The sequence below is a fragment of the Drosophila sulfurigaster genome, chromosome 2L (assembly GCF_023558435.1).
Source record: "Drosophila sulfurigaster albostrigata strain 15112-1811.04 chromosome 2L, ASM2355843v2, whole genome shotgun sequence".
NCBI classification, from domain to species: domain Eukaryota; kingdom Metazoa; phylum Arthropoda; class Insecta; order Diptera; family Drosophilidae; genus Drosophila; species Drosophila sulfurigaster.
The window spans coordinates 15,891,026-16,171,556 of record NC_084881.1 but is presented as its reverse complement, the minus strand read 5'-3'; the positions used below and the strand labels follow the sequence as shown (position 1 = coordinate 16,171,556).

The 280,531-nt window shown below is 39.6% G+C and overlaps 37 protein-coding genes, 3 long non-coding RNA genes and 2 other non-coding genes across 73 annotated transcripts; 22 read left to right on the top strand and 20 right to left on the bottom strand.

Annotated features, from left to right (window-relative positions):
• The first annotated feature begins 10,433 nt into the window (after positions 1-10,433).
• LOC133847469 (T-box protein H15) lies at positions 10,434-16,217 on the top strand. Its single transcript, XM_062282547.1, has 4 exons — positions 10,434-11,044; positions 12,662-13,118; positions 14,047-14,332; positions 14,930-16,217. Exons 1-4 carry the CDS (start codon positions 10,807-10,809, stop codon positions 15,746-15,748), a joined length of 1,800 nt encoding a protein of 599 aa, XP_062138531.1. The 5' UTR covers positions 10,434-10,806; the 3' UTR covers positions 15,749-16,217.
• A 12,808-nt stretch (positions 16,218-29,025) lies between these two features.
• LOC133844994 (uncharacterized) lies at positions 29,026-34,228 on the top strand. The gene is made up of 3 exons (XR_009894671.1): positions 29,026-29,108; positions 29,341-29,940; positions 34,128-34,228. It is a non-coding gene; the product is annotated as an uncharacterized LOC133844994 (long non-coding RNA).
• A 45,834-nt stretch (positions 34,229-80,062) lies between these two features.
• Positions 80,063-82,020, top strand: LOC133845925 (transmembrane protein 231). Its single transcript, XM_062280586.1, has one exon. It carries the CDS (start codon positions 80,218-80,220, stop codon positions 81,199-81,201), a length of 984 nt encoding a protein of 327 aa, XP_062136570.1. The 5' UTR covers positions 80,063-80,217; the 3' UTR covers positions 81,202-82,020.
• On the bottom strand, positions 81,270-82,483 carry LOC133845941 (mitochondrial import inner membrane translocase subunit Tim21). The gene is made up of 3 exons (XM_062280611.1): positions 82,244-82,483; positions 81,767-82,185; positions 81,270-81,545 (listed from the first exon to the last, which is right to left on the bottom strand). Exons 1-3 carry the CDS (start codon positions 82,374-82,376, stop codon positions 81,378-81,380), a joined length of 720 nt encoding a protein of 239 aa, XP_062136595.1. The 5' UTR covers positions 82,377-82,483; the 3' UTR covers positions 81,270-81,377.
• A 242-nt stretch (positions 82,484-82,725) lies between these two features.
• LOC133845956 (thioredoxin domain-containing protein 17) lies at positions 82,726-84,247 on the top strand. Its single transcript, XM_062280637.1, has 3 exons — positions 82,726-83,064; positions 83,158-83,239; positions 83,965-84,247. Exons 1-3 carry the CDS (start codon positions 82,914-82,916, stop codon positions 84,116-84,118), a joined length of 387 nt encoding a protein of 128 aa, XP_062136621.1. The 5' UTR covers positions 82,726-82,913; the 3' UTR covers positions 84,119-84,247.
• LOC133845895 (vacuolar protein sorting-associated protein 52 homolog) lies at positions 84,184-86,737 on the bottom strand. Its single transcript, XM_062280534.1, has 6 exons — positions 85,789-86,737; positions 85,519-85,734; positions 85,304-85,459; positions 85,110-85,228; positions 84,931-85,051; positions 84,184-84,873 (listed from the first exon to the last, which is right to left on the bottom strand). Exons 1-6 carry the CDS (start codon positions 86,521-86,523, stop codon positions 84,244-84,246), a joined length of 1,977 nt encoding a protein of 658 aa, XP_062136518.1. The 5' UTR covers positions 86,524-86,737; the 3' UTR covers positions 84,184-84,243.
• A 100-nt stretch (positions 86,738-86,837) lies between these two features.
• Positions 86,838-97,051, top strand: LOC133845886 (uncharacterized). Its single transcript, XM_062280522.1, is given in 8 exon segments — positions 86,838-87,623; positions 93,563-93,828; positions 93,886-94,692; positions 94,765-94,928; positions 94,985-96,174; positions 96,232-96,503; positions 96,558-96,629; positions 96,631-97,051. Coding segments are annotated over 8 exon segments (3,816 nt in total). The 5' UTR covers positions 86,838-86,914; the 3' UTR covers positions 96,967-97,051.
• Positions 87,874-88,868, top strand: LOC133845933 (cytochrome c oxidase assembly protein COX11, mitochondrial). Its single transcript, XM_062280598.1, has one exon. It carries the CDS (start codon positions 88,038-88,040, stop codon positions 88,803-88,805), a length of 768 nt encoding a protein of 255 aa, XP_062136582.1. The 5' UTR covers positions 87,874-88,037; the 3' UTR covers positions 88,806-88,868.
• LOC133845901 (glycosyltransferase 25 family member) lies at positions 89,140-91,462 on the top strand. The gene is made up of 2 exons (XM_062280549.1): positions 89,140-89,545; positions 89,599-91,462. The coding sequence occupies exons 1-2, from the start codon at positions 89,361-89,363 to the stop codon at positions 91,253-91,255; spliced, it is 1,842 nt and encodes a 613-aa protein (XP_062136533.1). The 5' UTR covers positions 89,140-89,360; the 3' UTR covers positions 91,256-91,462.
• Positions 91,281-93,265, bottom strand: LOC133845904 (ubiquinone biosynthesis monooxygenase COQ6, mitochondrial). The gene has a single exon (XM_062280563.1). The coding sequence runs from the start codon at positions 93,159-93,161 to the stop codon at positions 91,758-91,760; it is 1,404 nt and encodes a 467-aa protein (XP_062136547.1). The 5' UTR covers positions 93,162-93,265; the 3' UTR covers positions 91,281-91,757.
• On the bottom strand, positions 97,013-97,875 carry LOC133845947 (uncharacterized). The gene is given in 3 exon segments (XM_062280626.1): positions 97,013-97,589; positions 97,648-97,708; positions 97,710-97,875. Coding segments are annotated over 3 exon segments (687 nt in total). The 5' UTR covers positions 97,815-97,875; the 3' UTR covers positions 97,013-97,068.
• A 518-nt stretch (positions 97,876-98,393) lies between these two features.
• On the bottom strand, positions 98,394-100,355 carry LOC133847949 (glycoprotein endo-alpha-1,2-mannosidase; the record flags this gene model as incomplete). Its single annotated transcript, XM_062283294.1, has 3 exons — positions 98,394-99,008; positions 99,078-99,306; positions 99,364-100,355. Coding segments are annotated over 3 exons (1,479 nt in total), but the record flags the coding sequence as incomplete, so codon positions are not given.
• A 232-nt stretch (positions 100,356-100,587) lies between these two features.
• LOC133845912 (ATP-dependent RNA helicase WM6) lies at positions 100,588-103,592 on the bottom strand. Its single transcript, XM_062280575.1, has 8 exons — positions 103,442-103,592; positions 102,976-103,221; positions 102,689-102,912; positions 102,438-102,621; positions 102,256-102,374; positions 101,254-101,385; positions 100,784-101,186; positions 100,588-100,723 (listed from the first exon to the last, which is right to left on the bottom strand). Exons 2-8 carry the CDS (start codon positions 103,172-103,174, stop codon positions 100,710-100,712), a joined length of 1,275 nt encoding a protein of 424 aa, XP_062136559.1. The 5' UTR covers positions 103,175-103,221; positions 103,442-103,592; the 3' UTR covers positions 100,588-100,709.
• Positions 103,593-103,904: 312 nt separating this feature from the next.
• On the top strand, positions 103,905-107,555 carry LOC133845856 (lamin Dm0). Its single transcript, XM_062280461.1, has 4 exons — positions 103,905-104,047; positions 104,632-104,698; positions 104,775-105,257; positions 105,325-107,555. Exons 3-4 carry the CDS (start codon positions 104,795-104,797, stop codon positions 106,722-106,724), a joined length of 1,863 nt encoding a protein of 620 aa, XP_062136445.1. The 5' UTR covers positions 103,905-104,047; positions 104,632-104,698; positions 104,775-104,794; the 3' UTR covers positions 106,725-107,555.
• A 972-nt stretch (positions 107,556-108,527) lies between these two features.
• Positions 108,528-111,120, top strand: LOC133845865 (glucosamine-6-phosphate isomerase). 2 transcript variants are annotated; one of them, XM_062280489.1, is made up of 6 exons: positions 108,528-108,712; positions 109,124-109,253; positions 109,322-109,449; positions 109,511-110,052; positions 110,249-110,306; positions 110,920-111,120. In XM_062280489.1, coding segments are annotated over exons 2-6 (828 nt in total). In that variant the 5' UTR covers positions 108,528-108,712; positions 109,124-109,155; the 3' UTR covers positions 110,922-111,120. The 2 variants fall into 2 exon arrangements, with proteins under 2 accessions (XP_062136473.1, XP_062136482.1); XM_062280498.1 differs by lacking the exon at positions 110,249-110,306 and having other exon boundaries at positions 108,532-108,712.
• Positions 110,900-111,993, bottom strand: LOC133845860 (uncharacterized). Its single transcript, XM_062280476.1, has one exon. It carries the CDS (start codon positions 111,991-111,993, stop codon positions 111,112-111,114), a length of 882 nt encoding a protein of 293 aa, XP_062136460.1. The 3' UTR covers positions 110,900-111,111.
• Positions 111,994-112,124: 131 nt separating this feature from the next.
• On the top strand, positions 112,125-113,809 carry LOC133845880 (uncharacterized). Its single transcript, XM_062280510.1, has one exon. It carries the CDS (start codon positions 112,691-112,693, stop codon positions 113,240-113,242), a length of 552 nt encoding a protein of 183 aa, XP_062136494.1. The 5' UTR covers positions 112,125-112,690; the 3' UTR covers positions 113,243-113,809.
• Positions 113,810-114,519: 710 nt separating this feature from the next.
• On the bottom strand, positions 114,520-115,615 carry LOC133840225 (uncharacterized). Its single transcript, XR_009894172.1, has 3 exons — positions 115,497-115,615; positions 114,698-115,247; positions 114,520-114,643 (listed from the first exon to the last, which is right to left on the bottom strand). It is a non-coding gene; the product is annotated as an uncharacterized LOC133840225 (long non-coding RNA).
• LOC133840182 (proto-oncogene tyrosine-protein kinase receptor Ret) lies at positions 114,582-137,385 on the top strand. Of its 4 annotated transcripts, XM_062271877.1 has the most exons (7): positions 118,253-119,060; positions 122,084-122,496; positions 131,103-131,893; positions 133,531-133,696; positions 133,817-135,531; positions 135,588-135,728; positions 135,792-137,385. In XM_062271877.1, exons 2-7 carry the CDS (start codon positions 122,406-122,408, stop codon positions 136,659-136,661), a joined length of 3,774 nt encoding a protein of 1,257 aa, XP_062127861.1. In that variant the 5' UTR covers positions 118,253-119,060; positions 122,084-122,405; the 3' UTR covers positions 136,662-137,385. The 4 variants fall into 4 exon arrangements, with proteins under 4 accessions (XP_062127869.1, XP_062127861.1, XP_062127878.1 ...); XM_062271885.1 differs by lacking the exons at positions 118,253-119,060; positions 122,084-122,496 and adding an exon at positions 114,582-114,652; XM_062271894.1 differs by lacking the exons at positions 118,253-119,060; positions 122,084-122,496; positions 131,103-131,893 and adding an exon at positions 133,022-133,439.
• On the top strand, positions 116,186-117,312 carry LOC133846327 (paxillin-like). Its single transcript, XM_062281241.1, has one exon. It carries the CDS (start codon positions 116,395-116,397, stop codon positions 116,992-116,994), a length of 600 nt encoding a protein of 199 aa, XP_062137225.1. The 5' UTR covers positions 116,186-116,394; the 3' UTR covers positions 116,995-117,312.
• Positions 124,572-127,067, bottom strand: LOC133840208 (mitogen-activated protein kinase kinase kinase 7-like). Of its 2 annotated transcripts, none has more exons than XM_062271920.1 (7): positions 126,986-127,067; positions 126,407-126,460; positions 125,841-126,308; positions 125,601-125,780; positions 125,226-125,534; positions 124,992-125,168; positions 124,572-124,932 (listed from the first exon to the last, which is right to left on the bottom strand). In XM_062271920.1, the coding sequence occupies exons 2-7, from the start codon at positions 126,455-126,457 to the stop codon at positions 124,573-124,575; spliced, it is 1,545 nt and encodes a 514-aa protein (XP_062127904.1). In that variant the 5' UTR covers positions 126,458-126,460; positions 126,986-127,067; the 3' UTR covers position 124,572. The 2 variants fall into 2 exon arrangements, with proteins under 2 accessions (XP_062127904.1, XP_062127896.1); XM_062271912.1 differs by having other exon boundaries at positions 126,407-126,463; positions 126,986-127,064.
• Positions 137,386-137,978: 593 nt separating the features above from the next.
• LOC133835076 (protein MCM10 homolog) lies at positions 137,979-140,675 on the bottom strand. Its single transcript, XM_062264939.1, has 2 exons — positions 139,379-140,675; positions 137,979-139,319 (listed from the first exon to the last, which is right to left on the bottom strand). Exons 1-2 carry the CDS (start codon positions 140,583-140,585, stop codon positions 138,154-138,156), a joined length of 2,373 nt encoding a protein of 790 aa, XP_062120923.1. The 5' UTR covers positions 140,586-140,675; the 3' UTR covers positions 137,979-138,153.
• Positions 140,676-142,836: 2,161 nt separating this feature from the next.
• On the top strand, positions 142,837-146,151 carry LOC133835079 (GMP synthase [glutamine-hydrolyzing]). The gene is made up of 9 exons (XM_062264941.1): positions 142,837-142,944; positions 143,021-143,325; positions 143,571-143,871; positions 143,947-144,043; positions 144,103-144,472; positions 144,737-144,929; positions 145,008-145,412; positions 145,473-145,664; positions 145,730-146,151. The coding sequence occupies exons 1-9, from the start codon at positions 142,855-142,857 to the stop codon at positions 145,829-145,831; spliced, it is 2,055 nt and encodes a 684-aa protein (XP_062120925.1). The 5' UTR covers positions 142,837-142,854; the 3' UTR covers positions 145,832-146,151.
• LOC133835419 (small Cajal body-specific RNA PsiU2-38.40.4) lies at positions 143,360-143,490 on the top strand. The gene has a single exon (XR_009893575.1). It is a non-coding gene; the product is annotated as a small Cajal body-specific RNA PsiU2-38.40.4 (non-coding RNA).
• Positions 146,152-146,679: 528 nt separating the features above from the next.
• On the bottom strand, positions 146,680-147,547 carry LOC133835080 (uncharacterized). Its single transcript, XM_062264942.1, has 2 exons — positions 147,020-147,547; positions 146,680-146,972 (listed from the first exon to the last, which is right to left on the bottom strand). Exons 1-2 carry the CDS (start codon positions 147,428-147,430, stop codon positions 146,751-146,753), a joined length of 633 nt encoding a protein of 210 aa, XP_062120926.1. The 5' UTR covers positions 147,431-147,547; the 3' UTR covers positions 146,680-146,750.
• Positions 147,548-147,671: 124 nt separating this feature from the next.
• On the bottom strand, positions 147,672-151,396 carry LOC133835078 (probable aconitate hydratase, mitochondrial). Its single transcript, XM_062264940.1, has 4 exons — positions 151,296-151,396; positions 148,991-150,622; positions 148,419-148,922; positions 147,672-148,336 (listed from the first exon to the last, which is right to left on the bottom strand). The coding sequence occupies exons 1-4, from the start codon at positions 151,326-151,328 to the stop codon at positions 148,148-148,150; spliced, it is 2,358 nt and encodes a 785-aa protein (XP_062120924.1). The 5' UTR covers positions 151,329-151,396; the 3' UTR covers positions 147,672-148,147.
• A 1,270-nt stretch (positions 151,397-152,666) lies between these two features.
• Positions 152,667-157,036, bottom strand: LOC133835204 (probable aconitate hydratase, mitochondrial). The gene is made up of 4 exons (XM_062265126.1): positions 156,877-157,036; positions 154,055-155,686; positions 153,490-153,993; positions 152,667-153,407 (listed from the first exon to the last, which is right to left on the bottom strand). Exons 1-4 carry the CDS (start codon positions 156,907-156,909, stop codon positions 153,219-153,221), a joined length of 2,358 nt encoding a protein of 785 aa, XP_062121110.1. The 5' UTR covers positions 156,910-157,036; the 3' UTR covers positions 152,667-153,218.
• Positions 157,037-157,329: 293 nt separating this feature from the next.
• LOC133835206 (5'-3' exonuclease PLD3) lies at positions 157,330-159,168 on the top strand. The gene is made up of 2 exons (XM_062265128.1): positions 157,330-158,744; positions 158,875-159,168. Exons 1-2 carry the CDS (start codon positions 157,482-157,484, stop codon positions 159,151-159,153), a joined length of 1,542 nt encoding a protein of 513 aa, XP_062121112.1. The 5' UTR covers positions 157,330-157,481; the 3' UTR covers positions 159,154-159,168.
• Positions 159,169-159,228: 60 nt separating this feature from the next.
• On the top strand, positions 159,229-159,872 carry LOC133835208 (NADH dehydrogenase [ubiquinone] 1 alpha subcomplex assembly factor 2). Its single transcript, XM_062265129.1, has one exon. The coding sequence runs from the start codon at positions 159,309-159,311 to the stop codon at positions 159,759-159,761; it is 453 nt and encodes a 150-aa protein (XP_062121113.1). The 5' UTR covers positions 159,229-159,308; the 3' UTR covers positions 159,762-159,872.
• Positions 159,873-160,121: 249 nt separating this feature from the next.
• Positions 160,122-162,614, bottom strand: LOC133835205 (nucleolar complex protein 2 homolog). Its single transcript, XM_062265127.1, has 2 exons — positions 161,561-162,614; positions 160,122-161,504 (listed from the first exon to the last, which is right to left on the bottom strand). Exons 1-2 carry the CDS (start codon positions 162,530-162,532, stop codon positions 160,236-160,238), a joined length of 2,241 nt encoding a protein of 746 aa, XP_062121111.1. The 5' UTR covers positions 162,533-162,614; the 3' UTR covers positions 160,122-160,235.
• LOC133835209 (uncharacterized) lies at positions 162,533-164,750 on the top strand. The gene is made up of 3 exons (XR_009893526.1): positions 162,533-162,613; positions 162,832-163,021; positions 163,100-164,750. It is a non-coding gene; the product is annotated as an uncharacterized LOC133835209 (long non-coding RNA).
• Positions 164,751-167,322: 2,572 nt separating this feature from the next.
• On the bottom strand, positions 167,323-167,922 carry LOC133850534 (ATP synthase subunit g, mitochondrial). The gene is made up of 2 exons (XM_062286657.1): positions 167,761-167,922; positions 167,323-167,707 (listed from the first exon to the last, which is right to left on the bottom strand). The coding sequence occupies exons 1-2, from the start codon at positions 167,798-167,800 to the stop codon at positions 167,430-167,432; spliced, it is 318 nt and encodes a 105-aa protein (XP_062142641.1). The 5' UTR covers positions 167,801-167,922; the 3' UTR covers positions 167,323-167,429.
• Positions 167,923-170,508: 2,586 nt separating this feature from the next.
• On the top strand, positions 170,509-172,009 carry LOC133849870 (adult cuticle protein 1). The gene is made up of 2 exons (XM_062285912.1): positions 170,509-170,666; positions 170,804-172,009. The coding sequence occupies exons 1-2, from the start codon at positions 170,661-170,663 to the stop codon at positions 171,224-171,226; spliced, it is 429 nt and encodes a 142-aa protein (XP_062141896.1). The 5' UTR covers positions 170,509-170,660; the 3' UTR covers positions 171,227-172,009.
• A 3,639-nt stretch (positions 172,010-175,648) lies between these two features.
• On the top strand, positions 175,649-176,511 carry LOC133850650 (adult cuticle protein 1-like). The gene is made up of 2 exons (XM_062286787.1): positions 175,649-175,775; positions 175,838-176,511. Exons 1-2 carry the CDS (start codon positions 175,770-175,772, stop codon positions 176,258-176,260), a joined length of 429 nt encoding a protein of 142 aa, XP_062142771.1. The 5' UTR covers positions 175,649-175,769; the 3' UTR covers positions 176,261-176,511.
• Positions 176,512-178,951: 2,440 nt separating this feature from the next.
• LOC133846844 (sodium- and chloride-dependent glycine transporter 1) lies at positions 178,952-185,898 on the top strand. 3 transcript variants are annotated; one of them, XM_062281586.1, is made up of 13 exons: positions 178,952-179,198; positions 180,717-180,896; positions 181,013-181,727; positions 182,535-182,666; positions 182,742-182,920; positions 182,989-183,026; positions 183,092-183,212; positions 183,411-183,750; positions 183,809-183,960; positions 184,023-184,151; positions 184,211-184,417; positions 184,481-185,510; positions 185,739-185,898. In XM_062281586.1, the coding sequence occupies exons 3-12, from the start codon at positions 181,385-181,387 to the stop codon at positions 184,736-184,738; spliced, it is 1,899 nt and encodes a 632-aa protein (XP_062137570.1). In that variant the 5' UTR covers positions 178,952-179,198; positions 180,717-180,896; positions 181,013-181,384; the 3' UTR covers positions 184,739-185,510; positions 185,739-185,898. The 3 variants fall into 3 exon arrangements, with proteins under 3 accessions (XP_062137570.1, XP_062137571.1, XP_062137569.1); XM_062281587.1 differs by lacking the exon at positions 180,717-180,896; XM_062281585.1 differs by having other exon boundaries at positions 180,717-181,727.
• A 142-nt stretch (positions 185,899-186,040) lies between these two features.
• LOC133846880 (sodium- and chloride-dependent glycine transporter 1-like) lies at positions 186,041-190,251 on the top strand. Its single transcript, XM_062281594.1, has 10 exons — positions 186,041-186,215; positions 187,811-187,942; positions 188,010-188,161; positions 188,223-188,335; positions 188,394-188,532; positions 188,589-188,916; positions 188,978-189,126; positions 189,184-189,312; positions 189,605-189,811; positions 189,876-190,251. The coding sequence occupies exons 1-10, from the start codon at positions 186,053-186,055 to the stop codon at positions 190,158-190,160; spliced, it is 1,797 nt and encodes a 598-aa protein (XP_062137578.1). The 5' UTR covers positions 186,041-186,052; the 3' UTR covers positions 190,161-190,251.
• On the bottom strand, positions 189,607-193,131 carry LOC133846890 (sodium- and chloride-dependent glycine transporter 1). Its single transcript, XM_062281605.1, has 9 exons — positions 192,864-193,131; positions 191,961-192,256; positions 191,858-191,910; positions 191,683-191,806; positions 191,289-191,622; positions 191,076-191,227; positions 190,886-191,014; positions 190,626-190,826; positions 189,607-190,566 (listed from the first exon to the last, which is right to left on the bottom strand). The coding sequence occupies exons 1-9, from the start codon at positions 193,039-193,041 to the stop codon at positions 190,276-190,278; spliced, it is 1,758 nt and encodes a 585-aa protein (XP_062137589.1). The 5' UTR covers positions 193,042-193,131; the 3' UTR covers positions 189,607-190,275.
• Trnay-gua (transfer RNA tyrosine (anticodon GUA)) lies at positions 192,318-192,509 on the bottom strand. Its single transcript has 2 exons — positions 192,473-192,509; positions 192,318-192,353 (listed from the first exon to the last, which is right to left on the bottom strand). It is a non-coding gene; the product is annotated as a tRNA-Tyr (tRNA).
• A 481-nt stretch (positions 193,132-193,612) lies between the features above and the next one.
• LOC133846591 (thioester-containing protein 1 allele R1) lies at positions 193,613-202,747 on the bottom strand. Its single transcript, XM_062281560.1, has 16 exons — positions 202,183-202,747; positions 199,060-199,237; positions 198,521-198,999; positions 197,989-198,319; positions 197,639-197,922; positions 197,385-197,496; positions 197,166-197,312; positions 196,983-197,106; positions 196,792-196,929; positions 196,313-196,720; positions 196,115-196,246; positions 195,629-196,047; positions 195,222-195,569; positions 194,624-195,157; positions 194,115-194,568; positions 193,613-194,058 (listed from the first exon to the last, which is right to left on the bottom strand). Exons 1-16 carry the CDS (start codon positions 202,263-202,265, stop codon positions 193,832-193,834), a joined length of 4,398 nt encoding a protein of 1,465 aa, XP_062137544.1. The 5' UTR covers positions 202,266-202,747; the 3' UTR covers positions 193,613-193,831.
• Positions 197,282-220,749, top strand: LOC133846607 (C3 and PZP-like alpha-2-macroglobulin domain-containing protein 8). Of its 23 annotated transcripts, none has more exons than XM_062281563.1 (8): positions 197,282-197,322; positions 204,976-206,283; positions 206,345-206,606; positions 206,669-206,940; positions 208,263-208,532; positions 218,343-218,521; positions 218,597-219,495; positions 219,561-220,749. In XM_062281563.1, the coding sequence occupies exons 1-8, from the start codon at positions 197,297-197,299 to the stop codon at positions 220,653-220,655; spliced, it is 4,311 nt and encodes a 1,436-aa protein (XP_062137547.1). In that variant the 5' UTR covers positions 197,282-197,296; the 3' UTR covers positions 220,656-220,749. The 23 variants fall into 23 exon arrangements, with proteins under 23 accessions (XP_062137547.1, XP_062137549.1, XP_062137553.1 ...); XM_062281565.1 differs by lacking the exons at positions 197,282-197,322; positions 208,263-208,532 and adding exons at positions 203,581-203,925; positions 217,889-218,105 and having other exon boundaries at positions 206,669-206,936; XM_062281569.1 differs by lacking the exons at positions 197,282-197,322; positions 208,263-208,532 and adding exons at positions 203,581-203,925; positions 217,569-217,773 and having other exon boundaries at positions 206,669-206,936.
• LOC133846921 (uncharacterized) lies at positions 220,459-222,819 on the bottom strand. Its single transcript, XM_062281635.1, has 3 exons — positions 222,565-222,819; positions 220,848-220,975; positions 220,459-220,794 (listed from the first exon to the last, which is right to left on the bottom strand). The coding sequence occupies exons 1-3, from the start codon at positions 222,730-222,732 to the stop codon at positions 220,764-220,766; spliced, it is 327 nt and encodes a 108-aa protein (XP_062137619.1). The 5' UTR covers positions 222,733-222,819; the 3' UTR covers positions 220,459-220,763.
• Positions 222,820-222,895: 76 nt separating this feature from the next.
• On the bottom strand, positions 222,896-257,516 carry LOC133846897 (protein Wnt-4). 3 transcript variants are annotated; one of them, XM_062281626.1, is made up of 4 exons: positions 257,351-257,516; positions 224,218-224,716; positions 223,925-224,152; positions 222,896-223,845 (listed from the first exon to the last, which is right to left on the bottom strand). In XM_062281626.1, exons 1-4 carry the CDS (start codon positions 257,362-257,364, stop codon positions 223,600-223,602), a joined length of 987 nt encoding a protein of 328 aa, XP_062137610.1. In that variant the 5' UTR covers positions 257,365-257,516; the 3' UTR covers positions 222,896-223,599. The 3 variants fall into 3 exon arrangements, with proteins under 3 accessions (XP_062137610.1, XP_062137597.1, XP_062137602.1); XM_062281613.1 differs by lacking the exon at positions 257,351-257,516 and adding an exon at positions 245,343-247,469; XM_062281618.1 differs by lacking the exon at positions 257,351-257,516 and adding an exon at positions 245,343-247,469 and having other exon boundaries at positions 222,896-223,842.
• Between the last annotated feature and the right edge of the window lie 23,015 nt (positions 257,517-280,531).

The window sequence follows — 280,531 nt, the reverse complement described above, 5'->3', positions numbered from 1 at the left end:
AACACTAAATTAGAAACGAAAGTGTGAAATAAGCCTTCAAAATTACAGTATGATTGATCATCATATGAAAAATTTTCAACTTAAAGTGTATTAATAATGTTTTTATAAATAAATATTACATTAGTAAGAGATTAGATTAAAAAAAAATTAATAAAAGAACAAATTATCTTTGTAATCAACACATAAAAAAAACCAAAAAGTAATCCTTAATTTTGAAATATAAATTCTACATTTATAAAAGAGTTGGATCCTTCAAATATAAGTTTGAAACATCAACAGAACATATATATGTATGTAGTATATGAAAATGATGGGAATTGTAAAATAAGGAAAACATTAATTCTAAATTTTTAAATTATATTTTACAAATATTATGAACAAGTTAGGATCCCAGAAAAATTTAAGATTTAATATCAATATACGAAAATGTATGCAAATTCAATGTCTAACATTTCTAATCTGTTAAAATAAATGAAATAATAGTAATAGATAGTAAATGCTATGCTACGAGAGCAAAATGAAGTGACAACATTCGCTTATGTGAGTCTGTGTGTGTGGCCAGCGAGTGGTGAGTGTCAAAGCGTCGATCGATCATCGTCAGACTGATTTTTGGCATATGTGGTAAACAGAGAAGAAGGATGATCCTCCAACCCATGCTGAACCAGATCGATCAATGACGAGCGAGTGAGCACAATAAAAATCAAAGCAGACACACATTAAACACAAATGTGATTGAATGTAAACAGAATGATTTGATTTGAATACATGATGGACGGACGCATTGTTGTTACAATCGCAACAAAAGCGACATAGTTAGAGTCATAATGAACAGCTGTAGAATCCTAGATCAGAGACAACCCAGAGACATTACCAATATGATAGATGGACGAGTTAATTTGACTGAGTGCGTGGCGAGTTCGAATTATCGAACAGCGGCTAATGTAATTACAAAAACAACAAGAGACGAAAGAGATAATAAAAAAAAGGGCAGCCAAGGGCAAAAGTCGAGCGCATCAACTTAATCATTTTAACTAATTGCCAGAGCGAGAGAGAGAGAGAAAGAGAGAGAGAGAGAGAGCGAAAAAAATAAAACAAAAAGCGCTTAAAAGGCTGAAGTGGGCCCAAGGGACAAAACCGAAGCAACCAATTATGTTGATGGTAAACAAATTGCGCACGTTCCACGTTGGCATAAAAATTAGTAAAAAAAAAAAAAAAAAAAAGAATTGGTAGCTACTTACTATATATAGTATATTATATAGCTAAAAGGACACGCCAAGCAACTGGGAACTGAAAGATCTAATTACACTAATGACAGCCAAGAGTACATGCGAGAGAAGTCCTGGCTTCTGGCTTCTGGCTCCTGGCTGTTGTCCTGTGCTGTGTGTTGCAATTAAACGTTTGAATTGTGCTGCGTGCAACAACGACATAAGGTCAGATGCGAGTCAGCTGGCAAATGAATTGCACGAGTATTGAGTGTATTCATTCATTTAATATCGAACAACTAGCAGCAGTCATTTAAACAGCTTCTGTCTTTTGTGCAACGTGTGGCACACGCAACGCTTGGCATCAGCTTTCAATTCTGTTTGCCCCTTTTTGACAAATGAAGCAGTAAGCCAAATGCGACCATCGATCGACTTCTCAACTGTGGATCCGGCCCAAAGCGAAGAAGAGAACTTCCGTCACACAACTTAAGCGGATTTAAGCGCCTGTTGACGCCTCTCAAATTTCCCAAAAGCCGCTTGGACACATCGCGCAGTGCGACCGCACACAACGCTCCTCATTAGCCAACCAGAAAAACACTCACACACGAAAACTGATCCACAAAAGTGTATCCTTTGCCTGAGAATTGCATCAACAGAAAAGGGTCAAAACCTAGAAACCCTAAACGTGCTGAATCAAACACAAAATGGGGCGTTACACAGACCTCACATGAGGTCGACGAATGTTGTCTATAAGGATAAATCTCTCTTTGTTCCGCTCATGTGTGAAAATGCATGTCGAATGCCTGTGACATTTAACACTATTAGTTAAAACAATTGAGAGGGTTATTAGAATATGAATTGGGTATTAAATTGACATTTTTAATATTATTAAATTGAACTGATATTTATTAATTTTAATTTAAAGATTATTAAATTGAACTGACATTTGTTTATTTTAATTTAAAGTTTGTCAGATTAAACAGACATTCATTTATTTTAATTTTAAAATGTCAGATTCAATATTTAAATAGTTTATTTTAATATGCAATAATTTGATATAATGACAGTCAAATATTACAAATTAATTGATGTGTTAAATATTTTAAAATTGAGCAGATATTTAGGTATTTGAATTTAATTTTAAAATATATAAATATAGTAATAGTAAGTATTGATTCAAACATACAATAAGTTGAGATAATGTGAGACAAGTATTAAAAATAAATCATAAGTAAAGATGATCTCAATATCATGTTTTATTGTATACCAATCAAAATACTTTCTTAACTCTTCTTTTCCTTGCGAAATCTTCAATTAATTATGCACGTATTGTTAAATTTTATGCTGTTCCATCTCATAAATAAAACCACACTTATAACCCACTGATAAGACAGCAAATAAAAATCACACACAAGGCGTTCTAATTATGATTGATGTGGCACGAAGAAAAAAAAAAACAAAAAGAGAAAACTACATGCAAACCATATTTCTGCGGCCATAACTTCAAAATGTGCTCATAAAAACCGCATCAGTCTAGGACAATGCCAAAACACGAAAGGAGTCTTGAGGAACTCGGAATACACAAATGCAAACCAAATATGAAATTTTTAATATTTTGTTGGCACAACACAACAAATTTCAATATAATGAAAGGAGAAAGAGGGGACACAGAACAGAACCACATAGAGCGTGGAAAATGATCTATTGCCGAGACGAGTCAAAAAAGAGACCCGAGACGAAGGACGAGGACGAAGGCACAAGGACATGATCTGTGCCTGAGCAGATGCTGCAGCATCTCCTTGCGTCTTGTCCTTGTCCTTTACCCCTGCAATTTGAATTCAATTTAGAGCAGCGTCTGAGTTCGGTTCGGTTCGGGTTGACTTGACTTGTGCCCCGTGTGACAAGAGAAGAATGAAACGAAGGCAGCGTTTGGTTTGTTTGCTTTTTGGGAAATGCATGACAAAAGGACATGTGCAACAGCCGCAGGCTGCTCTTCATTTTTTTTTTTTTGGCTGCATTATGGCAGCCATTTTCAAAGTTGCCTCACTCGACGTTGACTCTTCATTAATCAAAGAACGCTGCACGTGTGCCGGGCGCTAAGAAGTCAATTTATATCAAGGATAATAGTAGGCAGGACTAATCCGAAAGTGTAGCCTACAATTAGCTGCGGCCTCTATTATGTTGTGCAATGAATGAAAGTGAAAGATTGCGGCAAGTTCTATCCGAAAATGATCTTTTCGATCCCTCACCATTGTTTGCCATTTTAATTGCGCCAACCGAGTGCTTCCCATTTTCACACTGTTTGCCTAAGGCTGCACCTGTGTGCACAGGACATCACACACACACACACACTCAGTTGGTGGGTAATTCTCATGGTAATTGCAGTTGTCCTCTGCGTGTGTGTAAAGGGCGTGGTCAACCCCTCACTGTGGTGGGTGTTGCGACTTTAGCGGCTTAAGAGTTTTGACTGCGACTTTAAACGTTGCCGCTTTGCAGTCTTAAAAAAAGGAAATGCAGAAAAAACTCCTCTAATAGACACCTAAGGCAACCGCATTCCAAGACTTCTGTGCTGTCAAATTTAGTCGGTGCAAATCTTTGAAATATGCCGTAAGAAGTTGCCACAATTCGACGAATTTGGACAACAAACGAGCCGACTTGCAAAATGAGGATTATCCGCAAAAAATGAATTATTTGTTTGTCAAAGCAAGTTGTATTTAATTTACATGAAATAAACTTTCATTTCATTAATACCAAAACACAGAGAGAGAAAAAATCTAGAATAAAAAGTAGATTTCCAATCTTGATTTAAGATTTATTTCGATCTTCCAAAAAAAGAGTTGAAATAAGATTTTTGGGTTGCACATCTTAAATCTTAAATGAATAATATGCTAAACTTGCATTTTAAGATTAAAACATTTTATTTTAAGATTGAAATCTTTCTTCAAGATTATTTTATTCTATATTAAATATATGATAGCAAATCTTAATTCAAGAACTTTTCGATCTTAATAAAAAATATTTAGGCCATATAATATTCTTTCAGCTTCAGAAATTCATTTTAAATCAAAATCGTTATTTTTGATACAACTCTTCCCCAATTTTCTGCTCTTCTACATATGCAATCGCAGCTGTTGATCGATCCATAAAATGTCCAGCTGCTCTGCCCATGTAAATTTAGTGTTAAGGTGCATAAAAAAGGCGTGGCACATTGACGGTTATTAAACGATTAAAGGCAGCCAGTTCAGGCTGAAGACTAAGAAAAAAAACTCAGCAAAGTCTGGAATAAAAAAAGCGATCACAAAAAAGATGTTTTGAGTTTCTGTAAGTGTTGTTGCATGAGGCGTGGCACAACGCCTGTTGCAATGACATAAATTTAACAATATAAAGAAAAGAGGCAGCGAAACATAAATAAATAAATACAAGCGCGAGTTGTTGTTTTTTTATTTTGTAGTCAGAGAGAGGCCTGTAGTAATTTAACGAAATTACGCATCGTTTAAGTTGTGATTTATGTGGCATGAGAGGCACATAGAAACCGAAACCGAAACAGAAACAACAACTCAAGCCCAAACCCTTCACCCTGCCACACATATAAATATCTGTATGTGCAGAGTCAGAGACAGAATCTTTGCCTCGGATTGTTAATGAGTCGAATTACACACTGAAAGTGAGCAGCAGAGGGAGAAGGACGAAGAGGGAGCTCTGGATGCTGTCTCTGCTGCTGCTGCTGTTGTTGCTGAGTGGCCGCCGAAAGGTGTGACAATTGTTACACACAATCACACACACACACACACACACAGTTTCACATCGAGTGAGAGGAGCATGACTCTGGCAAGTTGGCAAAGATTTATGCGACTGTTAAAGGAATTCCCAGAAATTGCAGACAATTCCTTGCGGTCTCTCTCCTGGCTAGAGAGCACCCTTTGTCTATTGCGCTGTTTGAGGCTTTTGCAATAAGCAAATTACGAGTACCCAAAAATGAAACAAAATAAACAGCATTGTGAGCGTACTTTTAACGGAATTGCTACCGGCAGAGTTTGGCGGCAAAGAGATGAAACAACAGCAAGATAGCAAGTTAAAAAGCGGCTCCGGTAGCCGCCAATTCCCTCGAGCAGTCGGCGCACATTTATCAAAGCACACGGCGGCGGTTTGCGGTAGGTTTTGAAGATGCACCAGACCCACAGAGTATTGTGTGTGTATGTGTGTGTGTGCCCCACAGGTTTTGCATCCCGACTCTGTTATGCATCCCTGGGGCATTAGCGGTACACACGGGTTTTTTTTCGGCCACAAAACGCAATGAGTTTCATTAATAAATTCCAACAAACAAACGAAAACAGAATGTCCATGTTCTGTGGGCGTTTACAGTGCAAAGAAAATTGAATGGAAAATATTTGGTAAATATTTGCGGGCTGTGAAAAGGCTCAAAAAGGTCAAAAGACATTTCGATGATATGTGTGAAAGACCGACGGACTCATAATAAGAGATGAGCAATGATTGTCCAAAAATTGCCAGACAAAGCGGCACCAGAAATGTGAAGATTTTCTTCGAGATTGATTTCAAGAAATAGGTAGAAGATATATTGTTATTTTTACTTTAAATATAATAAATAAAATGTATAAAGTATAATATATTGATACTCCTCAAAAATTATCATATTAATATTAAGCAATTAATGTAGATTATTAGGTTTTCTCCAAGATTTGTGTTTCAACGATAATTCTATATTTTTCTTAACATCGTAATCTCTAAAAATGTTTGTTGACTTCTTTAAAAGTGTATTGTACTAAATGAAAAGTAAGAAACTTATGTTATTTATTGAACTTTTTCTTATACAATAAGTAAATTCCAAATACATAGTTATTCATTTCAAAAGTTTACTCTTAGAATAGTAAGAAATTGTTGCCAGTTTTGAAGTTTATTACAAGAAAACGTAACCAAAACTAAGTTGATATATTTTTCTTGATAACAACTATAATTTTATATAAATATACAAATTTCTTACCTTATCATGTTGCGAAGTATCTGTAACAGAAAAGACAAAGTAATGCATTATTTTTTTGGGTAAAATAAAAGTCAAAAACATTCAAATCAAAAATGTATGCTAAAAATAAATATATTCTGTAACAATTTCCGGCATTTGAGCTTATCGCCCCATTGCAACAAATCGCAGCAAGTGGCACTAGCCGGAAGCACACGTGCTGCAGCTGCAGAGAGTCCAAGTGCTTGTCTAGATTTCGAAACAAAGTCAAGTACTCGCATTTAATTGTAATGAAAATCCACTCGATAAGCAAATGAATACTATATCACAGAAGGGAAAAGCGGATGTGCCTCGAATTGAAGAAGCGCTTTCGAAATAGATTATTTTTGTGGGGCTCTGTTGGAATTTCTAATCGTTTTCCTCTCTTCTCCTAAGCGGAACCATTAGCCAAACTCTAGTCGCTGATCATCAATCAAAGTTGCCGCAACGTAGGTGGTCGAAATTTGGTTATTAAATGACCAACAAATGTCGCATTGTTGATACACGCTGTCGTTGGACCAGGACGAATGCCAAAAATCGTCCTTGCGGCAATGTTTCAAAGTGAAAGTGTTCGATTTCGCTCCATCAACAACACAAAGAAGAAAATGCCGAAAAGATCTCGTTAAAATATTAATGAGCAATTGAGCGTATTGCCGACAAAGAAAATACTTGAATGAACAACAAGGAGAAAGTCAGAGTGACTACGAAAGCGGACAGTGTGACAGTTTACAGCACTAATTAACAAGCGAAATTTTCTGTTTATTCTTACAAGTGCGCCACAAGTGGCTCTTTGGCTTGGGCCTTGTCTCTCTGCCTCACTGTCTCTCTGTCCTTAAACTGCATCTGGTTAAGAGGAGACCAATAAATTAAGGCTGCCAGCGGCTGCTTTGCATTTGTTTTCACAACTTGTGTTTTTCTTTCTGAGCCCCTCTTGCAACATTCTGGTGACAAACGCGACTACCACCGATGTCACAAACACACTCACACACACACATATGTATGTATTCATGTATTCAAATGCCTGACATCCTGGCTGAAGGAAGCTGCTAAAGCGCGAACGCGGAACACACACGACGATTTTTTGAGCATTTGACGCGGCTCCTTGGCGAAAGTGTCAGAGTGACAGTGTGACATGCCCACTTCCCTGCCCTACTTGACGCTGCTATGATTGTTCCTACTTTACGAGGGTTGCCAGAGCAGTAGCTACTTGGAATAAATTCAGTCTTAATATTTAAAGATATTTTAAATTAAATAAAGAGAAATGATCAAATTTTAATGTATATATATATACTATATTAAATTAATTAAAAAATGATGCTAGCAACATTTTAGGGTATATTTTATAATGAAATATTATGTCACGCTTTTGTTTTATGTTTTTAAAGTAATTTGCAACTTCTCAAATTCTATTCAACATCACATTTATATTTACATTTATTAATGGCGATATTCTAATTGATTATAAAAACATTTTAGCATATTTTAGTCTTCGAAAATGAAAATATTCCTACTGTAAACAATTTATAAATACCCAAATTCGATTCAAATAAAAGATTTCATTTGAATATAGAACCATTATAAGCATGCACATTTTTCTTAAAATACATATTGAAATGATCTTGAAAAAAATAATTTTCAAAAAAGTAGCAACATAGTAAAATACCTATAGAAATTTCATTATATTTTGTATTTAATTTGATTTTATATTTTTTTTAGAAACTACATTTTATTTCCCATAATGAAAGGGACAACCCTCGTCTATTGAGTTTGTTGACTCTCTTGAGAGTGTTTTGTTAGCGCATAAAAGTGTCAAATTACTGAAATCATAGGGAGAAAGAGGGAGAGAGAGCATAGAGCACAGGGCTAGCGGATAAGCGGGATTAGTGCGCTTGTTAGTAGCAGTCACTGTAACACAGTGAGTCTTACATCAGATTCGTTTGATAATTGGCGGATCTCTGACGTGTAATGAATTCTGACGGACTGTCACTTGCAAGATTTGCTGCGCTGCATTACATACAATGTCTTTGGGTTAATTGGCACTGACAAAGGTCTTGACTTCAGTGTGTTCCAAGTGAAAGACTGAGAACTGCAATTTGTTGACACCGTCCAATCAATGCAAAGGTTTTCTGAAAGTTGCAAAACCGTTGCGTTTGCGTTTGCATTTGAGTTGTGTAATTACACAAAATGACAGCGTAGTGCAGAGCAAAACGAATGGGCGTTACTCTATTTGCATGCCAGTCATGTCCGGTTTTTACTTTGTTGAGCTGCTCTTTTGGCCTTTTGGTGGTTGCTTTTGTTTCAGCCATATTCCCGAGCACACTCCATATTTAGTTACAACTTGAAATTATTTGTTTTGCAATACCACAGTACAAAAAAAGAAACAAAAACAATATGCATACTATGCTAATGTGCTGCAATCAGCATTTAGCCGACTCGTAATTAGAGGCATTGCAAACATTCACTTACAGCAGCAACTCGAGCGACAATTTCCATAGAAATTATTAATGTTTCGTAATAGTTTCGATAATATATAGGTTATAATCAAGTTCATAGTGAAGGGTTGTTGAAATATATTGCTATCTTATTAAGAACAAATAGAATGAGGTATTACTATAACTAATATTTAGTTCAAGTCCACTATTAAAACATTTTTACAATGTTTCTGATTATGAAATTCCATGCCATATAAATAATTTTTTAACAACCTCTAAAATTGCCGCAAGTATAGAGAACAAATTACAATTCGATACAATAATTCATTTAATTAAAATTCAAATAAATCTATCTTAGTAGATACTACTTTCAAATAAACAGATAAACCCCAATGTATAGAAAAAGACACTTTATAAATATTTTCATGTATATTATTCATTATTTTGAGTCTTTTATGAGTCTAAGCCATAATAGCAAAAAATTTGAATTGTGCATTTCTTTAAACTCTCAAAAACTACCAAATATATTCTTTAGTAACATTCAAATATTTAAAAGAAAAATTTAGAATTTTCATTTCATAAAAATTTTCTTTGAACTATCTTATGAAATTGTGCTGTATTTTGAATAGAGTTCTACAAATATTCTCTATAGCGATATAAAATACATTTAATACAAGATTACATTTGAATAGCAACAAGTTGCATTTTAAACATAAGTATAACCTTGAAATTGCTCCCCAAAAAAGGAGGCAAAAAAGGATGCGGCGCGTGCGATGCGAATGCAATGCAACTGTTGCTAATTAGCAGACAGGCGGACCAAAGCGTTAAAAACGCTGCGAGTATGTGAGAAACACAAAAAAAAAAAAGAAAATGAGAGACAGGGAACGGTCAAAGAAACTCACTCAAATGTACAACACAAAGCGGAACGTGTTGGAATTGTGTGAAACGAAAGGCACTCAACGGAAAGAGGAATAGCAAGAGAAACAACATCAGCAACAACAACAATAACTACAACGACAACAGCCGCAGCGAGAGATAACAAGAGACGACAACGGCGAAAAGTTGTCTAAAAATGAACAAGAACAACAACAACAACGGCAGCAACAGCAACAGCAAGAGGAAACATGAAAAACCGCAAGCAAAACGTTTGCACTTCATAAATGCCAGCGCATGTGCCAGAACGAGAGCGAGAGAGCACCGCAGAGTGAGAGCGAACGCAACGGCAAAGCGCCGACATTTTTAATTGTAAATGAGTTATGACGACGTCGAGCAGAGGCCGCATATGTGAGTGTGTGTGTGTGTGTCTGCTGAGTGGCCGTCAACACGCAGCGACGACGCGAGAGGAGCACAGCGACGAGCGCAACTCCCACTCAAGCACTTCGTTCCGGCAGCAGCGCATGCGTGTGAGTGCAATGACAGCAAGCACCACAGCACACTTAATTGCCATCACGCTCTCTCTCTCTCTCTCACCAACACACAGACACACTCGCATACAACTTCCCCCGTTGCCGTTGCTTTTCCCAATTGAAAATGTGAGTTGAATTTTTGTTTCCAGCACAAATTTAACAGCTGCCGCACTGTTCACTCCTGTGCGTTGGCATTGCGCTGCCTCTTCGATACGCTGGCTCACTCGCACTTGTGGCGAACAAGTTGGAAAACTGGTTCCCGCTGCCATTCGTCGTTGCTGCTGTTGTTTGTCGCTGTCGCTGCTGCTGCTGCCGCTGCTGCCGTTTTGCCGCCGCAGCTCGCCAAGTTCCCTCACAATTTCCAACACAGAATTCAGTTCGTCGTCGCCTGTCTTACGTTGCGCACACACTCAATCCGCGTTGCGCTGCAGTTTCTACATACACAGTTACAGCTAACAGCTAGCTACAACTACAAAAGAGAACTCGCGTGACTTACAAACACACACACACACACACTTACAGATTTTACTGCCTATGCGTGTGTGTTGCATTTACCGTTACACAGTTTTATATATACACACAAAGTGTTTACTTTAGTGCGAAAAATGCTGCAAAATTCATAAGTGTCTCAAGTGCTAACAAGTGCCGCGATCCACCAAAAAGATACAATATCCATCAGATACAAATTATCTGCTGTGTTTTTAACTCTCTCTCTATAATACACACTCTCCAAAGCAAAAAGCTTTGCCAAAATGCTTGTCGGCTCACATCCGTATCTATGCAATGGCGTTCTGCCGCCCGTCTCCGCTGTTGTTGCTCCCAATAGCAACAACAACAACAATAACAATAACAACACAGCCACGGCAACGGCAACAGCAACAACAACGACGAGTAACAAAAGTGCCGCCGGCTCAGCAACGGATTTCTCCATAGCTGCAATCATGGCACGCGAGGATGCCTCCAGTCGGGAGTCCTCAGTGCGCAGTGCAAGTAAGTTAATAAGACAAAATGATAAAACCCCTCCAATATAAATTGTAGTTGACAAAGACAGCAAATGTTTAAAGTATCTTTAGCAAACTTAAAGCACTTCTTAAAGTTTAATGCACTACGAGTAAGCCAGCAAAAACCTATACTTAATTAGAGAGATCTGACGTTTTAATAGTCATTTCAAACTTTGCTCTTTTCCTCTATGAGTATTTCACACGAGTTTTTCCGGCTAAATCAAAAAGTATCAAAGCTCATTGCGTCATATAATTAACCCCATATTAGCAGCAATTAAACTGTAGCACCAATTATCAGCTGCTGTGCTAGCAAAGTGCCCATAACTGAAGCCGTCGGCTTGCTTGCAAATTAGTAACTGTTTAAGTCCTATTAGAATATTGCTTGGCAAAGTGCACTTGCCTTTCAGCTGCAACAAATTAAATTGTTGCCACAATTACTCAACATATATACAGAGAGGAACACTAAAGTTGCTGTCGCTTGGCGTTGCAATAGAAGAACTAGACAATCTATAATTATAATGCACAATTAACGGTCGGTCAATCGCTGCAATCAGAGTCCAACTTGTATATAGGAAAAAAACGTGTTTGCAACTCGCCGACGGCATTCGCGATTAAATATACACCCAAGTGGGGGGATAAGAAGGGTGTGGTAGGGGCTGGGGACACACACAGCACACACAACGGTAATAATATTCGAAATTCAAGCCACTTATTGAACTTTTGTACTAGTTTTGCGTATTCCGATTAGTTGCAAAACAAACCAATTTAAATATTCATTGATGGCAATCAAGCAAAACAAAAAGCAGCTAACAAAAGCTGCTAATTATGTTAATTAGCGTTCACAATTTTTATTAATTTTACGAGGCGCAAAAATCAGCGACGGCAAATGCCAATGCTTCAAATTATTTATTAAATGTATGCATAAATATATACTTTATTTATGCATTTCTTGAGGCAACTCGTTTTTTTTTTCACTGTGTGTTGACTCAAGCTGCGACAACAGACACAACAAAATCACAAAAATAAATTTGAGTTTTTGTGCCGACTTTGCATTTTACAACCCAAAGGGCAAAGGCGTCGGTCGGTCTTTCAGTCGATGCAGAGCGCACACTATAATATTAAAGCTTATTAATTTTAAGCAGCAACTCGAACAAAGCAAATCAGCAGCAGCTCTATAAAGTCATTAAAACATTTATAGAAATTTTCAAACATAATATTATGACAACAATGATTATGATTGCTGTTGTTGTTGGTGGTGAGACACCTTGAAACGAAGCGACTCGGTTGAAGAATACGTATTGAAGAGTGCCAATTAAGCGGCAATTATTCCACTGTAAATGGAAACGTAACGGAAATTACATATGACGCCGCAGACAATGAGGCGACGACGACGTTCTGTCGTGTAGAAGTTTTCAATTTTCTTGTGTCTTGTGTCACTGCAAGCAACATGTTGCGAGAGAGTGCAATTAATTAGCAACATGTTGCCGAAGCAAATGGACTGCAGAATTACATGTACTTTCATTCAATTTGCAGCCGCTTCATTCATTTAATTTTCAATTTACTAACTCTTGATGTTTTTTCGTTGTTTCTTTTTGCTACTTCCCAGGTCCCATTTCGGTTGAGGATGAGGTTGACGTTGATGTTGTTGACTGCAGCGATGCTGAAGAGCCGCCAACAAAGGCGCGTCGTCTTAACCACCATCATCATCATCATCACAATCACCACAGCAACAATAACAACAACAACAACAACAACAGTGTGGCACACATCAATTCAAATCACAAGAGTCGCCAAAGCAACGGCGCCAACAATTCAGCGACTGAATCGCAGCTAAACACAAGCTCCACAAGCAGCCAAGGACGCTGCTCGACGCCACCGCAATCGCCGGGCACCGAGGACAGCGAGGAGCGTTTGACACCCGAACCGGTGCAGAAGGCACCAAAAATTGTTGGTTCCTGTAATTGTGATGATCTCAAGCCGGTGCAATGCCATTTGGAGACCAAAGAGCTGTGGGATCGCTTTCACGAATTGGGCACCGAAATGATCATTACCAAAACTGGAAGGTAAGCAAAATTGGCATTTACTTAAACTGGGGGGAAGGAAAAACAGTGAAGAGGAATGCAACAGACAATTTCTAATTATATTCCAACACATCGTGTGTGTGTTTAGTTATCTCTTTTTGTGCAACTGTTGTCAGCTCACATTTCACATTTCCATTGCACTTTGCGTTTCCCCCCTCCCCACACACACCTTGACTGACTTCTAAGCATAGCAAATTTTTGCAATGTCAACACAAATTTCATGCAGTCGTCACATAAAAGAAACCATTAAACTGTGTGCGGTCCCCAGGACACAGATTCTACCTGTGTCTCTCGACCGCATTTTCTGCAACATGAGGAGAGATTTCTTTTTGGTTGCTCGTTTTTCGTTTTCGTTTTGTCGTTTTCTGGGCGTTGCTCTTGTCAGCAGGATAGGGCAGGACACAATGACCACGGGTTGTCCACACCTAGCTCCCACTGACCACACACACACACACACATAGCTGAACTAGTGAACTAGTTTGTGGACCCAGGAGAGGAGGACACACGCACACACTCAATCTCTGCCCTTTAATGATATTGTAAAAATCACACCTTAGAGCACACGCAGACACACAAACTGGGCGGTCCCTGGGCCATTCTTTTAAGGCCAGGTTATGTCACACGCAGGCTTAGAACGCATTAAAACCACAGGATGCCATAGCTAAAGAGTTTGTTCCCCCTTTTGTGTGCACTTGTCAAAGCAGCCAACAAAAAAATAGAGAATAATACCAGTAATAATAATATTCCCACTTTCTAAGGGGGGGTTATAAATTAAAGTATTTACTAGAAAGTGTAATGTGTGTGTGTGTGGCTCTCTGACTTTAATTAATAACAAACAAGGAGAAATCTTTTGTACAAAACGAAAATCTTATTTTTATATTTATCCCTCTCTCTCTCTCTACTTTTACAGACGCATGTTCCCCACGGTGCGCGTTTCATTCTCGGGCCCGTTGCGTCAGATACAACCTGCCGATCGTTATGCCGTGCTGCTGGACATAATACCAATGGACTCGAAACGCTATCGTTATGCATATCATCGGTCCGCGTGGCTGGTGGCTGGCAAGGCAGACCCAGCGCCTCCGGCCCGTCTCTATTCCCATCCAGACAGCCCCTTCAGCTGCGAGGCGCTGCGCAAACAAGTTATCTCCTTTGAGAAGGTCAAGCTGACTAATAACGAAATGGATAAGAACGGACAGGTGAGTTGACTTCAGGCTAAGCAAAAAGAAACAAGACAGACTTTCAGGCAGACAGCCAGAGAGAGAGAAAGAGAGAGTTAGGTAGATTGATATCTGAGTCTTGGCATTGAGAATCGAGATTGTAGGCGCGATAGACGCGTGTTAAATGATTGATAATTGTGCCTGGCTTAACGCTGAGCAATGCAATAAAAATGTGCATAATATGCAAGCAACAGTTGCATTCAATATGAGTAGAGAGAAGCTTTAAGCATATATTTAACTGACATTTTTTTACGTTCATCAATGAAAATTTAACAGTTTAGCCAATACTTTTTTATACATTAAAGTTCTTAATAAACTAAAAGAGCTTAGGACTTTGAGTGATCTAATTTTTATGTACAATATCAAAGCTAATTTAAAAGACAGCTTAGCGAAAACTTTTCTGTAAATATAAATACCCAACGACAACCTAAGAATTTGACTGATCCAATTTTTATATAGATGAAAGCTTATGATAATTTAAAAGGAAGTTCAGCGAAAACGTTTCCACAAATGAAATCCCTTAAAAACCTCAACTAACTTGAACATTTTCTCGATTCTTTTTTGCCTTCTTCACAGATTGTGCTCAACTCGATGCATCGCTATCAGCCGCGCATTCACTTGGTGCGCCTGGCACATGGCCAGAGCATTCCCAGCAATCCCAAGGAGCTGCAGGATCTGGACCACAAGACCTATGTGTTTCCGGAGACCGTGTTCACGGCTGTCACCGCCTATCAGAATCAGCTGATTACCAAATTGAAAATCGACTCAAATCCGTTTGCCAAGGGTTTCCGTGACTCGTCGCGTCTCACCGACTTCGATCGCGATCCCATGGAAGCATTGCTGCTGGAGCAGCAATTGCGCTCCCCGTTGCGTCTCTTCCCCGATCCCCTGATGCAACAGTTTGCCGCCCAACAAGGTGGCGCCGATCCCGCCTCGATGGCCCTGTTCGAGAAGGCGCGTCAGCATCTGCAAATGTTTGGCGGCAATTCGCCGTACGCCCAACTCATGATGCCGCAAATGTATCAAGCTGCCGCCGCTGCACCCCCGCCACCTGGTCTGGGCGCCTTTCACATGTTCCAGCAGCAATGGCCGCAGCTAACCGCCGGCTTTTTGGCCAGCGCCAATCAGCAGGCGGCCGCCGCTCAAGCCGCAGCCCAAGCGCAGGCGCAAGCTCAGGCCGCTGCCGCAGCGATGGCGGCGAATCGCACACCACCGCCACCGCCCACAGCCTCAACGCCGTCGTCCACATCGTCGGGATCGCCGTCGCCCGATATGCGACCTCGGCAATTTCAACGCTTCAGTCCATATCAGCTGCCAGCGCAGTCAGCGCCGCCGCCGCCGCCACATGGAGCGGGATCGCCGCCAGCGCCCGCCTCTCGCAGCCCCGCCCACTAGACAAACCAGGCTGGCATTTGCCCAAAAACAGTATTAATCCAAAAACAAAAAGAAGAAGAATGCAAAAGAAAAAAAAATCAACAAAGTAAATGTTATAAATTATTTGTTATACACTATCTATCTATCTCGTTCTCTCCTCTCTCCTCGTTTCTCTCGCTCTCGTTTCTTTTTGTTGTATAAAATTTCATTTTCGACCCATGTACAGTTAAAATGTTGCGCTAGTAAATTTTTGTGTAAATTAGTTAAAACATATTGTAAAAAATGTTTCAATGTTGTTCGAAAACTCATCTCAGTGTAAAGTTTAAAGCAAAATTCTAAAAAATCAAAAACAAAAAAAAAACAAAAGTAAATCTGCTTCATCTTTGTAAACACTAAACGTTAGTTATGCTATCTATAAATATAAATAAATTAATAATATATTCATAGTATTAACATAAATTCATAGACGCTTCAGTTAGTTTTATTTATATGAAAATTCTAATTTAAGTCGAAACAAGAAAATACAAAGAAAATTCAACTAAAATAATACATATATGTTTATTCAATGTGAACAAACACACAAAAAACTATTTAAAGAAAATTTATTAAACAAAAACAAAAAAAAAAACTACAAAACATAAAAACACAATAAAAGTATAAATATGTGAATCAAATATGTCTGGCAATGATTTTTTTATTGAGTAAAATGTGTGAGAAAGTCGAAATCAGGAAATTTCGAATCTCTCTAGGCAACCGAAAATAATCTCGACTCGGATTAACATTCTCGTTCAGCTCGTTATCCTTAAAGCCTCCACATAAATTAGAGTACCAAAAAATGCACTTGACTTGCCAACTAGGCAAATATCCTGTGCTCCTTTTTTGGCTGCTGCAGTAGTGAGGGAATTTCTCACACGTCTGCACTTGTTTCGTTACACTTTTCACTCTCGCAAGCACATCCTGAGTATCCTTTTTGGCCCCATAGGCGTAATTCCTCTGTTGCAAGTGACGCGTTGCGTTCTGCAGGCAGAACAAATTGAAAGCAGACAAGAAACGATACGAAAGAGCAGCAGCAGCCGTCGGGGAAAAATGTTTAACGAATGCATTTTCATGGTCACTCAAAGTGAACAGAACAGTTTTTCATTACCTTCTTTTTTGTGTGTGGTTGTTGTTGTTGTTGTTGTTGTGCCTTCTCTTGGGCTTGTTCGAGCCAAAGATGGATGATCTTGTCGTTGTGTGTGGATAAGCGTAACAAAATTGTATTGAAAGTTTGTTTTTTGGGTTAACTCTTCAAGCGTAAATCAGGCCAGGCAAATCAAGAATGCGCCACAGTCAAGTTGATAAGTTTATTTCGAATAAAATAAAACTACCACCAAATACAAAGCCACTTGAGCAGGGACTAATTATAAAGAAATTAACTTTTAATGGCACAAGGATAAACATCAACGTACAAACACTTCCTCTAATTATACTACAAGTTATTCAATATACCAAAAAAATAAATGATATTATATATGTGAAAGGTGCAATCGACATTTGTCTATCTGCCACCTAAACATTGTTGTAATCGTAGTCACTCGACCCCTCGAATGTTTTAGTTGCGCTTGAGCATTATTTTATCAACGTTCGCCGATCTTTTGGGTGTCTCAGTTAATTACAAACTAATCACAAAAACAAACAAAGCATTAGGCTATCACCAGACAGTGATCTTAACAGGAGCCAGCAACGAGAACAAGAACAGCAACAAGAACAACAACAACAACAACCAGAGGGAATATGTCAAATGTTGAGCTAATTTATAAGCAAGGCCGCCAAAGATCCATGTAGTTCCAGTGTCAAAACAAACAGCTCGACGCGGCCCCCAAGAAATGGTAACACATTCGACTCATTTGTGTCTGAAGTGGAAGTGAGAGAGAAAGAGAGAGAAAGAGAGAGATATTACACACACACTCACTGGACTGTGCGTGTGTTTGGTGCGTGGTGTGGACGCTGATGTCGCTCCCTTGGCATAAATTTTCCTTCCTTTTGGCGTTTTCGTTTTAATTTGAATGTAAATGATGCTGCGACATTGCCGGAGCACAGCACATGGAGCAGCTGTGAATATGCTTTTGCTGCTGCTGCTGGTGTCTCCTTCCCTTCCCTTCCCTCTCCTCTCTCTCCCAAATTCACCAACAACAACAACTACTTTACTCATGTACAATGTACACCCACAAATCAGCGTTGGCAGCCAGACAGACAGACAGACAGACAAGGGAGAACTTCCATGAGGTTAAATGTCAAAAGGCGCTACAAACAGTGACAAAATATTTAATTTTTGGGGCGTTGGTAAATATTTGTGGCACTTAATTGGCCGCCGGGTGGCGGGTTCCATTAATTTATGACACCCGAAAAATGTGTATAAGCCTTGTCAAGGTAGAAACTTAATATGCTTATTTAATATGATATGGAAATGGAGAAGGCTGAGCAAGAAATTCTTATTACATTGTCAAACGATGCAACTATTTATTTAATAAGTGCAAATATTAGAGCATTGGATATTTATTATAATAAATTGAATTTGTAGAGATCTTAGATATTATATAGATATTTTATATATTTTCAAATATTTTTCCCAATTAAAAAAATATTTTTGAAACTATTCTGTAGTCTTTATCAAGGTAGAAACTTAATATGCTTATTTAATATGATATTGAACATTACATTGTCAAGCGTCGCAACTATTTATTTAATAAGTACAAATATTACACCTTTGAATATTTATTACAATAAATGTAATTTATAGAGATCTTAGATATAGATATTTTATATTATTTTCAAATATTTCCCCCAATTAAAAAATGATTTTTAAACTATTTTGTATTATTTATTTGAATATATTTCGCAATAATAAAACTAGTTTAAATATATGTTTAAAAGTTCTATATTTTTGCGAAATTTATTCTTAGATTTCTCAAAGTCTGAAAAAATATAAAACTTTAAACTTTATATTATCTACAGGGTGTTAAGCACTCTGCAATCTGATGTTCCTTAGAAACACAATCATTGAGCATTTATTGAATTAATTTTTTATAGATATGAGATATAATCTTTCATCCAAATTTGATTAAAAATTTATAAATATTTTTCAATATTACCAAAATTAATGTGTTTAAATTCTTTATATAGAACATAACTTGCAGTAGTATTATCCTCAATTATCTTTAGTTTCATCATGTTTAGCACTCATGCTGGTGTCACCTATTTTTTAAATGCAACATTTATAGATTTTACATTATTAGCATACTAATTTTATATAAATTTTAAATATTTTTCGCAGTTTAAATTGTAAATTGTAAATTTTATTGAAAATACTCAGAATTCTATAGAATTTTTTTGAGTACTTCTGTTAAAACTATTTCAATATTTTTCATAGTCAATCAAATTATTTTTACATATTTTTAATAACGATTTCTATAAAATTTATTTATTTATCTTTGATTTTTTAAATAGTGCTTAAATCTTGTGTATCATTTATTTACAAATCTAAAAAAGACTTTACATTTTCTATGCTCAATTATGTGCAGCTTCATCATGTTAAACACTCTTGATGCTGTCACTTGGCAGCAAGATCAAGCGATACCACTAAAAGGTGCAATGTCTGTCTCTCTGTCAGTTTGGTTCTTTTATTGCACTTTATGCTGTTCGGATGACATTACAAAGTGAACTAGCAATCAACGCGCTGCTGCCACGCCCCAATCATTAACCCAAACATGACCAGGCAAAGAGTGTTGGCCCTAACGGTAGATGGGCAAGTATGTAGCACTTGCAACATTATGCGGCACGTGCTGCATCAACCGACACGTGTGTGTGTGAGTGAGTGTGTGTGGAGCCCATTGGGCAATGAGTTAGTATAGGACTGTCGCTGCTACTGAACTCCCTTTTGCTACCTCTGCTGGACTCTGGAGCTGAGGAACATGACGTTGCCCTATCGCTTGGGCAATTCCCTGATCGCCCGTCCTGGCGCCCCGTCGAGTGAAAATTTGTAGAAATTAACGTTTTTATTCTGTGCCATGCAGTGCAGTGCAGTGCAGTGCGGCAAGCTTGATTGTAATTAAATGATATTGCAGAAAAATCAATAAATAATTGGCAAACACGCAAATTGAAAAGCGCCGCCTTTGCGATGATGTGCAGTTATCGTTGATAAACTCCTCCTTTTGACCCTCTCCACTCTTCCAAAAAAGCCCATCAAGCAGGTCTCGAACCTAATGCTAATTGAGCTGCCTGATAATGGCTTTATAAACACACAGTCCAAACTCTCCAAGTTGAACATGTCAAAGGCCAGAAAACTGTCCTAGGCTGTCCAGCTGTCAAGCGACGGCTAAGGAGACGGGTCGAAAATCAATTAGATGGCCAGAAGAAAAACTCATATATCATTAACAATTTTCATGTCATATTGCATTTACGTGTGACGTCTTGAGGCCTTTCGCCTAAGGTTCCCCAAACACACACACACACATTCTCGTGTTTCCCCCCTTGTTGTCAATTCCCCATCAAATACGAAATGAAAGGCCAGCCAAACAAGGCTGAGACAGACGACAGACGACACATTCATCAAATATTCAAATACAACAATTTACACATGCAACCCAAAAGCCCAGAAGAAAATCAAATTAAATAAAATTTTATACGAAAATTAGGAGAAATTGCTTGTGAACGCCCCTCCACACACTCACACACACATACAGAGAGACAAACTGATAACTATAATTACATTTTAGACGAGAGGGAAAATTGATTTTTATATTACAAGTTTTGCTTGGGCATTTTATTGTCTCAACTTGGCTAGCGTGTGAGGCCGTTGAGGTCAGGGACAAAAGCTCTGCTCACTGCACATGGTTCAGAGGAGAGGTAAAAGGGTTCACAGCACTTCTCCAACTCCCAAAAAATAAATCCCACTCTGTCTTTTTGCTGAGCATTTAATGCTACTCTAAATGAAAACTTTTTGCCCAAATCCTTGTGGTCAACGTCTGACGAAAATATCACTTCTATCTAACTAGTGAATACCCTAAGGAATTCAATGTATAATGTAAGTTTTAAATAAGAATATACACAGTATGTTGTAGTCAATCATTTACTGCAACTCGTTGTTGCTTTGCCAATTGATTAAAAGGCTTAGCATTTGAGACAATTGGCCATTTCGGGGACTTGCTTTTGGTGTCGGCTTGGTCCAGCAGCTATGGAATTAGTGGCAAATTAGTATCTGGCACTTTGTGCACAAAATGCCGTTAAATGTTGGGTGCCTAATGTGTGAGTTTATGGCCAGCAAGAAAAGTATACGTATCTTGGAAATACCACAGGGATTAAAAGCCAATTGTCGTGGCATGCAACTATGAAATTGTGCACAAAGTTATCGAAGAAAAAACGAACAAAGTTTCGCTAAATTGTAAATTTAAAATTCGCATTTAATTTTACTTATAAAAAGCGCATAAATTCTCAGATAGATTACGTTAAGGCTAAAATGTGGCCATAATAAATTGTTATTCATTTCGAATACGCATATATTTGTTTTTCTACATTCGGTTTGAAGTCGAATTTTATTAATTTCTATGATATACGCTGACATTTTGATGAAACGTTGCCATTGAATGCAGATAAGCATAAGATATGTGATATGTGTGTTCCGAGCGGGGTAAAAAGAAGAATGACAAAAATATCAGCAAAAACGAAACCAAAAACAGCAGCAACAAAATGTTTAAAATGTTGAACACAATTTGTAAAACAAGCAAGAAAAAAATACATAAAACAAAACGTGTTATTGGACACATTTATATAGATTGTGTGTTTTCGTGAATACGATTTGAAAATCAACTCAAATTACAAGTGAGGAGCAAGTTTCGATAGGAAGTTTGGGAAGCTTATGTTCCGACTAACTGCAAATGTCCAACAAAACCAACAAAAAAAAAAACTCAAACCGAAACAGAACGATCGCATAAATATGCATAACGAAAAAAAAACAGCCAAGCATTAAAAGATACAGATACACAACACTTCATTAGCAGCAGACGACACCGCAATGAAATTGTTTGGGAGCGAGTCGAAAACAATGTTCGTTAAATAAAAAGCTCAACGAAAGAGAAAAAATAATAATAAAATGAAATAAAAACAAAATACAACAAGGTAAGTAGTAAAAATCTGCGGGTTCGACACGAATCTCTGAAAATGTTGAATTTTAAAATATGCAAAAATCGTAAAAGAGTGAAGAAAAAACTCAGCAGCAAAGTCATAACAAAAGCTTAAGAGCCAAATGATTTATGCGACTGAGTGTGTGTGTGTGTGTGTGAGTGGATCCCAATGGATTGGACATAAGAATATCGTAACGAAACGCCAAGACGATGCATAAAAAATCTTTTGTTAATAATGTCTTAATAGAAAAATAGTTGCAGAGAGCATAAATAATATCGATAGCCAGAGGCAGGGCGAAAAAAGAAGAAAAAACAGGGCAAACACAGCAAACAACAAGAACAAAAAGTTGACAAAGTCATTAAGCATTTCGCAATGTCTTCGACTTGAGTCGTGGATATATCTATATACTACTTATAAATGAACTGGGCTGGGCACAACCAAAACTTGAACTTGTCTTTCTCGCTGAGTTGTTGTTCTTTGCCAACGCCCACAACGACGAATATGCTACTCAAACAATTTTTTTTATTGGATTATGACAGTTGACACTAACTTTAACAGACATTTCACAAGTAACTAAGAATACGATGAATATAAATAAACTATTTATAATATTAGATGCTTAGATGAAATAATATGTAATCACTACATTTGAAAATATATAATCAAAGTTAACTTTTGGGATTGCACATTAAACTGCAAATGTCTATTAAAATTAATATAACAAAAAATACTACAATATACTAAATTATATATTTGGTATATTGATATAGTAATACATAAAATATACCATAGAGTACAAAATACACCAGATTGTCATTCAAAGCTACTCAAACCTGTAATATGTATAGTATATATTATATACTATATTTTAATTACAGTTAACTAATGGTATTCAACATTAAACTGGATATTTTAATTAAAATATACCAAATTAATACAAGAAAAATACTAAAATAAGCGAAAGGATACATTTTTGGTATATTCATATAGTGCTATATTGAAATATACCAGATTGTCAGCCAAAGCAACTAATACCCGTAAATTAGCAGGAGTTTTTACATATACAAAAGTATTTCTTCAATAGCTTCTAGAATTTTTATTTAATCCAAAACAAATTTTTTGGGAATCACAATATATTTGTATGAACTAAAAAAAATGAAAATTCAACACTAATGAAATATACAATATAATCATAATTATCTTTGGCTATTGAAAATTGAGGTGTAAATTGCAATTCATCAATAAAAAAAAACATTCGCAAAAAATGTTTCTATATTTGCCTCACACTAGATGTAACTCACTCCAGAATACTATATATGAACATGTGCATGTGGGAAGGTGTGTGAGCACATCGTTAAGCGATTTGTAATATTTCCCAGGCATTACTCAAAGTTTGGCCACAAATTCAACCACCCAAAAAGAAAAACGACTCTGCGATATATAGATGTAGGAATACAAATAAAAATTTTGCTGATGGGAAATTGTCGTGTGTGTTTGTGTGTGTGTGTGCGTGAGTATGTGTTTGTCTGTCTGGTTTTTCTCCCTATTTTGTGGGATGAGTTGGCCGCACAGCTCATTCGAAAAAATTATTGACAAACAAATGACATTTTTGCAAGTATGTTGCACTTGTCTCATTATTGCCACATGTGTAGCGAGTGTACGTGCCCCTGGTGAGGCACTTTGATGTTGGCCTGAGTTTGGCACTTGTCATTTTTATGGCTCAACATTTTTCCGATATTCGAGCAAACGTGTGGGAAAATTATGGTCGACCGTCCCGTTTTCTGGTGGGTGTCGATATGTAATTGCTAATTTTTCGAACAGAGAGAACAAGTGTGTGTGTGAGTGTGTTTGTTGTTATGTGATATGTTTGGGAAAATACGGAAAAACGGAAAATTCTTTTTATCCACACAAAATGTTCAAGTACAGGATATATGCCACAAGTGCGGGGCAATCCTTTAGGGGTAATTCATCGTGTCGACTACATTGTTTTTATCTGACTGCTGCCAAGCTGTCTGGCGTGTTTTCCTCAGTTGTGGTATTTAGACTTTGAAGTTGAAGATGGCCACAGCAATGTGCAGTGCAGATGTGAACCGTTGTTGTGTTGCGACTGTTTATTAACTACTAAAAATAATGGAAACAAGTAGTAAAAAGTATAAATTTACTATGTAAACAACAATTGGGCCCCTGAATTATGAATGAATGCAGCAGAGGCAGGCGCAAAAGAGTATACTATATACTATATTTAGTATATACATATATATAGTATAGGAAATCATTAAGTAGATGTTTATGTTGTTTCGCCCGTTTCGCTTGTGTCGCTGCTTTCATGTGGTCGTCGTCACATTTCAAGCCTTTGATGAGAGCGCTCGAAGTAGGAGTAGGAGTCAATTGAAGAGGCATGCCTCTGATGTGGCAACAAATTGCGCACACATACAAACACATACCGTTGTTAATTATGGCAAGTTATATGAGGCAATAAAATATGAAACCCCCAGGGGTGGTCTATATAACAGACTACTACTATATACAATACTATACGATGCACGGAGAAAGTGTATTTATATATAGTAGAGCTCAACGGCAATTGCGATCATTAGACGCATAATCAAGTTATTAGCAATTTGTTACGCGTCAACAACTGAAGCAAGAAACAATGCTAAAGTGAGGCTTAAACCACTAAACGATACCCTAAAAGTGTCAACCATTAAAGTATTGGATTATTGAATAGCAATTCTTAAGTAGAAAACAGCTGATATAATTTGTTGAATATTGAAATTTACTTTAATATATTCCTACTATAAAATTCTGTATTCAGCTAGACCCCTTAACACATTCGCTTTTCTACAGGGTATTAAATAGACTTGAACTCTACCGTGGACATGTTCAACGAGTCTTTTGGCTTGCGTGCTTACGCAACAACAAATAACAAATAAAATATGAACAAATAATTTGCCATGCGTAATTTGTGCAAATAATATGCGTAATTGCCTTTAAAAATTACACACAAGCGTGAAGCAGCGAAATAGGGACAAACAAATGGGGGTCAAGAGGAGAATAGTGGAGTGAGTGAGTGAGACAGAGTCGAAAATAGAGCGAGAGGAACTGATAGCCGACGGCAGAACATCAAAGCGCAGTCAACGAGATGCACACACACACACATACTTTTTGTTTCTTTAAACAAAATACACGCAACTGAAAATGTTCGTTTTGTTTTTACGAGACCAGCGACAATAAAATTTAAGGCCGCAGGCGACAAAGTAAACACAACAATAAACAATTGATTAAAAATAAGCAACAAGACGAACAATGAGTACACTAAAAAGTAAGATATTCGTATACAAAATATTAATATTAAATTCCGTAAAATAAAACAAGTGAAGATCTCTTAAAAATAATGAATATTATATATTATATATTTTTGTATATCTTTTCATATGGAACTATATAGTATAGTTAGCATACCCTAACCACAAACAACTAGTGCCGAAACCACATCAAAATGTTCTGACTTAGCAACTGATTGCTGTACGCAATGATTGACTGACTAACTGGCAAGTGCTTGATGTGTGTGTGTGTGTGTGTGTGTGTAAGTGTGGGAGGACGCCAACTGGAACGGAAGTTGTTAGAGCAAATGAATACATTAGGCGCAAGACCGATTAAATAACTCAATTGTGCAGCCAATCAGTTGAGTGCCTTTTGCAGAGCATACTTCCAATCTTGAAGAGTCATAAGGATAAAGACGAAAGGCACATTTAATTATCAGATCGAACTGCGAGTGACGATGACCTTGGTGCTGTTGTCAAGGCTGTGGCCATAGTCATAGTCATTAACTGCGTGTGGCAGCTCATTATGCACATTTTGGTCAAACAATGGTCGCATTGATAGGCCGGCAATGGCTTTATGACCATCCGCTTTATGACAATATCGTCCTTCGTCCTTCGAACCGAGTTGGTAATGAGTTCTACACGCCCTCGCTCACAAACTCACAAACTCACAACTCACCTTGATTTTTACTAGATGACATTTGACACGCGCATTTACAAAATTAATAATGGAATCTTACAGAGTTGCACGCGTGTTGCTTTCCAATTCCTGAGAACTCTCTCTGCTCTGCTCTCACTGCTCTCTCTGTGCCATTGACTTTCGACTTTCAACTTTGGACAGGACCTCGAATGGATTCTATGGCAATGGCATCTGCGGGTGTCGGCAGCGCTTGTAAAATTTTATTGATTTCTTGTTTCGTCTTTTGATTTAGTTTCAGGCACATTTAACGCATTGTTCTGCTATCCTGTTTAAGTAGTCGTCGTGCTGCTTCAGTCGGAGGACACGCGACAGGAGCTGGTGACAAGTTTTTCGCTTTTGTCACAGCCATTGGGAAAGTTTTACAATCCATATAGTATATCGGAAGGTACAACAAACTTCTCAAGGCTGCAGTTCGAAGCACAGTGAGGGGTGTGTCAATGAAAAAAGATATAAAGTATAAACAAAACTGCAGCTAAAATGCGACAGAAGCTTCTTAAAAGTCCTTGAAGAAAATTGTTAAGGAGTGCGTTCAATGTATAAGAAAGATAATTCTACATAAAGAAACGTAGCTCAGAATTGATTATTTAAGTAGAAATTTCTGTTGATTATCTTTTTTAATTTTGATTGAATTATGTATATTTTTGTGTTATAAATTCTTTTCTAATTTATATTCCACTTGAGAAAACATGAATTTTTCCTTCTTGGAATAAGATCACATCATCTGCAACTGTCAAGAAGATTATGTTACACGTGTAAGTCAAGTTGAAGTACATCATTCAATCACATTTGGGTGCATAAAATCAAAGCTACCTGCTTTTTGATTGCTCTCAAAGATCAATACCCAACGAACGCAACGGAATTCTGATCAGACTCTAGACTCCAGATCATTAGAGTTGATTCGGCCCACGTTGACGACGACGATATCGACTACTCCATAAGTTGGGTGTGATTAATGATTTGCAACAAATAGAGGCACAAATCTGTGGCCAGCAGCATAACAATAGGGAGCCAGAAGGCACACCTATTAACACCAAAACCGTACTTGGACTGGCACCTACATTAAATATATGTATAAGAGAGCGAGAGAGAGAGAGAGAGAGAGAAGAAAAAAAACTAGCAGAACATGCTTCCACGAACCTCGACAACAACAAGATCAGTAGAAACAACATTATTAATTACATGCATTAATTTGTGGCACAATGCGAGGAGAGGAGGGAACTGACAAGTGATGCAATGCCTAACTACAGGCTCTTGGAACCAGAAATTGAGCAAAACAACAGCAAGAGAAAACCTCCGGTCAGGTTTTAGGCGCCACTGTTGATGGATTCGTGGCTGTGGATGTGGCTGTGGCACTGTCTCAGCGCCGATGTGATGTGATGCGACGGTGATGTGATGGTGATGAAGAGCCGTCTAAATTATGGAAACGCTTGTCACCCGCTGCGTGTGAGAGCCAAGCCAACAGGAGGCAACAAGACGACCCCACAGGCTGTTGTCCGGCGTTTTCATGTGAAAGAAACCTGTACGTCTATAATGTTCATATACCAAATAACTAGTAGTCATACACAACACACACTCAAACACACACACACAACAATACTCGAGGAATATATGTATCAAAATGCAGCCGCCATGTCGTTAATTTAATTTGTGCAATTTTGCAGCCAAATATTTTCCACACCGCCAAACTGCCAATAAAGCCCACGCAAGCGCAAACCTGGCAACTTGGTTGGCCAGCCAGTTACCTAGCCCCCAAATCGCAATCGCAACAACATTTTACAGCCATACATACATTCATACACACATAAATACATTTAGTGTACATCACCATCTCTTTCTGGCATAAGTTTTGGCACCGCACAAAACATGTTTTTCCAGTTTTTCTGTCAATTTTCTTTTGTGCGCGCGCAATTTTTCATAATTATACCCAGCACTTAAAAGGTGCTAAAGAATATTATGTGTGGAAAATACAAGTATATATATAAAAATATTGTAAAAGAATTGTATGACAGATAAAATGTGATGAGATTGCTGCACGATTGTAAATGAAAACAGAAATAAATACACTACACTACAGTTAATTTTAATAATAAATTGATTAAATTGATCATTTTTAAATTTAATATAACGCAGTGTATTAAAAGGAAAGGAATTAAAACTATTAAGAAGATCTCACCCGCTTCCCATTCTGAATAAAAGCAAAACAATGCGTATTAGTCCTAAAATATGTCAAATTAATACTGAAATATACCAAAACAAGTAAGAAAGCTACAGTCGAGTGTACTCGACTGTGAGATACCCGCTACCCATTTTGAATAAAAGCAATATATTTTGCGGTATATTTCTCAAAATATACCAAATATACTACAAAAATACTATAAAAAATACCAAATGGTATATGTGGTATATCGATATAGTACCGCATTCAAAATATACCATAGACGGCACAATGTACCAGATTGTCAGACAAAGTAACTAAGACCCCCAGTAAGTAGGCGTTTTTGCCCATACAAAAGAATTTCTTTAATAACTTCGACAATTTTTATCTGATCGCAACCAAATGTTCAGGAATCATAACTACTATAGTAATTATTGTATATACCAAAATTCGTAACTTTAGCTTTAAAATTACGCTTGTTATTCGATTTTTTTGATTTGCGGGGGCGGAAGTGGGCGTGGCAAAAATTTGAAACAAACTTGATCTGCGTGCAAACATAACAAATGCTGTCGAAAAAAAATTATAGCTCTATCTCTTATAGTCTCTGAGATCCAGTGTTTCATACGGACGGACGGACAGACACACAGACACACAGACGGACAGACGGACAGACGGACATGGCTATATCGTCTCGGCTGTTGACGCTGATCAAGAATATATATACTTTATAGGGTCGGAGATGCCTCCTTCAACCTGTTACATACATTTCCTGCCGGCACAAAGTTATAATACCCTTCTACCCTATGGGTAGCGGGTATAAAAATTATGTTTTTGATATATTTATACAGTACCATTCAAAATATACCATAGAGTGCAAAATATACCAAACTGTGAGACAAAACAACTAAGACCCGTAATAAGTAGGCGTGTTACCTAAATGACGTCTATAATTTTTATTCTATTGCAACCAAATTTTCAGAAATCATAAAGTGTATAGTTATTATTGTATATACCAAAAATGGATTAATGAAAAACAATAAAAAGGTTAACTTTCCGAAATACTTTTTAAACATACTATATTAGAATCTTAATACTTTTAAATTCTTTATCTTGCAACTTCAATTTATTTGATTGTAATTCATAAAAACACAAAATTTGTTGAATAAAAAACTATTATAGATAAATTTTCAGAAATAGTTTTTAAACATATGTATATTACAATCGTTTAAATTTTATAATTTTTGCAACTTAAATTTCCTTCTCCTTTAACTCCCAGGGCATTCACCTAGTTCATCAACTGCATTTCTGAAATTGGCAACTTGTTTTAAAGACACTTTCGACGCTTCCTGTTGGCAGCGTTGAGCGTTGAGTACTTGAAGTGCTTTCGCTGCACTTTAGTTGCATTGTTGTTGTTGTGCGCAACGCGCACGCTGCACGCTTCATAACAAACCAACACATACAGAAGAACAACAACACATCCATAGAAATATTTAATTCACAAAAGACTTTCAAGCTGTTATTTAATTGTTGATATGGCAAAAGAGGAGACAAAGTGTTGGTCTGTGTGAAAATTGTTGATCGAATTCCTGGAATTAGCAGCAAACAAAAACAGAACGGAAGCATTTTGGCAACGTCGTCAGTTGGTTGGACAATGTTTGCTGTTGTTGCTGTTGTTATTGCATTGTCGTTATCAATATGCATTTGAATTTGAGCTGACCCAATTTGTCAGCGCTTTGCGCTCAAGTGCAGCGGATATTCCAACAATTGTGTTACAAAACCGAAAACGAATCAAATATGAAAACCGCATAACCTGAGACGCGTTGGCGCGTCAACTTTAGAGTTTGACGCGTGCCCGAGCTGCATGACTCTCGAAAATGTTATGGTGCGAGTGCGAGTGTAAAAAAGATTTGTTGGATTTTTTGTTGTTATTTGTTGCACATCATTGTTGCAACATCAGCGCGAGCGCGCGCGCGCTCTCTTCTCGAGTACCCTTCAAGTCCTCTCGATCGAGTGTCTCGAGTGCTAATAAAAACCCACTGAGTGACTGACAGTCTCAACAACAATCGTGAGTTATTGAGTCAGCTAATCTGGGCTGGGCATGAGCATCGATATGGACATGAACCTTCTTTTTAGCCACAGCAGCCTCCTAAGTCTGTTAGACAGCCAGGCGGGGACGACAGCCATGAATATTGTGTGTGTGTGTGTGTGTGTGTGTGTGTTTGTGTGTGTGGGGTGAATAACAAACAAGCTATTTAACACCGCGGCACACAAATGTGCTGAGCCATTCGACAATGAGACGGCACAAAAGTGCAGATCCACACGCAGTATCAAGAAAGAGAGATATACAAAGATGCGAGTCGCAGAGGTGCACAAAGTGTCGAAGATCAAAATCAGCAGCGTTCGAGAGGCGGAATTGATCGCGTCGATTAATTTGTCTTGCAGCCAAAGCTTTAACTGCCTCCAATGTCCAGCGACTGTTTGTGGCAGCATGAGTCTGCAACATGTTGCCCGCTTTGGCTGCCTCAGTCTCAGCCTCAGCCTCAACCTCAGCCAACAAATGGAATGCACTTAATCACGATTAGTTGTAATCGATAAGCATACAGCAGCCCAGCTAATAACTCGACTGACATCAGACAGTTCGTTTTCTTGTTGTTGTTGGTTTTTTTTTTGTAGTATTTGTTTTTTCTGTTTAGAAATCAAACAGACTAAAAATTGAGTTGAGCTTCAGTTTTTTTTTTTCTTCTCTGGGAAGCAAGCAGCGAGTTGTTGTTCGGGGTGGTCCTCGTTTTGGGCATTTGCATATGAAAAGCTCCACAGTTTGCCTTAAATGGCCTCTCAATGATTTCAACATAATATTGTAAGGCATTGTCTTCACTGACTATCTATACTGAAATGAAAACGATATAAAGACTCCGACCTCCCCTGCCGCTCATACCACCAATCAATGATAAATGGCGCAATTTATTAAAATCAACAAGCCCACATTTCCACTTTCCGCACCACACACACACACACACACACACACACACACACACACACACACACACACACACAACACTCTTCTCCTCTTCCTTCTACTACTACGACGACTACTTACCAAATATCCAACTCAATTCGGGCTAATAATTTTGAATTTATCAACATTTGTTAGCCACGATTATGAATGACGTGTGAGGCCAGGTAGCCAAGAAGTCGCCACAGTCTCCACACTCACACACACACACACTCACTCACACAATCAAGCAGTTTTTTATTCATTCATAAAATGTTTCGTTTACCTTGTCTCGCGCTCTCGCTTGCGCTCTGCGGGTCGTCTTTCTGAAAAACATATGCAAAAATTTGTTTTCAATTATTTCGGATGCCCAAAAACTTGTATTTCGTATAAAGGTATTTTTTTTGTTTTTGTCGAGGTTTCTTTCTTTCCAGGCATTTAAATTATCCGATCCGCAAAACGAAGCGTGTGGAATGTGTTGTACAACACTTTTGACAATTGCTTTTAACAATTTGTGCGTGTCGTTTATATAAATGCAATTAATTTCACACACAAACATTTGTTTGTAATAATTATTGAATACTTCACACATTGTGTGTCGAATTATTTATCAGTTTTGCACTTAAACATAAACAGCAATAAGAAAACTTTAAGCAAGGTAATTTTTTATAAACCTTGAAGAATTATTTGAAAAATAACTTATGGGAATAAAAAATGTTAATGCATATACAAAATTCTTTGTTATTATTCTATTTAGATATCTAAAACACATTTTTAGCCTCGTCTTTTTAACACCTGACACAACTCATCAAGGAATGAAGTACATAATCCAATCCAAGAATAAACAACTAAAAAAACATTGTAATTAAAAGCAAAATAGTGGGGTATTAATTTTAAAGTATTCTAAATAAACATGCTGCAAAATACTAAACAAATATAATATATGCTATATTTTGTATATTGATATAGTAATACATTTAAAATATAATATTCCATAAAGTCCAAAATATACCACATTGTCACCAAATGCAGATGCCTCATTCTACTTGTTATAATACTATTCCTCAAGGGTCAAATTTATAATACCCTTCTACCCTATGGGTAGCGGGTATAACAACAATAAAAAACGTAAAATCCCAAAAAGCGATCTACTAAATTTCATACAAGAGGCGGCGCCACGTGTGGTCCGTGTTTAACATGAAGCGAAAAATGCATTAAATCAAACTTTTAAACAAGTGCAAAAATGTCAATAAAAAAGCAGAACGAAACAAGCCAAGCCATACGAAACGAAACGATCCAAGATCTAAAGCTAAAGCTAAAGCCCTTTTTTATTCGACAGAGGAGTGTGAAGCTGGAGACTCAGCATCTTGCTGGACATGGATCGTAGTATGGACTGGCGTGCTGTGCATTTAATTTTCAGCTTTTGACATATTTATGATAACTTGGGTCATTTACGTGCAACCTTTGTCTTGTTGAACACCCCAAGTTGCTTGTTGTTTGTGTTGTTGTTGGCCTGAACGCCAGGTGGAAGGTGCTGCGCCAGCGCAACGTGCCTCATCTCATGCTCATTGTGGCACATTCCACACACACATACACACACACTAAGGGAAGACTTGGTCAGGGTAGACAGTCAGTCAGCGACGATGCCGCGGCAGGACATCGTTTAATTGCGAACAAGTTTTTTAACACGATGTTGTACAACTTTGGCTTGTTTGCATAAGTCGCAAGCAACGCTAAAAAGTCAGTAAAAATGAAAAGAACAGCAAACGAAGCAAACACCAACAATATAAATAAACAGTCATCATGTGTGTGTTGCTTGCAACATGTTGCCAGTTTTTTGAGCCACGTTTATTCTGCCTGATTATCCTGGACTTCGCGAGGAGTTGCTCTAAGCTGTGAACTGCGAGCTGTGAGCTGCGATGGGGAGACGGTGCCTTTGTTATAATGAGTCTTAACAGCAATTTTTATTGAAGGCAGCTGCCCTTGAGCTCAATGCCCGATCCTGTCGCGCTCACCTGATCCTGGCGCATTGATAACGCGCTGAAAGCCACACCACAAATTAATTAATTTATGAGACGACGACGTCGACGACGACGAGTCAGCCAGCCAAGGCGAGGCAACGCAATGCGACGCGCTTTTGTCTTGGCATTGAGAAATGCGACTCGCTGATGAGCATAAAATTGCTCCCATTTCACACACACACACTGCGAGAAAGAGAGAACTAACCCACATTCGCATGCGGCAGTCATAAATTCCATGTACAGCAACAATAACAATGAAAATTTTCATGCTAATGAGCAACACGCTAACTGTACAAATGTCTAGTAGTAGTCGCATTTGGAACTGCTGCAACTGCAACATGTCCCTGCCCCATGGCTATAACTATGACTATGACTGCGCCTAGGCTTCTTTTCAAGTGGCGGGGCTAAGCAAATGAAGCTTGGCCTGCCTACACTGAAAGAAAAGAACAGTTTCTAATATCGAGAACATTGGTCTCAAGAATTTTGTTTTTAAAATAAATTCACTTTAGGAACTAAGTTATAAAACTATGAACATTAGTATGAAAAATGCCTGATTTTCAGAATAAAACCAAAAATACTAGATTTAGGTTACAAAATTCTGTAATTCTGTAATCGAAATTCCTATAAACTTTTTAGTCTAGTCGAACTGTCGCGATTCATTCTTTATTGCAGTCAAAGAGAGGAGGTCCTGTGTTCAAAAGTTGCGCGAATCGAATATAAGTATATTGTGAATAAATAAAAAAATAGTAAAATAATAATTAAATAGTTAGAAAACAAACAATAAAACATAGTACCAACATTTTTTGAGTTCATAAAACTATATAATTTTTTCATCTTATTAATGAGAACTTGGTCTTATATTAAACGTTATTGATGTGTTTTCTAACTTTAAGATTTGCATGTTCTTGACGCAATTTTTTTTATTAAAATTCTTCGTCTTAGACCAAAATCTTGATTTTTTAACATTTTTTTCAGTGTAGCTGCCTGACTGTTGTCCTTGCATGGCATAACTCATAATTTTCTTTACGTCTCTCTCTCTTCGCTCTTTAGATATAGTTTTCTCTCTTTTCATGCTACTTTTTTTTTTGCACGTCCATTCGTCGCATCGGCCCACACACACGGGCATGGACTTAATTTACACTTTTGTGCTGGGGCGCGTGTTTATCGCACACACAAAATCTCTAAAGTTGTGCCAAGAAGGAGATTGAGGGAGGAGGAGGTTCAAGTTGTGTGGTGCTATATGACTACATTTTTATAAGCTGCCAACATGCGAAAATGGGCTTTAGCAGTTGTTATGAGTGTTAACACTCTCATGGATACCTGGCACTGGCAACAACTACAAAGAACGAAACTGAAGCTCTGGGTTCTCTGCTTTATGATTATTTTTGGACTGCTGATATAATGTTTTTTCTTTTTTTTTGTGTTTTTTTACTGCTCTCTATGTATGTGACCGTTGTAATTTGCTGTAAATGTTGTAAAATGCCTGCCGTGTAATTTAATTAATAACAACAACAACGACAACATCGTATAAGCGACAGAAAAACGAGCAGTGAAAGTTTTGCAGTTATTAGTACGTTATAAAAATAGTTTTTTTTCTCTTTTTTTTTGTTGGTTTTTTTTTCGGAATGAAATGGATACGCTTGGCAGGAGCAGTAAAAGGGAAGTAGGATTGTGTGCTTTTATTGTCGTGCTAGCAGGCAAGCATTTTTTATTACGAGGAATGCCAACTTTAGGCAGCTAAATAACATACATATGTACATAGGTGAGGTCGGTTGTAATCTTAATTTTCGTTTTCGTCGTTGCTAATTTCGAAACCATATATCATCAAGGGGCGCAGCAGCAATTCATCAAATGATCATGTGCAGCGATAATTCAGGGAATTTGCATTACTAATTTTGCAGTATAAGTAATGCACTAATTCGAGGAAATAAACTTACATGCGCGATATTTTATTTAATCTTTGCATCAATAAAAAATGAGAAAATCAACACGCTGAAAAATATAAAATTTGAAGAAGATTTCTATTAAACTTTAAATTGATAGACATATTGTACAAATAATATAATATTCATTGAAAATGATTTATAAATAACTCTTATTATAGATCTCTAATAAGATTAAAATCGATATACAAATAATTAAATATTCACTGCAAATGATTTACAAATTAATAAACTTCCAAATAACTTGAATAGTGTAAAATATAGAATTATTCATTACATTATTGTTAAACTCATAAATAAAACGCGATCAAATCTGAATTGTTAAAATTAATGGAGATTTCTAATTAAATTAATAATAGTTCTAATTTTAAATTCAACTCCTGTAAAACTTTTAATACATATTGTTTACATAAAATAACGCATAAATAAAAACGCGATCAACTCGAAGTTGTAGAAGTTAAAGGAGATTTCTAATAAGTTTCAAATTGATTTACAAATAATTTATGAAATAATAACCCAAATAAATTAACTAATAACAAAATTAATTAATATATAAAATTAGTTTAAATTTCAAGGCCAGCCTTTTAAATATATATTTGTCTTTAAATATATATATAATATATATCTACATTATTTATAAGCACTTATTAAAAAAATCGCGATAATAACAAAAACATTCAAGATATTAATATCAGATGAATTTCTTCATTAAAGAATATTTTTGATTATTCCATATTAATATCCCTAGCCTGCTCACTCTCTTAGGAAAATATCTCAAGTGGCAATATGAGGCGTTTTATAAGTTCTTCCTCATCTACATCCTCATTTCCCATCCCGTTGAGCTTGCATGTTTGGGTCTGTTGCATTCACTGGGTACGTGCAGAAAATAACACAGCGATAATATTAAATTGCTGTCAACAGGAAAATATGTTGGTAAGTTTTTAGCTTTTTGGTATGGCTCCAATTGATTTTCTGTCAGCGCACAAAGTGCATAATGCAAAACACTTTTGCAAGTGTTGATATGTGTTATATGGTATGGTTCTCTTATCAACAATGCAAAGTCTATTAGAGAGCGACTGGACTGGCTTGCCTGACTGCCTGACTGACTAACTGACTGACTGACTGACGGAATGATGGACTGACATGCACAGAACAAGCAAACGAGAGGCGAGAGGCAAACAAATAATAATCAACGGGCCAACATCAAAGGTGAAACAATTTCAAGTTTTCATGTAATTGCCGACATGCGCATATGCCATAAAGAAAAACCCCATAGAGTGAGAACAACGACTAACAACAGCAACTACAACAACAAATGTAACGACGATGAGCATTCCTTTGTTTAGTCAGGGCGCCAAACTATTAACCGAATAGCAGTAAATTTGTTAATGCCTTTGTCTAAACATGTGCGTTGGCAGGTGCCTGAAATTCCATAGACCTTGGTCTTAGTTCATGGCAAAAGCAGCTGAAATCAGCCAAACTAAAATAAAAAGGGGTTAAAATGTGTTTATTTGTTTATGGGGCAACCTCCCGCAGCTCCCGCTGTTATTACTACTACTACCACTTCTTCTGCTGCCCCTTCTGCTGCTGCCGCTGCTGCTGCCAAGAATAAAGGGTTAGGCTTATAGTTAGTTGATGCCCCAGTGCGTTTGACTAATGTCTCATTTGCATGCCAAAAGCAGTTAACAAGTTTTACCAGCGCAGCGAGCCACCAAAATGATGCCTTGTCTTGCTTTTAAAAACAACTTAGTGGATAATACACCCCTAGTGTTAAGCTATCCAGTCATCCATCCAAGCACAACTGCAGCAACATATTAAACAAGAGCAACAGCAACGACACATTCATTTCCTCCTTTGGCGCGCCTCAAGTGTTGTCACCTGTCATAATAAGTGCGGAAGCAGCAAACATCCAAAGGAGACCAAATGCAACAGCGAAGAACAAATTAAAGCAAGTAAAAAAGCTATAGTTGAGTATGCTCGACTGTGAGATACCCGCTACCCATTTTGAAAAGCAAAAGTGCAGTATTATTCTTAAAATATACCAAATAATATACCCCAAAGACACAAAATTATATTGAAGGCCTTATTTCGTATATCGATGAAGTACTGCATTCAAAATATACCATAGGGTACAAAATATACCAAATTGTCAGCCAAAGTAGCTAAACCCCAATTGCATACAGAAGTATTTCTACATACAATCAACACATTTAAGCTTGAAATAGTTTAAAGTGAAATCTTTATCAAAGTCAATGTACCCCATTTTGGAGAGCTTTAAGAGAATAATACTGCATTTGCTTTCAATTTATAATGCAAGTCGACGCGACTCAACGTTGCCGACGCTAGTTTTCAATTCATTTTCATAATTGCAGCAAATGTAAATTGCAATATTATTTTTTTTTCTCTCTCTTCTTAAGTTGTTGCCTCGGCTTTAAGAAAAAATAAAAAAAAGTGCACATTTCTTTAGCGGCATATGCGTGTTGCACTTGAATTTGTATTGTCGACTGTCGCACTTGAGTTGAACCTGAAGCGAACCTGTTTCAAGTTGATTGCTGTGGAGTGGACCGACTATATGTAACTAAGAAGTGTGTAAGTATGTGGAGCCCCTGAAACGGAACCGCAAATTATTTTAATTTGCGTTAAATAATGCAACGAGGTGAGAAAAAATTAAGACCATTGCCGAGTGAATTGTATATGAAATGCAAAATGAACAACTCAAAAAAAAGGTTGAAATATAATAATCATAATAACGTTGAGAGAGTACAAAAAACTATGGGTTATTTTGACATACGAGTCGGATGAATGAAAGGAACTTGAGCTGCTTAAACATACCCTACTTTTTTTTTATATACTCTACCTCTGTCAATATTTTATTTAAATCATCTCAATAATCAGTTCATCAACGATTTCTGATTTAGATCTACAACTTGTGGTATACTAACATTTTAATGTCCTTTCCAGCCACTTAAACTTTAGTATGCCCTTTGAGGCAAAAAAAATCATTTGAGGTGCAGGCAGAAAACATTTGGCAGTCGCGCCCGGTAACACTCATTAGCTGACAGGCAGCTTCGTATCCAGTGGTTGTCTGCCCCCTTTCATATCCTGGCACAAAGTTAAATGCGCCGACCTGTAATTTGCCTGCAATACGGCGTCGCAATAAACTCAATTTACGCTGCCTTTTGTAAAAAGACGAGTGCCACATGCCCCGAAAAGAAATACAAGTATATAGTAAGTGCGAGAGTTGTTGCTGTCGGAGTTTGAGAGCTCCTTGTTGTAACGTGTTCATTGGGCCAACCGACTATCGTAATGTTTATGTGAAATGGCTGTAGGGTGCTAAAAGCGAACAACGCCAGCATCGAATGCTACAACAATGCCACGCAGTTTAGCTCTTGACATGTTTAGCAACATTGTGGCCAAGCCCATTGCCCATTGCCCATGTTGCTAAAGACCAAGACGCCAAAACCAGGCAAAACTTATGGCTTCTTTCTGTCTCCCTCTCTCTCTCTCTTAGTATGTCTGTCTGTATGTATTTCTGTGTTATATGGTAAGCAGATGTTGATGTTGTGCGGTAGCTACCACAACTTGTTGTTAGTGTTGCGCTTATTCACAGGCAATTTATGCATGTTTAGATCGATCATAACTCTTAATTAGCAGGCAGGTAAACCTTGTCAACTGTTGATTGACAAGACTTTTAAGGTTTCGGCAATCACCGAATCCACAACATTTTTGCGTAGGTCGCTCAAGTGAAAGGCAAAAATACTCAAAAGTATTGTGTGTTGAAATATAGAAAGCGAAAATTTAGCTGAACAAAAAACCACAAAACACTTTTAGTGCTGATTGCATTAAAATTCTCGTCACATTTCATCAATCTACGTAAAAAAAAAAAAAATCGATTAAGGCCAAACAAAAAATTCAACCGATTAATTAAATATTACAAAGACATCAATAAAGATCTTAATAAATATCTCGGAATCGACATTATGACTAGTCTTGACCATAACTAAAACTTTATTAAATAAATACAACATTTAAATAGCAATAAAAAATGCCTACACGTGTTATTTATACACACACATTTATTGTGAGCTTTTTTTTTATAAGCCAACTAATCCAAATGTTTTCATATTCGTAAACCTCATTCTTCTCGGATTGTTGGCTGCCCTAAGGCTAACCCACACGCAGTCAACCCAACCAGACACAATGGCTCCAATGACTCAAGCGATAACAAACCAACCACCCACACACAGCGTTGAATGAGTACCCGTATGGACTCGTATAAGTTCGAGTGTATTCATACCTTCGTGAAGTAAAAGCCGCCTTCAATCGAGCTGACAAACGCTGATCGATCGCCTGCGAGGCATAAATCTCCCAATGCTATAAAACTCGAGGCAATTATTTTATGATAACTATAAAAAAGCATGTACAAAGAAACGAATAAAACAAAAATGTATACATATGTAGAGGTAAAAAAGAGAGAACTTGTAAGGACAACAAGTTGTTAGAGTTTTTCATTTGATTTTATCGTTTTTTTTTTTTGTGGTACATGAATCAATTGAATGCGCATTCAATCGTTCAATCATCAATCATAATTTTCAACGATCAACAGTTTTGTAGGCAAACGTTTTCATGTAAAGTCTTAAATATTTTCACACCTTATAAACAATGTGCAGTCACGATCACGCTCAGTTCACTTCGGCTAGAGTTCGGGTAATGCGCCCATTGTCTCTTCAACAATGGAAACTAAGCGACAGTTGAACAAGGCCCCATATAGATCATACCCATAACTCGGGTCGTTTCACAATATACAGAGAAAAAATAAAACATAACAAACTATATTTCTTTCTAGCGAATTATGACGCGCATTGAATGATCGATGAATAATATGATTTTATATGATTTGTAAAAGGTCTTTCTAAGACGTCATATTCTCGATGAGTCAGTGCAGCAGTTTTTATTTGTTTTTTTTGGTTTAATTTCTGTTCTATGTTGAAAAGTTTTTGGATGGGATGCTGCCTGCTGCCTTTCACTTTGTCATTGACTCGAACTGCTGACGGCTTCATTAATACTCCTCTGTCAGCTGGTGCTGTGTGGCTGCTGGACCACAAGTTTGTTATATGGCATAGAAATTAGCATTCTGAATGATCACGAGTCGAGTGCGCAGTTGACAGCGTTGACAAGTGAGCTGGCTTATGATTTTTGACAGCCCACAAGGCGTATACACAACATGCAATCAGACAATCTCTCAAATACTTGCTGCATACTGCATACTCAACTAGTTAATAAATTTAAATTATAGTTTGTTTTATGCTAATCAAACGACAAACAGAGCCACAGCAATTGCAATTGACTCAGTCATAATTGGTTAGCAATGCGAACCGTAAATCAACACTCACAAACACACACAACCCCAAGATGGTGAGTTCAATGGCATATAAGACCCGAAAGGAGTGTGGGAGGAGGCTGGCGGGGAGACAGAGACAGAGACAGACACGACTGACACCTACACCCGGGCGGTAGCTTGAAATTGAAGCCAGTGAAGCGACTTAAGCAGCTTCCAAAGTTGTCAGCGCAAAATAAGACAAATGTTCAAAGCGGCGACGCGGTGACCAACCGAAAAAAAGTGAGGAAAAACAAATTAAGAATGGGACCGAGCGGAGACGGGTGACAAAGGAGATACCCTGCAAGCACTTTCAAAAAATGTGAAATTAAATTAATGTAGAAGGAAAAACAAACACTAAAAAACAAGCTGAAAGAATTGAATTAAACTTCAGCTATTCTGTTATACATTATCTAAATAAACTTCAGCATACCCTTTTCAGCATTCAATTTAACAGGGTAACTGCATCTGCCTTGCATCGCTGTGTGGTCCAATTAAATATGCAACCGGGTCTGAGAGCGCGGTTCGGGGTCTGTGATCGCGTCTGCCACCAATGTGCGAATGATGCGTGAATTTGGAAACCGAGCAAATCTTGCACCAGCCGGCAAGCCTGCTGTTGACTGATGAGCGCGCGTGAGGCACATTAATTGGAATTGAGCAAGCCCCAAAGCCCAAAGACAGTGCAATGCAAGCAGCAGGGCAGAGCGAGAAAGCGACTGGCGCATATTTTATCGCTATTGAAGCGTTTGGCGTTAATTAAGACAAAATCAGGCGAAATTTTTGTCACATTGCCGAGTCCCCGCATACTCGACGAACTGCCTCTGAATCTGTATTTGAATCTGTATCCGAATCCGAATCCAAGTCGGATTCGCATTCACATTCGTATATTTTCCGATTCTCAGTTCAGTTACACCGCAAAACACTGTGACCGTGATTAATTATGCCTTGTGCTGACTGCCAAGTTCTTTTCGACATTTTTGCTTTTTCTTGCACTTTTTTTCTGCTTCTTTTTATTACGACTACAATTCGCCTTTGCAAGCAAAGAAAATGAAAAATTAGTCAAGAAAATCTGGCGAAATAAAATGTCGTCGGCGACATTTTGCAAAGAGTTTCTTTTTATATTTTGTATTCGTCTTTTTTTGTTGGTCGTTTGCCTCGCTTTACATGTGTGCGGTCTGTCAGTGAGTCCGTGAGTATTAGTGAGTGGACGAGAGAGGAGCTTGCAATGTGTTGAGGGAGAGCTCAACATACATAGACGATATGGTTGCCTCAGTCTTTAATCGTTGTGCATTAGTCAGCTGTTTTCTTGAACTGCGAATAGTTCGAGTAGATCTGCTAAATGCGCTACTTCTACAAATTTGTATACCGGCTACTCATAGGGTAAAAGGGTATTATCGTATAAATTATAATAATATACTAAATTAATCTAACTTTTCATAAAATTTCGGCTCTTTTCGTGGAAGAAAATCAAAAACTGATATTCCAAATGCAGCCAAAACGTGCTGCGTTATGCAAAAATATCTAAATAACAGAAAAACTGGACAAATGTAACGGGGTTTTTGGTTGTTTCCTATCTCTATGTTCTATTTAACAAAAATAATATGCCAGTGATCAACTAAGAAAGGAATATGTAAGAAATCTGTTATTTAGTGTTTTTTCTGTCAAACTGCTATTTTAATGTTCAAAGCTGTATGTGTGTTTTTAATACTCTATGTATGTATGTATATATTTTAATACTCAATATACCAAATATAGCCTTCGGTATATTTTAGTATTTTTTGCAGTATATTAAGCTTCACATTGTAGTGCAAGTGTATTTGCAAGTTCGTCTAGCCGTCACAGACTTGTTGCAAAAATTATTCACCGCGAGGAATAAGTTCATTTATTGTTGTTGCTATATAAAAAAGATCAAAGCATTGACAAGATGTGGTTGTTGTCGTTGTCACATCAACGCGTTGCCATCGACAACAAAAATGCAACTAACTACAAAGCCAAAGACGAGAGAGAGAGAAACTGGCCGGAAAAGCGGCTAATTAATGTGCTTTTAATTATAAATGTGACCGCAGAAAACTGTAAAAACATATACACAAATTATGCATGATGTATTATATGATGAATGTAGGCAGCTTAAATAGTATTCGAACTTGTATGCAAAAACCGCAAAAGCTTAGGCAGGAGAATGATATGTAAGGACAGGCAGGCAAGTAAAGGTGTCCTGACAACCGCAACTTGAGTGGCAGCAATAAGCAAAAAGGGTTCAATTCGACTCGCACACTGAGCCCCATTGCGACATGTCAGGACAATATAACAATAACTACTCAAGACAGCCCAAAAGTAACACATTCGCATAAGGACATGCAGAGCACACAGGACACAGAAGGCAGCAGGAAGAGGGGATAATATACATGGATATGGACATGTTGGCTTGTTAGCACACGACACGCTGTGGTCAGCAAATGAGCCCAAAACAGCTGACCAAAACTGTACCCATCTTCTCAGCTCTCCATCTCTCCATCTCTTCAGCTCTTTTGACCTCAGTCTCACCTTTGGTAATTGTCGTGTCAATTTTGGGCAAACAACTTGCCAACCTGGCTTAGTTGGATGGCCTTTCGACTACGAGACATCGTCTATGTCAAATTTTAAACATTGATTATCTGGAGACATATTCAGCAATTAGCAAATCAACTCGACTGCGGCTTGTGGCACAAGTCCGAATGGTCAGAGAGCAGCTCAAAGTGCCTCAGCTGCTCCATAAATGACAATTACCAAAAGTGTCAAAAGCATTCTTGTGGTGTGAGCGTGAGTGCGTTTGAATTTTGTTAAGTTTTAATATGACAGCAGATAGATTGGGTCCAGGAGACACATTGAATCAGTTCAACATATGACAGCACCATATTTGATATTTAGATGAGAAAGAGCTACGAATTGCTTTCAGTAAATGCAAAAAAAAAAACAATTAAGATTCAATTGCCTACAAAAATATTATATAATTTAAGTAAGGCAACCAAAACAAAAGCTTTAAGAGAAGCTACTTTTCTAAAATTTTTTGTTTTTTAAGCTAAAAGTACAACAATTGTGTTGTTCAATTATCATCACTGAATGCAAAGCACAACTGAACTCAAGTCCCCTTTTATTGCAGAGTCAGTGCAGCTAATTTGCATATACCCTTGAGTGTGACAAGTCAGCTAGAGAATCGTCGAGCCCATCCCAATGGACATGTTTAACGGCTTCATTTCACACATCATTTAATGCAAAACAAGTTCGAGTTTTCCATTTTTCGCTTCTCGTTGTTCGTTTTTCTCTTTGTCACTCAATTTAAATTTATACAGCCAAAAAAAGGGAGGATACAAAAGGATTCGATTGATTTATGGCACACTCCAACTTCAAAACGAAAATAGAACCGAGAATGAAAAAATCTTTCACTTGTCAGAATCTCGCATACAGTTCAGTGATTTTGCATTGTGCAATTACAAAGTGTTAACTAGAAACTGTTTGTTCTTTGGCTTGCAACATATGGCAAGAAAAGCATTTGGCTGGCAAACAATTTACAATTAATTGTGTGTGTGTTGTGTGCTGTCGAGCGAACTTTGACACATGGCGCAGTTGTCAGTTGTCGGTTGCAACTTGCAAAAAACTAAACAAAAACCGAAAAGAAACGAAACAAAAAGTTTCAATAATTTAGTTTTAATGTGTGTGAGTGTGAATGTGTGTATGTGTAGCGGCTCTTCTGCAAATAATATACAGTAAAATTGACAACACGCAAATGGCTCATTAGCCGCACCTTGAATGGAGATAGGTGTAGCACACCACCACAAAAAAGATCCCCACCGCGCTGCTCGAGCGTCGCAACAATTCGCACTGGCAATTAATAAACTTTACAGCTCATTATTAAGCATTATTGTCTTTCAACATAGGCAAAACTCGACAGTCCACTCGCCTCACGACTTCAACTGCAGTTTGCAGTTTGCAGTTTACAGTTTTGCCAAGTTTTACGTTCAAGTTGTTGTGGCCAACGGGTTTTCTGTGTTCCTTTGGTAATTGCCGGTTTTGGGCCAAAGCGGCGACTCATATTAGTTGCAGTAATATTTCATTTTGACTCATCTTCGCGTCAATTAAAAAGTAACATGTCTGCTATCACCTCTCGATCTGGTGATGATGAGTAAATTGCATGCATGTTGATAACGCTTCAGTTGCCAACTGAATCTACTTCGCCGCTTGCAACAAAACAATGGACAGTTCCTTAATTCCATCATTGTGTGTTGCTGTTTTTAGTTTTTTTTGGTTTTTGTTGCCATTGTCATTTTCATTGTCATTGTCGCTGTCTTTCAACATTGTCATTATGCAGCTCCATGTCACAGACCCGCAAGGAACACATAAGATACATTTGCCGCTTTCAACACTCTGCAAAATTTTGCTGATCTCACAAGTTCTTCTTTGATATGCAACTACTTCGAGGATAGATTACGTTTTTACTATTTATACTATTTATATACATAGGATACGCCTACTTACTACGGGTCCTAGTTGCTTTGCCTGAAAATCTGGTATATTTTAGTACTCTAAGGTACTATTTTACTATATTTGGTATATTGATACTATATATCACTACATACGGGTCTTAGTTGATTTGCCGGACAATCTGGTATATTTACTATGGTATACTGCTATACTATATTTGGTATATTGATATAGCACTACATATATACAGCAAAAATACTAAAATATTCTAAATACCACATTCGGTATATTTCAGTATTTTTTAGGTATAATAATTCGGTATATTTTAAGAATAATAGCTGATCATCCAGTTGCTTTTCAACCTTCCATTCTCGACTAATCCAGCCAATTATCGACCTGAGGTTAACACATTTGCGTACATTAATTTTACATGAGTTGCAATTAAAATATTTGTATATTATTTAACAGCATTGTTATGGGAAAAGTCACATTCGTGGCACATGTTCTATAACAAGTTCCTCAAACAGTTTTGCGAAATGTTTTAACACATGTTCAAAGAGTTGTATCAACAACTTTTTTGATAGAAAACTCGTACAGCGGATGCAAATCTAACAACAAATGCCTTAAAGTCACGTCGACGTTGAATGTCGATTAAGAAAAAAATAATGTTCAAGCACGTTAGTTAACATCGCAAATAATATTTTGTGCACCGCAATGTGGGCCATAACAAATATGTAAGATTATTTGTGCTACAAATTTGTTAAAGCTATTCGTGAACACACTTTACACCATACTTTAAGCAATGCCACCAAAAGTTTTGTAATGCTTTTGACTTTCATTTTGTTTTGCGCGCTCTTGTGGGTTGTCCCACTGAAACTGATTTCAGACTTGAGTGCTTTTCGGCGAGAAGAAGATTCAAGACCAAGTCAAAAATCATTGAAGCATTCATAGCGATTTACCCCGTTAATGAGACCATAGATAACAGCAAAATAAACTGTCAACTTGGCCAAACAATGCCAGGAGAGCCAAAGAAGAGGCGCGTACTGATTAAGTCAACCCTAACAAATAGAGTTGCGTACGGGGAGAAATATAGGCTGTCTCTGTCTCTGTCCCTGGGTTGAGCCCTTAGCATTATACTGCGACCGCTAACAAAGGGGTAAAATGTGCGAAATATCACAACTTGGCACTCGTTTGCCTCACAACAACAACAACAATAAAGACAACAGTAGCAACAACAGCAGCAACAACAACAACAATAACATTACGCCGGATTAACAACCCCTTCTGTAAAGTGACCGGGGGATTCAATGCAATGAGCGTAATTTATAAAATTGTTACGCTTAATAAATTAAAATTTCGTTTTGAAGTATTGGGCGTGAAATTGAGCTTAGCTGGGGCGTTCCTCTACGCCAGCCCTGATCCCAGGGTTGGGGGAGGTGTATTTATACCCAAACAAATTAGTTCAGAGTTGGTTACGTTTATTCTAAGCTCTCACATTTAAGAGGTGGCAAATTTAAACAGTAAATTTCTAGATTCGTTTATTTTACATTTCTGTTAAACTAATCTTGATCTGTTATATACAATTTATAGAATTTTTTATTCATAGAATAAAATTAGTTTAAATTTGGTTACACGCATTTTAAGCTTTCTCACTAAATATTTGATAATTTTAAATAATAAATATCTAAATTTATTTTACTTTACAATTAACTTCTGTCTGAATCAAATATGTTTATATGTGTTTTATATATAATTTATAGAAGTTTTCATTCATTGATTCATACTCAAAAAATTACTTTATTTAATTTAATCAACTTTTCAATCATTGATTTATACTTAAAGAAATTACTTTATTTAATGCTACTTCCATTTTAAGCTCTCTCATTTTAAACAGCAAATATCTAGATTTACTTACATTACTTAAATATGTCTGCATCCTATAAGTTTATATGTGTCATAGTATTTAGAACTTTTCAAACTACCCATGCTGTTGGATCTGAAGCTTCTGTTGGCGGCAAGCAACAAAAGCCACGATCAAACCGACACACGCAAGGCTCGTAGTTTAGGCCAATTTCTAATCAAACATTTTCTCACCTCAGTCTGAGCCGAGTTGTAGTTTTACCCTTTTGCCTTTTTTTTTTGAGTGTGTGTTAGTGTTGGGGGCGTGTTCGTTGTTGAACGTTCTGTCGGCGTCGGCTGCAGCAAACAGCAACAGCAACAGCGGCATCATTTTTGTGTTCTTCGCATGTATTTTTTTGGTTTTTGTTTTTCTTTGCTGCAGCCGCATTTAACTTGATTCCTTCTTTTTGTTGTTGCTTTCGGACTGACATGTGAGAATTTGCCGTAAATCAACCTGTTGCCGTTGCCGTTGTTGTTGTTGTTGTTGTGGCTGTGGCTGTTGCCGCACACGTTTTTCGGCGTCTGCGGCAGCAACGACGACGACCACTTGGCTTATGAAGTGCCACAGAGAAACAGGTTAATCGATTTTAAATCGGTTTTGATGTTGTTTTGATCGCTGCTTCATGCTTATAATATATGTGAGAGTGTGTGTGCCTGTGTTGGCATACACCTGATTGTGTGTAAATATGTGTGTGTGTGTGTGTGGGGCTGCTCTAGTTTTCTAGTTTTTGACGTTTGAACTTGATTACAGGTGATTTTAATAATGATGTGTCTGCTGCATGCAACATCACAAGCAACAGCAGCAGCAGCATCTTCAGCGCCAACAGTTAATTAAATGGAGAAACCCGCCAACTTCACTGGGCAGATGCGTCTCTTAATCCTGAAATGCCAGCTGGCCAATTATTAAGTACGAGTAGTTGCTAAATGCGTAGCATATTCATTTGCCAAGCTAAATGAATGGGTTGCGGTGCACTTGCTCAAACTAAAGAACCCTAAGAAGTTGGCAGCGAGAAACGAGAGACAAAATCAAGTAAGAAAGCTACACTCAAGAGGGCTCGACTGTAAGATACTCGTTACCCATTTGTATTATAACCATAATCTAAAAATATACCACATTAATATTCAGCAAAATACTAAAATATACGTAAAGTTATATTTGGTATATCGATATAGCACTTCATTGAAAATATACCATAGAGAGCAAAATATACCATATGATAAGATAATTATAGGTATATTAATTCAGTAGAATCACAATAAAAAAAGTAAATTAAAGTAAAGAATGGTCCAGAAAACATAAAAATACATATAAACTTAAATCTGTTTATTTTCATATTACTTATTCTATAATTAACGCTATTAATCAGACATTATTCCCCTACCATTTTAGTCACAATCCGTCTAAAACTACAACAAATCAATAAGCTGACACTGGCTGCAATTGAAGTGCCATTCGTTCCACATGGCGTTCCATTCAAGTGCCCACAAGTTGCACAGTAGTACAACATAATTTTCCGCAAGATTTCAAAACAAAACGCGTAAATAAGATAAAATACCAAAGCAGCAAACAGATGAAGTAAAGTAGTACAACAAATGAGGAGGGGAGTAGGAATGGAGGGAGTAGAAACTGAAAACTACAGAAGCAACAAAGCGAATGAGCGAGTGATGGGGTACCCCAAGATGATTTATTTGCGAACTCGTCTGTTTGGTTCCACGCGAGTGACAAACGCAACGATGATGATGACGATGCGCTGCAATGAAGCTGGCAGTGAAGCACTTAAAAGTGCTGTAATTGCTGCCGAGCAATCCCATCGCATCGCATCGCATTGCAACGCAACCCAAACCAAACCACATCAAACCAGACCCCAACTCGACAACTGGGGATAGCAGGAAGTGCGCGCCCGCGGAGTCCAGAGACCGCATAACACTTAAGGCAGCGTCAGCTAACAGATCAGCATGAAGTTAACAGAGCTGAATACACTGTCAAAAACTGCATTATGATGATATCAGCTGTATTAAGTAAGTTGTAATCGCATATTAAAAACAAGTGAGAGAGCTACAGTCGAGTGTGCTTGACTGTGAGATATCCGCTACCCATTTTGAATGAGATTTTAAAGTATACCAAAATACTAAATATATTTCACATTATATATTTGGTATATTGGTATAATACTAAATGCAAACTATACCAAATTGTCATCCAAAGTAACTAAGACCCCTAGTAAAAAGGCGTTTTTGCCTATACAAAAGTATTTCTTATATCTATAACTTCTACTACAATATTTAAATTCACGGTAAAAAGAATATATGTATATACTTTATAGGGTCAGAGATACCTCCTTCTGCTTGTTGCACATATTTCATGGAGGCCAAAGTTATACCCTTACAATAAGTTAGACGATTTTCTTACAGTGTAGCAGATCTCTTCATGTCAAATGATGAATTACAAGCGGAAGAGAGACATTTCAGTGGCAGTGGAAATGAAACTGAGAATCTGTGGCAGGCTCAAGTGCTCTTTATTTTAGTGCTCACTGACAGCCAAGTTGGCTTCTAGTCAACACACACACACACACATACACACACTCATAAGCTGAGAGGACTGCTCACTCAGAGAGTTAGTTGCACACACTAATTACCTAGTTAAACTGTCAAATTGACAGATGACAGTTTTGTCTGTGGCCCGCGAAATGCAAGTAACATTTTGTCTGTCAAGTTTTTTGATGTGCTGCAACATGTTGGGCATCCTTTTGCTTTGTTTTTGTCGCTTTGCATTGTGCTCGGCATATTTGCAATATTATTTATTTGTCATGCGCTCATTTTGTCAAAATGCTGTCATAAAAATGTCGCATATCCGCCGCCAAAGCCACAAGATCATAATTAACAATTTCGACAACAGCGGCGGCAAATAGCATCAGCAGCATCTTCTGAGAAATGAAAATTTGCAAACTGAACGATGGGGGCATACATAGTATTAATGGGCGCACTTCACCTCCACACGTCTTCGTCTCTTGCATCTCCTCGTGGTCAACGTACTTGGCCATGTCTGGGCGTTTCGCCGACAAGTGCGCGCTATTTGAGTATTAATTATGCAAACGTGTGAAACATTTTAATTGGGTGCAAAGCAGCAGCAACAGCCGCAGCCGCAGCAACAGCCACAGCCACAAACCGCAGCAGCAGCAGCAGCAAAGACTGTCTCAACCGAGGCGTCTAACAAGTTGCCTGCCAATGCAAATTTTCTTTCAATTATATTTCCACATTTTCAGCCTGCTTGTCATAGTTTCTTCTCTCTCGACGTCTCTACCCCTTTCCATGTATTTCTTCTTTTTTTTTTGCGCTCGACATGTAATTGCGCGCTTTCCTAGCCACAATTAAACTGTCATAGACATGACGATGCATTATGACGTCGCAATTATAGCTGTCACTTTTGACAGCCGAGCTCCTACAATTGCTTATGATGAGTTTTCCAAGAGCAAAGCATCGAGTACACACATTTCTCTAAGCTCAGACCACCCACTATTCTCTAAGTAAGCTAGGAATTTCATTTGAAGTTCTTAAAAAATGTTTACAAGCTTTTATTTTCGAAAATTTCATCACGTTGCCAAACTGCTTAGCAGAGCTTTGGCATCCTTTTTTGGTCACAATTTATAGCCAGACATTAATAAGCTGTCAACACATGCGTTAGACCCCTTAAAAAAAAAAAATGTGAATGTGGAACCACGACAAAGCCTGCGAGTCGCTGAAATTTTTGGTAGAGAATCCTGTTTTTAATTTCACTTAACAAACTGCATACGAGCTGAACCCTAATGATGGCTCATAACTTTTGGCCAGCACAAAACAATTTGACAGTTTTATATGCGCTTTTAATGCCAAAAACTTTTTCGAGGCCAAAGGCTAAAAGCAGCCAGCAGTGAGAGAGTAAAAGATACACATACATACATACATCGCACATACTTTTACTACTTCTTCTTGCAGCCCTAAACAACACTTCTTTGGCCCCAGGTAGAGAGAGCCCCGATGTGTCGGGCATTTGCGTATCCCATACCCTCGTTTATATATTGATCGATCGTTCGACATGCAAAAACGCCAACTGCAAGTCCCAGTGACCGTTGCCCATCGGTGTCGATCCCCTCCATGTCCGTTGTTTGTCTGCTCGTCTGCGTTTTATTAATTTTTTGTTTGACTTTTGCTTTATGGCGTGTTCATTGTGGCACCACAGTCAAATGTCAGTACGTTGTTCAACTTATTTCTTTACTCTAAGCTCTTGGTTAGCGATGCCGCAGTGTATGATCACGATAAACGAGAAAGAAGTGCCATTGACTTGTGCCCCATCGTGTCACGTTAGAGCTTCGGACACGCGCTCAACTCTATGATCTCCCCCATTCTGCGTTTTGGCCATTTAACTGATTACAGTGCCTTGTGTCCAGGCCCAGCAGGTGGTTTTCAATGTGCCTCAGCATCGACGCTTCGTTGTCGAAGTCGTCGCTGCGTCTGCTTCGGCCATATTGAGCAACACTTTGTTATTGACCAAAAAAAAATTAAAACTCATCAGCAGCGACACATTCCGCAAAGCTGCCAACTGTTGGCAACACCCACGCAAAAAGTGGCAACAAAAAAAAAAAAAACGCAGCAACAACTTATTTTGTGGCAGCAAAAGCGATAATTGTGCGTGGCCAAATGGCATTGCTAATCCCAGCTAGCCAGCCACACCCATTACGTTAATCATAATAAAAACATCAACGTTCGAAATTTACAAGTCGCCCTCGGGCTGCGGTTCCTGGTTCCTGTTACCCCCAATAACAATGAAAGACTTGTTCGCTGTAGCTGCGCGCCTAGGCGTTGTAACTGCTTAAATGCAACAATTTTATTTGCAACAGCAACTCATGCAACTAACTTCAGATGGCATGGGACAATGTAGTTACACTGAGCGAAAAAAAGGGTGTGTAGTTTGCAGAATATTTATGAAAAAAAAGTGTAATTTGCATCTGTATCTATTTCATTTCTGCTGTTGAATATTTGTATATATCTTGCCTCGATTCAATTTACTCGAACTTTTCTTTCAGTGCAATCTTGGCGCTCCTGGCAGTAGCAGTTGTAAAGCTGTCGCACCGCTTTGTAGCGTATGTCCTCTATCTCTGGCTCTTTCCCACTTTGTGTATTATGTTTGTGCGCCTCTCTGTCTGTCAGTTGGTCTGTCAGAAATTGCCAACATGCCAGAGATTACCAACTGTCAGTTGAATGTCATGCCAATGGAACATGCCGTCAACTGAAGTGTTGAACTAATTTAGCAGCTGTTGAAAAAAGCCAAACCGAGCGAGATAGCTGCACATTAAATAGAGCACACCAGTAGTGAAAGGAAGACAAGGAGAGAAAGAGAGAGTTTTGCTTCTGCTGCTGCTGCTACCCAGGCGTATGTGTAATATGCAATTGCAAAAGAAATTGAAATGAAGTGAACACAAAAACAAAACAAAAACAAGTAAGAAAGTTACAGTCGAGTGTGCTCGACTGTGAGATACCCGCTACCCATTTTTAATAAAGGCAAAATATTGCGGTATCATTTTCAAAATATACCGAAAATACTAAAAAATACTAAAAATATACCAAATGGTATGTTTGGTATATCGATACAGCACACCATTCAAAATATACCATAGACGACACAATGTACCAGATTGTCACCCAAACCAACTCAGACCCCTAGTAAGTAGGCGTTTTTGCCCATACAAAAGTATTTCTTTAATAACTTCCACAATTTTTATCTGATCACAACCAAATTTTCAGGAATCATAACTACTACAGTAATTATTGTATATACCAAAATTCGTAGCTCTAGCTTTAAAATTACACTTGTTATTCGATTTTTTTGATTTGCGGGGGCGGAAGTGGGCGTGGCCAAAATTTGAAACAAACTTGATCTGCGTGCAAACATAACAAATGCTGTCGAAAAAAAATTATAGCTCTATCTCTTATAGTCTCTGAGATCTAGGTGTTCATACGGACGGACGGACAGACACACAGACACACAGACACACAGACGGACAGACGGACAGACGGACATGGCTATATCGTCTCGGCTGTTGACGCTGATCAAGAATATATATACTTTATAGGGTCGGAGATGCCTCCTTCTACCTGTTACATACATTTCCTGCCGGCACAAAGTTATAATACCCTTCTACCCTATGGGTAGCGGGTATAAAAAACCCAAGTATTTATGCTCAATTCAAAAATGTATTAAAAATTGCGGCTGTGGCGCAATTAAAATGCTTCACGCGCTCGTTGCACAGTGTAGACTGGTTTAAAAACATACTCGTCGTACATATGTACTAATGATTGCAATACAATTAGCTGCACATTAAAAACATATGATAATTATGGCGAGCAAAAAAGAGCAGCTGACGACGACGACGACGATGATGATGATGTTGGTGTTGACCAGCGGCAACAGCCCACGCCAACATCGTGACCATCTTCTAGTCAAATGAAATCAGCGCGACGACGTATCCGTTGATGTATGTATGCCGGGATCCATCAGCAGGCAGGAGAAGAAGCCGCCACTGGCAATAGTGTATGTGTTGATGGTCGTGTAATTAGAAAATGTTGTGCATAATTGGAATTGTAAATGAGCTCAACTAAAATGCAACACACACACATGGACAAAAGCGTCAGCAGCTCAGGAAGTCAGCAATCTTGTTGAGCGCTTTCCAACAGTTCTTCTCTCTCTCTCTCCCCGATATTCTCTTGTAAGCCATGTTCGTGTTTGCGTTATTTCAAATGTAAATCTCAAGTCGTTTCAATATTTTTCACTTTTGTTTCAGTTGCGCGCTTTGCTGATTTTTATCTGCAGTTAAAAGAATTTGTTGTCTGCATTGATGTTTGCTGTATGTAAACGTTGATTTTAATGATGTGCCATGCGGCCAGTCTATTTCACTATTCCCCACAGCCCGCTGACTCATTTCAGCTAGAGATGGACCCTTGAATCACGCACGATTCGCTTGAAAGTGAAGTCAAATCTTTTACTGTAATAGATGTATATAGTTTTGTTAAATCTAGCTTGAAAATCATAAAATATCATATCACATCATATTGTGTACCTTTTCTTAATTTCTTTGCAGTTAAGAGTCGTGTCACGTGGTATCAAAAACATCACGCTTACCACACTAAATTCATTCGATACAGCCACTGCCTTTCTGGTGGATAACTCAAGCATTTTATTAGCCGTTGAATGAAATGACCAACTCCGCTTGACTAACTTGGTTAAGTTGATTGTCTGACATGACTGTAGATAGCTGCCGCTAGATACCAGATAACTGGCTATATAACCCACAGATACAACACACAGAAAATATGCATGAAATGTATTGTATATACATTTATAGCCGCCGCCCCAGCTGCTTTTTTTTTAAGCCAGTTTTGTTTCTAGTTGCTCGACTATGAGCATTAATTCGATTTGAAATTAAACCGAACATGATTTTAAATGTTGAATTTTAACGTTTTAATCGTCGCGTTTATATTGCCATAAAATAAAACTCAAGAAGTTGCCAGCAAAAGAAAACGGTTCGGTTCGTGTTACACGCGTTTCAAAGCACACACACTTAAAATGTTGTGCTTGATGTGTGTGGGGCGTTGTCATGACAGATGGTTGATAAGATGTGTGAGATGATGGGTAAATAGCTAGTAGATCAAGATCAAAATCGAGATAATCATATGGTCAATGAAACGGGTCAGCTAAGAAACAAAATGCTGAAATATGTATAAACAATTAATTGGAGAGCAAAAAAATACATAAAAATTAAAACCTATGAGATAAATTGTTGTATAATTTTTTATTTGGTTGGCAAAATCTATATCGATCTGTTGAGTCTTAAAATTGGAGATATTGAAGCAAGCTGTCGTGTGGATAGAGTGGAAAAAATTGAGATTTTTACAGGTCATAAATTATGAGACACCTGTAAAATGAGTTTAATGTCATACCAAATACCAAATGCCAAACAATATAATTCAGTGTGATGCTGGACGTTGGGGGCGCGGATCTTAGGCTATAAAGCAAAAGCCGATTTACCGATTTACCAAAACAGTTACAACACGAAGCGAACTAAACAAAATTTTATGTGCAACGAACGTTTTGTTGAACATATCATTAAAATATCAAAGTTTATCACCTTGCCACACACGGTCGACACTAGATCCAATATGCGATCGAAAAGTCACACAAATACACACACACACACACATACACACTCTCAACACACATGTAGGGAAACGACTGTTACAGACGGACAGTCGACTTAATCCGTTCATTAGGTTTACGGGCATAAGTCCATGTTGTTTAGTGAGGCGTTAGAAGCGCTCACAACAATGGAACGGATGGGTCTCTCTTACGTCTTGGGTCTTTTGGATCTTGAGAGTCTCGCTGTGTGAATTGACAATCACAATGACAATAAGAGAGAAGAGAGTTGAATGCTTGACAGCATGACAGCCTTTTCGGTTCGAGCCGCGCATAATATTTTGACATTTTTAGTGCCGCTTATGAAATGCCAAAGAATTTCAGTTGGATCAATCTCAAACTTTTTTTTTTCATTTTTGTTGGACTTTTAGTTTAATTAAATTCTAATTTATTGTAATTTATCGACGTTTAAAGTGTGTTTTCATGTTTGAAAATTATGTTAACGTTGTCATGATTTTAGCTGTGATAATATTTCGATCTGATTTTCATATTATAAATTTTTAGTTTCACCAACAAAACTATATGAATTTCAAGTTTTTGTCTTTTGCTGTTCGCCTTTTTAAACAAATTAACACTTTATATATTTTTGGATCTCTTTTGGTCACATCGAGCAAATATTTGTCAATTGTGCGTAAGCGGCTTAAAGTTTATGTGAGAGCTGTCTGAGATTTTTTTGACCAACCAGTAAGCAGCTTAAATAAGTTTTTATTTTTTTCTCGACTTTTTTTCTGTCGCTCCACAATAGTTATCACAATATTATGACTTGATTATGTGGAAAGACTAATTTTTATTTGCCTAAGAACTTTTTTGTGTGAGTGAATCACAAAACGCTGCTCTGTATTAAGTGTTAAGTTGGCACTGAAATGAACATCAAGGTCATAAGACCTTTCACTTCTCTTCGGTCAAACGGATGGCTGATGGGAGTCTCATGGCAAACAATGCGAATCGAAATGATTTGTTGTATAGATTTCGTAATTGAGCGGAACAAAGACAAATGTTTGGGAGAGACGCTTTATAACGCGTGATAACTATAGAAATATAGTTTAATGACTTATTATACCGATTATTTTTTTATCGTCTCCTATTCGACTCGAAAACGTTTAGCATATGTTAAGATACATATAATGAAATGATTTCATAAACGATTTTAAAAGATTGAAACATTTAACAAGTTCGGTATATAGTAAATATTTTTATACATATTTTACATATTAGGGTTTTCCTTTTATCCTTTTCCAACTTTTTTCGAGGGTACAGGGTATAAAAATGCAGATAAGCTCCCTACATACTTTTATAACGATTTGAGGCATTCACGAAAATAAAAAGACACTCACACACACACTTTTTCCTATCGAGTGCGCTGAAAAAGTGGACCCCAAACTCTCAGAGCTGAAAGCTGAAAGTGAAGCCCAAACACAAAGTCAAGTCAAAGCCAAGTGGCGGCCTGCACGCGCTCCCGGAGCCAATTAAACGCGCGTTATCTGCGCCAAATTTTAAAGCGTTGATACATAAATCCTTTCGTTAAGCCCCGCAGCGTTCTTGACAGCCAAGGCACATGCTAACATGCCATTTTCCGCACCCCAACCATATACAAGTCACCCCCAACTCTCGCTCTCGCTCTCGCTCTTGCTTAACTCAAGGACCAACGACACTGACGCAGGACTAGAAAAGCTCAAAAAAACGAAGCGCGAAACTTTTTCGAAAGAGTTTTTCCTCTTGGGCGTAAACGACGCGTTCCCTTAAGGATAAGCCAACAGGACGACGATGCGTAGCGAAAGCGAATCTCTCGCTCACTCTATTTCTATATCTATCTTTATGTGTATGTTTATGTGTGTGTGTGTGTGTGACTGGGTGTATTTTAAAATTCAACTGTGGCTTAGCATGCGCATCATAAAATAAATTTTAAGCGCAAGTGGCGCCATTAAGTCTGCTTTTAACTTTTTTGCACCCACTACGCGGCTGAGGCGATTTCATAGAGGATTTCCGCAAACGGGTTGACGGCTGGAATGGGGACGAAGTGTGTGCAGGGTAAACGGGTGCTTTGCTGTTGCCATATAATGTGTAAAAAGTTTATCAAAAAACCCTTTCCACACCCAAAGAGCGTAAACGATATAAACATATTTACTATATATGTATACGTACATAGACAGCTCTTTCGTTAGGGTGCCTCAAGACGTTGTTAAAGTGTTATCGATTCAACTGGTTACAGAGTTGAAAGTTAGTTAATTTTAAAACATTTTTTGGAATACGATTAATATATTTAAAAAAAATCTGCATTTGATTTTCTTAAACCCAACGAGCAACCCTACTTTATGAAGAGATACATCGTTGAGCCAAACAAAATGGCGGCACAACATAACAGCATTTCTTTTGCTTCCCTTTTTTTGGCTACACTTTTTGCAGCCACAAAACTTTTCGCCGCGCTCTTTTACAAATTACCAACAACTTTAGTGCTATTTTTACGATCAGAATAAGCGTTGATGTGGATAGATATCTCTTTAAATGTGTGAGTTTGCGTGGGTAGATAAATACAGTGACTATGTAGTATGAATGTAGACAGCGCTTGCAGTTATTTATATTGAGTATTTGCCTTTTTTTTTTTTTTTGGTAATTTGCCCCACAGCTTATTTAACCTAAAATGCAGAAATACCAAATAATTGAATTTAAATGCTGTCCACAGCAGAAATTCATGTTTTTCTCGCTGGCTTGTGGAAAAAAACAGAAGAGGAAGACATTTTTTTAATTAATTTTATTTGCCAAAATGCCGGCAGCAATAACAAAGACTTACGAACGCTTTTTAAAAGGCTATTAAAAGCTCGATTTTGACATTTATATTGACAGGCAATAATAGACAACATAACTAAGGAAACCATTCGGCAATCGGCAGTCGGCAGTCGGGAGTCCAGTCAAGAGTGGCGGCAACTGCTATACAAATTAAAACCCTTGCGGTGCTGCAATGCAAATGCCACCGAAAAAACAAAACCAGTAGCCAAAGACCTGCAACAGGCCTCAGCTGAAACAGAGAGGCAACTTCAAGCCACAGTCAGAGAGCTGGCGAGGCAGGCATAAATCTTTGGTGCGAATTTTCACCGAGGCAGCGCCAAAATGACAATTGTGTCAGCTACTGTGTGCCATGTCCATGCCCCCACAGAGCAAGCAAGCAAGCGGCGGCTTAGAAGTCGCTGCTAAAAATAAATTATTTTTCCTCAATTTCAGTTTTTGTTTCTGTTTTTTTTTTTTGTTAGTTAAATTTGCATATTGCAATTTTTAACACCTCGGGTGGGTCATCAAGCGCAGCCTAGGCAATCATAATTAAACAACAAAAGCGTAACCAAAGTATATATGTGTGTGTAGCAGATGGAAGCTGCATCCAGAAGCTGCAGCCGACAATTATGCGCCCCATCAGACAGACAGACAGACAGATCGTAGCTTGGTCCAGAGGGGGGGAGGAGAGAGAGTGAGATAGCCAGACGGGCAGACATGTTGACGTACCTTTTGGGCATAAAATTGAAATCCCGACCAGGATGCCACGTTGCCGCCGTCGTTGTTTTGGCATTAAATTTGCCACTTCTTCGACATGCGGCAGGCAAGCCAGACATATCAGTAAGGCAGCAACACGATGGCAACGACAACAGCAACATACAAATTTATATGGCTGCGGGGCATGTTGAAATTATGCCATCAAATTGGTATCAACAACCAGCGCAGAGACGAGACTTGCTTGCTGCTAGAGGAGTTCTCGTTCCCATTCTGGTTTCTCTCTCTCTCTCTCTCCCTCTCTCTGTCGCTCTTGGTTTTTTTTCGATTCCTTTAAAATGCTAGTGGGCTGCGAAGCAACAACAACTAGCGACAATTTGTGTGCGATGTGTAAAGTAAAATGTTGTCTGGGTGTGAACCTAATGCGTGTTGAATGCCGCATGCGGCATCATGCGCAAAGTTGCCCCCGAACAACAGCAGCAACAGCAACAACAACAACAACAACATCGCCGCTCAAAGTGGGCTTGTAAGCAAATTAGAGCAAACTTGTGCAGCAGCAGCAGAATTTATAATTGCTTTGATATAGACGTTAAAAGTTTAGATGGCGATGACCTTGCATAGCAAAATTAAGCATATTTTAGGAAATACAACAACCAGTAATTAACATATGAAAATGTCGCTAAAAACAGGCAAATTTAATCTTGTATTATTTTTGATAAATTTTTAAATTTCATACTCTTAGTTCAATCAATTTAATCTGCACAAAAAACACTGCTAAACATTATCGAATTACCATATACCAAAGAAATTCCTTATATTTTAAGATGTGCATTTGCCTGGAAGCTCTTGCACATATCTCAAATTTTGTTGCTGCTCCACCTCTCGTTTTTTGTTTTTTTTTTGTGGTGCACGCAACAAGTAATTTCAATAAATAAACCAAAGGCTGCCCCTTCACTTTGTCGAATATTGCGAAAATTAAGAGCACAAAAAATAATTACGCACTATTGCAATAATTTCATAAAAGCGAGCGATCCACTAAAAAAAAAAGGATCGCGCTGGTAACACGAACCTGTCGGCAATGGAAAGGAGCCAAAGAGATTCAAGCAAAACAAAAGGAGAAGAAGGAGTTGCGCCACAATCAACGCCCCACGGCCTCGGCAAAATGTAAGAACGACAACGGCGGCCCCAACAGAAGTTATGATGAGGCTTTGGCTGGCGGCGGCGGCGGTGGCAACAACAATAACAACAACACATTCAACGGACACAGTCGAGATCGAGCCGATGGAAATGCTGCTTGGATGCTGACCGACGTTTTGGCAATTGGCGCGGTCTTTTTAGGCCCTCAGCTTGGAAATTGGTAGGAGTTGATGCGTTGATGCAATTACACCATAATATTCACACTTTGCGAGGTGAGAAAATTGCGGGCTATTAAAAGATCATAATAACGCTGTATGCCGCACGAAGCAAGAGCAGCAACAGCAGCAACAGCAACAGCAGCCAACGTAGCAGCTGTAGATGAAGATGAAGATGCTGCAAATTGTTGCCAACTGAATCCGAGCGAATCGCTTGATGTGTTGCAAGAGCAACAGCAACAGCAACAGCAGAAGCAAAAGCAAAAGCATTGCCGCCGACATTTATGACAGGCTATGAAATAATTTTTGCACCCTTTTCTTCCATATAAATACGTAATATTCTTCCCCCTTGTTCTTTATGCGAGACTCTCGCACTTTGGTTTCTTTGTTAGTTGTGGCATTTCCAATGCCAAAAAAAAACAACGACAATGTTGCACACATGTCAAACATGGAGGCGCTTCACTTGATTTAGAACTGTGCCAAGTGGCGTTCGCAGAAATTGATTTTAAAATCGTTTCAAAAACTATAAAAACCAAAAACCGAAATGAGTCCCATTCGCGTTTTGCTTAATACAAAGTTGTCAAATGACACAAATCCCAGCGAATTTCATGGAAATCAACTTTAATAATTCCCATTATAGCAAATAAATCATACACCAATATAATTTACTTTGCTTTGTACCTTTTGGAAGATGAGTCCCAAATTATCAAAGAGTCAAATCTGTGAGATCATGCAGCCCTGTGTTGAAGAACTTGAATATCTAGATCATAATTCTAATCAACAGCTTTGACAAAGGTGTCTCAATTCACAGCGTTTTACCGAGAAACCAGTTTTGCATCCCTGGCGGTTCCCTGGAGTGTAGATCGTCTTATCTAACCAGCGCTTTTAACACAATATCACATTACGATCCGTAAATCCGTAACACATTCACAACGACCTTTAATCAAATCAGCTAGTTAACGTTCATTTCAATACATTTTATGATTATTAATATTATATGTTTATATTCAGGTTGATTATCGCTTTGTTCAAAACCAAAACAGCTAACACACGCTCCCCAGTTCCATACATATATTAATCCAAACTCAGACCCAACAACAAATGTATATACGATACGATACGTATATATATCAAAAGTCATTAGAATTGTCAACGCATAAATTAATTGCTCATAAAGTAGCTAAGTTATGATTGCTTTATACGACTATATCTGCTTTTTATTTTTTCTTGTTCTCATTTTATTAATTCGTGTGAATGGAATTTTGCCGTTTGGCGAAATCAATTGTGACATATTCGTCGATTTACATTTTATTTTGCAAATCGTTTAATTACCACGACTGTTTAATAACCTATTATTACCTCAATACGTGTGTCAAAATTGCGATTTTTATGGGTTAAGCATTTCTATCAGATGATATTCGATTGTTTATTTCTTAACGAATAATAAGTATAGTATAAAAAGTGAATAACAACTTCACATACATTTTATATTTCATAATGAGAGCATCTCCAAGTCGTCTTTCTTTCCAATGTCATTTTCATTTCTTTTGTATAAAGTATACATAATTAAGTGATACAAAAAATGAATACAAAAACCATACAGATAAGTAGACAATACAAAGTGGGAATAGAATAACAGAAAACCATCAAAAGCACACATCAAAATGTCAATATATCAACAATAATCATCACTAAGTTCAATAAAAAATGAATTCAAATTAAAACACTACTTAATGGTGATCGATAGAATATTTTATAATACTTCATTCGTTATTTACTGACCTTAATTCGTCCCTATACTACGTCCATCTATTTGATTGGAGAGAACCTATACATAAATCGAAATTACACAGTTAACGAAGAAGAACCAATCGATTTTCAGTTACATTTTTGCCATCAACACTTAATTAAAAGTGTATGTTAGATTGATGTATGTATGAATAATCAAAAGAATTCATCAAGGCTCCGCATAACGAATCGGTTTAATGCAATTTCATACATCGCATCCATCGATCAATACACATATAAAAGTTTGTACATTTTACAATCTAGAAATAATGATGTTAAAGCATTTACACACTAAAATGCTGAAATTTATGGAATGTTGATTAAGAAGTGTCTGAAATGGGCGCCAGAAAGTTCTTCAATTTGTTGCACGTTGACTGGGTAAATGTTTCAATCGTTGCGGCAAGCATTTCAACGCAAATTTACAAAATTACATTTCAATTATTTGTGCTATTTTATTGTGAAGTCTTCGTCTTCATTTCTTGTGATCCCGTCTCAATGTCTGGCCAAGGGAGACAGCGATCATCACACCTACTTTCTGGCAATGATAATTGCCCATAATTCAACAGCTTTATGCTGTAGATTCGAGCTTCAGTTGAGTTTCGAATTTGTTCAAGACCTCAACATGTGTTAGCCTAGGCAATGCTGTCAGAGCAGTGCTCATGCAACACGTGCAACATGCCAACTTCTGTATCTGACTCTGAAAAGTCTCTGATGCCTTGAGTCTGAGTCTGAGTTATCACAACGCATGCCACTCTTTGAAGCACACAAATTAGTTTCGTGCTTAATGATTGCGTAAATGGTTGATGGAATTCGTGTTGCTATTGCCCATTAACTTGGTAGTCTTCTTCTCTTCTTCTCTTCAGTTAGCCATAAGTCGTAAGATCTGCATGGACCTATGTTATTACAAGACTTAGCCAAGCGCCAAGCTGGCAATAACTTGGCAAATTAGCTAGTAGTTTTTTGATTGCAAAGTGCATGAAAGCTAAATTCATCCTATAATTAAGCAATAGAATCTTTAATTGGAAGACATTTTAAAAATCATCTCATTAGTTTCGCTTAGACTGCATGTTTGGAATTATGCTCAATTCACGCAAGCTAAACGAACTGTTAATTATGGAAATCAGCAAAAATAAATAGTATGTGTATTCGGTGAAAACTACAATAAATAAATTAATAGCAATCCCTTACAATTTCCACTGAATTATTTTATGAAATCTCATAATAATTATGAACACAATGTTGCTATTTCTGATGGCAAGGATATTATGCGAAAGTGGCAACATTAACTCAGTGGCAAAGAACGTAGCCTCAATAGTCGGTATAACCTCAATTTCATACATAAAAAAAAGAAAAACAATAACGTTGCGTGCCTTGACAAACACACGAGATACCAATCATCAACATGAAAATCAACGATGGAAAAAACAACGACAGAAAAATAATACAAAATTTTATTAAAAAATTACAATACCCAAATGACCAGCCAGCAGCCTGGCTGCTGTCCCTTATGAAATGATGATCTTTCGATGCGATGCGATGCGATGCGATGTGATGGGATGCGATACAATGTCGATCCCAAAATATATACAAAACAAAAACAAAATCAAGAAGAGAAAAACCTGTGCCAAGCAACTGCACATTAAATTGTGATGCATCAATAAAATTTGCCTGCAGCAAGTTCCCAAAGCCATGCTACGAAAGTGTTAACTTCGAAATATGTTGCCGCTCTATAATTATGGATGGTTTTCGGTATAATTGCGCTGGGCCTTCAGTTAAGCTTGCATGATGCAGAAGAAGGAAGACGAACTTCGACTTTGAAACCGACTGCTTCAATCAAAGCAACTGACGAGCTGCAACAGCAGCAGCGGCAGCCAGTGGCTGTTGTTGACGACCCTCGACACTGCCCCAAAACTTCAGTATCGCTATCTGCATCTGTATCTGTATCTGTGTCTGTGTATCTGTGTCTCTGGCTGGGGCAAGTTGAGCACGGTGTTTTTGGTAGCTGCCGACGCAACAACGCTTGAAGTAGCGCAAATTCATTTATCTAAAAAAAAATGAAGAGAAATGAGAACAAAGAAGAGAACAGCGAAAAGGCACGCCAAGCCACTCAAAGGTGTTGGCCTGTTGGCCAGCTTGCTTTAAGCCAAAAACGATCCCAAAAACGAATGAGAGCCAAGACGAAATACGAACAACATTCGAGTAATTCCGGTAATTTACGGTCCCGAAAAAATAATAATAAAAAAAAAGAACAAGAACCTCGTCGACGCTTATGAATCATAATCACAATTTCTTCAGTCCACTCTCTCAGCAAAGCTGTCGCTCTCTTTCTCTCTCTCTGTAGAGATATCTCTCTGAACTCGACGAATGTTTTGGCTGCTGCTGATGATGATCAATGATCTGCAAAGTGTTTTTCATTGGAGTTATGACTCTGAAGGCTTCGCTCTCGAGCTCTCGAGCCAGCCGCAGGCTAAACGTGCGCTCGCTTTAATTTTCAATATGTCTGGAGATCGGAGACGACGACGACGACGATGACGACGTCGACGACGACGACGACGGCCACTGGGTCAATGCTGATGGCTTTTGTTTTTATGGCAGACATGTAGGCACCTTTCAACTAATTTATAAAAAGAGATTCGTGAATCGTTTTATCTTTCTTCTTTTTTTCTTCACTTTTTTGTATTTATGACTGGGTGTGTGTATTAAGTGTATATGCGTGTGTGCCACTGCCAAAAGTCGTCGTAGAAAAAAACATAATTAAATGTTTTGAATTTTGAACACAAAATTATAAAAATCACAGCTTGGCGTGTTGGAGAAAAGCTGTTCTTGGTACCCAATATAATTAAATGTTTATAATTCAAATATGCCTGGGAATCTGTTTACTAAATTCTTGATTAAGTAGAGAAAATCCCAAGAATGTGGAAAAGCATAAACTAAACTTTTAAAACACAAATGAAATACAAATATACAACCACAAAATAAATATGCATTTAATTAAAATTGGTTGCCAGCAATCAGAAAAATGTCACGAGAGAAACTTTAAAATAAAACATTAAATAATAAATAAATGAATACACGTGCAACCACAACAAACTCATTATTTTACATATCACACATATTTTGACATAACCATAACCAGCAGACCAAATAAATTGCCAACAACCAATCGATTTTGGTAGCTCCCTCAACTGACGAACACACACACATACATATAGTATATATACATATATGTATGTATATATATTTTCTGCTGCTTTTCTGACCACCATTCCCAATTCACGGTCATAAATCGCTGGCTGGCTCCAGCTTCAATAATTCAGTGCGGGAAATTTTTGTGCTGGGTGTTCAAACAAATCAAACCGCAACAGGAGAGACAAACAAAAAAAAACGAAACGAAACGAAACGAAGTCAACAACGCAAACAAACGTAAAAATCATTGCAGCACAAATTTATGAGCCAAATAACAACGGGAGATGACAAGAGCCTAGCAGCGGTCACCACCTACAGTTCAATTTGTGCTGCCTGGTTATTGGCTGTTGTTTGCTTGCCGATGCTGATGCTGATGCTGATGGTGGTGGTGGTGGAGCCATCTAGCGGGTCATGTTTTGGCCACTTGGTCAATAAGTCAGTTACTCTGGCGGAGCAATCCAAATATTCAAATGGGAGGCATCGACTAAACAATACTTCACAAAGCTCTAAAACTAAGATAGAGTAACTTAAGTTGCCTTAGGTACAATAAATTAGTTATTTTACTAAAATAACATATTTTACACACTTTTCGTAAAATACCAATTACAGGGTATTTAAGCGTGTCACAAATATTTGCTTTGCATTTGAGCTGATGCTATGGAACGTGTATAAATAATATTCGCACGATATATGTCCCCTTGGCAGGCAGACGACGCCATCGCCATCGCCAGCTCCAGCTTCAACTGCAACTCTGGCCCTTGTGGTTGCCACAGTGCCACAGCGCAGGCGCGAAACAGGCGCCTCTGGGCATCAGCAGCAGCGTGTTTTTGGCCTACGTGGGCGCCGTCGCACTTTATGTGCGGAATTCCATTTCGTTGTGCAAAAAGCGAAAAAAAAGAAGAATTCAAAACAAAATAATAATAACAAACAAAACAAACGCAAGTCGCCATCGCCATCGCCATCGTCGTCGTCGTCGTCGTCGTCGCCCAACTTGATATATGCGCTGCATGCTCATAAAAATGTCAAAAATTGTGTTGCGACTCTCTGCCACAGCACAGAGAGCACAGAGTTTCCTCCTCTGCCTCTGCCTCTGCCTCTGATGCGACGCTTTGTCTACCTTGTGTTGTGTCCTGTGCTCATGGCTGCTGAGCGCATGCGCGCATATTTCGCTTTAATTGGCAAACGCAGCCCAAGCCACCAGGGCACCGCCAACGATGACGCTAAATGTGCACAGCACACGCATAGGTGGGCCTCATTCCCTCCCCTTCTCTCCAGCTCGCTAGCAACGGCAACAGCAGCTTTGGCTTCAGCGCTGTCTTGGACGCGTTTGTTTAGCGCTTTAAGCGCATTTAATGTGACACAGAACGAAAAGGATAACGACGACAGCAGCAGCAGCAGCAGTTACAGTTGATGCTGCAGCAGCAGCAGCAGCAGACAGCGTAGCACGTGACACAATGGGCAATGCCCAGTAAATAAAAAGAAAGAAGAAAAAATGGAAAAATACAGAGACGACGCATGCGTGCCAAAAGCAAATTTCACGCAAATCAAAATGTCATAAATTCGTGGCTTATGCCCAGTGAGAGCCTCGGGCAGATCTCTGGTTAAATTTATAATGAAAATGATACGTCTGCGCGACGCCCCGTGCAAAATACACATACACAAATATGTATGCAAAGGTATAACACACGCATACAAAGCGAGATAAGCAAATGCGAACGCACAAAACGAAAACCAAATGACAAGTGTTAAATTGGCGCGCGAGTTTCAACATGTCATCGGCCGGCCACTAACAAAGAGCAGCAACAACAACAACAGACGGCGCTCTCAAGTGGGAGTAGGCATGAGCAATGGTTCTTGTACCCAAAAGTATGCAAGAATGTACAATTTTTAATGCCAGAAAGTACAATTTTGTTATACGTAAAAGTGTACTATTTTAAATATGGTAGAGCGTATTTTAATATCTGCAATAAAGTCTAATATACGTACATATGTATTTATATGCATAAATGTAATTTTTAACTTGGGGACAACGAAAGCTAAAAGTCCACTACCCGTTCGAAAATGTACCCAAAACAGTGAACAGCGAAAAATGTACCCCTTTTTTATGCAAATGTCCCCCTGTTGATATAAATGTACCAGATTTGGTATCAATGTACCCATTTAAGGGCAGATGTACCCATTCGGGTGCAGATGTACCAATTTCACGACAGCTTTAACTACGAGCCGACACGAGCACAAACCAACGTAATTCAGCAAAGAATTCGAGTACTCTCTTTTACGTGTATGTGTTCGTGTGCCTTGCTAGGCTACAAAAATAATAAGAAATAGACATCTCGTCACTTACCATCAGCTCATGTTGTTGTCGCTCTCAAGCCGTTGATCTGTCGAGTTTTGAACACTCACACACACACACACGAAACCGAACACTGCGCTTACACTCTTCTTACTTTTACCGAAATTGACACCTTCGCATTGCGCTCGCGTACCGTAGACTGCTTGTCTCTCTCTCGCATACGTGATGTATAAGATTTTAACACGGCGCCAAAAATAACAAAAACGTGTGCACTCCTGAAAAAAAAAAATTGCTACTTTGCATTGCATATTTTGTTGATGGACTTTAACAACGGAATTTAACAACTAAAAACGACCCATTGCGACGGATTAAGCAGACTTGCAACTTAAAAAACACATATTTTATTATATTTAAATGCAACATAAAAAAAATGACACCAGCAGCACTCACGATGCCCACTCATGGCCAGCGAAGCACCTCCAACAAAAGCAACACTTATGCATATTAATATACATTGCAAATATGCAATAACTATTGCACTTTATTATTTTACCACTGGATTGAACTTTTTAACTGATTAAAGCACTTTTCACAACAAAAAAAAGGATATTTTCACCCACGACAAAATTGAGCTGACGGCAGCTTGCGAATCTAATTAGACACTGAAGTATCGATGATTATCGATATCGCTAATTAAATACCAATTGATCTACATCCTGTACCGTGACTCACGGCCTATGAGTGCGATAATGCGAATATCGAATTCAATAAAAAAAGGAGACAATTGAAAAATACTTATTCGTGTTTGTGTGTATGTGTGAATGTAGCTATGCTTAAAAGTGAAATATTCTTTGTTGTTGTTCTTAGCTGCAAGAAAACATTTATATCCATTTGGACTGCATACAACGTTTATAATGGCCGTTAAGGCTTACAGATGCCAACGATACATGTGTTTGAATACGTAAGCGTGTGTTTGTGTGTGTGTGTGCGTATAATGGACGCCCTGCTCTTAATCGCTTCAGCAGCAACAACGACAACAACAACAGCAAAAGAATGGTTGGAGGGGTTAGTTGGTCCTTAGTCCTTGTGACTGTGACTCTGACTACGACTGCGACATTCATAGTCTGACCAACGAACAGCAATTAAAACGGATTAAAAAGGCAACAAACTGATTTATGAGCCAAGAAACTCAAATAACGACAATACGAGAGCATTTCTGTGGGCGGGCTTTGAGCCAATTGGGTGGCTGGCTAACTACATAATACAGTGGAAACTCTCTCTTAGGGGAAAAGCTCCACTAGGCAAGCAACTACCGTGCAGGAACTTTCCTTACTCTCTGAGCAAAAGTGTCCTGCTTATGGAGTTGTTCGTTATTTGGAGACTTTACTGTAGTTTAGTACAACTGGCCGTTCACTCATTCGAAATTGAAATAATTGCGCAGTGAAGCAATTTAGAAGAATCACATTCACATGCGTTGCCCGTTTGTTGTTCTTGTTGTTGTTGTTGGTCTAATTGAAAAATATTAGGAGAGCACAAAACGAAATGTGGCACAAGGCATGCCACAAAACCAGAAAAGGAAAGCCACTAATGCTACTGCTACTGCTGCTGCAATTTGGCGCATAGATCTCTCTCTCTCTCTCTTTCTCTCTCTCTCTGGGCAAAAGCTATTCATGTATTCGGAATTTATAACCGCACATAGCGCACATAAATCCCATGCAACAGCAACGGCAACAACAAAATCGAACTTTATGTGTTGCAATGCCAATGGCTGCCATATGCTGCCTGCCAGCTACCCCCTTCCCCCTCCTACTCCTCTTGCTCCTCACACTTCTCATCCAACCAATTGCAACACCCTCTTCTGGCACTGTCGCCAAAGCTATTGCCACCGTTAGAAATGGCTGACGACGGCATTGCCTGGTTGAAAGGGGGGGGGGAAAGGGGAGGAGGAAAGCTGCTGCTGTGTACAACGCTTATAATTGCCTGTTGTTGTGTGCTGTGAGCACGCATCGGTCTAACACCCCCACAAAACCCCGAATGTCCGAATAGTAGTCCCAACTCACTGCTGCGATTGTAAAATGTAAAATTCCAAATAAATGGCCACGAGGTGGCTGCAGTTGCTGCTGCTGATGCTGTTGCTATTGCTGCCACTTAAGCGCCACAACCACCGGCAAACGCTGCTGCTGCTGTTGCTGCTGCTGACCATGTGTTATGGCCTAAAGTAAATCTTCATTAGATTTGCCAGAGTAACCAAAAGGCTGCTGCTATTGCTGCTGCTGCGGCACGACCATAAAAAGCAGCGGCACTCTGGACATATCGGTATTTATGGCCACTTTTGTTGTCATTTTAATTGATTTCAATTTTTGTGCATTGAAAGAGTCTCCTCTCTACGATAAGCATGAGTTGCAAGACAACAGCGAATCTCTCTAACTCTATCTCTATGCCACTTTCAAATTACACATTTGTTTCAATTCGATTTGCCGAAATGCTTCAGCATATGCCATCAATGCGAATGTGTTTGATTTTGCAATTAGAAAAACTTATCTGTAATAAATTTACTTTAATTCCGCATATAATTGAATATATGTAACTTAATTCGTTATTGAATGTTTTAAACTTTACAATTTAAAAGGAATTGAGGGAGCAATAAATATAAAGTTGAAAAATGGCATATTATATTATTGGTAAAAGTTACGAATAATTTCTTATTCATAAAAAAGAAGTATTAAAAAAAATCCTTTAAAAAATGAAACTAAAAAGCTAAATTTATATAAAAATATAAATTTTTTTAATGAACGTGTTATTTTTCTAAAATATACCGAATTAAAATAAAATACCTAAAAGTATACCAATGGCTATATTTGGGATATTGATATAGTATTAAACTTAAAATATACCATAAAATGCAAAATATACCAGAATACCCACCAATAATAATTTCTTATTTTAAATATTATGAAAATGCTCTAAATATTTTATAATTAATCTAAAAAAAATTTAAAAATATTAGAACATATTTAGAAATTTATATAATAAGTACACTTATTAAAAATTAATCAATAAACTTTACAACCTTATTAAAAATATAATATTTGGAAGATTTTTATGATTTCCTTTCAAATAAAAAACACTTAAAAGAAAATTCCGTTTTATTCCAAATGAAGTGGTTAGCAAATATGTTCATTTTTTTACAAATTTTGCTAAATCGAATTGTTTTTAACTTTTAAACGTTTAAAACACCACTTTCATATTTATTCCAAATGAAGTTGCTAGCAGAAATTGTGATTACTTATAAAAAAAAATCCGCTAATTGTTATTAGTATTTGCCCATTAATCCAAACACGTTTAACAGAAATTATAACTTATTAAGAAATTAATTTAATTCTACAAACAAGCTGAAAATTGAAATTGAAATTCAATTGTCTAACCCGAATCACAATTTGTTGAAGAAATTACCATTTACTTATGCTGAAAATTGATTCGGGCAACAAATTAAATAAAATGTGACTCAAGTGGGCAACAGTTCAACAGAGTTCAAACAGAGCAAAGCAGATTAAGAAGAGGGGAGTGGAGACGAAAGAAGAGCTCCCCAATTGAAGTAAGTAAATGACAACAGCTGGTTTCAGTCACTTTAGCCTCGGAAGTAACATCCCCGAACCTCAAGCGCTCCACTCATTAGCAATTGATGAAGCGCACAAGAAGTTAACAGAGAGAACAACGGGACAGAAACAAAAAAAAAAGTTTATGAAATTTTGTGGTTGCTACCGTTTTACCAAAAAAAATGTCTGCGGTCTGCCTTTGAAGGTGGGGAGGCAATAAAAACGGACAACCGCAACCCCTAATTGTTGTGGCCAGTAAATAAGTATATACTGTATACTGTACTATACTATACTATATAATGCAAAAGCGACTTGTACATAACAGTAAACTTGTGAAAGAGCAATAAAGATGATTAAAATGTAATTATGCTTAATTTTCTGACAAACACAGGGTTGAAAAAACATTCACCCAAAACTCTAGAAAATTTTAATTGATGAGCTTACAGGGTTGAACTTTTTTGAACTTTTCAACAATGCCCCGAAAGTGGGGGGGGGTGTTACGTAAGAGGTGGGAGGGGGGGGGGGATTGTAGCGGTACCTGCACTTGAGTGCGAATTAATTTGTTTTTGAAAATTTGGCAAACTTTGTCTGCGTGTGAGAACCTTTTTTCTTTTATTTCTCTTTTTTGTATAGTATAACGATGAGAAAATATCAAATGAAAATGTGAAGAAAAACAGAGTAAATATATATGTTACGAATATTTTCGGAGGGGTAAAATTGCGGTTGATTAGCCTTAGCTGATTTTGTGGCATAAAATTTGCACTTGTTACGGCAATCATTGAAATTTGTTCGCCTTTTGTTCCACTGGGATTTGGGCATAAGGCAAAAGCTATTTATTCCAGGGGGTTGCTTATGCCATGGGGTTGCTTGAAATGATATCTATTCGATAGCTATATTAATCACATAGAGGCATAAAATTAATGTCTTGTGTGCAAGTGTGGCAAATTGATATGTTCAAGCTGATATCAATTGCGATGTGTGTAGAGTGTAGAGAGTGGGTGGGAACTTTTTATGATTACAGCAAAGTCGCATTTCCTGAGAAGCATAAGGGAAATACAGAAAAATCATTATTCCTAAACTAATTGTTAATTCTAATTTCAGATTAATTTCACAAATTTATTTAGACAACAAAATATTATATACATTTTACGAATATCTGAATACAAAACTCATCTCAACTGGGTCAATTTATGCTTCCGCCTTTATTTTAAAGCGCAGACACAACAACCGCTCCAATTAGCTGTTGATTTTGATAAGATTTTGTGCGTTGGTCAAAAATAAACTATCGAATTATGTTAATGACCAAGTTAATACAATAAGCCAACTTCAAACTAGGCAGTTTTATTTCTCAGCTGCACAATAGCCTGCTTCAGGCTATTGTTTCATTTTATTAATCATTTTAATTATAATTTTTTTGGTTGCTTTAGAAGAAACAATGCCGAACGAGTTCCTAAAAACTAATCAATGAATTTATAATAACTGTCATAAAAGCGCCAAGTGTGGAAAACATTAAGCGCGCTAAGGAGGAACAAAAAGTAGATAACAAATCTTTAAACAATTTGCTCAACATGACACAAAAATGAGAAGAAGTTGAGAGTAGACACGACGAGAAGATACTCCTTAAGTAGAAGCTGACAGCGAAACTAAAAGATAATATTAGAATATTTAAGTTAAAAAAGTTTTCCCAAAAAACCTAAAAATGAAAAGTAAAAAAAAAAGAAAAAATAGTTTAAGAAATAACGAATAAGAATATATAATAACCTCTCTCTTATAGCGAGTTAATCCCCCCCTTAGACAGCGTTTAATATGCAATGAGTATCGTCATGCCTCTCGCTGATCGAAAGACACTTAAAACAGTTGGTGTGCAGAAGCATAAAGTCTCGAAATTTGTTTAATATGCTCGAGTGGCTGGCAGATTAGAGAAAAGTGTGAAGAAAAGTATCAAATAACTCAAATATTTCAAGTTGAATCATAAAAACAAATTAAAAAACACATCTTCTCGCACAATCAGCGGCGATGTCATAAACTGAACCACAATTTTTATATGTTGTGTAGTTTTCCTTTTTCTTTTTTAGTTGTGTGTATCAGTCTTTCATTCTTTCTTCGCTTTTTTTTTAAGTGGCATTCTTTGTACGCTCAAACAACAAATGAGCTGTTAAAATAAAAAAGACGACATGTGTCCTTAGGCCAACGAAATTATAACGGCATTGTTGTGTGCCCCAAAAGAATTTCGATTGTCCCTCTCTCTGCCACCCAGAGTCGCCCAACGAGTTGGTAACTTGCCCCGCTGTGATAACTGCGATGCGCCATCAACTACAGGACATAATATCTACAGTAGAGATCTGTAAGCACGACTCATCAAATTTGGTTAGGCTTATGCTTATTAAGAATCTATTGAAGAATATTTAAGAAAGAAGAAATCATTTTTGTTTTATATTGTTATAAATAATTTTAAAAATTATATTGAAACTTAATATGAATTCTTAATCTATTAAATTCAATTTATGTAAATGTGTTTCTTTTTAATTTAACTACTATTTTTATTCAACGCTAACATCTACAGTAGAGATCTGTAAGCACGACTTATCAAACTTGGTTAGGCTTATGCTTATTAAGAATCTATTGAAGAAAGAAGCCATATTTTTTGTTTTATATTGTTATAAATAATTTAAAAAATCCTATTCTATTCTATGAGTTCTTAATCTATTGAGTTCCATTTATGTATGTGTTTCTTTTTTAATTAACCACTTTTTTGATCCACTGCTTGGGTGTTAATAGAAGTCATTATTATTCTATTGAGCTTATTTATAGAATCAACAAAATTATCGCTTTATTATATTTTTATTACAATTATTTAAATAATTTTATTAAAGCCTAATGTAAGTTCTTAATCTATAGACTTTAATTTTTATGTGCTACAGTTTTATTTAAAAGTACACGATATTTTATCTCTACCATATTATCATAATTCAACATTTTTTTAGAACGAAAAAATATTAAATCATGATTTCATGTCTGTATATTCATGTCTGTATATTCAATGAATATTATTCATGCACCATCGAACTTTCATCTAGAATAAAAAGAAATCGTTTTGTTTTGTTTTCCATTTGAGCTGATTTAAATTTATCTATCTATTCAGTATAATTTTTAAATGTTACTTTTTGACTTAAAAATTTACGATATTCTTTATCACCATGGTGTCAAATTTAATATTTCTGTTTATGTACTATAGAACTTAATTCTCGAATGAATGATAACTTATTTGTTTTATCAATATAATGAATTCCACTTAAGCTTAATATAAAATTTTTATAATACTGAATTCCATTTAAACTTAATCTAATATCTCAAACAATTGAGTTTAACTTTGTTATTACACTTTCATTTCAAAATTCATTATTTTCTTCCTCTGTTAGAGTGTCAAGTGTAATCATTATATTCATTAGCATTTATGGGCGTCGAAATCTGTATGAATTTAGAATCAATGATAACTAAAGAAAATAAATGAATATAATGAATTCGATTTAAGCTTAATCTAATATCTTAATAATAATGAATTCCATTTAAACTTAATCTAATATCTCAATCAATCGAGTATAACTTTGTTGTTGCACTTTCATTTCAAAATTCATTATTTTCTTGTCAAATGTAATCATTATATTCATTAGCATTTATAGGCGTCGAAATCTTTATGAATTTAGTGCCCCGCCAAAAAAGTGTCTTCAATTTAATTCAAATAGCGGAATGTCTATCGACTGTCGAAGCTGCCGACACCAAAGGCAGCTCCTACTCCGCACCAGCTCCAACTCCAACTCCAATTCCAACTCCAACTTCAACGTCATGTCGCAGCCTATCCAATTAGCTGGGGAGCAGCATATGCGTCATGTACTCCACAATTCACGCTAATTGCAAACACACAGAGAAAGAGAGAGAGATATATAGAGAGAGAGAGAGCGCTTGAGGTGAGTTTTCGGGTGCTATGAGCGATGGCGGTGCTACGTGCTGTGGCACGTTGGCTGCCTCCTGATCAATATGAGAACGTGTAATCGCGGTAATCAGCCAAACCCTGATTAAATGGCAGCGTGACGCGTGTGTTCCACAAATGAGTAGCGAGTACGCACAGGTAGCACTTGGTTGGCTCCCTGTTTATAACGGTGTTATGTCGTTAATGTGCAATTGGCATGTTGGCAACACGATTCGACACTTACACACACTCACACACACGCACACACACACACACATCCAGCAGCCGTTAGCTCAAATTGATGCTGTTAAATTGTTAATGAGACAATTTCTTAAGGCAAGCCTCACTCAATATTTCTAAACAGCATTAGAAGCAACTGGCTTAGCTTCTTTGATAATCATCAATACATACAAACTTTATTATACTATAATGAAAATGATAATTTATTATCTCTAGATTATAAGCCAATCGTTGCCTAATAAAGATGACCATTGTTTTAATCAATGGAATTAGCTGTTCTTATATTTGTTCAAAATAAATGAGAATTTTTTACCTTAAAATCAATGAAAATGATATAAGAAATTCTTATTTAAATTTATTTATTTTGACTAGATATTACCACAGTTAATTCCATTGATCAAAATTAGCATATAAAACTTAAAAATTTGTAATTTTAATTATGAAAATAGCGAAAATGTTCTTAAAGAATATTTCATTACTTGTAAGTACTTGTATCTATGTACATATAACAATAAAATTTAAACTGATTTTAGAATATGATTCAATACTCACTTTATTATTATATTTAACAAAAAATCATCTACGGCTGTCTCAAAATTATGTCAATGCTAAACTTATAAAAATATTTATTATGGCTTTTCTTAAATAACTTGCACTATTTGAAATCATATATTTTTAATTTTTATAAATTTTAGTATAAATATTTTTCTTGCAGCTCATATTCAATTGAATTTTCCCGCTCCATTTTTCCATCTTCACGCTACACTTACATGCATCGCAGCACTTTCAAATATTTTGGACATTATTGCCACAAATTGAGGCAGCAACACCTTATTAAATGTTTTTACCCCACTCTAAAAAAAAACATTCCATGCCATGGCATCCTTTCGGAAACCGCATGCATGCGATATTTAACCTAAATGATTATGAGAATATCGTGTAAAAAATTTAATTGCAGCCTACACAAAAAATGTAATATCCAAATTGAACATTTGGTTACAATTAAGGAACTCAAATGTGTTCCGGTATTTGGTTAAAAGGCGAGAAAAGTATTAACAAAAGAAATTGAAGGTGGTGTGAAATATTAAAAAAGAAAAACCGCAAATTACATGCACATGTTAACCGAATGGAAGATACCCTGCAGCAATTCGTGTTTTCTCCACCGTTTTTTTTTATTGAAACGAACTGAGTGGAAGCTGCTGCATTGGCTTGGCTCCCAGGTGAGTCGTTTAGAAAGCAAAGTGGACGCGGATGTGTCGAGCTGTCACTCTCAAACTTTAACAGGTGTGCGCTGAGGGAGGCGCGAAAAAGCGAAAAAGCGAAATGTAAATAACACAAAATGCGGATAACAAACTGTCAAAGTTTTGCGCTTATTATCAAAAGCGAAACAAATGGAAAAACGGATGAGAGAAATGCAACAACACCAGCAAACAATATTTTTTTTTACGATTATTTTTTCATGACATTTCTGGTCTCCCCTTGCCACCCAGATCTGGACAGTTGTCGTTGTCGTTGTCGTCTGAGCAGAGACCTGTGGGACGAAATGACGCTTTCAGCATTTGTTTTTTGTTGTTCCTCTATATTCTCTCTTCCGATTTTTACTCGGTATTTTTTCCAAATACGTTGCCAACTTCAAAGATTTCTCATAAGGTTAGTTGTCATCTTTTATATTCTGTAGATGTCCACAATTTTGGGTTTCTTCAGTTTCAACTTTTATATTATTTAAATTTTCGTAATATACATTGCAATATGCTAAAAAATAATAATTTTATACAATATAATAATTAACTTTATTAATAAAACAACAATTCTCCAGCAGCACAATGATATTTTCTAAGATACACATTTCTTTAATATAAAGTTTAAATTTTAAAATGCACGTAGGAAATATAACAACCTAAATTAAATAAAATAAATACCTGATCTTTCTAATAACTACTTAGAAACTCATTATTGAAATGGTTTTTAAAAAGGTCTGCGAAAACTTAAAAGCATTACAAATTATAAATTTCATAATTAAACGCATTACAATTTTGACATCAAGTGAATAAATTAAAATTTATAAGGAGGAAAGATAAAGGTGATTAGTAGAAATATCTTTTGTTTAGCATTCAAAGATCTTGGCGTTAACCCAATATGCTAACATTATAATTATAATGCTTTCAATGGAAGAAAGGAAACGTTTGCATGGACATTATAATAAACTTTCAACAGATATGGTGTGAATACAGTTGCCAGCGGCAGCTCAAGCAATTGGCATTTATGAAATGAAATATGAAAATTATATAAAAGCAACCCTCCACACAAGCACATTCACACACCCGCACACACACACACACACAGAGAGAAAGCAATAACTTTTTTCGAGCTCATCAAAAATGACTTCAACACGAGCACAAAGCAGAGACACAAAATGGCGACAAAAGCTAACACACATACACAGCAATGGAGATAAAAAGAGATAGATAGAGAGAGAGAAAGATGGAAGCTGCACACACACAAACACACACACACACACAGATACACACTTATATAGTGGAGACAGTACGAGAAATGAGTCCCATGTCTTTCATTAAAACTTTCGGCAAATTATCGGGTAACATATGCTTGCGGCCTGATTGTCAAATATAGTGCACACTGAGCACTACATACATACATACATACGTATATAGAGAAATGTGTGTACTCTCCACCCTCACCCACTTAAATCCAATCCAAGGCCACCCCATTCATTTGGTATGTGTACGAGTGTATAACACTTTAGCGCTTGAGTATTGCAAGGGGAATATTTTCATACATGCAAGTACATAGAATATTATCTAAAGGAAGCTCAGACATGAACTTTATATAAATATTAAAGCGCAACATCAACTAACGGCTATTCATACTATGTTTTCTCTTTGATTTCCTCGGGGATTCGCCCCTTGCGCGCAACTAAGTAAAAGTGCAAAACAATGAACGATGATGTCCAAATATTTATTTCCCCGTTTTTATTTCCAGCATCCAGCTAACAACGTCAAAAATATGGCAAAAAATCAAATAAATTCGCGCAGGCGTTGTAATTTTAGAAGAAAAAAAACAATAAAAAACGAAAGGAATTCTGAGCTACTCTAGAAACCCGATGCTGGGGGTTGGAAAGTCGTCATTAGTAGTGCTATGTTAATTTGGTGCGCCTAATAAACTGCTACTGAACTGCTGCTACACACCTGTGCCTCCCCCCTCGAAGCTCTCTCTGCCTGACTGTCTCTCTCGCCTTCTCTCTCTTTCCCCTTGTGCACACCCTTGTGCAAATTTGCCACTTCAACAGCTCCTTTGCGGCAAGCGAGTCACGTGCGCGTAGCGAGTGAAAGCTGAAATTTTTGTTGAAAAAGGATATATGGGCACACTGCTGGCGTTGTACTGACATCGTGCTCTGCATTTCAAATGGCTGCTGTTTGTCTGTGTGTGTGTGTGTATGTAGGTGTGTGTGCTCGCCATCTTGTCTGTGCCCTCCCTCACCTCTTCTTCTTCGCCACGTTTTTTTTGGCATTTTTAAATGGCGTGGCAAGAGCGCCACAGATAAAAACTCGTGCGGAAAGCAATTGTAAAGCGAAAGAGACGTAACAACAAAAATCCCAGAGCAATGTATTGATTTTCTGTGTGTATTTCTAAAGCGTGAATGGGGAGTAAAGAGTGGGAAGTGGAGAGCGGAGAGTGGAGAGTGGCGAGTGGGGAGTGTGATACAGCATTGAATCAATCAAACAAATTTTTATGCACACTCGCGCTCCCCGTCCTTGTCTAACTGTCAAAGTGGCTCATACAAAAATGTTGTAACTGTCAAACTGCGGTTTCATTTATTTATTCATCATATTTCTTAACTGCTTTTTCTTAGTTTTGACACGGACATGTCCATCATTGTACCATAAAAGTCTGAAGGGGAACCTCACATATCACAAAACACCGAAATGTTCCATCAACTGTGGCAAAACTGTGACAAGTCACGCGGGTGACAATTCGAGGCACCTGTAAAAGAAATCACTAAAATAAACATACAATAAACACAAAAGAATCAAACTTGACAATTGAATGACAAATTCATAATCCTTCAAGAAAAGAATATAAACGTAAATGACAATTTATATCAAAGAAACTAATTTCAAACTCATGCGATCGCTTAATGAATCCAAAAGCAATAAAATCAAACCAGCTACAAAAAAATTAGAGACAGACGTTTAAAACATAAAATTTAATGACAAAAATAAAGGAAAATTCTTACTTTAAAGTAACTCATTAAAATAAAAAAATATAGTGCAGTTAAGACAATTATGAAATTCCTTTTTAAGCGGTCGTATACAGAAATTTTTCATTAAAAATGAATTCCTAAGAGAAATCACTAAAATTAATAATAAACTCAATGAAAAAAACAGAACCCTAAGAAAACTTCAAGTAGCTCATAATTAACATTAAATTCAAAACTTAATAAATGAATTAATCATTTAATGAACTACTTTATTATAACTAACTGATCGTTAGCGAACCAATTACAGTGAGCAGAGAGAAAGAATTGCGCTGAAATCAATCGCAGCTGCGAAAAAAGAAGCGTACTCAATGCATCCGCCTTTATAAGAATCGATTGCTTTATTAGCAACTGCCCAACGCATTTCTGTTCCAATTGATCCTCCGCAGTCAATGCAACATCCGTTGCGTTCCGTTTCACAATACGAGCATAAACATAAGCCGATACAGGAAAAGTATTGATTGCACATAATTATAGGATATCGATATATGAGAGACGCAGCAGCCCACAACGTAAAGTGAAAAGTGAGCTTGCAAAATCGCAACAAAAATTTTGCGCTTAATTAAGAGCAAGCAACTGGTTTTTTTCACCATACATTTTTGGGGGGTTTTCGCACACAGCTTTAATGTGCAACGCATAAAAATCGGAAGTTGGAGCTTTAAATTTAATGCGCTTACCGTTTAAAAAGAGAGTGTTGAAAGCAAAGCACCGAAAATCACGCTTAAATTGCCAACAGCGAAGTGATAGGCGCACAATTTAACGTCAACAATTTATGAGCATACAATTTTTTTATTTTTTTTTTCGTATCTACTATTAAAGCGTTTAAACTCGCAGTGTTTGAATTTAACGACATTTAATTACTATTGCTTAACGAAAATTGCTGCGCACTTAACGAATAACGAAAATGTATCACCGCAAAAGCTGGTTGCTACAACCAACAGATGGCGCCAGCTACCAACTATCGTTGCCCGGCAACCATTTGAATTAATCAAAGCATAAACACAGTGACAGGTTAAAGCCTTTTTGCACTGACAGCGAAAAATTGTGGAAAATAAATATATATTATGAAATTTATACCGCTGCATACCACAAATACGGCTATAGTGTACAAGAATTCGCTATGCTCGCTGGCATCACTGTTGGTTGTCGTCTTCATCGCCTTGTCGGTCATGCTGCCGGTTCTTTTGGTCTCCCTGCTCAGCCCCTACTCGGGCATCTCGGAGTCACGTGTGCTCTACGAACAGCCCAACGTGCAGTTCAAATATCAATACGTCTTTGTGGCCAACCTGGCAACCACAAATGAGGCATCTTCCTCGCCTGGCTTTGTGGCCTGCAGCAGCTTTGGCAACTTTAATGCGCGCACACAAAACTACTCGGGCAACTGTGAGGCGAGTAAGTATTGGACACAAGATCTGGATCGTGATACGGTCACAGATCGTCTACACTTTCGTCTGGAACTGAGTGAGCTGCCCACCGACCTGACTAAGTTTGATCTGCTGCTCTTCTTCGAGGCTCAACTGCGACACAAGTGTGTCTTAACTCCGCCAGCTGTGCTTGCCCATCAATTGCAATTGCCGCAATCAGCACGGATGCAAAACGGACACATCCTGCTCAAGGGTGAACTGAAGCTGAAGCAATACGTGGAGTTCACCTGTCCCTTTCCGGGCCGCAACATTCAGACGCACTTTCGTCAGGTGCAGCTGGACAGCAATTCAAGTCATGCGAACATTGCGCAATACAAAATGGAATCGTTGCTCGGCCAGGTCAAGGCCAATCCTGCCTACTTTCAGCTGGTGGTGCAAGAGACGTACTTCAAGCCAACGGCGCCACGTCTCGAGCCCGGTTTAATCATCGAACTGGAGGTGGATGTGCTGCAAGTGCCTGCGCGTTATCACTTGAGCATTTGGGAGCGTTTGGGACAATTCTGGTTGTATTTCGCCTCATTTTTCGGCATCTCCTTCTACATTATGAACAAACTGAAGGATTTTCTATTCGGTCGTCATATCATACGCTCCTGGGAGATTATACCCTGGAAGAAACTCTACTGACATCAGTCGGGCGCCATACTGGAGATGGACAACTTCTCCATTGGCGAATGAAGGAATGGAGAAGACGCTTGTCATTATTTCAGTCAATGTTTAAATTAAATAACAATTATACAATGAATTTAAAAACTTGTAAGCCAGGTTCAGTATGGGGAGTAGAAAGCGGAAGACTTCTTTCTCTACTTGTCGCGACTATTCGACATGAGCGCTAGATTGCCGAAAGCTGACGCAGTTGAAGGCTCTGGTGTGGGATCGTAGGCTCGGTTATCTTCCAGCACAATGGTGGTGCGTGGGTAATGATCCAATTGCACAAACAAATAGCGAAACTCCTGTTTGCCCGTCGAGTTCTGCAAAAACAAGAAAACAAAAGATTTATATAGAATATGCAGAAGTTAGCAATGGATACTGGTCAAACTAAGAGAGATTCTAAAAGATGCTTAATCTTATTGAAATCAATGAAGAACATATATTCAAATGGTCGCTATTAATTACAGCATTACTTTAGTATCTCTCCTAGCTTGATCAAAATTTAAAATTCTGTCTGAAAACTGGGATTCTTGAAACGCACCCGTCGCGACTCCAGTTGCACGGTGGCCTTATTGCGTAGTCCCTGGACATAGAATTGCATACGCATGTGTGGTACACCGTTACGATCGAAGCTGTTGTGTGCCACATGCTGACGACGTCCACGGCGCGACGTCTCTCCGAATCCTTTGATCGGAGCACCCAGTGAATCCTGCACACGCGGATCGTCGACGACACGTTTCAGCGCAGTGGCATAAATGTTGCAGGAACTTTCCTTGGAGAAGAGCTCACGGAAAATGGCATAAAACATAATGCCCGTAACGCCTAGACCGGCTAAAATTATGGCCGTATAACTGGCTGTCTTTGTGTTCTCTTTGATCTTCTCGCCAATGGGACGCACATCTGTGGACACATTGCTGTTACCGCGAGACTCTTGCAGAGCTCTGCCGCCACCCGAAGCGCCTAAAAAAGAAAATAGTAACATTTAACAATTAAAAAAAAAACATTTTGTGTTACGCACCGCTGGAAGAAGCTTGTTGTGTTAAATGGGCACTGGAATGCAACGCTGCCAGGCATTTCAGGCGTGCCATTGTTGGCTGCAACACCGTTCGCCTGTGCAGCAGAAAACTGCGCAGTAATATTGATTGGGACATGTCTTAAAATCAATCAAAAAATTGATAAATTAACTGCACGTAAGTGACAAACAAATAAAATAGAAACGTAAACAGCTGATTTGATGACACTGGCGATGGCACAGCAAAACGATATTTTACATAAGCGAGCTATCGTTCAGCGAATGCAAGCAGTGTGAACCCAAGGATAAAAATATTTTAAAATTTAACTTGTAGTTCATTGATAATTTCAAATAATGTTTTATTAATAAATAGCTATTTTTATATATTTCATAATTTATACGATGATGGAAGCAATTATCAGGCGTCTATGTATTTTGGTATATCTAGTACTTTTTTTGGTCACACTTCGACACAGGGTGTCAACGTAGTCGGCAAGTTTTGTGTCACAACAACACAACAAATTTTTGTCAAGCATACTATATAAAGAGAATCGAGTGCGTAATCTTTACGCCAGTTACTAAAAAGTGCGCAATCACGTCACTACTAACGCTAATTAATCAAGTCGCCAAGCGAACGTTCGCCGGCGGTGTCAACAAGTTAAAAGAATCCAAAATCATGGTAGTCACACACAATGTTAAGGGCTGGGATGAGTTCGCCAAGAAAATGGAGGAATTGGAGACCACAGATGGCAAGAATCCAGTGCATGTCTTGTTCAGCGGTGGCAAGGATGAAGCTGGCGTAAGCTGGTGCCCCTACTGTGTCAAGGGTAAATAGAAGTGTATTATCAACCGCAAAAAGCATTCAATTACCATTTGCCATAAACCGCAAATCGGTTTTTTTTTATTCGTTTGTTTCGCAGCTGAGCCCGTGATACACGATGCCCTGAAGAAGGCTCCTGAGAATTCTCACTTTGTGCATGTGGATGTTGGAGAGCGCGCTTAGTAAGTATTGTGATGAAATCAACAACCATACATATATGTATATTTGTGAGTCTGTGTGTGTGCACTTCAAGCACGCCCAGAACATTCATGATAAAACGTAAGCAAAGCCGATAGCTGATCGTTTTCATGGCTGTACCCGCCACCCGCAACGAATGGGGCATTATCATTTAGTGTCGATCGAAAATTTAATATTTACCAGACAGTACAAAATGGTAAATGTTATTATCTTTGAAGAAGATATGTTTCTAATCATTATTGATAAAAAGTTGTGCAGGTCATTGGTTGGCCATGTTTATCACCTTCACCCAATGTCATTTCCTATAAAACCAAAATGTCATTTCTCAACATTAAATTTATCCGTCCCCTAACAACATCAGGATCTCAGATAATATTAGAGCTAGAGTCGACAATACTGCTAAAGATCAGAAGCACTTCAAGTTTATATATCGGTCACGTTTATTTTACTATCGAGCAGACTTTTTAAAATTATAGCGTTCCAGTAGCTTACTTTAATAAGCTTTTTTTTTAATGTCATTTCTAATTTGGTTTATTAACAACCTCGCTATTATGTTATATATATTTTTTGAACTATATTTTAAGAGGTATTTAAAAGTCGAGCACTCTTGACTATAGAATTTACTCGTTTATTGTAGCGTTTATCTGCCCCCACGACTTTTAAAAATGTGATGCGATAATGCTGATTAAATATTTTTATGTACTTTTAGCTGGAAAGACTTGAATTGCCCATTCCGCAAGGATGTCAACACCCACTTGGTGTTCTTGCCAACGTTGCTGCGCTGGAAGCAGCCACAACGTCTGGATGGCGAGCGCTGCTCTAACAAGGATCTGGTCGAAATGTTGTTCGAGGATGAGGATTAAGAACAAAGTTACTTATAGTCAGTTTAAAAGAGTAATTTCAGTCCCATGTGTAAACGTTTCTGCAGTTCACATTTACAAATATTTTATTTCGGAATGCACAGTAAAAACAACTTTTGAATGACGCCTTAATAGTTACTCTTGTACTTTTTAATTTCGACCATAACCACATGGATATTCGTCAACTGTGCTCGCGCATTAGGCGTTAGCAGCTTGTGAAAACGATGATAATATTGCACCAAACTGGCCAACGCCAATTGCAACAGCTGCGAACCCGTCAACAGCGATGGAAAGGATAAGAGCACTTCACGATTAAGCTCCTCCAACGATTTCTTCCAATTCGCCGAGAAGCTGGCCACCAGTCCAAGACTGCGACGCTCCTGTTTACGCAACTCCTCCGGTTGATCCTTCTCAAAATACTGTTCGCATTCCTTGACAAACTGTATGATGCCACCAAAGTGTGGAGCAAGTATCTCCTCGACATATTCGGCGCTGCGTGCGTTCAACTGCTCACGGAAAGCCTCGGCCTCTTTGGAGTTGTCACGCGTATGCTCCATGAGCACGCCCAGCACGAGATCATAGTTATTAATGAGATAGATGAGCTGATCTTTGCGTGTCGCAAATATGGCTGCCATACGCAGTATAAAGCACTCCACTTCGTTTTGTAGCTCCAGTAGCAGGCGGCTGACAAGCTCGTTGGGAAAGTGCTCTGAGATGCCCACAATGGCAGCGCTAAACTCGGCATAACGACGTGTTATCTGAGAGGGTGTAAGGGTTTAACATATTATAAATTAATGGAGTAGATCAATACATACATAATGCGGACCCATTTCCTTATTGAACTTGGTGGGATCGCAGTCGTGAATGCTTTGTATATTAAGACGAAAGACATGCTCCAAACGTGGCCAAATAACCGCTTGCAAAGAGTCCCAATATCTGATAAAGTAGATAATGTTATAGCTGCAACAAATAACTATCTGAAAGCGCAACTTACTTATCCAATGCAGGCACACAACGCTTGTGGCACATGAGCTGATAGCGAAAGATCAAATGGATGCACAGAAACATGGCTATGGTATCGTAACAATCGTGTATGGAAGTCTCCAGGTTTTTCTGCAAAGTAAAATAACAATTAGCGTTTATATATAATACTAGGATTAGCTTAACCTGCAATATAGGTGAACTTACAATCATCAGAGTCAATGTTTTGCCCATGATTTGATTGAACAAATCCTGTGCTTGGGTGCTGCGCACCATAAAGAATTCGGTGACAAAGAGATACTCTCGACAAGCGTTGTCCACAAGCGCATATTGCTCCGACCGAAATAGGGCCTCAACTGTATACTGCAAAAGGAAAAAGAATTAATGATTGGACAGCTAGAAAAGGGAACTCCAAAGCTTACGCGATTCTTGAGCTGCGCATGGGGCACTATTATGGGCGCCTCCAGCTGCTGGTTGAGAATATCCCCACGTTTGCCAATGGTAAAGATGGTGCTCTTGTGCTTGAGACTTGTCGTCTTGGCAAACAGACCTTTCGAGGCATTGTCCTCGATGCCCATCAAATCATCCTTGGTGCAAGATTCTTCAAACTTGAGACTAGTCAGGCGTGTTGAGTAGCTCTATAAATAAAGGGAATTAGTGGTGTAAACTGTGTAAATAACTCTGTTGCTCACCTTAAAGTAACTATAGTAGATCTTGCTCATTGTATCGATGTATTCGCTGCAGATTTCCTGAGCAACATGCCGCTCATTGGACAGTATGAATTCGAAAAAGAACTTGTGCTTTAACATGGCATTCTGTGGAATCTGGTAGTTTGTCATTGGCTTGCGAAACTTGTAGATCTGTTCCAAGAGGTAGCTGCGTATCTTGGACATGGCTTTCAAGCGCAATTTATGCAGCACATCGCTGACGTCATTCGTCGATTTGGACTCCTTAAAGCTGAGCTCCTTCACCAGCGATAGCTTGTGATTTAGCACATTCAGTTGAGTGCTGAATTCACGCTCTGTTACCGCTGTATCCATAATGATGTTGATCATCTCCTCAGAGACAGCCATGTCCTCAATGAATTGCGAGAGTTGGGCTTTAACGGACTGTCGATTCGTCAATTGCAATGACATGGACACCGATTTGCGTTGCAGTTGTGTTATCTCAGTGCTAATGTTGTTGAGCACACTCTGAAAACTCATTAACATGTTCTCCATCCGCTCCAAGACATCATCGCAGTCATTGATCTGATTGTGTAGATTGGCAATGTTCTGGGATTCGGCTATGTAATCTTCAATAGACTTGTTTTCCACATCCTTGAACTCCTTTTCGATTTGACGCGAATATTGGCGGAGATCTGTTGTGTTTTTCAGAATCTCACGGACTTCGTCATTGTCCAACGACGCTTCTTTTAGAGCGTCCATTGCTGACCAATGTTTTTTTGGGTGCAGCTTTTTCACTGCTGTTGTTTGACACGACTTCTATGCTTTTCCCGCACTTTAAATGACTGACGTCATTAAAACACTGTTGGCCTTATATTATTGACAGCTGTCTGGCTATTTTGTGTCTCCCAGCAAAATATTATTTTTTTTGTAAATAAAAATATATTTGCCAAGACCGCAAACAGCTGTTGGAACTTTTCAGCACAATCGCAAGTTGTCGCTATCGATTGCTCGATTTCAATAGATAACGAGTAATGGCAAAAATGGTATTTTTATAGTACTAATGTACGGTCACACTATCAACAAAACAAAAACATGTAAACAAGTGGCGAATCATGAATGGTGTGCGGAATTCTATTAAAAATAAGCAAAAATGTCGGAGTTTAATCGAATATTCAGTGATATAAAGTTGCGATTCGCAACAAACATTAAGTGGACGCAGGTGGAAGATTTTCTTAGCGAGTATGAGAGTGACGAGGAGACACAACGCAAAGCTAGAGAATTTTGGGTTCTGCCAATGTGCAGGCAACATCCACAAGATCAAGATGATCAATTGCAAGCGCTGCGGGAATTGTCCAATTGCATTCGTGCGATCAGATGTAGTGATATTGAGAATCAATCGGGCTACGACATTACCTATGACAATTGGTCAGAGATTGTGAACATTTCACCGAGCGACTATTTGACTTATATTTATGCTCTTGCCAGTTTGGCGACTTTACCACAACACACGCTAAATGCTGCCATTGCGCCTTTAAATACTCATATCAATATTCAACTGGCGCTCAATGCGGTTAGCACATATCTGCTAACGTTGACTATTCCTGGCGCCAAAAGTTATGGCGTCTTCGATGAGGGTGTCATTGAGCATTGCCTGAAGGTTTTTCGATTGCTGGAGCAGCAAGCTTCCACAGATGTGCGGTCAAGCACCATGAGCATACTATTTTTATCCATCTGCGATGATCTAAAACTGGTATTTCGTTATGTGCACTTCAAAGATCACAGGAAACCGCGTGACGATATCATAAAATGTTTGCTGCAACTGGTGTATAACAGTTTTCGCAAGGGTTATACAAACTCATGTAAGTAATAGCGTTATACCACGCACGTGCTTAGCTTGTAAGTTCTTATATTCTCCGCTACTTATGAAGAGTATCTAGTAGTTGAGCGTTCTAGCATTTGAATAGCACACAATATTTTTTATTGCATTTAGTTTAAAAATTTCGTTTTATTAATTTACTAATGGGGAAATAAATTCAAAATCAAATATCACTAAAAGGGCGCATCTCTTATAACTTCGCATATCACGCACATCTCTAGTAAATTATCGCCACTATGTGTGCACACTGGCTGGCTGGTGGTAGCCGGTGAAAGCTTTGCTGTCACATATGTGGACACACTGGCCCAAACAGCTGCTAAAGTTATACAAACAGTTGTGTGTTTAATTAAAACAACCATAAATTTAACTAAAAAATAGCGTTAAACTGTAGCTATCAATGCTGCGCACATTTGGCTCACTGCGCGTGCAGTGCCAACAACTTCTGCGGGGCACGAAATATGGTTGTCCTGTCAAACCACAACAACAGCGACTACAGCTGCAACCATGCCGCCTAAAAGCAACACAAGGCGCTGGAAGAGGACGAGGAGGCAGCGATGCTGAAGCAGCACGTAAATTGCGAACAAAGTCAACGCTTTACTACATAACAGCTGGCGGAGTGCTAATTGTGGGTCTTAGCTACGCTGCGGTGCCTTTGTATAGTATCTTCTGCCAGGCTTACAGCTATGGAGGCACTACGTCGCAAGGTCACGATGCCGAGAAAGTGGAGCACATGCAAAAGGTGACGAATCGTGTGCTTAAAATACGCTTTAATGCCGACATTGGGTCTTCGATGCGTTGGAACTTTAAGCCACAACAGTATGAGATTAAAGTGGCTCCAGGCGAGACAGCTCTGGCCTTTTACACGGCTCGGAATCCAACTGATAAGCCTGTCATAGGCATTAGCACATACAATGTGATACCATTTGAGGCTGGCGCGTATTTCAACAAAATCCAATGTTTCTGCTTCGAGGAGCAAATGCTGAATCCGCACGAAGAAGTTGATATGCCTGTTTTCTTCTACATTGATCCCGAAATAACGCAGGATCCGGCGCTAGAGTTTTGTGACACCATCACACTGTCCTACACGTTCTTTGAGGCCAAGGAGGGCTTGCAGCTAAATTTCCCCAGCTATGTTAAACCGCATACTGCCAAGCAAGTGGCATAAAATGCGCTTGTTTGTATATAATAATTTAAATAAAACTGTTGACTTTGAAGTTACGAAGGAATTGATTGTTAAAGGGCCAAGGGATGTACTCATCAAATAATTTGAGTTAGTTTCAATACAGTTTACAAGCACTTGACAATTATGAGCGCTTACTCAAATCACTCCAATTTAAATTCTCAACTGATAGTGAGAATTTAATGCGATTGCAATTGCCGATGCAATCGATAACTGCAACTGCAGTTTTAGAGTCATAACAACTGCATGCCAGTTTGAGGACAATTGACAACTGGAAGCGATTGCAATTGCCGCAATCGATAGCTGCAACACAAACAGCTGTTACACTTTAAAGGCGATAAGTTATCGCCAGTCAGGAGCTGATTAAAAACATATGGGTTGTCGTTCATTGTACGCGACCAGAGTTTATAAATAGAATTGAAGATCCGAAGACGCTCACTATAAACAATTGTCCAGCAGCCGCCGCCGCCGCTTCCGTCGATAGTGCGTGCGACCTATTTGAACTGAACTGTGTGATGTGCTTTATGGCATGACGTGGAAATGCGTTTACTAGTGCTTGGATTGCTGGCAACTTGCGCCTTGGCCGCCGGTTTAGCCGAGGATTTTGAGTACGAGAAGCCAACAGTGCTGTTAACATTACTTGTGCGCAACAAGGCGCACATATTACCGCTATTCCTCAGTTATGTGCAGAAACTGGATTATCCTAAGAAACGCATAGCCATTTGGTAAGCAACAAAACTGATAGATTGAGATGTCGCTCTAATAAAAGAATTATCAGGTTGCGCTGTGATCACAGCAGCGATGATAGCAGCCAATTGTTGCAGCAATGGCTTCGCAAGTCTGGCGATCTTTATCACAGCATCAACTACGGCTTCGATGATGACGATGCCACGTCGAGTTATGAGAATGAAACCTCCATTTATGATTGGCCGGTGTCGCGTTTCAAGCATGTGATTGCACTGAAAGAGCAAGCGTTGCAATATGCACGCGATATTTGGGCCGATTATATATTCTTTTTGGACGCCGATGTGCTTTTAACATCGCCACAGGCACTCACAGCACTTACTCGTCTCCAGTTGCCGATTGTGGCGCCCATGCTGCACTCGGAGGGACTCTACTCGAATTTCTGGTGTGGCATGACGGAGGATTATTACTATCAGCGCACCGATGAGTACAAGGAGATCTATCACAGTCGCAAAGTTGGTGTCTATGAGGTGCCAGTGGTCCACACAGCTGTGCTCATCGATATGAACTATGCTGGAGCACGTTATCTCACCTTTGATCGCGAGAAACTGCAGCAAATGCAGCAAGAGTCCGAACAGCAGCCGGTTTATAATGGACCCGTCGATGACATCATAGTGTTTGCCATCTCAGCGAATAGTTCTGGCGTCCCGTTGCGTGTGTCCAATGAAATCGCCTTTGGCTATTTAATGCAACCGCTGGAGACCACAGATTCGCTGGAACACGATCTGCAGCAGGTGATAAACTTGCGTGCCAATATGGTCCATGATTTGGGCGCTGTGCCGCCGCTACTCAAATACTTTGAACGGCTTGTGGAATTGCCAGCGAAATCGAAACTCAATTTTGATGAGATTTTCATGATCAATTTGCTCCGGCGCCCAGAGCGACGTGAAAAAATGGAGCGTTTATTCGATGAAATTGGTCTCGATGTGCAGCACTTTGCTGCAGTGGATGGCAAGGAATTGGATGCACAGCGTGTACAACAGATGGGCATTAGTTTTCTGCCCGGCTACGAGGATCCGTATCATCATCGCCCCATGACAATGGGTGAAATTGGTTGTTTTCTCAGTCACTACCGCATTTGGCAGCAGATTGTGCAGCGTCAGCTGAAGCAAGTGCTCATACTCGAGGATGACATACGCTTCGAGCCGTACTTTAGATCGAATGTGCTGCGTGTACTCGAGCAGGCGGAGCAAACGCCGTACGATCTCATCTACTTGGGACGTAAGCGCTTGAAGGATGAGAATGAACCGTGGGTGGAGGGCACCGATAATCTGGTGCACGTTGGCTACTCCTATTGGACATTGGCCTATGTGATTACGCTGCAGGGTGCCGAGAAGCTGTTGGCTGCCAAGCCACTGGAAAAACTCATACCGGTGGATGAGTTCTTGCCCATCATGTTTGATCGGCATCCACAAAAAGATTGGAGCGCAGCCTTTGAGCCTCGTGATCTGATTGCATTCAGCGCTGCTCCTTTGCTGCTTTATCCCACTCACTATACGGGTGAATCGGGCTATATTTCGGATACGGAAGATTCGAAGCAAGTGGAGACAACAGCGGCGGATGCCGATGAGCCGCAACCGAAGAGCGATCGTCAGCAAATCTTTGCTAATGAGCCAATGCTTGGCGAGAGCAGCCATGTGAATGCTGCATTGCCTCAGTTGAACGCTGGCAAAATCCATCAGGAGCTCTAATCACTCCCTTTTTAATAGACATATATATGTATGTGCAAGCAATTTTCCATATAATGCCAAATTTATTAGACTAAGTGTAAGCGTAAAACTCGCTGCCAAAATGTGCCTTGTAACAATTTAGTGTTAAGACAAACAGAAATCTCCAATGACCACCAAAAATCAAACTTATTAAACTAATCAAACTACTTGACGAACAATTAAAAGTAAGATACTGGATATTCTAATTTTAATTGAAGATTGTTTAATTAGTTAACGTTCAAATGAATATACAATTTAACCAAGATCTTAAGTTAACTTTTTTTCTGTTAATGATAATTTTTGACTGCTTCACAACATTCTTTTTATTTCATATTCCTGATAAAGAACTAATTTTACTAAGTTTTCCCCCAATTACAAAGCAATTTAATACTGCTGTACACCTTTTATTTTATTGAATATTTTAACAACTATAAAACTGTAATCACTTAAGTGCTATGCACCCCTAACAAAAAAGTCAGCTTCTTTAACCCATGGCGCTCTTCATAAACAACTTCTTGATGGGCGGCAGATTCTCAGTCAACTGCAGTCCCAGACTGCGCAAAAAAACCACAGGACTCAACTGCGTGCTGTACAGCGAATGCAGTCCATGAACTCCAATCATGATGGGCACATTCCTGGCCAGACTCTTGCGTTCGTATTTAATGAGATGTTGGGAGTCGCCCAGCTTGAAACCAGCATAAGCGCCAGCGGCCAAAGTGTCCACCAGCTCACGCACATCACCAAAGCCCAAGTTGACGCCTTGACCAGCCAGCGGATGAATGCGATGAGCGGCATCACCCACCAAGGCGGCGCCGTTGCACACATACGACGAGGCATGCAGGAAACCCAATGGGAAGGTTGCTCTTGTGCGTTCCTGGACGCCGCTAACACGCGGCGGATACTGTCGCTGATGCTGCGATCCCTGATGACCAAAGAAGGCATTCAACGCTTGCAGTGCTTTATCGGCCACCTCCAGACGTGGATATTGACGGCAAAACGCCTCATTCAAGGCATCCACAAACTCCGACGGCTGCATGGCGAGCAATTGACGCGCATGCGGCACTGTTGTGCTCCAAACCAGCGAGCTTTGCTTCTCGCTCAGCGGTAACAGCGCAACCGGACCAGAGGGCAGAAAGCGTTGCCAGGCCACCGAATTGTCGCAGCCCTCCTCGATGTTCAGGTCCACATTCGCCACCAGACTCATGCGATCGTAGTTAAACGCCAAGACATCGACGCCCATTTGTTTCCGCACCACAGAGTTGGCGCCATCAGCGCCAATGAGCAAATCACACGAGAAGCTGCGTCCATCCTGTAGCTGGACACGTGTATTGTGCTCTCCAGATTTGCCCGGTAGACTAACGCATTGTATGCGCGCCTTGTTCAACACTTTGTAGTTGGGAGCCGCGGCACGAATGCGAGCGTAAGCCGCATCTATAATCAGATTGTTCTCAATAATGCAGGCCACATCGCTGGCAAAGTTATCGTGTTGGAAATGAATCAAGGCATCGCTGTTGGCATCCCACACCTGCATCTGCTTGACCGGCTTGCAGCGGGCTTTCTCTATGTGTGTCCAACAATCTATCGACTTGAACAGTTCAATGGAGCTTTGACTGATGGCTGAGACACGATTGTGGAAGGGAGCGCTGGCATTGAAACCTTTGAATTCAGGTGCAGCTTCTAGGAGGAGTACTTTCTTGTCCGCCAGCGTGCGGTTCTTGCTCAATGTAGCAGCGAGCGTTGTGCCCACCATGCCGCCGCCGCCAATAATGATATCATAGTACTCCTCTGCCGGCGTGGATGCTGTTTCTGTGGCTAGCAGGCGCTTGACAAGGCTGCGCACTTGTGTGGCTGCCACAGAGCCTCCTTTCGGCCGCAGCATTAGCAACATGTGTCGAATTTTTTTAAATGTTTCGAAATTTCACAATAAAAACTGGTAATATTGCAAATACTTTGTTATCGTTCGTAAGAAGTTCGTTAGAGACGGCAAACTTATCGTGATTGCTGGCAAATATCGTAACAGCTCTTGCTGCATATCGTTTAGTTGCGTGTTATCGATTGTACGCTACAGTTTTAAAGTCTACAACTTACTGATTCTTTTTTTTTAAATGTGGTCGTGGTCTACAATAATTTATAATTACAATAAATATATTTATACTAAAATTATAATAAATGTGACCGGGATCGGCACATGAAACACATTTTTTCTACAGTTGTGCGTTAAGAACGGTCGCGTCTATCAATGCCAATTTCCGTTACAAATTTTGAAAAGTAATTTTATTTGTTTTGCAGGCGCCACTCAGATGCATCAGCGATGCTTTGAAATCTTCGACGAAATTGCCAACGAACATAACGGCGATGTGCTGGAGACGCTGATGTTAATCATGTCCCAAAGTTTTCACATGCATAGTTTTCCGGAAAATTCAAAATCCGGTGGAGCTCAAAGCATTGGTCACATTTCCGATTGGTTTATAATGCTGTTGGAAAAGTATCCCGACATAATAGCCAAAGTCCTGAGTAAATACATTGAGTGTGTGATTACGAATCCCATACGAGAGGTAAGTGAATTTTAATAAATTTATAATCATTTGAGATAAGCATTTATTATTTTATAGTGGAAAGCTGTTGATGAGAAAGTTGCCATTGGCTATGCAGCCAAATATGATGCAGCGCTATATGCCAAATGCAATCAATCCTGCTCAGACATTTTAAAGGAATCAATTAAAGCAGACGATGCTGTGAGCATACAAATACGTACGCTGGAGCTAATCGAACGCATACTGCAGCAGGAGACGCATGTGGAGTGGAGCATCTTTCGACATGATGTGTCCACAAAGCCTAGAGAAGTGACTTTGATAGCCGAGACCATCAAAAGCCTCGATGATAGAACGTTTACGGTGCGCAGAAAAGCCAGCCAGGTGCTCAATTTATCATTGAAGCAGGGTTCACCCACCACAACGCGCATACTTAACGAATGCCTTAGTTTTGTGCAGTACAGCGATGAGAGTAGTAATTCAAACCCTCGCGCTAGGCAGCTAAGCATGGAGAAACCACCTGTGGTGCATTATGCCTACAGCTTTGAAGGATTCGAGGAATTGGAGCCGCTGGTCAAGCAAACACCACAAATCATCTACGAACGTTTCGTGGACTCTAACAACGGTTTGGCTCGATGCTCCGGCATTGCGCTGTTGGAGCGTCTGGCGTTGACGAATCAACGCATCATCTATGACACGAATTTTGAACGTGAGTTTGCTTGCTTTGCCGTGGACTCTCTGTCCTCGGTGCGGAAGGCAGCGCTGGAGAGTCTAGACACCATGTTGCAGTCCTATTGCAATTGCACCATACTCATTGGTCTCTATTGTCGCCTCTGGCCCTGCTTACTTAGCGATGAGGATATGGCACTCCAAAAGCTAGCCATGCAGGTGAGTTAAAGTTGAAGCCATGACCTGAAGTCATGCTAATTCTTTTAATAATTTCCTAATTTTTTTGTACAGAGCTTCAATCGCATTGTGTTACTGAACATAAAACCGTTGGAGTACATTAATGAGCCAAAGAATCGCTTGCCCTGGCGCATTCTAGCCACCTTGTTGGCCGTTCAGCCACGCAATTATTTGCAAGAACGACTGACATTGCTGCTGCAGACCGAAAACTTCGTGACGTGAGTAATAAAATTATGCGCTGTCCAAATTATCGACTAATTAATTTTACTTGCAGTCCGCAACTGGTGAATACAATCATATCGTATTTGCCCACTTCAATGGCCACCGAGGCTTGGGCACTGCTTGTGTTTATTTCCAGTCGTATTACCAACAACTTGGATGCACTTATTACCACCTTTAATAGCTTGTCGTCGTACAACATGAAGTCGAATCAGTTGCTTGCACTCGAACTGATTATTTATTGCCTGCGTAACTTTTCCAAGTCCGCGCTCAACAGACTCTTCACACGTCTGCTGTCCGCTTTGAGATCTGGTAGCATCTGGTTGGCTTTGGTAACGCCAGCAGTGCATGTGCTCAATCATATCGATCGCTTGTCGCACAGTCAGGCGCCACAGGACAGCAATCTGGCGGAGAATTGGCAAGTGCAGCTACTGGATGATGTCACTGAAGCCATACGGAAATCAATGAATCATTTTCAGGAGGAGCACATAGCCATGGCATCACTGCTTGGCACTTATACAGAACTCATTTCAAAGTCAGAACAACAGCGTGTAGACAATCAAATTAGCAAGTTCGTTGTCAAATATCTGCAGTTGTGCTTAAAGCTGAAAGAGTCCAGCTTCGATACGGATAATGAACGCAATCTCAACTGGATGGTTGTCATCGCTGGTCGCCTCTCCCTGCGTGATCACAGCCTGGCGCATCGATTGTCTGCGATTTATGGCCAAATATTGAGTAAAAACGATCGGCCGCAATTGATAAATAGCACACTGATTGGCATGAACGATTTGGGCAAGAAATATCCATCGATTCTGGAGAGCAACATGAAGTGCATACTCGTCAAGCTCTATTCAAAGTTTGCCACAACCCGTGTGCGCACCTACAGATGTGTTAAGGATGTGATACTGGCAGGAAACATCAAACTGAAAGGTCCCATACTCATCTCACTGTTGGCCGGCCTGGTTGATGAGAGTGCTGAGGTAGCACGTGAGGCGGATGCATTTTTCATACGCTATAAGAAGCTGTATGACAAGATGTTGTTCCATCACTGCATTAAGGAGTGTCCCTTTGATTTCAATGATCAAACTTTCCTAAAAGGCTCAACACGACTCGATTCCAGCTTTCAGTCGCGTCTGAAAGGTGCTGAAAGAGCGAAAAGCAGACGACTCATTTACAATCATATCATTGCCTCACTGGATGAGAATACTTTGCTGTTGTACTTTGGACAGCTTAAGCTATTGGCTGGTAAGCGAGAAACAGCGCAGAGACTAAATTTAGTTGCTTTAATCATTATTTTATCAGAGAAAACAAAAGACGCAGAATTTATCAAATCGCCGGGTGCCTTGGATGTTGTTATCGACATGTTGTTCATAATGCGTCGCATTTGTTCGTGCACCAAGGCGAAGGGACAACAACAGGGCGGCGCCCAAGCTGAAGGCGGCAGTGAGGAGGCAACTATTGAAGAGGAGCCATTACCATCTCCTGTGGAGCAGCTGCCAACGACAAGTGCAGCGGCTACGGGGCCAGCAAAAGGCCGTGGACGCGGACGTGCTCGTGATAATGGCGAAGAACCGGTACGTTATTGTATATAATTTCTTTAAGCTCGCTTCTAATCCTTTTTTATTCAGTTGAAGCAACTGGAGCGCTGTCTACGTTATGTGCCCGAGACGCACAATAATCTGAACGAAGTGATGAATTCGGGAGCAGCGTTTTGAATTTGATAAATTCTGCCGGGCCATGACTATGCGTTTCTCCAACTACACGGATTTTGCCCAACCAGCAAAGTTCTGGCAGAAGTATAAACAGTCCAAGACCAGCGGTAAACCGAAGGCTAAACGCCGCCGCCTTAACGATAGCCGCACCCTTGAGATGGACGACGATGATGGGCAGTCGGATACGGAGAATAGTGATGGAGATAGTGACTCTGAAATGCCGCTAGATCGTCATACATTAACAAACACCACAGTGGGTGACGTGCAACCTGGCGGCGACTTCGATGTATTGGCAACGGAGCTTATTTTCCAACATCATGACTAATTATAAGGCATCTATGTTTTGAGATACATCCGTTTACAATGTATCTGAATATAGACTGATTTACACAAATTCAATTAGAGATAGTTTATTATTAGTAGATTATTAAGTCTTAAAGACCTTTAAAATAGTTTGGAGATTGCGTGAAAATTCGTGGCACACTAATTGTCCCACATGCAGTTCATTGAAACCAAAGTCTTCAGCTTCTAAGGCTTGGATCACCACGCAATCGAGGAGTGCCGCATTGATGGGTGGATTCAGGACATTGACATCTCTTGGCGGTGCTGACATTGAATTGATTGAAGGCTGCACAGCCTGGGATTTCTTTGTCTGCACACTGATATTCGGCGGCGGCAGCGTAATGATGTTATCCAAGTCCACCTCTGACAATTGAATGGCAGCAGTCGCAGGCATTTGCGGCACAACAATTCTCTGTTGCTGCTGCTGTACGGTGTAAGTCACTGAGCCAGGTGCTGGCTTCAGGTGGATGTTGGCGCCTTCCTTCACCGCAACCGCAGCCGCAGCTGCTTTAGCACTAAGGGACACAGCACGTTCCCGTTTCACAGTTTGTGCCGATTTCTTGGGTGGCGTTTCCGTTGCAACGCGTTCCTCCGTGTTGCGACAGCCTGGAGACGAAAATGTAAGCATAGCCATGGGAGATAAAGCTTCAACTGGAAGTCTTACCAATGCACTTGCAATAGATAGAGCAGGTGGTCATCGATTGATAGCAATCGCAGTAGTTTTTTAATGCATTGCGAACGCTTGCAGCAACATCCTTTGGGATTCTGCGGCTTAACCTGTCGCTTTACGGGTTTCTTGAAGCTATTATTAAAGGATGTTGAATGCGACATAATTACAAGTTGTTTGACAGTTCCGATTACTTTGTGATGATGATAATATTTTTACGTCAAATGACAAAGTGATAGGTGACAGGTAACAGGATACAATAGGCCGTTGACAAAGTGAAAACGGAAAACATCGCCTGCCAAATTTCCGGTTGTCTCTTCAATTAGTAAAACCAGCATAAATTTTCGCGTAATGACTTTTCAATAACCGTTACGGAAGTGTTGAGAGATGCTCGTTAAAAAGACATTTAAATCGTTTTGTTTTTTTTTTTATTTGTGCCTTTGATCAATATATAATAAATGTTTTGTAGCACTATTTAATCTATTAAAGCTTAGATAAAGTAATTACAATTTGTTATATGTTGTACTTGTAATAAAGATAAAATTTGTTAAGTACCTTTCGTTTAACAAGTGGTAATATTCACGTTTTAACAAATTATTTAGTTGTTGCTACATTCTTGCTCTATATAAACTCGAATATGTATGTAATATGTGTACATAATATGGCATGGCATGATATTGTTGTTGTTTCCGTTAATTTCAATACTTATCGAAAAGCTAAAAAAATGTTTAATAATCTGGCTCTGAAGCCCTAGTTAAGAAAAAGTTAATTGCATTTAGTTTTGTTGTTTTTTTTTTAGTATACTAGTGTTAACACTACCTAAGAGTATATATTGCTTGCACTTTACATAGGTTTTTTGTTTTGTTTTGTTTTTGTTTGGCAGATACATAGATAATTGTATTGTTTGCTATATAGGCAGATTATGAGTATGAGAAGACTGGACTTATTTAACAGTTTTTAAGAAAGTAATTTCGTGGCATGCAATTTTCGATTTGCTTTTAAAGTAAACGCACACACTTTGCCCACATCCTCGGGGTAAGGCAACAGTTTGATTCTCGTCGATATGAATTCCCCCCGATCAGATCAATTCACTCATCCCCTCAACATATTGTATTGTTGAGCAGCTCATAACAGTTTTGAGCAACTCCAGCTGCCTCCTGACGTGTCTTTAAGAAGTTGCCCACCCAATGTGCGGTTAAATCCAAATACTTGGTCTTCGATCCCGGATTATAATCGAGGAAACCAGCACGTGGCACCACCTCCTCAATCTGACTGCCGTCGGGCCAATTATTATAGCTGGCAATGCTGATGAAGCCCACATGATTGAGTATTGCTGTGCGCCAGGCTACGCCATAGTACTATAAATTTAAAAATACGAACAATTATTAAATTAAAGTTCTGGTGGATGATGCAGTTGCTCCACTTACGCGTCCGTTGCTGCGATGTCGTTGTATGTCGCCGTGCCGCGGAAATTTATTACGCTCCGCAAAGCCGGGACCAACTGTCGGCACAAACAGCATCTTGTAGGACAGTGCATACGACTTGAGATATGACCAATTCTTCCAGGTGCTGGCAAAAACGGCTCCATTGCTGGGCAGCTTGCTGTAGAAGCCATCGAAGCATAGACGTCGCAGCACATCCGCATGGCTTTTAAGTCTGTGTAAGAAATGAAGTATTTTAATTACAGTTGATAGATAGGTTCTCAATACTCACCTGATGTGTCCTATGAAGAAAGCATCCAGCACACTCCGCAGTCCACCTGCATCCTCTTTTCCCGGCGGCTTCGACAGCGCTGTAACGTGACACATCTGACGACCCAAACTCTCGCTCAGCTTGTAGGCATTGCTGACATAGAGCACAGGCATCAATGCGGCCCGAGATTGGCTCCACACGCGATAGAACCCAGGCAACTCCGCATATGTGGCTATATCCTGCAGCTGTTGACGCAAATACTCCACGGTTCGATTCCCAGCCACGCTCAGCTCAAAGGTGACGCTCAGATTGTGCTGCGGCGCCAGCTCAATGATTTGATGCAGCAGCGCTGGATCTGTCGGCTTGCTATAGCTCAGGATGAGCACTCCAATGCCACAGCTGCGTATGTTTTCAAAGTGCTGGCCCAGAAGCTTGGCACTTGGCTTATACAGCCCTAGCGCTGGGTAGAAGGCGGTGTTTAGAATCTTCACGGGCTTCGGCGTGGTCAACGGCAGTGCCACCTCATTGGGATGCTCGGGCGCTGGCAATGGTGGCTTCTTGGACTTGTACCACGGCACGGGAGCTGTGTAGAAAATGTGCACAGCTGTCGCCAATGCATCCAACGTTGTGCGCGCCTGTTCTGCTTCAGCGTCGCGTTGCTGTTGTTGCTTCAGCTGCTGCAGGCGATTCTGCATAATGCGTGTCTTGATCTTTTGCTCATCGTATTTCTCCGGCACTATGACACCATGTTCACGTTGTGGTTGCAGCAATGCTGCCGCCACATCCCGCGGCTGCTGTTGTTGTTGCTCCTCCGATTGCGGTTGATAGGCACGTGCTATGAAGCGTTCGTCCAGCAAACGCTCCACACTCGAGCCACTTGTCGCCGACGAGGAACCCAGCAAAATGATGCAGGTAATTACGATGAGAGCCACAATGGTCACCAGCAACAGTATCTTGACCTTGCGTCGCGTTTTCACATATTTTTTTGAGCAGCATTTTGTTTTCGTTAAAATTTTTCACATTGTTGTGCCTTCTTATCGTTGCGTCTGCTCTGCTTCAGCTTCTTTGCTACTGTCCACCCCCCAAAACAGAAAAAGGAAACCCCCAACCCCGTCCCCGGGTTAGTCTACAACATGCCCAGCAATTGCCGGAAACTCGGAATGCTTTGCGCATGTCCCAAAACGGACGTGCAGACTTCCAAAAAAATTAACCCCTTTTTTTTCCTTTACATAACAAAACATCAAATTTTGTGGGTTTGTCTTTGTACGTCAACATTATGGTTTTTGGATTGTATTTTATTTAGTTATAAAGTAGAGTTTATAAAAATGTATGAATGCATTCTTGTCATATGCATATATTTTCAATTCTTAGCGTCCCTCGACTAAAAAATAAAAACATTCTCGTTAGCTTAGAGTTAATTGAATTTTTCGATAGAACTTACTGTATGTAGAGAGATCAATTTCTTCGGGCAGTTCGCTGATGTTGACATCGAAACGATCCTGCACCTCATTCAGTGTCTTGGCATCGTTCTCATCGGAGACAAAGGTAATGGCCAGGCCTTTGGTACCGAAACGTCCAGCACGTGCCACTCGATGCAGATAGGTATCCGAATCCTCGGGCATGTCGTAGTTGAACACAATATTGACACGCTCAATATCCATGCCGCGACCAAAAAGATTTGTGGCCACCAAAATGCGCTTCTGGAAATCCTTGAATTGCTGATAACGATTCAAACGCTCATCCTGATTCATGCCACGATGAATGCCAATCGCAGGGAAATTCTGCTCAGTCAGCAGTTGTGCAAGTGCCACACAACGTTGCACCGACTTGACAAATATGACAACCTACAAAAAGAGAATGTATCTCAGTATAACAATCGTCTAATTAATTCACATCCTGTGCAAGTGTTACTTGATTGAATTCGAGCACATCGAGCAGTTCGAACAGCTTCTTGTTCTTCTCGTTCTCCTTGAGGTTGACATAATGCTGCTGCAGGCCGTGCAACGTTAATTTGGCTTCATCGTCCACATACACTTCCATGGGCTATTTTAAAAATATTAGGAAATTTATGTGATATTTTATAGGAAACATAATTAAAATTGACATGATTGCAAAAGAAATGCAACTTAAGCTAAGGTACGCCTACAAATTCTACATACGGCCACGCTATTTTTTAACCATCATCATCAACTATTCTCGTATCGTATTTAATGTTGTTGTTTGGATGTCATTGTGCGGCGTGCTGCACTGCTGTGTGTGCCCCATTATCGTCAATATGCCCCCAAAGGCTGTGCGGCAAGTAGCAATCGCTCCATGCGGACATCAGACGTTTTTTCGGAGTATCGTTTTGAGTGTGTGTGACTTGAGGTTCAGTTGCTTATCATTGTGTGTTGATTGCGATTCCTTTTTGCATTTTCTTTCTTTGTTATAGCAGGTTGTTTTATATATTGCGAATGTATTTAACGCGTTTAACCATTTAGAAAATGGTTTTAAAAGGTTATGTACGAGATTTTGATTTTTTTTATACGCACTAAGCGTGTTTTACGTTTGTAGTGTTCGCGTTTAACCATTTAGAAAATGGTTCTGGCAGTGATAAGAATGAGGATTTTCATATATTTGTTATGCACGTTAAAGTGCCCAAGCATCGTTTATAAATAACGCGTTTAACCATTTTGGAATATGGTGTTTTGGAATTCAACGAGCAGGAAATCGATATCGTTTAATGAGTAATGGACTTTTAAATTGAATTGATTCGCGTTCAACCATTTTGAAGGGAATATAGTGTGATGACAGCTGCTTTTGAAATTGATTACGATTGGCGGCGTGCGACGCGATTTGGTAACAGATTATTATAGCTAATGGTCGTAAGAGTAGTGGTAGTAGTAGTAGTAGTAGTGCGACGAAGATATTTACATCTTGCATAAACTTTTTGCAAACAGGACGTATCTCTTTGCTCAAAGTAGCCGAGAACATCATAACTTGTTTGCCGTGTGGTGTGCTACGGAAAATCTCCTGCACATCGCGACGCATGTCTGCAAAAGAGAATATATATTATTACATGTGACTTATGAAATCATTGCAATAGATAAGCGTACCCAGTTGCTCCAACATCTTGTCGCATTCGTCCAGAACAAAGTGCTTCAAGTGCTTCAGGTTCAACTTTTTGTTGCGAATCAATGCCAAAATGCGTCCTGGTGTGCCGACAACAATGTGCGGCGTACCGTTCTTCAACGTCTCTTCGTCCTTTTGAATCGCCAGACCGCCAAAGAACACAGCAACCTAAAAGAACACATCGCTTAATTAGTAACAAATTCTAAAAACAGAACTGTTTCTATAGCAAACCTACCTTGACTGTTGGCATATATTTGGAGAAGCGCTCGTACTCCTTGCTAATTTGGAATGCCAGCTCGCGAGTGTGGCACATGACCAAGACGTGACAAGTGTTATTATCGGAGGGTTCCAGTTGCTGCAATGTCGCAAGCACAAACACCGCAGTTTTGCCCATACCGGACTTGGCCTGGCATAAAATATCCATGCCGAGTACAGCTTGAGGAATGCACTCATGCTGAACTGTAAATGGAATATTTCATCATAAATAATTGTGCGTACACAACTGTACACAATTTCACTTACCTTCGGATGGATGCTCGAAACCGCAGTCAACAATTGCACGCAATATTTCCGGTTTCAGCAAAAAGTCACGGAAGCCCGAACTGTGTATGGAGACATAAGTTCCCTTAACGTCTTTCTTTGGTGCCTCTTGCGTCTCAACCGCAGTGGTCTCGTTCTGCTCCTCATCCTCGTAATCGAGAAGATCGTCATTATCGGCCATTTTTTATTCTTTTGTCTGTGTTTTTTACGCAGATGAAAATTACAATTCTGGGCGAAAAGAAAAATGGCTTTTTGTAAAATTACAGGCGTTTGTATGTGTGTGTCATAAATGCCGCGTTTTTATGCGCCAAACCGGCGTATGTACTCCGCCATCTTGTTTTTCACCACCGTGAATCTTGGGTACACTTCGTAATTGCACAACTACACGAAATTGCATTTGCATTTCTTTGTTTTCGAACGAATTATAGTAGCCTTTCACACTGCTTACCTTTTGCAAGAATTCTTTATTTTTGTTTAAATAAAATTTCTGTCGCTTTACAACGATCAGAGAAAAAACGAGACAGCGTTAATGTGACGACGAAATTGCACAGCGTGACCGCAAGTGACTTTACAAAATATGCTGTTTATACTACTGATTTAAATTAGGCTTGATATGGTCACACTAAAAACGTAATATATTTGCGGCCCGTTGAGTAGTCTTTTCGATCTTCAATATTTCGTAAGGTTAAACGAAATTGTAAAATTGCAACCTAAAATTACAACCTCTAACTTATGTCTGATAGTTACATTTTGGAAGTCAAATATATAAATTATAAGGTGAGCACAGAGATGTTACATTTTCTATTTGTATTAACAGGGCAAAGAATTTTTTTTGCGCGTATAGTTTGAAACATGTTGTAACTTAACAGGGTGTAACCATTTTACATTTTATTGTCGTAAAAAAGTGCATTTTGTATCAAAACTTGCGGTAACACTCTGCACGCGGAGCGTCAGTTTTACTCAAGAGAAAAAATTTAACGTCGGCCGCGTTTTTTCGTCGGTAATAAAGAATTTTTGGATATAGTGGAGTTTTCGATTAAATATTAGTGCAAACGTAAGTTTTCTAAATAACTACAGCTATAGATAATTTACTTTTTTTCGCGAAATGTATTGAAAATGTGCGAGTGGCCCTGTTTCCCTCCCAAAAAGAAAAGGCCTCAGTGACAAGTCTCCCCCCTGCAGCCTGTAACAAAATGCCGACATGAAATGGCAAATTGTGAATTAAAATCGCCATATTGTGCAATTGCAAGCGGTTAATTTCAATGCAACTAATGCCATGCATTGCTTATAAAGTGCTGTGTTATGGTATACAGCATAATTTCTATACATTTCGTTGCCGCACCCGCCTATATTTGTTACCCTACGCCTCCCATAAACAAAACGCCGCACAAAAGTCACTCGAATTGTTTTTTCATTCGTTCGCTTTAGTACAGTCGCTTGAGTGAAAATCTGTGTGGTAACGTGTTTGCGCTCTGAGAGCGCGAATGAGTGAGTGAGCGAGCGCGCTGCAGAGTAAACTCGTTTCGCTTTCGTTTTGTGTTTGCCTCGCTCTCTTCCGCATGTTTCGAGTTTGAGTAGTTTTTGTTATTTTTTTTATATTTCATTTCAACATTTCTGTTCTGTTTGGAATTTTATCAGGCCCAATAGCAAAACGATTGCGCGCAAAAATATCTCGAGCTGAGAGAGCATATTAAAACGTATTAAGGTCAGTTAAAAATGAGTTAAACATTTATTAGCTGACTTGAAATTAATTTATGTATTTTTTTTGTCGTCATAAGCAGAAAGCTCCAAAACAAGAAAAATGTCAACTAAATCCCGACGCGCTGGCACCGCGACGCCGCAGCCCGGCAGCACTTCGACCCCGCTGCCACCAACTGCTCCGCCGCAACATCAATCGTCGCAGTCGCAATCGCAACAGGCGAATAGCCCATTAAGCCCCACGCGCCATTCGCGCCTCGTGGAGAAGGTCGAGCTGCAGAATCTGAACGATCGTCTGGCCTGTTACATCGATCGTGTGCGCAACTTGGAGACGGAGAACTCGCGCCTTAGCATCGAGGTGCAGACAACACGTGACACTGTCACCCGTGAGACGACCAACATTAAGAACATTTATGAGACGGAACTGATCGAGGCACGTCGACTGCTCGACGAAACATCACGGGAACGCGCCAAACTCGAGATCGATACGAAACGCTTGTGGGAGGAGAACGAAGAGTTGACTGCGCGTCTGGACAAAAAGACCAAGGAATGCAGCGCTGCTGAGGGTGAGTTCTAATACTAACATAAATAATGGCATTCCCAATAAACAACCCTCTTTTTCCGTCCCTCCAGCTAATGCCCGCATTTATGAGTCGCGCGCCAATGAGCTAAGCAATAAATTCAATCAAGCCAATACGGATCGCAAAAAGGCTGTCGATGAGTTGAACGAGGTGCTCAAGGAGCTGGACCGTTTGCGCAAGCAGCTGGATGATACTCGCAAGAATCTTGAGCAAGAGACATTGGCACGCGTTGATCTCGAGAACAACATACAGAGTCTGCGCGAAGAGCTCTCTCTGAAGGATCAAGTTCATGTCCAGGAGATTAACGAATCGCGTCGCATTCGCCAAACCGAATACAGCGAGATTGATGGGCGTCTGTCCTCGGAATATGAGGCTAAGCTGCAACAATCGTTGCACGAACTGCGCAGCCAATACGAGGAGCAGATGCGCAACAATCGCGATGACATTGAATCGCTGTATGAGGCCAAGATACGTAGTCTGCAGGATGCCGCTTCGCGTACTCACAACTCGACACACAAGTCCATCGAGGAGCTGCGCAATTCACGCATTCGCATCGAGGGCTTGAATGCCAAGATCAACGACTTGGAGTCCACTAATGCTGTGTTGAATGCGCGTATTCGTGAGTTGGAACAGCAGTTGGACAATGATCGCGAACGTCACGGCCATGACATTGCACTGCTCGAGAAGGAGCTGCATCGTTTGCGCGAAGAGATGGCACTGCAGCTGCAAGAATACCAGGATCTGATGGACATTAAAGTCTCACTCGATCTCGAGATTGCTGCATACGACAAGCTGCTGGTGGGCGAGGAGGCGCGTTTGAATATTACGCCAGCCAACACTGCGACTGTACAGTCGTTTAGCCAATCGTTGCGCAGCTCACGTGCCACACCCTCGCGACGCACCCCGTCTGGGGCACTGAAGCGTAAGCGCGCCGTTGTCGATGAGTCGGAAGATCGCAGTCTCTCCGACTTCTATATCACGTCCAGTGCCAAGAGCAATGTGGAGATCAAAGAGATCGATCCAGAGGGCAACTACGTAAAGCTGTACAACAAGGGCAACGAAGAGGTTGCCATTGGTGGCTGGCAGCTGCAGCGCTCGCTCAACGAAGGTGGTCCAGCCACCACCTACAAGTTCCATCGTTCGGTGAAAATCGAACCAAATGCCACTGTCACCGTTTGGTCCTCGGACTCGAGGGCCACACACGAGCCGCCATCGAACATTGTGATGAAGCAGCAGAAATGGATGGTGGGCGACATCACAAAGACGGTGCTCTTGAATGCCGATGGCGAATCGGTGGCCAACTATGAGCGATTGAAGCGTACGGTCTCCACACATGTGTCCTCCTCGCGTCTCAGTCGTCGACGCAGCATTAGCGCTGTTGATGGCAACGAGCAGCTGTATCATCAACAGGGAGAACCCAATCGGACCGATGAGAAGTGCTCGCTTATGTAAGAGAACGGAGAGAGAAGAGCGCTCTACGATAATAATTAAAACAAACAGCAGCCAGATTAACACATAGAGAACAACAACCGACAGTTAAAAGTATCCAGCGTTAAGGTTAAGCAATCCATTTTTTGTGGCTACCCTAAGCAGAAGACTTAATTTAATTTATTCATAGTTTGTCAACCCACCCATTGCCATTGGAGGCAGTTTAACGATTTACATGTATTTCAAAATTTCTTTCACGTTTCATTTCTTTTTCCCTTGTTCCGTTTCGTGTTCTTTTCAAAATGACAAATATCAAAAACAACAAAAATTTATTAACTATTAACGTTACGTGTTTCACATTCAAAATCAAAGTTATCCACTTCCAAATTCATACCTGCTAAAACTTATAATAATAAGCTTGTAAACTTTATTTGGTATGTTTATAATTATAATGTGTTCCTTCATACACTACGATTATACAACCACATAGAATTTACAAAAAACAAAAAAAAAACTATATTTTCCGTTCTTTTTACTTTGTCCGTTCAAAATGCTTTGGAAATGCTGAAAAAGAAAACGCAGCATTTTCGATGCATTTGTGTGACCCCAATTATATCAACCAACAAATAAAAAACAAAAGAGAAAATACATTTATATATATAGAAATATAGTTTTGTAAGCAGATTTAAACATACGACGAGAGCTCATGTTAAACTAAACAATAAAATACAACTTAAACTACACAAAAACACCCACATGTAAGCTCCTTAACAATACCGCGTATGTATACTAAAATTAAGTCTATATTTTGTACCAAGCAGAGCATATAAAAATACAATTCTATATAACAACAACTATATCAGCAGCAAACAATTTGGAAAAAAGAAAAAAGATTTCCTCAAAGCACGCGCATAAATGTTTTTAGATGAGAAGCCTGCAATATATTTTTAAAACGATTCATATTCTTAGGACAAATGCCCCGTTCTCTTCTCCGACGTTGGCTGGTGCTCGTTAGAATCTTTTTTTTTTGTATTTGGACAACTTTTTTCGGGACGCTGAACCGGTTTTTCCCTGTAACCCAACTAGAAAGCAACTCAACAAGAGCAACGATACAAAGTGTTTTATTGCGTGGGTGTGGTCATGTCCAGAACTATACTAAACTACAAACAAAAAATGAAATTAATTTTTATAATTAAGAATGTAATTGCTAAATAAATAATAAAAACAAAATGTTTCATAAAATGGGGCAGTCTAGTTATTGAAAATATTCCGATATTGTGCTTTACGTGCTTACGTGTTTGTTCTCTTTCACTCTTCTATGTTGAGTTATTTTTGGACTTTATTTATTCTGTGCGTGCGTGTGTGTGTGTGAGTATGTGCTGTGACTTGAATTCCGCTCAATTATGCTCTCGACCGGTTGTAAACAGTCTGGCAACGCCGCAGCGGCATAATTCACTCAAACAGGCCACTCACTGTGTGAATGACTCAAACGGATAGCGGCAAGTTCATTCAACCAGTTGTCGCGCTGCATGTGTTGCTTTTTTTTTTGTTTTAATCAACTGTGTGGTTCTGTTGTGGTTGCAGCTAAACTGTCACTTTAACTGATAATGTAGGTTTAATCGTTGTATTGGCAAATATGCGCGCGATAACGTTAAAGTATATCAAGGTTACAATTGTACACAAGCGTTAACTAGTATGCTTGGCATTGGCTGCAGCTCTGCTTATTATTACTCTCTTTATCGCAACAAAGAGCGCGGCCCCCCGACAAGAGCTAATCGCGTTTTGTGCATACATATAGTATAGTGTATATAAATTGGCAGCCAAATTAAAGCGTCATCCACAGCTCGTCGTCTCGCCAGTCTCGAACTCAACGCGAACGCTCCAAGTTGACCGCTAGCAATTTTTTTTGCTCTCCAGCTGTGCGATATTCACTGCCTTTTGTTGTTGTAGTTGTTGCTGCGGCTGCAGTCTGTTCGTTAAGTATTGTCAAGCGCTTCGTTAACATTGCTAAGGTGAGTAACTTGACGACCGTCAAGCGTCCTCCTTCAAGTACAAAGCTGGGAACTGTAGAGAGCGAAAGTGATGTAGCTGTCACCTATGTACAGTGCACATTCGACATGAGGGTCAATTGAAACTAATTAACGAAAAGTGAAATAAAGTAAATTCAAGTTTTATTAATTCCAACTTGGAACTAAATTCTATTAATAGTCAATATACATATTAAATCATGATTAGATTATTAATAATTAGTACTTGTCATACATAATTATTAGCTTATTGATTAACCATATCGAGCGTGCACTGTTAATGTACTGAACTTTTATCAATGGATTGCCACCCATTGTGTTGTGTTTACGAGCCAGCTAGAAATATAAACACTACTCTGCTTGATCTAATCAGACCTTATCTACAATCTTTTTCAGTACTGTAATACATTTAAATTCCAAATTTCAATATGCGTTTAATCATTTTGGAGACTAGCGATTCGGTTGGCAAGTGGGCTGCCAAGTATGTGGCCAAGCGCATTAATGACTTCAATCCGGGACCGAATAAGTGAGCTCATTTCATTCCACTTCAGATATGGCTTATCTACAATAATTGTAATTACTTTCGTTTGTCAGATACTTTGTGCTGGGCTTGCCCACGGGCAGCACACCATTGGGCATGTACAGGGAACTGATTGAGTTCCACAAGCAGGGAAAGGTATCCTTCCAATATGTCAAAACCTTCAACATGGACGAATATGTGGGTGAGTGGTTTAATCTTTTCTCCCATTTAAATTTGAAACTAATCATCAAGTTTATTTGCAGGACTTCCACGCGATCATCACGAGAGCTATCACTACTTCATGTGGCACAACTTCTTCAAGCACATCGACATTGAGCCCGCAAATGTTCATATCTTAGATGGCAATGCACCCGATTTGGTTGCCGAGTGCAATAAATTCGAGGAGCAGATCAAGGAAGCTGGTGGCGTCGAGTTGTTCATTGGTGGCATTGGACCCGATGGTCACATAGCATTCAATGAGCCTGGTTCATCGCTGGTCTCACGAACACGTGTTAAAACTCTGGCCCAGGATACACTCGAGGCGAATGCGCGCTTCTTTGACAACGACATGAGCAAAGTACCCAAGCAGGCGCTCACTGTGGGCGTTGGCACTGTGATGGACTCGAATGAGGTGATGATTCTGATCACTGGCGCCCACAAAGCTTTCGCTCTGTACAAAGCCATCGAGGAGGGCGTCAATCATATGTGGACAGTTAGTGCATTCCAACAGCATGCGAATACACTGATGATCTGTGATGAGGATGCAACGCTGGAGCTGCGTGTCAAGACGGTTAAATACTTCAAGGTAGCTACGCGGGCTTAGTTGATTGTTCAGGCTTATGAGACTTACGGTTTAGGGTTAAGATTTAGCTTGTAGAGGTGCTGGATTAGTTGGCTGTATTACTAACCTATTAGATGGTAGCGCGGTACACTTACAACATGGTTTATATGGTTTGGTGATTGCAGACCATCTGGCTAATTTTTGGATAATAATTTCGCAGGGCATTCTAAGAGATACAAACGAAGGCGACTCTCAGGAAGGTTACACGAACTTCAAATGTAATGTATAACCAAAGATGGTTGTGTCCCCAATTCTATATAGTTTAATGTTTAAGAGAGTTATAGAGTTACTCACAGTGAGAAATCGATATTTCAATGATATAATGTTATAGAATTATATACAAGCATATAAAACTGTAATGTAACTTTAATCTTTTTGAGTTCGTTTTCAGATGGTTAAAGCAAATGAAACTTAAGAAATTCAAGAAAATTCAAGAACTGCAATCAAGACTAATTGTATCACTTATCGATTTGACCATCCTAAATGGAAAAGAACTGTTTTTGTTAAATCGAAAAGAACCTTTAAGTATATTTTTTTTGTTATTCTTTTTATTTGTTATTACTTGTAGTGTATACAAAATGAAAATTGTGACTAAATACTAAATATGCTTAAAACTAGACTGTTATGAAAATCATGCTATTATCGGCTTATCAGACTGTTAAGTTGATTAACAGCAGGAAGCAAATATTGAGAGCACTCGTTGCTTATATTAAGTAAATGTATTTGTATCAGAGTTAGTTTACTCATACGTCAAGTGATTCTTATACTATGTAATGTTAACCACATTTTGTAGACTGTTTTCCGATGTTAATAATTTTGTATCATTTGCAGAGCCTTATGGATGTTCATGCCAAGCTAATTGAACAGCAAAAGACGTAACGCAAAGATGTGATGTGTGCTCTCAAGCAGGACGGATGATGGCTGGATGATGATGATGATATACTTATCTTACTTTAGGAAACACTGTGCATTGTATATGTTTTGTTAATGTGTGTGTATAAAGAGAAAGAAACTTCCTCCTTCTTAACAACAGCCAGTCTCGAGTATTTGTTGCTCCGCATAGGCAAGCTCCTCGGGATTCTGAATGAGATGAAACAGTTGCTTGGCATAGATTACCGAACGCACTGACTCCTCCAGAATGTATGCTGTTTTCTCCGCTGCCAGACGCGCCTTCTCCTTGGCAAATATTTCCTTGGCACGCTCCGTTAGTGTTTGCATCACGGTGGGATTCACATTGAAGATGCGCTCGGCGGCCACGATGATGCCCTCGCAGACTGAAGGTGTGTTGATCATCTCCTGTGTAACGTTCTCACGCACCAGCTGCTGCAGCACATTGCGTCGCACTCCGGTGAGGTAGCTGCGCTTCACACGGTGACGTCCAATGTGATGGCGCAGATTCCTATAGTTGGAGACGGTGGTGGTGCCCCAGTAGACGCTACGATTGACTTTGCTGCGCAGTACTTTGCGTTCACGCTGCGATTCTCTGAACAATTGGCGCTTCACATGCTTCATTGCTCTGCCCTCGACAGTGAGACGCTCGGGACGCAGGCAATAGTCCACTTGTTGCCACAGTCTTTGGCGATCGGTCATCGGGAAGGTGGGCAGCCAATTGAGATGATGTGCCATGCCATTGATCACATACAGTTGGCGGATGCACTCGTTGAGGAAACTGCGCTTTGTCGGACTCTTGTAGTCTGGTGGATTGCTGACGATGTAGTGATCGTGTTTGTAGACCACATAGTAACCTTGAATGCCGTCGATGTGACCCGGGAATGAGGGAAATGTCATCAATTGCTGTTCCTGCTGCTGGTCCGTACAATGTGCTGGCGAGTTGAAGATGAAGATCTGACTCTGAGCATCGATGGGAGACTGCACCACTGAAATTTGCTCCATTGAGTTGTCCATGATGATTTTAACTGATTTGATTGTGTTGAAAGTGTTGGTGATGTGTTATAACAAAGTGTTGGTGACAAAGTCAAGATGGCACAGTTGTAACGCTTAAGATTCAGATTTGAACAAAGAAGTGTTGCTGACGAAGTCAAGATGACAAAGTTGTAACGATGTTGTAACTCTGAAGATTCAGATGCGACTGATAATTCGAAGGACATCGCAGTGAGTTTAAATACAGTTTGCGGTTCGTGGATTAGCCTGCAATCATTACCTGATAATTTGCATCAAACAATCCGAGCGCGTTTGAGCCTGTCGTAACCTGCAAGGATAGGTAAGGACATGCTCACTTCTAGCCAAGCAGGTCAATAAAAGGGTCGCTATAAATCAGTGTTCGGACTTGCGTTCGTTCGTTCGGTTGGTCGCTCGGTTTTCCAAGTAGGCCTTTTCCCTTGACTACATAAGTAGCAGGCAGGTAAATCGAGGGAACTTATTTTATGGCAAAACTTTACACCAAAAATTTGACAACGCATTTTCGCGAATGCCTTCCAAGGATCGTGACGTTAATCCGCGGAGAGCAGATGTTAGAGTCGATGCCTGATTTATACCTGTTGACATATAAGATGGAGTGCAAATGAGTTGCAGCTGTCAGATCTCACTGAACTATTAAAGCACACACACGCATACTACGAGAGTGAACATAGAATCGAGCAATATGGGAGTCTCTGAAAGTAAAATGTCGCCTGAAAAGCCTTTGGCTGTTGTCAATCCAATGCCAGTAATTGATCTAACAGATGGCGACGATGCCAACGAGACGCAGAATCAGGATGAACCCAAGACAAATGTATCGCTGCAACTCTTTCACTATCGCCAGCAAATGGGACTTAAGCAGCAGTCGGCGATCAAATGGGCCTCATCCAAATTGCTGCTCACCGAGGAGCTGCTCAAGCAGCAAAAGCAAACGCAACAGAATGTGGCACTATCGTTGGATGACTTTGATTCGGATACCGAATGGGCTGAGCAACAATTGGCCCTGCTAACAGATGACGATGATGATGATAATACCGAGAATCGAGCTCCCTTGGCTGCACCATTGAATAGTGAACTGAATAATCTGATGAACTATCGGGTCAAGCTACGCAATACCATATTGCATTTGGCCCAAGAGAAGCTGCGGAAACGTGAAAAGACAAAGGTTAAGCGTTTGAAACGCCGTACGCTCATCTCCTCCAAGAAGCCCAGCAGCAAGGACAAGTATCGGGATTAGTTATAGCCTAGTTATATATGTATTGTAAATGTAGTTAAGATATAGTTTTAGTTTTAATATAGTCTATGTATTTGTTTTTGTTTCTCAACGCAATTAAACTGTCCTCTTGACACTGATTACAAAAAAAATATATTGCCATCGCATTTGTCATTTGACCAACTTCCAAACACAGAAAGTTCAATGTGCCCCGTGTCGATGTCCCTGGGCAACCGCTTAACCCCTATTGCATAATTAATGTCCCCAATTGGTAAATGTAATTGCGGATTTCCACTGCATCTCGACTTCGTTTGGTGTTGCGAGCCGTCAAGGACCAATGTCCTTTATACACACACACACACACACACACACACATACATACTGATTGACTGACATTTCTGGCTCCGCTTGCTGCTTTTTTTATTTCTTTGAGGGTTAAAAATACTACTTGAAATACTTGGGACTGTGAATTGGGTGAAGGTGCTTGGCACATAAAGTTTTGAATTTTGCTGAGTAAATTGTGTTCCTTGTTAAAAGTTCTAAATACTTTCTCTTATTACAAATACTGTTCCCCTTATAGAAAATTAGTCCAACATTTTGGAGTTTATTTTTGTGTTTTATTATATAATGTTCCAGTTCCCATTTCGCAAAAATTTCACTTGTACTTTTTATTGCATCAAACGGCACACTCTGCATCTTAAAAAATAATTGGCAAGACCATTTTTATATAGACCATATATTTTTAAATAAAACAGGTCAGTGCTTAATTTATTTCTATTTTAAGTTTTACAAACACACTTAACATTTTATTTTTACTTTAATAAATGTTGTAATTTTGTTGTGTATTGGAGTGAAAGTCTTCATCAAGACCTTTGTCGCTTTATGTTTGTCTTTTTAAAACATAGTTGATCTTAAATAATAATTATAAATAATCTATCGAATTGAACATCCACGGACGATCGTTCTTTTATCATTACTTTACATTACATATTCGAATTTTTCATTTAGATTTTTAATCTCTTAGAAGTAATTCTTATCTTGACTTACTTCGAGTTTTTCATTAAGATTTTTGTTCTACTACAAATTTTTGTTTTATTTTTGTATCGCTAAGTTTATAGAAGTGATAAAATACATAAATATTTCACAGCAATATCATAGTCACTTCTTCTGTTCTTCTATTTTATTACAGCGAATCTCTGCTTTAAATATATTATACATAACATAACATATATATTCCTGTTTTCAACATCATAATTTATAGCCGCAACTTTCCGCAATGCAATCGACCAAATTAGTCACACAAGAAATCGCATAAATAAATGGCTTTAAGGAAAACTTGGAAATAAAAAGTCTGCAAAGATGCGTTTAAATTTTAAGGGTAGCTTTACAACTCAATGTGGAGGCATCTAGATCTTACAGTAAATTCTAAAACATGTAAGTAGTAAATTTCATAAAAATATTTAATTAAAGCATAAATACTTGTGGCTTCCGGCTGCACGGCAATTAAGAGGCGGCGCATTCGTATTTGTGGTCCAAGCCAGTTCAAGTAAGTAGCAATGCTCCCATGCTCCCATGCTCCATCCAACAACCACTTGTCAGCATGGAATGTGCCACATCTCTGCCACGCAGCTTGTTGTTGATGGCTGCTTGGACGCCACGTAGAAGGCAGGCATTGTTTTTGGCTGACACTCATAATGCCAACAACTGATGAGGAGTGTGGAGTGGAGAGTGGAGAGGAGTGTGCCATTGTGGATTGCTGTGTTGTACATGTCACCATTTCATTTGCTGTTGCTGTTGCTTCGAGGAATTCAAAATTACCAAGGGGGATGCAATAGGAGGAATAGGAAATGGTATTAGGAGGCAAACGACCCGCTTGAGAGCTTGTTATGCAAGTTGAAAGGGAATTTGTGTCAGGCTGCACTCGCCATCGCCATCGCCATCGCCACTCGCCTGGCGTCTACTTCTGCTTCTGTCTGCGTATGCGGTGAGAGTGCGTGAGCGGATCGTGATGAGGAGCAGCTGCTGTGTGCTAGAGAGCACAATTCTAATTATTTTATTAAAAGCATTTCATTTACAAAATATTTAATGCACGCCATAATTGCAGCGACGTTTTTCTAATTGCTTGCAAACACGTTTCTGGGACAAGTTCAAAGGATGCCATCGAGGTGGTCCTCAGCTGCTCACAATTTATCCCCTCGAGGGATTTTAACGGCAATTTGCATAGATTAGTGCTTAGAAAATACCTAAAGAGGTATCAGTGACATAAACGTTAACTTACCTAAATCGTGAATCCAAATTTTATGGATTTGGAAAACATATTTTTATTTAATCTTTAGCAGAAGTAACATCTGTCGCCAATTTACACTTTTATATACCTACTAGGTAGCTTTAAAATACCCAATAGTAATCCCATTTTTATGATGAGTTCTTTACCTGTTGGCGCGCTTCCTCGCTTAGCTTAGTTTATCCCGTCAAATTCAAAACCTTCGCTAAATTTTACGGTTTATGGCTTTTCTTAGCTTACCTGCCGGATGTCCTCCATTTTGTTTCGGATTTTCTTGTAAGGAAATTTTGTGAAACTAATGCAGATCATATATACAATTCTTTTATTTCTTTAATTCATTTCTTTAAATGCAATGTCTATTACATAAAATTTCATACAAATATAATATAAATAAGTATACCTTATTTTCTATGCGTACGAAGCGCTTACCACAATAGATCAATAACCATATTTTAAAATGTTCTTAAGATATTTTGCAAAGCTTTCATAGAAAAAGTGAAAATAAGAAAATGAATTAATAGGTGTATTACTTCATATATTATATAGAACAATGGATCATAACAATTAAAGATTATTTATGTGCAAAGCGTGCTTTGCAAAATGTTCCTACACTTTTGTTGTAAGCCTTAGCAGCCTGTGATTATTCACAGACTAAATGTCAATCGGAGCTGAAGGTGTAAATGCGATATCGTATCATTTAGTTTTTGAGTCTCACAAAATTAACACGTTCTTTCTGTTCCGTTTTCCGAATTTATTTCTATATATATGAATATATATTTTAAAATATCAAAATTGGAAAAAACAACTAAAACCTAAGAATAATCGTAATACAGTCCTCCCTTTATCTACGAGTATATATCCGATTCAATTTTGTGCATGTGTGTGTGTGTGAATGTCTGATCAACTGAGCATTCCAAGCAATCTGCAGAAAATGAGCCACGTGATGACCGAGGAGAAGGAGAAGAACATTGTGTGCCACAAATGCAACGAGGCAATAACGAAGCGTGTGATCACCGCATTGGGCAAGACATGGCATCCGGAGCACTTCTTGTGTCGCCACTGCGATGAGCAGATCGAGGATGCCACCTTCAACATCCAGGACGGCGAACCGGTCTGCTCCAAGTGCTTTGTGGAGCGATACACGAGCACTTGTGCCGGCTGCAAGAAGCCCATCATGGAGCGGACCATCTGTGCCATGGGCGAGAACTGGCACGAATGCTGCTTTGTTTGCGATGGAGCCTGCAAGAAGCCGCTCTCGAATTGCCCGTTCTACGAGCGCGATGGCAAGGCCTACTGCAAGCAGGACTACGAAGATCTATTTGCAGTGCGTTGTGCCAAATGCGAGAAGCCAATCACGGACAGCGCCATCGTGGCCATGAATGCCAAATGGCATCGCGATTGCTTCCGCTGCAATCGCTGCGAGAATCCCATTACCTCGACCACCTTCACCATCGAGGGCGACAAACCCGTGTGTCCCGAATGCACTTGCTAGAAGAAAACGAAGGATCTGCAAATGGAAGCCCCAGTATACCGAATGATTAATAAATTATGATTTGTTTATACATCTATAGTTTGAAAGTGGAGCGACAATTCAATACGAAATAGTATCTGTGCCCAAGCCATTGAAATTATAAATGTTACTGCGAGACCCTCAATCTGAATCTCAATCTAGTATTGTAACCATAATATACACAATTACACACACACGCACACTGGCATTCCCGCTCTTCCCCATTCAGCTAACTACCAATATACTTATATACAACCATCCATCCACCTCTTTAAATATACGCAACTTGTACCGATTCAAGTTATTCGTATTATTTCTTTTAAGAATTGTAGTAGAATACTTGAACCATCGAGCATCAAATTCTCAATTAATTATTGTCAAAATTCACGTTTTCCTATTGCTCCAGCATCAAATAAGATTAATAATAAGCTGCAGATAAGTAAGAATCTTTTTCCCACATTTTTGGAAGTTGTCTGCTTAGCGAGATTTATTTGAATTCATTAAATAAGATTAATACGGTTGCAAATGTTTATTTGAATACCAACAACTAATTCAAAACAAAAGTAATAAAGATCATAATTATTAGTGATATTTTATTATTGTAAAATATAAACTAAATATGGATAATTCCATGACGGAATTTGTCCCGTGCGAGACTCTTTACATTAAAAATCAAATAAACTGAAACAATTTTGAAAATAAGAAAAGTTTTTTTTTATAGCTCTAGATAAGTAATTTAATTAGAGCTAAGAATGGTTTTGGAATTTTCTTTCTGTTTTGTTTTCTGTTGTGATAATTGCAAAAAATAACCAATTCGTACGCAAAATCAAGAAATTAACTAAATTATATATTTTATCGGAACACAGATCAAGTTCCTAAAATCAATCTTAGCTCTAAATATAGTGCCTATCTAGAGCTTTAAGAATAACATTCACTATTTTTTAAAATTGTTTCAGTTTATGTTATTTTCACTGCAGTGCACTGTAAAAAGTCTCGCACGGGACAAATTTCGCCATGGAATTATCCATATGTAGAAACCGATAGATGTTTTTCATATAATTAAAGTGACAGAGATTGCTAGATAAATAGTAAACAATTCAGAGCAACCCTTTAAAGATGTTCAAATGAAGCTGCACTTCCCTCAACAGAAGCACGCAGAGAAACAGAGTATGAGATCATATTTCAGAGAAAAGGGAGAGAAAGAGATAGAAACGGGAGGAAAGTACAGATTCACACAATCAATTCGATTATCTCTTTTAGTCGAAAGCAATTTTCGCACTCATATTCGAAGCAATATATTCATACTATACTCGTATGTTGGCTATCAGTGCGCGTTGGGATAAGGATTAGCAGGCTGATAAGCAAACAGAGTCATCAGCATGGGGCACAGCAACAGAGCAACAGTGTGACTAAAGAGGCGGAAAATGCACTGGGGTTGTTTTTCCAACCGATGAAAATTCGCTGCTTCACACACGAAGTGAATGATGACGATAACAAGCGCTAAACGAACAGAACCCGACGACAAAGTCGACGAGCGACAAAAGTTTTGGGCTTTGTGGCTTTTCAGTTGGCTCGCTGCCGGTTTCAGTTTCATTGGTAAAGCGAAGCGCATGGAAAGCGGTTCCCAAAGCAGCTCGAATGCAATTACCAAGCGTACTAACTAACAAACTATCGTAACGTGGTTAAAGCTTCGTACATTGGCATTTTTTGCGAAGTGCTGTTGAATTTTCTCGAGTGCAACGAAAAACCTCGCTAATTAATTGCAATGCAAAGACTATGGAAAACAATAAACAAATGTTGCAAGCCAACTGAATACAATAATTACCAAAGACACTGCAGCTGCAGGCGATAAATTGCAACAAACTGTAGTCGAAAAGACGTATGAGACACATTATCTGAATCTACGATCTGAAAATCTGACTAATTTATGGCACAGTAGTGGATTTAAGTAAAAAAAGAGTGTAAAAAACAAGCGTAACTAATTTGTTAAAACATAAAATTATTGAAAAAAAATGTATGATACAAAAAATATGATTAATAACATTGAAGTGAGTGCAATTCAAAACTCATATTTAATTGCAAAAATTTAAGCAATTAAAAATTGTGTTTAGTGTGAAATTGAAAAGAAAAACTAATTAATTTTGATCATAATTTAATATAAAATTAAATTAATTTGCAAATTTTTTTCTTTTTTACGCATTCTTATCATATTTCTGCAAGGTTTCAAATTTAATTTAAACTTAGACAAAATATTTAAAGATTTTTTAAATGGGGGAAATTTAAAAATGTGTTTTATTGCCTAAACATATTTGTTGCATAGTTCTATTTAAAATTTAAAATTGATTGAAAATTAAATTAAAATTCGTATACTCTATAGATTATTTTAATGATAGTAGTGCAATTAGTTTTCGACGCAGCTTGTCATCCTTATCAACAATACATTGATGACAACATATATGGTACATCGTATGTACATAGAAGGTGATGAGGTCATGGGCGCTGAAATTTTAAATACGTGTATTTATATTACTAAATTCAATTAATAATAATCACATGTAATATTCAAGTTTTTTCAAAATTGACTTTATTGATTAATGGCGCTTTAATTGAAACTATTTTAAAGCTATTGTTATTTATAATGTAACCTCTAATTGCATTAGTTATTTGTAGAACAAACAAATCCATGTAAATTCCAAAGTTGAATAAAATAAATATAAGCTTAAGCTCTTTAGCTGCTGTTCGCAATTGCGACCGCAAATGCGAATGCGAAGTGCAAATATTGTAGTTCAACACAATAATTAAATGACTGAGTGACACTTGATTAATGACTTTACCAATGAACAATCGTCTTGGCCAATTTGCATATTGCAATCTAGATGCAAATGTTATTACAAAATGTCCCACACAGTTGCCAAGGAATATTGATAATTTCATTTGCGTATATTCCAAATGAGTTTCTTTTGTTTTACGAACATTACGCATACGCAACATATGGAACAATTAGCCAAAATATTTGAGAATTTTTAAACCCTTTTTCTTGGAAATCCACGACTAGAAAACAAAAAAAATCAAACATGCAAGCATGGTAGAAGAGTTGACAACTTGTAGATACCCTTTAAAAATTTTAGGTATGTCTAAAAATAAAGCAAAATATGATTTCAATATGGAAAACTATAAAATTTTATAATCATATTACATACTTTGATTGCTAATTTAATTTAATTTAATTCAATCACACATAGCTTGAAATATATATATATATACATATATGAATATCTCAAATACCTCATAGCCACGCTCTGGAAATTAATGAAGCAGCCCAATTTTTAAAGCTTCGAAATTTTCAAAAGCAGAACATCAATTTTTGTTTTTGGCGGCTGTGACGATGCGACTGCGAATTGGCAGCGATAGAAGCAGCAACAACGACAACGACAACGACGACTGCGATTCCCAGAAGCTTCAAGTTCATACAACTTGAAGCAGTCGTGCTTTGACTTTGGCCAGCGACGGTTGTCGGCTTTGTTGGCTGTCGTTCGGTTGTGGGTTGTTGGCTGTCGGATGAACATTTTTGCGGTTTATGGCGTTGCCTTTTTGGGGCGCAACAGGACGCACCTTAAAAACCAAACAAACGATTTCGTCGCGCTGCTATTTCTAACCTTTAATTGGGAAAATATAAAAGCGAAAGAGTAAAAAACACCAAACTATCAACTCGTAACTCGCAGTCAAAGCCAGTTGGAAGTCAGAGTCGAAGTTGAAGTCCACTTTGCAATTGGCAAGTGGCAAAGTGGTAAAGTGGCAAGTGGCAAATGGCTTTTGGTGCTTATAGAAGCCGGCTTTGTGTTAGTGTTGTGCACAGTGTGTCAAATGTGTTGAACTTTAAAGTGGCCTCAGGTACTGAAAGAAGTGCTTGACACAACCACAACAACAACAACAACAAGAACAGCAGCCATAGACGGCAGTCGCTATTGTCAGTGTGTCAACCTGCCAGTCAGTGAGATAGACAGACAATTTGTATAAAATTTGTTTATCATGTTGTTTGACTTTGTGGCTCTTTTGAATTACGCTTCGCTATCTGCATATATGTATGTATATGTTTGCTATATGCCTTCCAGTTTTATTCTTTATCACACCTACTTTGAATGGCTTCACAGAACAACAATTGCCTACTGCTTCTCCAAACAAAAGAACAAACTCATTCTGCAAACCGAAAGCTTCATAAAGCACTTCACGAACAAACTCGTGATGATCCGCTTTTAAGATCACATTTCGACAATTATTGTTTAATAAGGTTTCCAATTGAGAAAAACAATTAAAAAGTATCCAAAATTGTTGCTGTTCAATGAGTTGGCAAAACGATTAAATACTGCGAGTACTCGTATTATTTCCAGGGGCTTGCCAGCTAAAGTCCAACAAAATCCATATAAATAAATATTAATACTCGCTCACAACAACTGCCAAATTGATTGCCAAAAATAGCAAAAGAACCATTCGAAATAAAAACACAAAATTGATCACAAAATATTGCGAGACGGCACAAACAAACAAACAAAAAAACAAATCGAATTTATTATTAAAAATAATAATGATAAATAAATTCGTGGCTCATTTTTAATTGCAATAATCAGAAATTGTACGGAGAGTCCCTTGAGCTCGTTGGAGCTTTGCGTGGCCTTAGGTCTATGATAAATTGGGTTCAACAGCTCCACATAGAAGGGCGACATAGTTGAAGCGTCTTTCGACTAACCGATACCCTGGTGCAAGCTTTTAAAAATAGTGCTCTACTTCATACAAAGCACTATAATATATTAAAATTATCAACTAAGATAAAAGTACAATTATTTTTTTGTTGTATTCGGGTATACCTCACATTTCGCATAGCTACAGGGTATTCGAATATTTAGACCGATTGCAGACGTAGTTTATTATTATGAACTGGTGTTGTAACAATGCCTTTTATTTATTTAACAAAATATTCGATACATTTTTCTGTTGCCTTTATCATGAGCGTTGTGTTGTCTTTTTTTCGCACATTAATTGATAAATGTTCTCTTTATCAAATTGTGATCAAAAGTAATTAAGCGTCTGGAACGTGCAACAGCCGCAAAGCAAAAGCAAAAACAATGTGAAAAGTGCGTAAAAAGTGCGAGAGAAAAAGAAGCAGCAGATAATTGTCAATAGAATTAACAATTACAATTATAAAGTGAACAAACAATTTTGCTGAGTGGCGGCGAAGCAAACATTTAGACACAGCAAACTCAAACAAAGAATCCAAAAACAGCAACAACAACAACTGATAAGAACAAAAGCAGCAACAGCAGCAGCGGCTGAGGAGAAACTTCGTTTTGCTATTTGCGGAAGCAGCGCAGCGACGCTGAAGCAGCGCAGCATTTAAAATGGCGTCGAAGTGCAGCAGCAGCATCAGAAGTACCGTTACTGTGGCCGCCATTGTTGTCGCAGTCACACTGAGGCTGCACATCTGTTTGGGTAAGTTAACGAAGAGCAGACGCTTGGCAATATTTTATTCTTTTCCGTTCTTACTTTTATTCCTTCTTGTAATTGGATTACAAATATTTGATCACCACATGCAAATGTAAACAATTAGATGACGGCACTTGTCACACTGCCAACAAGTTGGGAATTCAAAGCAGCAACTGAGCTCTCTAACATATGCCAGATAACCTTCTATATACATACACATATGTATATCCATATATGTGTATGGAAATACATACTCACATTCGTATTTATCTGGCAATCTTAACTTGTGCGAGGCAATTGGCTTCAGCACTCTGAGCTCACAAACTGTCGCTTTAAGAGCTTAAAATGCGCAGCACAGACCAGATAAGCAGCTCCAAAAAAAACTTTGCGAGAAGTTGAAAAGGAGATGGAGGAAGATAAAGCAAGAGAGTGCGAGGGGATGATCGAAATTTGATTTTCGGACTTCGAATGGCAAGATCCATAAAAATAAGTAATTGTGTGAAAGTCGATGACAGTTGGAACAAAATAGAGGCAGAAGCTGATCAGAAATTAAAAAAAAAGATTATAAAATCAATTAGTAAAAGAAGACAACGAAATAAGCTAGTTGAAGAGAACAAGATTAAATAAGAAAGTATCCAATCAAATTAAGAGTTACCGAAAGTCAAGGTTATGAGGTTCAATAATCGGTTGATGGAAAGAAAACAAAGAGCGTTCACAAGAAGAGCAGAATTCAAAAGATTAAAAGATTTGTGAAAATCACGAACGATAATCAGAATAAGTGCAGGGGCAGACACAAAGAAAATAAAAGTGAGATAGGGTCTGTGAAAGAGTGCACCGAAAACACAATTATCGGACAATTATGAAAATTGATTGTTTTATTGCCTGAGGGTCGTATAATGGCAGTCGAGCAATGACACGATGTGCATACAAATTGCCGGCTAGGTGGCAAGCAGTCTGTTGATGGCAGCCAATGGTGCTTATCGCTGCGGTACTTCCCCACGTTGAAGAGGGGAGTCTTCGGCAAACAGACGATCATAAAAGTCAATTACACTCATTTGCATCGAATCTCTCAGATACGCAGCGTGGGAATGCCATCGAAGATATAAATTCGAAAAAAAAAACCGAAATATACAGAATACCTGAACCCGATTATATTACAGACTTCTGTTGTTCATTGTGGTTTGTGCCACATCAAATAAGTGTCTCCGACTTGGCACCAAACAGGTGTGAGTTTGAGAGTCGTTTAGTTAACGGACAGCTCTGACAACGTAGAAGTAAACGAATAGGAAAGCATTTGATGTCCAGGACCCATCCAGCTGACGGGGTCAATGTGTGTGTTGATGAACACACCCAAAAATTATTACACCACGTAGACATATCAAATGTTGAATTCGCTTCGGGGGTTGGATCACTAGCTGACCTCAGTCATCCCTCTACCCTTCTCTTTCGCTATCTCTCTCTTTATCTCTCGTCGCTTGCTTATACTATTTACATTTTCTCCAGAGTCGCGGTCTCTGCTCTCCATTTCTCAATTGAAAGGTATCGAAATGCCAAACAGAGAGCGCAGCTGCTGCACAATTTAAAATCGTATAAAATGATAGGAATTTATGTGAAATCAATTAAGTCAATAGGTGTACGTGCTCCCCAAGACCCCACAAATCACCAATCCTCACCAGCGTTTATTGTGCTTTTAATTTTCGCATTCTACAAGCATTTAAGTGGCCGTGGACGCTTGGCACTTGGCCCGGCTTCAGCTTCGACTTGCTTCGCCTTTTAAATTAGAGAACGAGTAGACGACTTTGATTAAATTGTTGTAAGTTTTGGTCATTTATTGTGCAAGCAAGTGTTTGACATACAGCTTAATCATGATCGCTTTTCGCTAAACACACTCGCGAATTGTGAATTGTATTAAGATATTTTGGAAAAACTTTAAATTTGTTGCACATTAAGCATTAAATCTTTAAGTATGATATTAATACAAATAACACGATGAATTAAATCGTTGCATTAAAAAATGATTAAAAGTATAAAATATAAAAAATTTGAATTTTAAAGTTTCAGAGCTTTTCCAATGCTCAGCTCTTAGTTGGGGGCTTGATCTGCAAAGTCTTCATCTGATATGTCTTGCAATAAGTTGATCATATTATTGTTTGCGACATAAGAATTCAGATCAATGCTGAGAACTGCAACCAATGCTCGCATTGTGGGCCTCACGATTGGATTCATATCCCAACATTGCTTAATCATAGCTTTGATGTGCCCAGTTTCGTCTTCGACTTGGTCAATTGAAGGTCGTTCATTTTGTCTTATTTTGTTTATAATAGTATGAGGTCCGAATTGGTATAAGTGTGCAAACGGTTTCCTTTGGGTCATTATTTCCCAGCATAGAATGCCAAAGCTGAAGACATCACATTTCTCAGTGCTTAGCTGAGGCTCAGATACCTATAATGGAATCTTATAATCTTTATAATTATGTAAAATAGTTTTGTTAGTTTAGTTACCTCTGGCGCCATGTACGGGGCCGTGCCAACAAGATTGATCGATATTGAGGCCAATGATCTTACAGTGCCAAAGTCGCATAATTTCAATGTGCGATAGTTATTATAAAGTAGCAAGTTTTGCGGCTTAAGATCACGATGGATAACGATTGGTTGCTGTTTATGCAAAAAAGCAACACCCTGGAATATCAATAGAGTTAAACTCGATGCAATATGATGTATAGGGATGCAATTTACCTTGGCACATTGCAGCATCCAGTTGAGCTTGCCCTTATTAGAGACAGTTCTGTTGCTATGATGTAAAAATTGGTCAAGGGTGCCACCATCAGCATATTCCATAGCAAGAATTATTCTCCCCTCATTATCCATTGTGGTGCCGTAGAATCTCATGATATTTTCATGTTTCAAAAGTCTCAAATATCTAACCTCTCGCTCATTGGCCACATTGTTATTGTTAAGAATTCTCTTAATGGCAATTTCTCGAGTGCCATTTTGTGTCATCCACCTAGCTTTGTAGACGAGTCCAAAATTGCCCTGGCCAAGTATCTGTAATAATAATAATAAAAACAAAAATAATAGTAACAATAAGAATAATAATAATATACGGCTTACCTCGCCCAACTCCAAGTTGCTCCAAGAAACATTTTCATTTAAACTGTTTTGATAAATACTTTCCAGAATATCTGCAATGACAATCATTTTCGGTGGTTGTTTGCAATAGCACAGTTTAATTAAAGCGTCTAGCATAACTTTGTCATTTTCCATATCGTTATTGCTCTTCGCAACTAGAATCTAAAAGTACACAATTTCCAATGTGAAATATTATATGTAGTGGAAATTTTCTTAACTTACCTCCCAAAGTAATATTCCAAAGCTACGGATATCCTTCGATTCATCGTGCGACAAAGTCGCCTTGCTAAAATCAAATATCTTAACTGTTTTGAAATTGTCGCATAGCAGCAAATGACGTGCCCTTAGATCATTGTGCACAATTTTGGGATTCATCCCATGCATGTAAGCTAGAGCCCTGGCACATTGCACCATCCAGCTTAGCTTTAAGGAATATTCATTTCGGTTTTTCATATCACAAAGGTAATTGTAAACAGTTCCGCAATCAGCATATTCATAGATAAAGAATAAATTGGCATTTTCGTCCTCCTCCCTACGAATCAATTTCACAATATTCACATGATTAAGCGAATTGTGGATTGTGAATTCTCTTTCCGTACGATTATCAGGGGAAAAGATTAGGTTTCTCAGTAATCTCCCTCCATATTCGTCCTCCACAATTATCTTATTGGTTTTCTTGCGAAATTCCGCCTTAAACGAAACGAAGTTATTATGTAAATACATTATTATCTACCATTTGGTGTGTAAATGTTAAGAACCTCGTTCTTCCCTATCACAATTCTTATTACCTGATCTTCCTCATTCAACTCCAATGAATCATAATGAATTTTGCGAACCATTTTCTGCTTGGGGTTAAATAAAAGGAGAACAAAGTTTTCAGTTTGATTTTGTTGTTGCTCTTTTTGATGAAATACATTTTAAATGTTGGTTTTTGTTTGACGAATTTCCCAAATTTTAGCAATCTTATATTCTAATATGTATGCATTATACAATTTATTTTAGACATTCACAAACGAAATATACTTTATTTGACTTCCAATAAGTTTTTCTTTAAATAGGTTCAGATATTCAATTTTTGTGTGCAAATTAATAATTAATGAAATTAATTTGATAAGATTTTAAAAGTCTTAAAAATATTGAGAATTTTAAATCAAATAAATTTTAATTAATAAATCATATGAATTATACAATTATTTATTTATCTATGTAGCATATGTCTGCAAAGACATTCTTATACAAAAATAGCTTTGGATGGATGGATTTCACATTGAGATAGATAGCAAATCATAATACAGTGCACTTATTTTCACTTATAATTTAGAAACATTAATAATAATTATTAAAAACAGCTTTCTCATAGTATTTACTTAATGTTTTGTCGATTGTATCACTTGAAGATAAGACAGTTTTACGTTTGAACCCTTCAAAATACGAAGACAGACTGTTATAGAAACGACGATAAAGTCAGTTCCTAAGCCAAAGATACTGCAATATTTATCGCTTTGATATTCGATGTGCAACAGCTTGACTTATCGATGAATGATCAGCTACTTTTCTTTGGTTTACCTTTATAACTTCATATCGAGGTGTCTCTTAAAATTTTGCATGATAACAAATCACAGATGTGTTTGTTAGAAACAAGTTCATTTATTAATGGCGTTGTCTGACACACCCTGCAATGCTTTTTAAAAATGCATTTAATCTGTCGCTACGCATTTTATTCCTTTCAATCCTAAAATACATCCATTTTAGATTTCCTTTGGAGTCACCGACTTTTCGAGTGTCTTTGCGTTTTGCGATTAATTGACTGCTGAAATATATTCTGCCAAGAGACCTTAAGACTCTATAGCTACAGAGTGTATACCAGTTATGCATTTTGGTTTTGTTTTTTTCGCATTCCCGCTTTTTATGGTTTGCATGTGTCGCATGTACAACCCTCGGCATAAGATTAGAAACTCTTGGTATTTCTTTGTAACCTCCGCAAAAGAAGTACACTGAATATCTCACTCCCAGAGAAACTGAGTTTAACTAATTGTAGGCTCCATTAATTAGTCGCAATTAGCATAAAATACTCAGTCGCTGACTTTGACAAATGTGTTTAGTGCTCTACTGACAGTTAACAATTAGAGAGCAGGCAATCGATCACCTTTAGGAGCAATGTGCGCCTACTCAAATACAACGGTGTGAATATTTACAGTATTCACATGCATAATACGCAAAGTGTTTCGAATTCATTTGCATTTGCCTAGCAATTCAATTATGTTATACTACCAAATATACTTTTCACAGCGCACTGCTATTTTACCGTGAATCTTCTACAATATTGTATTGAATTTTTCACTTTAAGCTAAACAACATTTTTCACGTCACAATTTCCAAACTAAAATTAAAAGGAGGTAAATGCATTTTCCATTTTCGATTTTCTTATATAGTTCCCCTTCAAATCATTATAAAGACTGAAGAAAGGAAATATTAAATAATCGCTCATTGCATTTGGCTGCTCTCTTATTTGTTATTCAATTTGTTATCCCAGACAGGCAAAAAGAAGAAAAGAAAACTTGGCACACTGTTGGTCATAGGAACAAAAAAAAGCATTGTTGCTAGTTGTAGTGAAAGTGCGGAGTTGGAGAGAAACCAAGAGCGGATTGAGCGTAGCCAGATTTCGGCAATGCCAAGGCAAACAACGCAGTTACAAAGGAAATGCCAGACAGTTGAAGTTAATGCTGCGGTGTAAGGGTCGTATGAGTAATGAAAAAGCACAATGCGCACATAGAGAAGGCAAAAAAACAACTGTGACAAAGATAAAGTTTTCATTACGCTGTCTGCGTAGACAGCGAAAAACAAAAAGAATGAGAAACAAAATGACGGGAAAAATAAAAACTAATGTCGGATGCTGAGCACATGACTCACGGCAACGTACTGAGGTCGAAGGGGCGCAATGAATGCCAGGAGGAAAGGAGAAAGCGGGGTTGTGTTGGGTCAACAAACAGAATAAACAAAATCAACAACTGTCGACCTAATTCGATGCAAAGTCAATTAATTCGAGCAGATTAATTAGTTAAGTCAAAAAAAAAAAACTAGTTGACATCGTCCCCGACACAAGCATCGAGCCGCACCTCAATTACACAGTTTTCAGTATCCTGTTTACTAAAACCCCTCCCCCCAAACTCCCCCGCCATTAGAGCTGGCCAAGTTCAGGTACGAGCCGTAATGGTGTCCGGACATTTGTTGACTATGCTGTCATTATCGTTTTAGCCGTCCAATCACCCCAAAAAAAAGAGCGAGAAAAAAACTCGCCCTTTGACTTTTTAATGCGCCATTTGTCGACCTTTTTAATTGTCCTCCTGATAGATAGCCTTGTCTTCGCTGCACATTTATAACGTACACTATTTTCTTTTTTTTTTTCCTTTTTTGGTTTAATGCTCGCTTCTTGTTAACGTCTGTTGACTTGTGGTAACACCTCCCCAGACACAATCAAGCCACCTGCCCAGGGGAGACTTCCGCAACGAGTTCAAGTTCCGTTTTTTCAAGCAATCACTAGTTAAGCACTTGCTTTAGCTGGTCAAGCTCGTTTACTTGGGAGATAAGCTGCAATCAGCTTAACTGCAGATTGCCGCAATATGAGTATTTAAACGTATACTTAATGCGACGTCCTGCTTAAGTGTCAATAAGTGGCTTATCCTTTGGTTAATTTCACGCATTTTAATCACGCTTATGTTAAGGAAATTTAAAAACATTTTGTCGCCTTACTTGTGATGTCAACAAGAACCGTTGCTAATTGGATGTGTGTTTGATAATTATGTTAAAAGTAAATCCTTGGAGGCAACTAACAATCTAATATAAGTATGATATTTTACCATATACGTGCATGCATTTGTACGAATAGAAATATGAGTGCTCGCACTATGAATTATGAATGCATTCATTACAATTGTGTTGACGCTCAGGCATGCGAAATATGCTGATAAAATATGTAGTAGATGATACTCGCATGTTTGCGAGTTTGGGGGGCGACACAGACACGCATTTATAATGACATTTTAAATGCTTGGGGCTTCCCCACTCCCCGTTAGTGAGTTTCCCATTCTCCTATGCTGCCCATGTTCGTGTCCTTGGTCGGAAACGAGCTCAAATCCACCCACAAAATATTAATGCTGTCAGCGTTTTCTTCTTTTTTTTACGGAATTATGCGTAAGTGTGTGCTGCGAGGGGTCGAGTTCCGGATCTGAAGGAGTATTATGGTAACTGCCTCTGGGATAAGGCGGCGCCAGTGATGTTTATGTGCCGAAGCATGACAAAGTGTTAAGTCCTTGACTCTAAAGGCAAAGAGCAGAGAGAACTTAACAGTCAGTCAATCAATACATTGAAAGACAATTTCAAGTAACTAGATATCGTTTTCAATTGGCCATCTTGACATAGTTTCAAATTGGATATTGTGGGAAAAGTTGCAACTATCAATGTTTGCAAAGTAGTTTACAATGTAAATATTACTCATATTATTAATTTAAGTGTGAAGTTAAAAATACAATTATTTGAATTTTTGCAATCTAAGTGAAGATTAAATAAATAATTTATTCAATATCTTATCCTTGCCTAATATAACATAGAAAGGAATTTAGAGAATTCGTAATTGAAACCGATATGAAAATAAAGAGAGTACAAATTTAATATAGATTACGCTGCGTATCCCATTTCGATGAATCAAATTTCACGACCTAAAATCAGTGGCAAGCAGAGGGAATTGTTATAATTAGCCCCCTATTGAAGGCACTTACCAGTCCATTAAGCACTTTAACCCCCTCGTTCACTCAAGTCTGCTCCAAATTTCCCTGGCAAAACATTTGTTACCAATTATGCATTCAATTGTATGCTATAGTATGTATTTTTCCGCTTTCTCATTTTGTGAGGAGGGGTTTTTGTTTGGTTTTGTTATCACAAAATCAATACGCGATGACGCGGACACTTCAATGGACGTTTACGTTTGTCTCCAAGCGGAAGGAGAATGTGGGGTGCGGAGGCGACGGGGGCTCGATAACCCATATGCTAATAACTAATATCTGTATTATATTTATTTATGGCTTGTATTAGACTTGGGCGTATGCAAGCACACGTTCGAACAAAACACAACAACAAGCGGCATCATTAGTGGGAAAAAAGAATCTTATCAAATTACGCATACGTCGTGTTGAATGAGCCAAATCGAATGTTGGATTTAAAGCTGTCCAGCATTGAGTCCCTGCCACTCTATTGAGGTCAGAGCGAGCTTATTAAACGACATTCATAATTTTATTGGTTTTGATGAGGATAAGCATGATGATGATGATGATAATGAGGGGGGATGATGGAGAGAGAGAGATGGGCGAATACTTACTGAGTCATTGACAGACCCACCACAAATATGTGGTCAAATCATTCAGGGGTGGACAGCGTTGAAAAAGTGTTCGACCACTTTGCCTAAAGATGTCTTCTGCTTTTCCTTTGCAGCATTTGATGTGTATTTTCCCACCACATCCGTGAAATTCAAACTGCCACTCAATGAGGAGTCCGAGAGCATTTTCTCCAAGATACCATTGGCCCAGTTTCAAGTGTTGCGCCTCGATAACAATCAGCCAGCCACTGACTACATCTACAGTCTGGAGGATAATCCGCTGCTGCGTTTGAACGCCAGTTCTGGCGAGGTTTATATGCGCAACGATTACCAAGCCATCAACGAGAGTGTCAAGTACGTGCTGACCGCATTTCCACGCAGCCAGATCGAGACTGAAGCTGACCAACTGTTGCAGCAGGTGGCACATTTGACACTCGAACTGGAGCCGCAGCCATTGAACGACTATTGCGCCGAATTGGAGCACATTTGCTTTTGGACTTCCGCCCATTACACCATCGCCGAATCAAGCAGTCCACTGGCCAAGAGCAACAGCGAATCCTTTCAGCCGGTGCTGGTTGGAGCGTTGAATTCGCGTGCCGCCAAATACTTGTGTGCACATCACAGCATCGAGTATGCACTGAAAGCAGGCAGCGCACACTTTCTGCTCAAGCAGAATCGTCTTTATACGAAACAATCGCTGGATCATGATGAGCTCAATGGGCTGCAGGCGTTGGCAGGAGTTTTGCAGGCCACCGTCAGCTGCACCGTGAAGATATCTGCACAGGAGCAGCGACAATTCTGGCGTAGCTACAATGTGACGTTGCTGGATCGCAACGACAATGGACCGCGTCTGCAGGAGCGGCAGCCACACTTTAACTTTTACCTGGAGCAGCCCTACTTCAAGATGGTAAGCGTTCCAGACGCGGCCCAGACTGATTGTCTGGTCAATGTCTGCGTTGGGTGCGGGCTTATTGAATTCGCGTTTGATAAACGTTTGCGAGACACGCAACATCAACCCCTGTGCCACAAAAGCAACACTGTGCTACACAGACAAGAGTCGAACTTTCTTGTTATTAGACTTCGCGTCATAATTGTGTCGGTGTATGACTTGATGTTGTGCAGTGTAATTTGACCATTATCACGTCTGGCTGAGAGTTCGCCTCCGTTTCCGTTTTCGTCATTAAAAGCGCGTAACATTTTAACGAAGTTCCTTTTTTTTTGATTGCCGAACGAAACGAAATGTGAAGGGTGTCAAGTGACTGCTGCGACGAAGTTGCCTCTTAAAGTTTGCCAGCAAATGAAAGCTTTAAGCGCAACTTGGCCTGGCAAATTATGTTGTCATGTTTTGCGGCTGGAGACCCGTGCCAAGCCTATCTAACATCCCCGAGGTGCGCTAGGAGCCACTAGAACTATGTCATTTAGTTGCAAGTAATTGCTCTACATGTACTACGAATATCTATAAAAAAAGAAAATGAGTACGAGAAGTTGCCACTAAAGTTTAGCCATTACAATTAGTCGTCGGTAATATGTATTTAAATTAACAAAATAATAGTAGTAGCCGCGTACTCGTCTGCCTAAATTACTGCACAACAATGAACCAAGGTGTGTTTCAAGTGAATCCAACAGTAATTGCTGTCAGGCGACAGGAATTTGTGTCAAAATATCATCAACTAAAACGCTTTAATATCGTTTGACAGCAATGGAAAGCCGACAAGTTAGTTTGTCAAGAAATTATGTTTATTGGAGCTATCAAAAAAAAATGTTATGACAGCTACATTTATCTCTAAAAGTTAAATATTTAATGCAGAGATTTAAATTACCACTGTTAAGACTAATTACATACGTACCAATAGAATTTCTAATTGGAATTTCTTCTCACTCACTTATTTGTTAAATTATGCCATTAAATCGGAAGCAAACGAATTAGTTTATCAAAATTGCATGTTTATTAAGAGGTGTTCTAACGAATTACAAAAACTTTAATTTAACGCAAAAATTCACTTTCAACTACGAATTCCAATTGGAGTTTGAATCAAAGTCGATTAGCTCTTTCCCTCCCACTTGTTGATTTTGCAAACTATTAATCGCTTTGCTATCAATATGTGCATGCGCTGTATCTAAATACATAACAGCTGTTATTCGCACAATGGCATCGATATTTTTAGTGCAATTGCAATTTCAACACGATCATGACCTCAGGATACTTGCAATGCAATTTAAAAGCGGAAAAACTAAAGCATCGCATAGTGGAAATGAAATGGTTTTATAATTGATAAAAGTCCACGCTCCAGGGAATAATTCCAACCACCACAAATGTCAGCTCCCAAAGGCTTTGGGCTGCTTTGCCCCATTTGCTGACCTTGTGCACAACGTGATAAACAAGAACCTTAATTACCAATTGCCCAGAGCAAAGCTCCTTGGAGAGCAGCAGCACTCAATTTGTGGTGCTGGAGGTCAGTGGGAGCGGTCCACGTAGCTTTTAATTAGTGTTGGTCAGTTAATGCGAATGCTAATGAAGTTAACCCCTTGACTGTTTGCTTACAGGATGAGCCGGTGGGCGAGAAAATCATCTATCTGGACAAGGACACGCTGGCAGCAAATGCGCATCTAGCTTACATCATACTAAATGATGCCCTTGGACTTGTACACCCAGATTGCCACGCCTTCGAGGCGGATCACACTGGCAGGCCACACACCATTGTAAGCTGTCGTAAGTATTTGCAAGAATTGTTTTACGGAATAATGTCGATAATTGCAACTACATTTATGATAAATATATAAAATTGTATGCAGCATTTTAGCTAATTAGTTTGTTTCTTATTTCTTGCAGAGCTGCGATTTTCTAGAAGCGGTGTGCTCCGTGAAACACCTTACTGCATTGACTTAATGGCCAGAGACTTGACCATACAGGCGAAGAATGTCACAACAACGGCCACAGCTCACGTCTGTCTGCACGTGGACACGGATCAGCTGCATGAGAGCGATCAGCCGCGGCCACAGGCGTTGCCATTGCGTCAGCGCCAGCATCGTATCTTCGATTCTACTGGCGAAGTGCTGCATTCGGATTTGGCCGGAAGACGCCGCATAAGCATTGACTATGAGAAAGATGTATTGGTGCATCGCTCGGCAGCTTCCTACTATCGAGTGGCACAGCCCGAAAGCTTTCTGGAACTGATGCGGCAGCGTTCTTGGCGCTTTGCGCTCGTCGAAGATCGCAGCAATGCGTTTGGCATCACTGAGGTGGCAGGCATTGTGTATGTGCGTGATGGCTTGGCACTGGAGCGTGCCCCGGAAACTATTTACTTTCTGAATGTAACATGGCAGGATCCGGATAAGCAGTCGCATGTCTTTGTCATCAATGTACATTTGATCGAGGGTCGGCCAGCAAATGCCAGCTGCGAGGTGCGACTCAAGTCACGCTCTCAGACCTGTGCCCAAGTCAAGTATCGTAAGCAGTGCGGCAACTTTTGCGGTGTGGCCACCAATGGCGGTCCCTGTATGTGGCGCGGTTCCAGTTCGGCAATGTTTGGACGCAACTATGGCAGCTGTGTGCCCGATGCACGCTACTGTCCGGATCAGGTGTGTGATGCACTCGAAGAGCTCAATCCGTTTGCTTGTCCACAGGACTGCACGCGTTCCGATTACATTATGGGCCCGCATACCAGCAATGGACGTGGCATACTTAGTGGATCGGGCACCTGTATCTGCGAGGATAATGGCAAATGCTCCTGTGGACCGCTGCCCGACGAGGATGAGATAAAGCCGAAACGTCAACGTAAGCGCAAGAATGAAACAGAAACAGAATCATTTAGCGCAATGCCTGCGCAGGAACAAGATCAGAGTGCATTGACAGAAGGCGTGCTGCATGTGGCGGGTATGGAATGCAATCGATATTGCATACTTGTGGTGATCAGTTGCCCGCTGCTCTTTGTATTGCTGCTGCTCTGTCTGCTGCTCTCGCAGCGCAAGTTGTGGCAACGACGCCTTGGAAAACAGTCCGCAACACCAGCGTCCAAACAAGTCCTGCCTCATAGTCTGGATGCCCTGGGTGGCGATGGAGATTTGCCGCTGATGCCGCTGCAGAGTGGTTTCAAGTTCGAGAGTGCCGATGCTAAGTGGGAGTTTCCCAGGGAACAATTGCAGCTGGACACTGTGCTGGGCGAGGGCGAGTTTGGTCAGGTGCTAAAGGGTTATGCCACGCAAATAGCTGGCTTACCAGGAGTCACCACTGTGGCCGTCAAGATGCTGAAAAAGGGCGCCAATTCGGTGGAGTACATGGCTCTCCTCTCGGAATTCCAACTGTTGCAAGAGGTCTCACACCCAAATGTCATTAAGCTACTGGGCGCCTGCACACAATCGGATGCTCCTCTGCTTATCATTGAGTATGCTCGCTATGGCTCACTGCGCAGTTATCTGCGTCTTAGCCGGAAAATCGAGTGCGCTGGCGTTGATTTCAGCGATGGTGTTGAGCCCGTTAATGTCAAGATGATGCTCACATTTGCCTGGCAAATCTGCAAGGGCATGAGCTACCTAACTGAGCTTAAGGTAGGGTATACATTTTAACCTGTCATCATACATAAACTAATCCATATGCCTTGCAGCTAGTACATCGCGATTTGGCTGCCCGCAATGTGCTGCTAGCTGATGGCAAAATCTGCAAGATATCCGACTTTGGACTGACACGCGATGTCTACGAGGACGATGCCTATTTAAAGCGTTCGCGTGATCGAGTACCCGTCAAGGTGAGCCATCAATTATTCACCCTTTTTCCAGTTTTTTAATATTTTATTAACTTTTCATTACAGTGGATGGCACCTGAATCGCTGGCAGATCATGTGTACACCAGCAAATCAGATGTTTGGGCATTTGGTGTACTGTGCTGGGAGCTAATTACATTGGGTGCCTCTCCATATCCTGGCATAGCACCACAGAATCTCTGGTCACTTCTAAAAACGGGTTATCGCATGGAGCGGCCAGAGAACTGCTCTGAGGCAGTGTATTCTGTGGTGCGCACTTGCTGGGCAGATGAGGCCAATGCACGTCCCTCTTTCAAGTATCTGGCTGCTGAATTTGAGAAGTTGCTGGGCAACAATGCCAAATATATTGAGCTGGAGACCAATGCCGTATCCAATCCGTTCTACTGCAGTGACGAAGCTGCTCTAATGCCCACGATTGACCAAATCGAGCAATTGGGCGAACCAGAGTCGCTTCAACATTTGTGGTCGCCACCAAAGATGAACCTCTACGATATGCAGGATCATAGCACCAGTCGTGACGACTCCACAACAGGCATTCAGACGCCATCAGTAGCAGCCATGGTGGTGCCTCCTGGCTACGATTTGCCACGTCCTTTGATCGATGCCAGAACGACGGAGCAAGTGCTGCGATACGAGAACGATCTACGCTTTCCTCTCAACATACGCAAATCGAGCTGTGCGCCGAGTTACAGCAACATGACCAACGGCAGCCCGGCTACAGCATTGCCCCACTATGCGGTGCCTGTGAAACGTGGTCGTTCCTATTTAGACATGACCAACAATACGCTGATCCCTGATAATCTCGACAATCGCGATTTTGAGAAGCATCTCTCCAAGACTATCTCATTTCGTTTCTCCAGTTTGCTTAATCTCAAGGAGCCCGAATCACCGAATGAACATGCTGAGGATGCTGTTTAAGCCCTGAGAAGGCTTTTTTTTTCTTCAACATTATAAACTGCGCCTGGTTTTTTAGTTCAAATTGTTTGTTAATTAGTTTTAGAATTATGCTGATGCCAAAAATAACTCGAATACTCTGTTCCACATTCCACATTGACAATCTAGCCAAGAGATGCATTCCAAGAGTCAAGGATGTTGCTGTCTACCAATTACTTAAATAACATTTATGTCTAGAAACACATTCCCCAAATATGAAAGACCATTCTCAATTTTATAGTAAATCACAACTCCAATTTCCAATCGAAATATTTCGTCTTTAAACTTTTACTATCTATAATCTGTATTTACATGCCATTGTCATAATTTTAAATGCCTTTGAAAGAATTTTAGCTTTAAGCAAGAGTAATGTAAACCTTGCAAATAATTTCTAGTCCTAGCCTTATTTACTATACATAGTATATATAATATAATATATGTGTCGACATTTCTATTCTTTATTTTAGTCTCGATTGATCTGGGCACAATGACAATTTCGAGTATTTTTCGCACTTGTCTCATAATTTAGATTAAGCATAACTATTGTACTTATTGATGTATATGCCAAAAAATAGACTGTATATAAATATATTCACTTGCTAACGTACAGATACAGATATACAAATAAATTTATATGCTACCTTAAAATATCCCCGAGTATTATTATTCTTGAAAGCCAATCAATAATACCAGTTATTTTTCTTGGTCTGTATCTCAAGAGAAATAGGTGATATTCACAAATTGTAGGATAACTCAAGAACCCTAAGGACGATTTGAATGTCCTTTGGTAGGATTGTAGTCCTCATCAATACGCTTCGTTTGGCACAGCACACACAATGATCAAACAGGATATGGATCAGATATGCGCATTTTTCTGTATACAAAAAGGTCCTTGTAACTTGGTTGCTTGCAGGACATTCGCCCTTTTGAGTATGCCAATCAAATAATATTGATAAGAGCTACCGTTGTGCTAAAGACCATCATGATCGTTCTTCAAATGGCCGAGTTAGGGCGGATTTTTGGATTTTTAACAATTTTTCTGTACCTTACCCCTTAAACAAATTTAAGCCAAATTTTTAAGGATTTCCTTAAAATACTTGAATACAAATCGACTATACTAGTTACCCTGATATCGAAAATTGACTTCCTGTCGAGATCCTTGAGGATTAGTCAGAGATATGACTAATAAACAAATATCTTTTTTTTCGAAAATAAGCTTTACCACGGTTATATCGAGTCATAAAAGGATGATCGCAAGGTCAATTTGCATATCCTTTGACATGATGAAATCAATTTTACAACTTTAGCATTAAAAATCTTTTTTATATTCCAGTAAATTTAAATATGGAAACATTGTTTAAAGAATGCAAAACTTTTCACATACAATTTAAAGAATAAAAATTGAATCTATGTATAATTCTTAAATATCTTACATTAAAAAGTATTGTCTAACAAAAACCAGTCAAATTGCCATTCATTATTCCTCATCGGGAACAAGTAGATTAAGATTAGCAGTGCTGGACAGGCTGCCCATGAAGGTTTCCTCATCGCCACGTACCGATAGCGACTCACGACCTGTGCAAACTTTGCGTTCCCGTATCATGGCTGTGCGCTCCCAGCGCGAACCCTTGCAACTGCTGCAGCTCTGCTTGGGAAGCTTAAAGACAGTGGTGGTGCGATTACCGCAATCTTTGCATTGAAAGAAGCGCTTCTGTGCATCAACCACCTTCAACGGATGCTTCTCTGCCTTGCAACGTTCCGCAGCTGAGAAGGCTGTATACTTGCAACGCTGACAGATGACGGCCTTGCAGGCCATCTTGTAGGTGTTTAGCATTTTCTCCTCCATTGCTTCTTTGCGTTCCAGTTTGTTGAAGTAGTCGTCCTGAGCCTCCTGCTCTCGCATCTCCACCAGATTGGAGTGCGATGATGTGGCTGCCATAATGCGTTCAATACGCGATTTACGCATCAGTTCGCGTTCCTCTTCCTCTAATTTCTGACGTTTTGCACTGCTAGAGAACTTGTCGTTGAGGTCATCAATGGCTCGCCGTTTACCCGTCTCTGTGCCCCGCGTAGAATTCGGATTTACCTTCTCCAGTGGCTTCTTCTTTAGCAGCGCTGCTGCTCTCAGTTTGGCGCTCTGCGCCTGCCTTGCCCCCACATTTAAATCGAAGCTGAAATTCTCGCTGCCTGAGAGTTTGGGCGTTACGCTGGCGTCGAAAGAGAATCCACGATTCTTAAACTTGTCCGGCACGCTCTGTGGTGTGCTGGGTGCTTCAATTGACTTTGGCATTGGCGTCGATGGCGCTGCAGTCTTAGTTTCAGTCTCCTTTTTTGATGCCTGCTCAAATCGTTCGTTTTCGGCACGCAGCAAACGCAAACGCTCCAGGTCCTGATGTCGCTGCTTGCTGGATGCCTCCACATTGCCAGCCAGCCGGGAGACGGGTCCGCCACGCTCAGCATAGGGTACATCAGCTGGCTTGTAGGCCTTGGGCTTGGAGGCATGATCAACGCTGTGAGCAAACGGGGAGACGTCATAGCCAGCCAGCTTGCTAAGACGATCGCGCTCTTTGTTTATAAGCTTAGCGCTCTTACGAGCCGGCACCGCCGAGAAGGATTGTCCACCATAAAATACTTCGCTTTTGCCTGCAAAGTGTTGTAAATATAAGTACACTGAGCACTAAATACCAAGAATCATAACTCACCCAACACTTTGTTGCGCAGCTCGTTTAAACCGCGTCCTGATGTCGCCGACTGCAGCTCCGAGCGCCTGGACATTTTGCCATACTCCTGCTTCACATGGTAGACACAATAGTCGCAATCGGTCAGGTTCACCAGCGAAGTGCACTTCTCACCATTCTTTTTTGTTGCACGACACGTGCCCAAATCCTTGGACTGGCCCAATATCATCACTTTTTGTGAAGTGTCAATTGATAGACAGGCGACATCTTTGCTACCTGCTCGCTTCTCAAATATGGTGGGATTAAGCACAGCTAAGCACATGCCTTCAGCAGTTTTCCAAAGCGTTTTGTGTGCTTCTTTGAAAAGAAATACTGTTGCTGTCTTGACCTCGCCGCGCAGATCCGATAGCGTCCACATGGAGTAGGGATCACCTTTCTTCGTGTTACGTATAGGTTGCTTTGTTACCAAAGCGCCAGCAATAACCCAATCTTTGGCCAAATCACCACGTTCTATGTGAAAAGCGAGACCAGAGAAGGGCACCGCCTTGCGACCATTCATACGCTCCTGCAGCAAAGAACTGGAGATCAGTGGATTAATCATGCGCAGCCCGAACACAGGATCTGTGTAGGTTGTGGCAACAGCAGTTTGTTGCAACGGTTGTTGGCTTGGTGTCTTAGCTGCGGCTGGCGGTGGCTTTTGGAAGGACTGACTAGTGAGCGATTTCCTTTGAATCGGATTGTGAGGATTTTTTAGGCGCAGCGCCTCTGGCTGTGGAGTTGAAGTGACCAGCTTCGCGGTTGTCCGCAACGATTGATCGACCTCACGTGCCACTTTGCTTTCGTGTGCATTCTCACGTTGGTCTTTTAATTTTTTATTTATGTCACTGCCATATTCATTGTATTTTCGCTCCAAGAAGTTCTTGACTTCTTCGTCGTCAGATGAATCGAGTTCCGGCTCTGTTGGTTTTATTTTATCTCCATCGTTAGACTTACTTGGTTTAATTGCCACCTCGTAGCTAAATGCGTTGGCAAAGCTGCTGTCTTCGCGCAGCTTGGGCACAGCATTAGCCAAAGTGGGTGGCTTTGAGCTAGTTGGTGCAGTTGCTGAGATTGCATTTTCCGTGTTGTTACCATCATCGTTTTCAGCTTGTCCCAGTAGTTTTTCAAGTGCTAATATTTCATCCTCATCTTCTATGCTAATATCTGACTGGGATACATTTGCGGGACCCATTGTTTATGTTTTAATACAGAAAATTTATTATTTTTCACGTTTCGTCCGAAATAGCGCGCACGCAAATTTTTTGGCGGGTTCAGCTCGTATGCAGGGAACACATTATTACTGCATTATGCAGCACTAACATTGCGGTTATCGGTTATCGCGTGACTTATCGGTAGCAACGCAGCTGAATATTATTCAGTAAGTGTTGAAAAGCTGAATTTGCTATGCGTTCGCTCATTTAGTTCATTATTTATGAATAACTCAATCGATTGCTCATCTGACTGTAATTTATAATTTTAATTTTTTCATATGAAAAATATCAATTGTAATTAAAAATAAAAATTTTTGTTTTGGTTAATTCCGAAATACATTCATGTAGTTTCAGAAATGAGCTAAATGAACAATAACGCCTTGTTCAATTGAACTGAACGATTCATTTCGTTTTGGTACGTGACCCAACACTTGGTTATTCGTCAATATGTCATCTTTCGGCTTTTATTCACGAAAAGTTTAGTAGCAGAGCACCGTAATAATTTAATTTTATGCTCTGGGTAGTGCTAAAAACTCAGCTATTCGCCCGTATAAGCGACAACAAGAACACGGGACGTCCGTTAAACACCCACGCGCTTGCTGCAACGGCTCTCCGAACGCCCTAAAAATTGTCAAATATTTGCGGTTGGACGGAGACACGGACGCGGTGCCGATTTGCCAAAAAAAAAAAAACGAAAGAGTGAGCTGAAGACAAAGCTGCTGCTTACACCGGGCCCCAAAAAATACACAAGAAGAAGCGTGTATTTAGTGTTTAAGAAATAAAGTACTTTTGCTTCGACCGGCAATTAGTTAACAGGTAAGAAATGCTCAATAATCCAAGCCGCGAATGAAGTCTATATTTTTTTCGTTTTGCTGTTTCGCATTCGCAAGTAAATGTGTGCTATGTTCTGACCGACTTTTGTGTTCGCTTCCACAAACCGCATGCAATACACACATACATAAACATAATCGCTGTTGTGTGTTTTGTTTTTTTGTGGTTAGAGAATCTTGAAACAACTCCATTCCCCGGCCCCACGTGTGTCATCTCCAACATGCATATTAATTTACATTATTCGTTGGTGTTGTTGTTTCATGTTGATAGCCTTTTGCCTTATGTGTGTTGTTTGTTGTTGTTGTTTTGGCCTTATCGCAGTGCAACGGTGGCTGGAGAAACGGTCACACTGTCACGCTCGTCAAAGATTTCACAAAATGCACCAATAACAATAACAGCAGTAGCAACAACAACTGTCAATTTCCGTTGCATTTTGCACTTTTCGTTTTACGCATTTTCGCATTCCACGGCATTTTTGCATCGCCTGCGCGTGTTTTGAGTTTTCATTCGCCTGCTGTTGACTGTCGCTGCTCTCCTTGCTCTCCCACATACGTATGCTAACCATACACACACTCATGCATACATCATCTGCTCTCTCATGCTCTTTCTGCATGTCATCTGTCGCGGTCAGTAGCCGGCCCCCCGACCCCCACCCTCGTCACATCACGCACACACATAAGAATACTATTAAAGATGTGGCCAAGTGTGTGTAGTTTTTCATTTAGAAAAGTCGAAATCAGTATTTAGTTTTTTTTTGTTTTTGTATCGACCAATGTCGAGCTCACCCCACCCGCAGCTTACACCCAAAGCAAAGCGCTTATTCACTCACCACTCACTGGTAATGAAAAAATATATGCTTAAGAAAGAGGAAGGCATCGCCTTTTAGCCTTCTCTTCGCTTCTCGCTCTCCTTCTGCCTTTATTCATATTTTTTTGCTGCTGATCAAAAATGGAAATGTGTTTCGTTATCTATCGTAGAGAAATTGTCACAAGAAAAATACACGAGAATAGGACGCACTGCGTCGGCCTGACAAATTTGTCTGCATGTTGTTGAATGTTTCTACGTGTGATCCACAAGATTTTGCCGGTATGTGTTTCTCACTTGATACCTCACTTCTTACCAGTTTTAACAGAGTTGCTGTTGTTGCTCATTGCATATTTGATACCGCTTGAAATTCAGTTTTCGACCTTGATGCACCTGCTTCAATTACACAAATACATATAAATATACTGAGTCAGATCTGGCATTATAATTGGCATATAAAGAGGCTTCCAAATCGGCTGCACATTGGTAGTTTTAGTTAGTCGCTTCGTAAGATTGCATGACATTTAAATAATAAATCCCTGTTCTCTCTCTCTATCTTTCCATTTTTGTGTGTCCTTCTCGCACACACGAACGCAGTGCTGCAACGATAAAGATATGAGTTCAAATCTATTTCAAACGACAGCGGAGAATGGACTGCGACATGATAAAATTGTTATACTCGATGCTGGCGCACAGTATGGCAAGGTAAGTGCGATAATCTATAGCCATAACAATCGATATAATAATTTAAATTTGTTTTCAATCGCATCACATCACTTAGGTCATAGATCGCAAGGTGCGTGAACTGCTGGTGGAATCAGATATTCTGCCTTTGGATACGCCAGCGTCAACAATACGTGATAGCGGCTACCGCGGCATCATCATATCCGGCGGACCCAATTCAGTGTACGCTGAGGATGCGCCTACGTATGATCCCGATCTGTTTAAACTGAAAATTCCGATGCTAGGCATTTGCTATGGCATGCAATTAATCAACAAAGAGTTTGGCGGTAGTGTCCTCAAGACGGATATACGCGAGGATGGTCAACAGAATATCGAGATTGAAACATCGTGCCCATTGTTTAGGTAAGTCGACGTCCGGCTATAGTCCATCTAATGTTAGGCAGCAACAAGAAAGCGTGCTAGTTTTGAGTTCCGCTTGCTTGCTGATACAATGCTGCCAGAGCAAAATGTCAAGAACAGTTCAGTTTAGCGTAGTCTATAAACTGATCTACACGTGACATTACATTGACAATAAGCGCTATGATCCAATGAAATGAATTATTCTGCTCACATCGTAAATTGTATCTGTTGTCCATTGTCTATTGCAGTCGCCTTAGTCGTACACAGTCGGTGTTACTCACTCATGGCGACAGTGTAGAGCGAGTGGGCGAGAAACTGAAAGTGGGCGGCTGGTCAACGAATCGGATTGTAACTGCCATTTACAATGAGGTCTTACGCATCTATGGTGTGCAATTTCATCCAGAAGTCGATCTTACCATCAATGGCAAACAGATTCTTTCTAATTTTCTCTATGAGATTTGTGAATTGACTGCTAACTTTACTATGGGCAGTCGAAAGGAGGATTGCATACGTTACATTCGCGACAAAGTGGGCAACAACAAAGTCTTGGTAGGTGTCTTAAATGATTCTGCCAACATACCTATTCAATGGCTTATCGAATTCTTTTTTTTTTTATAATATTAGTTGCTAGTCAGTGGCGGTGTCGACTCGACTGTTTGTGCTGCGCTGCTTCGACGTGCTGTGGATCCCAACCAGATAATTGCTGTGCATGTGGATAATGGTGAGTTTAGTAATATGTAGAAATTTTAAATCATGAAACTTACATTCATATATTTGCAGGTTTCATGCGAAAGAACGAAAGCGAAAAAGTGGAGCGATCGTTGCGAGAGATTGGCATTGATTTGATAGTACGCAAGGAAGGCTACACGTTCCTCAAGGGCACCACGCAAGTAAAGCGAGCTGGACAGTATTCTGTCATTGAAACGCCCATGTTATGCCAGACCTATAATCCGGAAGAGAAGCGAAAAATTATCGGCGATATATTCGTAAAGGTGACCAACGATGTGGTCGCCGAACTAAAGCTAAAGCCAGAGGAGGTATTGCTGGCACAAGGAACACTCCGGCCCGATTTAATTGAGTCCGCATCCAATATGGTCAGCAAAAATGCCGAAGCCATCAAGACGCATCACAATGACACGGATCTGATTAGGTAAATAGCATTAATTATCAAATGAATTTGGTTCTAGTTTTATATTTTGTTTTATGCTTTGGGAATATTGTTAGAAATTCACATGGAACATATTCCTGGAGCAAAACACTTAAAAGAAATTGAACCTACAACAAGTTGTAGGTAAGTTTCTGGCATTCACCCTTGTTAAGTGGATTATTAAAGACTCCTCTAATCTTCTTATTTGTTACTATTTTAACATACAGTTTGCAACTTGCCTCTAAAAAATGTTTTAAATCTTTGCAGGGAGTTGCGCAGTGCTGGACGCGTTGTGGAGCCACTATGTGACTTTCACAAGGACGAAGTACGCGACTTGGGCAATGATCTTGGCCTGCCAGCGGATTTGGTCGAACGACAACCTTTTCCAGGCCCAGGTCTTGCCATTCGCGTACTGTGCGCCGAGGAAGCGTACATGGAAAAGGATTACTCCGAGACACAGGCATGTAACAATCAGCAGAACTTCTATCCACACGCAGAAAGCATTCACAATCAATTATACTTCTTTGTTGGTCCATAGGTCATAGCACGGGTTATTGTGGACTACAAGAATAAACTGCAAAAGAATCATGCGCTCATTAATCGAGTGACGGGCGCCACCAGCGAAGCTGAGCAAAAAGAGCTGCTGCGCATCTCTGCCAATTCAGATATTCAGGCCACGCTATTGCCGGTGCGTTCGGTTGGTGTGCAAGGTGATAAGCGCACGTACAGCTACGTTGTGGGTTTGTCAACGACGACCCAGGAGCCCAACTGGTCGGATCTGTTATTTTTGGCTAAGATTATACCGCGCATATTGCATAACGTGAATCGGGTTTGTTACATCTTTGGCGAACCTGTGCAATATCTGGTGACGGATATAACGCACACAACGCTTAACACTAGGGTTCTGCGGCAACTGCGGGAAGCGGATGCTATTGCCAACGAGGTGGGTTACTCTTTTCCATTTCAATTGCTTAAACTCCAATTAATTGATTTATAATTTTAGATTATAATGCAAGCGGGACTGTACAGAAAAATCTCACAAATGCCCGTTATTCTCATACCCGTGCACTTTGATCGTGATCCCATAAATCGTACGCCTTCCTGTAGAAGATCAGTGGTGTTGCGTCCATTCATAACGAACGATTTCATGACTGGTGTGCCAGCTGTGCCCGGTTCAGTTCAACTGCCATTGCAAGTAAGACGTAACTGTTATTGAGAAGCATGAGAATTGTTTTAACTTCTATTTGGGTTACACGACAGGTTCTAAATCAAATTGTGTGCGATATATCGAAATTGGTTGGAATCTCGAGGGTACTGTACGACTTGACAGCTAAGCCGCCCGGCACCACTGAGTGGGAATGATGCGTTCAAACCAAAACTTACAACAGCCATTTCATAGAAATAGAAATATGTAGAAACAATAAACTACTGCATGGTAAACAATACAGAGACGCATGGGACAATAGCAGATGTCGCTGCCGCTGCTGCAACTGCTGCTGCTGCTGCTCATCTAATCTTGGGACAGCCAACAGCTATAGTGCTAAACTGAGAGCAACTAAGCGTAAATACAATTAGAGTGCCGCTTTAACAAAACAAAAACCAAAAAATAAGAAAAAACAAAATAACAACCAACAAAATAACAAATACAATTCAGGTTTATAATATCGATTAATGTTTGTAATGGAAATAGTGCGAAATGATGGTAAACAAAGAAAATACAAACAACAAAAATAAGAGAACACCACAGGCAAATTTATTGCTGTAAACATATAACATGTTCTATGCGACGTGTTCGCTTTGTTCCTTTTATGAAAAGGAGACTAAAACATAAAAACAACAAACAACACACGTAACAGAAACATACAAACAATTTATTTACGCATTTTTAGTTATTATTCATAATTATCTATATATATATATTTATATGAATATATAAATGGTATATATAAATATATAATATATATATACAGATATTAAACTAATGCAAAAACCATGTTCTGAACGTTGTATATTTGCATCAAAACTGTTTTCGAAGAGATCGTGTTTGCAAAACAGGAAATTGTAAGAAGTATGAAATAAAAAAAAAGAAAAACTATTATAAGCTAAAATTATGAATTGTTATATAAAAAAAACGTTTTACTATTTAAATGGCAAAAAAAAACACAGCAAAACAAATTATTATGATTAAAAAAAGCAAAACAAAAAAGAAATGTAATAAAATCGAAAAAGGCTATATGTAAATATATTGTCGAATTTTATGAAGGCACAAAATGTTCATTGTTCATCCTTCTTTTAAGTGGACGCACTTCTTTCCCGGCAATTTCAACCTAGCAAATGCTTCCGGTGACAGTGTGAAAGTTCTGCGTCGACGATTTCTCAAATTTTCTAGCACCTTCAGCTTGTCTGAAAACGATATGCGACTTTTGAGTTTATCACGTCCCAATCGCATACACTTGGCGGCCAAACTTTCTTGAGCCACTCCTTCAGATTTATCCACCGGAATCTAACCGAATTATTAGTAATATGTTAATATATTGATTATTTACTTACTGAAGACATGGATTCGGGTAATTCCTTATCCTTTCTGTCGAACATATGCTTGAATAGAAACTGCAACTTATTCGAATAGCTGAGCCTTGGCGGCAACTCATTTAATTGATTACTGTAATTGGCCTCCTGCTCGTGGAGTTGTTCCAGCTTTACGCGATAGCTCAGTGTATGAATCAATCGCTTCCATCTATCGACATTCGGATAGGGATGCCTTGGACCGACCATTGCGTTGGCAATCTCTTCCCACATCTCTTCTTTTAGTGCAAAATTAAAGAAGTCTTTGTGGTTCTCCATCCAAAGGCACTCACGATGTTTGTACAAATCGATGAGCTTCCCGTACATTTGATGCTTTCGCTTAGTGCGCAAAGATTGCTCATTTTTCAAAGGGTGCTGCACATTTTTACTGGCCATAATTACCGGAAATATAATTTTAGATATTTGTCGAACGAAACACACATTTAATTTTTTGAAATGTCTGTTTTAAAATAAATGTAGTACGACTCGATTTTGACTTTTTTTTTGTTTAACATCGCTTATAATACATGTATACATTTTAATATTTCATAATTTCATAATCGTGCTTGCCACTTATTGTCCGCTACATAAATTATGCAATGCCACTTTGAATTTTAAGTAAAATAACAAGAATTGATTTGATTTTTTTCATACATACTCATAGTACTATACATTTTATTTATTTATTATATTAAATCTAGTATTTAATACTACATTTAATATAAAAGAGAGCTCGGGCTGCTGAGGCCTTCGACTTGAAAAAAATATCTGTACTTATAAATTAAGTTTAGTTTTGATTAAACAAATGTACATTTTCATTATGTTTTCCACCCCAGAGTGAACATGAATTGACTATCAAATTTATTCACATGGTCAGCAAATAAATTCGTAAGAAAACAATAGTCAACTAAATAGTTGAAGCAATTTAAAATAAGATTTTTGGTATATAATTTGGTGTATATAAAGCTATTTCGCTTACATCGTTAACTATTAGCACTTTGACACTTCTTAAAATCATTAAAAAAATAAAACGAAATAAAAGAACAATACCATAATCAGATTGTCGGTGCGGGTGTGTGTATGTCTGTCTGTCGGGAGAGGGAGGTAAGTAACTTATTTGGTCAACTCCTTGATGCGGTTGAGGGCGCTGCCAGCCTTGAACCAACTAATCTGCAGGTCATTGAGCGTATGGTTCAGCTTGATCTTCTCGACCTTGTCGCCGTTCTTGATCTCGCATTCGACTTGCTTGCCAGGTGCCAGGCCATTCAGGTTGAGCAGCGAAATCTTGCTCGTGGGTTGAATCTGTCAATAAACATTGATTTGATTAACGTAAATTAAATTGATATAAGTGCTCTTCGCGCCCGGCCTGTTTTGAGTTGTTTACCTTATCGTAATCAGCGGCATTGGCAAAGGTCAGGGGCAACAGACCCTGCTTCTTCAGGTTCGTCTCGTGGATGCGAGCAAATGACTTCACAATGATGGCGCGACCGCCCAAATGACGTGGCTCCAGAGCGGCATGCTCGCGAGACGAGCCCTCACCGTAGTTCTCATCACCGACAGCGACCCACTTGATGTTGTTGGCCTTGTAGTCACGAGCGACGTCAGGTACATTGCCCCAGCTGCCAGTGCGTTGGTTCTTGATATTGTTCATCTCGTTGTTCTCGGAGTTGGTTGCGGCAATGAACAAATTGTTGGAGATGTTGTCCAAATGGCCACGAAACTTCAGCCAGGGGCCAGCGGCCGTGATGTGATCGGTGGTGCACTTGCCCTTGACCTTAATGAGCACAGTCAAGTCGGTCAGATCCTTACCATCCCACTTGTCAAAAGGCTCCAACAACTGCAGACGGGTCGACTTGGGATCAACAGCCAACTTAACGTTGTCACCGTTCTGAAAGATAAACAAAGCGAATCCAATTTTAGTGCTATCAAGATTCAAGCAATAAACAAAATACTTACAGCTGGTGGAGCAATGTAGGTATCCTCGCAGGGCTCGAAACCACGGGCGGGCAGGTCATCCCCGAAGGGAGCCTTCAACTTGAACTTCTTGCCATCGGAACCGGTGAGCTCATCCGTCAACGGATTAAAGTCCAAACGACCGGCAATCGACAGAGCTGTGACCAATTCGGGGCTGGTAACGAAGCAATGAGTAGCGGGATTGGCGTCATTGCGACCGGTGAAGTTACGATTGTACGAGGTGACAATGGTGTTCTTATCGCCCTTCTTCACATCCTTACGATCCCACTGACCGATGCAGGGACCACAAGCGTTGGCCAGCACAGTGCCGCCAAACTTATCAAAGACCTCCGAGATGCCATCACGTTCGATGGTGGCACGAATCTGCTCCGATCCGGGGGTGACATTGAAGGGAATCTTCGACTTCAGACCGTGGCTCATGGCGTCCTTAGCAATGCTGGCACAGCGACCCATATCCTCGTACGAGGAGTTGGTGCAAGAGCCAATCAGACCGACTCTGATGTCCAATGGGTAACCGTTCTTCTTGGAGTTGGCGCCCAGCTTGCTGATGGGATGACCCAAATCGGGTGTGAAGGGACCATTGACATGGGGTTCCAGTGTATCCAGATTGATTTCAATCAATTCATCGTACTCGCAGTTGCTGTCAGCGGAAAGTAATTTGGTCTGATACTTCTGAGCCTCGGCAGCAATGTCGCTGCGTCCAGTCGACTTAAGGTAATCGACCATGCGCTGGTTGAAGGGGAACAAGGAGCTAGTGTTACCAATCTCAGCACCCATGTTGCAAATAGTGGCCATGCCCGTGCAGGAGATAGAGTCAACGCCTTTGCCGTGGTACTCAATGATCGCACCAGTGCCGCCCTTAACAGTCAGGATATCGGCCACCTTCAAGATGACGTCCTTAGGCGAAGTCCAGCCGCTGATCTTGCCAGTGAGGTTGACACCAATCACCTTGGGGCACTTCAGTTCCCAGGGAATGCCAGCCATGGCGTCGACGGCATCTGCGCCGCCCACACCAATGCAAAGGCTACCAAGACCACCGCCATTGGTGGAGTGCGAGTCAGTGCCGATCATCAGTAGACCGGGGAAGGCATAATTCTCAAAGATGATTTGATGGATGATGCCACTGCCCGGCTTCCAGAAGCCCAAGCCGTACTTGGCACAGGTAGTTGCCAAAAAGTCGTAGACCTCCCGATTGGAATCCACGGCACGTGCCAAGTCCTTGGGACCATTAATCTGGGCTTCAATCATGTGATCGCAGTGCACCGAGGATGGAACTGCGACCTTCTTTCGACCCGAAGAAATGAACTGCAGCAAAGCCATCTGAGCAGTAGCATCGTGCATAGCCACACGATCGGGACGCAGACTCAGATAGGATGTGCCGCGCACAATATCCTGATTGGCTGGATCATCCAAATGGGAGTACAGAACCTTCTCGGACAGTGTCAGAGGGCGGTTAAGGCGGTTTTTCACGATGTCGAGACGCTTGCTCAGCTTATCATATGGCAAATAGAAGTCCAAATCGAGTTTGGACAACGCCACCTTAGAGGCGGTGTAGCAGGATGCATGGAACTGACGCACCATGGGATCCACGACATTTTTGCCCAGTTTGCTTACCTGAAAAAGAGTTTAATCAATTAGTAATCTTTAAAAAGAAATATGGAAACAATGCTGGTCGATGGGTCGAATAGCACTAACAGCGCGAATGCACATAAAACACATTTCACAATACTTCAAAGTTCAATCATTTGACTATCGCTAATTTTATAATTAAGTCTTTTGATTGCTTTGACAACAATAAACCACTTGATTTGCATATCATGTACACTTATAGATATAGAAGTTACAAACAACAACATATTTCTTCAAACAAGTGGAAAAATACGTACTGAACATGAAGAGCGTATTATCAAAGTGACACCAGATAAGATCAAGTATATGACTAAGATATATGTATGGCTACCTAGCTTCTTATCAGTTCCATTGAGTAACAAGATGCTTATGTAAATATATAATAAATATTTAAATAACACGTTGTAAATGTTGTATCAATTGTTGTTATTTTCTTCCAAACATACCACAAGCACTTGGACCACTACTATTTTCATTAATAAAAATATGTGTGTAAATATTTTAATAGCACGTCGTACATTGTGTAGCAATTGTTGTTATTTTCTTCCAAACATACAACAAGCACTTGGACTACTGCTATTTTCATTAATAAAAATATGTGTGTAGGTGGTACTGACTCCCCGTTGTGAATTTAGATATTATTTAGAATTGTGCTTACCTGTGCCTGTGCGTTCATTAATCTCACTGCCATATTTACGCGATTTTTTGTATATTGAATTGATATTGAACTTTGTTAACTTATACTAAACTATCACCAAGTCGTACATCAAAATGTTCAGCCCTCTCAGCTGGAAGATTTTAAAACAGACTGAGCGCAAATCGCAGAACTCTGCTGTTTTATATGCTGTGTAGACTGAGCTGCATCGTAGAAATTTCCGTTAAGTAGAACCTTCCGCCGTATTATTCCTTAAACGGGTGTGTGTAAGAGAGGGACGACTAATGGAGCCGCGTCATTGATCATGCGTCAATGATTCTAAAAAGGTGGCCGTATTTTGGCTAATATTTCGGTATATTTTTCGAATAAAATAGCGAAATCAGGTGTTTATTACACTTGCAAATTTTGGCGCCTTAAAATGATTTCAATTTGTTTTGCTATTGTTAACAAAATCAATTGAAATTGACAGAGGCATACGAAAATGTTCAAAAAATCGACAAGACGATCAATTTGAACACTTTGTATAGGATTGTAATCCTTACAGAGCAAGTTTTTTTATTATAATGTAAAACAGTAATAAGTAGAGTCAATTGATGAAAAATAAATAAAATTGATTTATACTTTTGATATTCTTCTTCTCCCTGTCTGAGTGTCTTTACTTTTTCACCCGTTCGTTACGCGAACAGGCGTAATTGAGTTTTGGTGTAAGCACTTGTATCAATGAAGCAGATGGACTTGATCTAAATAGAGTATTAGCAGTGAGGGTGATTTCGTATCAGTGATGCGCAGTCAGCTATAAATGGCAACGTGATAAGATGAAAACCCATCCCTTCATTTTACTACATTTATATTTATGTGCCGAATTTAAAATAAATGCCAAATGTCCGCATTATCTTGTGCGTCAAGTACAGACAAGCTGGACTGCGATTCACCGCACAGACTTTGAAAAGGATTCTGTACTAGATAGGCGAAGAAGTATTTAAAAAGGCGAAGGGACAAAAATCTTGCAATATCCCTGGACAGCGACAATCGATGACACTATTGATGGCTTAAAATTGACTATAGTCGAATATCGATTGTGCTCACTATCAATAGTTCGTTCCCCCTATTTATCGCGCTTCCATCTATCGACATTCAAATTTGGATGCCTTGGACCTTCCATTGCGTTGGCAATCTCTTCCCACATCTCTTCTTTTACTGCAAAACTAAAGTCGTTGTGGTTTAAAATCGATTATCCATACATTTGAAGCTTTCGCTTAGTCCGCAGATTGCTCATTTTTCTAAAAAATGTGCACCACATTTTTATTGTTCATAATTCCCGGATATATAATTTTAGCTGTTTGTTGAACTGTTTTAAAATAAATGTAGCACGAATCGATTTTGACATTTTATTTGTTTAATATCGCTAACAATCTATATGTAATTTTAAATATTTCATAATTGATACAATTAATTTAAACAAATGTTAATTGGATAATGGGAGGGGCGAGGTAGGATCGTGCTTGCCACTTATTGTCCGCTTCAGAAATGATGCAATGCCACACTTTGAAAATTAAGTAAAATAACTAGAATTGATTTGTTTTTTTTTTTCTCATACATACTCGTAGTACTATCAATTTTATTCGCATGGTCAGCAAACAAATTCGCAAGAAAACAAAATTCAACTATATAGTCGAAGCAATTTAAAATAAGATTTTTCGTATATAATGTATAATGTTGTATATAAAACTGTTTCGCTTACATCGTTAACTATTAGCACTTTGACACTGATTAAAATCATTAAAAAAAAACGAAATAAAAGAACAATACCATAATTAGATTGCTTGCGTTTTAAGTCGGTTATTTGTATAAGTATCTATGTGTGAGTGAGCGTGCTGGGTGCGGGTGTGTGTATGTCTGTCTGTCTGGAGAGGGGGGGTAAGTAACTTATTTAGCCAACTCCTTCATGCGGTTGAGGGCACTGCCAGCCTTGAACCATCCAATCTGCAGGTCATTGAGCGTATGGTTCAGCTTGATCTTCTCGACCTTGTCGCCGTTCTTGATCTCGCATTCGACTTGCTTGCCAGGTGCCAAGCCATTCAGGTTGAGCAGCGAAATCTTGCTCGTGGGTTGAATCTGACAATAAAAATTGATTTGATTAGCGTCAATTAAATTGATAAGAGTGCACTACGCGCACGGTCAGTTTTGAGTTGTTTACCTTATCGTAATCAGCGGCATTGGCGAAGGTCAGGGGCAACAGACCCTGCTTCTTCAGGTTCGTCTCGTGAATGCGAGCAAATGACTTCACAATGATGGCGCGACCGCCCAAATGACGTGGCTCCAGAGCGGCATGCTCGCGAGACGAGCCCTCACCGTAGTTCTCATCACCGACAGCGACCCACTTGATGTTGTTGGCCTTGTAATCACGAGCGACCTCAGGCACATTGCCCCAGCTGCCAGTTCGCTGGTTCTTGATGTTGTTCATCTCGTTATTTTCGGAGTTGGTGGCGCCAATGAACATGTTGTTGGAGATGTTGTCCAAATGACCACGGAACTTCAGCCAAGGGCCAGCGGCCGAAATGTGATCGGTGGTGCACTTGCCCTTGACCTTAATGAGTACAGTCAAATCGGTCAGATCCTTACCATTCCACTTGTCGAAGGGTTCCAACAACTGCAGACGGGTCGACTTGGGATCAACAGCCACCTTAACGTTGTCGCCGCTCTGAAAGGTCGACAAAATGTAATTGCTGTAATTGCTGTAACAATAAAAGCAAAAGACTTACAGCTGGTGGAGCAGTGTAGGTGTCCTGGCCGGGGTCGAAACCACGGGCGGGCAGCTCATCACCGAAGGGAGCCTTCAGCTTGAACTTCTTGCCATCGGAACCGGTGAGCTCATCCGTCAACGGATTAAAGTCCAAACGACCGGCAATCGACAGAGCTGTGACCAATTCGGGGCTGGTAACGAAGCAATGAGTAGCGGGATTAGCGTCATTGCGACCGGTGAAGTTACGATTGTACGAGGTGACAATGGTGTTCTTATCGCCCTTCTTCACATCCTTACGATCCCACTGACCGATGCAGGGACCACAAGCGTTGGCCAGCACAGTGCCGCCAAACTTATCGAAGACCTCCGAGATGCCATCACGTTCGATGGTGGCACGAATCTGCTCCGATCCGGGGGTGACATTGAAGGGAATCTTCGACTTCAGACCGTGGCTCATGGCGTCCTTAGCAATGCTGGCACAGCGACCCATATCCTCGTACGAGGAGTTGGTGCAAGAGCCAATCAGACCGACTCTGATGTCCAATGGGTAACCGTTCTTCTTGGAGTTGGCGCCCAGCTTGCTGATGGGATGACCCAAATCGGGTGTGAAGGGACCATTGACATGGGGTTCCAGTGTATCCAGATTGATTTCAATCAATTCATCGTACTCGGAGTTGCTGTCAGCAGACAGCAACTTGCTCTGATACTTCTGTGCCTCAGCAGCAATACCGCTGCGTCCAGTCGACTTCAGGTAATCGGCCATGCGCTGATTGAAGGGGAACAGAGAGGTGGTGGCACCAATCTCAGCACCCATGTTGCAGATAGTGGCCATGCCAGTGCAGGAGATGGAGTCAACACCCTTGCCGTGGTACTCAATGATGGCACCAGTGCCGCCCTTAACAGTCAGAATATCGGCCACCTTCAAGATGACGTCCTTAGGCGAAGTCCAGCCGCTGATCTTGCCAGTGAGGTTGACACCAATCACCTTGGGGCACTTCAGTTCCCAAGGAATGTCAGCCATGACGTCGACGGCATCAGCGCCGCCCACACCAATGCAAAGGCCACCAAGACCACCGCCATTGGGCGTGTGCGAGTCAGTACCGATCATCAGCAGACCGGGGAAGGCATAATTCTCCAAGATGATTTGATGGATGATGCCGCTGCCTGGCTTCCAGAAGCCCAAGCCGTACTTGGCACAGGTAGATGCCAAAAAGTCGTAGACCTCACGATTCAGATCCTTGGCACGTGCCAAATCCTTGGGACCACCAATCTGTGCCTCAATCAAGTGATCGCAGTGCACCGTGGATGGAACGGCGACCTTCTTCAGACCCGAAGAAATGAACTGCAGCAGAGCCATCTGAGCAGTGGCATCCTGCATAGCCACACGATCGGGACGCAGACGCAGATAGGATGTGCCGCGCTCAATATCCTGATTGGCTGGATCATCCAAATGGGAGTACAGAACCTTCTCGGACAGTGTCAGAGGGCGGTTAAGGCGGCTTTTCACGATGTCGAGACGCTTGCTCAGCTTATCGTAGGGCAGATAGACGTCCGAATCGAATTTGGACAACGCCACCTTGGAGGCGGTGTAGCAGGAAGCATGGAACTGACGCACCATGGGATCCACGACATTTTTGCCCAGTTTGCACACCTGAAACGAGTTTAAACAATTAGTAAAATTAAAAAGAAATATGGATAAACAATGCTGGTGACTGGGTCGAATACCCACGCTAAAAGTCAACATACTTTGTTCAACAACATTTAAACAGCTGTTTGCAGGTTTTAGCACTAACATACTATGTTAACTGGATGTTACTTATCAGTGGGAATGCACATACAATACATTTCATAATAAATCACAGTTCAATCATTTGGCCATCGCTAATTTTATAGTTAAACCTTGTGATTGCTTAGACAACAATAAACCACTTGATTAACATATCATGTACACTTATATAGTATTAATTGATTTGATTGATAGGCGATAAGATTGCACATTGGGAGCAGGGCAAACTGTCGTTAATCAATGGAGCAAAAGCAGAAGGCATGCATAAAATAGTATATGCAAATTGTAGGACAGTAGCGCAGTATAACAGTATTACACCTCGTGATCAACAGCGGTTTTGAAACAAAACAACAATAGCACAATAAAAATGAATTACGTCAAGGGGTCAATTAACTCGTTGCAATTGCGTGGCAAACTCTTAAAGATATTTTTAAAGTTACTAACAAACAACAACATATTTCATCGCACAAGTGGAAAAATACGTGTTACACTTGAAGAGCATGCGAATATTTTATATAAGAGTATTATTAATTAAGCGCATTATCAAAGTGTCACAAGATAAGAACAAATAAACGACAAAGATATATGGCTGCCTAGATTCTTAGTAGCTCCATTGAATAACGAGATGCTTATGTAAATATTTAAATAGCACGTTGTACATTTTGCAGCTTTTTGCAGGCTATTATTATTCCAAATAAACAACAAGCACTTCTTTCACTACTAATTTCAATAATAAAAATAAAAGCACTAGAACAACCTCGGTTAGGTAACAATTTTTCGATTCGTCTTTTTTAGGTTAGAAAAGCGCATCGCGAAAATTCCAAAAATTACAGTTGGGAAATGGTCCTACCCATTTGTATATGGAAATTTAACATTTTACAACTGCACACACTGAATTAATATGTTGTTATTGGAGTTAAGTTGCGTTATCAGCAAATAAAATTTGTTCTTCTAGATGTATCGTATGTGAGTCTGTCTGTATATGAATGTGTGTGTAGGTGGATGCACTGACTCCCGCTGTGAATTTAATTATTATTTAGCATGGTATCACGTACCTGTGCCTGTGCGTTTATTAATCTCACTGCCATATTTACGCGTTTTTTATTGCAATATTTTAACTTTTTATGAAACTTTTATCAAACTATCACCAAGTCGTACATCAAAATTTTCAGCCCTCTCAGCCGGAAGATTTTAACACAGACTGAGCGCAAATCGCTGAACGCTGCTGCTTAAGCGGTGAGGGTGATTTCGTATCAGAGATGCGCAGCATTGTCGCTGTGAATGGCAACATGTGATAAGATTAAAATCAATCACTACATTTTACTACATTCAATAAAAGCGTTATTAATTCAAGAAATCAAGCTTAAAATACCGTTAGAATTATCTAAAGTGATATTTAATTGGGAAAAACATCGAATATATTATCACAGTGGCGCGTCTGCACGTTCACGCTGTCATTCACAACTAAGCGATGTGGAATCGAGCTACCGATAACAAGAAACGCCGTTTGGCAACACTGCGCAACTGTTTTGTTTGCATGGGAGATGGGCGGGCGCAACCATTTGTCACAACTGTGCGAATAATAGATCAGTTTTTTCAGTAAAACCCATCGGAAACTAACTAGAAATGCACAGTTGTTTTGCTGTTTTCACCTTAAGCTATGTCGGATCGTCGTCAACGTGGTTGCATCATGCCAGACACTGCCGTGGATTATCAGGCAGTGCCGTTACATTCAGCCGACGCAACGGAAATTCTCCATGCAAATTCAAATGCAACAACAACGAATGTAGCATGTTGCAGACATCCGATGGCAGCAGCTGGGAATGAGGAACGCGCCCTATGCTGTGGACATGGCTATATTATACCAGTGCTAATACTTTTTGTGCTCGTGCTCATTGTCCTTCTGTTGCCTTGGGAGACGCTAAACCGCATGCCAGAGGAAAACACCCCCGTCGAACTTCCGTTGCCTTGTCAACTGCAATTGGTGGAAACGCTGCCACTGGGTCTCAACTATACACCAGATAGTCCGAAATTCCTCAGCACATTCGAGGCGTGGCAACTACTGCTTAACACGGCAAAGGCTACCGTTGACATTGCTGCCCCATTTTGGACACTGCGAGGCCTGGACTTTAACGATTCCAGCACCCAACCGGGCGAGGAGCTCTTTCAGCGTTTGCTCTCGAACGGAGATGCAGGCAAGCCAAGGTTACGCATACGTATTGCGTTGAACAAAAGTGCAGATAGCTTTTGGCATGCGGATGCTCGCATCTTTGGCAACTATGGCGCCGCTCAAGTGGTGGCTATTAGATTGCCCGACGAAGGAGCGCTGCATTCGAAGCTCTGGATTGTGGATGACCAGCACTTTTATTTGGGAAGTGCCAACATGGATTGGCGCTCACTGACACATGTCAAAGAGCTGGGAGTGCTTGCTCAGAATTGTCCGCAGTTGACGCGCGACTTATCCAAGATCTTCAAGGCCTATTGGCAGATTGGGAGCGCAAAAGATGCATCCATTCCCAGCCAATGGTCATGGCACTATCACACCAATTACAATCTTCGCCGTCCCATGTTGATACGTGGCAATCGCAACTATACAATGAGTGCATTCATATCCAGCTCGCCACCCTTGCTTACCGCCCAGGGACGCACTCCTGATTTGGATGCCATACTACATTTTATCGAATCGGCCAATGAGTTCATCTACATTGCTGTCATGGACTATTATCCGTTGATAGTTTATAGTACGCATGTCCAGTATTGGCCACCGATTGATAATGCGCTGCGCAAAGCAGCCGTGGAGCGGGGTGTGGCGGTCAAGCTGCTGGTTTCGTGGTGGAAGCACTCGGATCCCAACGAGGACAACTATCTGCGCTCGCTGCAGGAGTTGTCCACCTCCAACAACCACCAAGTAGATATACAAATTGTAAGTGCTACTAAAGTTTTTTTTCGCACAGTTCCATAATATTATTATAATTGTTTACAATTTGTATGACAAATCTAATGCTCATATTATTGATGTACATATATACATATATAATACAATTACCTTACAGCGCCGTTTTGTAGTGCCTTCCGATGAGCAGCAATTGAAAATACCCTTTGGCCGGGTTAATCACAATGCCTACATGGTCACCGAACGTATTGCCTATATTGGCACCTCCAATTGGTCAGGTGAATACTTCACACACACGGCTGGCGTTGGTCTTGTGTTGTCCGATGTGGATTTTGAAAATAATACACAGCAAACGCTACGCTCGGATCTTTTTAATGTCTTCGAACGAGATTGGCACAGTCCATATGCTGTGCCCTTGAAACACAATTTACAGCTTTGAATTTGAACATTTTTCCCGGTTTCATTTTGTCACACTCACTCACTCTCCGTTGTTATCGTTTTACAACACTGTCTCGCGCGCACAGCTGTCGAATGTCATAATAAAAGTTCGATTTTAACCTTAAATATAAATAAATAAACATTATTGAAATTATTATGGCGAATAAGCCGACGCGTGATCTTTTGGGCATTATTTGGCAAAACTTTTGGAAATCGCTGCGTCCGCGACAATTTCGCGGCAATCTCATTGGCGAGGATTACTTTGGCAACAAGTACTATGAGATTCCAGCAAATCCAGCGATTGGCAAACGCAAACCATCTCGTTATTTCGAGCCAGCTGACAAGGAGGCATTCGATCAGGAATTGACGGCCGAATGGGAGGCATGGCTGCGTGGACGTCGCGAGGAACCTCCAACGCGTGAGGAACTGGTGAAGAATTTGCAAATAATGGAGATGAAGAAACAGAATGCCGCCCAGCTGGACGCGCACTACGCCAAGGGCAAGGACGCGGGTGCGCTGCCTAAGCAGGTGGAGGGCGATACCATTGGCACGTTTCCCAAGTACAAGGATTACGATCTGATACCAGGGAAGCATAGCATTAAGAAATAAATATGTTATTGTTTATGTGATTTTTTGCTTGAATTAATTTGTAAATAATCTGGCACCATAATGGGCATAAGTTATGTTATAAACAATTACATGGTAATGATTATATTTGGATATTTATTGTTTTCCTCAACTATAATTATTTGTTTTAAGAGTATAATTTAATAAATTATAGATTATTGTTGAGCAAAAACAAAATAAAACTCAAGATAAAATTTTTACGCAGAAGTTACAATTTGAAATACAAAAAATTGAGCGTTAAGCTGCACACAGAAGTCGTAATGAATTGCATTTCATAAACTATGATCTATGAAACTTTGAATTGTTGAAATTATTAAAAGAGAAATTATAAAACATCGATGATTATTTCGGTTTAAGTCTATTCTGATTTCTTTATTTAAAAAATCATATTTTCGATTCTTGGTAAATCTACGTATTGCTAGTTTATGTGGTTATACTAGAATAACATCAGTGTGTTCACCAATCATCCAAATCCAAATCCTTAACAATATCCACAGCAGTTGCAGCTTCATCGTAATCATCACCTGCCTCCTCGACAGCAGGTTCTTGCGACTTTTCGCTCTTGCGCTTCTTTTTGTCCTCCTTACGTTTGGGTTGCTTCGGCTGTGGTGGAACTTCCTCCTCTTCCTCCTCGTCGTCGTCATCTTTGGGGATATCCATTGCCTCATCTTCAGAGTCTGATGGGAACAACTCCACTTCGCCCTGTTCGTTGCGCACTGGCACACCAGACTTAGCCGCCGGTTTCTTAAGCTTGGGTATATCGTAGTCTGCATTAATATCATCTGTTTGCGCCGCCTGGCGTCGCTTCTTGGTCTCGTGTGTCTTCAGCCAGCTTGCGTAGTAGATATCCAATGGTGTGCGTTTGTTGCGCAGCTGTTGCTCCCAGGCCTGCACCGCTTGAGCGTTCTTCAGATCAAAGTTGACACTGCTCTTGCTGCGCTGCTGCTCAATGAAACGACTGCTCTCCTGAATCTTATCCAGCAGTTGTTTCAGCTTCCGCGTGTAGTTGGCATTACGGCACTCCTTGAGATACGCTTTGAGAGCCACCACAACTGGCACCACAAGATCGCTGAAAGCCAAGGTGGAAGACTCGTGAGCTAGATATTCCAACAGCAGGCCACACACTTGCTCCACAACTTCATCCCGAAAGCCATTCTCCGCTAGCTGTGCTTTGTTCAGACGCAAAATGCAAGTGAATTGCAGCGGCTTCATGGATACCGAAGTGTGTTTGCGATTGAAGGTATTGCTGCGCAAAACTTCCACAATTAGTGGCAGAATCGGAATATAGGTGTTTGTCTCCTTGGCCAGCGAGATGAGCGACTGCAGACAATGGAAACGCAGTGGGAAATACTGCGCTGTTGGTATCAAGCGGATGACACCCGTTGTGATAGTAACAAGTGGGTAAACCAGCGGCTGCAGCTGTGGCTTATTTGTGCTGGCTCCAAGTAAATCCGCCCACAGACGCAACGAATTGATGTACTGCCAATTGTACACTGCCTGGAAGCTATCCTTCTTCTTGAGGATGACGGCATTACGCAAATGAATGGCCAGCTGACGTATGTAGAGGAAAGCGTGCTGATAGCTGACGTTCAAGTCCAGTGCAAACATCTCCACAAGCGAGCGACGCATGAAATTGATGCCTGGCAACGTGTTGGGCGAGACAAACTTTGAATTCCTGACGTAAGCGAGATACATCGCTTTCAGCACATGGTTCAGCATAGTGGCCTAGAAGAGAATTTGGTTAAACAGCTGCAGGGATCAAATCTAAGCTCAAAACTCACCTGCTGCTTGCGTGTGATCTTGAGGATGCACAAGAAGGAAAGCACACGCACCGTCTCATCGCCAGTGGCCCAGAGCACAATCAGACGCTTCAATATGGTCTTGCCCAGCGCAGTAAACGGCGCCACCATACCAGCCATTTGATGCAGATGCTTGAGCAGCACATTAAGAATATTTGAGCTGGATATTTGCTCCACCAGGCGTATCAAATCAGAGAGATAGTAACGCAGACATCCACGCACCTTCACCCACTTTTTGTGCTTGTGTAGCGGCAGACTGCTGTTTGGTTTCACGCCCAACACATTGATGATTGCCGGCTGTAGATGTATCACACACAATTGGATAACACCATTGAAGGCGGCGGCACCGACCACCTTATATGCAGCCGTATTCGCCTTTTCGCCTTCATTGTCCGCACTAATGCTAGCCAGAGCCGAGTTGAAGGCTTGAATCACCTGACGCACTGTTTCAATTGGCACAGTGGGTTTGCTCAGCTGCAGTTCCCATTGTCGCAAGAGATTAAGCGTGATTTTCTGCACGCCTCCGGCTGCCACGTCCTCATCATCATCATCGCCTTCGAAATCACTCTCATCACTGGCTACCTCCAGATCATTGCTGGGCTTGTGATATTTCTCTTCATCCTCTTCACTTTCTGCACCATCGTCTTTTGGCTCTGCCTCATTTTGGTCTTCTTCGTCGTCATCGCTGTCCATCAAATTGAAATCCAAGAGTTCCTTGTCGTTCTTTTTGAGAAAGTCATAGAACTCGGGATCTATGTCCTTTAGACCCTCCAAATCCTTTTTGTGTGACTTCTTTGCCGCCTTCTGCTTCTTGGGTCGCTTCTCCTCATCTTTGACGGCTTTCTTTGCCACTTTGGGCAATTTGGGCTTTTCTGACACTTTCTTCTTTTTGATGGCAGCGTTTTTGGGTTTCTTACTGTCTAGACTTTTAACTTTTTTCGTTGCTAACTTCATTTTTATTTATTAAATTGAAAAATTCACAAATAATAAAATTCAATGCGCACTCAACACGTGCCGCCTAACATAGAACTAGAGGTGAGCTATCGTAACTCTACTGATGCTAAGAAACATCGTTGCCAATATCGATGCATCGATGTTTCGTGTTTTGTAGTATTTTATATAAAAAACTATATATTTCGCCGTTTACAGTGTCCTAATGTATGCAGTTATTTTTTTTAACATTGTTAATTTGTTTTTAAAACCACCGGTGTTAGTAATATTTGAAGAAGAATATCAAAAACCTCGATATCCAGCCAGAATGCCGTTGGAATTGCAGGGCTGCTATTTAACGAGCTCTGTTATGTTAAGTAATGTGGCGGTCGATCGATAAATCGCTCTTTTCATTTGGCGGCAATTGAGATCGAATTTCAAATTTGAATTTCTTTGATGCACTTAGCTTTTAATCAACGGATAATGGAATTGTCAGCAAGATCCATGATTAGTGTAGATAGAATAAGATTATACATTAAAATACAACTTAATTATAGCTTTTCATCTTTCTCGGGTTGTAACCTTTCTAAGTGCGCGGCAATTAATCAGTTCATAACGTGGATCAAGCGATGCAATGATTAGAGGGGCGTTAACTTAAAAAGAAAAAAAGCAATCTCTACTATCATTTCTCGGTTGCAGTTACGCCTGCAAACGTGGGCCACACATCTGGCTGGCTCAACTTGTTGCCAACTGCCGTTACAAGCTACAACTCTTTGTTGTTGTCACACAAAGACTGAAATCGAGAGTAAGGCTTAAGTGGAGCAGGGGCTGTTTGCCTTGATCGCCGGCACTTGCAATTATTAATAGAAAAATTCACGTAATGTTGAACGAACGACAAAAATAAAAAAACAACTGGATACCAGGTTAAATAATTGTATGCAAACACTTTGGGAGTAACAGATCCGTCTCAACACCTACGTGGCCCCCCCTCAGTAGAGAGAAGGAGAGATTGGCTCTCCTATATGTCCAGACATCCCCTAGGCTCAGCTAGTTACGAAATTGTCGAGTGCAAATGGACTTAAATGTAACGCCAAGTCGATGCATTTGCGAGCATGATAAGCGGAAAGTCGACTGGTCGGTCAGTCGATTCAATAAAAGTGTCAAACAAACGATCGTCTCTGGGGCCTGCCAATCGCTTGCCACCGCCCACCACAGACTCGGTCTCGGACCCAGAGTCTCGGCATCAGCACCTCAGTCCAGGTGTAACGCAGAGGCACGCAGGGCGCTGGCTTGGAATGAGCAAACAATAAACGGCAAACCGCGAACAGTGAACAGCGAACAGCGAACTGCAGTAGCCAAGTAGACAAGAGTCGACGCCGACGTCGTTGTTGTTACCGTGTCATGTTGGCAGCCAAGCCCAATAGCAATTGGCCATAAATCTTGCCTGGCCAGTTGAGTTGCCTGTTGGCTGCCATTCACTTTTTTTCGTATACGGTTTTATTCTTCGCTCGCTGCGTGACGCACGACGCAGTTCATAGATGGAGTCGATTGCCGAAGTCAATGCAACGCAAATGATTTCCTCCTCACCCAACGAAACAAGTTCAAGTTTACGCACTGCAAAACGGAAAATTGAACGAAAAGGCTTCCTGCTCCACTCGGTTCATTGGACGCACATTCCAAACGCACTTTTCAGGTTTTAGTTTTATTTTTTGTTTCTTTGCAGAATGTGGCCCACTGAATGTGGCCAGCAAGATTAACACAAGCCAAGGCCACAGCCATAGTATTCATTTGGGCCAACGCACAACAAACGCATTGCACTTTGCTGGCTTTGCTGCCGGTTTCTCGATCTTGTTTTTGGCCATTATGCAGCTTGGCTTTTGTTTTTTTGTTTGTCTACATTACTTGTTTATGTTTATGCTCATGTGCTCATGATAGCGCGTGGGCGACTCAATGAATTACTGAATAAGGTTAATGGACTAACTGATCCAAATACGGGAATTGAGTGTTATACGAGGCAAGAGCAAATATATGACTTGTCGTATTTCAATTACTTGATTTTATGGCACATTATTGAGTCGTAGAGCGGTTATAACTGCGGCTTAAGTGACTAATTTAACACGACATTATGATCAAGGCAGGATTAAGCGCACAGCAAATCGAAATAATTTCAATAAAATCCAGTCTAGAGCAAGAATTTAAATGGTATTATTATACTATCAGCAACTATTATTAAAAGTGTTATCATAAAATAATCATTTTATAAAAATTATTATATCATTAATATTTGTTCTATACTATATAATATCAATACTTAAATAATTTAAATGAGATTAAAAAAATAAAAATATTTATTACTTGATAGAATTATTATCACATTCAAAATGGTTAATTAAAACCATATAGTAACAATAATAATTAATTTCTTATATGTATGTATATATAAAATAAAATAGTAGTAATTAATAAACTATGTCGTCATAATTTCTTGATAATAAAGCATGATCAGATTCACTTTAAAGGCAAAATTTATATATTTTTTACAACAGTTTCCACATAAATTGTATGACATTAGAAAATATAACTAGAAAAATGGTAAAATACATCTTTGAATATTATATTAGTATTAAAATGATTTCGTAGCAATTCTATAACTAGAAAACTTTTTAAACTCTTTAAAATAAACCTATAAATATTGTCGAATTATTGCAAAAGAAATATTTCATTATTAAAAATATTAATAAGAGAATAGTTGAATAGTTATTTTATACTAGAAGCAGATCTATAAAAAAGTATTACTATGTAGAGCAAATGCAGAATTAGTGCACAACAATTAATGGCCAGTCTGGTTTTATACACATATTTTTCTTGAATCCGTTTGCGCAATTTGAATACAAATCTCTCGGATTATTATAATAACAATCAAAACAGAGGTGAGCTGGTAAAAGTGACCACCAGTTACATATAGTGACACTCCCCTCAACTTGTCGTTGAACTCCATCGAATAGTAACCTAACTTTTATGGCCGTGGCAACCACCTGTGGATCAAACTGCAGTATGCTGTTTATGGACGGTAAAACTTGTTGCACTCCCCCAATAAAAAGATTTGTGGCATTCGCATATTTCATAAGTCCACCCCTCCACCTTCCCCTGTTTGCGTTGCAAGTCGACCAAGTCAATGCAATTGGCATCCCAATTCCAATTCCAATACCAATTCCAATCCCAATGCGAATGCGAAAGCCACTTGAAACTGTTTGCTGAAGCGTGTGCACTTGGGGCATGTCATAAGCATTTAAATTGGCCATAGAACGTGTTAAGTGCGCAAGAATCGCTTGTGATCGTTGTGACAGTTGTCAAGTGAGTTGGCCATTATTGAGTGGCTAATTATTGAGTTAACTTAATGGCTATTAGCAATGCTCAGCATCATAAATATAATTGGATTAATTACGCCCCGATCTGATCGATTGTAGAAATCTTAAATGAGAATCAATAATTGAAAGTGCTCAAAAGCTGCTCGAAAGCGAGAGATATCCTATAAAATGAGAAATAATTCCAGTTTTATACTTCGATGCGAGTAATTTAATTATTCGAGACTTGCAGGAAGCACAATTGCAATAAATATTTCATTACAAGCAACTCCCACTTTTTGTACGCCCCTTTTAAAGGGTATTATTATTTGATTATTGCTTATTTAAGTTGCAGTTGCTGCAATAGCTCGGAGGCCACCCACTTGAATTGTTGCAATTAAATAAATGCGAATGCATTTAATTCGATTATTTGCAAACATTAAAATCACGTATACGCAGCGTATAAGTTACTTAGCTACCCTACCAAACAGTAATACTTGTACTATATGACTTTGATTTATGAACATATACCTCAAGTAATCGTTCTCTACGTGTAGGGTATAAGGTAATGAGGACCGTGGCAAGGTGGCGACGGTGGCGTGTGGGTGAATGAGGCGTTGCACAAATCGTTAGGCATTCAATGGTAATGCTATTGCTTTGTTGCCACACACTCTGACGGCGGTGGTCGCAAGTGGCAAGTTGCAACAATCAAAGAGTCTGGTCTCGGTCTGGCTTGGAATTCAATTTCCAGCATGGCCAACATTGATTATGCCAGATTAAGAGCAGACCAAAAGTACAACCCAACATAATTCCGCCTTCATTCCGACGCTGGGCCCATATAATTAGTTTCATTCTTTTTATGCGATTTTAAATATGAAATTCACATTTTATCGAACCTGCTTCATGCCATTGGTGGGCGTTGAACATTTGCAATGAATGATAAGGACTTTGTCTGCCATACTTTGTTGGCTGGCATGATGCAATCGCTGCACAAGATTGCCACAAACGTGGCTAACTGGCTTTTGGGGATTGAATTTGGGTGGTGTATGGTGCTGCTGCTGCTGTTGTTGTTGCTGTTGTTATTAAAATGCCATAAAAATTGGGGCAAGCATTAAAGTATCTCTCGGTGTGTAGCGCATAGCGTTCGTTGTGGCCGAGTCGCGACTCGCGACATGTGCATTGTTTGGAATTATGCAACATTGTCGCTGCTCGCTCGGTGTCAAGCTGATTTACGCCGCCACTTCGTTGACCACAAGGGGCAGACACAGTTGGGTTAACGCCTTGCCGCTTGGACGCCTCCTGCAGCATGTCACGTATCATTTGACTATACAGCTAAGCACACAGCTGAGTTGAACTGTGTCCAAGATCAATGCCAGCCCAGCTCAGATTTGCATGTCCGTTCCTAAAGTTGCCACGTTGCAATTGGAATTTAAAGGCGCGGCCAGAAAACTTATTAAATGGGCGGAACGATTTGAACTTATGATCCGTGAATTGCTGCAGCTTTATTTATGCATGTTATGAATGTACAAATTCGAGAATGCTTTCGTTCTCTGTTTTGTTGTTTTTGTGTGCTATGTTTAGACTTTATAGCCGACGAGGTGTCGACGACCAATTACCTCGCCCATGAAGAACCAGGTGATCACCTCAATGGTAACCAGCGTATTAAGCCAAGCCTCAGCGACAGTTGTCGAGCGCAGTCGATTGCCCGACGACTTCAAGTCCTTCTTCATGCTCTTCGCTGATTTGGCAGCCTGTTCTCGAAAATGCTTGAAATCAGCGGGAGTCGGTGGTGTTAGCTCCACCTTGGCGTAGTACATGAACTCATCAAAGAGCGGACGTGCTTGAGCCTTGGCAGCTGCAAATAATAATTATTGAATTTTTAGTAACATAAAATTATCGTCTTCTTGCCATTGATAAACGTGGTGATCTTTGTGCCTATCGAAGCCATTTTAAAGAATCCCAGAAAATCCCAGAGTTTAACAAATTTGTGTGTTACACGTTGAAATTATTTTTGGCAAGTGAAAATGAGAAGTGTTCAACAGGGCTGACAAGTTTTCAGGGTTACACAACACATACACATACATATGGCAACAATGGAATGTTTGGAATGAAACAAAATTCAAGGCATACACTTTGCCAATTTTTGCTTAATATTATAAAAATACTAATAAACAAGTTGCTAGTATGATTAAATAGTTAAAAATCAAATTTAATCCAAAATAATACGCCTAACATTTGCAACAATTCCAACATAACTTGTTTGAACATGTCCAGCTTGATACAAGAACAAGACCTGCAATCAATGTAAATGTGTCCAAAATTTGCATAATCGTCCAAAGCTGACGGCTTTGTTGTTGCTGCCTGCCAGTTTCATGCGGCTCTGAGCCAATTAGCCGATTTTGGGGCGATAACTGACCGATCATTACAATGTAGGCAAGATAGTTATTAGTTAAGCGCTTCATGCTCATAATCTCCACCCACTTTTTTCGAAAAAAAAAAACCAAAAATATGAAACAAAACCATAGCAAAGCTCAAAACAATGGATAGGTTGGATGATCACGATTAGGGCGATGTGAACCAATAATTATTATGGGATCGAGCAGGTCTATTTCATCATAAGTTTGCTTGTTTTCAAAATAATCTATTGATTATATTATTACCTTTAAATGGTACAGTTAAATGAAATAAAAAACTGATTTAATTGCTTGACTTTCACTGGGTGAATTCTTTCCACCCGGAACACAGAGAGCTAAAGGGTATGACTAAAGGTATAATGCACGAAAACTCTCTTAAAATGTTAAATTTAATGTTTATAGATGGTTTATTGCAATATATATCTTTTTTTAATTCAATTTTTATAATATCACAAGAAACACAACTAACTAAATTTTAAAATGCTTTTTTCATGGTAACATATTTTCGACATTTTTCATTTATTATATTGTGAAAAATGTAAATTATTACATGAAATTATAAAATATTATGAATTCATTGTTAGTAAAATGCAAACACAAGATCTGAAATAAACTTATTTGTGTATTTGTTTTTTATTTTCTAAGCTTAAATGATTCCAGAATGGGTTACCGAGTGTAGTAAAATCGGCGCCAAACAATCATTCTTAGTTATTGTTTACCAAGTTTATGAATATTAAAATTGTTATGGTATTTTCCGTAATAGTGCAAGTTTATGGCATTTTGAAAACTCGTTGTGGCCCTCTGCATTGCACTATAAATTGTGATTTATGCTGTTTTTTACCAAGCCACCTTTACTTGGTTCTGGTTGTTTAATAGCATTGCGAATTCATTTAAAGTTTTAAATTGTCTATGACTTCTTGACCCTCGTTAGAAAACGGGGCCCGTGTTAAATTGCGATTTGCATCTTGTGTCAATCTCTCGAGTTGAAGTTGAAGTTGCAATTGGCTTGCATAGTATTGTTGGTAGTACAATAAGTGACCAAATATGGAAATGTGGTTCACCAATTTGATTTGCGATTTTGCATTTTTATTGTTTTTGCCGAACACTGCTGACAGCGTTTGATTATATTTATTTTTGGGCGTTGCCCATACATACACATACCTTCCTACTTTGAGCTTTGTTGTAACTGCAATTGTTAAATTGAGAACACTGAGAAAAATCCAAATGCAAACAACTAAAATAAAATTGCAAAAAGAAGTGGAACATGGCAAAAATAGAATTAATCGATATCAATGGCGCATTCCTGTGATGGCACAAGCTGAGAATCGATAGGAAAGCGAGCTTGCCAAACTTGAGTTATCGGTTTCGATAACGATAAGAAACGCACATGGTAAATTAAAATTGAAGACAATTGTTTTTGTAGCAGTGCAAGCACGCGACCATTTGCGCTTTACATCGAAATCGAAATCGAACTCGCTACATTGTAGTGCGATGTGTGTATAATTAAAATTATTCTGACAATCACAATAGCAACGCTTACTATGCAGTCGAGGTAAACATTGGACTTCACTTAAGCGTGGTTGTGGGAGGCAGGGACGGAGGGTGGGGCGTAAGTGCTGCTTATGGGTTTTAAATGTGTTTGGGGCTTTATCAATATAATTTCGATTGCTGGTTGTTGTTGCTGCAATTTTCGTGTTGTCGATTGGCTTTGCCGATAGTTTTCAGTGTGTATGTGTGTGTTTGTTTTGTTTGCTTGTGTATTTCCTTCGGCTCTAAATTCTTTGCTTATTGCAATTTGCGCAACAATGCGGCCCCGCCCGCACACGCCTGACCCACCAAACGCCACCACCAGATGCTCCAGAGAGACGCCGACACCACCAGCCAGCAGATCTCAGCCGGACGATTTGCCGCTGACGTTGACGTCGACTGCGACTGCGCAGCTGGGCAGTGAAAGGCTAGCACCAAAGGCATGGCAAGGCAACGCAAGGCAAGGCAACGCCAGGCAGAGCACTTGGCCAGAGATCTGCTCCAATTCTGCGGCAGCGACGTCGGCTGAGCCTCGCAGCCATTGGCTTGTGCCTGACTTTGGTTGGGCGTCGTCGTCGTTGTCGGCGTCGATGTTTCGAGTCTAGTTTTTGTGTGTTTATTCGAATTTGATATATATTTTCTTGAGTGCATTTGTTGTTGTTTCGGCTGCTGTTGTTGTTGCTTGTAGTATTGTGGTGTGTGGGGCAGGTTTTGTTTTTTCTGCTGAAACGAAGTGCAGGCCAATTTTTTAGTATAAATGTGGCCACAATTTGGTAGTCGAAATCAGAATCAACTCGTTCGCTGAGCATTCAACAACTCTTCCTTCTACTCCTTCAACCTCCTTCTCAAACACTCAACAATATCAACATGAAGGTAAAGAAAACACACATCAAAAGCACTGTCTGCACATCAGCAACACTGTTTTTTGTTGTGCACCTCTTCAACACTGTCAACTCACCACTACCACCCACAAACTCACCACACCATCTGTCTCTCTTCAACACTTACAGTTCGCCGTTGCCGTAGTCATGTTCGTGTGCGCCGTTGCCGGTGCTCAGGCGTCGTGGGCTGCCATTGCTCCCGGTGTTTCCTATGTGAACTCCGTTGCCCATGGCCCAGCTGGTCTGTGGAACGGTGCCTGGAATGGTGCCTGGAACGGTGCCTGGAATGGCGCCTGGAACAACGGCTGGGCTGCACCTGCTGCCGTTGCCGTTCACGCCAGCGCTCCCTGGGGTCTGACCGCTCCCGGCTGGCACGGTGGTGTTCCCGGCATTGCCCTCGCTCAGGGTCCCGGTGCCGCCGCCCTTGGCCCCCATGGCCATGAGGGTGTCTACGTTGCCAAGACCCGTGGTGCCATCCACACCGCTCCCCTTGCCGGTCACATCAACTCGGCCACTTCCGTGAACGTGGCCCCAGCTCCCGGTACTCTGTAAATTTGAACTACCAAAACTGCCGAACTACCGATATGCCAAAATGGATGTGAGGAGCAGGACGATGATGATGATGATGACGACATCGAGGGAGCAGCGAACACAACTGGCGCACCAATTTGTTGTTTGTCTCTGGCTGTCTATCTATCTATCCATCCTACTTCTCTATGTCCACGACTTTCAACGACTCTACTTGGATACTCTATCACCACCACCCATCACCACCACAACAACAACCACCCCAAAACATTATTGTTAAGAACACACCGATCTTAGTCCCGTTATGAATCAAGGAGTATCGCTTCGGCGATGCATCCATCTCGTTCGCACACACACAAAACACACTCACTCACGCGCACATTTGAGTTAGTTCTGTGTTCAGCAAATAAGTCCAACAACAACATCAACAACAACAATTACAACAACTACAACCAACAAATAACAGCATGTTAATTTCTTATTACTTGAGAACTTTCAAACCACAACCAGCTTTTCCGCCTTTCCTTCTACATCTATCGATCTGTCTGTCTACTATATTCTTCTCCTTCCATCTAGCTATCTCTCTTTGCAACAATATACTTTCAATCTATCACCAAACTCTTCTTCTATCTATCTCTCTTCCACTTCTGAGTGCAGCACTTAAGCTGTGTGCACTATAGATGGTGTATATATACACATATGTACATAATACATATACATACATATACAAACCTTACTCTAGTAATTCGCAACAATTGTAAAATTGACAAAAAATGTTTTAAATAAACTCGTTTTTATTTACTCGAATACTATTCTTTTATTGAAATGGGAACTGAAAGTAAAAAAGGGAAATACTTTAATATACTATTTACTGACTTTAATAATACTTTTAACTTTTCTTTTAAAAATTAGATAAATTTGATGATAAAAATGAATATTAAAATGAGATATTTTTCTTATACATTATACATTACAATATATTCTAAACATATTTTTAAATGAAGTCATACTTCTCATCTCTAATTTTTGCGACAGAGGTGACTAGTTTAATAGTTAGATATTTTTTTGCTTTTGAAGAACCAGAATTTTGTAAAGATACAAATTGAAAAGATTTTAGTATATATCTTCTAGCAAAACTTAAATGCATTTTTTATTTTAATTTTTTTGTAAGTTTTCAAATCTACATTAAAAGCCAACACTATCGAAGATTAATTAGAAAAGATTAGGAATACGGTTTTATCGATAAAAAGACAATAGGAAATCGCAGTAGTAGTAGAACTAGTTGTAAATAAACTTAAGTAATTGTTGAAATACTTTAGCATAAGTCGAGATGAATAATAAAAATAATGTACAAAGTTATTTTGTTTTTTTTATATAATTGGGTCGACCTTGGGGTGCTAGAACTGTTTATAAACAATGTATATCTGTGTAACCTTGAAGACATTATAGATTGTTTAATTGATTTCATATCGAAATGAATGTCTTTGCACTAACTTAAGTAATTAGATCAAACGTATACTTAGTAGTTAATAGTTTTGTGAATTGACTAATGCAAGGTATGTTTGGACACTTTGCTATAAACTGCCACTGATCGGTAGTCAAGAGCGGGCCAATGTTCATTTGAGCCACATTTCGTAGCGTACTTAATTGACCTGAAAGGCGTTGCCATGCGAATTGAATAGATTGCGACCACAGGGCGTATGCTTAATTATGCAAACGCTTAAAGCTAATTACAGAGCAGAATATGGTTTGTTTATTAGTCAGTGCTCACCACCTGCGATCCAATCCGATCGAACTATATATGTCTCTATATAGCAGTATTACTGATTATTTATGGCAGCAGCTACTCGTAATTACAGTTTATCATCGTCTCTAGAATTCAACTTGAACTCTTTCAAAGCTATCGTTACAAATTTTGTTGCGCGTTAGCGTTGGCGTTGTTGGCAACAACAAAACAACAAGTTGATACATATAAAGTTGCATGGCATTTTTTGGTGCAACGACACCTGACGGGTTTCGCTTTAATGGCTCTCTTTATATCTGCATCTAAGGGGGAAGGGGGGGCAATTCGGGGGCATTGAAACTGGTTCGCAATGCGGCTGCAATTGGCAAGGTTTCTCGGTTTTTTGTCCATTTGCATAATTGAATTGTTGTTTTTTTTACCATGATTTTTTTAAATATATCTATATTTTTTATTTTGGTTTGCTTTTAGCGTGTGCGGGTGTCTCGCTTTTGTAGTGCGGCGTGAGTTAATTGTATCACCTAATGGTCTTCGTCGTCGATTCGTTGCAAGTTGCAATCCGAACCCGGCTGCAACTTTTAGACGCCCACGCGCCGGCTTCGCATGAAATGGCAAAGCCAAAATGCAAGGGAATGGCTTGGCTCTGGGTGGGTGTTATGTAAAACCATTTGAATTCGATCCATTTAACAATCAGCGACAAAGTAATTAAAAATACAACGAGGAAATAATCATGGTAGAGTGCAGACAATCCTAAATGCATTTAATGTTTCTATTCCTGGATTAGATGATGTTGCAATGCAAATGACTGAAGGATTGCTTTGCTTTAGGCAGAGTCTTTTTCCATGGACTTTGCTTTTTTTTAATGGATTTATATAGACACATTTTATATAACAAACATTTCGTAAGTACGAAAAGTTACACAGAGTTCTAAGCCTTGTAAATAAATTCAAATGTTGTTCAATTGGATAAAAACATATGCGAAATCCGACAAAAACTTTATGCTAAATTAACTGTTTTTGACATTCTATGTTTAATTTATGCTATTCTAATTTTATAAATTGAGCTTCAGACCTCATAATGTAATTTCATTTTGGGTTTTTGCTATTTGATAATTTTCTTAATTTATATGACAGTTTATAATTTACAGTCCATATATATAGTTAGAGTTATTTTTGATAGTAAACAAGGTTGTTATAATTTTATTCAAATTCATATAAAGGTCAAGACTTTATTAAGTATACGCATGACCTCGACACTACTTTTATTCTATTTCATGCATTATAGTTTATAAACTACACTTGAATTTGTTTTCTTTTATAAATGTATTAAAGTGTTATATTTTTGAAAAGAATTATGCATTACAATTTTACTCAAAAGAATGTAACAATCAGGTCTATATAAAGTACACACAAGATTAAACTTCACGCTATATTATATTCTATTACATTGCGGGTTGTTTACTTCCCAAATTCATTATTTCTGAATACTCTGTTAAAGTGCCATAATTTGGAATTGATAGAAAAACAAAGTGATTCAATATCAGTTAAAAGAATGTAAACAATTAGGATTATATCAAGTATACGCACGATCGATATGTACATTAAGCTTAACTCCACTCCGCATTTTACTCTATAGTAAGTTGTCTGCTCGCCATTCTATTAATTCCTCTGTACTGTCATATTTTTGAATTATGATGCAGTTTCAGTCAAAGCAATGTAACAATTAGGATTATATCAAGTATACGCACGATCGATCTGCACATTAAGCTTAAGTCCACTCCATATTTTTATACTGTCATATTTTTGAATTGTGATGCAGTTTCAGTCAAAGCAATGAAACAATTAGGATTATATCAAGTATACGCACGATCGTTTTGTACATTAAGCTTAACTCTACTCCGTATTGTACTCTATAGCTCGTTGTTTACTCCTCATTCTATTAATTCCTCTGTACTGTCATAATTTTGAATTGCGATGCAGTTTCAGTCACAGCAATGTAACAATTAGGACTGTATCAAGTATACGCACGATTGACAGCAATGACGCTGTCAATCACTCGCGCCCTTGACAAGTTAATCATGAATTCTATGATTTATTGAGTACAATTATATGTTATGCATTTCAATTGAAATGTTTAGAATGCAATGAATGGCAGCAAAAGGGTTGAATGAGTTGATAAGTTTGTTTTTTTTTTCGATTGTAAATCAATTAGCAGTACAGCATGTTCAGGATACGAATGCAAACCATAAATGGATCACAAGCCAGTCACATTATATGCTAATGAATTGCGAATAACAATAATGGCGTTAACCACAACAATTAAGTAATTATTAAAACAGCCAACGCTGTCGCAGAGTGACGCAGAGTGGAAAGCGGCAACTTACCGGAACTGCAACTAAAAAGTGGGTTGGGTCTCTCTCAGTCGGTCTGGGTCTACGAGTAGATCGTTGCATTTGATCGATCGATCGACTGACTGACTGGCTAGGTATTGAGTGTGAATATGAGTTCACTTGTTGTTAGTACACTCATGCTGCCCACCTACAGAAACAGCAGCAGCATGTCATTATTTCTGTAATCACATGTATGCAAAAGATATATATCTAACAACAAGGTATGTATGTATATATCAAATATGTACATATGTAATTCTGTGTGTGAACTCGAACTCTCACTTGGCGTATGAACTTTTGCTGACCATTGCCGCTGTGGTTATTGGCTCAGCTCTTGGCTCGATCGACTGGCTATAAAACTGGCGACAGAATCAACAAGAGATCAGTTCAGAACAAGAGTTCAACAAGAGCACACACAACAAACCAAAACCATCAACATGAAAGTAAGTCCCTAACAAGGATTTTAACAAGGATTCCAAGCTCACTCTTCCTTCTTTCTCTGCAGTTCGCTATCGCAGTCATCTTCACTCTGGCCCTCGCCATGGGAGCTCAGTCCTCGGTGATTCCTCTGATCTCTCAGCTGGCTGGCCATGGTCTGTCCTACACCGCCGTCTCGGGTCCCGCTGTTGCCGCTCCCTGGGTGGCACCCGCTGCCCACTGGCCCGCTGCCGTCTCTGTTGGTGCCTGGCCTTCAGCAGTTGCTGCTCACGCTCCTGCTGTTGTTGCTGCTCACGGTGCTGCCGTTGTGGCTGCCCATGCTCCCGCTGTGGTTGCTGCCCATGCTGCTCCCGCTGTTGTTGTTGCTCCCGTTGCCCATGAGGGTGTCTACACCGCCCAGACTCGTGGCGCCGTTCACACCGCTCCTCTGTCTGGCCACATCCAGTCGGTGGCTTCCATCAACGCTGCCCCCGCCCCAGGCACCATCTAAGAAGTTTCTACTCAGGACTCAGGATTGACGATATTGACCATGGAACTGCCAGAGTTGATGCCAAAGGACATCACAACGATTTACGATTACCATACTATGAATAAGCATTGAAATGTTTGTAAATACACACATATCTACATATGTAATATAAACAGGGCACTCGCACCAGCCATTCCTAAAAATTTCCTTTCGACTCGCACTCGCAACTCTGATATTTATTGCAAAAAAATTAAAACATTTTCGTAACAAAATTCCCAAAACTGTGTAAATGATTTGATTTCTTAGACAATAAATCAATCAAAAAACAAAAGTTTCTTAATTGTAAATACTGAATATGATCGATATTTGCACATACAAAAAATGTTGCAATTATCTGCAATGTGCAGTTAAATTAAAAATATTTTAAATTTTTGTTTTATTTTTGATGGATGCACATCAACAATTTCAAGCCTAAACAATTGTGCAATATTCGAAGTTAAATGTAAATGTTGAGCATGTAAACTGCATTTCACGATTTTGCGTACAATTTTCAGTAATTAAATGCAATTGTAATTATCGACATTTTACTGTAGTATTCTTATATTTTATATTGCCGAACTAGAGCAACCTTTGTGCTTTGTTCGTAGATTCGCGTGCATTTTATTGGATTGATTAGAGCTGTACGTAAGTAAGTGCAGGAATTTGTATAGTCATTAAGTCTACTTAGACGGTCGGCTGCCTTGAAGGTCTTGACTTTAATTGCATGTTTCTACGTTAAAAACACAATTACTAGAGCATTACGCTCAGAGCTAGTGACAGTTTGCTTTTAAATTAAGCTATTATACGAGTATGCAGGAGAATTATGAATGTGTAACAGATAACCTAGGTAGATCATTATTCGAGATTTCAAATACTGCTGATTGTTTCTCAAATTGAGCTTAGACTTTGACAATGAATTTATTCTATACAAAATTGGAATGTGTATAAGGTAAATTACCTATATTAAATACTCTTTACACATTTTTGGGGTTTATTACAGTACTACAGAAACTTTATAGGACATTTAAATAATTTTGTACACTTTCATTCCAACAGAATAGAATTTTTAAGTTTCTTTCATTTTACATTCTACAATTAAATATTTTACTTTACTCAACATTTTACTCCATATCTTTTGTCCGTGTGGTAGACCGGGCGTATACTTAATATTTTGTTTTATTCTTGAATATTGTATGTTTTTTTGTGAACCAATTTGCATTTACTTATTTAGTATCATTATAAAGCAAAAATATGATAACTAAAAATCTTTTGCCGTTGGGGTGTCTAATTAAAATGGATTAATAGGTAACAAATGTAACAATAGGTAACAAATGTTAAAAACACAAACTAAAATCTTTAAAATTTAATTTTAAGTTTGGAGTTCACTAACAGTATAAGAGATGGAGATGGGTTACAGAGTATACTTCAGTTATAACAGTTCGTGTCTGTAAAACCCAGTAATTATAATTGAATTAGTTATACTAGGTTATACTATGATTTATTTACTAAAGTACTATTTAACTCTCAGATCTCCCCATGTGTAAATTTTTATAAGAAACGGTGTATTGAAAATTGCAATTAGAGCCAAGTCGAGTGCCAAGTTCATGCGCATGCGCATAGTTTTTGCAAAGGGGCGTTATGAGTACAACAACTATGTATGTTACCATAGTCCGACGTATAGCCGGAATACTACAGCAACTCGTCACTCACCCCTCCTATATGAATATTTGATCTGTTTGCTGTGAAACACTCGACGCTTTTGCGACTGAGGCGTGATTTGTTTGCATGTGAATGTGAATATTTCTTCGGTTGCTCGTATCGGGTCGTTTGGGGGGCTATCGGTTACAACTGTAAAAAGTTGCGGGTTTTTTTTTTGTATTTTGCCGCATTTGGTGGTGTTGAATGATAAGTTGCAGCTCACTGTATCGTGTTGCGTGTGGAAAATGCGCCAACTGCTTTGATTTATGGTCTGCCTCTGGGGCCAAGAGTCAATCGGATTTAATTGCGGTTCGTCAGCAGCTGCAACTTATGGCGTTGTCTATATTTTTCACCCTCTCCATATTGGGAGTAAGTCCTAAAATGGACAGCTATCGCTTACAAAGTGAAAAGATTGCAGCTTCGATACAACGAACGAAAACTACACTTAACACAATAGTAGTAAATTTAAGTACTTTTTGTGAATGGTTAAAGAAAATAATAGTTCAATTTACTGCTATTTGTGAATAGTAGTAGATTGTTATAGACAGTAATTGATTTAACTAATGGAAGCTACTTAACAGTATTTTATTAGTTTATTCATTTTATTAGGCACTAAATTTGTTGTTAATTTGTGAACATTTGCCTTAAACTGCGATTACTACAATTGCCTTTTCTACCTACTATAACAACAACTACTAATGCAGCAACCTGGCTTTGCATTTCTTTCTCTTCATTTCTTCCTCTCACTGCATATTCGCACAGCGAGAGAGCGAGAGCAAGAGCGACAGTGACAAAGAGATAATAGCACACTTGGCACGCGGGACTTGCTTGCGTTATTCGGTTTCTTTTTTTGGATTCGGATTCGCTGTCTCTGTCGTTGGCGCTCGGAGTGTAACACGGCGACTTGCTGGCTCTGACTGTGGCTGGTGGCTGGTGGCTCTGTCTCTGCTGTCGCTGGCAGCGGCAGTTAGTCGTCGGTAAAGACGCGCTGGCAGCGTGTCTTGTAAATTGAAACGCAATCGACAGTCGGCAAACGTACGCTCAATCGATTTGGGCAGATTCACGTCGGTTCGTCATGATTTGAGTGAGAAGAGGGCGGTGCAGTTTCGTGTTATTTGCAAATTGTCGCCGGGTTTGCAATTGCAATTACAGTGTATCGTTGTTGTTGTTTGTCATTGCTGCTGCTGACTGTTTGCTGTGGAAAGAGTGTGCAAATGAAAGTGTAAGATGCCATTAACGGCTTCCGATAGTGCTTTTCCCTTTCTATTGCAGCATTTGATTATGGAACGTGTTTAGCAACGAAAAAAGAAAAGAATTGGCAGACGTTAAACATTTTGGCAATAGCTAAATACTTCTTATATGCGCACATTCCTTGGCATTCTTTCTTCGTTCTTTGTTGTCTCGAGTATTTTTGCAATAAATTTATTGCGCACACTGCTCAATGTTTATAAACACAAGCAGCGCAAAAAATGCCGATTGATTTTGCTTGATGGCAAATTGAACACGCTTTACCGCAAATATGTATTTTGTGCATTCATAATTTCCACTCGCGCCGTGCACTCACTGAAAATAAATTGACGTCATCTCCCACACACACACACACACGCACGCACACAAACGAACACACGCAGTCATGATTTGAGTGGAACTGAAGCGATTCAAATTACACAACGGTGTTCAAAACAAAGAACAGCTGATTGGCGCCGCTCCCATTTACATACAAACATATGTACATGTATGCTCGCGAATCGCGAGTATACAAAAGCAACCACCAAATAAATCAAATAACAAAAACAACATTCACACAGTTCTCCTGCTCTGCGCTTTGCGCTAATTTGTTGTTACAGTTTAACTTGTTGAAATGCCTCGCTCTCTCTGTCTTTCTGATGCTCTCTCACAGTGAGTGTGTTGTTTATTTCGCGTAGTGAATGTCAAGTGTATTTATGGCTAGAGAGTGAGAGAGTAAGCAAATGCGAGATAGTACGACTAGTGCATCAGCTGGCTGCCTGCCCGCTCTGTCGTCGCGTCGTCCATTGCCCTCGTCGCAATGCGTCGCGTCGTCCGTCCGCCATCAGATTATTGAAATTCACGCGGGTTTTGGTTTGTTTTTAATTTTATATGCATTTCTGTTTTTGTTATTTATTTTGTATTTAAATAGATTCTTTCTTTGTTGATACAACAATGAAAAATGATTAAGACCACATTTGTACTACTACATAGAACTTTATTCTATAACTTTTACTTATTTGCGCTAACTGAAATGCATTGTGTTGTATTTACAATTATAGTGAATAGTGTGTGAGTGAATAAATGTGGGGGGTATTCACCCAATAACTTTACTCATACATGCATAGGGAAAGCACATAAAAGCATTGAAGAAGAATCAACAACATAAGCTCTATTATCGCTACTGCACAGTGGTGTTGACTGTGCTTGTAATTAGCGAAATTGATTATTTTTTTAGAAGCTCATTAAAGTGTACAAAAATATTATTAAAAATTAATTCGTTTTATTTGCATCAAAAAAACTAAACCAATCCCAAATGCAAATTTTAGCGTCACTTAAACTTCAAGCTAACCATTAATTATTATTTTCGTAATGATATGTTGACAACATTCGTTCATTGTTTACCTATTAACTTGATGTCAATTACCTTTGCTTCAGTGTGCGTGCTTTAAACGTATACGTACTACGTATATTTAATTAAATCCGTTTTTTTTTTTCAAAATATTTTGCTTAGTGGCAAAAGTAGCGGCGACTGCGGCAGCGACTTCGACTTCGACTGCGAAAGCGGCAGAGGCGTAAGGCAGGAACAGCAATCAGAATCACAATCATCGCAAATCGCATCATTTGCTTTCGAGCATCGGAATCGTTTGGGTGTTGTTGTGTTTGCTGTGTGTGTTGTGCTTGACCGTTAATCGTGAGTAGAGAATTTTCGACGTCATACCCCCCGCTGCACCTCACGTTCGTTAAAAAACTGCTAAAGTGCAAAAAGAGAGGAAAACAATTAAACAATAATAAACTTTGTATTAGCAGCAGCAGTAGCGTGATTCTTCGACTTTAACTTTATTGTCGACGACCCGGGCAATTTTATACTTACAAACATTTGCGAGATGACCCACAAAAAGATATAGCTGTTAACTGGGTCAGCAGCAGCGAAATTGAGTGCAATTTTGGTAAACGAAACGAAATGAACTTGAAACAAATAGCAAAGCTTCCCTCAACAAACAAGTGCAATTGACGCGTGAGTTTTCTATTGGCCTCGTCAGCCATTCAAGAGGCCTTTTTTAGCCACTTCAAATCGCGAGACAAACAACAATAATATTGTGCGTGTGCAACTTCAAATGACGAACTGACTTCCACTGATTGATTGAGTTGGTGATAGTGTGTGTGTGTGTGTGTGACAGCATGAAAGGCATCTGTGGCGATGCCAAGCAGCAGCTAAACAATTGCATGCTGCTAGACAACACTGAAAATGCGCCAGTAAATGGATTAGTAAATGGAAATGGATGTGGAATTGCTGCGTCACCCGCAAATCGCGGCGGACGCAAGTTTCGATCCCGTCAAGTGCAGAGTTTGGCCATCCGGAATACGAGCTCATATGATACCATGGAGCGACCCTTTCGACCCGATAATCTACGCGGTCGCTGGTCGAAAACTGCCGATTTTTATTTCGCCACCTCGAGTTACGCCTTCAGTTCAATGGCCTTCTCCGATGTGTCTGTCTGGGCACTAATGATGGGCGGTTGGAGTAAGTATTCCATAACTAATATATGTTTATACCTCACAGACACTTCGACGACATTGTAGACGAATTGGTGTCAGTTTAATGTCATATTTATATTGAAAATAGACGTCGCGCTTCATAGATTTCTTATCAAGGGAATTCAATTACGTTTAAATTCAATTGGGGTTATCACTTTAATGCTCTGCAAAATCCAATCTGAAATCCAAGCTAGTTCATTGTGGATGCACAGCAAATTAAAATTATTGTTATTGTCGACTTTAGTTCGCAAAAAACCCCAATATTGCCTTGAATGCGATAAGATTAGTGCGTTTATTATTTAAACTTAATTTAAATATTTTTGTAATTAAATATTCTCAAGAAATAATGGAATATGTAATTCTGATGAATATTAATAAATTGAAATTTATGTGAAAGCAGAAATGTGATATGTGAATCTTGACAAATTTCTATTACTAGAATAATAATCATTTTCATTTCTTTAGTTAAAATATTGTTCAAATTATATGAAATTCGTAGTAAATCGTATTTGAATAACGAAACTGATTAATTTTAACAAAGCTATAATATAATTGATGTGAAACAAGCTTTGAATATTTACAAGTTTTATAGAAATAGCGATAGTAGTTGGTGTAATTAAAGAAAATCATTTATTTCCCTTATACGTACAAAGTGGCGTATGAGTAATTAATTAGCACAGCTATCGAGTTGTCCTTTGCTCATGACTAACCACTTTTAAAACAGAAGTTTCTCTAGTGTCTCATATCTAGTTATTTTGTTTTTATAGTATATAATACTGATTATTCTCTTTAGAGTTCTATCTGACTACTTATGTGCTGGCTGTTTGCTTCTACTCGCTGCCCATTTTCCTGATACAAACATTTTTGGGCCAATTCTCCACATCGGGTGCGATATCAGCGTTTCGCGTATCGCCTATATTTAAAGGTCAGTTGGCACATATAATATAGCTACCCATATATTATATATGAGTATTTTATCTTGGCGTAACTCGTTTAACAGGCATTGGATATTCGATATTGTTGCTCAACCTGGGCACACTCACCTACTACAGCGTTAATGCGGCAGTGCCGTTGATTTATGCCGTCAACACGTTGCACGATGTGTTGCCCTGGATGAGTTGCAACAACACATGGAATTCGCCCAACTGTTCCACACACAACAGTTACGATGAGAACGAAGTGAGTGCCCGCAAATTAATTAACTCATCCACACTTTATTTAATTCTCTTTATTGTTTCATTTTGCAGGACGATCAAAAGCCGCACTCAACTGTCGAGTACTTTCAGTGAGTTTCTGTTTGACATTCATTGGAATTTTAATTAAATATATAATGTTGTTTTATTGTTTCAGCTCAATGATAGGCTCTATTAGGGATGGCTCCGGTGCATGGTCGTTGTCCTGGTCCATGGTGTTGGCAATTGTGGGCATTTGGGTTGTGGTTCTTCTGCTGCTGCTCAATCGTGTTTCCATTGTAAGTTTGAACAATTAGCTAATCTATCATAGAGTGTTGATAATCTACCTCGAACAGTTTGTTGTGACTGATTTATCAACACGCAGCTTTAACGGTAAGAGCTAGGAGTCTGTAATTTATACCCAATGTAGTTTATAATATTTGCTAGTGCACTAAGGCTGGGTTTGATAATATTTCATTTCTATAAATTAATTGCAGATAGGCAAAGTGATGCGTTGTGCCTGCGTGCTAATGTTCAGCTTCTTCTTGGCCGTGTTTGTTTATCTGGTGATTCACGAGCAGTTTGGCTGGCAGACATTTATGGACTATCTGCATCCCGCCATAGACAGCTGGATCGCCATTCGCTCCTCGTTGGGCATGGCTATATTGCAGGCCAGCATGGTACTGGGTCCTGGTTGGGGCAGTGTCATCACCCTGGGCAGCTTCAATCGCTTTCGCAGCGATGCTGCTCGTCTCAGCATTTGGGTGTGCATCAGCCATGTGCTCATCACTGTGATGGCCACGATCTGTGGTCATGTGGCCAACGATCACTTCGAACGTAAGTAGAAAAGATAACACATTTTGTGTTCCATTTAATTTGTATTATTTGTTTGCAGTTCATGTGGCCATGTGGCATGTGGATAAGAAGCATTCAATGCAGTTCCTTTTTGTGTCCTTTGCCTATCTCTTTGGCAGCTTTACAACGTTGCCCAAACTCTGGTCTTTTCTCTTCTTCATCATTGTCTTTCTAGCCGAGATGTGTGCGTTGGTAAGTACAAAGTTCTTTGTATTCAAATGTATATATCTTTATTGACTTTAATGGTCGTTCAGGTCATTCTGATGATGTCTGTGCTGACGTCGATCTTTGATGAGTTCGAACAGCTGCGTCACCTCAAGCGACGCATTACAATCGGACTCTCGCTGTGTCTCATGATCAGCTCCCTTTATTTTTGCACTCAGGTAAGTAGACTACAGGATTTTTAAAAGTTCATTCGCTTAATGCGTTGTTTACTTTTCAGCTGGGCTTTAGCCAGGTGAGCGCCTTATCCTACATGGCGCTCTTCACACAGGTTGTCTTCTCAGCACTCTTGATACTGATGGCAACCTGGATTTATGGCCGCGTGCGTTTCCAATGCGATCTGCAGTTTATGCTGGGCAAAACGATCTCAAGTGGCGAAATCTTCTTCATACGCATCATAGCTCCCTGCTTTATAGCACTTGCATTGGTAATTAATTCAACTATATTATTATTTTTATACAATAATTGTCACTTGCTTTACTCTCAACAGTATCAGACTATCTATATGCTGTATGTGAATGGCGCAGGCGACATACTCATATGGACTAGTCAAGGCTTCAGCTATCTGATTGTCATCGCCTATATGATCTTCAAGTTGACGCAGACAAATGGAACGTTGCGACAGCGGTTGAGACAATGCTTTGCACCGCACGATTGGCATCCGGTAAATCCCGACAATCGTGCATTCTACGAGGAGATCATGGGCACCTCAGAAATGCTCGTCATCGACAATGGGAATGCGGCATAAATCACACACGCATTACAAACACTGCATACTTCTAGTGCCTAATATACTAATAGATTGACGATTATAGAGATTTTGATTTGTTTTTAAAATGTACTTAAGTCAAGGACCCGAAACATCGGGTCGAACTGAACTCATTGTGTGAATAACCCCAGAACACCTAAAACAAAAAAAAAACATAAATACACGAGGAATATAGGCGAGCGTTTCTTCAAAAAATGTACTGATATTTTTCAAATCTAGTTATATAGAGAACAATAAACTGGTGATATTTGTAGTTGCATATGAATAAATAAACTAAAAGCTTTTGAACAATTTTAAGACAATGTGTTGTTCACTTGTCGTATGAGTGATATTAAGAAAAGTTTCAAGCGAATTTATACAGGGTTTTATTTTAATCGCGCGCCAAAACTTGCATTCAAGTTATAATTAATTTGCATACTTTTTGGCTTGATCCGACAATTATTGAAATAGATATTTGCTGTATATAATATGTAATAAATTGAATGGGGGATTCTATTTTTGCGATAAGCCAATAAAAACATGCACATGAACAGCAGCAACAGCAGCAAGTCAATGTAAAGTGAAAATTTTTATTATTCATTAAACGGTTTCGGGAAGAGCGAATGCACTCATTGCACTCAATCTCTTTGCATTCGAATATGCAAACATACCCAATACGAGTGATTTAATTTAGTGTTTCGAATGCGCTTCTAATCATTACAATGTCATGTGGTGTGCGGTTTAGCTGTTTGTAATTTCAATACACAAAAAAGTAATAATAATTATAATAATAAGAATAATACAAATACGTGTCTCTGTCGACCGTCGACTGACTGCTGTCTGAAACTTGGCAATCTGTTGTGCTCAGAGAAGAGCAAAAGCTGTAAGTACTCGCGTGTGTGTAAGCATTGTATATAAATACAGAGACAACTTTGATAATGAAAAGCCTCTATCCATTTTATTCTATGCTACTATATTCCATTTCCATTTCCATCGGCAGCACGGATGCACGGCTCTCGGATGCCTCTCAGTCACAGTCGGTTTGCCGGCATCGTATCTTTTAATTAGAACGTCAATTTAAACCTAAACGGACATACGCGTATCTATTGCAACATCAAATAAAACAAAAGCCTACGACAAAGATAAAAAAAAAAACACAATTGTAAGAAGAATATTTGAGAGGAATTGACAATAATACTGAGTGCGCGTAATTAATTTTTTTCGTGTTAGTCGAAAGCAGAAACGTCGTCATTTGCAACGTTCTTAATCGGAGCTATTTTTCAAAAACAATCTACTATATAATTCTGAGTCATCATGGTATATGAATCGTCCTATGAGACTGGGCGCAAACCATTCAAACCCGATTTGCAGCGCGGAAAATGGGAAAAGCCCACGGATTTCATTTTCGCCTGCTGTGGCTTAGCCCTCAAGCTGGATATATTTGTGATCTCCTATTGGCTATATTTCGACATGGGATGTAAGTACATTATATATATACACATATGCAATCACAAATGCATATGTAGTAGCTGCTGATTAGCTGAGAGCACGAGAGCAAGAGCTTCGACAGCTGATAAGCTAATCAAATTGCTTATTAATTGAAAGCAATGCATCATAATTTTGTAAAAAGAAAAAAGCGTATTCAATTGAAATTGCATTTCAAGTTCAAGTCAAGTCATAAACATTTTGTCTATACTTTTAAGAATAGACATATGGGTAATTCCATGGCGGAATTTGTCCCGTGCGTACATTGAAAATAACATAAACTGAAACAATTTTGAAATTAAGAAAAGTTTATTTTTATAGCTCTAGATAAGTACTTTAATTAGAGCTAAGAATGGTTTTGGAACTTTTTTTCTGTTTTTTTTTCTGTGATAATTGCAAAAATTAACCAATTTGTACGCAAAACCAAAAAATAAACGAAATTTTATATTTTATCGGAAAACAGATCAAGTTCCTAAAATCAATCTTAGCTCTAAATATAGTGCTTATCTAGAGCTTTAAGAATAACATTCACTTATTTTTAAAATTGTTTCAGTTTATGTTATTTCCACTGCAGTGCACTGTAAAAAGTCTCGTACGGGACAAATTTCGCCATGGAATTACCCATATACCATATTTTCGAGTACTTTCTTCTCTCGTACAAAATTACATGCATTTAAAGATTATGGTAATTATAATTAATATAATACAGAATGCTTGTTATTTTAGTATAGTAGTAAACAAGTAAGAAAGTTACAGTCGAGTGTGCTCGACTGTGAGATACCCGCTATATACTATATACATATATATATAATATATGTTTGGTATATACCAGATTGTCAGCCAAAGCAACTAAGACCCCTAGTAAGTAGGCGTTTTTGTCCATACAAAAGTATTTCTTTAATAACTTCCACAATTATTATCTGATCGCAATCAAATTTTCAGGAATCATAACTACTATAGTAATTATTGTATATAAATTCGCACCTCTAGCTTTAAAATTAGGCTTATTCGATTTTTTGATTTGCGGGGGCGGAAGTGGGCGTGGCAAAAATTTGAAACAAACTTGATCTGCGTGCAAACATAACAAATGCTGTCGAAAGAGTTATAGCTCTATCTCTTATAGTCTCTGAGATCCAGTGTTTCATACGGACGGACGGACAGACGGACATGGCTATATCGTCTCGGCTGTTGACGCTGATCAAGAATATATATACTTTATAGGCTCGGAGATGCCTCCTTCTACCTGTTACATACATTTCCTGCCGGCACAAAGTTATAATACCCTTCTATCCTATGAGTAGCGGGTATAAAAAAAGCTAGATTAGTTTCTCTATGCAAATGCATTTAGGGGGCGTTTTTTTAAATTCAAAACTAGTTGCAAAACAAAAATGTTTGCTGATAAACCGATTTCTATTTCTATGGCCTTATGTTAATTATGTGTTTCTAATATGCTAACCATGAGCAGCTGAGTAGATTAGAATGAAATGTGATAAGTTGTGTTAATGCTGAATAAATTTCAATTGGCTTGCGACTAAGTGAATATTGTGTGAATGCATTTGATATAACAATTAATTTTCATTCTTTCAGTATTTGGCATATTACCCTATTATTTCTATATGGCCATCTATATGGTTCCGCTGCTGGTGATCCACTCGTTTATGGGTCAATTCTCTAGCAGCGGCTTCATCTCCGCCTTTCGTCTGTCGCCGTTCTTTAAAGGTAATTACTGCACACTTGATGTAAATATGATTACTAAGTACTCATACATATGAGTTGCTGATTCAAGGCATGGGCTATATAAGTATCTTCCTGAGTGTTGCGGCTCTGCTGTTTTATGCCATCTTTGCCGTTGTGCCACTTGTATACATTTTCCACTCACTGCGTCCCACTTTGCCCTGGAGCTGTGAGGCAATGGCAAATATGAAGAATGTGACCACGGTAAGTGTGTAAATTATTAACTACTATAAAATTTTGAATATGTATTTATTTTCTATACCAGATGTGCAATGCTAATCAAAGTGATGCGGATATTATTAACTCGCTTGCGGACAATAGCTCTGAAGTTATGGTTGAATACGTTGAAGCGCACATACCTTCAGTGCTGTTCTTTAAGTAAGTGAACTGTCCTCAACTAAAAATGTTAATTAATTGAAATTTTTTACCTTTCTAGGCAACATTTTCAAACGAACGTCACCTCAATGATGATCGAAGAAGAATCCATAACTATGTCTTGGACATTGGCGGGACTTTCGATTATCGTCTGGGGGGCGATTGCTGGCATTTTCAAATACTGCTCAGATCCTGCCACGGTGTGTAGTTATTGAAGAGTATCTACTATAAAGTGTATAATATTACTTTCCTTTAGTTTGGCAAACTACTGCGATACATGATATTGACTACTTTGGGCATTATGCTGCTTTGTCTGGTGCGTTTTCTATTTCTGCCCGGCGCTTTGGATGGCCTGCTGCACTATGTGAAGCCTCACCGGGATGGAATGGTTGGAGGTACTTTTACCATGGTCCTTGTGGTGCTGCAGGCTTTTGGATCTGGCTGGGGCAGTGTCATGTCGCTGGCCAGCTTCAATGACTTCAAAGCCAATATTATGGGCTACAGTTGGGTTATTGCTTTTGGCCAGACCCTTGCCTACATTCTCTTTGGAATGGTCACCTTCATTTTGCAACATTACTTTCAATGTAAGTCTGATTGTCTGATTGTTTAATTAATACATTAATAATGAGTACATGCTTTTCATAGCAATAACTGTCCGCACTTACGATCTATTTGTCGAAGCCAATTGGGTGTTATACTTATCGAGTGCCAGTGCCATGGCCGAAATGGAGTTTGCCAACTTATGGACCATTCTCTACTACTCAATGCTGTTGATTGCCTCACTAGTTGTGATCGTATGTTCTTCCCATTTAATTGTTACTTGTTTGACTGAGTGTTTACCTTACTTGCAGATCACACAAATCTTTACTGTTCTCACTAGTCTCTTTGATGAGTTTGAGACGCTGCGCGCGCAAAAGGAGAGGACTACGTTTATTTTCATTGGTTTACTGGCTTTCTTTTCATTCCCATTTTGCACAAATGTAAGTGAATCGTAAGTAAGAGGAATTTTGATGTTTCTATTTTGTTTAGTATTATTTTATTTAAATATCATCTTTTTTTGCATTTGAGAATTATCTTAAGAACTTGTTTTTCCCCTGGAAAATTTCTTTCCGATTTATTAGTTTTAAAAATGTAGCATATTAATCACTTGTACATATTTTTCTTTTCTCATATGTTTGAAGTTGTGTATCTTTTGTGGTACTATTTTATGTCAATCTTTTTGAATATTTATTTATATCTGTTATTAATAATTATGATGATTTTCCATTGCAGCACGGTTTTTTGGCCTTTTCGGCAGTATCCGTTGACTCGTTAATCACTTACAGCGTTATGCACTTTATGTTGATACTCGCGGTGCTTTGGATATATGGTCGAGAGCGATTTCAGCGAGACATTGAGTTTATGCTGGGCCAACCTTTTGCCTCATGGAAGATCTTCATATTGCGATTTATTGCTCCGCTCTTTCTGCTCTATTCCTTGGTTCGAAGACGATACAAATTTCGATTCATTGCCGAGTTAATAATAAGAATTTTATCGATTGCAGCTCGTGGGATTGTGGATGGCAATCATGGAGCATATTTACCAATCAACACCACTCATGTTCATCAGCTTTATTCTGGTCATTCTGCCAATATTATTCATACCGGGCTATGGCGTCTATATTACGTATGAGAATACTGGAACATTTTGTAATCGCCTTAGACGCGCTTGTCGCCCAACCGATTGGTATCCGGTGGAAATGGAAAATCGCCAACAATACGAGGAAACGTTGGGAAACTCTGATCTAACACATCAACTGTATGAAGTAACCGAGGAGGAGGTTAATTAATTTCTATGTACATACACAGCAAATTGCATTTGCTTTACTTTCTGTATAAAATGACATTATACTCGTATCAATACTAAAATTTACAAACAAAGCTAGATTAAAGGAATCATTTGGTCTATGCTTCAGTGTCTGACATGAATGCTGGCATTCTGCGTTGTCGTCTGAAATCATCGTACTCGGCCCGATCATCTGGATCTGCCGGGGTCCAATCGAGGGGCTTCAGTCGCTTCTTGAGGCTGTCTTTCAGAGTATCCCGCTTGATAATCATAATGTAGACAACATATAGGGGAATCAATATAATCGAGGATACAAAACTCAGCCAGCCAATTGCAATTGCCCAGGTGGGATACTCGATGCCATTATACGTGATTTTGCGTAAAAAAATAATGCTCGTGAAAAGTACAAACTGGAAATGGGGGGAAAATCAAACTACATTAAGCAGGGGGAAGATTTTGTTGCTCTTACGGTTAAAACTATGGGCGTTATGTACTTCCAGGCTATTTTCCAGAAGAGCCCAGGACGCTTGCCCAGCATGAACTCGACATCGGTCATGAAATTATCGATGCCATAGATAAAGGCTACCATAATGACCTCCACCAGGCACACAACAATGATGGCCAGAGCTGAGGAATACCAGTCGAACAGCTGCAAAATAAACATACCAGCCTAGAGAAGAGGCAGAGATTAGGATTTTCTGCACTAGATATTCAATTATAGACACTTACATTGGTACACATAATGGACGACATGCTGAAGAAAAATATACATAGAATAATAGTCACCTTCCATTTGTGGTTTCGAAACGCTTCCACCTCATCCAGTATCGAGGTGGTGATGGCCTCCAGCTGGACAAACTGCAAAATAGAATGGAATGTATTAAACACTCTCAGAGTCTTTACAGTCATGCACACCCACCACACTGTCAATGCCCAGTATAAAGAGCATGACGAAGAATAAAACACCCCAAAGTTGGGGCAAGGGCAGCATGGAGATGGCCTGCGGATACGTGACAAAGGCAAGTCCAGCGCCCGAGGTGGCAACTGTTGCCACCGGAATGCCAGATTGCTCTAAATAGTAAGGAAGTTAATGATTATCTTATCGAATTGAATGTTTAACTGCTGTGATCACCTGAGAGAAAGCCGAGAACAGAGAAGACCACAAAGCCGGCATAAATACTTGTGAATACATTCACCGATACGACGAGAAACGAATCAAATTTCGCACTATTGCGAAAGTTATTGAAACTGGCCATGTTGACAATGCCGCCCCAACCGGGTCCAAGTCCGAAGAACATCTGTATGGCCGCATCGGACCACACCTTCAGATCGTAGAGACGATCCCACTGTGGATATATGAAGAACTTGATGCCACTGGCAGCTCCAGGCAAAGTGACGCCACGTATGAAGAGTATGGTCAAGAGCACATACGGAAACGGAGCACTAAAATAGACAACTTTACCAACCTGTCGAGGAAATGTATAATCAATAAAGCGTTAAAATAGAATATCAAGTATACGACTTACCGATTTGATACCCCGCACCACGCAGAGATAGATGATGAGCCAGGTGATGAATAAGCTGAGCAGTTGCCCCCACACCATGGTCCCTAATTCTGCGATGCTGCTCGAGATACGAAGCACTTCAAGACTGGTGGAGGTGAGGATAAGTGTTAAAGAATTTTGTGAGCCGTCAACTTACTGAAAAAACTCATCCGAAGACGTCTTCAGGGTTTCTCCCACGTGATCATGCAGCTGCAAGAAAATAAGTTTATAAATTTGTTATACTTAAGGTGCAAACTCACATCCTCAATGGCCGTGCAGTTGGGCGTGTTCCAGTGATGATCGCAAGTCGACCAGGGCACAGTCTTCCAAAAGCAATAGTAGAGCATGCGTATGGGATACGAGATGATGACGGAATAGTAGCACACACAGTAGGCATTCACCACAACCATGCAGTAGCCGGTGCCCTTGAGGATGGGCACCAGACGGAACATGCCCGTGCAGCCGGTGCCCGAGAATTGGCCAATTAGCACCTCCATGTAGAAGAGGGGAATGCCGCATAGAATGACCATCAGCATGTAGGGCACCAGGAATGCGCCTGCAACAAATAGAAATTTCAAAAATTGCAAAACATGTTTATCAGCAGCAAAAAATTCAATTCCTTCGAGCCGGATTTGAACCAGCGACCTATGGATTTCAACATATCGCGATTCAATAAACTGATGGTGTACAAGAGCAAGCGCTGTCTAGGCCAGGGGTATTGTTTTGGTCTAGAGTCCTGCCACTGCTCGCAACCCACCGAGCTTCGAAAACTCTACAGTCCACCGCTCTACCAACTGAGCTATCGAAGGCATTCGCTGGCCGCCAGCCAAAGTGCCATCAAGTGCTGAAAGCTCAAATGCCAATTGCCACACAGCTTTCACTCGAAAGCTATTTTAAGCTTTAAATAGACATTGCATTGCCCACATACAAACAATGAATGCTGACTCGACGCGTGACGTCACAGCATGCGCTATTTATGGAAAACTAAAGAGAAAGAGAAGCAGACAAAAACACGCACATAGCAGACAAACATGTACGAGCTCAACGATGTGCTGTGCTTGGCAGTGGCTTAATTAATGAGCAATCAACTGTTTGCCATCTCGACTTCGGCATACCCTGTTCCTTCTTAAGTGATCTTCCCTGTTAGTTGTCGCTGAACTTACCGCCTCCACTGCGATAGCAGAGATAGGGAAACCGCCAAACATTGCCAATGCCAATCGCATAGCCAATCAGCGAGAGCACAAATTCAGTTTTCGATTTCCAATGTCCACGATTCGTATCACGACGAATCCTTTTTTCTTTACGTGGTGGTCGCGGTGGTGGTTGCGGTTGTGGTTTCATTACAACTAATGAATTTTGCTAAAAAACGGTTTTCTGATCATACAAAAATTTACACATAAAACTCATGAATATTTAGCTGACATAGAATGCCTTGCTGCTGCCAACTTAAAAACTAATAATTTTACTTACTAAGGCATTTTCATTTTTACGATATACCCAGCGCGACGTTTTTATTATTAATTTGGCTAAAGTGTTGTTGTTACTCTAGTGAAATGAATCAACAGGTCATGGATTCTAGGATTTTGTAACAAGTCATGTTTTTCTTCTTTTCAAATAATATAATTATTTAATTTCCAATTAATTTTTCCATATAAAGGAACCGAAGAAAATAGTCGAAAGTCAAGAAATTCTGTTCGAAATTTATTCTCTTTAAGGTATTTTTATACTTTGCTCCATGGTAAGAATATTTCTATCTGTTATTAAAAACCTTAACTAACTCATATTACGAATGTATGAATTTTCTTCATTCTTTTTATCCGTAAACTGAGAACTAGAAATAAAATCTTCAACAAATAATTTTTATTTATATTTACATCAAACTCATTACCATTTTTATTCAATATAAGATTTGACGCTTCCGCTTTTCAAAAGAATACTCAGGAATGTTCCATTTTGTTGTTCGGGTTTAGTAAACGTTAAATACATATTTTATTGGCAACTTTTAGCATCGTTAAAGTTAATTGATTTAGTTCTAGCTTATGATTAAGATGAGTGGGTTTTGTATTGTTAAAGCTTCGTTTTGATGCAGTTCAACTTGGTTCGCTGCACTTCTCGTTCTCCCTTTACGCTGTTAGCAGTAAAGTCGCAGACTGATGGCAAATGAGAGCAGAGCCAGCAAGGATGTGGCTATTAAATGCTGTTCAGCTGCACTGCGACCTGCCAAAAGAACATTCTCCTCATCGGGTCGACGGGATGCGCGTTTCTCCGCCTTCTCGCAGATGTCCCCACAATTGGCGTGCTCACAAATATCGCAGATGTTCGACTTGGGGGCCCGATAGAACTGCCGGGCACGACGAGCTAAAAGTTTGGGATTGGAGTTAGCGACTAGCTCGGTTACAGATTTCAGGACTCACCATTGTCGTAGTAGTCATACATAACGACAGGCACCGGCCGATGCTTGGTCACCTTCACGGTTTTATAGGCATGCAACGTGGGGCACACTTCACGTCTGTCCAGGTAATCAAAGTAGATTACCACCTTGGTGTCGCGCTGTTGCGTCTCCACCTTCTTGATGCGCTCACTCGACTCCAGTGTCGGCAGCGTGTCGGTGTCGATGACAAAGCCACTGGGCAGATACACCTCCATTATGGCCATGTTGGAGCGCTCTGCATCGCCGGGAACGGACACGAAGCTGGCGCAGGCTGAGAGATGCAGATAATCGGCATGGGAATTCCGATTGACAGTGGGATCCAGCACAAAGCGCGGCCAGGCGCTAGTCACATTCGTGTTGTACTTGTAGCTGATTTGGGCCAAGGCCATGCCACGTCCTGTGGCCGAAACGCTCACGTTCTTCACATTGCTGGGCAGCTGTAGAGGAGTTGTTAAAACACTGCTCACGGTTGAAAATGTAACGTAGACTTACCTCAACACTTTGCAGTGCCAAGGAGTTCTCGGCATTCACATTGAGTATGGTCTCGGCACCTTCGCCGTAGCGGAAACCCAGCTGCACATTGTTGCCCTGGCTGGAGAATCGCTCGGCAAACATGAGCAGCGCCTGCAGACCCACAACAGTGTCCTGGGAGCCAACAAAGCCGCCGTTCGCATTGCGCTGATCCATCAGCCAGTTGAGCACGGGCAGCGCATCTCCCACCAGATTGTTCTCGAGCAATGCCAGTGCAGCATAAGCTGAGATCTCAATATTGACACTGCGTGTGGCATTGTACCAAGGCGATGGCTGCTCATTGGCCGGTGCCGTTTTGTTCCACCATTTGCGTCCCTCGGCATTGGTGGCCTGCGAATCGAGACGCTGTAGGAAGGCGGCCTTAGAGTTGTGATTGGCACGGGAGAGCACATAGGTGCCCAAAGCCATGGCATGCAGATTGCTAGAGGTGTCCAGACCACGCGTAATAAAGTCCAAGGCCTTGTTGATGTTGTTGCGATACTCAGCATGCACATCCTATAAACGGAAATAAGGAATTTAACTGATATCTGTGTAGTAAAATAGTTCGAGTGCAACCCACCACATTCTCCATCATGGCGAGCGTGACAAAAGCCGTCAAACTGATGCCGCCATCGTCGAACTGTTCAAAGATATCGCCGCGTTCCTCATAGCCACCATTAGCGGACTGCACGCTGGCCAAATAAGCCAACGCTGACTGCAGCACATGCTCATCCACCTGAATGTAAGGCGCCGCCTGACGCAGTGATCGTGCCACATAAGCAGTCAGCCAAGTGGAGCTCTGCTTTGCTGACAAACCAAAGGCACTGAAGGCACCATTCTCATGACGATAGTAGAGCAGACGCTGGTAGCCTAAAGCCAGATTGCTGAGAGCACTCTGCTCGATCTCTGGCGTAAGTTGTCGCAGACGCTACAGGTGAATTGATTAGTTTCAAAGATGTGCTTAGCAGAAAAACTCTTTCTACTTACACCCAGATAACGCAGCACCATTATGTTGGGCACAAACTTCACCATAGTCTGCTCGCCACAACCCGTTGGCAACTGGATGAGATCCTGCAGATTACCCACAATGCTGCCCATCAGATCTCCCACAGCCTTGACCTCAATGCTTGTGGAGTCGGCGATGGCATTGCGCGGCACCCTGATGGTAATATTCTGTCTGCGCTGTGCATTCGAGTTGAGCTCGAAGAGGAAGCCACGATTCACACGCTCTGTGGCACCAGGATGTTCCACGAGCAGCGTGCTCTCCACAGTGTCGCCAGCTTGGGAAGTGGTTGCTACTGCCTTAACTGGCAGCGAGCCAACACGTCGAGGAATCACAATGAAGGAGACGGAACGAGCTGATTTGGCAGGCACCTGAATAGTGCGGCGACTATACAACTCCACAACTGAAAGAACAACGAGGGAGATTAGATGGAACTCCTTTAGGTAAGCTATAGCTAATCTTTGACTTACCCGGCTTGTTCGTCTGCCTCGTATCCAGTTGTGGAAAGTGAAAGTCTTGCGCGGAATTGTAGAGGGTCACATCTACGCTCAAGTCGCTATCCCGATTGTTGTGCACCACAAAAGGCAGTGCAATGAGTTCGTCTACAAAGAGGGAATATTAAAAGTTTTTAATCTAACTATGTAGCTATTCTCTCTTAGTAATCTTACCCTTCCTGATGGAATAGGGCAGTTCTGTTGCTATATAGAATTCTTTGTAGGCCTCCAGCTTGCTGTTTGGCGCATTCAGTCCCAGACCATTCACAGGATCCAGCGCGAAGGCAGACAGCACCCATGAAGTCATTTCACTGGGAATGCGACGATGAATCGTATTGCGACCATCGCTGCTGGCCGAGATGTTGAGGAAGAGCCAAGTGTCGGCTGGATTACGCATGACATGAACTCGAGGATTGTGCCAGTAGGGTTTGGGAGTGTACGAGAAGGCATAGCGACCCTTGCCGGGTGGCAAAGTGTTAACCTCAATCCTATGAGCTGGTCCAATGTCCGTTTTGCGCACCGCTGTGAGCTTGTCATCCTCTACAGAGCTCTCGCGATCAATGCTAGGTGTCGTCTCTGCCTCTATAAGATTAGTTTCGGAATTAATTATTTATTTTGTAATTACAAAGCAGTTTAACTCTCCAATTCCTTACCTTTCTCCACAAAGTAGTCAGTATTGGACATGGTGATGACACCCGATTCCTTGCCTGGTGAGCCAACTGGCGTGTTGACATCACTGAGCTCGTAGGCGTGCAGCGCATCCATCAGACGTTCATGGGTGAGGTCATTACCTGATAACCAATTTGTTGAGTAAATCAATAATTTAACTGTGCCCTCAACTTACCCCTGTGCATAGCTGCCATGTTTTGATCGACCACCATGAGACCCACATAGGAGTAAGGTTTGGTGCTGATACCGATGTCAATGTCTTGGCCAGGAGGTGCTCTGATAGGCGCCTCAATTTGCACCTGGTATGCAGATAAACTAGTTTAAAGACAGCACCAAGATGAAGAAAGAAGTAACTTACAGCATTCAACAGGTTCTCCTCGAATCGTATGACTTGCTCGTCGTAGACAAATTCACCGTTGACCACCATGTAAACGAGAAGTTTGGCACGGGGCATCATAGCGAAAGAGGCCAGGAATTTGATGGTGTGGAATGTATTATCAGCCACCTGAAGCGAGGTAAGTGAAATAATTTAATAGAGCTAGAAATTAGTTAGAATAGGTGTGTGCTATGTACTTACATCCACTGTGCGGGAAAGGATAATGTCACCACGTCCAACAATCTGATACATAAAGTAATTCATGGGTGCATTCGATTGCACTGCTACGGCAATTTCCTGATTGACAATGGGTCTAGAAAAAAAGGGAGGGTATTTAGATTCGCAGTTCTTTTTTGTGTTAATGGACTCAAAAGTACTATAGTTACAAAGATCATTAAGTTCTTAGTATAAATGATCGACTGATACAATTTATTCACTTGATAGAGTAAACTTACTTGTCATTGAGCACCTTGGCTGAAATGTAATTGTTGGAGTGCAAATGCTTGCGCGGCACCTTGCCCACATCGCTAATCACGCCCAGATAGTCCACAATAATGGAATGATACTCGTCCCTGTCTCCCTCTGGCACTGTGAACTTCATCTGGAACTCGCCGCGTGCATCCAAGCGATAGACAGTACGATTGTACATCTCACTGCTGCCATAGACATTAGTCAAATAAGCTGTGATCTCAGGGTTAAATTCCTTCAACGAGCTGCCATCGTTGCGAAGAATGCGAGCCTGGGGCAGAGAAAATAAATCAATTATAATTCAATAGAGGGAGACAAGATTGTCTTTGGTACTTACAGTAGCTTCAAAGGGCACACCGGGTATATAGTAGCTTGGCAGCTTGACAGGTTCTACACGGAAGTGATTCAGATATAGTGTAAGCACCGTTGAATAGTTTTGCACCGATCCCGTGGAACGCTCTTCGACCAGAGCATCCAACAGATATTGACGCTCATAGTCCTGCTTCAAGCGCAACTCCTGCTCGATGTCAAACTCAAAGTAGGCGTTACCATCGATGGGCACCACTTTGCGGGTGATGAGATCATTCACGAAAGGCTGCAGCGAGCCAAAGAATGTGGGATAAATGGACAGAGTTGCCTCACCTACAATGGGCTGACCATAAGCATAGCTGCAAAAGGGTAAAGGACAAGATAGAATTCGCTAATAAGAGAAGTTCAGAATATCGTATATGATCTATGCATTAGTACATTTTGGGTTCTTGCCTTCGGTAAGCACAGATGGAAACACAATTTTGTATTGTATATTAACTTATTTACATTGTCCATTTTAGTACGTTAATTTCATAGTTATTACATGTTGTTGTACTTACTGGGCTCTCACTGTGGCTGCAATCTTGCCATCCTTGTAGATAGCCTTGCGCGGTGTGTCAATGTCCACCACAAACTTTGGCAAAATGTGATCCAGCACCTCGAAGGTTTGTCGATGCTGTTGCTCAGCGACATCCACAACAATGGACCAATCCCCGAAACGAGGATAATCCGCCAACTGTAGCTCATTGGAATAGATGGCATTGGTTAGACGAATATCCTTGTAGCTGCGTATAAGATTATTGTCCGAGTCCCTGATCTCCAGATGAACACGTCCATAGCCACGAGCTGGCTTCAGATTCGGATCGAGCAAAAGCACACGATACTGAACCAGATCTCCGGGTTTATAGATAGCTTTGTCGGTTTGCACCAGCACCGTGTGCTGTTTGTTCTCAAAGTGCAGCTGCGTTTCATTTGTGAAAATAATGCCGCTCAAGCCCTCGGCAGTTAGACGATATCGATCTGCTTTCAGCGCGGGAATCTGCGTGGGAAAAGCAATTTAAATCGGCGACCAATGGGTGTGTTGATATTGTGAGCAAACCTCAAAGTGCAGCAGCTGGGTGGAGAAGGGTCGCAGCTCGACGGTCTTGAAGTCTGTGTAGCTGCTGCCCAGGATGCCCACCTTGATGCGGGCGGACTCTACGGCCTTGTGGATGCTGACTGCCACATGGAACTGCGAGTTGGGTCGCAGACTGTTTGGCGCAATTATAGAGTACAGCCTGCATATGAAAAACAAAAACAAACGCAAAACAAAATGAAAACAATCAAAAACAAACCGTGTAAAACAAAAACAAAAAACTGTACTTAATAGCAGCACAATGAAATACAAAGACAATGTTTCGGGTTTCTGGGTATTACACCTATGCTGACATGGTATCTGAATCTCTATTTCGTTTTCTATTCATTCACGCGCTTAACGGAAGATCAACAATACGTCGACGACGTACACAACGACTCACTACACAAGGGGTAATGTACTTTATAGACTTTGTCTCGCTACGTTTCGGGTCTCTGTCTCAGTTTTGGGTTCGAGCTGGGGTCAGAGTCTTGGAGAGACCGCAATTCGGTTTGATTCATGTCGGAAATGGCATAAGCTACAATCTTTGCTGGATGGTCTAGTAGGGGCGGGCAAGTGAGGCATTGCGGTAGCTTATTGTTATTGCGGTTTTCCCCATGAATACAACTGCATCGTTTGGCGAATTTGTAATAACAATTACGATTGACAATTGCAGCTGTCGTAAGCTGAGTCAGCTCTTCTTCTACTAAAGTCATAGTAGACTACTCCAACTACTGATTTATGAGATTTTCAGATTTATTGTTGTGCAGAAAATTTGAATATTTTAAAGTCAGACCGCAGCCTTGTTCTTCATTTCATTTCCGCCAAGAGCTTATTTGAAAGGAAGCTCTGCTTTGGAAGAACAAAATGAATATGCACAAATTTATAAACTAGATAAATCAAAGATATAAAAGGAAAACCATATTAAATTAAACTCATAAGAGTTTAAATGCAAAGCTATGTTCAACCAAGAAATCATTTAGCTTCGTAGTTATAGTATCTAAAATAATTGCCGAATTAAGAGCAAGGCAAAAAAAAGAACTAAGTATGTACAATTATATAGTTTAGTCGAGAGGAAGGGCTCACAAATATGTAATAACCAAAACTTATGTAAGCTTCACACACTTTGTTGTTTATGGTAAGTTGCCTTTTATATTAAATGTTCCATATTTGGCAACATTTCACCCATGATTGACAAGCGTCTGTCGAAAGCGAAAGAGTATTCCAGTTTCGGTGCACGACTTGCATAATTTCTACAAATTTGGCTCGTCGCTTGTTTTGGCTTTGATTCCCAGCTTAAAACTGAGCTTCAAGAAGTGGGCAGCGAGAAAGGGGCGGCGAAAGGGGAGGGGCACTAAATAAGTACTCGTTTTCTACAGTTTCGGGTGCTGCTCTCTGCATTGCAAAACGTATAGTAAGCGTACAGTAAAGTGTCTAACTGTGTCGACGTGTCTGTTGTCTGCTCTCTGGTCGAGAACTCGCTGGTTGGTTAGTTGGTTGTTGGTTGTTGTTTGGGGTAAGGCACAGTTTTGAGCTTGTTCTAATTCCGTTTGCTGCCGCCTAACCTGTTCCCACATTTTCTTTTGTGTTTATGTCACGTTTGTTTGGCCAAAACAGGTTACTAACTTTTAGCCGGTTAAATTGCAAAAACGATTTCGCTTTTTATTCGCAAATTGGCCATAAAACTGCAGCAGCAGCAACAGCAGCGTGTCTGGTTGCAACCAAAAGAGATCGGAAAAGTTTTGCGCATGATTGCTGCGCATTCACTTCATGGTTTTAAATGTCGGCAATAGTTTACAACACTTGAATTAATAGAATTAACATAAATAATAAATACACAAGTATGTACATATTGCCTTGAAGAACTGCACCATATATGGTCAGTGAATGAACTTGAATATACATTGCTTGTACTCATTCAATTCGAAAATATTTAAGAGCTTGTGCCATAAAAAGAGTTGGGAGAGCGAGAGAGAATCGATACATTCGGACGATCAGCAGGAAAACAAGCTTGACGCCAACGTGGGTATCTCATTAATTACAAATCAATCAGAATTCTGCGAATCGTATTCGTATATGAGTTTCGAGTATATTCGCTTCGCTTTGCGACACTTAACTGGTCAACTTGACAGCCACTCAAGGTGAGGCATAGGAAATCAGACACTAAATAAATAGCTGTTGTTTCACCCAAGCAAACAGTAGGGTGATTCATAAGTCCGTAACCTAAAATTCTACCTAAAGTAATTGCAATTGGCATAATTAGTTGAACTTAATTTAGTCGCTTAACTTGAACTTGAGTTAAGGCATTTCAAAGTGATTACGAATTTCGACAACTGCGAACATTGCATCACCCCAATGTGTATGTGAGTGTGAGTGACCAAGAAACAAGAAGTCAATGTGTGCGTAGGTCGTCGTCTGAAATCTCGCCAACCTCAGCTCAGATAAAAAGTTATTTCATTCATTTTTTATGAGTTTCTTGCTTTATTTATACCCTGTGCAGAAACAGGTTGCTCGATAAGGCGAAACGCCTCTGCTTTATCACATTTTAATGGATACATCTTGTTGTGAGATGTGTTCTGAATGTTAGAGGGTATCTACTCGTTGTGCACGCCTTTCTTGGGGCTTTTGTTTTTTGGCTTAACATATAACAGGTCGACTGGAAGCTGTTGTATTGTTGTTGCATGCTAATTTCTTGATTACACCTTGTAAATTATACGGCACATGGATGGGATGGATAATGAGTATTCGAGTTCGAGGGTTCGAGTGTTTGACTGTTTCATCTGCCGGCAAAAAGACAACCCAAAAAAAAACACAGAGTCAAACCCAAACCCATTTGCTGCGTGTCAAAGCAAACATCCAATTCGGTTCGTTGCTTAAGTCTTTTGTTTTCATATTTCGACTCAGTTAAGTAGCGTGATGTCATTTTATTCCCCGTTTTTTTGTTTCTTACTCTCATGTTTTTATTTCATTTTTACAATTTTTGTGCAACTCGTCACCTGTGTGTTTGTCACACTCGTCTACTTATTAGTGTGGGAGTTCGATAAATGTGCATATGCCATACTAACGAATGTATCTGTAATAATGTTTGTGTGAGTGATATTTACTAACCCCTGAGCAGCTGTGTGAGTTGGCAATAGAAAAAGTAAACAACTCAGTAGTGTAAGCACCCAGTTGACTCTCATATTGCGCATTTATTATCACTGTTTTTGTTGTTAACTTTAATTAAGTATAAACACGTTTATCAGTTAAATAGTCGACTATTATGTTTTGTTAGAGATTCGCAACAGCACACATCATAACCAAGTTGAATGTTTTTTTTTTGGCTGGTTGGCTTTTAGCCTTTTCGTGTGTGGGTCGACTGACCGCGCAGCTTGCCCCGTGCACTCTGCACCAATGTATTAAGGCTTAAAGCTCGTCGCGTCGCGTCTCGCCTCGTCTTGACTTGGCTTTGCTTGTGTTTTTTGTTGTTGCTTCACTTGTTTTCGAACAGCACCAAGCACCAAAACGATTGCGCCAGCTTTGCACAGACGCTGCTCCGCGCGTTTTTAGAGCGTTTTGCTCACGTTTTTTTTTTTATTTATATTTCACTTTCGTTTCGATGCGCGTCCACCTGTTTTGCGATTCGCGCTCTGTTCGCTGTTGCCCGGTTGTAAGCTCGCGTTCAACTGATTTTTCTGTCAGCGCTTTACTTTTGCATTAGTCGCGATTCAAGCTGACCGCTCAACCGGTAACAGCATTGCCAAAGCTTTGACTTGGGGCCTAGCTTTGAGTGTGAGGTTCTTGTCCTAGCTAATGAAACGGTTTTGCATACCCGTTTATTACCGCTAGGCTAGAAGGGAATTGCTGCTTTGCATCATAGATTGCAAATAACTCGCGAGGTTTTGCCGGTTGTAAAAAAGCATGCAGTTCCCTTCTCTCTCTGAGAAAAGTTTGTGCACATGCAAAGGAAAGCAGTGAATTTAATATAAACCTTAAGTACAACAATCAACTATAGTTTGAATACTTAATTAGTTAATAAGTAAAAGTTCGATTATTATTATTGAATTTGTATATAATATTGAACCAATTGTATATTACACATATATGTACTTAAACCCTACGTATTTTTAAATTTAAGGGCTGTCACAAATACAATAATGTAAGGCTGTCACAAATTAATTACAAATTATCTCGCTTAACCTTAGACCTTTCAAGCTGGAAATTTGACTCATTAGCGTCGTCCAAAAAAACAAACAAAAAGTGAAAACAAATTATCTCAGTTCTATAGAACTCTATCATCAATGACGTACGAGCAGGCATCGATCGGGTTTCGGCATTTTCGGTGTATTTATTAAAGCTGACAAATTTAACAGCGGGGAATTTCTCAGAGTAATTGTTTCACGTGCATGAAGATGTGTCGATTTGACAGTGTGTAGCATAGCGGTTATAACCGATTGCCTGATTACCCGTTTGGCCGATTGCTCTTCGGGCAGCACTGAAAATCGTATTAAAGCACGGCGCTCATTGAGACAAGCTCAGTGTGGATCCGAACAGCGATCGGTTCGCATCAAAACGTCTCTTGTGATCGCCCGAACAGTTCAAGCCAAGCTTTACTTTGCTGTGCGGTGGTTTTTGTCTGTGTGCGTGCATGTGTGTGTGCTGATAGTGAAATAATAACTGTGAATCATTGATACTAGTTTAAATTATATTGACAAAGTCCCTTTGTTTTGATTGTTTTGCTTATATTTTAATTGCGTGGGCTCGTGTTTCCCGAAAAGATTTGCATTTTGCAAAACAATTCTCGAATATGACGCGTAGTTTTGCTATTTGTTTGTGTGTGCTTCAATTGGGGCTGCTCATAAATGCCACTGGGTAAGTACTAAATTTCGTTCTAGCTAACTGACTGACCATCGGTAATATACATATAGTCAAGGTTATCAGTCGTACAGCCAAACAACAGTGCAACAAACAATTAACTAATTTAGACTTAGAACAAGTTCATCTTAGGATTATCAATTTTATTGCTAATTCTAAGAATACAACATGCTGCACATATACATATATATGTGAATATGTATTTGTGTTAGCATATGCCTGTATGTATTTGGGGGAACAGAGATAACGAGCCCCTTACGAATCGAGTAATAAGAAAGGAGACAATGAAAGATAAACATTTCTTTTTATTGTTTTTTCTCTCCTATTTTTGTCAAACCGGTCGAATAGTAATAAACCGAAGTATGCATACATTGTCAATCTATTCCTCTGCTCTTTCGTTACGTTTCTCTTATCGCTCTGCATGTCTGGGAGAGATACATTAAAAACCTTTTCATTATGCTTACATTTCGGGCAATACCAGAAACAAAACCCCCTTCATCTCGCCTCTGCTTTATCTTCTAATGTGATTTGTGAGCGTTACGCTAATTAAATATTTGTGTTATGTAATTTTGTTAATTTATTTTAATTGAATTGCACAGAGATGAAAGAGAGGTAGAAAACGAGTGCGAGAGATGATCAGAACACACAAGAGAATGATGGATGGATGATCGTTAGAATTTTAATAGTATTAATAAAGGTACATACATATGTACATACATGAAAGCGGCATTAAATTCATAGGTTTCGCTGATTGATTAGCATTGGAAAATCCGGTTTTAGCTCTCCAAATTGCAATTGCTAATACAAAGTACATAATATCAACAAATAATACAAATAATTTGATTACCCATTATAAATTCAGTGGAATTGATTTGAATTAATAATTTTAAGTTATTTTGATAAACATCCTAAAAAATCAGGTTTTATCTAATCGTAAATAATAAAACTGCAATCAAGATGCACATAAATTAACATTATACGTCATTTAACGAGAATATTAATTAACTCAATTGTTTGAAACTGATGAATATATTTAATATATTGCAGTCGGTACACCGTTATCGCTCCTGGAACTCTACGCTCTAACTACAAGTATAATGTAGCGGTTTCTGTGCATGACGTCGACGTGAAGAGTGTTATCAAAGTCGGCATTAATGGTCCATCCTACAATGAGACAAAGCAGGTGGAGGTGGAGCCCAAGTCGACGGTTAATGTAGAGTTCGATGTACCGCATTTGTCGAGCGGTGATTACAATCTGACGGCAGTTGGCATTGAGGGTCTTATCTTTGAGAACTCAACGAAATTGACTCAGGCCGATCACAAGCCATCGGTGTATATACAGACCGATAAGGCAACATACAAGCCCGCAGATCTAGTTCATTTCCGAGTGCTCTTCCTCGACGAGAATACACGTCCGGCTGTTATCGATAAACCGATCAGCATTATCATCAATGATGGAGCCCAAAATCGCATCAAACAAGTATTGGATGTGAAGCCCACCAAAGGTGTCTATGCGGGAGAGCTTCAGTTGTCGGAACAACCCGTGCTGGGCAATTGGAATATTGTCGTCAAGGTTGGAGAGGATGATGTGAAAGAGACAAAGTCCTTTGAGGTGGCCAAATATGTGCTGCCCAAGTTTGAGGTAGCTGTGGAGTCAACCAAGGATATTGCCAAGCAGGATGGTGTCATTAAGGCAACAATTCGTGCTAAATACACGTATGGTAAGCCTGTCAAGGGCAAGGCCACAGTTTCCCTAGCACCCAACTATAGTTTCTATGGATCAAGTCGCGACAACGAGCAGATGAAAACCATCGATGTCGATGGCAAGGGACATGTGGAATTCGACATTTCGGACTTGAAACTGCCCACTCATTATACGCCTCCATTGAAAATCTTTGCCGAGGTAACCGAAGATCTGACTGGCAACAAACAAAACGCATCCACTGTTGTCAATCTGCATTCGCAACGATATAATTTGGAGGCCCTGGATAATAGTGTGCGCTACAAGCCAGGCGTACCGTTTACCTACCAGATGGTGGTAAAGAACTTGGATGGTTCACCTGTTCGAGATGCCACCAAGAAGGCAAAACTCTCCTTGGAACCACCGCATAGATACTACCACTTTTCAAGCTCTTCCGCAACTTCGGAGCCTGATGCTGAGACCATTGAGTTTGAAGCACCCATCGACGAGCATGGCATTGCCTCATTCAATATCACCTTGCCCGAGAATACTGATCGTTATTTCAGCTTGAAGGGATCCTATGCAGACTCTACTTCGCAGCTGGGTTCACTCAATAAATTCCAGCCAGCTATCGATTCAAAGGATCCACTTAGCATCAAGATCAAGACCAAATCGTGAGTGATTGAAAATAATTGAATGTAGTTGAAAATGTAACACATTGGTTTCACTCTATAGGCCGAAATTGGGAAAACCTCTATCGATTGATGTGAAATCCGACAAACCTATTCCATACTTCGTTTATACAATAGTCGCCAGAGGCAATATTGTGAAGGCGGAATATGTTGAGGTGGCCGAGGAGAGCAAGAGCCATACGATTAAGTTAATCCCTACCTTCGAAATGGTCCCTCAGTTCACGATCTATGTGCACTATGTGGTCGACAATGAATTGCGATTCCAAGAGCATAATGTAAACGTTGACAGAGAATTTGAAAACTCGGTAAATAGTTGACGACACTTTCACGTATTTCACATTTTGTGTAATTCCATTTTGTACTACAGATTGAAATCTCAGCTCCTTTGGAGGCAAAGCCAAGTGAAGAGGTGAAGCTTAAGGTGAAAACAGATGCCGACTCATATGTTGGTCTGCTGGGTGTCGATCAGAGTGTACTGTTGCTTAAATCTGGCAATGATTTGTCCCGTGACGATATCTTCAACGGCATTAGCAACTTCAAGACATCGACACCCTGGCAACGAGGTTATGGTCGCTATCCAGGAGAAACCTCCGGTCTCGTGACTCTCACTAATGCCGATTATCCCTATAATACCGGTAAGTCAATTTTATTTTTTTACTCAAGGTCAGTTTAAAGGAAACAATGAGATGATTGGGGAAATGAGAATAATTAAGTTTAAAGTGTATTTGAAAGGGTCGTTTCGCCAGCGGCCAATAGCTCGAGTGAAAACATTGTTTGCTGCGCTATTTTCAGACCGAAGTGGTTTTGCCGACGATTGGGAAGATTATTATTATGATGAGCCTGGTTATTATGTAAAAGAGAGAACTGAAAATGTGCCATTGATACGTAAGAATTTCGAAGAGATCTGGATATGGCAATCGAATATGAGGTGGGCCGATATTCTAACGCCTGATGCTCGCATATTCATTTTAGAGTACTTGATAAAAATAGCTTCTATGTTAGCATTACATTGATTACACCATAATATATAAAATAAGGTTAAAGGTATATTTCCATCAGACTAATATAATTATATGGCTTATTATATTATATATCTGAAGCAAAGCCTTTTGTCCCGGAACTAGAATTTTTAGATCAAGAGCAGCTTGCTGAATCCTGAATATTTCACAATGTTGAAAGTGCAATTTCTAAACCCTTTAAATGCGTGATAATTTGTTTTCTGTTGTGATACTGTTTAGATATTATGTTTTTTTCTGTAACTCATAATTTCTAGTAAGAATATTAAAGCCATATTATAATAGTAGACCTCAGAGAAGCCGTAAGTAAATACATAAATTAAATTGGAATTTGAGAAAATAGTTTGGCTTGCGGCCAAAAGATGGATTTGCAGTTCCAACGATCACATTTGTTAATATGCGAATTTTAGCGTTACGTTATGTTGATGACGAAGTAATGTATGAAGAAACAAGTTCTGATGATATTGAAGAAGACAGCGATTATGGCGAAACAGAGACAACTGAAAAGGTGCCATTGATACGTAATAATTTTGAAGATATCTGGATATGGCACTCGTCGAATATGAGGTGGGTTCTGGATACCCTAACGTCTGATGCTTGCATATGTATTATTAATTAGAGTACTTGAGTTTGAATTGATACTACCATAATATGGTCCACACTTTGGTATACTAAGGTTAAGGGTATTTCTTCTTCAGAATACTACGACTATGTGGCCTATTATCTATCTGAACGAGAGCTTTTTGTTCCTGAACTGGAATTTCGAGTTCGGGAGCAGTTTCCTGAATCCTGGATATTTCACAATGTTGAAAAGTATGCATTTTCTAACCCCTTAAATGTATGATGACTTGGTTTCTGTTACGGTTTAGTTATTGTGTTTTTTTCTGGTGTATAAATCATCTATACTAGTAAGAATACTAAAACCACTCACTTGTCTTCAGGTAGAAGTAATTATCGTAGACCTCAGAGACCTCAAAGACGGCGCTGGCCGAATCAGCGTAGGAGGACCGGAGGTTTTAATCGGCCAGGCTCGTCCAGGAGAACTTCTGGGCGTTGGGGAAGTAGCGCAAGGAGTTCCTATTCACCTGTTTCATATTCATTTAGAGCACAATCATATTCTGCTCCAAGAAAGCCACAATTCTCTTCTGTTCCGGTTGTTGTTCCTCTAGTTCGTAAAGAGTTTCTGGAAACTTGGATATTTATTAACGACATAAAGTAATTCTGTATACTTATTATTTCCTATTGCTTTTGGACTAACAACTTAACGCGATACAATGCTATGGAATAAGAGTCGAACTAATACATTTGGTTATATTTCGCGATTATACATTGTGGGGCTCTTGTATAGATTAAATATTTAAGTAATCATCATTTATCGAATTGAAAGCAGAATATTTATTTAAAAATTATTTAAGTTAGAACAATAGTTATATTTCTTTGTCTATTATTAGAAATTAAGAATAATGAAGAACAATTTAATCGACCAATACCATATGGTCCCGGGATAGCGTTGAACTTTGCAGTTGCGACGAGTCCATCAACAATTTATACATCAAGGCGTCGGACATATGCAGTTGTTCCTAGTATTTCAAACAAGCCTACGTTTTTTAAAGTTCGTAAAGAGTTTTCAGAAACATGGGTCCATCTTAACAATATTACGTAATTGAAAATACCTTTTGTTTATCAAAGACATTAAGTGCTAATTGTTGAAAAACTAACCATATTAAGTTGCTCATTACGCAATATGCTTTGATAGTAACTAAACAACTTGAAATTTCAATGTTCATTTTCATTCTGTTGCTATTTTATATTTTTCCTCGTAAGCTTTTGAAATTACAATAGTTTCATTGAGAAAAATATTCCTCATATGGGAACAGGTCACACAGGTCACTGTCGATCACACTTAAACAGAGTTCGCAAAGAATTTCCGGAAATATGAGTAGATTATAACAATAATGTAATTGGGGAAATCTTTCAAAACAGAGCGAACTAAGCAGATATTATTATACATAAGATAAATTTGAGTTACATATATCTGAAGAAAAGCTTTTAATTATTTTTATTACCAATCAATTATTAATACCAAATTTATTTAGGTTATATAAATTATCCAGAGGGAGCACTACCACTCTTTAGTCCTGACACTAGTAGTATTGTGCTGTATTCATTGGCTTCGGGGCCAGAATATTATGAAAATGCTGGGACTGCAGCTGCTCCTCAAGTTCGTAAAGAGTTCCCAGAGACATGGATATATCTGAACAAAACTACGTAATTTCCATTGAATTATATTCTTTCAACAATATTTATGAGTTTTTGGGTTAACAGCTAACTGGATGGTAATACTAAAGCTTATTGAAAAACGCTTTGATACTAACTAACATAGCTTGTCTTTCAAGCAACCATTTTCCAACTTTCCAACGAATATTATAATTCATTTAATGTTACGAGCATATTATATTATTAGTTGAATTTTTTTAGAAGGAGTCTCAACTGAGGAATGGGATGAAGAAATAATGTACCGTATTGAAGATAGGGCTATGTTCGGATGCTCTGGAGATTCTTTTGGACGTCCCATGTTTAATTCTCCCGTTCGAAAAGAATTTCCGGAAACATGGATGTTTATTAATAACTTGACGTAATTTCGAATACTCTCTATTTATCCAACAGAAATCGAATGCAATTGCGTTCCCAATTAACCACGTATTGTCGCATTCAAATATGTGTACATTCATAAGTAGAAGAGGGCTTCAATACAAGTTACCTCCTGTGAGCAAATCTGAACTAATTTTTGTTTATATGTTTTTATTGTTTGTTGTTATATGTTTTTATTGTCTATGATATTTACGCTGTTATCTAAGCTACAATTGTTAACATAGGTAACTTGTTTAAAGAAAAAGTGTACCAAAATTATTTCTGGTTGGCACTTTAAATCATTCGGACTAAAATATCTCTTTTTGGGATTTAAATTCTAGCATATTTTTAACTTGCATTTTAACGGCAAATCATTTAACTTCTTAACTTATTTGAGTAACCAAAAAAAAAATTGAAACAAGTAAGAAAGTTACAGTCGAGTGTGCTCGACTGTGAGATACCCGCTACCCATTTTTAATAAAGGCAAAATATTGCGGTATCATTTTCAAAATATACCGAAAATACTAAAAAAAATACTAAAAATATACCAAATGGTATGTTTGGTATATCGATACAGCACACCATTCAAAATATACCATAAACGGCTCAATATACCAGATTGTCAGCCAAAACAACCCAGACCCCTAGTAAGTAGGCGTTTTTGCCCATACAAAAGTATTTCTTTAATAACTTCCACAATTTTTATCTGATCGCAACCAAATTTTCAGGAATCATAACTACTACAGTAATTATTGTATTATATACCAAAATTCGTAGCTCTAGCTTTAAAATTACACTTGTTATTCGATTTTTTTGATTTGCGGGGGCGGAAGTGGGCGTGGCAAAAATTTGAAACAAACTTGATCTGCGTGCAAACATAACAAGTGCTGTCGAAAAAAAATTATAGTTCTATCTCTTATAGTCTCTGAGATCTAGGTGTTCATACGGACGGACGGACAGACACACAGACGGACAGACGGACAGACGGACAGACGGACATGGCTATATCGTCTCGGCTGTTGACGCTGATCAAGAATATATATACTTTATAGGGTCGGAGATGCCTCCTTCTACCTGTTACATACATTTCCTGCCGGCACAAAGTTATAATACCCTTCTACCCTATGGGTAGCGGGTATAAAAATACTACGTTGGGTGTTGAATTCGAAAATCAAGAAGTCGGTTACAAAAACGTAGAGGATTAAATTAGTAAAGAGTTTATTAAAAATTGTATATTTGATTACCCAGCTATTAAAATCAAATATTCGTGCCTAGATTTTCCACCAAGATATGCGTATCGGCAGAGTTTTCCTGCTCCAATGTATAAACGACCTTCGTATATACGTCCCGATGAAATGCAAGATGTTGGATCATTTGTTTCTCCCGCTGCTGTCCCACAGATTCGAAGAGAATTTCCAGAGACTTGGATTTTTCTTCACAATATGACGTAATTTTGTTGTTGTGACTATTTAACAGTGTAAAGCAATGGGTTATGGCAAAAATGCACCGGGAATTCAACTCTAAAGTTGGTTAAATTCTTTTTTTTACTTTAATAACAGAAACTAGCACTTCAATATGATTGCACTTTGTCACTTTCATTTCATTTGGTCAGAATCGTTTAGAAAATACTATTGCTGATTTTCTGATTGTCAATTCAAATATTTATAGATTTGCGAAAACAAAATAATTATAACATATATATATATTATATATATATCTATTATTTAACTTTTGAGCTTAACTTATTAAAATAGAATCTTATCTTGAGATTGTAAAAACTATTCTACAAAATCACTTACTTGTCTTCAGATAGAGATTATTATCTTTCAGGCATTAAGGAATTTCATAATCATCTAATAAGGGGCCCTTATTCAAATTTACACCCGTTTGTTGTTCCCTCAATTCGTAAAAAATTTCCGGAAACATGGGTGGTTTATAACAAAATAAAGTAATTGCGAAAGTTTTTAATTTAAAATGAAGATATCGAATGCAATTGTACTATCAACTAATTGTGCATGGAATGTGCATTGAAACTAGTAATCATAGAGACCTAGCAACAATCTTTTTAAGTAAATTCATATTTCAAAATAAATTCAATATATTTTTAAACTAATTTATAGTATTAGTATGTTAACAAATTTTTCAGAAATGAGTGAAAGATTTATATGTTTACTTCGAATTGAGTATTAAATCAAGATAAAATTTATTCAGGAAAATATTGGGACTGCAGCTGCTCCTCTAGTCCGTAAAAAGTTTAAAGAGACTTTGATATATCATATCAAAACTACGTAAATCCCACTGCATTGTATTCCTTTTGCAAAATTTAGGAGTTTTTGGGTTAAGAGCTAATTGACAATACCAAAGCTTAGTAACAAACGCTTTGATACTAACTAGCTTGTCTTTCAAGCAACTATTTTCCAACAACGTATATTTTAATTAACTTAATATTACGAGCAAATCAATACCAGTTACTTCCTCCGAACAAATCTGAACTCATTTATTACATATGTATATATACATATGTACCCACAAATAACTACAAACGCGTATAGTTCTTATATGTTTTTATTGTTAGGTAACATGTGTAACATAAAGATGAAGGTGTCCAAAATGTATTTCTAGTTGCACTTTAATTCATTTGCACTAAGATACATATATCTTTTTGGTAATTTAAATGCTAGCACATTCTAAACTTGCATTTTAATGGCCAATCATTTAACTTCTTTACTTATTTGAGCAAACAGTAAAAAATTGAAAAAAATACTTCGTTGTGTGTTAAATAAGATTCTAAAATAACATTAACATGCATTTAATTACTCATATCCCACCATTATTAGTTATTGAATTCGAAAATCGAGAAGTTGTTTACAAAAACTTAAAGGATTAAATTAGAAAAGAGTTTTCTAAAAATTGTAACTGAGAATTCAACTAGCCTGTTGTTATTCTAAATTATGGAATCAGCATTCAAAATAATTGTATATATATTATTTGTATTATTTAACTTTTTAACTTATCTTATAAAAATAGACTATTGACTATTCTACAAAACCACTTACTTGTCTTCAGCTAGATGTCGTCAAAGACGGCGTAAGTTAGGAAGATGCAGAATTCCTCATAGTGGACGCACCAAGGGATTTATTCGACTTCCGAAAGGGGGCTCTGATTTAAATGATGACGAATATGATCCGGTTGTTGTTCCCTCAATTCGTAAAGAATTTCCGGAAACATGGGTTGTTTATAACAAAATAATGTAATTGCGAAAGTTTTTAATTTAAAATGAAGATATCGAATGCAATTGTACTATCAACTAACTGTGCATGGAATGTGCATTGAAACTAGTAATCATAGAGACCTAGCAAGAATCTTTTTAAGTAAATTCATATTTCAAAATAAATTCAATACATTTTTGAACTAATCTATAGTATTAGTATGTTAACAAATCTTTCAGAACTGAGTGCAAGATTTATATGTGTACTTCGAATTGAGTATTAAATTAATTAAGAATTAAATCAACATAAAATTTATTCAGGAAAATGTTGTGGCTGCAGCTGCTCCTCAAGTCCGTAAAGAGTTTCCAGAGACTTGGAATATCTTGGCAAAACTACGTAATTCCCACCCCATTATATTCCATTTACGAAATTTAGGAGTTTTTGGGTTAATAGTTTACCGAATGGTTATACTTAAGTTTTATTGAAAACTCATTGATACTAATTAGGAACAATTTTCTTTTTATAATAATAAGTTTAATATTACCAGCATATCTTACACTGCAATCTTCTAGGTGACTCTATTGATGAATTGGACGGATTAATGTTTGATGTCGAAGATAGGGTTTTTCAAATCTCCGGAGAATCTTCTGGACCTCTCGTTTTTATTTCTCACATTCGAAAAGAATTTCCAGAAACATGGATGTTTATTAATAACATGACGTAATTGTGAATATTCTCTAACAATACTAGTTTTCAAAACATATACATATAAATATTACCTCATAAAAATGTAACTGAGTATCTTCGAGCACAATTTTTATATATGTATTATATATAAGATTTACGCACATCTCTAATTTACAATTGGCTTATGTGATATACGAGGAGTTCTAAATGAGAAACTCTTTCCTTTTTGTTATATAGTATTCTAACTATACTAATCTATAATATTATTATTAGCAAGGAAAAATTATTAGTGAACATACTTTATAGGGGAAGATTTTTCTGAAATTTCTTTTCACATTATATTATATTATTATACACAATAGCACTATTAATATTATATTATGGAATTACAAATTTATGGGAGATTAATACATACGGAATCATCCAATTCCCCTTGAATTTAATCTCATTAATCGTTATTCGGTACTAACTAAACTAATTATTATCCCCCAGTCACACATTATTGGGGGTGGGAATCTATGCCTATGCCTTTGTTGGTGGGAGGTTTGGGAGCTCCCGTCTATCAGTTTATGGCAGCTTCACCAGCTTCCGGATTCGCTGGAAATGTGGTACCACAATCTCTTGGGTTTTATCCACGTCGTGATCCCATCCCCCGAATCCGTAAAGAGTTCCCCGAAACTTGGTTATTTTTTGACCACAAAATGTAATTTGAATGTTCAATATATTTTGTCTAATGATGTTACTTTGGGTAAACTAACAATGATAATGTCATATGGAATAAGCGTCGAAAATAACACAATTTATCTATAGTATTACTTTTAAATGATTCTCCGTTAAATTTTAACTAACTATTGTTTATTTTTTTAAACAGATGCGTTAATTCAACTCGAACTCGCACTCGATAGTTTTGGAGTTGATAATAGAGAACTCATCGACTCCGCGCAAAATTTACGTATTCGAAAAGAATTTCCCGAAATTTGGATATTTGAACACATTGCGAAGTACGAGAATAACAGAGTTTGAATTAATGTTTTGGTGGATTTCGGGTTTATCACATATTATTTTATTCTTTTTCCTCCAAAAGTTGTAAGGTTCTTGCCCTTCTATTACTTCCATTAATTGATTTTTTCTATTTGGTACATTCTGTAACGTCTCTAATTCTGTGTAATGGTAGATGGTTTTTTTTATGTTATTTTTTTAAATTTTCTTCTTACAAGTAATTATTTGTGTTGAAAAGAGAATAAGCATTGACCAGTAATTGGTAGTTCATTAAAATTATCAGTTTCGCAATTGTTCACAATTTTGAAATAGATTATTTATAATAGTTACTAAATGACCTCGGTGGGTTAGGGATCAAAATTCACCTGGACTTTTTTTTATTAATTTAAAAATATATGTAGACCTTTGTGGAAATTGTAAGATTTATTTTATTGCATCGGATTCATCAAATTTCTCCCAAATTAATTCAGAAATCTTTTTTGTTCGTCATGACAAACTTTTTTTTATTTCTATAGAGGAGTATTTCTGGGAAGATGAACCTTTTTTACGGTCTGTGGGAGCTGAGTATATAACCACTCCTTTGATATTCAGTACAGTTTCTCCTGCTTCTTTCATTGAAAATGAAAAACCAACTTTGATTACTACTTCTGTTTCCATACCACAAGTCCGTAAAGAGTTCTCCGAAACTTGGATATCTTTTGATAACAAAATGTAATTGAGTTTTTGAATTTTCTTTTAAGTTTCTAATATATAATACTATACTATACATTTGTATGTATAGCCTTATAGTCTTGGAGTGATAATACACATTGGTATACTGCAAGCACATCTATTACTGATCCCATCATTGAGTGACTAATACAAACGTTCTTGAAATCGATAATCCAGAAGTCATTAACAAATAATTTACAATCTATTTGCTAGAGTAATAAATTAAAAAGAATTTTCCAAAAATTGATATTTGATTTCTTTACTATTAATATTAGATATTTTAATAGCAAATTTGCATTGTGATAAAGCTCCTATCAATATATGTACGTCCTTTTACAGTTGCTTCACAGATTCGAAAAGAAGAAGAATTTATTATTGCTATTTATCAGTTAAAGGCAATGAGTTAATGAATGGAATGTTAAAATGAATCTTCCAGTATGACTACTATAAATATTATAATCAATTTTAAGTCAACTTCAACTTGCAATTTTAATTTTTTTGCACTAAAAGACTTTAATTTGATACGATCACATTTAGCCAGATTACCTTATGATTATGTTAGAAAATTACTACTATTAGAATCAACTAATTTACGCCAAGTCAACTTTAATTTCCTGCTTACCAAATATGTTTGCATAGATTTACGAAGACATCGGTTTAGACCTTTGCGGCTATTTGGAGTATCTCGGAAGTCTACTAGTCCGCCGGTATTCTTTTTGAGAAATGCAGTATCATTTGATATTCCCGCTGTTGTTCCGCAGATTCGAAAAGAATTTCCAGAGAATTTGATTTTTGCTAGCAACTTACCGTAATTGATGCAATTGATACTTATCAAACTTACTAATGGGTTGAAGGGTCAAAGAGCGATTTATTTATTAACTGAATGGATAACTCCTGCCACTAAATACTACTAATATTGGAGAAATCAATTCATTTTTTTCTATAAGTCATATTTGATACTGCACATAGTATCAGTTGCAATTCATCTATGTTTTTTAAATAATTTTAGACATCGAACCTGAGAGAAGAATAAATAAATTCGTTATTGAAAAAATTTTACAAATGCTCAGAGCCATCTGAATACAAATTAAGATACATTTCTTTACACAGATGTCATTGTTGATGAAGAAGATACTGTACGAGTATACAACAGTCCTGTATTCGATAGTCCTGAAGTTGATAGTAGATTTCAATTCGTTTCCCGGGAAAATATTCAAATTCGAGAAGAGTTCCCAGAAAATTGGATATTTGAGAGCATTGAGAAGTATGAGAATCAAAAAGATTGAGTTTTAATATTGGGCACTTTGGTTGCTTTTCAGCTTTCAGCTTCTACTTCGAATCACTAATATTTACTGATAGTACTTTGAAACCAAAAAACTTATATATCAAATTGTGTAATTATAACATATCCATCTTATAAATTTGAGACCTTTTTTTATTATCATTCTTTTACGAGTAACTGGTGTATATCACGCACATTATCATTATCCGAATAAAATTTAAGATACGTTTCTTTACACAGATCTCATTGTTGAAGAAGAAGATTCGGAATACGATGGTCTTGTATTCGATCGTCCTGCAATTGCTGAAGAAACTGAGGTTCAATACGAAAGTTTTGTTTCTGATAGTTCTGCAAGTGCTGAAGAAACGGATATTGTGCGCAATAGTCCTGATAGTCCTAAAGTTGCTAGTAGAATTCAAATTCGAAAAGAGTTCCCAGAAAATTGGATATTTGAGAATATTGAAAAGTATGAGTTTTTATTTTGGCCATTTTGGTTGCTTTTTTACTGGTCAGCTTTCAGCTTATTCTTCGAATCATTAATTTTTACTGATAATACTTTGAAGCCAAAATACTTGTATATCAAATTGTGTAACTATAACATCTCCATCTTATAAATTTGAGACCTTTTTTTATTACCATTCTTTTAACTGGTGTATATCACGCACATTTTCATCAAATTGGAAAATAATATTCTAATGCATTGTTCTATTTAAATAAAATATTTGTGCATAGGATTTCCAAGATATCTAGTACAGGACGTTTTGATTGTTCCACGTACTTCGATAGGGCTACCTGGCCGACCTGGTCCACCTAGTATACGTGGTCCAAGTGGCCCTCGTGGTCCACTGGGGCCACCTGGATCATTTGCTTCACCAGTAGTCGTTCCGCAGATTCGAAAAGAATTCCCAGAGACTTGGATTTTCCTTAATAATTTGACGTAATTCTTACTACACACTTTTTGCTTAAATACCATGTTCTGGGATTATAACAAAATGCACTCTTTAGCACTAACTGCAACTAATATAAAATTTATTGTGTTTAAATTCTTTAAGTAAATAACATTAAATCCATGGAAACGGGTGTAGTTCCCATTATGAAAGTCAGTGGGGATGCTGTGAATCCCAATAAAAAACGCAAAACAACATTGAGACCAAGTGTAACTGAAAGTTTGCCCGATGCGGATAAGTATGAGTACCCAAAGATTGCTGGCTCTAGCATACGTGAGATATTTCTTGAAACTTGGATATATTTTGGAAATTATACAAAAATGTACAAAGGCTCGAACTCGTAACTCGTATTAACACCCAGTAATCGTAATCGTACTCGTACTTATATTATATTATAATTGCATGCTTTTGGTTTGATGTAATGCTGTAGATTTGGTAATGGCATCATTTTGTACATAAATTCATTGTATACTTGCATGGTTCTATGTGTAGCTAAATGTTTGGTGTTATCTCTAACTATCGTGGCCTCTAACTGATCTACCATATATTTCCAACACAGCACGGATGCCGATGGGTTTACTTTGGCAAGAAAGATACCAGACACCATAACGTCATGGGTTGTCACTGGCTTCTCATTGAGTCCTAATAAGGGTTTGGCTTTGACTGAAAATCCAAGCAAGATTCGTGTCTTCCAGCCATTCTTCGTCTCCACCAATCTGCCCTATTCAATCAAGCGTGGTAAGTGCATTGCAATTTTATATCAAGAACCCAAACTACTACTACTACTACTACTACTATACCTCTGTTTTATAGGCGAGGTCTTTGCGGTCCCCGTTGTTATCTTCAACTATTTGGACAAGAGCCTCGATGCTGAAATCACAATGGATAACGCGGACAAAGAATTTGAATTTACCGAAGCTACAAACGAGGTGGAGGAGAAGTCCATCGATGAAGTGAGCCGCGTGAAGCGAGTGACTGTGCCATCCAACAGTGGCAAGAGCGTCTCCTTTATGATACGCCCCAAGAAGGTGGGAACCATAACCCTGAAGATCACAGCTATTTCTCCGCTGGCGGGTGATACGATTCATCAAAAATTGAAGGTCGAGCCGGAGGGAATTACGAAATACGAAAATAGAGCTGTCTTTATAAATCTGCCAAAGGAGGGCGAATTTAGTCAAGAGCTCAAGGTCGATATTCCCAAAGAAGCTGTACCAGATTCCGGATTCATAGAATTCTCAGTGGTCGGTGATCTGTTAGGTCCCACCATCAAGAATCTGCAGAATTTGGTGCGCATGCCTTACGGCTGTGGTGAACAGAACATGGTCAATTTTGTGCCAAACATTTTGGTCATCAAATATCTGGAGGTGACGAATCGTAAGTTGCCCAGCGTTGTGGAGCGTGCCCAGAAGTTCCTTGAAATTGGATACCAACGTGAGTTAACCTACAAGCACGACGATGGCTCTTACAGTGCGTTTGGCAAGTCTGACAAGTCTGGCAGCACCTGGCTAACTGCCTATGTGATGAGGTCCTTCCATCAGGCCGCCAAATACACAAATGTCGATCCCAAGATTATCATGGACGGTCTCGACTTCTTGGCCTCCAAGCAGAAGGACAATGGCGAGTTTCCTGAGGTGGGAAAAGTGGTTGACTTTGCCCATCAAAATGCTCTAGGACTCACATCATTTGTGGTTATTGCCTTCTTTGAGAACGAAGTATGTTCGAGTCGATCTAAAGAATTTATCTGACTTTAATTAAATTTGCTTGTGTTTATTTACAGGAAGTTATTTCGAAATACAAGGAGAACATCGACAAGGCCTTGCAATATATCGCTGAGGAGGTGGAGAAGTCAGACGATCAATATTCCCTGTCGATTGCAGCTGTTGCTCTTCAACTAGCCAAGCACCCTCAGGCAAAGAAGGTTCTTGCCAAGCTAAAGACATTAGCTAAGGAGCAAGATGGTCGCACCTGGTGGTCCAAGACTCCCAAGAGTGAGGACTCTCAAAAGGAATCTTATTTCCATCCAAGCAGCAATGATGTTGAGATCACTTCTTACGTGTTGTTGGCTCTTTTGGAAGAGGAATCAGCTGAGGCTGCAGTGCCAATCATCAAGTGGTTGATTGGCCAGCGCAGCAGCGTTGGTGGTTACGCATCTTCACAGGATACGGTCATTGGTCTGCAGGCGTTGACCAAATTCGCCTATAAGACTGGCTCTGGCAGTGGAAACATTGACATTGATTTCACATCCTCGGACAATGCTGGCAACGAAAAGAAGGACACCATTCCAGTGAAACCTGAGAATGCATTGGTGCTTCAGAGTCATGTGCTGCCTATGAACACTAGCAAGATAGATTTCACCGCCAAGGGTCAAGGATCTGCAATGGTTCAACTCTCTTATCGTTACAATTTGGCTGAGAAGGACAAAAAGCCCAGCTTCAAGGTAACACCCACAGTAAAGGACACTCCACTGCAGCAGTTGACACTTGAAGTTTGTGCGGAATATGTGCCTCTCGAGGATTCAAAGAAGGACTCCAACATGGCTGTTATGGAAGTTGCTTTGCCCTCCGGCTTCGTTAGTGACTCTGATAGCTTCGGCGCGATTGAAGACATTGATCGTGTAAAGCGTATTGAGACAAAGAATTCCGACTCCACGGTGATTATTTACTTCGATAGCTTGACCCCTGGCGATGTTAAGTGCCTTGATGTTGAGGGCATTCGGGCTCACTCTGTGGCCAAGCAGAAGCCAGCTGCCGTTAGATTGTATGACTACTACGATACGGATCGTAGTTCTACTGAATACTACCAAGTCAAGTCCTCGCTCTGTGACATTTGTGAGGGCTCCGACTGTGGCGAAGGATGTAAATCGGAGAAGTAAGCCTCAGCAGAGTTGCTCCGCTATTATTATAAAAATTATAAAGCTCAATCAAAATAAAAATGCAATATATTTGTATACTTCATGTTTAATTCAATTAATTGTATAAATTTATGGCTGCTTGTTACCAGCATCAATTAATCTGGAAAATGTAAATTAGTTGTTTGTATTTCGGAAGAAGGACTTAGGACTTACGCTTGCACATTTGTTATCAAGAGCTCCGTTAGCCATCCCTCTCGATTGATGATTCTTATAAAGTTTTGCAACTCCTTGGGATTTACCATTATATGTATCTCTTTTTGTCCATTGTACCATAAATTATACTACATTTAATCCAAAGAACTTCATTTAGTCAAAAATAGTATTTCAAAGTATATTCGAATAGTATTAAATGATTTTAAGGACAAAGGAGATGTTACCTTATTTTCGAAAAAGAACATTTTTTGAAGCTATAACTTTGCGAAATCCTTAAGGATCTCGAAAGGAGAAAAATTCCACCAAAAAATTTTACAAGGGGGTAGTATAAAAAAATGGCAAAAAAGTCGAAAATCCACTGTATCTCAGACATTTGAAGGACGATCGTGATGTCCTTTGGTGCAAGGATAGCCCTAAATAATACAAACTGATTGGTATACTCAAAAGGACGAATGTCCTGCAAAATACAAAGTTACAAGGACTTTTTTCTAAACAAAAAATAGCTTATATCTTAGCCGTATCCTGTTTGATCCTTACGAATCATGTGTCAAACAAAGGACCTAGATAAGACCTATCATCTTGCCAAAGGACATTCAAATCGTCCTTGTAGTTCTAGAGATATCCTGGAATTTCTAATTTTCGCATCTTTTCTTCGGCCCCGTACCGAAAAATTACAAGTGTTGGATTCTTAGATGACCCCATATTTTTATGATGCAGATCGATAGAGGTGGTCCTTGTGATCCTAGCAATATGTGTTCTTTGAAAATATGGCAGGATATGAGCGTGATATAGCTTGTTTTTGAAAAAGGACATTCGTTTTCTAGCTATAACTTGGCGAAATCCTTAAGGATCTCGCAAGGACTTACATTTTCATAATCAGGGAAAGTAGGGCTATCGATTTGCATTTAAAGATTTTTATCATCGTTCCAAAAAATAAATCTTAAATTTTGTCAAGGGGGTAGTATAGAAAAATGGCCAAAAAATTGAAATATCCACTGTTTCTCAGACATTTGAAGGACGATCGTGATGTCCTTTGGTACAAGGATAGCCCTAATTAATACAAACTGATTGGTATAATGAAAAGGACGAATGTCCTGCAAAATACAAAGTTAAAAGGACTTTTTTCTAAACAAAAAATAGCTTATATCTTAGCCGTATCCTGTTTGATCCTTACGAATCATGTGTCAAACAAAGGACCTAGATGAAGCCTATCATCCTGCCAAAGGACATTCAAATCGTCCTTGTAGTTCTCGAGATATCCTAGAATTTGTAATTTTCGCATCTTTTCTTCGGCCCCGAGACTGAAAATTTTACAAGTGTTTGATTCTTAGATGACCCCACATTTTTTTTATATTAATCGATATGTTTCGTCGTGCCGATCCTAGCGCACCTTTTCTTAGTATAATGCACAAGGCCATAGAAGAAGCTTTTTTGTTATTCAATTGCAGGGACGCGTTTTTAGAGTACGTAAAAGTATGCAATATATTATTAAACTGTTTTGCATTTGGCACTGCCTAAAAGTATGCAATAAATAAAATCGGACAGCTTTTTATTGTCGAGCCTTAAAGTATGCAACAAATTAATCTGTCTGGTGTACAATATTTTTTATTCTGAAGTTAGAACGAATTCGTGATGCAGCTTAAAAGTATGCAGCAAAATATTTTAATTATTCTTCGTTTACGAAAGTATGCAACGATTTCAATTACTAAAAACTTACCAAATCTGTATTTTTTAACAAACTGTTGATTATGTTTCGTTGCTGTGGATTAGTTACGTAAACTTTGTAAACTGCGAAGTTATCGTAACGTGTGGGTTTTTGAAAACCGTTTGGCATTGAAGCGCCGGTTTGAACTATCAACATAATTATTACAAAAACGAAACGCATTTCTGTTGAAATGTTTTACTCAATTACTTTAAATTCACGACACCATTCACCTTATATATGATAGCAAAACAAAAGACTTATTGTCTTTCGGCAGCTGTTTTTCTTTTAATTGATTGAAACATTTGCATTTATGTGAAACTTTTTATTTTATTTCATTTTCATATATTTGTTTTTTGTTTTTTTTTTTTTTTTTTTTTTTTTTTTTGGTTTGTTTTATGTTTAAATACTTATTAAAATTGTTTTGTTGCGGTGTGTTAGCTTCTGCATTTTGTTCTTGTTCGTATGTGTGATGGTGTCTGTGTGTGTGTGTGTGTGTGATTATTTTTTTTTTATATTTTTTACTAAATGTAATTTTTGCAATTTTTTTGTGAATTTTCTTCGTGGATGCGACGGCAGCTAACTGTTACTATAATATGTAAGTATTTATAATATACTCGTAGATGTAAGTAGTTGTATCTATGCATGTATGAATGTGTGTGTCTGTGTGTGTGTGTATGCGTGTGAGAGTGTGTCAATGTTTGGGTGAGGAGTGTCTATGATGTTGTTGTTGGCCTTAGCTTAGCCTTCATTCTGAGCGTTTTATCATATCATTTTCATGTTTGCTTATCATTTCATCAAAATTGTAAGTTAGGAATGGAAAAAAATACAAATATAAGTAATAATCGAAAAGAACTTTACAAATTACATTTAAAAAGTACAAAGAGAGCAGCATTCTATGTGTTGCCTTTATCAATAAGGAGTGAGTGAGTGAGTGAGGGGGATAGTGATAGTGATAGTGATAGTGATAGTGATAGCAGTAGAAATAGATACTTAGTTAGACTGAGACAGAAGGGGATTTTAGGTAGGTGATAAAATGCACCCGCCCACTTATTTACAAAAGTATTTATCCTCATAGTGCTGGCAAAAGTCGCAGACCAGCTGACAGCAACGTCCATTGTTGAATCGACAGCGACACTTCTCCACCTGCTTGAAGACGCGCGTGACATAGCCACGCCCACAGCACAAGTTCGCGCAGTTGTCGGGATGCAGACACTGGCGATCCTTGGTGACCGCGCAGAACGGTGGCGACGTCTCCAGATAATAGAGTGTTGTGTACTTCGATTGCTGCTGCTGCTTAAAAATATAAAGTTAGAGAGAATGTCATTAGAAGAAAGACTTTTTGGAGATCAGATCAGTAATATGATAGACTTACTTGCTTGCGTCGCTGCTTGGGCTTTTTCAAGCGACTCGCTGGCGCTTGGCGCATGGTGCGCTGATTGGGGGCTTTTCGTATAGCTTGATTATATTTCTGGCGCAGCAGCGTGGCCGTAGCATTGAAGTCTGCCATTTTCTTCCAGCAGGTCTTCATCGAACAGGAGCCCGAGACGCCGTGACACTTGCACTTGTCCTTCATCAGCGTGGAGACGGCTTCGATGCCAACCTATACACATTAATACACACATTAATTACAGCCAACTAATTCAAAATTCATTTAATATTACTCACCTCAGAGTCATGTCGCAATATTTCGGTGACTTCGTCCCCATCGCCGCCGCGTAACTCGAGAAAACTGCGCGTTACCCGTTTGCCATGCTTCAGATTATCATTGCAGCCGCCCCACTGAAAGTCCTGATCGGCACGGTTCTGTTTGCGTGGCCCGCAGCTGCATTTGGTCATCCGTCCCTCGGCACAAGCACGGGCAATTGAGTGTGTCATGGCTGCCGCTGTCAGAGCGTGCACGAATGCCGTCTCCTTGTAGAGCTTCTTGAATATGTTGCGTTTGCCACGCGTCTCGATGGAACAGTTCCAGCGATCGTAGCGAAACTGATCCTCACAGTGCTGGGTGGCCAATTTGCGTGCCTCGTTAAGAGTGCCGGGCAAACCTGTCTCCTTGCGGCACTGATGATTCTGCCGTCGTGTGGCTGGCATATAGCGACAAGGGCCACCCACCTGGCCTTGTGATGTGAATACAGCCATGACAGTGTGCTCCGAAATGTAGTGTTCACTGCAAGAAAGAGCAGAAGAGGAGTGAAGTCAAACAATTAGTTCAATAATTCAAAAATGAAACTGCATGTGGTTGTTGTCAACACTAAACGTAACTTCTCTGCAAACGACAATTGATTAGCGTATTCTGCGGTGTTTGTGACTCTGCTAAGCTAAGCAAGCAGCCACAAACCAGTATTGTGTCAACCAGTTTACGACATAGCAGCGAGCTTTTTGTCGTGCACTCCAAATTGTTTGAATTGAATTTGTATACGTTTTATGCGAACTCGTTTAATATTAGAAATGCGTGTATTACAAATATAGTACCATCTAGTTAAGGGTCTACATTTTATTGTGTGGGAAACTGTGGTGCCATTGCAACATCATTAATTGGAATTTTTACAGCTGATAAGTCATAGGCATGAAACTAGTTGTCGCGGTTGATGTCGCATAACTTGGCCAAGCCCAAGAGAGTTGCGCTTATCAGTTGGCCCGCTATGCAGTTTCTGGGAATTGCCCACAATTACCACAGCAATTTTCAGAATCTTTTAGTCAACTATTTATTTGGGTCTTTCATACACACATATGTACATATGTATGAGGACGTAATATACTTAGATTTTATAATGACGCCGCTTTGCCGGGCTTCCTGTCCAGCTTTCGGGCACAACATGCAGACTCTATCTCTGGTTTCTGATGCGTAGGAAATCTTAAATTCTCATAAAATTTAAGTGCACCGTAAATTGGCGTATGAATAACGATCAGAGAGTATTTCTAGTCTATTTCCGTCTCCGTTCCCCCCGTTTCCTTTAGTGTTCCGCTCTTTGGGTCAACGTCACCGATTGCCTGAGGCTCTTCCCATTTCAATTATGCTAAATTCATTTGATTTCAACTTTTTTGCTTCTCTTTCATAATTTTTGTTGGTTTTTCTGCGCGCGTTTCTAATGCGAAATTAATTTGCCAGATTTTCGCAATTAATGAATTAATCAAGTGGCTGCAACAAATGTTTACAACTCGTGTTCGAGTTCGCACCACACGAAATTTGTTTGGATTTTGGCCCAAGACCAGACGAATTTTTATCTATTTATCTCCCGCTGCTTTATTTCGATATTTGACGTAGTTTTCGATTTGATTAAATTATCATTTCCATTGGCCAATTGAATTACCTATACCTGATCCACTTGCCAACATTCCGCTTGGCCACATTTAATTGGCCCCCGCTCAGCTCAGCTGCTGGGTGGCCTCTTTATGTAAGCGGAAATTTTGCTCAGTCAGCCAGTCAGTCTATAAGAAGGCAACGCTGTGGTGCGAAAAACATTTGACGGCTGTCAAAGTCGCAAATGTGGCAGCCACACTCCACATAGGAAGTTGCTGGAAAACTTATTTATGTGCTAGTGAAATAAGAGTCTCTTAACCTAAAGATTGCAAACGGTGTTATATAGTAAAGAAGCTTATTTTGCAATCTGCAAGAAATGAGCTTTTCAAACTAAAATTTATTCTTGAATATTATGCACAAGTGTGAGATTGTATATGAGAAATTGACTGAAATGATGGCCATAAAATACTGAATATATAGTACCATGTGATCGGCAATTGCTTGCGGCATAAATTAAAAGTGCTGTAACAATTTGATGGGTATTTAAGTGAGTGCTAAAATTATGAAATATTCCGCATGTTAAAAAATAAACGAATGCTGCTTATAGTATATTGAATGTGTTTTGATGTTATGTTCAGTATTTATTATTTTATTAACTCGCTAAGCCTTTGATGATCTATTGCAACTTGTCTCCATCAATCAATATTTGTATATTTATCAATTCAAATTTGACGCTAGAGCCACAGCCAGAGCAACAGCAACAACTAATGGCAAGAACAACAATGGAACAGAGTCTTAAATTACGGCTTAAAGCTCATGTAAGTCGTTGTGTAAGCTTACCCATTGGTGTTATTGTTGTTGCTATTGTTGCTGTTGCTGCAAGTGCAATGCAAAGCGCATTAGTCAAAACCCACACATGAGAAGCTGCCTCCCCATTCTCCATTCCCCCCTCAATGACTCCCCGCCCCGGCCACGCTCATGTTACCCACTTCAAGTTGGTTAATGTGTGTCGCCTTATGCCATGGAACATGTGGAATTACCAGCTCAGCTTCTGCTCCAAGAGTGCGGGGGAGTAGGGGGCAGGGGTGTGTCACTTAATCCTTTTGACAAAACGTTTACATGCGAAATGAAATACAATTAGCCATGTAGGTGGGCGTGGCTGGGAGAAGGCGAGTGGAGAAGGACAAAAGACAGACTCTGTGTGGATTTGTGTGTGCACTTTAATTTCAAAAATTTAGCTGCCAGCAATTTGTATCTTTGAGATACAAAGTAGTTGAAAGCTATTAAAACAGCCGCAGAGCAAAACAAACTGTAAAAACGTTGTTGTTGTTGTTATCGTGGTTGTTGTTGTTGTTGCTGTTGCTGAGGCAGGCCAAACAACAAATTGATAGGCAGACAGACAGACGGATGTGTGCCAGCAAACATGCGAGAGTCAGAGGAAAGGGCAACAAGAGAGAGGGGAGGGAGGGAGAGAGCGATGCGAGAGTGCCATAAAACAAAAGTGTTGATGGATATTTTCCTCGTGCGCTGACTGACTGACGACAACGGCATTGAAGTCGTACCTAGCTGCTCTTGTTGTGATACCCTGTAATCACAGCAACAATTAGTGGGGTGTTTACTGTGTGCTGTATGCAGCTGTAGGGTATCTGCAAGTCAAGCACTAGAAAATAAATTAATTGACTACTTTTAGTCATAGTTGCTGCTGCTTCTGTTTCTGTTGCTGCTGCTGTTTGAGTGCTTCGCATTTGTACAGATTCATCAAATTTTCAGAAACGTAAAATATTCAACACTCACACATAGACAGACGCACTCACATTGAGACACACACACTCACAGACATACATGCATGTTGTATACGGAAAAAAAAATCCCTTTGTGCGTGGCAAAAGCATTTTATGGACTTACAGTTTAAGTCGCCGCAGCAGCCAAAGAGCATAGCAAATGTGCAACAGCCACAGCAGCAGCAGCAGCAGCAACATCATCTACTGCAACTGCAACACAACTGCATCAACAGCAGCAGCATCAGAAAGCGATTTGAAAGCAGTTCGAAATTGAAATCGACACAGACCTATAAAATCTTTTTTAAGTAGCATAAGCATATGAACTGCATCTCTCTTTCTCTCTCTCCCTTTCACTCTCTCTCTCTCTCTCTAGCTATCTTTAATTCTTTTCTTCATTTTTTATGGACTTTTTACCATTTGCATTTTATTGCCAAAACATAAATGCAGCTGATAGCAGCAGCTTCTGAACTCCATGCGCATTGCACTTTATTTATAAAACGTTGCACGGGCTACCGATTTGTGGCTATGAGATGCGTTTATATGCCATGCTTATGGCCATGGCTATGACTATGGATATGGATGTGGATGTGAATGTATTTGTGGATGTGGATATATAGTAGTGGAATATGTGCATCTGTGTTGGTTTTTGTTTGTTTGCTTTGGCCATTCCCTGTCACATAATTTAAAAGCAAAATTTCAATTAAAAAGCCGAGTGCAATCAATGCAACGCCAACTCCAACTCCAATCTTGCAACTGCAACTCTTGATGCAGCCGAAGTTTCATATTGGAAAATTGAAACTTAATCGCATTGTTTTGCAATGGCAAATCGCAAAATGCCTCAAAGGCGCATGGGAAATTGGCAGACACAGTCCAAGAAGACAGGCCACACAAATATATGCATAAAGTTGAATCGAGACAAGTCCAAACTACAAATCGACTCGTCTCGAAGAGTCGCCAAACTGAATTGACTGAGTTGCTTACGATATTCGTCGCTTGGTCTTCCGTTTAATTGATGCCTGCCTATGGGCGATGGCGCTGCAGAATCCATTAATTTCGAATGGAGGCTAATGAGGCGTCTGTCTGCTGCTGCGGCTGTTGCTGCTTTCGTTGCTTGAGCAATTTCTGTCAATCGTTATATTATACATACGTAGCTTTATAGATATTAATGAGTCCGGGTTAGTTGTTCATTTTTTATAGCGTAATTATGCCACTATCCAATTGATTGTCGATTCAAATGGAGACTGCTTTTGTCCTTGAACAGCCAATAAGTGATATTTGTAAGTGATCTAATTTTCATTTTCAACAAAAATAAACTTAATAATGTCGCTACGAGTTTTAAGCAATTTGTTGATGATGTAAAATGGTCTGCATAAATTAAAATGGATAACAATTTTTTTCTTTAGCCACTAAAAAGCTACATTTCAAAATAAAGATTACAAAATAAAACAAATAATGCTGTTTGAATTTTCAAAAAATTTTTTGCTCTGCATAAATAAGTAACCACTCAAACTAAAGATTGGTTTAAATTTGAATTTAAATAATTTAGTAAATAATCTTCATCATCGTAAAACTCCTTGGAATAAGTTAAAAAATAACAGCAATAAAAACTGATTGAAAATTGAAATTTAGAAAGTTTTTTCCTAATTCACAAATAAGTAAAAAGATTGAATTTCAATTTACAAAATTGAGTATTTTATGATGTTGTAATTGACAATTGAAATTTGGAAAGTTTTTTTCATTACTCACAATAAAGTTAAATTTTTAAATAAAAATGAAAAATAACGAAAAAGAAAAAGTAAAAAATGCTCTTTATAAATTCACAAAGTAAGAAAAGAATTGCCAGAGTGGGGAACAAAATACACGCAATCTTAAAAGCAATTCCAGCGACATCTTGACAATGTCAAGGTGTAAGATATATATTTTAAAACTCGTCTGTCAGCTGCTCTTGTTGCTTGTTGCTGCCTTAAAAGCTTCTACCGAAGTGTGATTCAATAATATGTTTAATTTTAATCGCATTCAGTGCCCTCGTTTCGTGTTGCCAGTAATTGCCAGTGCAAAATGTCGTTGCTCATTGTGAAAGCATTTGGTGCATTCATCATTTGTTTGGCCATCTGTTTATGGGCAATCCCCAATCCCCAAGCCTCGAGCCACGAACCTCGAGCAGCTTAAGAACAGCTTCCATTCAGAGCTCCCCAAGCTACCTTTGTTTTCGATGCTCCCCTTTGCTCTGTTTTCCAGTATATTTTATGAGCCAGCTACAGCAGCAGCAACACTTTGAAACGCGTTGTAAATATGCGCTTAAGCTGTTAAATTGCAAGCCGGCAACAGCAACGGCAACAGCAGCCACAGCGGCAGTGGGAGCAACAGTCGCTGACAGGCCAAAAATTGCAAGCGCGAAACCGCAAGACAAACGTCCACCCCCCACATAGAGAGGGGGAAGGGAGGAAGGGGGGAGCCGGAGCAACCCCACATTGCGTTTATGAGGGAGGTTGTTGTTGCTGCTAAATGCTGATGTATGAGCTGCTGCTGTTGCTGCTGCTGCTGCTATTATTATTGTTGTTGTCGCTGCCCGATTTCGACAGCGTTAAAACATAAAATATGCTGCCGCTCATAGTCGTTTCCGCCCTTGTTCCCGCCCCCGCTCTCGCACTCGCTCTCGCTCCAAAGCAGCCCATGAATAATGTTGCAGCGGTCTGGGGGGCAGCAGCAGCAACAGCAGTCGGTGGTTGTTTGGTTGCTGCTGCTGCAGCGGCGCTTCATCATAAAAAGCGCATCCTTTGCCACCGGGTTTGGTCGAGTCCAGAGCGCAAAGTTGCGCTCAAGATTATGGTCATCAATTTTGGCATCAAGCAACGACGACAAACAGTTGTAACCGTAAACATTGTCAGCTGCTGCCCAACGCAACGCAACGCAGCGCGACGCACTTTCCTTCCCCCTTTTGCCGATGAGGACAACACCAACAACAAATGTGCCCCTCGAGAGTTTGCCAAAAGCACAAAAAGCGGTACAGAATGAGAAGAGTTTGGAGTGGGGCTGGGCGGGGGCAGCTGTAAGCGGGGGAAGAGGAAAACGTTAAGGCATTTTTATGGGCTGGCTCATAAAATTTGTGCATGGGATTTGGTTGAACAGTAAGTAGACAATAAAATGACGTCGCCTTCGCTTTTTGTTGTTTTTTTTTGTTTTTCCTTTTTGCCGAATTTTTAATAAAAGCTGTGGCAAATGATTAAAACCGACAACGGCAACAGCAACGGGAACAGCAGTAGCAGCAGCGATGGCAACAATATCGACTGCGCAGTAGCAACAGTAGCAATCAATTTATGCCCACCCAAGCAGACAACTGCGCTGACAACAACGAGGGTCGCTTCAACACTTGTGCACAGTTTTTCTAACGCTCAAAATTGCGGCTCTCGTGGTTGTTGTTGTTGTTGTTCATTGCCATGAATTTATTTTCGTTTTGAAGCATTTTTACAGCTTACTTAGGCATTGTTGTTATGGTATCGCTGCTGCTGCTGCTAGTGCTGTTGTTGCTGCTGCTGCTGCGGTTGCAACCTCGTCGTTTATTTACTCAAAACGCTTCTTGCGGCAAAACAAATCCAAAATGCAAGCAACGTTAAAGTTTATCATTAAGCTGGCACATCCAAAAACGAAAAAAAAAAAATGCCATGTTGCTGCTTCCTCTGATGCGGATGCTGATGCTGCTGTTGCTGATGTGCTGCTGATGCGTTGCCGCTGATGTTGCTGATGTGCTGGTGCTGCTGCTACTGCTGCGTGCGCGCCATAAAAATGCAATAAAAATCTTTACGACATTTTTCGCCCAGCAACCCCCTCATCACATCACATCACATATCACACAAAACACAGCACAGCACAGCATTTGTACACTTCACACCTTGGCAAGAACGCATCATCTTTGGGCGCTTCCTTCCTGCCCTCAAGTTGTTGCTGCTGCTCTGGCTGCTGCTGTGCTGCAATTGCTGCTAACAGCGCCGCATCTGGCGAGTGAATTTAATGCCGACCACTGCCCGTCCCCGTCCCCATTCCCAATTCTATTCCCATTTGCAGCCCCCCAAGTTCGGAGTCTACCTCTGTATTTAACGCCATTAACGTAGCTCATTTGCCACGCCCACGCCGACTACCGTGTTGCAGCAGCAGCAGCAACAGCAGCAGCTGTTGCAGCAGTTATTGCTGCTGATCTCCCGCTGCTTGTGTCATCAGCAAACGTTTTGTTTGTGCTGCATAAATTCGCTAGATTGTTATGCTTTTTATTCGATTTTCATGCATTTGACAGCTTCATTTTCATCGTCCATAAAAATTGAATTGCAATTGCCAACAGCAGCAGCAGCAACATCTGCAGTTAATATGGCTAGCTTTGATAGCTTAGTTTAGCGTTGTAGCCATTTTCATTACTAGCTTTCAATTAAATAAAGTGCAATTGGTTGCTACTACAAAAGAGAATAAGAGATTGCTGTTCTCAACTCACTAACAACAATATGCGTTGTTTACTTGTGGAATTTTTTTTTGGCCACACGCAGCCTTATCAACAAAATATATAAATATATATACATATATTAAGCTGCTTCTTTGCTTTTTTCTTTGCCAGTCGATGTCTCTAGCAACACTTCTCTTTTGAGACAGGTGTCTTACATTTAGCAGCAACAGCATCATTTAAGTTGCTTTCTTTCTTAGTGTTTTGCTTCTTTGAAAGTGCCAACAATTAGTTTCATTATATAATGCAGTCTCACTCTACACTTTTCAATGGGTTTGCCCTTTGGTTATTTCAACGCTTCCGCTTTGTTGCGACTGCTTGTGGTTGTTGTTGTTGTTGTTGTTGGTGTTGCTATTGTTGCACAGCAGCAACATTCATTAGCCTTTATTGCCTGCTGCTGTGGCTGCTGCTGTTGCTGCTCTTGCATTTGGAATACATTGCCAAACTATTTTTCAGCTAATATTAGCCATTGTTGTTGGCTGCTCTTGGTGTTGCTGCTGCTGCTGTTGCTGCTGCTGCTGTTGCTGCTGCTGCGCACTCGTATTTGTTTCTGCTTCAGCGGCATTCCGGCAATTTGTCTGCATTTCATTTTCCAGCAACCGCATTTCGTTTGCTCGTTTTTGCTGTTCGCTGCTGCGTTATATGCTTTCCTATAATTCTGTGGTTTGCCCTCTGTCTCTTCTTGTGGCTCGAAATATTTATCAGGTAATTTCTGAATGAGGAAGTTCTCGTCAGTATCTCTAATAAGCAGAGAGAATGCCTCTACTCCTGCTTCTCCTCCTTCTCCTCAAACTGCTGCTGTTGCTGTTGTGATTTAATATTGTCAGTGAGCATTTCAGTTATTTATGAGACCTTCCACGGCCACTTGACATTTTCGTAGGGCTCTCTGCGCATTTTTCAAACGTATTTATAGAAATGTCATAACATTTTTAATGCTGCTGCTACTGCTGTTGTAGCTGTTGTAGCTGTGGCTGCGCTTTTACAAGCATAAGCAATTAAATTAAACTGTTGGAATTTGGAATTCGCCCTCCCATAAATTTTTCTGCTTCTGCCCCAAACTTGTGTCGAGAAGTAACTCATCAAAATTGACAACGCATACAATTTAAATTCATTTTCAGTGCGAGTTTTCTTTTTATTAATGATTAATTTGGGTTGCTCTGAGCCAAGAACTTGGCCAAGACAAAGAGACTGAGAGAGAGAGAGAGAGAATAAAACTGAGATAAGAAAAGCGTGAGTGAGAGCAGCATTAAAATTAAACAACAGCATCAACATCAACATTAACATTAACGCAAAACGCAATCAACATTAAAAGTTTTTGCTGCTCTCGCTGGGTTTATGCGTGCTATATCCCCCCCTCCCCCACCTCCTACTATACGCGATAGGAGGCGGGGGTTGGTATGTAAGCATTTTAAGCGCACTTTTATTTGCCTTCATAAAAAGCCCGGCTACGTTGTATGGGCCAGCGATAAGAAGGCCAAAATGCGTTTCGCATAAAATGCGTTTTTATGACCATGACGAAAATGCGAAACGCACCCAAACCCAAATACGAGTATGTACGAAAGCGGATCCCGACGAAAAACACCAAAAAGGCAGTTTCAGCTCTGAAGCTGAGATGAGTGTTAGATGTATGTATGTACATAGTAGGTGGTAGGTAAGTCATCACACCATTGCCAATAGTACACACATCATCAGACCGGGGTCGACGTCGGTTGATGATGTATTAATGGACGGTCACGTAGCGCACTTAAGAGAGCAAGATGTGTAAAAGCAACCCTCGCAAAAGCAAAAAAGCTGGCCATACACTCGTAAAGGCGGTCGCTGTGGCCTTGTCGATGCCATCATCCATCGAGTAGTAGTCAGAATGTGTGCTCAGTGCGAAAGCGTGTGGCAAGTATGAATATATATGAATACAAGTACAAGTACTCGCTATACTCGCACTTGTGGCTGCTGTTGCCGCTGTTGCAAGTTGAACGAGAGAGCCAACAGGCTCTTCAGCTCTTCAGCTGCTCATTGAGTGCTAATTAGGCAAATGCCCGCCTCACAAATTGGGGCCAAGTTGGCGCCACATGCACATTGAATACATTCATATGACTAGCTGCTACACCCACACATCAGCTGATCTCTGAGTGTGTGAGTGTGTGCGTGCCTGCGTGTGTGTGAGTTTGAGTGCTTTATTTTCTAAACAAATCAAATGCCTGGCAATGCGAACAGCATTCAATCAGCCAAGTTGATGCTACCGTGAGGTGATAAAACAAGTTCATGCTGCTCTTTCGATTGCTGCCACTTTAGCTGCTGTTCTTTCCCTTTCCCTTTCCCTTTCCTCTGCCTTTTTATAAACCAAATTATTGGCTAATTAGTTAAAGACTAAAACTCCAGCGTTTACATATTTCATATCATTAAATTTAAGAACTGCGCGAATGAATTTCAACTCCACCCAATAAGAAAAATAAACTAAATATGAATTTGTAAACATTTTCAACAACTTCATTGACTTTTTGTTTGGAATCTTCTCGCATTAATTGTATATTAATTATGAACTCAACAATTCTCAGATTTCTTTTGATCTTCTACGCTCTACTCTCTACTCTCTCGGATATTCCCTTCAAGTATTTGTAAAGTGCTTGTGCAATATTATTACAGATCCATTGTCTGTTTGGATATGCATTCCATTCGCATCAATATTCAGTTTGTAATTGTTGAAACTCTGATTGAAAATAGAATAGAGATAGAATTTCTCTAAGCAATAAACTCTTCTATTGTATTGATGTTGAGGAAAGTACTTTAGTAGAGATATAATGAGTAAGTTTATTATTATTGTTGGGCTAAATAAAAAGATCTTAAACAGTATAGAAACTGATTACTTAATTGACAAAATATTGATTTGTATCACGAAAAATGTTGATGCATTTTTTATAATTCATTTTAAAATAAGGAATTACAAAGAATTATTTCTTCACCTCAAATGTAAAGCAATATTTATAGTGTAAAATTCTTAGAGGATTTTTTAATGTAGTATTAAATCATGATACCAAATATAGCCTTTGGTATATATTAAGTATTTTTGAGAGTACAATCTTCTGCAGCTTTCTTATTTGTTTGTTTATTAAATACTGCTCTAAAATGTAAAAAACGAAATAAATATTCTAAAATTTTAAATAAAACTGAGTAATGAAAATCAGTGGTTTAGCTATAAAATGGATTAATTATTTTTGTAATTTTATATTATAAATATGTATGGAAATAAATAAGAATTTCAATAAATTCTTTTCCTACATTTGTACAGCAAAGTAAATATGATAAGTTAATAACTCATCATTGAGTGGATGCCACAGCTGTGTGGCATAGTGAGAGAGAGACAGATGGAGAGACTGTAATGTGTTGGCCTCCCCAATCCGTTAGCTACTTCCGTTTGTTGTACGCCGCATTTCGACACACGCAAACGATTTAAGCCAAACAAATGGCCGAACAACCGAAAAATGCAAGCCAATTTGAATGTGGCACGCCGAGGGCTCTTTCGGTGAGCCACAGTGACTTGCAACAGCATGTTGCTAGAGCAACAGCAACAGCAGCAGCAATAACGAAGAGACCACAGTTGACTCTCTGCTAGGTTTGTATTTGTGCTGCGCCTGTCAACGCCAAGATGCGCTTAAGCATTATTAATTGTTTATGAAATGAACTGCGCCGGCCACTAAACAAATGATAATGAGCAGCGAAATATGCAAAACTTTTGCCTAAGCAAAGCTGCACAACATCGCAACGATCTGCGGCAGCCACAACGAGAGGAGAAGGAGGAGGAGGGAGGAAGTGAGACTGACTGTTGCAAGCACATTCACATGCCTCGTCTGCGCATCGACTGTGGCAACCGAAAACAGTCAGCAGGCAATTTTGCATAATTTCCGAAACACATGTTGCCTTCAATCATGCGCGAAGCTGCCACAGCAACAGCTACTGCCACAGGCTGTGGCAGGGCTGTGGCAGAGGCAGAGAAGGAGTCACACAGCCAGCAAATGGTTAGTGTGAGCCCTCAGGGCACATAGACAAATTGACTAACTGACTAAACTGACTGAGGCCCACAACTCGAACTGTTCTGCTGCTGCTGCTGCTGCTGTTGCTCATGTGGCATGCGGCATGTGGCATGTAGCATGGGGGCCTGCGACTGGTAGTGGGACTGAGTCTGGCACCGCCTCGGTCCGGTCGACTGGCAGCTGAAAATCAAGTGAAAATGTAGCGGAAAACATTTTAATACTAATTACAAAGAATTTGTGCCGCCGTCGTTTGGCACTTTTCCTTTTTATTTGCCTTGCTCTCTGTCAGTCTCTCACATGAGTTTACTCTGCCCAGCGGCATAATAACTGCTCCAGAGTGCTTGCAATACTCGATTAAAATATAATTGAACTCGGACACAAAGAGTGTTAAGTGAGCACAATTAATCCCAAGTCTCGCAATTAAATTCGCAATCAGTTTGCATAGTGTATAGAAATTCGCCTTAGTGTATGCAAAAAAGTTGCAACTTAATTTTGTGTGTGCTCTACTCTGGGTTCACTCTCACTTTCGGGGCATGCAACGCTCCCCCTTTATTTCGATTTCCGAAAATAAATACTTGCTGCAGGACGACGTTGTTGTTGTTGTCTTTGCTGTCGTTTGTCGATGGCGACTTTGACTGCATTTTAATTGGAAAAGAGCGCTCAGCCAGTCGCAGGCCCAGGCTGTGAACTAGAGTCAACTAGAGAGCTGCGGCAGTCAGTATCAGCTGCTCGCTGGCGGCGTTTTTACTTTAATCAAATCGCTTTATGACAGCTCAAGAAATGCCGACAGCAAATGACACACAAGACACATAAACGTCATTAAGTAAACATACAACTAAAAGACGCGACGCGATCCCCAATAGCAGCAAATGGAATTGGAGTCGGGTGTCGAGAGTGGGAGGAAAGGGAGGAGGAAGTGGAAGGGAACTTAGTTGATGCCATGCGGGTGGCAGGTGAGTCGCTTTAGCTTGACATTAAACGCGTGTTAATTTCAGTTAATTTGGGGCGTGATTCCTTCTTCTCTCTTTTTTGGTTGAGTGTGGCAACTGAAACTACGTCCCATGGCTTTTGTGTCCATCCATCAACACGCGCTGCATGCTCCGACAGCAAAACGCTTCACTGCATTTGTCAATCAGCGCTCGCTGCAGACTGAGTGAAAGAGAGAGTGAGAGAGAAGGGGAGAGAAGGGGAGAGGGAGGTAATGGCATCGTTTGTGGCATTTTCATGCTTGTGCTGCAGCCTCAAGGTCCATTTCCATCACTTGTCTCGCGCTTTTAGACTGATCAGTTGCGGCGCCTTTTTGCTCTTGAATTTCGCCACAACCGAGGGGGAATAGATAGAGATAGAGATAGGGAGAGAACGAGAGAGAGAGCGCGATAGTTGGGGATAGCGAAGTGCAGAGTCGTGTTGTTGTACTATGTAGATGATCTAGAAAGTTGCACTCGTCTTCAAGTGGGTGTCGTCCCAGTTGCAACATGCGGCTGTTAATCGAAGCTGCATAGAGAAATCTGAGCAAAGACTACGGAAAATCTGAGGGATGCATAAATATTTATCAATCTGGATTCGCTTTCGTTTCGCTAATTAACTTTTGCTTCATTTTATATCACAGAATCTTTTTAATTTTTTTGTTCATTCTCCACACTCATCATTTATCTTTTTTGATTCATTGTGTATCAGCATCCTTTTGATTTACATTCTGCACTCTCAGCAATTGTGTGTGTGTTGTTCGTGTTGTAACCAATTGCTGCAGTCATTTCATCTTTGGCCGACAACACGTCGACGATGACAACAAATTGAATTAAAATACCGAAAATGTTTTTCTTACTTTTCGGCTTTTTGTGGCGGCATCTTCTCTCTACTTTTTTCTTTTCTTCATTTCCATAATTGTTGTTTTCTTTTTTTTTGTTCCTTTTATTTATTTGGTTTTAGTTGTCTGCTATTTGTGGCTTTGTGTTGCCGCCGTCAGTTGTTGTTGTAGTTGTTGCCAGCTGTGTTTTCAGGGTCAAATTGCCAATTTATATCGATCTGCAGACTCAGACGAGTCTCGGCCACGCCCCATGAGAGAGAAGGAAGAGAGCAATGCACATTAACACCTACGCAACTTCAGTTGACACAGCAAAGTGTGATGTGTAAAGTGAGGGGAAAACAAAGTTAGTGTTGAAAAGGGGGAAAACAAAGTGACTAACGCTCTAAGCATCAATTAGGCCTTAAAGATCTGTCGAATGCTTCAAAAGACGCGTCGCGTCGCGTCTCTTGACTCTTGTCGCTAATTTGCGCAAATTATGTGCGCGCCTCTTAAAGTACCGCAAGCCGAGAGTGTTGAGCCGTGACAACAACGTTCCACACACACACACACACACACACAGAGGCAGACAGTGCAACAATGCCACAGTTCAACTTGGAAAAGAGTCAGCTCAAGCTGAAGCCCAAGACCGAGCCCAGCCGAAAGTCCAATTATGTCAACAGGCAACAGCAAGAGGAATAGCAACCGCAACAGGCGCAACATCAAAGCCTAGCCAGGTGCCACACAGCCTGCCCCAAGTGTCGTTGCCGACAAAGCAGCAGGCAGGCAGTAACAACAACAACGACAACAACCACAGCATTGGCAGCAACAACAGCAACTGTTGCTTGAAGCAAAGCCAAGAACCTGGCCAAGAGTCTTGCGCTTTTTTTTTTGCCTGCTTGCTTGCCTGCTTTATTGTTTTGTAGGTTAAACCGTTTAACAGGATGTGACTGCAATTTAACTGTTAGCTGCGTGTGGCAAACGCTGCTGTTGCTATTGCTGTGGCTGCTGCTGCGGCTCACTAAACTCCAACTTCCCCCCTTTATCCCTTGCTCTGCTCACACATTTGCTGCACGCTCGCTTTGATCTCTTTGATGTGTGTGCGTGTCTCCGCGTGCCGTGTGTCTGTGTGTGTCTCTGTGTGTGTGTGGAACCGCCTCAAGGTCCGCTAGAACTTCAAGGTCCCAATGTTGTATGTGCCACATCTGTGCGTGAGCGTGTGCGAGGGGATATGTTTGTCTTTGATGCAACTTCCTCAATGCGCTGCCAAAACAGACGCAAACGCAACTTTGGACCACGGCAGCAGCAACATCAGCGAAGACATTGCATGAGATCAAAGGCAACACCAGCAGCAACAGCAGCAGAAATGAAAGCAGCAACAGCAGCAGTCGAAGATGCAGCTAAAAGATACCAGGGCTAAAATCTAATTTACACTCAGAAAAATCATGGGAAATACAGTTTTGCCTTTTCAAAGAATCTTTTCTAAAGGCAACTCTATCAAAAAATAAAAAATTAAATCGGATACTGCCCATCAATCTTTACTTTTGCAATTCTGCAATTGATGTTCAGCAATCAACCATAAATTGCATCGAGTTGAGAGACAAATTAATTTACTTCATGGCAACAGTTCAGAGTCTATTAAAGTGTGGGTTCGTTAGCTTTAAATCAGACATATTCAATCGCTTTTCAATTCAGATAATATTTAAATTCTAATATTCATATTCTATTCATTTACAATAAATCAAAATTTTGTATTTCTCTCAGTTTTCTTTGGCTCAGTGCAATCGTTTCTTTGCAGCTGCCTTTTGGCTCATTGAAGTTTGTTTTACTTTTGACACCTTTAAAGATCTTTCAACATTGTTGTTTGATTTTCATTTTGGCCGAATGCAACGCTTGAATTGCTCTGACTTCGCTTCAACTCCATCTCCAGCTCCAGCTTCATTTCCCTCTATCGAACCGAGTTTTATGGTTTGATTTTTTCTTCTTTTCGATTTGCTTAAGTCATTTTTGGGTTTTTACGCACTTTGCCACATTAATTACATGAAATGCATTTTATGTCATGGGAACATTCAACAAATTTTCCCTATTTTTATTGTGTGTGTGTTCAGGAATGCAACCCTCGGGCAACGTCAGTTGCTTGTCTTCAACTTCAGCTTCAGCTTCAACTACAGCTTCAGTTTGAGTTTGAGTTGCGTTTTTATTAGATTCATCATAGCCAATTTATGATGCGATCTCTTTGGGCTTCCAGCTGCTTTTTCTATTCACTGTTCACTGTTCACTGTTCACTGTTTTTCTTGATTTTATTTTCTTTTTCGTTTTCGTTTTCGTATTTTTTTTTTGTTATTATTTTTATGGCACAGCTTTGGCCAGGGCACAACAAAGGACGCTGCATAAAAGAATCTAACCCAAACGGGGAAAAACTGAAAACCCCAGTTTATCATTAAGACAAAAAACCACGAGCAACGGAAACGTCTACAGGCAGCTGCTGAAGGCGAGAGACGAGAGACGAGGAGCGGATGACGAGGGGAGTTGTGGGAGGGGCAGCTGTTAGAAATGAAGGCAACGGCATCATAAAACGCAGCCATCAAAACGACAAAATTAAAAAGTTCAAATGGCAAATGGCAGGCAAATTGTTAGCTCGAAAACGGCTAGAAAAGCAAATCATGTGAATACAAATCAACGACACCGAACAAACGAATGCTCTACTAATTGATGGCAGCATCATTTTGAGGAAAAGTCTGAGAAATGTATATAAAAAATATAGTAAGTAGTATTAATTCTACATATTAAATTGATAAACAAATGCAACAAATATATTTTATTTGATTCTTTGCATTCTCAACCCTTTCAGAATAAATTGTTGTTCCAATGAGAAAAAATAGTCACAATTATTATTCAATTTCTTTTGAATATTTCTTTTTTTTATAGTTTTGTCAATGGTTCTCTTGTCCGCATTTTACATTTGATAAAGTATTGTATAGTATTCGTATTGTACTTAATTTCGTATTATATTTAATATGATATCATACGCAATTCAATGCGATTCTGAAAGCATTATAATATTGATGACATTCCGATAAATAAAAAAATATGTTAATCTCTTTAATTGTTAAGAAACATTTACTATAAGCTAGTTATCTATTCTAACTTCACTCGCTAACTGTTCTCTAATTTTAGCACCTTTCTTTCAAGCGTGTCGAACCACTTGACCATATCGTCATGCTCGAAGCACTACCAAAAAAATGCGAATACGGAGTGTGGGAGAGCAAAAGGGAATCAAATTAAATAAAAGACCACAATAATACAGTAAAGGCAAAACTTTATGCCTGCAATTTCATTTTGCAAGCGCCACACAGAAGTCATACCAAGTCCAAGCTGAAGCTGAAGCTGATGCTAAAGCTAAAGCTGAAACCGAATCTGAAACTGAAGCTGAAGCTGTGGAGTACCAGAGCTGTGCCTCCCTAGCGACGTCTTCATTGTCGTCGCTGAGACAAATAAATTTTTTCGGTGGTGCCACATGGCGATGACTGCAGCAGAAGATTTCCCGCATTTCGTTATTTTTTTCTTCGTCGCAGGGATATTTTTAATTTTGTGGCAAAACGAAATAAAAGAAAAAATGAAAACAAAACCAAAAACTTTGCACATAATCGTTATCGTCAATTTGGGTTTGGCAGGAGGAGGGAGGGAATGGAAAATCTGACACAACCAAGACACACTCATAATTTGCGGCCTGTGTGTGTGCAACAAAAGCTTTTCTTTCTGTGTGGAAATTAACATTTTTATGTTTCCGCCAGGACGCCAGACACTATATAGTAAAGATACAGATACGCAGCAGTTACAAGATACAAGAAGCAGCACTACAACTACAAAGAGATACAAAGCGAAGCGAGGAGAGATATACTCCCAAAAAGAAACTCGCATAGTTAACTTTAAGTTGTTCTTTTGTTCCAAGAGGCCATGACGACAAGACAAGACAAGAGAATACAAGACAGGACAGGACGACCCAGAGGCAAAAGAGGCAACCCGGTAAGTAAGTAAGTTTTAATTACTGTTTGACAAATATTTAACATGACAGCAGAGGCAATGAAGGGAGGGATAGAAGGAGGGTAGACTTACGCACAATTAAGCAGATTTTTGCCGCTTGTAAGGCAAATGAAATCACAGCAGGCAAAAGGATTGACTGAACGAATTGTGAGCTCTGGTTGTGGCATGGGGTTGGCTCCTTTTGGGGTGGCCTTCGCTTTCTCTGTGTGTGTGTGTGTATGTTTGTGTCTGTGTTACCCTGTAACAACATCATTTTGCGCCGTATAATGTCATAAATGTCTGTTAACAAAACAACAGACGTCACACAGCCGCAGAAAGAGACAAAGAGCAACCGAGCGAGCATAGGAGAAAGAGAGAGAGAGAGAATGCGAGACTCTGTCAAACATTATTACATTATTTGCCTTTTGCTGAAATTGAAACCAACCCTGCCCAACTCTCAAGCTCTTCACTCCACACACACAGCAAACTCTAGTCAAATTTTCAGTTTTGTTTTTTTGGTTTTATTTGACTTGGCTACTGGTGGCGTTGGCAGCGTTGCCTTCTTGTGTTACAGGCACAACCCCGGACCCGGAGATTAATTGCGAGTGGCAAAGGAGACAGGAGGCAACAACATGATGGCTTTGTCTATTGAGTGCCCTGATGGCAATTATTAAATTTTCATTACATCCCCTAATCAGCTTTTCTGCATATTGATTCGTGTAAACAGGCCTTGTCCTCGGTCCTGGTCTTTGGTCTGTGCGTGCCACATTTGCCTCAACTTGTATTTACATTTGCCACACAACACTGAGATTGCATTGGCAAGCGAATTGTTTAAGCAGGTGTTGAAGTAGTCATATATCCAACTGGGCAGCACACTCAACTCGAACTCAAACTCAACATCGAACTTGAGGCCTGAGGGGTCTATGCAAATACGCAGAAGTGCATCAGAAGAGCTGGACAAGAGCTTAATGCCAAAGTCTGCTTGGGAACAGCATGAACTTTAAACAGACAGCGAGAGACAGAGACAGAGACAGAGAGGGACAGAGTGAGAGAAGAGATTCCATGAATTCAAGAAGCTTCAAACTGCGATCAATGGCAAATGCATTGCGCTATGCCAATTAGGGTCGCATCTCTTTGCCGGGGATCCCTTGTAACTTGGCCACCGGACTTCTATGTGTGTGTGTGTGTGTGTTGCCAATTTGTGCTGACATTTCAAATCAATAAAGTGGCACATTGCAACTGCTCAGGTAACAAAGACAACACACAACACACACAAGGAGCGAGCTGAGGAGCAGCTAGCTCATCATAGCCAAATGGCTCCCAGTAAATAAGCCGATTAATTGTAATCAAACGGGCCTAGTAGAAAGTGGACAGTGGACAGTGGACAATGGACAGTGGACAAAAGCCAGTCTAATGGTTTGCGTCTCTATCGATTTGTCTGGCTCATCGTCAACCCGGCTGGGTCAATGTATGAGAGAAACTGAAACACTTTCTACCCCAATGCGACACAAGCAGAATTGCAACAAAATTTACAAGGAATCAAGCTCCCATTTGAGTGTTGTGCTATAAAAAAAAAAATAATAAAACGAACAATTGCGAGGCAGGACTAGGGTGAAACAATTGCAACTGGAGATGGCTCAACTGCTGTTAAAAAATTAAGTTGCGAGTCGGTTGCTTTTCTAATGACAAATAATAACCGAGCGTTGCCGTGTGGCATGACGAACTCCCCCTTTTTTTTGTTTTGTGGTCATTGTTGACGTTGCCTTTGGCTGTGGGTTGGCAAATGAATGTGAAGTGTAAGTAAAATTTACGTGGCAGCCGCCGCAGTGCTGCTAATAATCATAAAAAACCAACAACGCCGTCGACTTGCACATTTTTTGACAACTGGCTGAAGCCATCGAGTAAACAACCTGCTCAGTCTTTTAGTCTTTCAAGCGATCCTTGCAATAAAAATGCAAACGGCTTTTAGCTGACAGCCGCAAAAAGACCGGCAAGTATAAATAATTGTAGTTTATTGTTGAAACTCGCCTCTGGGGCATGCAACAACAGACTGAATGAATGAAGCGTTGCTTTCGCAGTTGCTGTTGTTGCATACTTCGAGTACTCGCTTTTCGGGTGGTCTTCTGCTGAGAATCTTTTGCACAGTTTTCACAATTATTTATTGGATTCTGAGGCAGATTGATCTGTCGTGACTGCTCTCAAATGTAAACAATCATAAGTGCATAAGCATTTGGCATCATTAAAGTGTATAAATGTTTGGCAAACATCCGCGAAAATTCATTGGAAGCAAGTCTTTTTCTCATGAATTTGCGAATAAGCTAAAGACAACAGCAATTGTTATAGAAACAAAGAAATAATAAGAATTCTTAAAAATAGATTTTATGTTGCCAATAAATTAAAGTCTAGACTCTAGTGTGATGCAGAGTTAGCGATGATTTATATTTCACTCACTAAATTAATACTAAAAATTAATATACGATGTTTCCAAGGCTTTTTTCGGTATGTAAAAATAGCAAGTGGAATTATTTGTAAACATTAAATTGGATTCTATTCTAATCTTGTTTGCTCTCAACGATTTGTTTTTAAGTAACCTTTAGCATGAATAAATATAATTTTAAAACTCTTCAAGTGCTCATAAAAACTTTACTAATACAAGTAAGAAAGTCGAGTATGCACGACTGTGAGATACGCGCTCCAAGTTAAAATATACTGAAAAAATAATAAAATATACCAAGGCTATATTTGGTATATCGATATACCATTATATACCATTGAGTGCCAAATATACTATTGCCAGCCATATCAACTAAGTATCGACTGCAACAGCAAATAAATATATATATACTTTATGGGATCGAAAAAGTTTTCTTATGCATGTCGCATATATTTTATATAGGCACAAAAGTGTAATACCCTTCTATATTATGGCTAGCGGGTATAATAAAATGCATTATTTACGTTTTAGATTCGAATTAAGAATGTAGTTAAAGGAAAGTGTTTCGCAAGTTAAATCTTGGGCATTAAATCTTGTTTTTTATGGCAGCAGAGGTCGCAAGTGATTAGCAGGGTCAAATCAGCAGAAGATAGATGAGCAAGCGAGGGAGCTGAAGCTGTAGCTGAAGATACACATTTAAATATATAGCTTGTTGTAATTGCAGAGTAAAAGTTGATTTGTGGATGGCTCAATCTGTAGCGCTTACAGCAACAACATCAAGTCAATGACAATTGGCCTCCGCCTCAGTAGAATGCCATAAAAAATGCATTCGATGTCTCCCCCAAGCCAGCCTCGATTCGACTGCTTTTAATAGGACAAAAGAATTTGACGAGTTGCTGCTGTTGCTGCTGCAAGTTGAGCATCTTCATCATTCAATTGACGATAAGATTTCACTTGTGGCATGCCGTCCAATTAAGTGAACAGTTTGTATACAAATGCAATAGCTGTTGAATTACTCACTAAGGGCTATCCAGTCCGCCTCCTCCTCCGCCTCCGCCTCCTCCAGCAGTTGCCACGCCTCCTGCGACGCCAGTTTGAAGCATAGTGCTGCCATAGCCTCCGACGCCAACGCCAACGCCACCTGGCATTCCGCTCGACATTCCCTGCATGCCCTGCAATCCTTTGCTGTTCACAATGATGCCCAGATTGGCCAATCCAGCCAGTGCATGTCCATGCGAGTGTCCGCCAGCTTGTCCTTGTCCTCCCTGCATGCCCATGCCATGGCCCACATGTTGGCCGACACCGTGTGGCATCCCATGTCCCACCATGCCGTGTCCCATGCCATGTCCCATGCCCATGCCGATGCCCAGGCCGTGACCCATGCCATTGCCGGCTGCTGGTGCGCTCGCCGTGCTGCTGCCCAGGCCCGCCAGGCCGCCCAATTGATTGATCATCGCTCCGCCTCCGCCGCCGCCGCCAGCAACTCCTCCGCCTGCTGCTCCTGGTCCAACTCCAACGCCTGCTCCCAATTGGCCAGTGCTGGTGAGGAGCGTGTTGAGCAACGTGCTGTTCAAGCTTGGATTGCTGTTGTGCAGTTGCTGTTGCTGATGCGGATGCTGATGTTGTTGTTGCTGCTGCTGCTGGTTGTTGTTGTTGATGTTGCTGCTGTGCTGCTGCTGTTGCACACTTGGATCACTCTCGATGCTCGGCAGCAACAGCTGCTGCTCCTGGCAGCGTCCCAGGCGACAGAGCAACTGCAACAGCAGCAAAGCATTCACAAATATCGTTTGCATATTGTTATTTTTATTTTCTTATTTATCAGTTTAGAGCGGAGATTTTTCTAAATGCTTTTCTTTTTTGTTTTTGTTTTGGTTGCTGCTAAAGTCTATTTTTTTTTTGGCGTAATTTGTTGATGTTGTAATTTGTTGTTGTAAGTACTCGTACTTTGTAGTTAATAAATTACTAAATGCTAAGTTCTAATTAATTAAATATTTATTTATTTATATGTATATGCTCGAAAGTTAATTATTATTATTATTATTAATTACTGGGGACTGTTTTGGCGTATCAAAAAATTTACTTGTAAATGCTTTATTGAGATTATGTATGATTTGATAATCGCGTTATATATTTCGATTTATATATTTGTTTTGTGTGTATTGAATTTAGCTCTTTTCCAATTGGTTTTCTTTATTTTTTTTTTTTTTGCTTTTCCTGAACTTATTTGGACTGCTTAATACTTTTCGTTTGATTTGCGCGCATTTATTATTCTTGGCTTCTACATTTTGTTTTTTCCAAAAATATTTCTTTGCATTCAAAACTTTTTCATCAAATTTTCACGTGAGCACTTCAAACGCTTTTCTCTTGTTTTCCTTTTATATTTTTTTTGTTGTTTCTTTTCACTTTATCGAATGTTGATTTATTTGGTTTAAAACAGCAGCCGCCGCCGCCGCCTTTGCCGCCTCCTGGCCGATCCAGTTGGCTTCCTGGAAACGTTTAGAGCTGCTGAGTTGCTGCTGTTGTTGCTGCTGTTGCTGCTGCTGCTGAGGGCGCAACATCAAAAGGCCAACGATTCCAGACACCAGATACTCGACGGACTTGTGCTTGTAGATATATCCACTGATCGAGCGCAACGAAACCCGTTTGAACAGACGACGCGCCGCGTCTGCCTCAATGTCTCACGCCGATCCATCCATCTAAACAGGCTTAAAGGTTCCCCTCGTTTGCTCTTATTGTTCTAGTTGTTGCTGTTGCTGTTGCAGTTGTTGTTCGTGTTGTTGTTGTTGTTCGCTTTTCAGGCAGATAAAAAGAGCGCCGACTGCGTCTTTAATATGAGTAACAAAAAACGTCGATTTCAAGGGGGCCGGCCGGCCGGCCACGTATCATAAGCGCCTTTGACTTGGGGATCGAACGCGCGACGGATTCGATCTCGACCAGGAAATAAACCAGAAGTAAAACGTTTCCGATTTCAGGGGCAGTACGACAAAAAATTCACGCGAACTTCTGAGGAGAATTCGGTCTTCGTATCATCGAAGTTTTTTGGTGTAACTCACAAAATTGCGAATGCGCTTTCAAATGCGTTTCTTTTCTTATTTTGAGTGTGCGGCACACACGTGCGTTCCACAGCTCGTTCGGAACTCGACTGACGACTGCGACGATTGAGGCAGCAGCCTTCGTGTGCCTCGTGTGCGTTTCGTTCTCGTGTCTCGTGTATTTTTGTGCCTTGTGTTCGTTGCCTGCCTCTGATAGGCACATAAAGTTTGGAGTTGTCGTTGCTGTTGTTGTTGCTGTTGTTGTTGTTGCGCATGCTGAAGATATTTGCTGCTGCGCAGCTAGAGTCTGTGGTAGGCTGTCGGAGTCTCCTCTTGCGATACGCAAAAGATACAAATGTATCTGTGGCCAGCATGTTCATTAATAATCACGACAACTTGTCAATTGCTTGCATACTTTTGACATCCATTTGTCTAATCATTATTTATCAGCGCACATGCTCAGCTGACACATTTAAAACAGCGAAATACACTAATATGCATACCAAATGATGCACTTCAAAGTGAGATTAATGCGAATGAGTTTGCAGTTTGATTTGTATGTGTTTAATTATGTAGTTTGTGCTTTATTTATTTAAAGTATTTAATCTGCGTGTGTTGAAATTTCAATCTTTCATCCACCTTATTTTGTGGCTAATTTGTATTTTTATCTAGGCGCGTAATTGTGGCTTTGGCTTTGGCTGCAGCTACTGCACATCCCTCGGCATAGGCATTGCCTATGTTTATCCATAGATAAACGCATAGCTGTTGTTTGCTTGGTTTATCCACCCATCCGTCCATCCATCCATCAGTCACTCAATCTCTGTGTGTGTGTTGCTTACACACATTTCTCTTTGGGCAAACCCCATCACAGTCCAAGTCTAAGTATTGCCAACAACTACTTTTCCACTTGTTGTCAGCGAGGCTCTACTATATGCTATTTACCTTTTGTTCTCTCTCTCTCTCTCTCTCTGTCTCTCTCTGTCTTCTGCGTCAACAGCATTCCCATTTCCCATACCCAAAAGGGCAAGGCACTCTACACTCTACACTCTGCACTCTTCGCTAGAGGTTGGACATGGGATGTGTTTTATGGGACTGCAAATGAGGCAAAAATTGCAGTTACAACTTTTGACCCAAAACCGTAAGCGCATTCCGTATGCCAGTCAATATTTGCTCAAGGTAATTACAAAAACAACAAGCAAGAAGAAGCACTTGTAGTAGAGGAAGAGCTATAAGAAGCAGAAGTAGAAGAGGAGATGGAGACGGAGATGGATGAGACAGAAATCATAGTCGCGTCGTTCGTCGATCATTCGGCTTGTTTATTTGTCCAAACATTTGTCAATTTCATTGAGCTCTGACCAGGCACATTTCCTCATGGTCCGATCATCATCATCATCATCATCACATGCTGACTGAAGCGTCGGCAAACGCTTTGATCGACAGCGTCGACTGCGACGTTTCAGTTTGGGTTCAATTAAGATTCACTTTAACATTGATATCACATGTGTATAGAAGAAGTCTAGTGCGATTACGCTTGCTACTCAGATACATTTTGTACTCGCACTCAAAACACGACATGATTGTGCGTTCTCTGGCGTTTATCTAATTTACTTTTACTTACACTCAATGCCTCCCTCGAGCACTACACGAAAATGTCGACTGCTGGGCGCCCCGCTGATAACTATCCAACAAAGAGATGGAATGGGTAGACTCAAAGACTTCTTTTAGTCAGCTTTTATTGGCTTGACAATGAGCCCGTGTCTCTTCTTCTCACTCTTTCACACACATCTCTCTCTCTCTCTCTGTCTTTGCTTTTGAAGGTGAATTGTGAATGCTCCTCAAGTGTTTTCTTTTTACTTAAGCGCACTTTCGAAGCTTCGCCCTGTGGCCACATACGATTGTGATTGCGGCCTAATGATTTTCAATGAGCTCAAAGCTTAAACCGCTGATAGGGAAATTAAATGAAGTATGATCATAATGCCTGTGTTTGTGTTTCTTATTATGGTTGTGGTTGACTCAAGTGCCAATAGCTCAATGAGCAGATAAGCACCTAAACACATCATCTTCATCTTCGTCTTCATCTCGGCATCTTCAGTGTGCCCCGCAGCTCGTTTATTTTTATAGTTTTCCTGCCGTTTAACGATTGTTCACATCTATGTCAGCCGAATAATATGCTTAAACCTGATGATCTCTAATACTTTGACATGATTCCAAAATAGATACAACATCTGTATCGAGTGCCAAGTTGCACTCGAGATACTTTTAACAACTTAACAATCAGTTTTTTTGTGGTTTCCCTTTTGAAAATATATTTACATTATTTAAGCTATTTATTGCATACTTTATGGTGCAAAAGAAGAAGAACATAGATAGCAAATTGATAAGCCTAATAATAACAATATATACCATGATTATTCTATAAAAAATGGGCTATAATAAGAAACTAGTTCAGCATTAAACACTAGCCGTATATTTCAATGAAATCCCCAATAAAAACAAAACAATGTGATATAATCAATTAAATATACTAAAACAAAAAAAAATGCTGAAATACACTATAATATATATTTGGTATATTGATATAAGAAGTGCTGACAAGCAAAACTGTGCGGTATAACATTTTAAATATGAACTGAATTAATATGACGAAATATACTGAAATATACCGAATATATATATGATATAGTAACATATCACAAACATTTTCACTGAGATCTAGGTATTCACACGGTCAGACATATCTTCTATATCTTCTTTACATCTAAAATAAATATTTCATAAATAATCTTTTACCCAACATTAGCTTATTTTAATTATTGGCATTCATTTTTATAATATTGTTCAGTTTAAATTTTGTCCCCTATTTCAAAAGTCACCCTTTTGTTTAAACTGCCCCGAAGTAAATGCAACTGCAATTATGAAAATGCCTGTGCAACCTTTATAAGCTCGACGTCGATTACCGAATGTTAAATGTAGCGTAAAATTGCAATGTCCAAAATGTTGTCATGCTAATCACGCCTTGACAACTGCTCAAACTGCCCTCTCAAACCCCGAAAAACAGAACAGATCGCTTCAGTTCAATGTGGTTCTAATGCGTCAATGGCATGCCAGCGACCGTTTAACTCCACCTAACTTTTCAATTTTTTGGCTAATTGTCGCCAACTGTCGAGTGGCCTTTGAAGTGGTCAACGTTTGCTTCCCCACCCCTCAATGTTCCCCTCTGCGCACTCCAAATGTGTCCACTTGAATTGGAAATTTGAAAATGTTGTAGCACATTTCCTGTGTTTGCTGTTGAAAGTAGTCGAAGAAAAAGTTTTCTTTGCGTATTGTTTATGAAAAGGCAATTTTTTTTGGTTAAAAAACTGAGAGATGCTAAAGAAAAGCAACACAAATCAAACACTGGCCAAGTCTAAACATTTTTACAGACACCTGCCACTAATGACGTCTTGTTTTGCTGTCGGCTGTCGGTTCTCAAAATGCTCTGTAGAACTAAGAAGCTAAGGAGTATGCTTGGAAGTGAGTAGAGAGAAGATGTTGATATCTTACTCTAAATCTTTTACAGGGTATCGAAGCCTCCTCCAATTTACTTTATTACCTGTTGTTTTGCTTGCTGTCTTACTCAGTTTGCTGGCCTGAATCGCTCAATCATGTGAAGTGGTCAACATCTATTCTTAGTTCTTAATTGGCGACTAGGCGCCTCCTGATGTTCCCATTATGATGCGTTCCGCTTTCAATGCTCCCGATGCTGCCATCTTTTAATTTATATAGTTTATGTATAGATATTCATGATTACACGAAACGTGCGCGCAGTCACATCAAAGCAGAAGGAGCCACATTAATGCCTGCGACCAACTTCAAAGGGGCTCCATTGGCGACGGCTTCCTCCTGAGTACGCCCAGGTACGATAATACATCCGACTACTGAATGCTGAATAGAGTGAATAGTGAGTACTGAGTACTGAGTGAATAGTTGTTCTATGCCACACACGATGCGAGGCAAGTACTGATGCTGCTGCTGCTGCTTGTTGCGGGTCGTCGCGTTGCATGCGACATTAACTTCAGTTCCTGATGCCGTTCTGTTCAGTTCAGTTAAGTTTTTTTTTTGCTCTCGAAATTAATTTCATAGCCAATTGCTTTGTGCGCCATAAAATGCCATTAAATGGCCGGCAGGTTCTTTCTTCTATACACCACAATCATTTCATCCACGTCTTCTTCATCTTTTTGTAATATTTGTTTTGTTGGTTTCTTTCCTCTCGGCGTTTTTATGGCCTTGGCTCAATTGGGAACGTCGACGATGGCGAACAAGAAGAAGAATTTTAAGGCACTCGCTGCAATTAGTGCGTCATTTATATTTTGCAATTCAAAAACTATGTGGGAACACAACTATGGGCTCTGGCAGCTTCCTGCTCCCGCTCCAGCTCCCGCTCTCTCTCTGTACTTTAATACCAACTCCAATATCAATTCCAATTTCAAATTCCCATCTCTCATTCCCTTCTCCGCATCTGCTTCTCTGCATCTACAATAAGCCCGCATCGCTGCGACGGCTGCTGTCAAACTTATGACAAGTTATGAGCGGCAGCAGCATAAACAAAACACATTCAATCCCACTCATCATTCGGGGCATATGAAAATGATCTTCAGCAGCTTAATTGTGCCACAATTCTGTGGCAAGCACAACGGGGGTCACAACTCGCATAGCTCTCTTTAGCTCTGCAATGTCTGCTAAGCAGCCGATAAGCCGCGAAGCACTTTAAGCTGCTTATGAACGTTGGCTGGCTGCAAGTTAATGCGCAAGGATTTTCACCTGCAAAACACTTTCGATTCGGGAGAAAGTTCAACTCGATGCCAGAGACTAGACTTAATGCCACCAAAAGGGTTTCAATAGTCTAATTTCAAAATTACAATTTCTTTTTTTGCCCAGGCGTTGGACAACCCGAAAAGTATGCTACAGGAAATGCTTAGATTTGGCGAGTTTACTTTGCACGCAAACAGCATCAAAGCAATTCAATAAACGCAAACATTTCTTAAAGCCTTCCCCTCAGGGTTTACCGTTTGTGTGTGTGTCCCGTTCCTAAGGTCAGCTTGTTTATGCGCCAAATATCCATAAATAGTTTTACGCTTTTACGAGTGCGTCGGCAAGGATAAGGACACGGACACGGACACGGATACGGACACGGCATGTGTATGAGGATAAAGCAGGCACAGGTTCACTTAAGGTAGCAGCAGTGGAATGGCAGCTAGACACATTTGGCTAAAACTTTTGGCTCCTTTCAACACTTAGCGAGTGCGAGTGCGAGTGTATATCGACGAGCTCTGGGAACAAAGGGAACCAACAAAGGCGCCTGCCATCTCGAGAGTACTCGCACAGTTAGCAATTTAATCAGCCCCGCGCCGATGGCTGAGTGTGGCCGGGTGGGGTGGAGGGGAGTTTACTGGGCAGGAGCACGGCTGCCAATGATGTTGTCAAATGGCTGCGCCTCTCCCACCTCTGAGCACTCCTCTGGAGTCCACCCAAAACAGTTTGTGTGTTTAATGTGGCGCAAGCGAAAAATTTGCTCAGCTATACTTTTGCCTCATTGCCCGACGCCAACAGAATTTGTAATGCGTCCTATAATATTGTTTAAATGTTGTTGAATTTTGATTCAATTAAAGCGGATTTCAAGTATCACAGGCTACGCTTAATTAGCACTGCTTTACGAACCCAAACTGAACAACAACAAGCGAATCGTCGTGGCCTGCGGGGAAATGTGAAACAAAAAACCGAGTTGAGAGCCAGCAGGCGCGTGCAACACTCCATTAATAAGGGTTTCAAAAAACGAGAGCAGTCATATTAGGGTCGATGGTTCAAAAAACAATAAGCCTCCATCAACAAATATTGGAAATAATTTCAAATCCACTTAAAAAGGCTTTAAGCATATTGATTGAAATGTGCCAAGAGGTTTAGTAGTTTTCTAGCTGCAAAGTTAGCCAATTAAAACTGATAGTAAAAAATTATAAATTTTGTACCAAGTGGAATCATTCTTTTTTAATTACGTGAATTACTGAAATAAATTATCGGTTGCATTCTTTCACACTGCAATTGGAAACCAATTGGAGTTTAAATCATGAAAATTGCAGCATACTTTTGAGCTGCGCATACAAATTAAGCGGCTGCTTTAATAACTGTATAGATGGCGCCAGCAATCTTAACAGAGTATACAGGCAATGTTAGCGGCAAAGGTTTGCGACTCTGCTAAGCTGTTGTATGTTAACGCTGCAATAACAGAGCTGCTCCGCACTTAACAGATGTACAAGTGGTAGAAATGCCGCCACTAGATGGCGCTAAAATCAATTTTAATTTTTTTAAAGGTTTTCTTACTTGAAGAGCAAAACGAGAAATCTAAAATAAATACAATAAATAATATGGTAAGAAAGTGAAATTTGAACACGCATGAGAAAGTGCAAGTAAGTAAATATTACGCACAATTGAATAATTAAATATTTGTACCACGCCAACACTAACAAATGCAACAATGGAAATTTCTAGAAATTTTGTATTACATACAAATGTTGCAGGTCTTGGCAGTGCGTCGCAATTTCGTTGCCGCTCTGTTTCTATTCAACAATCTGTTCATGGCACCATCACCCATTTCAAGCGCACTTCGGACCACAACGCTAATAATGACGACGCTGCTGCTGATGATGATGATGACGATGACGATGACTGAAGTTGAAGGATGCGTGCGCCATAATAAGCCAAGCCAAGCCACAGCTATAGCTAAACCTACAGCTTGTATGTGTGTCCTTGTGGATGCTGCATGCAAAATGCGAAATGCCTGCAGGGTCTGCCAATGCAGCAAGCACAAAACTCATAGCCACAACCACAGCAGCAGCCACAGCCACAGCCAATTCGGTTGGTGGCTTGTGGGAATGAGAGATGCAGAGATGCAGTGATGGGAAGGGGGAGAGTGGGAGAGATCGGGTAGCAAGTGCAACGCTGACTGCGCCCCGGTACACTTGACGCAATCTTAATAACCATGAAGCAGCGTGGCTAATTAGCACAAAAAGCTTGGCAATAACCATGCTCAATGAGGCAGGGCACCAACTGGGAACTAAACAACAATGCTGCCTCGGCGAGGGCGTGCAACACGCGTCGTATGCTCAACGAGCAGCGAGAGCTGTGAGCAGTGAGCAGCCTGTACCCCTGTGTGTGTGTTGCCAGGGGGGTTGACGAGAGTGAGAGGGAGCACGAGATTGCGGGAGAGAGAGACAGAGAGCGATAGCTAGATGCCTGGCAATCTGCTGCACTTGAGCGCAACGGTCGCAGTACCCTCAACCACTCCCCTTTCCCTTCCCCTTCTCCTTACTCCGCTCAACACTGCGCTGCGTGTTGATTTTTGGTTCTGCTTTCGGCTTACATATCAAAACAATTAGCTTTTTTTTTTTGCAGGAGCGCGGGGGGAGTGCGAGTTGGTTGCTGCTTAGAGTGCATTTTGTGCGTGGTTGCTGGTGCTGTGTTGCCCCCCAAGGCCACGCTCTGCCGCTCTGCTGATGAATTGTCCAGGTCGCTCGACTGTTCTCTGAATTTGTGTTTGCACAATCCAGCCGCAAGTTGCTCTCCCTCCTCCCTCCTTCCCTCTTCCCCTGCTGACTGACATCTCCCCCTCTACCAATTGTTGCTCAATTGTTTACGTGATGTTTCGCTTAAATTAGAAACAGTGGCAGTCAGTTTCTGCGAAGGGAAAGCTTGTTCACGTCCAGTTATTGTACATTGCGTATACGCCCGTTGAGCCTGCTGCTACTGCTGCTCTTTTCAACTAGAAAACAAGTGTAACTTTTAGCCAGTTTCACCCTTACACATGGTCTTCAATTGCTAACTGGCAACTGGGAGTCCTCTGGCCTCAAGCGTGTTGGCGTGCACTTCCCTTGGCCCATTAATTGGTGCACATATTGCCAATTAAGTTGTTCGTGAAAAACGGAAAATTAATTTGGATTTGCTTCAGTTTCAGCTACAGCTACAGCTACAGCTACAGATTCGTATTCCGTATTCCGATTCGAATCCAGTGTTGTTGCTGCAATGGCAATGTTTGTTGGCACAACGTCGGGGGTCGAATGGCGGGGTCGAGATGCGGTAATTGAAAACTGGGCCCATTCCGGAGGCAGCGCCATAAATTTTCTGACAGCGACGCAGCAAAAGCAAAAGCAACGCAACGAAACGCTAATGGTAATGGCTGATTGGAAACTCGTTTCGAGCATTAACATAATCGCTTTAAAATTGAAACTGAAACTAAAATGCAGTTAACAACAACAACAATAACCACAAGAAACGCACACACATTTGTTAAGCGATAGCGGACTATTGTTTTTGTTATTTCCCCTCACTGCTGCTGCCGCTGCTGCTGTTTTGTTTTTTCCTTTTTGACCATATTCAAAACTGAAAGCTCAACGAGGGCAACTTAAAAAGTTGGAAAATCTAATTAGGCAAAAAATTCCTCTAAGATGGTATTTAATAACTTGTGAGGCGACCCTCGCTTGATTTCTGTTTTGCATTCATATTAACATATCAACATTTGTTAAATGACGTTTGACTTTTGTGTGACAACGCGATATTAATTCGAAGTGGTCCCTCGCTGGCTGCTCACTGGCTCATTGGCTGGCTGCCTCCGTTTTTGGCCAAATAATTTATTTAAATAACTCAATTAAGCATAAAAAAACGCAACTGGTGGGCAACTCTTTGGAGCCCTGGAATTCCCAATGAAATGCCATGATATATGGCTAAATAACAATAACTGTCAACCAACATTTTTTAATTAGCAGCCGAAGCGCTCGATATGTTCGATATGAAAAATAATCGAATAAAATATGCAACTTAACTAAATAAATAAATACAACGAACGAAAACAAAGCCAAACACACAACACAACACTGAGAACACACAAAAAAAACAAAACGGGGGAGAGGCCAATCGACGACGATGAAGATGACGACGCCTCAAGGTGTGTCCAAAGCAAAGGTTGTCGAAATAGAAACCAAGGAGAGCTTATCAACATATAGAACAAATTAGATACAACAATGATAATAATTAGGGTCATATGGTAAAGATACCAAGCGCGATCATTTCTGTCTGGCAATCAGATAAATAAGTTTAATTTTTTTTGGAAATTATGCAAAAAGAAATGTGGAAGTAATATGTAAAACATAAATCATTTGTAAATTTGTTGTTGAAGGGTTAAAATAGGCAAAAATAAACCAGAAATAGAAAATTGAAAAATCCAGCTATCTTATTACACATCTAAACAGAAGCTAAATAAAGTGTAATGTTGGAAATTATTTAAAAAGGACGAGAAAACATAACTAATTGTCGAATTCTATTAAATTGCCGATTGTGAATTTGTTGGTCAGGAGTGAGAATAGGCAATAATAAATACATTCGCTGATCTATTGATTTATTGAAGGGAATTGAAACGACAGGAAAATATCATAAGATATATGACAAGTAGTAAAATAAAGTATCTTGTTGAAAATTGTGCAAAGTAAGTGAAAAACTAAATGAATGTAAAACATCAATAATTTGTCGAATATTGAATTTGATGAATTAGAAAATAAATGTAAGAAAACAATAAACTTATTTGTTTATTTTGTAATTTTATGGAAGAAATTTAAAATATGGAAGCCAAGAAATTGTAAGACTTCAATTCACCCCTTTGCTGATCTGTTGATTTATTATGAAGGTAATTTAAAATTGAATGGAAACCTAAGCAATGTCTTAAGATATCGAACATTAGCAGGGCATTAGCTGATTATATGTGGCCTAAGCCTTATTTGTTAAGCTCATTTTAAAGATATGCTAACGATTATGGTCTTAAGGTAATCGTCAGCTTCATAACATTTCGAGCAGAGTTTAAAAAATTGCTTATTAATATGAAATAAATGCTTTGGGCCACCAACGATAGACGATAAACGCGACTAAAAGTTTTTGGCATTTACATCTAATGAATATGCAAAAATTGTATCTACATACCGCGCAGTCAGCATTTGTTAGATTGAGATACACTCTCTCATATGTGTATGCATTTGTGTGGGCTCGTTAATATAAACGGTTTGCATATATTTTGTGGGCCTCTTGAGCTGCTTGGCTTCGACTTCAGCTTCAGCTGCGACTTGGGCAAAGTGGGCACAAAATGAGCGTAGCTGTTGAAATAAAAACATTTGGCATTTTATTTGATTTCGGATTATTAAGTTGTATGCATTTCATTACCTGACTCTGACTCTGACTGTGACTCTCGGGGGCAGTTTTATAGGGCCAAGAGATAGATACACAACAGAGAGAGAACGACTCTGAAGTAGCCAGCAGCATTTTTGCTTTTGCTTTTGCTGACATTTTTGTGTTTTATGAATCAATTTGTGTGTTTTTATGACTTAATTTAGAGAAGTTGTTGTGAGTGCTTATGGATTTTTAATTAGAACTGAGGAATTCCAGAGTTACTGCAACGCTGCGAATGAGAAATTACTTATTAAATTGGGAAAAACATTTCAAAATAAAATTTATTTAAAATGTCATAGCTTCATTAATATTTTTACTTCAATCTAACATCAATCGGAATTTCCAGGAATTTTTATATATATGAGAATTAAAAATTGTTTATTAAATTGGGGTAAACATTTAAAAATAAAAATTGTTTAAAATGTCATCTTTTCCTTTCAAACTCCAACAGGAATTTCCAGCATTTATTTATTATATATTTTGATTTTTGCATATTTACGTCACCGAACTGAACTGAAGTGAACTTTAACAAACGTTTAGACGAGTGACTAGAGCATTGCCATTTGAGCTTAATTAAATTTATGGAGATTTTAGCTTGGCTGAAATATGTTTTTTTTTTGTTGGACTACTCAAATTCCCACACACAGCGTTAAGAGGGGGATATCCAATGAGCAAGACATTGGAAATAAATATTAAATGAAGACAAAAAAAACGTTAGTTTAATCAAGTTATTAACTCGTGAAATATCAACACATATGAGAGAGTAGAGCCCAAAAAAAAAGATTAAATTATAAATATTAAATGACATAGAAACGAAGAGGCAAAAGAGGAAAAACAAATCGACAGCAAATAAATATATGCGATATGAAGATATTAAGATATTAAGACATGAATAATTAATATCACTGATGAAAACTTAATGAAGAAATAGAAACGCACAAAGACAGAGACGGAGACAGAGACAGAAACAGAGATGGAGATGGAGACAGACAAATAAATAAAGAGCGGAATCTCCGAGACAATTTGAAATATATTTGTCATAGTTTCAACGACGACGACGACGCAAAATGCTAAAAACCAGAGGCTACACAGATGATCAGAGCTCAACATCTGAACAGCTGAACAGATGAGCAGACGAACCGAGAGCTGTGGACCACACACCGTTTTAACACAGCTCGAGAAGCTCGCGAGTCTCCCCAACCAGAGTAGCAAGTTTTTTGTTTTTGTGTTTTTTTCTGTGTGTGTTTGGCCAATTAATTTATTATTGGCAACTTGAAAATTTATCGAACCACATGCTGGAAAAGCAAAGCACAAACACAGCAAAAGAAAAAAACGCAGCAGCAATTTGTAGATCATAAAATTGGTTGACTGCTGCCGACGACTAGAGCATAACCCCTCGGACCTAGAGCTTGGCTGTAACTTATACAAATTTGACATTTTTACAACTGTGCCGATGATACGCATTGATAGTGGAGTAAAGAGGGGAAACTGCTTCTTGAACTCATTGATCAGCCGCATACGCATACGCATACGAGTTCAATCCATTAAAGGCGCAAAGCACAAAAAAATGCTGCCTCTAATCAGCCGGCCAAATAACAACTTAATTAAAGGCCCTAAAAGCCAACACACAGTCCTGCCACATCTGTCTTTTATCTCCCTCTCCCTCTCCCTCTCTCGTTCGCGCTGCCTCGCTCTCGACTGTATCTGTCTCGCTGTCTGTGTGGGGTGCACCAAAAAAAGCATTTCCAATTTACACTTTGCTGCTAATTTGCGTTGACGCTTTTAGAACCGCCCGGGGCGCTCCACAACTTCAGCTCATCATCACAATACCTCCGATACCCTCCTCCTTCCCCCTTTCCTCTTGCTCTTACTCCTTCGATGCTATCCTTTTGCGTTGCATTCCACAATGTTGTCCTCGCCATGTCCAAGTGTCTATCTGTCTCTCTGTCCGTCTGTCCGTCCGTCTGTCTTGTGTGTTTTATTATTATGATGCATGCGGCGGCGACGTCGTCGTCGTCGTCATCATCGTCATCGTCATCGTCATCGTCATCCTCATCGACGTCGACGTCTCCACGTAGCCATTGACATGTACCTTGTGCTCGTGCCCCATCCTTAGTCGGAGTTTGCTGTCGTCGCTGTTATTGTTGCTGCTGTTGTGTTGTTGTCATTCAGCGTCATCGTCAGCGTTGAAATTGTTCATTTCGAAAATGCCTCAATAACAATAACAATTGTCGTAAAACTGCACAGGATACTCTTCTCTGGCCAAGCACAGAGCTTTCAGTCTGTCTCTGTGTGTATGTATGCGGTGTGTGTGTGTGTGTGTGTGTGTGTGTGTGACTGAGATTGTGTGTGATTATCTATAAAAGGATTTTGAGCAGATTAATTGCGCGTGATTGAAGCGCGCTGCTTATGTTGTTTGCACAGTGGCACCCATACAATTTTAATTGGCCTGCAGCCAAAAGCTATTTGCTATGACACTCAGATTGTTGAAAGAAACTAAATTCAGTTTGAGTTCTGGGCATAAGTTAAAGATAATGCAACTTTGAAGTGGAATGTGCCATTGTTGTGCAATTCTGTTTATTGTTGATGAATGAGCAAAACAATTGCTAGAAGAAATTGAATGATGTGATGACATATGAAATGTCAGATAAATTATTGAATGAAAGCCAGTTAACACATACAAAAGCTCTGTTTCGTTCCTTTGACTTATAATAAATTACTAATCAGGTGAACTATTAGAGGTGAAAATACTTATTAAGCTTAAAATGATCAATTGATTTTATCAAAATTTCCATATGTTTTATATAAATATATGATTTCTACAGTCAATAATTTGCGTTCCTAATTTATTAATAATTCTTTCTAATTAATTCTTTCTAAAATCACTGGGTATCAATTTTAACTCTTACTTTCTATCCTTCTATTATAACTTTCTTGTACCATTTTTCTTTGCTAATTTAATAGTTTTATCTCATTTGGTCTATTGACAACCACTGTGCCCCTTTGGGCGCTCACTCTCTCTCTTTCTCTCTCACTCACTCTCAGTCTGAGTCTCGTGGTCTTTGGCCATATGTACACTCAACTGAATGTCGTATGTTTATATATACTACACTCGCATCGCATTGCCATATAAGTTTGTTGTCTGTACGCAGGAGAGTACGCAAAGGGGGCTGGAGGAAGGACGGGGAGGGGCAGTGTCTGTCTCTGTGAGCACGGCAGTAATATGAGCAGTAATAAAATTTGAATTTATGACGAGATTCCATTAAAGCTTCTTCACCACACTCATCACACACACACACACACACGCCAGGAGCAAGAGGGTAGTAGCGATGAAGAGGGAGGGAGGGGGAAGGGAGAGCGATACAATATTTGCCTTTAGTGCCTCCACAATGCGCGATAAACAACTCGCTGAGGGGGGAAACAAGCTAAAACAAATTCAGCAAGCAAAAACAAAAACAAAACAACAACAAAAGAGAAAAGTAAAACGCAAAAGCAACAACAATCAAACGCAAAGAAGCTGCCACAGATGTAGCTGAAGCTGAAGTTGAAGCCGATGCTGAAGCTGGACTGCAACAAAATGCTCGTAATAATGTTATTTGATTCGGAATCCCCCAGCCTCCCCCTTGGTCGCTTACTACCGTTGTGGCCCCCTCTCCCCGCCCTCCTGATCCAGATCACATCATTTGCACGGCAGCTGGACAACAACTTTGTCTGGACAAGTTGGCAGATATACTCAGCAAATACATTCAATAACTGTCGCGCTCCTTGCTGACTGTAGAGGGGAAAGGAGAGAGAGGGGGCAACTTTTATATGACTTCCATTTCATTACGCGTAAACGAATTGAAATGAATTTTTATTGCGCAACAACAAAACGAGCAGACAGCATTTCGATTGCTCTTGATGTTGGCTGCTGCCTTGGCATTGTTGTTGTTGTTGTTGCTGTTGTTGTTGTTGCTGCTGCTTCTTCTCTTATCTTTTGTTTAATGTAAAAACTTTGTTCAATTGAGCTGCGAAATTAGTCGTCGATTAATAATTTTGCACGTTTCGATTAAGTAGTCGACAAATTTCAAATTATTACCTCACTTTTTATTCACATTTATTTTCGTTTTTTTTTTTTTGGTGAAGCAATTAGCATGCGCTAATTAAATAATCACAGTCATAAATACCAACAGCTTCAAGATATCAAGCGAGTTATGTTTTTTTTTTTTGTATTTTTATTTTTTTTTTTTGTTTTCAACTCCCACGCTGAGATAAGGAGTCGAGGGTCTAGAGAGGAGCTCCCACGCTACAGAACTGGAGTAATTGTCATTAAACATTGGCAGTTGAAACGATACTCGAGCGTTTGCCGCACAAACGCTTTTCCAGGAATTTCACTCGTTTGTTGGAAATGTGGAAAAATGAAAAATAAGTCAACAAGAAACATTCGAATTGTGGCTCCTTTTACGGCGACATCGCTTTCCCATCGAAATCAACTATATGAGGAGAGAGAGAGTATATACTGACTGGCAAACAATAACAACAACAAATTGTTTAACAACAAAATATAAATCTTAATTGAATTGTGATACTCTTCTGTCAGAATGTCTGTCACACTCCAAACTGAAACTCAAAGTCACACTCGCACTCTCTATGAGAAGGAAAGATAGCCCGATAGCAGCAGCGATATCCCAGGTGGAGCTCTGGACAGAGGGGCGAAGGGGGAAGCGTGGAGCATTGTTTTGAAAGTGGGTGTGTTCTCCACAATCGCAACCAGCCACAACATTGACTTTTGTGTACCTCAAAGAAGACACACGCATATCTCTAGCTGTATCTAGTAACTGCTATCTGGCTTTTTTTTTGTGTTTTATGAATGCTTGCATTTTCAGTTTTCAGTTTTCAGTTTTCAGTTTTATGACCAGAGTACACATGTCTTTATTAATAACCATTATTGGTTGCGCACACAACTCGATTGTTGTTATAAACACAAGAAAGTTGCAAGTGGCTGAAGCATGCAACATGCAGCCATAAATGACTAATTGCTCGACGATTGTGCGAAATGCGTTTGCAATCGCTATGGGAAAAGACAATATTTAGATAGCGCAAGCTAAAGGCTTGTCAAAGTGCAAAAAGCAAAATTTAAATCAATACTTAATTGAGCAGGAAATGCAAGTGAAAAATTCTTAAAATACAAACTGTTATCTATAGTTGAATACATTATTTATTTTCTATTTTTATGCACATTCATTGCCAAATCGAAATTACATAAATTTAAGCTGCAACACATAATATAATTTGCTTTTATTTCGTTTTCCACTTGTTTAGGTATCCTCTCAAGTGTTTTCATCTTAATGCGAAAAATGAGTAAAGTAGAAAGGAAAATGTCAAGTTTTGTGTGTCGTACAAAGCATTACGGAAATCGCCTACGGCTTATGCCTTATGAAATAGTTCAATTTCGAGTACCTCAAGCCCTAAGAACTGGCCCTAGATCAAAACAGCACTAAATAGAGCACAATGGAAATAGAGGATGTAGCATGGAGGTGGAGGAGAGGGAGGATTGAGGACCTGCTGCCAATAATATGCAAAAAGATTTGGATTTAAATTAAGCTAAATCCGCTGAAGCGCACAGAGATCAAGAGAAGAGAGGGAACATACATATGTGTGTGTGTGTTGCGCTAATAGACAACAACAAAAAAAAAAAGATAAAAGATATACATATGCAGATACGGATGCTGTTACAGATACAGATGCAGATACACAGATGATGCTTCTTGGCTGCATAAAACGGGTACCGCTTAAGTGCCACACAGTACAAGTACCTACAACAACAGAGCAGCAGAGCAGCAGAGCAGATACGAAACAGTTTTGCTCTTTGCTGGACAGCGACAAGTGCCGGGGCTAAAACTGAGACTGAGCGATGACCATAAAGTAGGCTAAAACCCACTTGGATGCAGCAGCTCGTTGCTGTTGCTGTTGTTGCTGCCGCTTAATTTGCATAAAACTTCACATACACGTTGCAGCAAGCAGCAAGCGCAGCGAGTCGCGTGAATGAGAACTGGCAGCTGCGAGCTGCGATCTGCGGCGCGCGCACGCCAGGCGCAACTTCCTGGAAAAGGACCGCCAAAGTTGTTGCCGCTTCTGCGTCTCGCTCTTTTTCTCATTTCTCTCTCGTTGTTGTTGTTGCTGCTGCTGCTGCTGTTGTTGTTGTACCTGCCGCGTGTGAAAAAAACAAAACTCTGTCCCAGGTGAAGCTGGCCGAGTACCAGTTTTGTGCTGAGCCGACTTTTAGTTTTACCAACTGCAATCGATACTTTTGCCTAGCAGCAACAACAGCAGCAGCATCAGCATCAGCACGATGAGGGACAAACTCAGAATCAAACGCAAAACACAAATCGACGAACTTGTTCTGTACGTTTGTGTGTCTCTCGTATATGTCATTGGCTAAACGGAGGCAAGGCTCTCAGCTCATTAAATCTAATATCTTGCTTATCTTTATGCATCTCAATCTTTAGTTGAGCAACATTGTCAACTCTGTAGCTGGCCATTTTTATGAATGAGTCGCAACAAAATAGAAACTCAAGACAAGAAGAACAACACACAACGATCGATCGTAATAGCGGCGATCTTCACTTAAAGATAACCCAAAAAGGGAGAGATATGTGCATACCTAGAGAAAGAGAGAGAGAGAGAGTTAGGGGAATGCGTGTGTTCGCCCTACTATCAATCTCTGCGCAATTCTTAAATCTTTTTCATCAAAGTTAATCATTGGAAAATCACATCCTGCTGTTCAGTCAGTCAACGATCCTTCTCACACATGTGCAGAGATTAGTGCAAATTTCATTTCGAGTGCTGCCAAGCGTATTATGCATGTGATGAGTAAAAGTATCTCTTGAAATGGTATTTCCTGGATCAACTTGAGCATCAACAGCAACAGCAACAACAACAACAAAGAGAACAACCACACGTAAAGTGCTTAGGCAAATTTGCATAGGCATAGAGTTTGAGGTTTAAGGATACGCATATATTTGGAGTTCTTCCCCCAAAATTAAACGCTACGTTACGGTTCGCCACTTGACAGCTGTCAAAAGGCCAGGCAAATATTTTGTCAGCCAAAAAAACACACACACCGAGCAAGCTAAGGGGAAGAAACACACACACAAAAAAAAAAGGGATGCCTAATTAAGCCATTAACGGCAAAAGTAAAAAAGTGCATTCGCCGTGATGTTGTTTTAACAAATTCCCAAAAAATAGAAACGGAAAAATTGTTGGATCTTTAATTGTTTGTGTTTAGATTTGAGGAAAACTCACGAGAGAACGCGCGCGCGCGCCACATCACATCTTAACCCTATATTCTGTAGCCTTTGGGCTAGGCTTCTTTACATTTTTCCGGTCTGAAATCGGGGCCAGGTAGTTGAAGGTTGGGAAAAGGTTAAGAATGCCATTGTTTGCATTTGGATCAGTGTGCTGCACGCGTTCATAAAACGCATCAGCGAATTGAGAATTGGAATTGAGAAATGTATTGGACAAACAGTCGGCAAAACGCTAAAATCTCTGTTTTGGCTCTGTTTGCTCACATTCATGGGAATATGGGCAACAGCAACAGCAACAGCGGCAGCAAGTGCCGACGCCAGCTCTTAGACTCTTAGAGTATACACTGCGATGGCCCATTGAACATCCCATTCGATCCTCAGCGAGCCCAATCCACTTGCCACTTTGCCACTTGCCACCAACATAGCAAGCAACATAGCACGTTGCGCTGTGCACTTTACGATATTTGATTTCCTCATTTACGGATTTAATTTTCTTTTAAATTTACCGATCGATGCAACTCACTCTCGACTATCTACCCGTCTCTACCCGTTCCTCCTTCTGCTGCTGCAGTCATCCTCCCAAGGCAAGTTCTCCTGTCCTTGTCCCTGTTGATGTTTGCTTAGTTTTGGATGTTTTATCGCTTGATTGGTTTGGTTTGCTTTGGTTTGCTGCTTGGCTGCTGTTGACCCGAGGGCACATTGCCATGTCCATGAATTAAGTTGTGTGCCACAGTGGAGCACTTAGCTGACCATGTATTATGCACCTAGACGTGAGCTACAAACCCACTCTTCGAAAATACCAATTTCTGTGTATGCAATAATCGTACACTATACGCTCTTGAAGATCCTAAATAGCCACGACTTCATCATTCATTTGTTTACCTCCCTCAAAGTCGTCAAATATTTGTAAAGTTCAATGCCCACAATTTCGCAGTGATCTTTAAGTTATTGACCTCAGTTTGTTGATTCCTTTGGCAACCTTTCTCAACAAATTCTGTGCAAACTAATTAATTAACGATCGATCGCCGTCGTCATTCTCGCTCTACCCCGTTGATCTTCACTCATTGATCCACACTCATCACACAGCATGAGATCGTTTCAAATGTTGCTCTCTCCCCCCAATTCTCGCATGCAGGTTCCCTTTCAATATACATAACCTCAATTTGTCGCCACATGTCACACCAAAAAAAAAAAGCAACACAACGAACGAACGAACGATGAAGATTCCGTTTCGCTTTAGGCGCCACCAGCTGCTGAAAAGCCCATACCCCGTCCCTTTCCCTTTTCCAGTGCGCGCTCTCTCATGTAAACGCTGTTGATGACATCTTTGGCACTGGCTGCCGCCTGGCGTTTCATTTAATTGAGTTCACAGCCCAAAAACAATAACAATAAAAATTAATTCAAAAGCAACAAACACCCTTGGATCCAACAACATCAACAGCAACAACAACAACAACAATGAAATTTTGGAACCTTTTAACCTTTTTCCCCGTGTCGCAGTCCCCGAGGTTCGGATCACATTTAATAGCCAAGAGGCCAAAAAAGCCGAGGCGGCGCTGAAGACCGCAGAGACCACTCCTTGATCTTCGATCTTCAATTCGTTGTCGTTGCTGTTGTTGTTGTTGTTGGCGCTACGCCGACGCCGACAGCAGCTGCCGTTTCAGTTTTTGGGTTGTCAATTCAATTAAAGCCTAGCCAACGCACACGAAATTTGAAAAACAAAAAAAAAACAATATAATATAAAAACTGAAAAAACTGAAAAACTCTGAAGAAACCGAAACGTAGATCGTCTCAATTAGAACCTCTTAGGAGCGTGTGCGTGTGCCACACAAACAAATTAAGAGAATAATAACCAAAATATAAAAGAAATGTTACAAAAAATTAGCTGAAAACATTCTTGTGGTCTACACGGACGGACAGTCAGAAAAGAGAGCGTGAGCGAGTGAGACTTTGGGTTACTTGTAGCTTGTAGCTCCTAATGAAGCCAATCAACATCAACGCCTGCTGACTTGTTGATCTTTTGTCCATTGAATGGTGCAATTAATGCATTTGTAGATTTATTAATACGGGGCTGCACTTTGTCGATTGTTGATCGCTGATCGTTGTGATGGTCGATCGCTGATCGCACGATGAAGATATTTCCTTTCTCACACTTTCCACAAAAAAAGAGCCAAACGAAAAAGAAAAGAAGTATTGTAGATGGAGGCAACAAATACAACAACAACAACAATAATAACAAAAAAGCGGCATGAAAAAGCATTCAGCATACAAAACATGACACGATGACAAGCAAAAAGAAGCGCCAGGCCACGGACAGCCCAAGATCACAGATCGAGCATTAAAACTCAGTCAGTTCAGAGATCGCACCGTACTGTTCTGTTCTGGGTTGGGTTGGGTTTTTGGTTCTGTTTGATTCGGTTCAGTTGACCAATGGAACAGGTAAGACAGAGAGCCAAAGACAAAGAGAGAGAGAGAGAGAGAGAACGAGGAGAGCTGGGTCAGAAACGATCGTGTGATCAGTTCAGTGAGATCGTGTGGAGTTAATGCGAGTATTAAAACCTTTTAATAAAAATCTTTAATGAATCAATGAAGTCAGCTCTCGAATGAATGAAGCTGAATCTCCGGCTGCAGTCAAGATCGAGGAGAGAGATCGCGCTGCACAATGTAGCTGGTAGATGGTAGGTGCTGATTAGGCGCATTAATCGATTTAAGCCACAATCATTTTTCCCCCAAGCATCGCCCAAATCCGAAATGGAATGTGGGAGCCTCAGCATCAGCATCAGCTTCAGCTTCAGTTTGCGGCCTCAACTTACTTAGTTGTTTGGCGTCTGAGCTTATCAAAAGGCATTCTTTTTGAATAAAAATTAAATGAATTAAATTAAAGGCATGCAACGGTCTCACAGCCTGACAAGCTGGCAACTAAAGAGCTGCAATAAAATTGTTTTTAATCTTATCTGGCCAAGTGGACAGCCGGAGAGCCTTTTAGTCCAAGTCCAAGTCGAAGTCCGTGTCCCAAAACGGAGTCCTCTCGCTCTTGCTTTCTCACTCTTTTTTTTTCACCCCAAACGAACATAAAACCCACTAAATATGCTCGACTTATGGCGCATTATTCGCTGTTGCTGCAGCTGCCCAACTGTTCCGCATTGCATGCAAAATACACTGCGAGAAATATTTAAATATACAATCATTTAGCCAATTTATTAGTTCAACATTAAATTTGCTTAGTCAAAAATGAAAGTATAAAAGTTAAAACTATTTGGAAGATTCTCTCTTAGTTGCCTTTTCTTTCCATTTTAGTTGATGCCTGTTTTCTGGCAGTGTAGTAGGAATTGCTGATAATGCAGTCATATCAGTTAAAGTCGCTGCCATTTAGTTTTTAATACTCATTAGCTGACTTCGGTACACTTTTTTGTGGCATATGCCGGAACTTGATGGAACACACAGAACGGAAAGGTATGGACACAAAAAAAGGAACAGATCGGAACGCAACGGAAGCACTGGCCACTTGACGAGCAGCTGGCAATTTGCGATTACCTCTCGTATGTGTCTCTCTCATCCTCAAATGTTAACATATAGGTCCATTTATCTAGTCGGGGCGACGACAGCTCAAAGAATGCCATACACAACGGGCAGTCGCTTGGTCAGGTTTGGGTTCACTCTCAGTCTCAGTCTCAGCATAAGCATCAGCATCGGGTGCTGGGTGGTCGCTCAGTTGGCTGCTGCTCTGTCGCTCTGTCTGTCGGTCTGTTTGTTGCGCTGCTGTGCGGTTGGTCCGACATAGAGATACTACATACTAAAGACTACCACTGCCCATCGTTGTCCATACGCATATGTTGATGATGAGCAACAGCAACAGCAGCAGCAGCAGCAGCTCTCGCTCTCAATCTCAATCTTGCAGCTACTGCCACACGCGGCATGCGGTCGTCAGTGGACGACTCAAAGAAGTGCTGGTCAAATTGCAGCACCAACAGAGGCAGCAACAGCAGCATCAGCAGCAGCATCATCGGCAGCATCATCGGCAGCAGCAAATGAAGTGATAAAGCTGCGCACGCCAGGGGATCCCAGCTAGCGATGTGCACGTGACCCGAAGCGATAGTCCTCAAAATCTTCAATCTTCATTTCATTGCAAGATATTTTCCCTAAGGAGGAATTCAGTCTTCAAGTCATTTCTGACGTTTGATATTACTCAGCACAGACTTGAATATACATATCGTAATATGGTACATGTAAACTATCGTCATTCGTTCCCCTACACGCGCTCATCTCTAGTTCGAATCGCTGGTCGTTGATGGTCGTCTTGTGCGACATTCCCACCGTGGACCTTCGATAATGTTAATATGCCGCCTCATGTTGCGGCATTTGAATAAAAATTGTGTCATGTCAACGCAGCATCAGTTGCTTGTCTTATCACAGACCAAAAGAGAGAGACAGATACAAAGAGAAAGAGAGGCAGCAGACAATTGTGGTGCGACAACTGTGGATCGCTTTGGTGGGTCCAACAATTATCAACGCTGTCTTCGTTTGGGCCAGGCTAATATGTGTAAACCATGTTAGTTACGCTTGAACAATAATGAAGACATTATTAACTTGTATTTTGGTTGAACGGTGAGCACAGCCTCTCGCTCTATCTCCCTTGTGTTTCCTGCCGCAGCTGACAGGCATTTTCACTTACTTACTTTCCTACTTTCACACACAACACTGCACCACACACGCATTCACTAGGAAACTCCTTATCGAAACTGAGGCTGAGGCTGCTGCTGCTGCTGCTTCAGCTTCTGTAGCCATTCTTTAGCTGTCAGTTGCGTCTCTGCCTGCGGTCCTGGTCTTCATTTTCATCTTCTTCAACGTGTGCGATGAACAGTTAGTTTCTTTGTCGGTGATTTGCGTCGGCACATCCTTTTTGTGCCCTCCCTTTTTCAATGAGGGTGGCCCTTGCACAATTACAACTGCAACTGCAACTACAATTGCCACTGCCACTGCCAATTGCAATTGGCAACAATAAATATTTTTTAAATGTTTTGCGCCACGAGTGGCCTCTCTTGCCTTTTTTCCCATGCAACCGAGAAGTCTTTTGTTTTCTTCCCGTTCACTTTACTCGGATTATCAGCCAAATCCATCCATAACCTCGCTCAATTCCAATTCAGAAATGTTTTGCATATCGCAGCGGCCCATTAGCCAACCTAACCAGATGATATTCTTTGTTCCACATGGCCCTCTCTCCCTCTCCTACTCACTTTATTTATATTCCTACTCCATTTCAATGTCAATTCACATTTTCATTTTCAGTTTCAAGAAATGGAAATCGCATTCGTTTGGCATAAAGTGGCCACGCGTTGTCTGGCAATTGATTACGGCAGCTAATGGCCCGTGTGTCTGCCTCGAAGTCTGTGCACAATTTGCAGTTGCTGCTTCCCCATTTGTGGGCAAACATCAAATGTGGGGTCGGCTGTTGACGTGGCCCAGAAACCAGATATGAGCTAATATCATTACGAGCATGAATCGCAAATGTGCAGAGATGCTTTCGAGTTGCGAAATAAGTAATGAAAGTACTTTGTTTGATTGAAAATGGAAACAAACCGGAAAAGTGAACAAAAGAGTGATATAATGCGGCAGGTTTAAGTTGGAGTGAAGTGAATTAATCTATGATTTACTTTATTTTTAATTTAGTATTGTCGATTACAGTGGCATTTATTCACAATTTTTAATATTATTTAGAAGTCTCAACAAAATATTAATAAGGAAAAATATTGAATTAAATGGAATTAATAAATTATGTTTCTAAAAAAAATATACATAGAATATAAATGTAACTATTTTCTTCCCAAAGTCTTAAAAAAATTTAGAAAATTTTTTTAAAATGAGTTTAAAATACGATTAACATAAATCTGTTTATAATCAATTATAATCAAAACGCATGTTGTTGATAAAATATGATTAACATAAAATAAATTTGATTTCACAACTTCCCAGTGTTCACTTTAATTGATATTTGATTGAATTGATGATCGGTTTCATGTAATTACTCCCAGGAGTGTCTTTCGATCATCGCTCACAAATCCATTAGATGAATCAAAAGCGATTTCTCAGCAAAAATATAAGCGAACAATAAGCACACAATAGCAACAACAGAATGTCGCTATAGAATGTGGAACCCTCGTTAAAAATGAATGAAAGCTTATTAAAAATATTTCTTTATTATTGAGCAAAAAAAAGCTGAGGAACGAAAACCAAACTTGGAATCAGTCAAGAACAAAAAAACACTGCAAAATCCCCAGCAACAAAAAAATTATATTAAAAAAGTAAAAAAACAGGCGTACAAATGTTAAACATTTGCCACGATGCCATGACGAGAGTTGACTGCAAAGAGCGCTCCCGAAACTGAATCAACACACTGACTGACTGACTGACTGACGGACAGATGGACGGACAAACCGTCCGTCCGGCAGTCATTCAATGCGATCCGCTGATGATGATAATGACAATGACAATGACAATGACGAAAGGCATGAGTAAGGCCCCGATTTTCGGTGGATCTGCAATGCAAAACTTTCCGAAATGCCAGAGAAATCCTTAACGAAAGAAATAAATCTCGAAAAGCTTTCTAGTTTTTGCTCACAACTGTGTCTCCGGAGAATTGCACGCTTCCCAGTTCCCAGTTCTTTTCATTCTGTTCCTCAAAATTCACTGGCGACAAAAACTATGCCCAAAGCAAAACAGGACTGTCAACCAACCAAAATGTGATGCGTACACAAAAATGCCTAAGGCAACATTTTTTCTTGTTTTATTGTTGTTGCTTACTTGAATCTGATGTTTTTTATGCTGTCTACGTTCTTATATTTTTTGTAGTTTACTGTTTGTTTTTTGTTGCTCATTTTTGGCTATACAAAACTGTCACAAGAAGAGAGATTTTTTTCGGGGTTTTGTGGCGTTTTTTGTTGCGCCCATCGCATATTTAAAATTATGGCCCAAGTTGTGAGTTGGTCTTGAACTTGGACACTGCGTCTCAGCCATGGCCATTTAAAACGTCTTCGAAATTAATATTGGAAGCAAAAACTGTGAAATGCTGTGAAAAGAACGCCAAAGCGAATCCCAAAACTGAAACAACGACCGACACAAAAAGCAATTTTTGCTCAAATCTCGCGAGCACCAACAAAAAAATGAAGCACCATGATGATCATTGTGAAAATAATGATGAGGAGCTTGATGGCAATGATGATGATGATGATGAGGATCATGGAGTTGCCGAGTGTGCGCAAGACAAGCGAATGACGAATAGCCCATAGGCCTTCGGAACGAATGGGAAATTTACGGAATCCGCGACGTTCCACAATTCTGCAAGACGACAATTAAGCACGAACTTAGCCAAGGGCCAAAAGGAATTCTCAACTGGAGAGAGACCCTAAGAAACTAAAAATCAAAATCAACCGACAAAACTCCCACGGGCCACCCAGTGCTACAATTTTCACTCTTTCCGACACTTTCCCAGCCACACCCAGTCTCAGTCCCTGAAGAAAACAGAATCGAGCCGAACCGAACCACACCAAACCGTACCCAAAAGAAACCTCTCCAAGTGTGCTAGAGTCGTAGTCGTGGGCAAAGTCAACAGCAACAACATCAGCACTAAACAAAGAGCCAAACACAAAGCAAAGACAAAAGATCGGGAAAAAAAAACTATAAAATTCTGTAGCCAAATGAAACATTTTTATGTGCCTGTCCATCCGTCACAAATTATATAATTATCACCTGTATATTGGATAGGCCGCTTATCGTTGCTGTGAATCTGCCGCTGCCGCTGCCACTGCCGCAGTCGACGTCAACGTCGCTGCTGCTCGAAATTTTCGATTTGTGACGCTTAATGTCTTAATTTTGTTAGTGTATCGCGTCTATCTTGAATGGGTTGGACTACATAGAGCAGCCAGCACCCATGCGACCAGGTGTAGTAGTAGATATCGGGCAACTGTTCATCGTGGTGTCCTCTCATTGGGTTTTCAGCTTGTCTGACCCCTTATCTCTTTCCACGAAATGCCACCCAAAATGCTCATCTTTATATGCGCCGACGAAGACGAAGACGACGACGACGAGGTCGCAGTCGCTGTCAATGGGGAGCAGAGAAAGTGACGCTGCAATGCAGTGCATAACTTTCATTCAAGAGAAAAGATCAGCAGCTACCGCAGCAACAACAAGAGCAACAACAACTATAATATGATGTCCAGCATTGAACTATCTTTAGGGATGCTTGACTTGAGATAGGAATTGCTGAAATCTTCTCAAGCAATTTGGACATGGGAATATTTTCACCATTTCCTTATTTTAGATTCTCTATTCAAAATTCTGTTGACAACAAGCTTATTAGAATATGATATTGATATGATCATTTCTACCATTATTTTAAACGATATCGCTATGAATTTATTTAACCAACTTCCTCATAGCAAATTTATGTGAAAACTTTCAAGATGGGAAACTTTTATGGCTTAGCAACAAAATTTAAATATCGAATAAACACCTATTTTATATGCTATTTATAATGTCTAATAAAAAAACATAAAATCTGTTGAATCTTCTAATTAAATAGCTGTATAAATTCAGAACCTAAAGTATGTAAGCTTTAAACTCCTTCTGGAGTATTTAAAAATGTTATTTTGAAAGTCCATGACACTTTAATTTCGCACTAAATAGGGCTTCATTAATTATAAAATTAGCAACTGCTAAGTAAGTCAACATACTTTACAAACTTTTAGTTGAATCATTTAGTCGCTGACTAGCATGGACCACGCCCATGTCATTCGTCAACGGCTTTGATTGCCACACCACGCCATCCGTTGGCCAGATCTCGGACATTGGACATTGAACATTGGGCTTGGTGTCCACTTTGTAGCTTCTTGATGTTCATGTGTGATTGTCTGTCATCTCTCGAACTGGGCGTGGCACTCATCAACTTGTCTTGTCTGTTTTCAGTTTTTATTTTTTGCTATTGGCGCCATTTTGAAGGCAATTAATTTAAATTTTTCTGCGCGTTAATTGCACAATGACAAAGCTGTTGATGTCGTCGTCGACGACGTTCGTTTATTCGCTTAGTCGGTAGCCAACGGCAGCAGCCACCGCCTCATCTTCATTATTTGCTGTTTAAACAACAGTTAAAGACAAGTTGCTGCCGTTGTCGCCGCCTTGGCATGCCAAAAGCACACAATAACTGGCAACTAGACGCTGTAAACTGCCGACTTAGTAGCAGCATCCAAAAAAAACACACACCGACACACATACAAAATACTAATAATAATATCTATGAAAAGATTTATAGCCGTTGCGGAAATACTCTTACTAAGCAGGGAATCGGGCTGACTACTAACTATCTAATGAGCAGACAAATAATTCCAATATTTTGTGAAGGGCAAAAATCAAATATATTAACTGTTTCCCATAATATAACAATCCTCAATTAAAAAGTTCATTTCTAGTATTGTTAAAACTTTTCTCTTTTGCCAAAAATGTCAAATATTTGATGCTAAATTTGTGATAAAATAAAAGACATGTTTCATAACTTACCCACACCCAAAATATGTATCAATGTTTCTCTGATATCACTCAGGAATGCCGTTGTGGCCATTGATTGATTCAGCATCTAAAAATAATCAATAATGAAAGGAAATTATTAATGCAATACGGAAATATTTAATGATATTCGATGTTACTTTTTAGACATACAGGCATAAAAATAGACTTAATGTTCTTCTACTATGTACATTTTATAGATTTTAATAAAAAAAAATCAATTTTTACTCGTAAAATCATTCTTTTTAATTATTACTCTTTCGACTAACAGACTGCTTTTAATATTCTAGCAACTTTTTCAGCAAGAAAGTGTGTAAAAACACCAAACAGCATGGGAACAACAATAGCAACAGCGACAGCAACAGCAAAGCTTTCTGGTGTTGGCCAAAAGCCACTCAGCGTCGTCTTAGCCATGTGATAGCGGCAGCGAATGTTTGTCTATTTGTTTATGGCCTTAAGCCAAGCAAGCCTGTCAATAAGTGTGGGAAAAGCCAACAAAGCTAGACGCGCCTCACGATCGTCACGAGATCACACAATTGATCACACACTCCAAATGAATAAAGAGCGCGGCGAGAAGGAGATAGTAAGTGGATGAGACAGAGAGAGAGAGAGAGAGAATGAATAGAGTGTTAATAGACCACCCAAAAAGGGGCTTTGACTTCCTGGAAATAGGACTATAGCTCAGCTCAGTCCAATATGTGATTAGATGGCCATGGCTAATTAATATGTGACCGCTTTTTGGCACAATTGTTGCGCTACCGAACAGCTCAAACAGTTCCAGGAAGATTACACAAACACTCACACTCACACACACACGCAGATCAAATAATTAAGTTGTTTTCGGGGTCATTATTTTTCACGGCTTTTGTCGGCACAAGTCACACAACAACAACAGGAGGAATGAGGAGAATTGGAGGGAGCAGCTGGCCACTCAAAATCGATTTCAAGATCCTTTAGGCGAATCGAATGTGGCGTTTACAGTGATTTTTTGATCGAGCGTCCTTCTACGTGGCTCGCATTGTATTGCGATGTGTGGCGGGCCGGGTCAAAGGTCGGGCAGCTGATAGCCTGCAAACATCGCTGAGCTGTGGCAACTGTGGCGTCGGAGTCGGATTCGGCGGCGTCTTCGAGACGCGTCGAATTTGTTTGGCGCCAAAAAGTGGGAAAAATAACAAGAGATTATCTGATTCGCACTCCATAAACTGCGCAACTTAATGTGCCCCCCGAAAATTAATAAGCATTGAGGAAATGCAGGAAATGCAGCCACACACAGAGCACAGAGGGTCTAATAAAAAGAGATCCAAAAAAGTGGCGCCTAATTCGTTGGGGAGTCGCCGCCTTTTGTAGTTGTTGTCTGACGCAATAATTAAGTCATTTAAATTATTAGATGACAACAATGCAACAACAACAATACACAATGAGTACAAATAAACACACAAACACAAGACGAAGCCGCCTCGAGAAACTCATTGATGACTTTTGACTATTTTTGGCCAAATCGAAATCCTCGAGGCATAGAGATTTTTCCGAATGTTTTCTTTGGCGACGTCGCAGGTTTTTCACACGTTTACGTTTTTTCCTGCACTCACGACACGGCGACAACTTGACGCACGACACTCAACGAAAAGAGCGAGCGAGTGAGTCAGAGAGAGAGAGAGAGAGAGAGAGAGAGAGAGAGAGATTTGGGCATCAGTTAATAAGTTTCCACATTTTATGCAAGTGTCGTTAAAATGTTTTCATTACGCGTATTTTTCTTTTGAGGCATCTGGAAATTTTACACGCTTAAGTGGCTGCCCGAGGGGAAAACTCAATTGCAACTCTCATTCACATTCCCATTCCCATTTCCATTCCCATTCCCGTTCCCATCGAACGTACACGTGCCTTTTAAACCATTCGCATCGGAGATCCGGTTCCGGCGTGCATTGACTTTTGCCAGACACTAGACACACTATAAACCCGGGTATATTATGCTAAACAACACAATCGTCCTTAAGTAGGGCTCTTCACTAAGCCCCTGTTTGGTTACTTTACTTTAGTCCTACTCATCGTTATATCCTTGACGTCTGTTCATCTTTGGTTTGTTCAATGGAGTGTGGCTGCTTGCAACTGATCAATATGCAATGCCAATGAATTTTGAGTGCCACACGCAATTTGTCATGCGAGTGGCATAAGTTTATGTATCGAATTACTCAAACTTAAGTATCCGATCATGGTGGACAAATGTTTTTTTAATGTTTACAAGTGGATAATTTAAGGACATCTTAAAATTAGCGTACATAATATAGGATTCATATACATTAAATTAAAATACGGTAATCATAAGAAGTATCTGTACTTCTTTAGAATGTAGATGCGTTATTTTACCCGCTACAAGGTAGAAGGGTATTATAATTTCGCGACTCCAGCAAATGTATGTATCAGGCAGGAGGAAGCATCTCCGACCCTATAAAGTATATATATCATGGTGTATTTTGCATGTAATACTTTTACCAATGTACCAAATATATCAGTTGATATTTTTTGTTATTTTACGTTATATTAATTTGATTTCATAAAAATGGATAGCGGGTGTCTCACAGTCGAGCATACTCTACTGTAGCTTTCTTAGTAGTTTAGCGTGACCCAGAATAAATAATAAAGAATTAAAATTTTTTTATTTAAACTATGCTTGTCTTAGTTGTATTTTGATTAATTTCATTTAGCCCTGAAATTGTTTTTATTTAATATATTAATAATATTTATTGTATATATTTTTCTCAAATATAATACGTTCTTTAAATTACAAAATAATCTTTTATAAAATAAAATCATATTTACTACATTGTATTATTGTTATAATCATTATACTCAAGTTGAACTCAGGTCTTTTCTAAAGTTAATCTTTAACAATAATAATAAATGTTCATTCATTAAAAAAAATATTTTCTATATGCAAATAAACTAAAATACAATATTATTTAAGGTTGCCCTATAAAAGTTTTATGTCCTTCTTTTTATCTCGATTTTTCTAAAACTTTTACTACCTCTATTTCCTTTTAACATTCGCCAGTCTCGTTACCAACGAATGTCACCAAACAAAATGGCTTTCACTCAGCTGCCACCACCGAACGCTTCGCTGCCCCTAGCATCGCCATATTCCCTACAATCATTCACCCTTTTCACTATGGCTGCTGCAGTTCGCACTTCCGGAAGCGGAGACCGCCAGCGTTGTTACAGTTGATGATAATGCATTATGCATTCCGCTTCGGGGCATTTTTAATTGTTATTAGAAAATGTAAAAAGCAGGCCAAAACAAAAAGAGAAAAACTCGAAAAAAAGAAAAGCACTTTAACTATGCAGCGAGATAAAGAGAACTTTAACACCTCTGCATTCACCTTTACCACCTTTGCCTTTACTTTTACCCTCGATCCACAGCAGCACAAAAACGTAGCCAAGCATGCGAAGATAATTTCAACATTTTAAAGGCACTTAACAGCTCCAACAAGAGCAAACGAGAAAACAAGAGAGAGCGTAGGTGAGAGCGAAAGAGATCGACTACAACAACTAGGCAAAAAAATGCGCGTTCATAATTTTTTGAAACATATTTTTTTTTTTTGTGGCACGGGAAATATAAATTGTCCGGTCGAGTCTCTAAAAAAAAAAATTCTACACTGTCATCAAAGCGTAACTAAACGCCCATTTTTCTCAGCTGCGATCCGAGAGAAGTTGAAAACATGGAGCGGGTTTTTGGCCGCCGTCCATTTTCGGTAGTTATTAGTGGCATATTTTGGCCTAAAGTGCGTGAACCATGTCGAAAAAGTGGCCGAGCAACAAAATTTATTGTTTAGAGTAGTGAAGTTAACAACAAAATGGACCTCCCCATGAGTCCGCAGTCCGCAGCCAGCAGACACGCAACACACATTCGGCGAGGCAGGCAACACACAAAATATTAACGCCTCGAGCAAACTACAACACCAACAACAACCACGAAAGCAGTTGATCAGTGGTAACTGTTGTTTTTGGTAGAGAAGCAGCAGCAGCAGCAGCAGCAGAGGCAGAAGAAGTCAAGCCAAACCTCTTACCTTATTGGCCAAGTCGACCACCATCATCGTCAAATGCATGGCCAGAGAGGGAGCGAGGCAGAGGCAGAGACAGAGTCTGTAGCAGCATCGAGCCTGATGATGATGGCGTTGATTATGGCTTATTTTCAAATCTCTTTTCATACCTCCTTTCTACTTCTTGGAAGTGGCCAAAGCACAATTATGTGGAGTCATCAATGGCAGCAGCAACAGCAGCAGCAGCAGCCAGCCAGCCAAAGATGAGCAACAGCAATTCGAATGGGAGCAGCAAGCAGCTGTGTTGCAGTTTGGTGGGTGTGGATCACCATCACACACTCTACGCTATTCTACTACAATTTTCCCCCCAAGATTCCTCAGATTAGAGTGCAAAGCAATGCAAACACAATCAGGAAGGTCAGTCAAATCAAAGCTTTTAATATCGGGAATTTGCCACAAAGTGGCAACTATAAAAATTAATTTTATTTGCCTTGATTATACACACAAGACTTTCGCTCAAGTTGTCATTTTCTAACCAATTTATAGAACAAGATCTCATCTTGTGGCACAAAACTCTAAAATTACATTGCAAAAAGAATCATTAAATCGAAGATTACCGGGGATAAGCTACGCTTATCTGCGCCAATGATCGTGCTGATCTATAGAATAGGCCCAACAAAACAAAAACATTTACAATATGCCAGCCATAATCGCCTCATGTCATGCCCATTACAGATTGCTTACTCCCACTCCCAAATCTCTACCCTACAGCTGCTCTCGCTCCAAGACTGAGAGAGAGAAAGATCTGGGATCTTGAATCGAAGCGTAAAATCGAGTGCAATAAAATGTTTAGCCCCGGCCAGCGTTGCTCAGCAAGTGCCCAACTGTTTTGAATCAACAAAATTGGCTGAGGCAACAAAGAGGCGACACGCTCGCTAAACGGCAAACAGATCGAAGACGAAGGCGAAGCGAGTAGAAGAGAGAAAAAATACTGGACGCGAGCTGCCCATGATCGTAGCAATCATTGGCAACAGCAGCAGCAGCAGGAGAAGCACCAGGTTCAGGCCAAGTTCTGGCAGCGCAACTAGCTGCATTTTTGCACGGCGCATTAGCAGTCAGCTACACGAAGAGCAACAACAACTGCAAGTCGAGTCAAGCATAACAAACATTATGGGCGAAGTCGTGGCAGGGACTCGAAGTGTTGCAAATTTTTATTTGGAAGCAATTTTCACACCCTGTGCGACATCGAGAAGAACGACAACAGGACAACAGGAACCATCGCATCCCAAATTGACCCCTGCAGGACACACAAACGCGCACACAGACACACACACTCACAACTCTGTTGACAGGACACAGCGTGGCGAATGCAACTGTTGACAACTTCATGGAGCGCTCGACAGTTTTGTGTGAGTTGTGTGAGTTTGCAAATGATGCCAAATGATTGCAGACCATATAAATTTCGATTGTAACTGATTAGCAACTGCGAGGAGAGTTACCTGCAACGTGCAACATGCAACGTGCAACGTGGTGGCATGAACACGCCTACCCCCAGCAGATAGCAGCAGAATCAGTTGTTCAGAGTCAGCGTTTTAGTTGCGCTTACCCAGCGATTATTTGCAATTATGAGCTGAGATTTTACAGTTTTAAGCGACGCCTCCAGAGAGAATTCTTCTTCTATTTCCTTGCCACTCCCCCCTTGCACGTTGCACATTGCGCTGGGAATATTTTCTAACACTTTTCCCTTAATAGTTTTGACTTTGCGACTTGTTTCATAATCACCTGCAATCTGGTCAAAAACCGTCAACTGACCTTGTACAGCAAAAATGGCCCAAGGACAGTGAGCTGCCGTTTAGCCGACAGCTCTGGGACATGGATATTATGATGTGACCTTCAGGTGGCTAGAAGAGAGCCTCGGGGGGTTTTGTGGGCGCTGGTGTGTGGTTGCCCTATGTTTTGGCTATTGTGTGGCGTTGCTTTGGTTTTGCTTTTCAGCTGCTGTGTTGCGTTTTCGCTGCCTGTGACCTTACAACATTTTTGATGGATTGGTTCCCATTCCCATTCCC

Coding starts and splice junctions, on each gene's coding strand:
- LOC133846890 (XM_062281605.1), bottom strand. CDS start 193,041: ATGAAACCACAACCGCAACCACCACCGCGACCACCACGTAAAGAAAAA. Junction 192,257..192,863: donor CTGCTATCGCAGTGGAGGCG/GTAAGTTCAGCG, acceptor TATTTGTTGCAG/GCGCATTCCTGGTGCCCTAC. Junction 190,827..190,885: donor CGTCCATTATGTGTACCAAT/GTAAGTGTCTAT, acceptor CCTCTTCTCTAG/GCTGGTATGTTTATTTTGCA.
- LOC133840182 (XM_062271877.1), top strand. CDS start 122,406: ATGGCGTCGAAGTGCAGCAGCAGCATCAGAAGTACCGTTACTGTGGCC. Junction 131,894..133,530: donor AGCAGCCCTACTTCAAGATG/GTAAGCGTTCCA, acceptor GTTTGCTTACAG/GATGAGCCGGTGGGCGAGAA. Junction 135,532..135,587: donor GCTACCTAACTGAGCTTAAG/GTAGGGTATACA, acceptor TATGCCTTGCAG/CTAGTACATCGCGATTTGGC.
- LOC133846607 (XM_062281562.1), top strand. CDS start 203,861: ATGACGCGTAGTTTTGCTATTTGTTTGTGTGTGCTTCAATTGGGGCTG. Junction 203,926..204,975: donor CTGCTCATAAATGCCACTGG/GTAAGTACTAAA, acceptor AATATATTGCAG/TCGGTACACCGTTATCGCTC. Junction 219,496..219,560: donor TTGCCTTCTTTGAGAACGAA/GTATGTTCGAGT, acceptor GTTTATTTACAG/GAAGTTATTTCGAAATACAA.
- LOC133846880 (XM_062281594.1), top strand. CDS start 186,053: ATGGTATATGAATCGTCCTATGAGACTGGGCGCAAACCATTCAAACCC. Junction 186,216..187,810: donor GCTATATTTCGACATGGGAT/GTAAGTACATTA, acceptor TCATTCTTTCAG/TATTTGGCATATTACCCTAT. Junction 189,127..189,183: donor TTGCCTCACTAGTTGTGATC/GTATGTTCTTCC, acceptor CCTTACTTGCAG/ATCACACAAATCTTTACTGT.
- LOC133847469 (XM_062282547.1), top strand. CDS start 10,807: ATGCTTGTCGGCTCACATCCGTATCTATGCAATGGCGTTCTGCCGCCC. Junction 11,045..12,661: donor GTCCTCAGTGCGCAGTGCAA/GTAAGTTAATAA, acceptor GCTACTTCCCAG/GTCCCATTTCGGTTGAGGAT. Junction 14,333..14,929: donor AAATGGATAAGAACGGACAG/GTGAGTTGACTT, acceptor CCTTCTTCACAG/ATTGTGCTCAACTCGATGCA.
- LOC133840208 (XM_062271920.1), bottom strand. CDS start 126,457: ATGGTTCGCAAAATTCATTATGATTCATTGGAGTTGAATGAGGAAGAT. Junction 126,309..126,406: donor AGTTGAATGAGGAAGATCAG/GTAATAAGAATT, acceptor GTTTCGTTTAAG/GCGGAATTTCGCAAGAAAAC. Junction 125,781..125,840: donor TTGGAATATTACTTTGGGAG/GTAAGTTAAGAA, acceptor GTGTACTTTTAG/ATTCTAGTTGCGAAGAGCAA.
- LOC133845860 (XM_062280476.1), bottom strand. CDS start 111,993: ATGGACAACTCAATGGAGCAAATTTCAGTGGTGCAGTCTCCCATCGAT.
- LOC133845925 (XM_062280586.1), top strand. CDS start 80,218: ATGAAATTTATACCGCTGCATACCACAAATACGGCTATAGTGTACAAG.
- LOC133845956 (XM_062280637.1), top strand. CDS start 82,914: ATGGTAGTCACACACAATGTTAAGGGCTGGGATGAGTTCGCCAAGAAA. Junction 83,065..83,157: donor GTGCCCCTACTGTGTCAAGG/GTAAATAGAAGT, acceptor TTTGTTTCGCAG/CTGAGCCCGTGATACACGAT. Junction 83,240..83,964: donor GATGTTGGAGAGCGCGCTTA/GTAAGTATTGTG, acceptor ATGTACTTTTAG/CTGGAAAGACTTGAATTGCC.
- LOC133835208 (XM_062265129.1), top strand. CDS start 159,309: ATGGCGAATAAGCCGACGCGTGATCTTTTGGGCATTATTTGGCAAAAC.
- LOC133846897 (XM_062281613.1), bottom strand. CDS start 246,115: ATGCAAACGATATTTGTGAATGCTTTGCTGCTGTTGCAGTTGCTCTGT. Junction 224,153..224,217: donor TATTGCGACATGACTCTGAG/GTGAGTAATATT, acceptor TAATGTGTATAG/GTTGGCATCGAAGCCGTCTC. Junction 223,846..223,924: donor CCAAGCAGCGACGCAAGCAA/GTAAGTCTATCA, acceptor TATATTTTTAAG/CAGCAGCAGCAATCGAAGTA.
- LOC133835080 (XM_062264942.1), bottom strand. CDS start 147,430: ATGGCCAGTAAAAATGTGCAGCACCCTTTGAAAAATGAGCAATCTTTG. Junction 146,973..147,019: donor TACCCGAATCCATGTCTTCA/GTAAGTAAATAA, acceptor TAATTCGGTTAG/ATTCCGGTGGATAAATCTGA.
- LOC133850534 (XM_062286657.1), bottom strand. CDS start 167,800: ATGGCTTCGATAGGCACAAAGATCACCACGTTTATCAATG. Junction 167,708..167,760: donor GATCACCACGTTTATCAATG/GCAAGAAGACGA, acceptor TATTATTTGCAG/CTGCCAAGGCTCAAGCACGT.
- LOC133845904 (XM_062280563.1), bottom strand. CDS start 93,161: ATGTTGCTAATGCTGCGGCCGAAAGGAGGCTCTGTGGCAGCCACACAA.
- LOC133845880 (XM_062280510.1), top strand. CDS start 112,691: ATGGGAGTCTCTGAAAGTAAAATGTCGCCTGAAAAGCCTTTGGCTGTT.
- LOC133845895 (XM_062280534.1), bottom strand. CDS start 86,523: ATGGACGCTCTAAAAGAAGCGTCGTTGGACAATGACGAAGTCCGTGAG. Junction 85,460..85,518: donor ATGCGCAGCTCAAGAATCGC/GTAAGCTTTGGA, acceptor TTCCTTTTGCAG/TATACAGTTGAGGCCCTATT. Junction 85,229..85,303: donor AAACATTGACTCTGATGATT/GTAAGTTCACCT, acceptor TTTACTTTGCAG/AAAAACCTGGAGACTTCCAT.
- LOC133845901 (XM_062280549.1), top strand. CDS start 89,361: ATGCGTTTACTAGTGCTTGGATTGCTGGCAACTTGCGCCTTGGCCGCC. Junction 89,546..89,598: donor AAGAAACGCATAGCCATTTG/GTAAGCAACAAA, acceptor AAGAATTATCAG/GTTGCGCTGTGATCACAGCA.
- LOC133845912 (XM_062280575.1), bottom strand. CDS start 103,174: ATGGCCGATAATGACGATCTTCTCGATTACGAGGATGAGGAGCAGAAC. Junction 102,913..102,975: donor TTTCGAGCATCCATCCGAAG/GTAAGTGAAATT, acceptor TTCCATTTACAG/TTCAGCATGAGTGCATTCCT. Junction 102,622..102,688: donor AATATATGCCAACAGTCAAG/GTAGGTTTGCTA, acceptor GTGTTCTTTTAG/GTTGCTGTGTTCTTTGGCGG.
- LOC133835204 (XM_062265126.1), bottom strand. CDS start 156,909: ATGGCAGTGAGATTAATAAACGCACAGGCACAG. Junction 153,994..154,054: donor CCTACACTGCTCCACCAGCT/GTAAGTCTTTTG, acceptor TCGACCTTTCAG/AGCGGCGACAACGTTAAGGT. Junction 153,408..153,489: donor ATGCCGCTGATTACGATAAG/GTAAACAACTCA, acceptor TTTTATTGTCAG/ATTCAACCCACGAGCAAGAT.
- LOC133835078 (XM_062264940.1), bottom strand. CDS start 151,328: ATGGCAGTGAGATTAATGAACGCACAGGCACAG. Junction 148,923..148,990: donor CCTACATTGCTCCACCAGCT/GTAAGTATTTTG, acceptor TTTATCTTTCAG/AACGGTGACAACGTTAAGTT. Junction 148,337..148,418: donor ATGCCGCTGATTACGATAAG/GTAAACAACTCA, acceptor GTTTATTGACAG/ATTCAACCCACGAGCAAGAT.
- LOC133846327 (XM_062281241.1), top strand. CDS start 116,395: ATGTCTGATCAACTGAGCATTCCAAGCAATCTGCAGAAAATGAGCCAC.
- LOC133835076 (XM_062264939.1), bottom strand. CDS start 140,585: ATGGGTCCCGCAAATGTATCCCAGTCAGATATTAGCATAGAAGATGAG. Junction 139,320..139,378: donor GCTGCGCAACAAAGTGTTGG/GTGAGTTATGAT, acceptor AACACTTTGCAG/GCAAAAGCGAAGTATTTTAT.
- LOC133835079 (XM_062264941.1), top strand. CDS start 142,855: ATGAGTTCAAATCTATTTCAAACGACAGCGGAGAATGGACTGCGACAT. Junction 143,326..143,570: donor ACATCGTGCCCATTGTTTAG/GTAAGTCGACGT, acceptor TGTCTATTGCAG/TCGCCTTAGTCGTACACAGT. Junction 144,044..144,102: donor TGCTGTGCATGTGGATAATG/GTGAGTTTAGTA, acceptor ATATATTTGCAG/GTTTCATGCGAAAGAACGAA.
- LOC133846844 (XM_062281587.1), top strand. CDS start 181,385: ATGAAAGGCATCTGTGGCGATGCCAAGCAGCAGCTAAACAATTGCATG. Junction 182,667..182,741: donor CGTATCGCCTATATTTAAAG/GTCAGTTGGCAC, acceptor CTCGTTTAACAG/GCATTGGATATTCGATATTG. Junction 183,961..184,022: donor TAGCCGAGATGTGTGCGTTG/GTAAGTACAAAG, acceptor ATGGTCGTTCAG/GTCATTCTGATGATGTCTGT.
- LOC133846591 (XM_062281560.1), bottom strand. CDS start 202,265: ATGCGCAATATGAGAGTCAACTGGGTGCTTACACTACTGAGTTGTTTA. Junction 199,000..199,059: donor CCCAGCTGCTGCACTTTGAG/GTTTGCTCACAA, acceptor TTTCCCACGCAG/ATTCCCGCGCTGAAAGCAGA. Junction 197,107..197,165: donor AGGAGAACCTGTTGAATGCT/GTAAGTTACTTC, acceptor TCTGCATACCAG/GTGCAAATTGAGGCGCCTAT.
- LOC133835206 (XM_062265128.1), top strand. CDS start 157,482: ATGTCGGATCGTCGTCAACGTGGTTGCATCATGCCAGACACTGCCGTG. Junction 158,745..158,874: donor ACCAAGTAGATATACAAATT/GTAAGTGCTACT, acceptor ATTACCTTACAG/CGCCGTTTTGTAGTGCCTTC.
- LOC133845941 (XM_062280611.1), bottom strand. CDS start 82,376: ATGTCCCAATCAATATTACTGCGCAGTTTTCTGCTGCACAGGCGAACG. Junction 82,186..82,243: donor ACAACAAGCTTCTTCCAGCG/GTGCGTAACACA, acceptor TTTCTTTTTTAG/GCGCTTCGGGTGGCGGCAGA. Junction 81,546..81,766: donor TGCAACTGGAGTCGCGACGG/GTGCGTTTCAAG, acceptor TTGTTTTTGCAG/AACTCGACGGGCAAACAGGA.
- LOC133845856 (XM_062280461.1), top strand. CDS start 104,795: ATGTCAACTAAATCCCGACGCGCTGGCACCGCGACGCCGCAGCCCGGC. Junction 105,258..105,324: donor GGAATGCAGCGCTGCTGAGG/GTGAGTTCTAAT, acceptor CCGTCCCTCCAG/CTAATGCCCGCATTTATGAG.
- LOC133845933 (XM_062280598.1), top strand. CDS start 88,038: ATGCTGCGCACATTTGGCTCACTGCGCGTGCAGTGCCAACAACTTCTG.
- LOC133835205 (XM_062265127.1), bottom strand. CDS start 162,532: ATGAAGTTAGCAACGAAAAAAGTTAAAAGTCTAGACAGTAAGAAACCC. Junction 161,505..161,560: donor AGATCACACGCAAGCAGCAG/GTGAGTTTTGAG, acceptor ATTCTCTTCTAG/GCCACTATGCTGAACCATGT.
- LOC133845865 (XM_062280489.1), top strand. CDS start 109,156: ATGCGTTTAATCATTTTGGAGACTAGCGATTCGGTTGGCAAGTGGGCT. Junction 109,450..109,510: donor CAACATGGACGAATATGTGG/GTGAGTGGTTTA, acceptor GTTTATTTGCAG/GACTTCCACGCGATCATCAC. Junction 110,053..110,248: donor AGACGGTTAAATACTTCAAG/GTAGCTACGCGG, acceptor ATAATTTCGCAG/GGCATTCTAAGAGATACAAA.
- LOC133846921 (XM_062281635.1), bottom strand. CDS start 222,732: ATGCGTTTCGTTTTTGTAATAATTATGTTGATAGTTCAAACCGGCGCT. Junction 220,976..222,564: donor TGTTAAAAAATACAGATTTG/GTAAGTTTTTAG, acceptor GATTAAATGTAG/TATAATTTATGGTACAATGG. Junction 220,795..220,847: donor TTGATAACAAATGTGCAAGC/GTAAGTCCTAAG, acceptor TACATTTTCCAG/ATTAATTGATGCTGGTAACA.